At 39.5% G+C, this 288,272-nt stretch overlaps 3 protein-coding genes across 4 annotated transcripts; 1 reads left to right on the forward strand and 2 right to left on the reverse strand.

The window, feature by feature from the left end:
* Positions 1–23,628: 23,628 nt before the first annotated feature.
* Positions 23,629–136,860, forward strand: CRYBG3 (crystallin beta-gamma domain containing 3; the record flags this gene model as incomplete). Its single annotated transcript, XM_082840128.1, has 22 exons — positions 23,629–23,777; positions 40,254–40,320; positions 55,061–55,494; positions 62,148–68,271; positions 70,238–70,282; positions 70,521–70,636; positions 72,190–72,337; positions 77,391–77,527; positions 78,794–78,908; positions 80,062–80,097; positions 82,264–82,397; positions 85,862–85,988; positions 93,758–93,900; positions 94,006–94,132; positions 95,037–95,069; positions 100,475–100,587; positions 105,223–105,349; positions 120,384–120,523; positions 123,558–123,681; positions 133,971–134,129; positions 135,547–135,706; positions 136,499–136,860. The coding sequence occupies 22 exons, from the start codon at positions 23,629–23,631 to the stop codon at positions 136,585–136,587; spliced, it is 8,847 nt and encodes a 2,948-aa protein (XP_082696254.1). The 3' UTR covers positions 136,588–136,860.
* RIOX2 (ribosomal oxygenase 2) lies at positions 136,859–159,906 on the reverse strand. Of its 2 annotated transcripts, XM_082840133.1 has the most exons (9): positions 159,389–159,906; positions 154,530–154,649; positions 152,926–153,054; positions 147,166–147,269; positions 143,670–143,772; positions 142,732–142,903; positions 140,738–140,826; positions 139,138–139,224; positions 136,859–138,683 (listed from the first exon to the last, which is right to left on the reverse strand). In XM_082840133.1, the coding sequence occupies exons 1-9, from the start codon at positions 159,818–159,820 to the stop codon at positions 138,525–138,527; spliced, it is 1,395 nt and encodes a 464-aa protein (XP_082696259.1). In that variant the 5' UTR covers positions 159,821–159,906; the 3' UTR covers positions 136,859–138,524. The 2 variants fall into 2 exon arrangements, with proteins under 2 accessions (XP_082696259.1, XP_082696260.1); XM_082840134.1 differs by lacking the exon at positions 154,530–154,649.
* A 21,555-nt stretch (positions 159,907–181,461) lies between these two features.
* On the reverse strand, positions 181,462–221,165 carry GABRR3 (gamma-aminobutyric acid type A receptor subunit rho3; the record flags this gene model as incomplete). The annotated part of the gene is given in 11 exon segments (XM_082839238.1): positions 181,462–181,597; positions 181,599–181,762; positions 186,515–186,698; positions 193,344–193,488; positions 197,409–197,549; positions 198,573–198,655; positions 202,081–202,304; positions 206,329–206,376; positions 206,378–206,397; positions 212,924–213,036; positions 221,092–221,165. Coding segments are annotated over 11 exon segments (1,332 nt in total).
* Positions 221,166–288,272: the final 67,107 nt, after the last annotated feature.

Raw genomic sequence — 288,272 nt, forward strand, 5'->3', positions numbered from 1 at the left:
TGGATATATTCCCAGGAGTGGGATTGCTAGATCATATGGTAGCTCTCTTTAAAGTTTTTTAAGGAACCTCCATACAGTTCTCCATAGTGGCTGTATCAATTTACATTCCCACCAACAGTGTAGGAGGGTTCCCTTTTCTCCACACCCTCTTCAGCATTTATTATTTGTAGACTTTTTGATGATGGTACTTCTGACTGGTGTGAGGTGATATCTCATGGTAGTTTTGATTTGCATTTATCTAATAATTAGTGATGTTGAGCATCTTTTCATGTGCCTCTTGGCCATCTGTTTGTCTTCTTTGGAGAGATGGCTATTTAGGTTTTCTGCCAATTTTTTGATTGGGTTGTTGGTTTTTTTGGTATTGAGCCACATGAGCTGTTTGTAAATTTTGGAGATTAATCCTTTGTTGGTCACATCATTTGCAAATATTTTCTCCCATTCTCTAGGTTGTCTTTTCGTTTTGTTTATGGTTTCTTTTGCTGTGCAAAAGCTTTTGAGTTTAATTAGGTCCCATTTGGGTTTTTTGTTTGTTCTCATTTCCATTACTCTAGGAGACGGCTTGAAGAAGATATTGCCGCGATTTATGTCAAAGAGTATTATGCCTATGTTGTCCTCTAAGAGTTTTATAGTATCTGATCCTTCATTTAGGTCTTTATCCCATTTTGAGTTTATTTTTTTATATGGTGTTAAAGAATGTTCTAATTTCTTTTTTTTTACGTATAGCTGTCCAGTTTTCTTCCCTGGGTCCTGGTGCACACAAGACCTTGTGTGTGCCCTCCAAGAGTGGAGTTTCTGTTTCCCCCAGTCCTGTGGAAGAATTCCTGTGATCAAACCCCTCTGGCCTTCAAAGCCAAATTCTCTGGGGCTCTTCCTCCCGTTTCCAGGCCCCCAGCTAGGGAGCCTGATGTAGGGCTCAGAACTTTCACTTCTGTGGGAGAACTTCTGTGGTATAATTATTTTCTAGTTTGTGGGTCACCCACCTGGCGGGTATGGGATTTGATTTTATCACGATTGCACCCCTTGTACTGTCTCATTGTGGTTTCTTCTTTGTCTTTGGTTGTAGGGTATCTTTTTTGGTGGTTCCAGCATTTTTCTGTCAATGGTTGTTCAGCAATTAGTTGATTTTGATGTTTCCATAAGAAGATGTGAGCTCATGTCCTACTCTGCCATCTTGTCACCAGGATCCTCATTTCTTAAATAGACTTTATTTTTAGAGCAAATTTAAGTTCACAGCAAAACTGAGCAGAAGATACAGAGATTTCCTACATACTACTGCCCCCACATAACGCATATACCCTCCCACACTGTCCACATCCTGAAGCCCTAGGATTTTGAAGCACATAAAAGTCACCCTCAAGTGAGCATAGTGATAAACAGTTGATCAAAAGCTACCTTGGAAGTTCTGCCTCTGGGTAAGTTAGAGTAAGTACACTCCATCCTATCCCCACCAAATGCAACCATAAAACCTGCATAGACCAGGTATTTGAATGCATCGTCCAGCTACTTGAGGACTCAGAGTGGCAGTCAGATTGAAGAAGACCAGAATTTAACATACCACAAGACCAACAGTGAGTTTACCCATATTTTCCCCTTTGGTAGCCCCTCTACTTGGGCTTAAGGCTGCTTAAAACCCAGAATTGGGATTCTGTGCAGACAGAACTCCAGAGAAAACCTAATTTTGGCTCAAAGAGTGGGAAGGGAGTCTCCTAATGACCAGCAAAAATTAAGAAAATACTCCATTCTCTTTTTCTATGTTTTCTTGCACACCAGCTCTCAAACAACCTGAGGGTGTCAGCAGCAACAACAGTGGCAGTGGCAAACCCACAGACACCTAAAATTCTGAGGAAAGGGAACCTTCGTGTACAATCAGAGGAGCTGTGGTCCCAAGAGGATGTGGTAAATCCCATTGCTTTTGTTCTCTCTGTCTTCCCACTGCTTGGCCCCAGACGGGCATATTCATAGAAAGTGTGTGGTAGAGCAGGGCACATAAAGCCTCAGCTTTCTAGCTGGGAGGTTAAAAAAAAAAAAAATAGTAGGGGGAGCCCCTACTTCCTCTGGAAGGAGCCCCTTCCAGAGCCCCTACTCTGGAACTAAAGTACAGAGGAGATTGGGAGACGGAAGAGATCAGCAAAGTAACCCCATAAAGTTGCTTATGAAATCTCAGTCTTGCCCTCAGTGTGGGTCTGAGTCCAAACAGCATACACAGACTTGGAGAATTAAACTATGACCCAAATCCAAGATTAGCCACTGGGTGGCTCACACATGGCCTAGATATGAATAAAACTCTGGAGGTTTTTGAAAACAGAAATAACATTGAAATATGGCTCCCACAAGGCTGGTTGGAACTTTTGACCTGAATCTAACCAGAATGAAGGCCTGCTAAAGAAAAATTATCAATAATCTCCATAGAATTTAAAAAAGAGGGACTTCCCTGGTGGTGCAGTGGTTAAGAATCCGCCTGCCAATGCAGGGGACACGGGTTCGATCCCTCGTCTGGGAAGATCCCACGTGCGGCAGAACAACTAAGCCCATGTGCCAGAACTACTGAGCCTGTGCTCTAGAGCCCACAAGCCACAACTACTGAAGCCCACGAGCCACAACTACTGAGGCCTCTGCGCCTAGACCCCATGCTCCACAACAAGAGAAGCCACCGCAATGAGAAGCCCACGCACCACAAAGAAGAGTAGCCCCCGCTCGCCACAACTAGAGAAAGCCCGCGTGCAGCAACAGACCCAATGTAGCCAAAAATAAATAAATTTATTAAAAAACTAAAACTAAAAATAAGTAAATAATTAAGACTTAGACTCTCATTACATAATACTCAAAATGCCCAGGACAATCCGAAATTACTAAGTATACAAAACCCAGGGAAAATTCACATGGGAAAAGAAAAAGCTGATGCCAGTACCAGCATGACACAGGTATTTGAGCTATCTAACAAAAACCTTAAAACAGCTACTGTAAAAATGCTCAAAGTAAGTTTGAACACAAATTTGGTGAAGGGCAGAGTGTACACATTTCAGAAGCTCAGCTTGAAAGCAGCCAGAGAAAATGACGTATTACTTATAGGGAAACAGCAATTTAAATGACTACTGATTTCTCATCAGAAATCATTGAGGCCATAAGGAAGTGGCACACCATTTTCAAATTGCTTAAAAAAAGAGAAGGAAGGGAAGGAGGGAGGGAGAAAGAAAGGAAGGGAGGGAAGGACTCTCAACCCAGAATATCTAGCAAAAATATCTTTTAAGGATGAAGGTGAAATAAAAACACTCAGAATAAGAAAAGCAAGAGCACTTATTGCCCCCAAAACTGCTCTAAAAGAAAAGCTAAAGGAAGTTCTTCAAACAGATGGGAAATCTTACCAGAAGGAAACTTAAAGAACATCTTATGTTCTTTAAAACGTTTGACAGTTGAAAACATTGTGTTATGTTTCAATGTATATAGTTGTAACATATACTACAACCACAAAATAAAGGAAAATAAAGGGTCAAATGTGGTGCTTTTCTACTCTTGAAGCACAAAAATATTTTTCTAAGTAGACTGTGAAAAATATGTTTATTGTAATACCTAAAGAAGCCACAAAAAACTATACAAAAAAATTAAAATCATAAGTAAGTTAAAGTGAAATACTGAAATATATTCACATGATCCAAAAGAAGGCACAAAAGGGGAAGCAGAGAAACAAAATATGGAGGGAACAAACAAAACATAATTGTAGACCTAAATCTAAAAATATTAAAAGTAAGTGGCCTAAGCATACCAATTAAAAGAAAGAAATTGAATGGATAAAAGCGTTACAAAACTATATTTATTTGCTTACTAAGTTACTGTCTATAACCTCTCCCTCAACTAAAATGCAAGCTACAAGAGAGCACAATTTTTGTTTTATTCACTGCTGTGTGTGTAGTGCCTATAAAAGTATCTAGCATGTGGCAGTTACTCAATAAATGAATGCACAGAGAGATGAATGAATGAACTGCAAGTAATTCAATTCAAATATAATGATATAGGGAAGTAAAAAGGTAAGAAAAGGTTTACTACGCAAACACTAATCAAAAGAAAGCTGGAGTGCCTATATTAATATCAGACAAAGTGGATTTCAGAGCAAAGAAATTTATCAAGAATTAAGATGGGCGTTACATAATGATAAAAGGGTCAAGTTACCAGGAAAACAATATTTTTTTGTTTTGTTTGTATTTTATTTTATTTATTTTTTTATAAAGCAGGTTCTTATTAGTCATCCATTTTATACACATCAGTGTACACATGACAATCCCTATCTCCCAATTCATCACACCACCACCACCAGCCCCCGCCGCTTTCCCCCCTTGATGTCCATACGTTTGTTCTCTACATCGGTGTCTCAGTTTCTGCCCTGCAAACCAGTTCATCTATACCATTTTTCTAAGTTCCACATATATGCGTTAATATGCGATATTTGTTTTTCTCTTTCTGACTTACTTCACTCTGTATCACAGTCTCTAGATTCATCCATATCTCTACAAATGACCCAATTTCTTTCCTTTTTATGGCTGAGTAATACCCCCATTGTATATATGTACCACATCTTCTTTATCCATTTGTCTGTCGATGGGCATTTAGGTTGCTTCCGTGTCCTGGCTATTGTAAATAGTGCTGCAGTGAACATTGGGGTGCATGTGTCTTTTTGAATTACGGTCTTCTCTGGGTATATGCCCAATAGTGGGATTGCTGGGTCATATGGTAATTCTATTTTTAGTTTTTTAAGCAACCTCCATACTGTTCTCCGTAGTGGCTGTATCAATTTACATTCCCACCAAAAGTGCAAGAGGGTTCCCTTTTCTCCACAGCCTCTCCAGCATTTGTTGTTTGTAGATTTTCTGATGATACCCATTCTAACTGGTGTGAGATGATACCTCATTGTAGTTTTGATTTGCATTCCTCTAATAATTAGTGATGTTGAGCAGCTTTTCATGTGCTTCTTGGCCATCTGTATGTCCTCTTTGGAGAAATGTCTATTTAGGTCTTCTGCCCTTTTTTTGATTGGGTTGTTTGTTTTTTTAATATTGAGCTGTTTATATATTTTGGAGATTAATCCTTTGTCTGTTGATTCATTTGCAAATATTTTCTCCCATTCTGAGGGTTGTCTTTTCGTCTTGTTTGTAGTTTCCTTTGCTTTGCAAAATTTTAAGTTTCATTAGGTCCCATTTGTTTATTTTTGTTTTTATTTCCATTACTCTAGGAGGTGGCTCAAAAAAGATCTTGCTGTGATTTGTGTCAAAGAGTGTTCTTCCTATGTTTTCCTCTAAGAGTTTTATACTGTCCGGTCTTACATTTAGGTCTCTAATCCATTTTGAGTTTATATTTGTCTATGGTGGTAGGGAGTGTTCCAATTTCATACTTTTACATGTAGCTGTCCAGTTTTTCCAGCACCACTTATTGAAGAGACTGTCTTTTCTCCATTGTATATCCTTGTCTCCTTTGTCATAGGTTAGTTGACCATAGGTGCATGGGTTTATCTTTGGGCTTTCTATCCTGTTCCATTGATCTATATTTCTGTTTTTGTGCCAGTACCATATTGTCTTGATTACTGTAGCTTTGTAGTATAGTCTGAAGTCAGGGAGTCTGATTCCTCCAGGTCGGTTTTTTTCCCTCAAGACTGCTTTGGCTATTCAGGGTCTTTTCTGTCTCCATACAAATTTTAAGATTTTTTTGTTCTAGTTCCATAAAAACTGCCATTGGTAATTTGATAGGGACTACATTGAATCTGTAGTTTGCTTTGGGTACTATAGTCATTTTCACAATATTGATTCTTCCAATCCAAGAACATGGTATATCTCTCCATCTGTTGGTATCATCTTTAATTTCTTTCATCAGTGTCTTATAGTTTTCTGCATACAGGTCTTTTGTCTCCCTAGTAGGTTTATTCCTAGGTATTTTATTCTTTTTGTTGCAATGGTAAATGGGAGTGTTTCCTTAATTTCTCTTTCAGATTTTTCATCATTAGTGTATAGGAATGCAAGAGATTTCTGTGCATTAATTTTGTATCCTGCTACTTTACCAAATTCATTAATTAGCTCTAGTAGTTTTCTGGTGGCATCTTTAGGATTCTCTATGTATAGTATCATGTCATCTGCAAACAGTGACAGTTTTACTTCTTCTTTTCCTATTTGGATTCCTTTTATTTCTTTTTCTTCTCTGATTGCCGTGGCTAGGACTTCCAAAACTATGTTGAATAATAGTGGCAAGAGTGGACATCCTTGTCTTGTTCCTGATCTTAGAGGAAATGCTTTGTTTTTCACCATTGAGAATGATGTTTGCTGTGGGTTTGTCGTATATGACCTTTATTATGTTGAGATAGGTTCCCTCTATGCCCACTTTCTCGAGAGTTTTTATCATAAATGGGTGTTGAATTTTGTCGAAAGCTTTTACTGTATCTATTGAGATGATCATGTGGTTTTTATTCTTCAATTTGTTCATATGGTTTATCATATTGATTGATTTGCATAGATTGAAGAATCCTTGCATCCCTGAGATAAAGCCCACTTGATCATGGTGTATGATCCTTTTAATGTGTTGTTGGATTCTGTTTGCTAGTATTTTGTTGGGGATTTTGTTGTTGTTGTTGTTTGCGGTATGCGGGCCTCTTACTGCTGTGGCCCCTCCCGCTGCGGAGCACAGGCTCTGGACATGCAGGCCCAGCAGCCATGCTCACGGGCCCAGCCGCTCCGCGGCACGTGGGATCCTCCTGGACCGGGGCACAAACCCGCGTCCCCTGCATCGGCAGGCAGACTCTCAACCACTGCGCCACCAGGGAAGCCCTGTTGGGGATTTTTGCATCTATATTCATCAGTGATATTGGTCTGTAATTTTCTTTTTTTGTAGTATCTTTGTCTGATTTTGGTATCAGGGTGATGGTGGCCTCATAGAATAAGTTTTGGAGTGTTCCTTCCTCTGCAATTTTTTGGAAGCATTAGAGAAGGATGAATGGTAGCTCTTCTCTAGATGTTTGACAGAATTCACCCGTGAAGCCATCTGGTCCTGGACTTTCATTTGTTGGAAGATTTTTAATCACAGTTTCAATTTCATTACTTGTGATTGGTCTGTTCATATTTTCTATTTCTTCCTGGTTCAGTCTTGGAAGGTTATATATCTTTCTAAGAATTTGTCCATTTCTTCCAGGTTGCCCAGTTTATTGGCAAAGAGTTGCTTGTAATAATCTCTTAGGATGCTTTGTATTTCTGCAGTGTCTGTTGGAACTTCTCCTTTTTCATTTCTAATTTTATTGATTTGAGTCCTCCTCCTCTTTTTCTTGATGAGTCTGGCTAATGGTTTATCAATGTTATTTATCTTCTCAAAGAACCAGCTTTTAGTTTTATTGATCTTTGCTATTGTTTTCTTTGTTTGTATTTCATTTATTTCTGCTCTGATCTTTATGATTTCTTTCCTTCTGCTAACTTTGGGTTTTGTTTTTTCTTCTTTCTTTAGTTCCTTTAGGTGTAAGGTTAGATTGTGTATTTGAGATTTTTCTTGTTTGTTGAGGTAGACTTGTATAGCTATGAACTTCCCTCTTAGAATTGCTTTTGCTGCATTCCGTAGGTTTTGGATTGTGGTGTTTTCATTATCATTTTTCTCTAGGTATTGTTTGACTTCCTCTTTGATTTCTTCAGTGATCTCTTGGTTATTTAGTAATGTATTGTGTAGCCTCCATGTGTTTGTGTTTTTTACAGTTTTTTTCCCTGTAATTGATTTCTAATCTCATAGCGTTGTGGTCTGAAAAGATGCTTTATATGATTTCAATTTTCTTCAATTTACTGAGGCTTGATTTGTGACCCAAGATGTGATCTATCCTGGAGAATGTTCCGTGCGCACTTGAGAAGAAAGTGTAATCTGTTGGTTTTGGTTGGAATGTCTTATAAATATCAATTAAATCTTATCTGGTCTATTGTGTCATTTGAAGCTTGTGTTTCCATATTAATTTTCTGTTTGGATGATCTGTCCATTGGTGAGGTGTTAAAGTCCCCCACTATTATTGTGTTACTGTTGATTTCCTCTTTTATGGCTGTTAGCACTTGCCTTTTATATTGAGGTGCTCCTGTGTTGGGTGCATATATATTTATAATTGTCATATCTTCTTCTTGGTTTGATCCCTTTATCATTATGTAATGTCCTTCCTTGTCTCTTGTAACATTCTTTGTTTAAAAGTCTATTTTATGTGATATGGGTATTGCTACTCCAGCTTTCTTTTGATTTCCATTTGCATGGAATATCTTCTTCCATCCCCTCACTTTCAGTCTGAATGTGTCCCTAGGTCTGAAGTGGGTCTCTTGTAGACAGCATGTATATGGGTCTTGTTTTTGTATCCATTCAGCAAGGCTGTGTCTTTTGGTTGGAGCAGTTAATCCATTCACGTTTGAGGTAATTATCGACATGTATGTTCCTATTACCATTTTCTTAATTGTTTTGGGTTTGTTTTTGTAAGTCATTTTCTTCTCTTGTGTTTCCCTCTTAGAGAAGTTCCTTTAGCATTTGTTTTATAGCTGGTTTGGTGGTGCTGAATTCTCTTAGCTTTTGCTTGTCTGTAAAGCTTTTGATTTCTCCATTGAATCTGAATGAGATCCTTGCTGGGTAGAGTAATCTTGGTTGTAGGTTCTTCCCTTCCATCACTTTAAGCATATCATGCCACTCCCTTCTGGCTTGTAGAGTTTCTGCTGAGAAATCAGCTCTTAACCTTATGGGAGTTCCCTTGTATGTTATATGTCGTTTTTCCCTTGCTGCTTTCAATAATTTTTCTTTGTCTTTAAGTTTTGCCAGTTTTATTACTATGTTTCTCGGCATGTTTCTTCTTGGGTTTATCCTGTATGGGAATCTCTGCACTTCCTGGACTTGGGTGGCTATTTCCTTTCCCATGTTAGGGAAGTTTTCAACTATAATCTTTTCAAATATTTTCTCGGGTCCTTTCTCTTTCTCTTCTCCTTCTGGGACCCCTATAATGCAAATGTTGTTGCATTTATTGTTGTCCCACAGGTCTCTTAGGCTGTCTTCATTTCTTTTCATTCTTTTTTCTTTATTCTGTTCCACAGCAGTGAATTCCACCATTCTGTCTTAGAGGTCACTTATCCGTTCTTCTGCCTCAGTTATTCTGCTATTGATTCCTTCTAGTGTATTTTTCATTTCAGTTATTGTGTTGTTCATTTCTGTTTGTTCTTTAATTCTTCTACATTTTTTTAAATATTTCTTACATCTTCTTGATCTTTGCCTCCATTCTTTTTCCGAGGTCCTGGATCATCTTCGCTATCATTATTCTGAATTCTTTTTCTGGAAGGTTGCCTATCTCCACTTCATTTAGTTGTTTTTCTGGGGTTTTATCTTGTTCCTTCATTTGGGACATAGCCCTCTGCCTTTTCATCTTGTCTATCTTTCTGTGAATGTGGTTTTTGTTCCACAGGCTGCAGAACTGTAGTTCTTCTTGCTTCTGCTGTCCGCCCTCTCGTGGATGAGGCTATCTAAGGCTTGTGCAAGTTTCCTGATGGGAGGGACTGGTGGTGGGTAGAGCTGGCTGTTGCTTTGGTGGGCAGAGCTCAGTAAAACTTTAATCCACTTGTCTGCTGATGAGTGGGGCTTGGTTCCCTCCCTGTTGCTTGTTTGGCCTGAGGCGACCCACCACTGGAGCCTACCTGGGCTCTTTGGTGAAGCTAATGGCAGACTCTGGGAGGATTCATGCCAAGGAGTACTTCCCAGAACTTCTGCTGCCAGTGCCCTTGTCCTCATGGTGAGACACAGCCACCCCCCGCCTCTGCAGGAGAGCCTCCAACACTAGCAGGTAGGTCTGGTTCAGTCTCCTATGGGGTCACTGCTCCTTCCCCTGGGTCCCAATGTGAACACTACTTTGTGTGTGCCCTCCAAGAGTGGAGTCTCTGTTTCCCCCAGTCCTGTTGAAGTCCTGCAATCAAATCCCGCTAGCCTTCAAAGTCTTGATTCTCTAGGAATTCCTCCTCCCTTTGCCGGACCCCCAGATTGGGAAGCCTGACGTGGGGCTCAGAACCTTCACTCCAGTGGCTGGACTTCTGTGATATAAGTGCTCTCCAGTTTGTGAGTCACTCACACAGCAGTTATGGGATTTGATTTTATTGTTTTCGTCCCTCCTACCATCTCACTGTGGCTTCTCCTTTGTCTTTGGGTGTGGGGTGTCTTTGTTGGTGAGTTCCAGTGTCTTCCTGTCGATGATTCTTCAGCAGTTAGTTGTGATTCTGGTGTTCTTGCAAGAGGGAGTGAGAGCACATCCTTCTACACCGCCATCTTGAAACAATCCTCTATTTGTACTCATTCTTCAATCCAACTCAAGTTCTCAAATCAATAATGAGTCCTACAAAATTTGAGACATCCCTTTTTCATTTTCCTATGACTCATACTTCTTTCTTCCTGGCAGTTTGTTGGGGTGGGGGTACGAGGAGGAACTCTCCAAAATCCGGAACTCCACACCAAGAAGACAACAATTTTAAATGTGCATTCACCTAAAAAACATCTTCAAAATACTTGAAGAAAAATTGACAGAGCTGAAAGAAATAGATCCACGGTAATAGTTGGTACTTCAACACATCTCTGTTAATAAGTGATAGAACCTGTAAACAGATGATCAGCAAGGTTATAAATGTCATCAAACTGCTATATTGAAATGACATTTATAGAACCACACTCAATCCAACAGCATCAGAATAGTACTTTTTTTGAGTGTATAGGGAATGAATCATCAAGATAGACCATATCCTAGGTCATAAAACAAACGTTAATAGACTTAAGACAATTGAAACCGTTACAAAGTATGTTCTCTGACCATGAAGGAATTAAATTATAAATCAATGACACATTTAAAGATCTCTAAACACTTAGGAATTAAACAACACATTTCTCAACAATCCATAGTTCAAAGAGGATAATTCAAGGGAAATCAGAAAATATTTGTAACCAAACAAAATGAAAATGCACCATATCAAAATTTCTGGGATGCAACTAACAGCACTCCAAGGGAAATGTATAGCATTAAATATATAGCATTAAATTAGAAAGAAATTATTTCAAGACAATAATCTATGCTTCTATGTTAAGAAAATTGAAAAAGACAAGAAAATTAAACCTAAAGCAAACAGATCAAAAGACATAATAAAGATTAGAGAAGAAACCAATGATATTGAAAAACAATAGAGAAAAATCAATGAAACCAAAAGCTAGTTCTTTGGAAGAAATAAACTACCATAGCTTTGAAAGGGGTTCTAGGCCTTGGATGGACCTTGCTTTGATTCACATATTCTCTTGTTTTCTGATCCTGATTTAGTTATTAGGTAAATCTCACTACTAGAAATAGAAAACACTTTATATGATAAAATCAGATTTTTGATGCAACCATGGGAGATTGAGGGATATTTTTCAAGACCTTGACCAGCCATGTAAATCAAACTGTTTAGAAGATTGACTTAAGAACTGGAGACAGATAGTAAACAGCAGCATTGAACTATTTCTTATTCTGTGTTTTTGACAACTTGTTGTGTGTAGATATCTGTGTAAATACACTATGTATGTATGTTTGAATCAGGACAGATTTAGGACTCTGAGAAGCTAGATAATTTTTCACAAAATTAATTTAAAAGAAGATTCTTTATATTTCTACTTAGAAATTATAACTTATTAATACAAGTGATACCCTAAAGTTTCATAAAGCATTCATTCTCTGAAAAATACCAATACGTTTTAAGCTGTTAATGAGGTCTCCAAAATGTTTAAAATTTCATGCTTTTTGTTTCACATATGCACATTTTGGAAATCCTGGATGGTTATATTACAACAGTACTGATAATAAGTTTCATTTTCTGCTGTTAAATAAAGACCAAATGACATCATTTTGTACCCTATCCTAATATTTTACAGTAGGGTATGTAAAGAAAAGTGGGAGAATTGAGTAATCACAGTATTCACAATTATATAAACATGGCAAAATCAAAAGAACTTATCCATTATAATCAATATTCCATTCGCTTTGCAAATAAGTATAGTAAGAAGATCCTATCTTTATATGTACCAACTTGCATGAGTTCATTTAGCCAATCAAAATAAGATATCAGGAATTAAAAATGGGTTCATTGATGGGACTTCCCTGGAGGTCTAGTGGTTAAGACTCTGTGCTCCCAATACAGGGGGCCCAGGTTCAATCCCTGGTCAGGGAACTAGATCCTGCATCCCACATGCCACAACTAAGAGCCCACATGCTGCAACTAAAAGATCCCACGTGCTGCAACTAGTACCCAACACAGCCAAATAAATAAATAAATTTTTAAATGGGTTCATTGATAGCAAAGTAAAATAATGACAATAATACTGAATGCAAATTATGATTCATTATGCCAATAATCAAATTGATAACAATTAAAATATGAAGAAGAGATATAATTTCTTCTCTCATGTCCCTCTTACAATCCATCAGCAAATCCTGTTTCAAAAACAAAATCCAGAATCTGACCTCACACCCCCTTCACTAGAATTTCTCTAGTCCATACCACCATAGCCTCCTGTCTGGACCTCTAAATTCACTTCCTAGTCACTCCACTTCCCTTCTACCTCAACAACAATGTTCTCCCTTCGCAGCAACCAGTGTCATTTTTCTTTTTAAAAAATAAAACATATCACTCTCCTATTCTGAACCTTCCAGTAGCTCCCCATCACATGTAAAATAAAATCCAAAACTTTACCAGGGCTTACAAGGGTCCCTACCTCATGTGTTCCAGCTACATCTTTAGTCTCCTTCCCAATAATTTGCTGCACTTTAGCTTATTAGTCCTCAAATGAGCCAAGCCCATTCTCTTCTCAAGACCTTTGCATTTGCTCTTCCCTCTACCCAGAATACCTTTCCCTGGATCTTTGCATGTCTTACTCCATTTCATTCAAATCACTTCCTCAGAGGTTTCATCTCTAACTATCATATTCAAACCAGCAAATTCACCCTCCTCTATTCTCTTCTCCTGCTATATTTTCCTTAAAACACTTTATCATGACCTGATATTATTATATATATTTATGTATTCATTGTTGGTCTTTTACACTAGAACATAAATTTCACAAGTGCAGGGAATTTATTCACACCTTACATTCCAAGTGCCTAGGACACTGCATGGTATATATTGTGCCCACATTTGTTAAATGAATGAATATGTAAGCCAATATTATATGTAATTTTTGCCTGGTCCACAGATTTTGGGGGCATATTAAATAAATTTAGAATGTTAGTGAAGGGTTTTTTTTTTATTTTATTGAAGTAGTCTTTATTTTTGTAAAACAGAAAAGAATAAAGAATAAAACAAGCAAAAACACCAATTATCCCTGTACCCAGAGAGTGTTTGTTAACATAGAGAAAAATTATACATACATAAGATTTTTCAAAAATTAACAGTACAGAAATGTAAATATTAAACAATGTCTCTCTTACCCACCTCCATGGTTTCCCCCCACCATCTCTCTCCCAAGAGATGTACCTATCACATATTTCTTATGTCCTTACAAAGAAAAGAAATTAAATTTTATGGCATATATAGATCCTTTGAAAATGTATACACCATATTGTTACTCTTTATCTTCCTTTAAAAATAAAATTAATAGTTAACTATACTTACTGGCATTTTCCGTTTCATCTCTATTCTTTTTAATGGCTGCATAGTTCTTTGTTAATATGTACCATTATTTGTCTAATTTGTCCCCTTAAACATCTCCATTTTTTCTACCACTTTTTGTATCATAAGCACTGTGGCAAAGAATTTTTTTTCTTTGCTTAGTATTTGTAGATTTTTTTAAGTTTATTTTTTATACAGCAGGTTCTTATTAGTTATCTATTTTATACATATTACTGTATATGTCAATCCCAATCTCCCAATTCATCCCACCACCAACACCCCCACTTTCCCCCCTTGGTGTCCATACATTTGTTCTCTACATCTGTGTCCCTATTTCTGCCTTGCAAACCGGTTCATCTGTACCATTTTTCTAGATTCCACATATATGCGTTAATATACAATATTTGTTTTTCTCTTTCTGACTTACTTCACTCTGTATCACAGTCTCTAGTTCCATCCACATCTCTGCAAATGACCCAATTTCGTTCCTTTTTATGGCTGAGTAATACCCCATTGTATATATGTACCACATCTTCTTCATCCATTTGTCTGTCGATGGGCGTTTAGGTTGCTTCCATGACCTGGCTATTGTAAATACTGCTGCAATGAACATTAGGGTGCATGTGTCTTTTTGAAATTATGGTTTTCTCTGGATATATGCCCAGTAGTGGGATTGCTGGGTCATATGGTAATTCTATTTTTAGTTTTTTAAGCAACCTCCATACTGTTCTCCATAGTGGCTATATCAATTTACATGGAATGTTAGTGAAGGTTAATATTTGATTATGTTAGTCTAAATAAAATATTAAATTATTCAGTGATTAGCTATTTTTATTTTTATTTTTTATTTATTTATTTTTTTGCAGTACGCGGGCCTCTCACTGTTGTGGCCTCTCCCGTTGCAGAGCACAGGCTCCGGACGCGCAGACTCAGCGGCCATGGCCCACGGGCCCAGCCACTCCGCGGCATGTGGGATCCTCGCAGACCGGGGCATGAACCTGTGTCCCCTGCATTGGCAGGCAGACTCTCAACCACTGCGCCACCAGGGAAGCCCAGGACATCATTTTGAAAACATACTTTCAAATGATTCAGGGAATAAAAAAGTTCTTTGTACTATTCTTGTAGTTTTTCAATAAGTATGAAATAATTTCAAAATAAAAATTATCTTTACATAAAAATAATTTTATACAAACAGTAATATAGAGTAAGTGGCATTTTACATAAGAAGAACCAGAATAGAATATAGTAGATTTGAGTAATTAATTTTCAAAAAAGAAAGTCTAAAATTGTATAACGTAAAAATCAACAGCCTGAATATGTTGACAACTGCAAAGAGTATGGGAAATGTGAATATATTTATTATATGAGTTACAGATCTCTTGAAATTTGTAGATATACTATTAGACAATACAGCACTGCTGCCAATTTTTAGAGGAAAAAAAACCGCTTTAACCACTAATCATAAACATGGACCAGGTGACTTCCTGGATTTCACAACAGAAATAATAACAACCTGACAAGTTAGAGTGAATTCAGTGAGAAAGGCAATTTACAAGAATGCCAAACAAATGTCAAACTGTTTTGGTTCTTGTATACACTTGATTTTGGTCCTAAATTAGATATTTGGTTAGTAGTAAGACTTCTCCATCCTGATTTACTGGTCTAACCTGTCTCAGTCAGTAATTGGCAGATATAACTGAGATTATGTAAATCGAGTTAGGATCAGTGCAGCAGTTTCTCTGCTTGCATATTTCTCATACTTTATTATTGTCGTCTACTTTTTAATTATGCTATTATTTTAAAGAATGAAGCAAGTAGTTCATTTAAAGGTAGTTTCATATTAACATACCAAAGCCCTTGAAATCCTTATGTTACACATATTATTTGATGATTCACAATGTAGTAGCACCCACTGACTGTAATGTCTCCTCACCAAATCAGATAGCAGATATTAATTATATGTCTATTGTTGGCCCAGTGTTGTATGCACTCCTGTTGGGCTTTGATACTGCTTTCTGACAAGTGCGACATTTCTAATATAAATGTTTCAACAGGTGTTTTAACTGGTTGTGGTTGCAGGACTTTCTGATCCATGTTTCTGGAGCCTGATTTGTGAAATCTATCCCTGACCTCAAGTACAGCCTGCCCAAGTGATACAGTTAGACACTTTCTTCTCCCCTTTTCCCATGTACGTATTTCTCACTTTTCAAATTTATCACACTGTCCTGTGGTTTGTAACTGTCACTTAGTTCTGTTCTCCTTTTTTGAGACAATGTCTTGAGGTGGATCACATTCGTATTCCAATCGCCAAACGCAGGGCCTGGAACAGGTAGAATGTTTATTGAACAGGTAGAAGGCCATAAAATAACTTTGTAGATGGGATATTGTTTTTTGGTTTTTGGTTTTTCTTAATATATATTCCTCCCACCAACTTTCCTAATCGAGTTTGAGGCAGCTAACACTAGAAGAATGACTACTAGGTCAGTGATCTTGATTTAGACTCTATCTAGATCTTTATTTCAGAATTTTCCATTTTCTTATTTTTTGTTTTGTTTTGTTTTTCTGAAATGTAGACTGATTAATAAACTTTTCAGTAAATACTTAATTTTTTAAAATTTCTCTGTCTACCTTCCTTACCTACTAAGGAAGAGTTTTCCAGTAGCTACTTTTTAAATTTTATTAAAAGATGCTTTTTATTTCTAACCTAGATTGTGTTTTATTTAAGCTGCAGAGACTACATATACCTACAGAATGTCTTTAAGTGGTAGGAAAAACTAGAATGAAAGTGGCAGAATTTAAGATGAATAAGTTAATTTCCATTCCCCTCAGACTGCATATGGTTTATAAAGTTGTGGTGTGGTCAGCTCTTTCATTTGATGATGTACATGACTGATCATTTGAAGTGGAGTTCCTGTTGAACCAGATAGAAATGGAATCATCATTTCTGGAGTTACTTAAATTAAGACCAACTGTGAAATTGATAAAAAACAATTTGTTCATTTGATTGTCTTCCAGACTTGATAATTCAAAGTCATATGTCAATATATTCACCTGTAGGAGAAATAAACCAAATGACTTATGATGGAAACTGACTACCCAAAAGTACTTATTTGGAGAGTTGAAAGAAAGAAAAGTAAAGTAGAAGATAGGATGTAGAAATGAATGAAACTTAAGAATGGTTGTTAATATGAAATCAATTATAAGAATTACCTTTTTACTTTGATACTGGAGTCAAAATATTCCTATTGTAACTTCTTTTGTTTCACCTTTTTTTCATAGGTAACTCCTTTTACTATTTACCAGTGAAAAGTTGATTGGAAGAGGTGAGGAAGGAATTCAGTTGCTAACACAGACTGATGGAAATATTTGATGTAGGCTGCTTTTGTTCATTATTTGCAAAACCAATTAAGTTACAGTTTGATAAATTTTTAGAAATTTTTCATAATGAAAGTGGAGGCATTGAGAATGTACTTACTTCATTTCTAAAAAATCAAAATTGTATCCTCTACAGTAACACTTGATTTTATAAGCTCCATATGGATTTTTAACTACATTTAGCAATATTTTTAAGTGAAATTTCATGAAAATTTGTTAATGATATTATTATTTCATAACAGACTATGTAAGATTTCCATAGGTAAGTATCAGTACTTCATCACTCCAGATTATAAACAAAGTGAATAGACATCTAGTCCATTCTATACAAAGAAAATTCATGTAAAGGAAATAATGCTAATCTCAATTTTAGATTAGGTAAAGTCCCCATTTGAAAACTGTGGCTTATCTTACGTGACAGCATGTATCATTTCCAGCTGCTTTCTCTCTCTAATCAAAACATTTGCTCACAATAACAGCTGCCTCTATGCCTTGCTTTTAAACCATTTGCAGCAAATCAAACTGGGAACGTGTCCATAGTAAGAAAACTCAGGATTCTGGGATATGTCTGTTCTCCAACTTCAAAATAAAAACAACAAGAAAGCTAATTCACAAACCAATTATCTTTTTCCTCTGAAGCTTTGTTTCATGAGCCCTAATAAACAAAATTTACAATAAACACTAAAATAGTACAGTCCAGAAATTTATAAACAATTGTTCTTTTCAAAATAAATCCATTTAAAATGGTATATCAGATATGTACAATACAGTGCATAACTTCTGTACTCATCAATTATTTTGGGAAAACAATATAGGAACTGAGTTTTGCAAATAATAGTAAATTATTATTCTGAGCCATTATCTGTGTCATCTGTATGAAGCTGCATTACTAAAAGTTAATAGTCTACATATGACTTTATATTATAGATAGCTTTTGACTCAAACAAAAGATATATCAAACTGAATTGGTATGAATAACTATTTTGGAATAGATTTTATAATCTATGTTTGCCAAAGAAATCCTTCTTCTATTTATATACCCTTTAGAATACAATGGTTTGGTATTAGCAAATTTTGCACTGTTTTAGACGAAAATATTTGATTGTTAATGTTATAATTTTTTAAAGCATTCATTTCTCTTAATAAGTATCATCATCAATTTCAAGGGAAGGAAAGAGTAAATATAATTTAGGTCAGACTAACACATCTTAATTTAAGCATTAAAAGATGTGTGTTTGAAAGTTGTCAATCTCCACATGTTCTGGAAATAAAAACCAGACAAACAATACAACAGAACTTCATGCATCCCATAGAAATCTGAATAACCAATTACTTAAAATTTTACCATCTGCTCTCATTGAAGCAGCAAGACTGAGGCATTTTCCCGTGTTACAAACCATGATAATCAGAATGTAACAGAATGAGAAACGCTAACATCATTTTCCCCCCTTCCTTATTTGCTGTTGTGTTTCTTAATGAAAACCTGGGCTATACAAAGGAAAGGGGAGGACGTTCCCCCGCCCCATCTCCTAACTGAGGGCTTATACCAAGTAATAGCTTTCTACTGCCCTGGGCAGCGTGACATTGCCTCATTTGGCCAGCTATTATTCTAGGAGGCAGCTAGTGAAGTGCCCCGATCCATCTGCTTGCTTTTCATGGACTGGTGCTTTCCTTGATGTTGACAGCTGTCTTAGTATTCCTGGGCCACCTGCCACATAGTAAATACTGTGCTCCAACATATATACAGAAGCTTATCCCTCTGGTGGACTTTTTAGAACAAAAAGCTTAACATTTCTAAACTACACTTGCATCTTTGTTGAAATGCTTCAGAGTCAGCACTTTGTCTTTTCTCATACTTTTGAGGAATACAGTGCTTATGCATTGGGAATGGTAGTTCAGTTACAGTGTGATGAACTTCAGCTTTTCTCAAACATCAAATAAGTATTGAATTGCAGACCTTTTGTGGAAGTCATGGTGGTCACAGGAGGCAGAGGGGAAAAAAGTTATCTCCTCTAGTGAGCCTTCCTGGAACCTTTTAGACTAAGTTGGGGTCCATCCTATTTATACCCATAGAAAGATTTTCCCTGTCCTACCTGCTTTGCTCCTCCGTTTACCCCATCAGACTTGCTCCTTGAGGGAAAGCACTGGTTTTTATTCATCACTGTATCTCTAAGAATGAGTGTGTATCTGACACATGGTTGGCACTCAAGGACAGACCAAGGTTTTAAGGTATGTGAAGATTTTTGCAATTTCTCTTTAAAGAGAAAGATTTAAAATTAAAAATAAAAATTAGATATAAAAGTAAATGAAGCTGCAACTACTGAAGCCCACGTGCCTAGAGCCCGTGCTCCGCAACAAGAGACGCCACCGCAATGAGAAGTCCGTGCACCGCAACAAAGAGTAGCCCATGCTCGCCGCAACTAGAGAAAGCCCGTGAGCAGCAACGAAGACCCAATGCAGCCAAAAATAAATAAGTAAAAATTTTTTAAAGTGAATGAAAAAATAAATCATACAAATTACCAATTTTAAAAGGTTGACTAATACTACAAATATCACGAAGTCTAGAAAAACAGTATTTTTTCCATTAACTGCCTGGTATAACTCTATAATATTTTTTTCTTATACCTTTGTTGGTATACTCTTTGATAGCATTTCATATGACAATGATTTTCTAATGTCATTTTCTGTACATATAATGGAAAGAGAATTCAGTCTTTCCTCAAATTTGATTGAGTGTATTTATTATTGATAGAAGGGCCAGGTAAACATACAACACTATACACTCACATACACACTCATTGTTTGTGGTATTGCTACAGGTTTTTGCCCTACAAACAAAAATTCTATTTTACATGATTTTCATTAAAAAAGTTTGCTGAATTTACAATTATAAAAATTATATACACTCCATTATTGAACATATTACTGTTATGAGAGAAATTACATCAATTAGAAGTGATTCTTTCTGTTTTGGTTTTGTCTTCTGATGCCTGAAATAATTTTCTACAACTCACCTTTTGCTGTTGTACATTTTGAATCTTGTTTCACCTCCACTACCCACACATATTTTCAGTGTTAGGGGAATTAGGATGTGTTTATGTAGTGATAATGTATCCTGGGTGTAATGCTTGGTGAGCTGCACAATGGACAAATTGGAATTTAAGCAGTAACAACTATTCTTTGGAGAAGCTGACAACCAAAAAAATATAACCTACTAAATCCAAACTAAATGTATCCCCAGCGCAAATTTCCCAGCAGATCCCAAAGTGCCCCCAATAACTCCAATACCAACTGACTCTAGGCATAAGGTGATGGAGGGAAAATCCAAGTGGAAAGAGATTGTGGTCTTAATTGCAGTTTAAATGTTTGCTTTTGTAAATTTCATAAACACACACGACCAAGTGATCACATTCCTGAGTTCACACTGGAAGAGACCGTACCAGTGGGACGCCCTGAAGCTTCAGCTTCATCAGCTTCACAGTAAATGTGCTTCTACTGCAGATACTCATTAAATGTCTTCAGAAAAACTCAATGAACAAATGAAGGCAACTGTGCTAACTTAGCATCTCTAAGATCCTTACAACTCTAAAATTCAACTTTTTTACAGACTTCCTAACGTAATCTTAGAACTTAGTATTCAGAAATTTGTTATTATGAGTTTAGAATAGAAGAATGGAGGACATCTAGGAACTGATAAGTACTTGAAAAGTAAATAAATTAAAATTCAGGAATCATTAATTTATGGTTTTAAGCTAATTTTTCATAGACGAAGTTTGCCTTAATGGAGGCAGGACACCATGTATACTTACAATTCATTTAAATGCTTTGTTCTACCACAGGCTGGAGATTAGAATATCGTTAGACATTGTTTCCTTCGTGAAGTAGTTGCTTTTGAGGAAATATATATATATATATAAATATTTATAAAATATAAATATTTATATATATATCATGGGTCTGTATTGGACCAACTGTTCATTTTAGGGGCCTCTAATAACATTTATATTATCTTATACCTTTGCAAGCTGTTTATTAATAGAAGGGATTCTAGCTGGATGAACATTAGCATTATTTCTACTACATATACTATCACCACCAATACTATAAAAAGTTTCTATATGAATGAAGGACTTTACCCATCATGATTCTATGCCTTCTCATTTACCAAGGATAGTGGTTATTGAAAGAATATGACTATCACAGCATTCTCCTTGACAACTATTTTTTAGAGAAATTCCTTTCTTTAAAAAAAAGCATTATTAGATAAAACCATAACTCGGTAATAAACCTTACTGTGCCCAGTAAGTTTTTATCCCCAGAAAGACTTCCTGAAAATCTACCCACTGGGTAGGTATTAGGGTGTAGGGCTTGCTTTGGTCAGTACAGTACAGTACAAGTGGTGGACACATCTGGTAGTTATTTAACATTCCTTTGGGGAGATTAATTCTCTAGCCCTTCTAGCTGGAGGGAATGGTTTGCTTCATACTGTCTTTGCTTTCATATTCTCTGGGCTTTCTGGTAAGCTGGCCTTTAATGGAGATTCTTCCCTAAAATAATAAGGCTCGAATTGGGAATTTTACTTGTCTTATTCTAGTGTATTAATCTAGCTTTTCCCTTTTTTCTCAGACTCACAGAGAGGGAAGAAAGATTTGCAAAAGAGAAGGTGCTGACTAGCACTTTTGATCCCAGGCGATTCCAATCTTGAGGGATCGTCTGGGATGAACCCAGCAGAAGGAAACTAGACTGATTTGACTTTGGTAGGTTAAATTGAGCCAGAACAAATTAGAGTGATTGGCTTTGGGCTCTGCTGCAGTTAGTAGGGGCTGGAGTGCTTCTGCGAGGCAGCTGTGGTGTGGCAGGGAGGCTCAACAGCCATCAGCTGGTGTTGAAATGACCTGGGGTGTATAGCCATCCAATCGACTCATCAGCAACCTTCTCCTCCTCCAGGACTCCAAAGAAAGAGGGGGGATGACCCCAGGGTACCTTCCTGCCCCTCCCCCAAGTCAAAACTGCCTTGGACATTTCATTTTTATCTTATTTACTTGTATAACATTTTCAGTGAACAGGTATAGGATGTTCACTTTTCTGATTTCTACACCCTCACAGGGGCAGCTTAGCTTTAAAACAAAACACCTGCGGTGTATGGGCCCCTTGATATTTTCTCTACTAGCCACTAGGGTATAAAAAACTAAAAAAAAAAAAAAATCGTGCTACTATATTAGTGAAATAAGTCAGACATAGAAAGACAACTACTACACTGTATGGATTCACTTATATTGATGAATCTAAAAAAGTCAAATCCATAGAAGCAGAGAGTGGAAAGGAGGTTGCCGGGGGCTGGAGATGGGGAAACAGGGCGGTATTATTCCAAGGGTACAAAGTTGATGTTATGTAAGACGAGTAAGTCCTAGAGTTCTACTTACAGCACAGTGCCTATAGTTCACAATACTGCATTGTATGCTTAAAACTTTGCTAAGAGGGCAGATCTTACGTCATAAGTGTTTATAATGATAATAAATAAGAGGGTGGGAGGGAACTTCTGGAGGTGATGGTTGGTTTTATGGCATAGATTGCCATGATGGTTGCATGGTGTATATTTATCTTCAAACTCATCAAGTTGCATACATTAATTATTACAGCTTTTTGTATGTAACTTCTTTTAAAAACTAAGAAAATCCAAACTACTGTATTTAGACATATTTAAAAGCAAATCTTAACGACCTTTTTTGGTCTCCAGATTTCAGTGACGTCTGTGTAATAACTACAAAATATTTGTTCCAGCATTTACAAGTTTGAATTACACTTGTTTTTGATCAGTGACGTTTTTCAAGAGGGTTCGCCGGGGAGTAGTATGTAACACGGAGTGTGAGAAATACCAAAACACATCTGGGTTAGGGTAAGTTACTCCACACAGTAGTAAGCCAGCCGAACAAGAAACGAGTTGTTGACAGATCTAGACCAGGCACCTACGGAGCCCTCCCCTTCTAAGACTCGGCCACGGGGTAACCTCATCTTCTGCAGCCCCGGGTAGCTGTTTTAGGAACAGCTGTTAGTTAGCTGAAAGGCAGCCCAGGCCATTCTGGTACCGCAGTTTACCAGGTGTGTTCACAAACTTTAGTTCATGAACTTCTTTCAAAAGTCTGAAAACTGTTCCGTCCATTGGCTGGAAGATAGAAAAACAAATCAGTATTAGGAAGGAAAATTTGAGCGAAAAGACAAACGGGCTGGAGCTCGTTTGGGCGGGAATCCCGGAGCCGGGCGTAGCGGGGTTCCGCGTCCCCACGGGTCTCAGGCCAGCGCCGGCAGCGAGGGCCCGGCCGGCGGTGGCGGACGGCCGCGGGGCCCGGGCTTGGGGCGGTGCCGCGGCCTCTGGCTCCTCCCGGGGGCGGGCGGGCTGGGGGCAGGAGGAGGAGCCGCCGCACAGCGCAAGAAGTAGCCGCGCTGGGAGCGCATCGTGCCCGCGCTTCTCCTGCCGGAGATGGACTGAGCCGCACCGCCCGCCCGCCCGCGCCGAGTCAGTCCTGCCCTCGCCGGGTCCCGCGGCGCCGGTCTCAGGGCGCAGGACACCGTCTCACGCGTTCCCCGGGGACGGCCGCGGACCGGCTGCCGCGCCGGGGAGATGTCCGGCGGCCGGAGGAGGGGCGGCGCCTCCTGGCACAGCTTCTCCCGGTTCTTCGCTCCCCGAAGCCCTTCCCGGGACAAGGAAGAGGAAGAGGAGGAGAGGCCAGGGACAAGCCAGCCGCCCGCGCCGGGCCGGGGCGCAGCCAGGTGGGAGCTGCGGGGGGGACGTCGGGGGGCCCTGCGCCGACTCGCGGGACGGGGGGCTCCTGGCCCCGGTGTCCGCAGCCAGCCGCTCTCGGCCAGGCTGCGCTCGCCACTTTCTGTTCCTCCATTGCTCAACTTTCGTCCTTCTCGCCCAGTTCTCGTGCCGCATCGCTTGGTTTGTTAAATCCGGGTGAAGTTCGTGACCCGAGGCCGCGCCAGCCCGCGGGGCGCTCTGCCTCCCCACCTCCCCTCCCCGGATGTGATTCGGTTCCCGTCCCACAGTCGCGTCTGCTCTCCAAGTTCTGCGGCAAAAGCGAGTCCCCCGGCGTCCTGCCGACAGTAATGGGAAACAGTTGTGAGCCCAGCCATCCGCCAGGGCAAAGAGGGCGCGATCCGAAAACCACTTCTGTGGGAAAGGTAACGCTTTGGAGCGCCACCCCCTTGGCTGGGATTTTACCATTTTATTCATAGTTTCTCAAAATGATTTTTTTTAAAAAAAAGAATGGTGATGCTGAGTTCCCAAGACTCCATCAAAATATGAAACCCTCGCTAGGCTTATTTACCATTGCCTGACATTTAGATGATGCCGTCCTTCTTTCCCATGTCTCTTCGGAAACATCTGCCTCAAGTTCCCAGACAGATTCCAGAAACCAGGACTCGAGCTGTCTTGGTTTCAGTAATGAAAACTTGCCCCTTCTCTGCAGTCCTTTTTCCTTCTCCACCTGCTGCTATAAAATCGAAATTTTTTTAAAAACATTCATGTCTAATAAAACTACCTATTCCTGAGTCCTTGCATCTGAGTCCCGAGGGAGGGAGAGGGGTTAAGTGATATACAACTCGCTGTTTTAAACTTTTGATGGCAAGAGAGGCTTACTGCTCCGTCTTCCCCCAAATTGCACTAGAAGATCACTCATGTGATTGGAAGGACGCTCTCCAGAAAGCTGTGTTTACTTCAGATGTTAAAGCCTTCGTGGAGGGCTTCAAAGAAAAATGGATAGGAAACAGAACTGTAACTGTGACTGAGCTGATTCCATCAATATTCATTCAGGTCTTGTGATTTGATTCCAGTCGTTTATGTGTTCCTCAGTTTCCCTATTTGTGAAACATTTCCATTTTGACCATCTGTTAATAAAATGCCACATCTTTCCAAGAAAGCTCCTATATAATATTTGGAAAACTTCTCCTGGGAAGCTTTAGCTATTATTGCCCTGTTAAGAGAAAATTTAAAATTCAGAGTTACACAGTAGTTAAAAATAGTTTTGAAGTCTGACAGGGCTCAACCAGAATGTCTGAATGCTGGTGTGGGCAGACAGCCTGTGGTGCCTGCCATCACTGTAACAGCACTAACAGCCTTGGATAATACGGAGGCAGTGTTTAAAAGAAATCCCAAGTAGACTCAGCAGAAGTTGGAAACTTGTGTCAGTGTTAGCAGGGAATAGGCAGGCCAATTTCAGGTTTATATCAGAATTGTCCTGAAACCCTGCCTGCTGCCCTGCCCTCTTTGGGCTTTTTAGGCACTTCTCAAATCTCTTTTCCCTCTGGAGCTAACCACTACAGCAACTTGTCTCTTGTCTTCTTACCACTCCTCCATTCTCATCTCCAGAGAGGCACACACTGTGGCTATTTGACAATGAGAAATTTAATTGTGCTTATATGAACACTAATTGTGTCCTTATCTTTTTTAGAACTTGCCAGATGTTACGGGGAAAGCAGATAATCCTTTGTGTGGGTGTTTTACCTTTTAAATGAGTTTAAATCTTTCTTTTCAAGGATATAAACAGACACAAAGCGTTTATTGAAAGTTTAATGAAACTAACGGAAACAATGTCCTAGTAATACAGCACCTGGTGTTAACAAGATTGGAAACAGAATTGAGATTTGTCACTGTGATCTTATTTCAAAATGAAGGGGGTTTTGGCTGTTTATTTTTAGAGGCAGTAAAAGCTTTTGGTTTTATTGGGAGCCTAGTTTACCTTTTGTACTGGTGATTTTAGATGCAGGGGAGTCCGTTCGGACACGAGGGGCTTGGTGTGGTAGGGATGTAAAGATGACTGAGAAAAAGGTCCTTTCTCTCAAGGAACTGGGAGAAGGGAAGAAGACCACTTGAAAACAGTCATCCTACCATCTATGGTGTGTCTGGCCCATTACAATTGACAGAGTACTTTTAATAATATTACACTTTGAGGTTGGACAGACCTGTATGATCAGTATTTTCATTTTACTATAAGAAACAGTTAAAGAAACGTCCCCAAAGTCACACAGCTGCTTTTCAATTAATGAACAAGTATTAAGTCCTATGCAGTGCCTGCAACTCTGAGCCCCCTTAACATACATTAAGGATTAATCCCTGCATTCTGACTTTTCCATGTACTCAAAACAAAATGCATTCTCTCAAACTTGGGTTGTATAGTCTCTGTTTCTGCACTTCCAGTGTTGGCTTACGTGAATTTTGTGATGTAACTGTGTACAAACACAAATGGGACATAAATTCCTTAAGAACAGAATTCCTCAACAATTTCTTAAGAACAGAATTAAAAATTAAACACAAACGTAACCACAAGACCAATAAAAGTAAAATTTACAGCATTATCCTAACAGCTGTTTTTTGGCTACTCACAAAATGCATATGGTACCAACTGAGACAAACACAAGTTTTTTGGGGGTTGCTAGGACTCTAGCACTGTGTACCATGCCATGATTCAGGTGGTCCAATATTTCCCTATTTGAACCATAGGAAAACTTTTGCTTTTATGGTGTGCTGTTAAGTTATTTGGGCATCATTTGCTGTGAACACATCATTTATATATTGTGTTCACTGCTGTTCTCATTAACCTTCAGCAGTTAAAGAAGGCCTGTTTGCATGAACACTGTTGTATATGGGAATTCAGGTGTTGGCAATGGAATTACATTTCAGTACTTATGTCTTAGGTGGTTGACCAGATCCAGGAAGTGTTTATATTAATTTGTCTTAGGTGTTATAGAGATGAAAACTGCAACTGAATTCAGTTCACTGCTATAATGTTTAGCCCAGTTTATGAGCATGCAGTGAATGGACTCATTAGAAGTGATGGGGGAGAGCAGGGAGGGCTTCATGGTGGAGGTGGTTTAACCTGGGCCTTCAAGGCACTGGTGTTTTCCACAGGTAGAGAATTTAGCCACGAAGAGAGAAATAGGGAGTGGGTCTTCTAGGCTGAGCAAAAGCCTTCAGAGGTTATGATCTCTTGGGGGCTGTATACATTAGTGGGGCAGAGTGAAAGAGGCATTAAGAAAGCTAGATTAGCGCTGGGCCGTAAAGAGTGTTTGGCTCTCAATTTAAAGCTTAGAGAATTTTTGTGAAGGTCTTTCAAACAGATACTGCTAAACTGAAATTTGGAGGATACCTGCCTTCTAATTTTCCCCACTTTGAGCAGATGATTGCTCAGTTTTGTTTCTTTGCTATATCACACATGATGGACGTGTTTAAAATGGGCTCCGTACAGTGTTCGTAAACTCGGGAGGGGGCTAGTAAGGCGAGAACAGCATTTATTCAAGGGCCCACTGTGCACTTCCTCCTGGGCTGGGTACTTTTACTTGCATTGTCTCATTTAAACGTCACCCTCAGCCTGGAAGGTTGGTATGCTTATCACTATTCTGACAGTTGAGCACACTGAAGATGATAGGGTTCTTAGGCGTGGACACTGTTGGCATCTTGGGTGGAACAATTCTTTGTTGAACTGGGCTCTCCTGTGCTTTGCAGGACATTTGGCATCTGTAGCCCCACCCGCTAATTGCCAGCTGCATCCTCCGGTCATTGGGAGAACTCGAAGCACCTCCACCTGGGTGGGTGGCAGGGAGAGTGATAGCACTCCCAGTGGAAAACGATTTACTCCAAATCGTGACAGGAGTAAGTTTCAGGGGTGAGATTTGAAATTGACTCAGAGCTTCTGACTCAGAAGCTCTGATTCTTTTTCCACACCATTCTGCCCGCCACCCTGCTGAACTGTGCTCCTTCAAAATACATCTGAATATGTAAGTCAGTTGGACCTTTCCTTCCTTTATTCCAGAATGGGTAACGCTGTGGCCCATTTCACATATACTCTTTTTGGTTGTTCCTTTGAGCGTCCCAATATAGTGCTATTGATAGAAGGTAAGACAGGATCACGAGACCCAAGGCAGGGCTGTGTCTCATCTTGGTGTCCCCTTTACCTAGCTCAGGTGAGGGAGTGAATCTCTGTTGATGGAGCATTAAAGCACTTACTACTGGCTTTAAGCGAGGGTTAGTACGCTCCTACCCTTAAAGTGGGCATTTTGAAACATGGGGGGACCATAAAGCTCTCTAGACAGAGTGTTTGGCTATTGATTTAAAGTTCAGAGGATATTTGCTTTGCACCATGGCTGAGTGTGATTGATAAATGGGTAGAGCCAGGATGCTAATGGGATGCAGTGCAGGAGATAGTCTCATAAAAAATGTCAATAATGCCCCTGATACCAGCATGAGAACTGTTGGCCTTCAAGTTAAATGTTGACCACAGCATCAGTTATGTAAGGAAAAAGAGCTTTGTTCTCCGAATTTTTATGATGATTGCATTTTCATTGATTTGAAAGCGCTACAGAGAATAATTGATAACTAGTTTAGTGGAATAAGAGATACCTATGTGGTGTTGAAGGACCACATCTGTAGTTCATGCCTGCAACAATAAAGATGACTGGGGGCTTCCCTGGTGGCGCAGTGGTTGAGAGTCCACCTGCTGATGCAGGGGACACGGGTTCATGCCCTGGTCCGGGAAGATTCCACATGCTGCGGAGCGGCTGGGCCCGTGAGCCATGGCCGCTGAGCCTGTGCGTCCAGAGCCTGTGCTCCGCAACGGGAGAGGCCACAACAGTGAGAGGCCCATGTACCGCAAAAAAATAATAATAATAATAATAATAAAGATGAGTGGAAAATTCCAGAAGTCCTCAGCCCTTTGTATTTTGTGAGAATCTTGAGCTTCCACGTTAATGGAAAGCACAGAACCTACCTTTGGCAGTGGATTAGAAATATAGACTGTTTTATGGTATTGAAACCATACTATTTTTCAAGTGAGATTTCTGACTTTTGGGCTTAACAGGGTGTCTGCCAGATGTCTACCTTGGGGATTCTGTTTCTTGCTGAGGAAATTCCTTGAAAGCTAACTCAATTGTACACTCTAAACGGGTTCGAGTTGCAAGTGTACCTCAAATTGGCCTGCAGTAAATTTAATCAGCACTTCTAGCTTTGAAAGTTCTGATTCAACAAACATTTTTGTTTTGTTTTTTTTATCTCAGTGGAAAATACGTAAAAAGGATAATAGCACATTCTGTAAAGTAAGAGGAAAATAATACTCCCTCAATAAAATATTTTATCTCCTAACCAGAGTTTTGATGAAATACACTGATGTGCAGATATACCAGAAACGCCAGTACAACTGTGGTAGCAAGAAAACAGGTTGACAGAAATTGAAACTGGGGAAAGTAATCCAGGCTCTCTACTGAAAAGAGAGTATCAGCATGAAGTAAAAGTTAGTCCTATTTTTTTAGTCTGTTCATTCCATAAATTTGAGTGACTGCTACTTGTTGAGTATGTTGCTAAGGAGTGGGATACAAAGATGAATGAAAGACCAAAACTGCCCTCAGAGAGTTCCTAAATTAATGGAGGAGATAAACATGTATGTCATTATTTTCCAGATGAGCTCATTATGCGTCAAACATGTATTTGGTGTGTGTGACATGTGGTTCAGAACGCATGTACTGTATCACGAGGGTCAAACATTGTATGAAGACTTTCTCATGCAAAGTGACCTCTCGCTGCTCTGAACTTCTCTCTGAGCGTGGTTTGATGAGCAGCCTTCGCCAAGGCAGACTAGTGGGGAGATGTGGCAGTAACTATACCAGCAGGGATGGAAGTGCTTTCCCTCAGTCCCGCCTGCTCCTCCTTGACTCAGCAAGTCTTAGATGGAGGCAGAAAAGCGCATCCTTTCAAAAGTCAGCATGCCGGGCTTCCCTGGTGGCGCAGTGGTTGAGAGTCCGCCTGCCGATGCAGGGGACACGGGTTCGTGCCCCGGTCCGGGAAGATCCCACATGCCGCGGAGCGGCTGGGCCCCTGAGCCATGGGTGCTGAGCCTGTGCGTCCAGAGCCTGTGCTCCGCAACGGGAGAGGCCACAACAGTGAGAGGCCCGCGTACCGCAAAAAACAACAACCAAAAAAAGTCAGCATGCCAAGTAAGCGGAAATCCCTATACAAAATGGCTTGGTGTTGATAGAGAAATAAGTTGAAGTTTTGTGACCAGAAATAACCAATTCTTAATGTTTATTTGTCAGTTGTGAAGGCCAAGTACTGGTACAACTCCAGCAGGATTACCTCTCAGTGTTTAACCCCTGGGGGTATGTAATTGGAAATATCCCAAAGCAGCGAAACAACTGTTTGCTTAGTCAAGTGTTTCTTTTTGCCTGACAGATTAATGATGACAAAACTAAACTACCCTTAACCGGGAGATTGGGATTGAAACATATATACAGTAATATGTATAAAATAGATAACTAATAACCTGCTGTATAAAAAATAAATAAAATAAAATTCAAAAAAACCAAAAACCTAAACCACCCTTAATTGAGGCCCTAATAAGATCCAAGCCCTGTGGTTGGGGCTTTAAACATATACATTCACTTAATCCTCAAAGCAACCTTATGAGAGAGGAATCTTTACTCCATTTTACAGATAACATAATTTAAGGCTTGGAGACGTCCAGTAACTAATCAAAAGTGTCAACATCTTGTGGTAGAGTAAGGAGTCGAATTTTCCTTCCTGAATTCAAAGCCTACAGCATTATGTGACTACATCCCCTGCTTAACTTGGGAAGACCCAAACAGAAGGCAGGCCTTAGAAAATGGTATTGAATGGCAATAAAAGACAATGGCATGCAGCTGGATGTCTGTCCAGATGGCCTGGATCAGTGCTCTGTACAATAAAGAATTTATGGTCCTGGAAGTTGAGAGAGGAAAATATATACACTTATACAACTTATAAATTTATATTTGAACACGTAAAAAGAGTCAACCTCCTTCGGAAAAGATACAAATTAAGACTAGCAAGATACCATACTCCACCTGTTTGATAATCAAAACTTGAGTTTGTTGGGAGAAACTCTCATACACTACTAGCGGGAGTGTAAATTGATACGCCACTTTGGAGGGCAATTTGACAAGTTCTATCAGTATTACACATTCACATACTCTGATTTAACAGTTCTCTTCTAGGAATTCCATTGGCTGTATACAGTTTGTAAACAGGCCAAAAGTTGCCTCTACAAGTTTAATCGTTGCAGTGTTGTTTTAATTAGCAAGAGATGAAAACTAAAGTGTAATCCCATCAATAGTGGACTAATTGGTAAATCATAGTATATCCATGTAGTGGAATATTATACAGCTGTCAAAAAGAATGATAAAGCTTTTTATATACTGATAAGAAAATGTCTCTTAGATACATTAAGTAAAAAATTAAAAAAGCAAGATACAAACCACTGTGTATAGTATGCTCCTGTTTGCATATGAAAATGGGGGAGTATGAAAAAAGTCTGTTACTAGTATTGTGTTAACTACTTAGGGAGGATGAGAGACTGGGTGAATTAATGAGGAACAGGAGGGAGACTTTTCATTTTAGACCTTCTTATACTTAAAAAAATTATGTGAATTATCTATTTCAGAAAAAAAAAGACTGGTTATGACCTAGTGAATATCTCTGTATAAAAGAGGAAAAAAGAGAGAGAATTTATAATCCTGAGTTGGCAAAAATTCTCCAAAGAAAGAATGAACTCCATTAACTTGTTCAAGTGAGAAAAGTTATGATTAAGGCTATAAGTAAATGGAATATTTATAATGCAGAATAATTAGATATTTTGATACTTTCTGCAGGTATGAGGAAGGCTTATGTATTATTAGTCTGCAATGTGAAACTGGGTGGAGTTAACAGAGCATCAAAAATATCAACTGTGCTTCCCTGGTGGCACAGTGGTTGGGAGTCCGCCTGCCGATGCAGGGGACACGGGTTCGTGCCCCGGTCCGGGAGGATCCCACATGCCACGGAGCGGCTGGGCCTGTGAGCCATGGCCGCTGGGCCTGCGCGTCCGGAGCCTGTGCTCCGCAGCGGGAGAGGCCCCAGCAGTGAGAGGCCCGTGTACCGCAGGAAAAAAAAAAAATCAACTCATTTTTGTGAGATCACCTAAATCATCTGCTTTAAGTAGCAGTGTGACTCTGGGTAGTTCATTAGCTCTCTGTCTTTGATTATAAAGCGAGGGAGGTGGCCCTCATTGCTAAGGTCTCTTCCAGCTTTATCGTGCCAGCCAAAACTCCATAGGGTAATAGGTGTGTACAAAATAAAGAAGTATGCCTTATAGATTAGGAAGACTTTTGTTTTACTGGAAAGGTTACATATGAATATGCATTGGGTATTTCCTCTCTGTGGTTCTAACATTTTCATCAGTTGATTTGAAAACCTCACCAATGTTTTAACAAGAATTCATTTGGTACCACTTGTGCCAGGCCCTGTACTAGCCTCTGGGAATCCAGTGCAACATGGTCTTTGGTTCAAAACACTCCTGCAGTTTTGTGGGGAAGGCAGACATAGCACAAATCTTTCTTTCCCTCTTAAAATAAGTACCAAGGTGTCTCACAGGGCTGTGGAGGATTTAACAGGTGTAGGCCCATTCTTGAGACTCTCTTCTTAGAGGAAACGGTTTTAGTCTCGTTTAAGCTGTTTCTTCTGGCCTTTCTGTACATGTGTCTATTTACTATTCTTTCTTGATTTGTAAACTTTAGACAGTTTATATTGATTTCTGATGGTGGTAGATGAGGACTTAGCTATTTTACACCTCTTCCCACTTCCCTTTATTCATTCAGTCAAAATAAGTGTTATAATTTTGGGACTAAATCAGAAATCAACCTTTCCATGTATATAAAATACAGTTTTGTTTAGAGTAGTACAACATGCTTTTGAAGGAGCACACCTTTTATATTTTCTTTATGACAAGTAGCGCAAATGGTAGTGCCAGAAATGACATGAAAATGGTATTTGAATGCTCTCACAAATACTAATTTTGTGTGATTTCTACATGATATGTTAGAAATTTCTCCTTTACTCTTTGTGCTAAAATTTATACAAAACATGGATGCTGCCTTAGTGGCAGATCATAATTTTTTATAACTGCCATGCTTATGACAAGGAATGAAATACTTTGAATTTTAAAGTTTGATAACTGGGAACAGGTTGGGTGAGATGTAAACTCTCAGCTTTTTATTGTCTTTGTTGTGAAAGCACGAAGGATCATACCCTGGCTGGAGGGGTGGCATTGTGCTGTATTAGTCAAAGCTGAAAATATGTATGATAATTTTTTTTTTTTTTTTTTTTTTTTGTGGTACGCGGGCCTCTCACTGTTTTGGCCTCTCCCGTTGCGGAGCACAGGCTCCAGACGCGCAGGCTCAGCGGCCACGGCTCACGGTCCCAGCCGCTCCGCGCCATGTGGGATCTTCCCGGACCGGGGCACGAACCCGTGTCCCCTGCAGCGGCAGGTGGACTCTCAACCACTGCGCCACCAGGGAAGCCCAAATATTTTTTATTGTTCCATTGTTCTAGGTAGGCAGATAAGGATATTATTTGGCAATGTTGTATTTATTATGATACAGAGAAATTGCCATTATGAAATATTTGTACTGTTAGTATTATTTGTCTACTTTAAATTTGCTAGCATTTTTCACTAACTTGTTTTTGTGTTTTAAAATCAACTACAATACTTGTCTTTTCTTCCTTTTGATAGTAATATATGCTTTTCTAAAACAGCTGTGAAATTATAAGAAAATCAAAAAGAAAAAAAGCACAGCTCATACATAACCCTATCCACCCGGAGACGAGTACTGTTCTTCTAGATCGTTTCCTATGTGCATGTCTACATGTATACATATTTTTAGAAAAAGTAAAAGTTCTCTTCAGGATTTTGAAACCTGATTTTTTCTTCACTTAACAATGGTCATTTCCTACAATAGTACATATACTTTTACAAATTATAAAGATAATTTTAACCCTTTAAAAAATCTTAGATGGGTCATTGCTTTTCAGAATCTAGTTTGAATATCTAAATGTGTCTCTGCTTACAGAGGGTTTGTATTCCGACGGGAAAGTTATATAGATTTATATATAATGTTAGCTTTGAAGTAAAATAAAGCCAGGTGAGGGAAGAGGACGTGATGGAAGTAGTGGGTCTGTAATAAGGTACAGAGAGGATGGTCATGAAACGCCTCTCTATTGGGTACCATTTGACCCAAGACCTGCATGACATTTGGAAGTAAGGACATGAGCAAATCAGAGGAAAGGTCTTTCCAGGAAGAGCGAAGAGCCAGTTTCAAGGTCCTGGGGCAGGACCATGTTGGCACAGATGCCAGAATAGGCAGAGACCACAGAATGGAAGGGAACCAGGGGCCAGTTGAGGTAGGTCTTGGTAAGGAGTTGAGATGATGAGATTACTTTTTTTAAAAAAAGGAATCACAGAGGCATGGGTTTATATGTATTTGTATGTTTGTATATTCTCACACAGTTTATCAGCTTATTGGTATCCAGAAGACTTGACAGAGGAGGAAGAGTTTGAGTTGGAGGTAAGGTCAGCCTTGGTCGGCTCTGGGAAGGCCCAGTCTCACCTGTCCTTGCATCTCCAGTGCCCCTCCCTCAGGGCAGTTTGTTGAATGGTACACGAATGGGTGTCCCATTTTAGACAGCAGCTAGAATACTGCTTTGAGTTCATGTCACAGCAAAAGTTCAGGGTATTGATTCTTTTTTTTTTTTAATTATTTATTTATTTGGTTGCACCCGGTCTTAGTTGCGGAGGGGTATTGATTCTTGTGATTTGGGTCACAAATGTTCAGAATCTGAAGGGTATGAGGAAGAAGACTTTGGGAAAATAGAGCAGTTGCTGATGTCATGTGTAGATGGACAGCTCAGGTCACATCAAACAGACTGAGCTTCTCTATAGCCTGTGATTAAACTGTAAGTATGGGTCTTGTTTTGGGAGCATGTGATGGGAACAGGAAGTAAGTAAGCTTCAAGGTGGATACGTAAATTATAGGAGAGGGTTGACATTATGGGGAAAGGACTGTCAGAAGCTCTAAGACTGCAAAGCCATGAAGCTTCATAATCATGTCTATTACCTCTCCTCCTTGCTCCCAGTTTCTCTCCAAAGAGTTCTGAAATTTAGACGCCAGATGTTTGGGCTAAAATACATGCTGTTTGTCTTAAAAGTGCAGCATTTTGTTACCTTTTAATTTGAAACCCAGAAATAGCCATAACCACCTGTTTTATATTCTGTTAATAGTCATTAAAAAAAATACAAGTACTACTCTACTGCTGGCAGTCACTGTTTATGAATGGGGTCGTTTGGAAATTGTCGGTGTGGAACTGTCTTTATTCCCATAGAAGCAGGGTTGGAGATGCTGGGTGGGATTCCAGGCCAGTGCACAAAAGTCAGTCTAATCCATAATGTACCTGCAGTATAGCAGTGAACAAAGAGAACTCTAGAGCTTGTCGTGTGAAGATGTGTTTCTAAGATCCCCAAGGTAGTGTAGATGTCCCAAGGAATGAGCAGACCCTTTGGAAGGTGTGAGGGTGCTATATTTAAGGACCCAAGTGAGGGATGAGAGGGAATAGTCCAAGGGAATAGAGGACAGACCCCGGCTTGGCCTCAGTCACTTTGAAATAAGGGACAGTAGAAGTTTCTGCCTCCTTTGTGATGCCCTGATATCAGTTTTGACTGAGTTGGTTTCTTGGTCACAGTCTTTTTCTTCCTTTACCACAGAAGCCTCAAGGTTAGTCTCCCTGTTCCTGTTTCCCCTCACTCTGCTTACTGAAGGATCATATGGGATTTTAGATATGGCAGAGTGCTGAGCTGACACTTCCAATGTACATATTTGAAAACATCAGATCCAGAAAGACGCATTTTGACTGAAGTGCCTTTTGTCCCTAAGGTGCCATCCCTGAAACAGACCTATGTCCGTTTTGTTTTATTTTACGTCTGGCATAAAGTAAGTGGTTGCTTAATGACTGTAAGTTGGATTCCTGGTTTTCAGACATGGTCTAAATATGTTTGCTTCAAAAATGAGGAGCTTCTGTGTCGCTTTGACCTTGATATTTATCTGGACCATTTTGAAAGAGTAATTTCCAGAGTTCTGTTAGCTAAGTAAGATGAGGCTATTAAAATTCAAGGGAGTCTTATTTGTGCCTACGTGTGATTATGATTACTGCCCCTCACCCCCTGCCGTGACCAGAATGTGTGCTTTCTAAAAATACTGCTGTTGAAATAATTCCCGGGTCCCAAAGGGGGTTAAATTGTGAAAGAACAATAGGAAAGGCTTGTCGTCTTTCTTAACGTTTGAGATCATCTGAATTGGAAATGTTTCTCTTTCTCTGGTATTTTTGAGAGGCTGAGAGTACCACTCCAAGTCTTTCGAGACTTTTCTGTTAATGTTTCTTCTTCTTCGTCCTCCTCCTAAGTTGACATCTAAGTATGCAGTATTTTGAGTGTCTTTATAGATTCTCTTCTAATTTTTTTGTGTTTTGTTTGTAAATCAATTGGAAATACCCTTGTTGCTATTGAGTAATTTTCTTCTCACAGCCCTACTCCCCTCTTTATACCTTTAGAGAAAGATGATGCAGGATGAGAGTGGATGGTACATGCTCTCAAGAGACTTATACTAGTATTTCATTAAGGAAAAAAGACTAATGTGTATTATTCCATTGTTCCCAAATGGAATAGTGTTTTCTGATTAAGCACACATAACTGGAGACTGTTTAATATCAGTTATTTTAAAAATTCATTTAACAAACAATATTTGAGTGCCTTCACACTGTCAGGCACGATGCTAGGCTCTGGGATACAGCCATGAATGATATCGTTCCTGAGTTAAATGAGTTCAAGTTCTAGTTCGACAAATGGACAACCAGCCAGTCATTACCAGCAGAAATGTATGAGGGGTATCAATGAGCGCAGTGGAAGCACAAAAAATACAGGTTAATGGACTTCCCTCGTGGTGCAGTGGTTAAGAATCTGCCTGCCAGTGCAGGGGACACGGGTTCGAGCCCTGATCCTAGAAGATCCCACATGCCGCAGAGCATCTAAGCCCATGCGCCACAACTACTGAACCTGCGCTCTAGATCCCACGAGCCACAACTACTGAGCCTGCATGCCACAACTACTGAAGCCCGTGTGCCTAGAGCCTGTTCTCTGCAAGAGGAGAAGCTACCGCAGTGAGAAGCCCGTGCACCACAACGAAGAGTAGCCTCCACTCTCCACAACTGGAGGAAGCCCGCGCCCAGCAACGAAGACCCAACACAGCTAAAAATAAATAAATGAATAAATTTATTTAAAAAAATATAGGTTAAGCTAGAACTAAATTGTAAAGGATTAAGAGTTGGACAGGGTGGGGAAGGATGTTGCAGGCAGGAGAAGAAAGTGGTTTGCTGGCATGTGAATTTGGTGCATTCTGAGAATGGGAATTAGTTCTATGTGACAGGTGTGTCTGTGACCAGGAAGTGAATAACTTTCTATATCTATATTAAGGACTCTTCATTTTATTCATCAGCTGATGGAGATTTACTGAAGGAGTTTTTGAACAGAAGAGTGTCATGGTCAGATTGCAAATCACTTTGACCAGGAAGAATGGATTGAAGCAGAGTGATCCTGAAGATGTCTGAAGATGTCAGAGACAAATGAAGAAGGGACTCTAGTAATCTAGGAAGGAAGTGGGGAAAGCTTATCTGAAGCAGTGATTTTTATACTTACCCCAAATTTTAAAATATTTGTTTTAAAATTCAACACATTTTAAAATTTTGATTTAGCAGTAAGATTAGTGAAACAAACATAGAATATAAGTTTCAGAAAGTTTTACGAGTGTCAAGTATTACTTCTTTTGGTGATTTCAGCTTTAAATTCTTCAGTTGTTTGCGCAATGCAAAATACTTATGTGCTGACTTAACAACTGTTTTTCTGGTATTTTGTGTGTGTTTATAGTGTGGAAATGATTATAGCTGCTTGAAAATACTGAGTTCTGCCTTAAATCCCATGGACGCTGAGCTGCATTTTCTGCAGAGTTTTTGTATTGGAAAAGACACTTTTACCATTTTCATTTACAATTTCACTAAGGCAGTAAGTTTATAGAATACCCTGTAAACACTCTAAATAAGTATACTTTCAGAAATCTTGAAGTAAGAACTAGGATACTAAAATGCCTATTGTATGTTTAGATAGTTTTTAGGTCATTCAAAATAGATTGTAGCTAGAGAATACACTTATAAAATCACCATAATCAGTAGTATTCATGATTATACTCCAAATTTTTATATCATGCTCTTTTTATGTGTATTTTGCCAGTCTCTTCCTTGATTTGAGCTTAAATAGACAAGTATTGACATTTAATTTAAAAAACCTGAATTGTAAATAACCGTGTGGCAAAAGATAAGCCTAGTAAAATAGGAAAAAAGAGATAAGGACCCACTCACATTTAAAATATTAACCATCTGAAACATTCTTATTTTATACACATGTACATGTATATAGGTTACAATTCTGTGTTGTACATTATTTTTTCTACTTTTGTTCCTGTTTTTTCCTGTGGAATTTCCATGTGTTAAACACATAGCTCACAGATTTATCTTATTTACATGCTTGCTTTTTTCCTATTTGGCATTTAAAAGGCTTAAGACAATGGCTGTTTCTTGTTGGTCCTTGTATTCCTGCATAGAGTCTGAGACTAAATGTGATTTTAATCCATTATATTTTCCAGGTGTTCATGATCTTTTTTATTTGCTCCTTCTGTTTTTTGGGTTTTTTTATCATTATCACTTGTTGCCTGGATAGTCTGCTCAAGTGCACTGGATTGTATGGATAGAAAATCTAAGTAGCACAAATGTGGCCTCTTTGCATCCTGATGTGAGCTATCGACCCCCTCCTCCTTTCCATTCCCCCCCCACCCCCGCCAGTCACCACGATTCCATATGTTTTCCCCCACCCAGTCATTCTCCTGTCTGAAGGCTTCCCGGTGCTTCTCACATTCTGTAACTGGTCCTCTGGTCTCATTCTCATCTTTAGCAGTATTACCTCTGCCTGTTACAAGATCCTGTGTTCCAGTCTTTTTTTTTTTTTTTTTTATAATTATTTTTGGCTGCCTTGGGTCTTCGTTGCTGCGCGGGCTTTCTCTAGTTGCGGCGAGCGGAGGCTACTCTTCGTTGTGGTGCGTGGGCTTCTCGTTGCGGTGGCTTCTCTTGTTGTGGAGCACGGGCTCTAGGCGCGCGGGCTTCAATAGTTGTGGCACGCGGGCTTCAATAGTTGTGGCACGCGGGCTTAGTTGCTCCGCGGCACGTGGGACTTCCCGGACCAGGGCTCGAACCCGTGTCCCCTGCATTGGCAAGCGGATTCTTAACCACTGCGCCACCAGGGAAGTCCCCTGTGCTCCAGTCTTATATTAAAAACAAACACACACAACACGGTTTCCCCAAAATGCCGCATTCTCTATCACCTCCTGCCTTTGTACCTCCTCTGTGGGCACTTGACTGAGCAGGCGGAATCACTGCCTCTTGTTTCCTCTGTGCTCTATGGCATTTCTTTCATTCAGCAGTTGTAACTTGTATCAAGTTGTATTACTTGTTTGTTTGTGTATCAGTCTCCCCTACTAGACGTTTTACAAAGACCCTGACCTACTCCTTCTTAAATCCACAAGGCCTAGCACGTGGTAGAGTGTCATGATAACCTTTAGAGTGGAGCTACTCAATTTGTCTAGGATTATCAAAGTATGAAAAGAAAATAATATGTAAACATAGAGACATAAATATTTAGATCTAAAATGTATGTGTGCCTAATAGGCAAAATAGCTTATTGTGACATCTGTGAAGGTATTCCAGACAGGACAATTAGAAGTGACTATCTGGAAAATCAGAATTTTAAGGGGCCATCTGGGACACATTTGGGGTTAGATAAACCTGCATCTATTTTGAGTATCCCGAGAATTTGCTAGATGACCCCATACCTTTATAAAAATTTGCTGAGTAGAAATATATTCCAAATAACACTCAACATAGGCATTAAAAAAAAGATTAGACTGTGGAGAACCTTAACAGAGATAAAATCAAAGAATGGTAACACTTTCCAAGATTATGATAGTTGTACACAGGTCCTCCTTCGTTCAGGTGCATCGTTAGTGTGATGCTGGTCGTCAGCATAAGAAAATATAGCGCAGAATGGACTCAAAAATGTCTGGAGTCTAGATGAGCATTTTCAAATGTGTGTTTCAAGTGTAGAGACTCCTATCAACATCTTTTTAGTACAACACTTTGTATATGAATCTTGAGTATTGCAGATATAAAGGACCTTCCCGTTTTTTCATTAAACCCAGAAACTGTATGATTTTAGTAATTCTCTTTTAATTTCAAAAGAAACTGTGGTTTTTATTTTTCAGTGTTGAAAATGAGCCCATGAGCACAAGTCAGAAAAAGGAAAAGGTACTTTCATCAGAAGCAGTAAAGGTATAGTTTTAAATTAATATTTTTTTATATCAAGCAAATATGTTTCTTAGTTTCTGCTGTTTCTTATTCTTTTAGATTCTGTCATCTCATTTTACGTTTCAAAAAGAGCATAAAGTCTTATCACTTTATGTGGAACTCCAGCCCAGCTCTACTGGACATTTGCATCTTGGGGTGTGGGTAGGGGGAGAGGACTGAGGAGAGACTTGAGGCAGTGGTGCTCTCACCCCAGCCTAGCCACTAACCAACTGTGAGGCCTTCAGCTGAGGCATTTAACTTCTTTGTGCCTTGGTTTTCTAATCTGTAGATTGTATCATCTGACCTCCACAGTCTCTTTTCTCTAGGAACTTCTTTGATTTATGTTGTGTTTTCTCAAATGTTTCTGACAACTAAGAGTGCTTTTGAGGGCGTAGAAGTTAAAGACATGTTCGTACATGTCATTAGTATGTGATGATATGTTTGTCAGCTCATATATGAACTGGCTTTCCCTGCATCTACAGGACAAGCATGAAAAGAGTATAAGGTACACTTCTACGCAAATAGTTACTGAAAAGTGTGGTTAAAAATCCTGGAAAACCACTAAACCTTATAACATTTCTTTTTAGTCATAAGTGATTTTATAGAAATTGGATGTTTATGTTGTTTGGGGATATGAGGCCAGGTATGTGATCAAGTTTTGGTAGCTGTCTCCCATTCATGGAGTTTGGTCCCAGTTACTTTCTTTTTAAACGATTTGTGACAATCAAGGAGAAACCTTGTGCTTTCCAGGGACTTCTGGGTACATTAGCTTGGTCAGTGGAAGGACCAGAAAGTCATCTTAATTCTTCCTTACTGATATGGGGACTCTTAAACATTATATGAGATCCAAAGACCTTAAATATGGTAAAGATAAAGCTGTGTTCCTTCTTTATTCCCTCCTTCTCTATCATAGTTAGCAATATAAATATTTTTTGAAAGAAAAAAAAATCAGAATCTGATTTTTGTTTGTTTGTTTGTTTTGTTTTGTTTTGTTTTTTTGCCATATGCGGGCCTCTCACTGCTGTGGCCTCTCCCGTTGCGGAGCACAGGCTCCGGACGCGCAGGCTCAGCGGCCATGGCTCACGGGCCCAGCCGCTCCGCGGCATGTGGGATCTTCCCGGACCGGGGCACGAACCCGTGTCCCCTGCATCGGCAGGTGGACTCTCAACCACTGTGCCACCAGGGAAGCCCTGATTTTTTTTTTTTAACTTTATAGAAAGAAAAAAATCAGGATCGCCTTGCTTCCCTTCCCTTTCTTCTTCCTTTGTGAATTTGGCTACTAAATCCTGCTCCCAGGTTTGATATCACCTCCTACCTATTCTGTTTCAGCTAGTCGTTAGCCAGCTTGCTGGTTCACCACTGCATGGGCTCTGTAGCTTTCTCCCTCTTGCTCAGTTTTCACATGTCCTGAGATGCCTTACTTCAAGATTTTTGCTTGAATTCTATAGGTGCAACCTTGCTCTTGAGTTGCTTCACAGGAAGTATGTATGTTACTTCTGAGATCTCAGACTTCACAGTTGCTTTGGCTGCCAGCTCCTGTCATTCTCTCTCTTAATCTCTCATTGCCTCTGCACCCACCCTTGAGCTTCAGAGAACCTTCATGTTTTCCCTGCTCTCTTCTCTTCTCTTGGTCTCTACTTGTTTGTCTACCTAGCCTGGAACTGATATGTAACACTTCAGCTATTAATCTCACTGAAAGAAACAGTCTTCAAATTGGCCCTCAGACTTTAATTTCCAGTAGTCCTGCTTTTTCACCTGCAGAGTTCTGCTCTACAAAGTTACATCTTTGTGGCTTCAGTGTCTATGTGGTGGCAGATATAGTGGCTGGGCCTCCATGATTATGATCTTTTCTGTCCATTCTTAGTATCTTGGTTTGAGTGCCCAGGATAATTTCAGTTTGGGATTTGGGCCCCCAAGTAAACAGGACTCATGTTGTGAAACTGTTTCTCTTATGGTTTAAACGAGACCTATAGGATTACTTATACATGGGCAGTTTTGTTAGCCCATGATAGAAAGGGCACCGTGGCACTCTCACTGGGGTAGTGTAAGCATTTTGGACCATGTAACTGCATTTTTTTTTTTTTTTAATTTCTGGAAATTATTGGTAGGATTTCCTCAACCTCGCTACACAGACCCAGTTCTGGGACTTGCTGCTGCCAGGCATCAAAAATACTTACATTTTGCAGATTATATTCCATTATAAGTTATGACCAGCTATTGGGTATAATTCTCTGTGCTATACAGTAAATCCCTGTTGCTTCAATTAAAAAAAGGAAAGAAAAAAGTACATATTTTGATAATATCAATAGTCAGATGCATACCTAGGGGGAAAGAAAGGTTAGCAACAATATCTATGATCTTATTATTTTAAGTAGTCTCATTTAAAGTTTTTTATTTAGCAATTAGTATAAAACACGCATTTGCTTTCTTTGTAACGAATGGTTTTCTGAAACACAGCACTCCACTGTAATGTGACATTTCTTGCCGTGCTTCCATCTTCTTAACCTGGATTTTATGATAATGCCTTCCATGATAAGGAAAAATGTGTACCATTTTTCCTCTCTAGTGTAAAGTGTAACAGATTTATGTATAATGAATGTTTTTAGTGCGTTGCTTTTTGTATTTGACCTTGAGATACCAAATCAAGATATTGAAGATTGTTTTGTTATAAATTTAAGCTACAAAAAATTAAGTATATTTTTCAAACAGCTAGAGACTGTAGAAGCTTTATATTATCTTTGGACATAATTAGATTCTTAGTTCTTAAAATATCACTTATACGCTATACAAATTTTGCTGTTTTGATAACATTGGAATCTGTTTCTCACATGTGCATCTACTGTTCCACTGAAATATATATTTCTTCTATATTAATCAGTTTTTGTATCTAACTGGCAAAATTCCAGGTATTTAGTCCATATTCTATGTTTATTTCTCTATAGGGAATGTAGATTCTTGTCTTGCAGACTTAGACTCTTCCTGTGCTCATGTCTACTGTTATTTAAAAGAGAGGGAAGGCATGTTATAATGCCCTGCTCCCTTCTGCCTGTTTCAGAGGACTATTCATCCCTTCCTGCCTTCCAAGGCTAAACTCCCTAAATCCCCCTGCTAGTGGTACTGGTCTCTAATTTCCCACCTTCTTTTGGACTTCGCCTTGCACTGCATCCATCTCTCCATCTTCACTGGCTTCCTCTATTTCTCTCTAAATATATAAAATTTTAAAAAATATACCTTTTTCCTTTCATGGGTCTGGATTCCTTTCAGACTATCATTTCATTTTACCTGCTACCTTTAACTCAAAGATTTCTTACGAAAGTTTGTCATAATCACTGTTTAATTCTTAATGCTTTCTAATCTGACTCCGGTCTCCCTCCTGGTTCCCTTAGACATGGGAAAACCAGTACTGTGCCTGCCATACATTGTGATAGTTGTTAAATGAGTGAGAGTCATTCCATGAAACCCTGACCTCTTGCTAACCATCAGTGGCCTTTTCTTAGTTCTTATTTAACCAGTTGAGACGCTTGATTTTCCAAGTCTTGTCTCCTTTCCAGAAAGTCTCTTTTTTATATTTGCACTTATGATATTGTACGTTCTTGTTTCAATTCCTGCCTCTGGCCATTCCCTTCTGTTTCCTTCACTGATTCTCTTCTGGCTAAATTACTTTTCATGTAGATGTTTCTCAAAGTCCTCGACCCTCCTCAACATCAGTCTTTCAAAGCAGTATCTTCCAATCTTATTACTTCATCTTTTGGCTCTCAGATCTCTACCCGACATCCCTCTTGAGCTCTAGACTTGTCAGAGTTCCAGACATTTCTACATGGAAGGCCTTTGATACTGCAAATTCAGTCTGCCCGAAAGTCTCAATATTTTCAGAGATGTTCTCTCTATATAAATTTGTTTGGGAGATAGAGGTGTTGGGAGGTAGGGAGGATTGTTTAACGGCTTGGGATGGAGGAAGAGCCCTGGGGGTCAAGTACTCCATTTGCAGATTTTCAATCAAACTCTGCTCTTAATCCCATGTCTCATATTGCCCTAAGTAGTACCTAGTCTCTTCAAATCCTGAGCTTTTCCAGGTGGTCTGCTGACAATCTGTCTGTAGATTGTTTCCCCCTTATGATCAAAGTTCCCTGTTGCAGACACTTGGGTAGAAGCTTCTTCTGGTCAATTACCATGCCTTCATCTGCTTTTGCCTTCTAAACTTTTTCTGAAATCTCTTATCTGCTAATATCTACTCTCTTCCTCTCCTTGTATTTATAACTTAAAAAAAACCCCTTTACTGTCATTTTAGAGTGTTTTGTACAAGAGAAGAAATCAGTGTGTGTGGTTTATCCCCAGTGTTAATCAGAATTTTTATCTCTCTTTCTATAAATTTATTTATTGATTCATTTATTTAATTTTTGGCTGCACTGGGTCTTTGCTGCTGCACGCGGGCTTTCTCTAGCTGCTGAGAGCGGGGGCTACTCTTTGTTGCGGTGCGCGGGCTTCTCCTTGTGGTGGCTTCTCTTGTTGCAGAGCACAGGCTCTAGGCGCACGGCCTTCGGTAGTTGTGGCATATGGGCTTCAGTAATTGTGGCTCGCAGGCTCAGTAGTTGTGGCTCGCGGGCTCTAGAGCACAGGCTCAGTAGTTGTGGCGCACGGGCTTAGTTGCTCCACGGCATGTGGGATCTTCCCAGACCAGGGCTCGAGGCTGGGTCCCCTGCATTGGCAGGCGGATTCTTAACCACTGCGCCACCAGGGAAGCCCAGAATATTTATCTCTTAATAGTTGAGGAAAGTGAATCTCAGATTGTCACTTGACAAACTCATATTATTATTGAGAGGACGCAGGAGAATTCAGATGCAGTTCTATACCATAGTGCTTCCCATTTGTGAACTTAATTTGTAAGGTATACTTATAAACTTAATTTACCAAAAAGAAATCCTATTAAAAATTAAAAGAGCTGTGGCGGTAAGTCTGTTTTCAGAATGAGTCATGAGCTAAATAAAATAAATGAAATCTGAACCATAGGTTATAGATTTTCCAAACCAGCCCTAAATAACTTGACGATTATTAGGCCTGTTCTCAGTAGCTTGGCATCTGCTTTATGTAAAGTTTAACTCTTGCCCCATTTTAGAATTGTTGCTCATAACTGATCATACAACATTGGTGAAGGTTCTGGTATCTTTTAAGAGATGTCTGGTTGCTATATGCCTATGATGTTTCTAGGGACAACCGAGGAGTATCAATCTAGTGCATATTACTGTTAGTTGTTAATAATTCATAACCCTTATTTTTAATATTATCATAAATAGTTTACTAAAAAGAACCACGCTTGTTTTTATTGTTGCCACTGTTCACTGATATGTAAAAATGGAAGAATTGTAGCTCAAGAGTATCTCACTGAATAAAAATAGTCACAAATTGTTCTTTATATCAATGCCTATATTGAGGGTACAGTACTGTTTAGTAAGATGAATATATTAAATTATGCATTTGTTTATATTTTGATTCGTGTAACTCTTATTTCCTTATTGGTCTTTTTCAACTCTTTTTTGGCCAGAGGTGAAATGGTAGTCAAATTTAAATATATTAAATGTTTGCATGGTTAGGAGAAATTTAATTACTGAACTAATTTTTAAAAATAAATTATAGCCTTAATGCATGCTTGCTGTCCTTTTTTTCTCAGTGATACAAATAGCAATATGACATCAATTTAAAATCAAGATTAAAAAAATTTTCTTTTTCCAACACGGGAACTCTCTTTTCAAAAATTTCAACTATAGTTGGACTTGGAACCCCATATGTAAACAGATCCAAGCAACGCTCCCCTGTTGATGATGGGAATGAGTAGCCTGGAGCCTCAGAGTCAGCCGCTGTTCCCTTCCTCTGCCAGCTATGGCACCTCCTTGGAACAGTTTTAAAATTACATGTGCAGTGATGGAAAGAACACAGTCTTTGGAATCAGACCTATCTGGGCTTAACTCCCAGGTCTCCATGTGGTAGCTTTCTAACCTTGGAAAATGTACTCAACCTCTCTGAACTTTGGTTTGCTGCTCTGTAGTGGGAGGCGTCGAACCTTATTTTTTTTTTTTTTTTTTGCGGTACGCGGGCCTCTCAGTGTTGTGGCCTCTCCCGTTGCGGAGCACAGGCTCCGGACGCGCAGGCTCAGCGGCCATGGCTCACGGGCCCAGCTGCTCCGCGGCATGTGGGACCCTCCCGGACCGGGGCACGAACCCGTGTCCCCTGCATCGGCAGGCGGACTCTCAACCACTTGGGCCACCAGAGAAGCCCCAATCCTTATTTTATAGAAGTGTTTTAGAATTAACTGAGATAACATGTGCTGCACTGCACGATACCCAACACAATTTAGGTACTGAGGAAAAGAGCTGTCTTCTTACCATGTGCAGTCTGACGACAACTTAGAATCTAACTCTTCGCTTAAGAATGGTGCTGACTTTTTCTGGGTGAATTGTATGGAAATCAGCTATTAGAAACATTGATTCTCTAACATTTGAAAAGAAGGCATGCATGAACGTATGTATGTACATTGAACTTTAGCTAAACTCAAAAACTCTCACCCTTGGTTGCTTCTATAAAGACTGGGTGGTGTCAGCGTGCCTGAAGTGGAGATTGCACTGCATGTTACTGCACCATTCACATGACCAAAGGGGCTGCCAGGGCTTAAGCCTGTTGATATGGCTGGTGCTGCTCTGGGGCCTTGATATCAGAGTTCTTGGATGTTGAACGTATTGCATGGTATCTGGTTTGATTTGCAGCGGCTCCAACCTCTCATAGACCTGGAATAGTCCTACTCTGTGGTGTGGTGGCGTACCTTAGGAAAATGGAAACTGGGGGTGAAGGGTCATGTACATACTCTAGATTTTTTGTGAGTAAATTTGCCTCCACAGGTGCCAGATACTGATTTGAGAGCTCCAAAAGGCTCTCACAGAATTAAAAACATTTATTATTCTTCCCAGTGTTTTCGTTGGAGAAGTGTTCATACCATACCAAGAAGGAATGGCTTTCCCCCTACGCTATGTCATCTTGTTCTTTTCTCTTCTCACCTTACACACCTGCCCTGGTTGATTTGATTTTACCTACATCTTAGCCAATGACAAAAATCACATCTGTCCCTCCAGCCCAATGTGTTCTCCTGAGCTTCAGGGTGACGGAGCCAATTCTTTGATGGACCTTTCCTGTGAAGATCCCTGAGTATGAGATTTGACTTACTCAAAGTTGAATTCAGTGTATTTTATCCTAATTTCCTTCTGTTTCTGTATTCCCTGTCCTGCTGAAAGGTGCCGCCAGGTACCCAATCTTGGTATCAGGGAATGATTCTGCCAAGTCATGTGTTGTGGCCAGATATCTTAGGAGAAAACTAACTAGAATTGTCTAGTAAGCAGCTGGGTTTAGTTTATGAATGCCAGATTTTGGTAACTGTAAGTAATCTGGGTAATAGTCCTACTCATGAAGCAAGCATGAAGTTGTTTGCCCTAACCTTGTGGTGACAAGGAAAAATAGGATGTTAAGAGTTGTTTATTGGAAGAACACACACACGCACGCACGCACGCATATACATAGGCAGTTTCCATTCTGAAAAGCTTTTGAGTTGTAGTAGGAATTTCCCAGGCAAAGAGGGCAAGGGATAAATGGTCTCAGCAGTGGTAATAGCTTTGTGCAAAGACATACCTGTAGTAAGAGAAAGAGGAAGCAAGAGGGCAGGGGGGAGAAAATAGGCTCCCATGAATGCCTGAGACCGCATATGGTGACATTAGGCATTGCGAGTGACAAGAGATCGAATCAAAGAGGGGCTAGACCCACCAAGACCCTAAATGCCATGCTAGGGAGTTTGGATTTTATCCTGACAAGGGTGCACAGCCAATGGAGGCCTTTAAGGACGATTAGATTTGAAATCTTTTAGATTGCCGTGGCTTTTGTCTGGAGAGCAGACTGGGGAACTTCAGGAATGGAAGCAAGGAAACAAGTCATTCATTGCTGGCAGTGTTCTAGGAGAGAGGTCATGGTGTCCTGATGTTTCATCTGACTTTTTAACAAGTGGGAATGTTAAAGTTTACAGAAAATGGAAGAATGGAGACACAGCATGGTTAAGTTCAGTTTTGGATGTATTGAGTTTGAGGTGCCAGTGAAGCATCCAGGTGGGTGTGGATGTTGGGTTGATCGCTGGATATACAGTCTGAGTTGAGAATACAAATATGGCAATCATCCGATTAATCTGTGAGAAATGAGACCTCATAAGAAAATCATGAAGGTAAAGCAGCCCCGGGCTGGAAGTTGGAGAAACATGACATGGAGGGAATGGCTAGAAGGATGTGAACTTGAAGGGGATGGAGAGAGAGGAAGAAGGGAAACCTCAGGGTGATGTCATGGAAGCCAAGGAAGACTGTTTTTCAGGATCAGATTCAGTCTCACCTCCTGTAGACGCATCATATGAGACCAGGGCAGAAAGAAAGTACATTGAATTAGCAAGTAGGACAGTGTCTCAGAGAGATCGTGGTCAGAGCCCAACTGGGGCAGAAGCCAAATTGCAGGGGCTCAAGGAGTCACTGGGAGGAAAGGGAAAGAAGATGGTGAGGGTTGGTGACTCCTTTTAAGGAGGTTGGTAGTGAAGGCAGAGGAGAAGGCTGTCCCTGGACTTAGACTTTTGAATGGTGGGCTCGCAGAAGGGCAGACGAGGAAGTGGGGTTCCTTAGGAGACATCAAGCGTTATGAAGTGGTGCCCTGGTGGATCCTTAGAGGAGGAGTCCTTCATCCCTTTATGCTGAGGGTGAGTGAAGGAAGTGGGACAGATGTGCTGTGAGGCAGGTAGAGGAGGGGTGGAGGCAGGACCATAGGAGAGCATCTCCATGAAGTAGAAGGTAGGTGCCTCTGCTGGGCGACAGATGGGATGGTGGAGGGGGTGTGGCAAAGGTTTGAAATAGCTGCTGTGGAAAATGGGGACTGTCTCAGACTGATTTCCAGCAGAGGCTGTAAATTGTGAATTATTGGCAGCCTACATCTGCATAGTTGTGCATATCCCTGTGGATTTTTAGAGCAAGATGCATTCACTTATGAGGAAAAGATAAAACTGGAATCTTCCCGGGTGGGGATGACCAGAGAACAAGCAAAAGAGGCTCTGAGGGTGTTAGCCATATCTGATGGCTGGATAGAAAAGATACGAAAATTTGCGGGAGCTGAAAGGGACAGAGTGAGAGAGGCCAGAAGCTGTGATGAGGCAGGAGGACATTGTGTGGTGGGTGCACCTGGGACAGTGGGTTAAGACAGCTGGAAAGATGATAGGGTGTGAACACTTGGGAATGCCTGAGATTGAGATTCACAGGCTGGGTGATTATGGGTAAAGACAAGGGTCAGGGGTTGCCGAACAGTGAGGTCCAGCAGAAGTGGAGGTCATCGGAGTTGAGGACGCTAACACAGGTCAGGGTGTTGTAAGGATTATCCCTGCTGTGTACAGTGAAGGCAGAGCCTGAGGTGGGCGGATGACCAAGCCAGGTGCTTGAGACGCTAAAGGAAGGGCCATCTGGCTCTTCACTATTTCTCATCAACAGACTCTTCGTTTGGTGACACTCTCTACCCCTTGGCCTTCTTGACCTTGTTCCCTGTGCCAGTCACCATGTTGGGACAGCACCGGCCACCTGTTAGAGGCTGATGAAGGAGGTGACAAACTAATGCCAATTAGACCTGAAAATAAGTTCTCACATCCCTAGAATGTAGGCTCTGTGAAAGCAGGGCTCTTGGTATATTTTTTTTCACTGTTGGATCAACGCACATAGAGTAGTATCTCGCTGTTCATCATTTATATAAGAATGAATACCTTAACATTTGCATTGACCCCGACTGTTCCTGGGAACACCTGGTCTCAGCCTATTGCTGCATTCCCCCAAACGCTCTTCCAAGTCTTCTCTATTTGGGGAGCTCAGATCCCAGCTCCACCTCTGTGTCCCTTCTTCAGCGGAGCATCTCTCCTCTCGCTTTACTGAGGTCAGAGCCACTCGTTGGACCTTGCTCATAGTCTTCTCCCCCTTACAGAATTGCTCAGGCTTTAGCCACTTCCTTATCACTGTAGCTGGAAGAGGAAGTGCCCCTACTCAGCTCCAAAGCTCGTGCTTCCCCTTTATTAGAAGTATTAGAGACTGTACTGGTCTCTTCATCTCATCACCTTCTGCTTTTCTTCCTCATATCCATCATCCTTCTGTTGTACAGCAGTTACTCCCTTCCCCCCAGGTGTAGAGCTGAGCCACAAAACAGGAACAAAAAGTCATTTCTGCTGTCTTGGACCTTAAACTGTCACCTTTTTACCTTTTCTCTAGTTAAAAAAAAAATCAAAAGTGTTGCCTTCTATTGAATTATTTACCGAGTGTTTCTATTTCTTTGCTCTGTGTTCACTGTTTAACACCTTGCGTTTGGGGCTATACTCACAAATTCCTGAGCTGTTATGACTATTTCTCCTGCATTCCTAGGGCTTTTCTATGGTCTTCATTCCTTCGTTTATTAGTGCAAGGAGGATTTAAGCACCCCTTATTGTCAGGCACATTTCAAGGTGCTAGAGGCAACAGCAATGACTAAAACAGACAAAAAACCCTGCACGTGTGGCTTTTACTTTCTAGAGGAAGAAACATTAAATAATATGTGTGTGTGTGAGATGTGTGTATTTGATACTAACAAGTACAAAGGAGAAAAGGCAGAGAAGGAATATAGGCCGTTTCAGAGTGGAGGAGTTTACTATTTTAGATAGAGTGACTGGAGAAACTTCAAATGGAGATGACAGTTAATAAAGGTTTGAAGGTGGTGAGCGGGTGTGAGTCATATAGCTCTGTGGGGGAAGAACATTCTAGGCAGAGAGAAGGGTGAATGCACAATTCCCGAGGGATGAGTGGCCCTCATGTTTTTTGGGTTTTTGAGGGGGGGGGGGGTTGCTGTACGCGGGCCTCTCACTGTCGTGGCCTCTCCCGTTGCGGAGCACAGGCTCCGGACGTGCAGGCTCAGCGGCCATGGCTCACGGGCCCAGCCGCTCCGCGGCATGTGGGATCTTCCCGGACCGAGGCACGAACCCGTGTCCCCTGCATCGGCAGGTGGACTCTCAACCACTGCGCCACCAGGGAAGCCCGGGCCTCATGTTTCTGGAGAACAGTGAGGAGGAAAGTCCTCATCTTTATTGACCTTACAGTGGCGTTTGGCATTTGCTCCCCTTTGCTTTCGGAAATATCCTTCGTTGTTTGCCTTTGGAGACCAGCATTCTGGTGGGATGACTGTTCCGGCTTTGGCCTTCCCCATCTCTTTCACTGATTTTTTTTCTTCTTTGTGCCTGCCTTTTAATCTTTTTTCCCCAAGGCTCTTTTGTTGGTCCCCCTTTCCCCTGAACACACTGTGTATCGCCAAATTGTGTTCTTAACTGTGCTCTGACTGCTTCTCCAGGGGACCACAGATTCTGCACGTTTGACATCTAGTTTGTTGCCTCACCTCCCCCAAACCCCACAAAGGCTCTAATCTCACCTTTCCTTCTATTTCCCATATCCATTTTTGTCTTAACTACTTAGATAGTTTCCCAATTTAGAAAACTTAATCATCTGTGACTTTGTTATCTCTCACCCTCCACTTCTAATTGGTCATCTTATCGACTTCATTCTCTATCCTCTGTGCCCCAGTCTTCTTCACCCACAGCCCTGCCATAATAAACGTACTTCACACTTCTGTGTGCTCGACCCAGGTGCTACCTTATGTGTTGAATGCTCTTCTCACCCTTCAGGAGCAAGCTCAAACATCACCTCTGTGTAGGGGATTCTCCCCATCCCCAGCCAAATTAATTTTGTCTTCCATTGTGTACATATCTCTCCCTTGCCCCACCCAGTGATATAATGATGAATATCTTGCTTTACTGTAAGTTCCTTGAAGCCACAGCTGAGTGTTATTAATCATTGTTCTTAATGCTTTCCTGTGTTTCCCTGTATTGGGCACATAGCAAAGAGAATAGATAGACGGATGAATTTGGACCTAAGGACACTGCGTTACAACATATTGAGTATGAAGGGAAAAAAATTAAATTCCCAAGATACATATGCCTTCATTAGTAGCCTTTATGTGTTATATTCGGAATACCAACATCTTTGAGGGCAACTGGAACCGATGTTTTGTTAACGTTTGCTTGAATCCTGAGTGCTTTCATTCTAGTACTCGTTGGAACAGTGGCAGACAGTACTATTGGCAGGTGACATTGGCCCTAGCTTGTGGCAGGCTGAACTTCATTGTTGTCTAGGCTGAGGTCAAAGAGCAGCTATTTTATATCAAATTTTAAGATGTAGTTATATAAATACTGGGTTTGTTGTGTTAACTTTGAATAGCAGTGCTCTTTCGTGCTAACTTTTGTCTCTAAATTTAAATAGTTTTTTGGTGGTGTTGTTGAAGGTATTTTAGTTACTGATACAGATTTCTCACAAGATTAGTAGGCAAAAATTAAGCAACTAAGACATTAAAATGCTCTTAAGATACAGGGATTCTGGAATAGCAAAGAAGTGATAATTGAGGGGAAAGAGAAACAAGTGATTTTTAAAAATTTTATATATATCATTCTAAAAGCGTTAAATGAGAAGGCTTTCACTAGTTTAGCAAAATGTATTTTCCTTGTTGAGACAGCAGTCCATTATATTTTGAAAGGAATCGTCAAGTAAAAATAATTGAGGCAGTGAGAGAAATAGTATTTTTGACAAATTATTTGTCTTGAGATTTTATGGATGTCAAAAAATGTAATTTCCATGTTCTCTAAGTTTTCCTTTTTCAAAAACCATTGCCCCAATTTTATAGAACTCCTTTGTGACTCTCTAAAGCATTTCAGGAATATTTGTGTTATTTTAGTGAGCAGCCTGTAGTTCCCGTTCCTCGGGTAGCCTCCCAGGAGGAGTGATGATACTCGTTGCAGGAAACAAATCACTGTTCTCTTCGTGCTGCAGTCTTGGTTCATTTTGAAGCAGGAGGAAATACTGTGGGTGGCCATTACAACAAATTAAATGGAGTAGTTAAAGGCAAAAAATATATGTCTTTCATACACACGATCGCTTTCAAAATGTCAACTAGCATATTTGCTGCTGCTGTACCGAGAGGCCATCTATGCTGTCAACGCGAGGAGAGGGCGCAGTTAATTTATAGGGCGGACCCCATAAAGAGCAGGAGGCTGGGTGGATGAAGTGGAGGCGCGTGGGATTGAGATGCCGTTGAAACCAGTAAAGGGCGAGACTTTGAGTGCCTCTGGAAGGCTGGTGCTACTCTAAACGTAGAGACTCACAAGTTATATTAAGGATGTAACACACAGAAAAATGCTATGCTGTGTGTTTACTCAGAAATATCCCTGACTTCTAAGGTGGGAACAAACAAAAAATATTGTTCGCTTGCAATTAATTTCCTGGGTTAATGGGTTCTAAACATTTTCTCAACCCTCCATATGCCAAATGTTATTAGTGGTTAGTGGAACACTCCTTTAAACTGTTTTGAATTTGGATTAAAACAGGGAAGGGAGGTGAACAAATGACATTATACTTATGATGTTCTTGGCTTCTTGAAGATCAGCTTCTTACAAAACGTTTTCCTGTGAACCTGCAGTGGCCTAAGGTGGTCTCACCTTGGTGTCCTGATATTTTTCTGACTCACACTTGAGCTTTCCTTTTATAAGGACTAGTGAGTGTGACATCTGACACATACTATCAGACCGCATTCCTTTCACAAGTAGGTGAGTGAGCGTGTTGGGAAGGCAGGCTGAGCTGGTCCCTTGGCCTGAAGCTAACGCAGCTTTAGGGAGGAGTGTGCCCTGGAATGCCAGCACGCGCTCGGATGGAGCAGCTCCGTCTCTTCACACAGAGTACGCGTGAATGGGAGCTTGCTTCACTAGTAGGTTAATTATGAGCAGGTAAGATGCACCCCTGAAAGTGTTTAACGTCTGCGAGAATTCCCGGTGCTGCCCACCGTGTGCATTAGTGCATGTATCAGGGCTTTGTGTTTTACCTTGAAGAGTTGGTAGCGGGCTTTTCCTCTAAATTGATACACCATGTTGCTGTCTTTCCTCATCTTCCTGAGGAACAGTTTTCCACCATGTGGCAGCTTCAGAGGTTAACACAGTGCTGAAATGATGAAGTCTATTTAGGTGTTGTCTGATGTACCGAGTGTGTGAAAATACTGTCCATTAGCTCTGTAATAATAAAAGCTACATTTAAACACCTCTGAGGTCTGCCATGATCTGTCCTTTTACTTATCTCTCCATACTTAACTTTTTGCTCTTCTCACTTTACACTCTTACCTCCAGTCCTTTTAAACTCCTTAGAAGCTGACACCTCTCTAAATGCAGAGAGACAGGGAGAAGAAGCAGGGAGCGGAGAACAGAGAGTGAGGGAGATGCACAAGCATCACGTAGGCACTTTTTAGGTCTCCTTCAGAGGACACTTCCTTTAGGAAGCATCCCCTGAGTTACCTCCTCTGCTCTCTCCACAACCAAATCTGGACTGGTTACTCCTGGGTCCCCATGTGGGCTGTCCTTCCCCCTTTGTGACATTTACTATATAGCTTTGTTAAAGTTGCACTGATGGTGCCCTTCAGTAGCTTGTAAACTACTAGGGAACAGAAGCCATCTGTCTTATTCACAGATGTATCCCTGGCATCAGGCACAGAGTGTGTCATGTAATAGGTTATCAGTTAGCCTATGTCATTTTTTAAATGATGTTGCTTAATATTCTCTCTTTCGTTTTCAAAGATTCCCCAAAGTGAGGACAAAAGGAACCATGCTGAGAAGCTAATCACTCTTCCAACACAGGAAGATTCCAAAAAGCCAAATGACCTTTCCGGTTCCACTTCAGATGCCAGAATGGGAGAAAGCGATAAACAGCCGAAAGAAAGCTTTTTTCAGTTTCTTGGTAACTTATTCAACATCTCAGGAAAATCATCTCTTGGTGAAGCCAAGCAGTCTTCTTTCAAAGATGAACATGACAAAACTGAGAAAGACTTACGAAACCCCAGTGACCATCCTGATGAAGGGGTCCAAAGGGAGAGGGCTGTTGTCAGTGGCTCCCTGGGAACCCTGGCACTTTCAGCAGAAGCACAAGAATCCAACTCAGCTGAACTCTCAGATGCCTTTTCTTTGGATACAACACAAGACAGTGAACAGGAAACCAGTGATTTGCTAAGAAAGTAAGTTTAAAATCTACTTATCTAAAAAAACTGAGCTTTTGGACCTAGCTTTTAAGCCTTAGTTCTACTACTGTTAATTAAGGGGATTAGAAAAAGTATTCTGTAATGTCCCTGCTACTAGGTGAAAAATTATATGGTTCTGTGTACCATACACATATCTAGGGCCCTTTGAGCTATTTTAGGGGGTGGTACTAATACCTTTTAGGTGCTAACTTTGTCATAGTAAACGATTTATTTCTGATTTAAGACTTCCTTAAATGGGAGTGTTTTCTGTTGTCTGAATTCTTCTGTAGTAGGACAGGCAATGTGTTCAGTATCTGCATTTTGGGAACAAAAATAATCCTATGGTTTGTGTTCACATTCCATCAGTATCTTTTCTTTGTGGAATCCAATTAAAGGGGTTAAGAAAAGAAATTAAATTGACTTTATTTATGGAATTAGCCTTTTGAACCTTTCCCACAGCTCCAAGAAACAAATCTTGAAGAAATTTAAGGAGCACTTCACCAACCCTTTTTTCTTCTTTGATTTACAATTGGGCACTAACTTGTTTTTCTTTGACTCAAATGAGCTAGAAGGAACATTTTCTATCCAGAAAATGTTTGTAACAATGTTGAGTCCATTAGACATTTTGTGTAACATAAAAGTATTCATTCGTAACTGATAAGGATCTGTTTTATTTTATTTTTAAAAATTTATTTATTAATTTATTTATTTTTGGCTGCATTGGGTCTTTGTTGCTGTGTGGGCTTTCGCTAGTTGTGGCGCACAGGGGCTACTCTTTGTTGCGGTGCTCAGGCTCTAGGCGCGTGGGCTTCAGCAGTTGTGGCACAGGACTCAGTAGTTGTGGCGCATGGGCTTAGTTTCTCTGCGGCCTGTGGGATCTTCCTGGACCAGGGCTCGAACCCGTGTCCCCTGCATTGGCAGGCAGATTCTTAACCACTGTGCCACCAGGGAAGTCCATGGATCTGTTTTACTGATTTTAATTTAAACTGTACTTGAGAATTATTTTTGTTCTTTGAAGAGTTCATTAATACTATAGTCAGATAGAGATGACAACTTAGGACTATGTGATTCTTTATAGTTTCAAAGAGTCCTCATGCATGTGATTTCAGTGAATTCCTCATAGTAAGCTTTTGAAGTAGGGGTAGGCACAGACCCATCTTACAGTTGTGAGAACTGAGACCCCAGATGGATTTGGGTTTGCCCATCAAGAGTGATGAGGTGGGGCTTGCCCTACCAGTTGTTAAAGTGTACTGATAAAGCTACGTAAATTGAAATGATGTAATACTGGTGTAATATTTGCTAGACATTTATATGGAACAGAATAGACAGTCTAGAAATAGACCCTTGTGTATTTTGTGATTTGAGCCCTTGAATGTGATGGCATTATGTATTCTTGTAAAAAGGAAGACTTGGGGAAATGGGATAATAATTTGGAGAAAAAAATAAAAGCTAGATACTCATCTCATTTTTACATTAAAATTAAAGTGGAATAAAAATGTTTAAGAAACATACAAAACTAAAAGCAGCTAAATGTGAATTTCTGGTGAGAAACAATTTTCTAAGCATGATAGCAATGGAAAGTATCAGGAAAGAGAAGATCAGTAGATAGGACTGCTTCCAGTTTTCCAACTCTCTATGATAAAAACTGTGAACAATGATACATTAAATTGGCAAATCAGAAAATTATATACAAAATTTGTATGTAAATAGTATATACAATTATATGCAAATATAATCATATAAATATACAAGTCAAAATTTAGACAAGTTATTACCTATAATTTGAAGGGTTAGAAAAAAATCCTTATCAAAAAGCATTGTAAATGATTTCATTTTCACTTAATTAAAAATAATAAACAGCTGTGTAATTGTTTTTATGTACCGTTGAGTATGCAAATTTCATTTTAATACCAATAAAGCCTTTAAGTAAACCTGTTGTGCTAACACTTTTTAGATTACTTTCCATACATTAACTCATGCTTCTCGTGTAATTTATGTAGGAAGCTACTTCACTGTTGGGTTGAAATTCTTTAAAAAGTTCTGCAATTCTTACATTTTCAGCAAATTCATATCCATCATGAGAAACTCTTCTGTCAAAACTTTATTGTGATTTTTAAGTAAATGTCTGGTTTTGCAGCTTTTCTTTACATAAAATAGTTAAAAGCCTTCCCTATTGTGAGAGAAGATATTCTTTTAAAAAAATTATTTTTATTTTTATTTTATTTATTTTGTTTTGGCTGCATTGGGTCTTTGTTGCTGTGCGCGGGCTTTCTCTAGTTGCAACTAGCGGGGGCTGCTCTTCGTTGCGGTGCGCGGGCTTCTCATTGTGGTGGCTTCTCTTGTTGCAGAGCATGGGCTCTAGGTGTGTGGGCTCAGTAGTTGTGGCATGTGGGCTCTAGAGCACAGGCTCAGTAGTTGTGGCACACGGGCTTAGTTGCTCCGCGGTATATGGGATCTTCCCAGACCAGGGCTCGAACCCGTGTTCCCTGCATTGGCAGGCGGATTCTTAACCACTGCACCACCAGGGAGGTCCCAGAGAGAAGATATTCTTTTTTAAAAAAAAAATTTATTTATTTATTTTTATTTTGACTGTGTTGGGTCTTCATTGCTGTGCATGGACTTTCTCTAGTTGCAGCGAGCGGGGGCTTATCATTGCGGTGGGTTTTTTTTGTTGCAGAGCATGGGCTCTAGGTGCGCGGGCTTCAGTAGTTGTGGCTTACGGGCTCTAGAGCGCAGGCTCAGTGGTTGTGGTGCACGGGCTTAGTTGCTCCGTGGCATGTGGGATCCTCCTGGGCCAGGGATCAAACCCATGTCCCCTGCATTGGCAGGCGGATTCTTAACCACTGTGCCACCAGGGAAGCCTGAAGATATTCTTCACTGTGTAATTTGAAAGGAAATAAATCTTAACACTAAAAATGTAGCTTAATCATACTTACTAAAAGTGAATTAGATATACTGAATACTTTTGCTCTAATGCTATTATTTTCAGGCTGCCTTTATAGAATTTTCTTTGAAGAATGGCACATGTCTTTGGTTGACCTTTGTAGTATCAGATGCATTAAGTTTACCCAGGATAGAGTACAGCCATATGTAGTACTTGGAGGCTTAATAAACTTTCACATGATAGGTAGTTAGGTTTGGGCTGAAATGCATAAAACCCTTTCCAGATTTGCAATATGTATGTCTATTCCCTTAAATAGTTGAAATTTCTAGATATTTTACTTTTTTCTTAGTGTTGTTTGGATCACATACCTCTACTTATATTGGATAAGCTACAGATCCCATGCACAATTACATAATACATGAAATGAATATGTTCTTTATTCAGTTTGTGAAAATAAACCTTTTTAATTTTCCATCTTTAGTTTATCTGTAAAGTTATGTATTTTTGACATTTCCATTTTCTTTCTATTTTCTGTATTAGGGAAAATCTTAATTAAAGGACAGTTTTATGGTCTTAATACTATTCAGTTATGAAGACTCAACTACAACCTGTGAGAGAATGTTGTAGAAAATAGACTATCTTGCCATGACTAACCCTTTACAAAGTGTGAGTGTAGCTCATCAGTACCTGAAAGGACTAATTATAATACATGAAGCTAAGCTTGAAACTTTGATTTTCAGTGCTTTAAACGTGATAGTATAGTTGTTTAGTATAAAGGGTACATATTTTAGTCACAAGCATATAACATTTCCACCTAGGGTGCTGAGGGAGATTATTTCATTAGAAATTTATATTGGTTCATATAAATCAGTTTAATCATTCTAGTTGACAGTAACCAGAAAGCTCCCAAGATGGGAATGGAAAACAATTATCCGTGCCCCACCCCCCAAAAAAGGACTCCAAAACTACCAAAAGGCATTCTTACAGTGAACTGAAATTTTTTCTGGAGTGGATTTTTCTCTGTGCTTTATTTTAATAGAAGTTCTTTTAGAGCAAAAGTTGCATTATTGGATTGATGTAGAATAAAACGCCTTGACGTCTCGTTAGGATGGAGTTGGTAGTAAGAGAACCTGAGTTTACTATACTTGAAGAATAACTTCTGATCCTTATCTCTCGAGTCTTATTTCTTCGGACATCATGTACATTTTGGTGATCTTTTAGGGAAAAAAAAATTTGCAGCCTTGAAAGTAGGTTTTAAGTATAAAATTTAAAAGCTTTGAAAGAAAAATCAAACAATAAAACTTCTTGTCATCTGTTCATACTTCTGGATCTTCGTGTATTGTTCTGAAAGGCTCTTGTATTTTCTGAATAATTTATGCATTTTGATATAGGATTTTACCAATAACATTAATTTACCTATATGTATTTTTTCTTCTTGTATGTTTTCTTAGATAGGTTCCCTTATCCAACTTTTAACTTTGTTTCATAACTGTCTTTGATCTAGCCTGAAATTTGTGTAGTAGCTAAAATCACTTCTCCAAGGCAAAGCTTTTCTCTATACATCTCCTGTAGCTCTTTTAAAATAGACAGTAAAATGAATGTAACTAATACAAACTTTTACAATAGTGGTGTGGTAGGATTTTATAGGCCAGCAATTACATAGATTGAAATAAGTTATTTCAGCTAAAATTCAAGAACTACGTTAAGGGGCACAGTTAATTGAGATTTTACATGTCAGAGGTTTACTTTGTGTTTTATCATGTGGACAAACCTAGCATTCTTCATGGTGTTGCTTTAAAGTTGGGGAGAGGGCTTCCCTGGTGGAGCAGTGGTTAAGAATCAGCCTGCCAATGCAGGGGACACGGGTTCGAGCCCTGGTCTGGGAAGATCCCACATGCTGTGGAGCAACTAAGCCCGAGTGCTACAACTACTGAGCCTGTGCTCTAGAGCCCGCAAGCCACAACTACTGAAGCCCACGTGCCTAGAGCCCATGCTCCACAACAAGAGAAGCCACTGCAGTGAGAAGCCCACACACAGCAACAAAGAGTAGCCCCTGCTCTCCGCAACTAGAGAAAGCCCGTGCACAACAATGAAGACCCAACGCCAAAAAAAAATAAATTTATTAAAAAATCAAAAAGTAAAGTTGGGGAGAAAATACCTCATTTTTAGATACTGGAATACTGATAACTGGATTTCTTAGTCATACATATGGGTTCTATAATGTTTTGTTAATTATATGTTTAACCTGAAAAAGTTAGAGCATACATCAAGTTTTTCTACCATACATTTTTGTAGCTGGGACCCTAAAATGTAACTAGAGAGCAGAATTGAAAACACTTTAGTATCATTTATAAGGATTAAGACAGAAACAAATTACTTAGCGTTTAGTATCATTGCTTTACTTAGCCATTCATTAATTCACACAAAGTTATTAAACATACATCATTTGCCAAATCTTATGTAGGGCACTTAAAAATATGAAAATGGGGCTTCCCTGGTGGCGCAGTGGTTGAGAGTCCGCCTGCCGATGCAGGGAACACGGGTTCGTGCCGCGGTCCAGGAAGATCCCACATGCCGCAGAGCGGCTGGGCCCGTGAGCCATGGCCGCTGAGCCTGTGCGTCCGGAGCCCGTGCTCCGCAACGGGAGAGGCCACAACAGTGAGGGGCCTGCGCACCACAAAAAAAAAAAAAAAAAAAAAAGAAAAAGAAAATGATGAAGATGTAGTGCCTGCCTTCAAATAGGCACTAGGTTAGTGGGGAAATAAATCAGTGCATATATCTTTATAATCTAATATGGCAAGTGATGTGCTCAGAGCCCTTTGTCCCCACAGATCAGAGGCTAACTGCCCGTTCTAGCAGTAACGGGGTCTTGGGGTATGTTTGCATTGGGGTTAACTTGGGAACTGAGTCTTATAGGACAGAAGCTTCTGTCTGGGGCTGGAATTGAAGGGGAGAGAAAGGTGTGTGTTAAGGGCTGTAAGGCAGCATAGCATAGCATAGCATAGCATCAGAGCTCCCAGGGGTAGATTCTCCAAAAGAAGTTAGATGCTGAGGACATCAGGAACTTTATGCTAGGGTTGAGAAAAAGTAGGGAACTTGTGCTAGAAACCTTTTTTGATTTCTGCATTCACCCAGCCAGTTTAATACTTACTCTGCTAATTGAAGAACTTAACAGGAGAGAGGATTTTTAAGGGAATTCTGTCATTTATTGACTTAAGTATATATTGAGTGCTTACTGCAGGCTAGACATCTTGCCAGGTGTTTTCTTTACAACTTCTCTAACTCTGTGCTAAAAGTTGCTGTTCCAAATTCACATCTAAATAAAGGAAGAGAAGCTCGCTATGATGCTCTGATATGGTGGAGAAATCAGTGATTAGCCATGAGGTACCAGTATGAGGCACAAAGGCAATGTGGTTCCTTCTAGTCAAAAACTCTTTGGAGATCAGAGTTAGAAGTCAAGCCTCAGGCTTGTCAGCCCACGTTCTCTCCATTAACCACCGTGAGAGAGACAGACGTAATCAGGTGAGAGGGACAGTTCTGAGGAGCTCAGACATTCATGCTGGTTGACACTTATGTGCTGCTGGTCACGTCTGTATTATGCTTAATAAAGATAGGTTGAACTAAAATATTCTAGGATTTCCTTCCCAAGTTTGGACATATGAAGAATAGGAGTGTTTGAAAGATATACTTCACTATGATTTCTGGAATTACTGTTAAGCGTTACTAATTATATTTCCTGATACTCTCATGCTATTTCTTTTTGCAGACAAATGGATGGTAAACCAGAGAGGCCTGTAGTAACATATGCCACGTACCGAGGCCCCAGACAAATTAGGAAGTATTTGAAGCAGCAGACGGCGCTGGAAACCTTGAATCCCTTAGACAGAGAAAATGAAAGTTCCGACTCTAGTACGAGCACACATATTGGCCTTGGAAGTGAGATAGAGGCTGGGATGGTGTCATTGTCATCAGCTAGCACAGACGTTTCTGTGAAAGGACAAGTGCTTAAAGGCCGGATAGAAGACTCTGATTATAATAAAATAAATATCAACCCAGAAAGCCATTCAACAAACAACCGAGAACTGTCTAGCACTGCTTCTTCTAGGGATGTTTTAAATAAAAATGATCCTGGGGGACCTGAGAGAAGTCGGTCATCCCGTTCTGAGACTAACTCTAGCTCCACTGATGGAGAATTTGACTCACAGCACCATTTCAGTTGTATACCAGTTTCTCAGACTGACAGAAATTTGGTATGTTCAGCATTGTTTACAAAAAGTAACAGTAGCAAAATTCCTTGCAGTCCAGACTTGCAGAGGACAGCAACACCAGAAACTACGGTAATAGAAAACAGCTCGATGATGAGTGATGGGACACTGGTGCAAAGAGAGGAGTGTGTTGAGCCTGAGAACCCTGCTGTTTCCGACTTCTCTGGTAGTAAATCTGATGGGAGTGACACTACCAAACATGGAAATACAGATTTGCCAAGTCCAAATAAATCAATTCGGCGTCAAGCTCTGCAGTGGCCACAGAGTAAGTGTTCTGACAAGCACACCGAAGGTAACTCGTCAAAGCACGCTGCCAATCACACCAGCAACATTGCTCTCCAGAGACATGCTGTAACAGACACAGAACTTGTAAGTGAAGAAAACAGATTGTCTGCCCTGGACACACAGGAAAATTTGGCTCCTACAGAAATCAGGCAAGAAACAGAAAGCACCTCAGTTGGTGAACCCACAACTTCAAGTCATGGAAAAGCTCCAGAAGGTAGAATCGAGTCATTACCCAAAGGTACTGACAAGTTGTTGGTAACAGAAGCCAAGAAGCTTGTTAGGCCACATAGCAAAATGCCTCCCATTGTTAGAATGAATGAAAAGGATGCTGCCTCTGTAAAACACACCAGTGAATTAGCCGTTGTAGCATGCTTAGAAAATAAAATACCACCCGAACTGAATAGAAATCACATTTCAGGATCTATTCTTGACTCTGAGAGTCGTCAGCAAGCCAAAGCATCACCTGATGCCAGGACATCTCTTAACCTTGACCATAAAAAATCAGATTTCAATACTTCATCTCCTACCTTTGTTTCCCGAGCTGGCCTGCTGAGCAGGTTGGATATTCCTGTCTTAAAGAATGAAGGTTCCTCTGTGCTCACTGAAACTGGGGATGTCAGCATCATTGGTATTTCCCATCAGCCTCGTAAGTGTCAAGAAGAAAATGTGACAAATCATGCTGAGGCCACAGACAGGAAGAGTCTCCCTGCTTGCCTTCATCCTGAGCGTGCATCTGCAATTCCTGAGTCCAAGGAAGTTCTTCCTGATAGTGGAAAATGCCAGTTTCCACTAGGTCTTGAAGCCAGTGACACCCACTTAACTGCAGTGGACTTGAGCTTTGAGTCCGAAAGCCTCTCTAAGGACCACAGTTCCACTTCATCTCAAGACCGTGATAAAGCAGAGTTCATGCTGTCAAACGCCAAAGCAAGTCAGGGCACTATAGGCAAGTCTGATTCTCTTTTCTCCTTGGAAACCAAAACTGATAACCTTGCAGAAATGTTGTCAACGTCTCAAGTTGACGGTCAGAACAGTGTTCCTGTTGGGTCACATTCTGGAAGAGGAAAAACTCTAGGTCTCTCCAAGGTATCTGTTCCCCAAACAGAGCCCAGAGACACTTCTCAGGATACAGTCTCTTCTCCACTTGAAATTACAGATGAGCCAGCAAGTCCTCTTTTATCAGAATTGACTTCCCTAGAAGTTGAACAGGACAGAAGTTTTCAGTTAGTGGGTCATAAAGAGATTAAAGAGAAATATTCAGATGCCAGCCTTAAAGAGAATCGCCAAACTGAGGTTTCTCCTTCTGCCTCCAAATATCAAGGTACACAGGAAGCAGAGGTGGAAGCCCCAGGTAATTCTGCTCTTCTCCAAAGTAATATACTTGGGACTTTACCTGCTGTTCATGATGGAGAAGTCACTAGGCAAATGGCACAGAACTGTGAAGCCAACGCTTCTGTGATTCATCAACCTGCAGTTATCTGTGGGACCAAAAAGATTTCTGGTTTTTCAGAAATGGCAGAACTCAGTTTCACTAATACTTCCCCCAAATTCCAAGAAACTGACAGCGCAGCAGTAAATGCACCTTTTCTGGGCTCTGGTGTGAGTTTGGAAAAAAATACGTTTGCATCTGAGGATTCAAATTTTCGTACTCATCCTTCTGTGCTGAGATCAGAAAAGAGAGCCTCATCTCACAGACAGAAAGAGGGTGCTCATCTCCTAAGTGGTGGTATTGATGGCATGGCTTCTTCCTCCAGTAACTCTGAAGAAGTTAGCATGGTTACAAGTTCACAGAATCCCCCAAATGATTTTAGTTCTGTAAAAGTTACCATAGATGTCCCACATGAAGGTGCCTCCTTGACTAACCTGCTGTACCCTGATAGCTCTTATTTGGAGTTTGAAACATCTCTCCCAACAGGGGCAGAAGTCACCCCACTTCAGGACCATTTTGGGGATCATACTGGGATGGTATCAGTTGATTTCCCAACTGCTGCCCAATTTGACAGTCCTATGAAAGCAGAGACTGGAGCAGTTGCTGGGGCCCCAGCGTCAGTTAACAGCTCAAGCCAGCAGTGTTCTGAAGCATCTGCTGAGCACATAGAAGCAAGGAGGAGAGCACGTGAGCCACTTCTGGACCTCGAAAGTGGTTTATGTAAAAAGGCTGATACATTGATTGGTGAGATCTTTAATTCTGTCAGGGAAGAGCTAAAGTCCAGACACACAGTTGGTACCTGCCAGGAGTATATAGCCGTAGGCGGCATAATGAATCCAGGTACCCTAAAAGAAGACATCCTTGAGAAAAGCCCATCAGAAGTGACACTGACAGGGATCCAGCTGACAGAGCATTTGGAAGAGCAGGCCGTGGAAAATATGTCTGAAGTCCAAGGGGAAGAAAAGGCTTGTGCTTCACCTATGGTTGGTGAGAAGAGTCTCCTTTTTGATTCTGATAGAATGAATGTATCTTGGTTGTTAGAAGATCAAGCTAGGGAATTAGTCAATGAGATTATTTATTCAGCCCAAGAAACCTTAGCAAACGATGCTCGGGATACCCGGGATTCTGAACTTCAGGCTAATACTTCAAAACTTCTGAACAGTGATAGTGTTAAGCCGCTTGATATGGTAAGGGAGTTCTTGGTGTCAGAACAGGCAGGAAGTCAAAGCACATGTGAAATTAGTGAAAAAGTATTAGGTAGATTCTTTGCTGTAAGTAACTTAGTTAGTGACACAGAGTCAATTAAAGGAAGAGAAATTGTTCTCTACCAAAAATCCCCTTTTTCAGGAAATAGAGGTGGACAGTCTGATAGTATAAACTTGCAGGAGTCAGATACTGTTTTACTAGCTGAAGACACGCCCCATACAGGGTTAGATGATAAGTCAGAAGCACATTCGTTTCTCAACAAGGACTGTAAAGAGAAAATGGAAATAAATGGTGTTGATAATCACAAAACTGAGACAGAGGAAAGAAGAACTCTTGTATTAAATTTCACGTGGCCTCCATTTGTGAATGATGACATCCATGTACCTGGGACATCTAAAAGCGGTTTGTCTGATACTCTTTTATGTATGTCTGAAAAAAGCTTGCCAGGACATAGTAATACAAGCGTACCCCTTGCAGTGTCAGAAGTAGGGAAAGTACACAAGAAGGACACTGAAGTAAATGTAGGAAGAATTGAGCTTATACCTTCCATGGTAGAAATGGGAAAACCAAATAAGAAGGATGCTGAATTGAATATTATGAAATATGAGGCAGTTCCCCCTATGTCAGAAGTGGGAAGAGCACATAAAGAGGATGCTGAGTTGCATACCTCGAAAACTGAGCCAGCAACTGAAATTCTTAAAATGAGAGAAGCATACCAAATGGATGCAGAGAGGTATATTGAAAAAACGGAGGGATTACCCGCCATTTTAGGAATGGAAAAAGCTTATGAAATGAGGGATACTGAAGGGGATATTGGGAAAACTGACATAACACCTGATATGTCAGAACTGAGAAATGTCTACCAAAAAGATGCAGAGGGAATCACTGGAAAGACTGAAGTGATACCTGCTACGTTAGAAATGGAAAATGTTTACCAAAAGGATGCTGAAGGGGATGTTGGTAAGACCGGGATGACTTTGGTTATGTCAGAAATGGACAATTTCTACCACAAAGATGTTGAGGGCACTGCCGAAAAGGTTGAAATGATACCTGCTACACTAGAAATGGAAGATATTTACCAAAAAGATGCTGAAGGAAAGATGGACAAAACTGAGGTGATGCCCATTACATTAGAAATGGTAAATATCTACCAAAAAGATGGTGAGAAGATCACTGGAAAGACTGAAAGACCTATGATGGACGTGGAAAACACTTACCAAAAGGATGCCAAAGGGGTTATTAGGAAAACTGAAATAGTACCTCCTTTTGTGTTAGAAGTGAAAGAAGCACACAAGAAGGCAGTACCTGCTTCCTTAGAAATGGAAAAAGCATGTAAGAGAGATGCAAAAGAGACAATTGGAACGATTGTGTCCATGCCCTTTAAGATAGACATGGAAAGAACATCCCCAGAAAATTCTGATGGGACTGTCAGGAAACATAAAGTGTTGTCCACAGCGGTAAACCTTGAGAAAACATACGGAACAGATCTGGAATTGCCTGTTACACAAGAAGAGGCCACACCTCCCATATCTGAAGCTGAAAAAGCACCCCAAGAGGTTGCTGAAGGGAGTGGTGGAGAAATGGAGAAGGAGCCTACTGAAATGAAGGCATGCTTGACAGCGTTTGACACTAGACTCACCTCTTTCAGGGGTTATGAATCACCTATGCTAAGTAAGGATTATGAAGGCTACCCAGCCTTAGCAATGCCAGATTTTCAACCCGAGGCTACCATAGGAAAGCTAGACAGAAGGACATCTGTTACTGCAGTACATAAGAAAATAAGAGATCTAGATTATGGAGATGAAAAGGAAGAGCCTAACCTAGCCTTCGTTGCTCAGGATGAACAAGAAAGTTCTTCCTTTACTATATTATATGAAGAGCCTCTTCAAGATGAGGACAAGTATGCTACTGCAGAAGTAAGAAGAACACAGTCCCTCCTGATTCCTGACACATCCACCAACAGCATGCCTGTTTCCGCGTGTGAAAGGTCTGAGAGTAGAACTGACCTCTTCCATCATTTTGAAAAGGAAACTAAATTAGGTGAGACATTCGATGATGATAGTTCAGAAATGATCTTATCAGTAGAGGCCAAAAGGTACAAGATTTATCCCTTAGCTTTGTCTCCCATTTATGAGGATGACAGCTCTCAGGAGGACATTCTATCCAGCGAAATCTCACCTGGCCATCGTGGCTCCACGAAATCGAGAGAGAGTGCAAACCAGTCCTCTTCTGTTTTATCGCTTCTCCAGTCAGTATCGGAGCGTTTAAAGATGAATTTGGATGAAGATGACAGATGGAGGGGAGGGGAAGAGGAGAAAGAGGAGGAAGAGCCATTGCACAAAGGAAGTCTGAGAGCTAGAAGGCGGGAAAATGTTATCTTCAAGCTGCCAGATTCTTCTGTCGCATTTTGCCCTGATGATGACCAGGAAAGTACTGGCGTTTCTAAGAGTTCTTATGTGATGTCAAATGAGCCTACTACCTCTAATCTGCAAATTGGTCTGTGGCCAGAAAAGACCTCATTTCTACAAAAATCTGACCTTACTTCCAAACTACATTCTTCTTTAAAGAGTGCTTATCATCAGTATTTGCAGACTTCCAAAATCCATTCTTCAGAAAAAGGAGCCAGATTTGGTGGAATTTTTCAGGAACCGGTGTCAAAATATTGCTGTGCTCGAGACACCTCAGGCCGATTAAGCTCGTTCACAGAGGTGAGTTATTTTGATTATTAACTAGTGAAGTAGTGCTTTGGATCATGAAATGATCTAAAAGTTTATTAAGAAAATCAGTGTTGGGCTTCCCTGGTGGCGCAGTGGTTGAGAGTCCGCCTGCCGATGCAGGGGACACGGGTTCGTGCCCCCATCCGGGAGGATCCCACAGAGCGGCTGGGCCCGTGAGCCATGGCCGCTGGGCCTGTGCGTCCGGAGCCTGTGCTCCGCAATGGGAGAGGCCACAACAGTGAGAGGCCCGCATACCGCAAAAAAAAAAAAAAAAAAGTCAGTGTTTTGAGGTTGTGAAAGATTTTTTTTTTTTAAATACCAGAGGTTACTTTGTACTTTGAAGTGTATCATAACTCATGAATTTTAGCTGGACTGGTATATTTGAGAAAACAAAATTGCTTCATCAGAATTTAAAAGGCATAAGAGAGAAGCAAGTTATATCCCAGTTCTTTGCTAATTTTTAGTTTTCAAACTAAATTAAGTGACAGCCTTCTGAGTTTCTCAAGGTACTGTATGTAGAAAAATTGTCACTTGCTGTTGAGCTTATGTGTCTCAAGAAAATATTTCACAATACTTAAAAATACTTTAACTACTTAAAATATTTTAAGTCTTTGCTTGACAACAGTCTCTCACTGTAGTTGGTCTTCTTCTTGTTCATACATAGCAGGGCAATGAACAGACTAATTCAGAGAAAAGGAGATGAAAACATTATAGCTGGAAAATGTCTTGAAATTCAATTACACTTTTCTTCAACTTAGAAATATTTAAATGTTTACTATAGACTATTCATTGAATATGGGACATTCCTTTTATTTTTTTAATGTATTTATTTATTTACTTTTGGCTGCTTTGGGTCTTCATTGCTGCGTGCAGGCTTTCTCTAGTTGCAGCAAGTGGGGGCTACTCTTCGTTTCAGTGCACGGGCTTCTCATTGCGGCGGCTTCTCTTGTTGCGGAGCACAGGCTCTAGGCACGTGGGCTTCAGTAGTTGTGGCACGTGGGCTTCAGTAGTTGTGGCTCGTGGGCCCTAGAGCGCAGGCTCAGTAGTTGTGGTGCACAGGCTTAGTTGCTCCGCGGCATGTGGGATCTTCCCAGACCAGGGATCGAACCCATGTCCCCTGCATTGGCAGGCAGATTCTTAACCACCGCACCACCAGGGAAGTCTCAGGACATTCCTTTCTGACATTCCAAGATCATGGAACTTTCTCTAGGATTCCCAAGGACTGTATCTGTACTTTGAATACCCTTAGTAGCAAGTACTAATAATTGAATACCAACCAATAGCTTGCAAGGCAAGGTCCTTTTAAAAGAAAGCTTGGTATTTGAAGAAATGTTTCTTTAATGGTTCCTGGTTTCCTACTAAGTCAAGTGCAACCTCTTCACTCTGTGACGAGGTCCCCAAGTCTTGTTTGCTCAGCGTTCTCTCTTTGTGCGCTGGTTCCACGCCCTGTAAGAGTCTGCACTTTTTCTCAAGATGGTCTCTTCCTGTAATTTTTTTCTTTACTACCTCCACACCAACCTGCCACATTTTTTCACTTAACTGAAGTCCTGTTTTTCAAGGTCTGCTCCATACCACTACTTCACACAAACCTCTTGGGCACCTTCTTCTGCCATCACCTCACCTCCATGCTGGTGCCATTTCTCTTGACTTCCATAACTTGGCATTTTGATTGTATTTTACCTGAGGGTTTAATTTAATCCCCCCACCTAGAAGAGACATGGGAATGTGATCACCTGTTTCCCCTTTCTAAGCTATAAACTTCTTGAGGGCAGAGACAAAGCTTTATTTTCCTTTGTATTTACCTTTATATCCCTTATAGTACCTAGAGGTGCACCTTGTAATGATGCCCACTAAATAAATATGCGATAAATTGGATCTGTGACCGCTAAGAAAGTGAACTGTATATCTTTCTGTTTATGTTTCTTAAGGCTTACTTCTTCCACTTTTATTATTTCAGAATGTTGACAAGCAAACTCTGAAGTGTAACCCAAGACCTGGGAAGGTAAGCACAAGTTTCTTAGGTAGACTACAATAAAAGAAGTAAGGTTACTTTTACATTTGGGAGTTTAAAGTAAGTACTTTTAACTGACTTAGACCATGATTGTTTTACTCAAGGATTTAGCATCTAAAGTAATATTTTTATATATTTAGGATGTTTTATTTTCTACATTCTAGGACATTTTGGAATTTTAAATGCATTCTTAAAATTAGTTATTGTGCCTACTTACTGTGTGTTGCAGCTGGTTATCTATGATCTCCATGGAAGTAAATATAAACAAGAGATCTACTGTAATATTCCCGATGCTACATCTTGGTCCTTTCCGAATGGGGTACTGATAAAAGTTGTAAGGGGCTGGTAAGAGATCTCTTAAAATTTATAGCATTTTCCCCCTAAATTAAGTGTTTTCTTTCTGTTTATGCTTTATGTTTTTTGTATCGAGGTCACATTCCTTTTCCTCTAGAATAACTGTTTGAAATGTTATTTGTATTTTATAACTTAATTGTTCTCTTTATTTACTGTGACAGAAAATATAGGTTGCTTTTAGTACTTACAGCCTGCAGTAAGTAGTAAGTCCTAATATATACAGTATATATAATCAGTACCATTTTGTAACTGCATTATTAGCAGGATAGATTTGGCAAGTTTAGTTGAAGGCTTCAATTGAACGAAGCATAGCTTTGAAAATGAGTTCAAATTTTGTGGGACACTAAGGAATGTGAAAGCCACATGCTTAAAGTCATTTGTATCGGGCTTCCATGGTGGCACAGTGGTTAAGAATCCGCCTGCCAGTGCAGGGGACATGGGCTCGAGCCCTGGTCCAGGAAGATCCCACATGCCGTGGAGCAACTAAGCCCGTGCACCACAACTACTGAGCCTGTGCTCCAGAGACTGTGAGCCATAACTACTGAGCATGCGTGCCACAACAACTGAAGCCTGTGTGCCTAGAGCCCGTGCTCCACAACAAGAGAAGCCACCACAATGAGAAGCCCGCGCATTGCAATGAAGAGTAGCCCTCACTCTCCGCAATTAGAGAAAGCCCACACACAGCAACAAAGACCCAGTGCAGCCAAAAATAAATAAAATAAATTTTTAAAAAGTCATTTGTATCACTGATTTGCTCAAGAAGTGAAAGATTCTTTGTATGGTGTAAAAATGATGGAAAACCTCATTTGTTATTATGGACCATGTCCCCTGGACATGTGGGGGCCAGAGTTTCTTTGTCCAGTGTTTGCGTTACCCACTGGTCAATCACGTTAAAGCAGTGTCTTGTAGTGTATCTTCATGTTATAAAATGAGACACATGTGTTCTATTGTCCAATGACAGGAAAATTAGGGTAGAAGTGGAATTTGGAATTGTTAAGCTATTGTTTTTTGTTGTTTTTTTTTTTTTTGCGGTACGCGGGCCTCTCACTGTTGTGGCCTCTCCCATTGCGGAGCACAGGCTCCGGACGCGCAGGCTCAGCAGCCATGGCTCACGGGCCCAGCCGCTCCGCAGCATGTGGGATCTTCCCAGACCGGGGCATGAACCCGTGTCCCCAGCATTGGCAGGCGGACTCTTAACCACTGTGCCACCAGGGAAGCCCCAGCTATTGTTTTTAATGTAAATGTGTGTATGGCATCTGTAAAGTGTATGTATACATAAATATAGGCACAGGCATAGACTGTGGTGCTGTGTTCAGGAAGTATTACTTCCAAGTTCTGTGCACTTTTATTCCTCACTCTTTGCTTATCCTTACATTAGCATATTTATCATTGTTTCAAAATAGGATTATATGCTAGTAGTGGAAAATAGCCCAGATATTAAAATTTAAGTAGAGAAGATGGTCTGTGATTATAAATATCATTTGTTTTATGCCTCGTTTCTTAGAAAATTAATTATAACTGATCATGCTTTCATATGTGTTCAGCTGGATTTTATATGAGAAACCACATTTCCAAGGTCAGAAATGTATACTAGAAGAAGGGGAAAAGGTGTTAAATCATGACTGGATCCTCCAGAACAGAAAGCATCCACAAAGAAACTTTGTATTGGGGTCTATCAAACGTGTCTTAAAGGTAATGGAACAGTTGATTTTATCCCTATTTTTTATTTTATTTTGTTTGTCATGTAGTAAAGCTGTACTTTGGCCCAGCAATGCTAGGAAATGGTTGCTAATATTTGTGCTAATTTTATTAATCTTCATATCATATTGATAATTTTTTGACCAGATATGTATAAAGTGTTAAGTGAATGAAAATTTAAAATATTACATGTAATCTGGCACATAAAATGTTACGTTATGTATATGTATTTTTAATAGTAGTAGGAGTATACCATCCAGACATCTTTAGGATAAGATATTTACAAATATATCTTTTTCTAGTGTAGATTTCTATTCCTCATTGTAGCTGTGTGTGTGTGTGTGTGTGTGTGTGTGTGTGTGTGTGTGTGTGTGTGTGTGGTGTTTATGAGAAAGGGGGAGAGAGACGAGTGTTAGAAGAAATTAGAGAAGGAAGGATGGGGAGAGGAAGCGAAAAAGTGTTGCTTTTTTATTTTCTGTTTAGAAAATATTATTTAATACTAAGATGAGGAAGGTCTTGCCACATAATGAAACATTTTGTGGGAAGTGCCTTGGTGGTTTAGAGGAGGGGTGAGTTAGTGATAATGACAGAATTCTCCCATGTATTCTTAAGAGTTCCTTCAGCAGTAATGTAGTCCATGATTTAGCGCAGTGACTCCTGTGACAGTCGTGGACATATATATTTTTCATATTATGGAGATTCATTTATATGCTAAAAATGTCTAAATTGGAGTGGACCCTATCATGATGACTTGAATCAACATTATTTAACCTTGATAGTTGCAGATAGCATATAGAAAAATAAGAGGACATACAGGAAAACTCATATTATCATAAAGGAGTGTCTGCATGAATTAATACCTTCTGCAAAACTGTTAAACAAACCTTTGTCTAACAAATGTTTGTGTCTTCTTTTGGACCCAATACTGTGATAGGCACTGGGAATAGAAATACAAGTGATGTACGGTCTTGTACTTCAGATTGCTCAGAGTCTAGGTCAGAGACAGCTGAATCACATGACCATATGATGTGAGAAGTACTATGCAGGGCCCTACAGGTGCTCAAAGAAGAGGTACCTCACCCGGAGGAGGTGGTACCTGATTGGCATCTTGACTGAGTGAACAGGAGTTAGGCAGCACGGGAGATGTGAGGGAGTCCCTAACAGAGCCACATGTGTCAGATACTGAGGTGAATGTTGGTGGCTTGCTGGTACTTCAGGGAGATTGATGGCTACAACATAGAGGGCAGTGTTCGTTTTCATTGAAGAATTTAATCGCAAGCAGTTCAGCTCAGCAAGCAGCATTTGAGTGCTCACATAATTAGCTAACTCACGAGAAATTCCTTGAAACAGATAATTAGCTTGTAGGTGGAATCTCTAAGATTTAAATAATGTGTGGTTTTGTGCCTGCCTTGTGAATGTCAGGCACTGTGCCAGGCATAGTGGGGGAAAAAAAAAAGAGATGAATAAAGTATTGTAAGCAGCAACCTCCACCCAGAATCAAGCAACAATAAAATGAAACAAAACTTCAATCTGTTGAGCCTGGGTATATAAATGGGTATTTGCACTTCCGCCATTTGCTTCGAATATATTATAAGAAAGAATAAGTCATACTTGCATTTTTTTCTTCTTCCACTGTTTGTTTGTGGAGTCATTTTTTAAATTGCAGTGTTAGTGCCCGCTTGTCTTGGACATGCTCGCAACTATTAGTGAGGAAGGAAAATAAAACTATTGAGCATTGAATGGAACAGGCATTAGCATTGTTCTAAATATTTTACAAAGCAAGAATCAGGCATCAAACTGCTTCCTTTCTCCCACCTTGTCAAAATTCTGCCTATCGATAGCTTCATTTTCCTGGCAGCCATTCCAAATTCACCTAGGCCTACGCCAGCTTTAGCTTGTTTCAGCATCTTTTAGTGGCTCTAATCTGAGTAGTCAAACTTTTAATGTTCTTTAAAGAAGGTACTTTCATGATGTCTTTGTTTTGCTGTGAATAGATAGAGCAAGTAACAGAAGATACCGTCAGTCATCAGCAGTTGTAGATTCTGCTCAAGGGTCATCTTTGCCCCCAGTGGAAATGACTGGAGGTGGGGTAGCAGTGCAGTGAGTCTTGAGTCAAGTGCTTTCTTTTCTCAAACAGAAAAAAGGAATATTGCGCATTACTCTGTTTATTACGCATTTAATATTTATTTTCAAAGAATGGCGTTTCCTTCTTTCAGACGTTACTTAGGTTGTGCCCTCATTAATGAGCTGAGAAGAGAGAGATCTGTTGTTCGATCAGGGACTGGAGGTATTTCATGTAAGGTGGAGGCAAGTTTTTCTTACTGTTTTTGTAATTCATTCCCACCTTGTTTCTCTCCTATAGCTTTGTCTCCATTCCTACTAGTTGCTTTAATAGTCTAAGCTTGTAGATTTCACCAAGATATTATAAAGTATATCATGACTAGAAAAGTCCGGGAGGAAGCCATATAAATTCTACCAGGAGTAAACTGCTTCTTGTTGCTAGGTTACCATAAGGCGCCCTTCAGTTGCTAGTGTTTACTGCCTTTGTCAAGAATTATACAAATCTTGCAAAAGACATTACTTCTGTGAATAGCCACCATGGAGAAAATAGAACTCATCAGTGAAATCTTTTTCAGTCAACTAGAGAAAAAAATTTGTCTTCTAGTAAAGATAGTTGAGAGCATAAGCATTCTTATTTTTATTTTCAATTTTTTAGCCATCATTATGCTTTTTCCATTATCTGTTTCCTTCTGTGTTGTGGTAGACTCATGCCTCTTAGCTTTTTCCCTTTTAAAATACACCACCCAAACATTGTTTGTATAACACAATGCAGAGGAAACTTATTTGTGTGAGACACTTAGTTATGTATTCTGTTACTGTACCTCAGATCCCTGGGGGAACATTAGTATGGCAGCATTTTAAATAATGTTACTAGAGCTCTATTTTTAATAGCAAACAAAAGAGTCTTGAAGATTGACAGGTGACTTCTGGAGATTTCTGGCTGTTTTTTAAATGAAACTTTAGAAGGAAATATACCTTTTATACTTTAAAGGATATTTTAGGTTATACCTTTTTACCATACTGCATTTTAGAACTAACTTTCTGAAAACAAGATGTATCAACTTGCTTATTAATAAGAACGATTAATAAGAGAACTCAGTTTGAAGAAAGATTAAAAAATCAGAAAATTGCAGTTTTAAAATTGCAAAGCAGATTATAATAAAAATATAATTGTTTAATAACTGTCACCTCTAATTGTTATTGCATTTACCTATTTTATTAAATTTACCTATTTATTAAATCATTTGAATTTCACAATGTCTTGGATAAGAATTATGCTACTGAAACTTGAGTTGTGTAATTAAACATTCATGATTACTGAGATAGATTGTGTGTTCAGACAGAAGCACATCTGTAGTTTTAGAGAAGAGAAAAATAATTGTGGTTTTGATTCTTTAAGAAATGATAAGGTATTTTTTTTAATTAATTTATTTTTGGGGGGTCTCTCCCATTATTCTTTTTTTAAATTTTTTAATTATTTTTTAACAACTTTATTGGAGTATAATTGCTTTCCAATGGTGTGTTTCTGCTGTATAGCAAAGTGAATCAGCTATACATACACATACATCCCCATATCTCCTCCCTCTTGCATCTCCCTCCCTCCCACCCTCCCTATTCCACTTAGAGGTGGTCACAAAGCACCTAGCTGATCTCCTTGTGCTCTGCAGCTCCTTCCCACTAGCTATCTATTTTACATTTGGTAGTATATATAAGTCCATGCCACTCTCTCACTTCGTCCCAGCTCTTTTTTGAGTTAGGACTTGACTACCGAAAACAAACTTATGGTTTGCAAAGGGGAAACGTGGCTGGGAGGGATAAATTAGGAGCTTGGGATTATCATACATACTACTGTATATAAAATAGATAACCAACAGGGACCTACTGTGTAGCACAAGGAACTCCACTCAGTGTTCTGTAATAACCTATATGGGAAAAGAATCTGAAGAAGAATGAATATATATATATATAAAACAATCACTATGCTATACACCTTAAACTAACACAAGATTGTAAATCAACTATATTCTGATAAAATTTAAGAAAAGATTTTCGTAAGTAATAATACAGACAATTTTGTCTTTAGTTACAATAGGGAAACATTTACCAAGGTTAGAGAGGCCAGAAGCAGAGGTAGCATGGATACCAGTATGACTGAAGAGTTTTGGGGAGTTAGTATAGCTCACTGGGTTGTTGCCATATTATAGAAAGGAAAACAGAAATATAAATTTGAAATGCTTGGGTCTTGAGCCAAGGATTATGATGAGGGAAGTGGTGTTCTCACAGGCCCAGCTCTATAAAGAGTAAGCTTACTCGACTGGTGGCCTAGGCCCATAATCAAAGTCTTGGCCTTGATGAAGAACCTTGACAGTGGAAATTTTAAAGGAAAGTTTGACAGGACATGGTAACCGTGGACGTGTGACGGAGTATAGGTTCAAATTTCATAATGCCTTTCTTCTTCAAACCAACTTGTACTAAAGAAAATAAATACCACAAGTAGGAAAACATTTCCTTTGCCCTCACCTCTAATTCCTATTTCTTTTGTCAATGTAAATTGGATAACATGCTGAGGGAGCAGTGCCTCTCTGTTATTTATTTTTTATGTTCCCCATGAGATCAGCTTTTATTTAACTCCCTTCCTCCCTATGGCTTTGTTATGCTTCTAAGAAGGAAGGCTTACAGACTCTTGGCACTCAGATAGTTTGGTAAATCTGAACCTTGGTTAATGGAGCAAGACTTCTAAAAACAAAGCAGAGAGACTTGGAGTAATACTTTTTCAATCAATAATATTTATAATTTTCATGTTATCAACGTAACTCCTTAGAAAAATTTATTTTAACAGACTGGTAAGGAGAAACAGTACTTCCTTTAGGCTGTTTTTGGATAGAAATTCAACTGAACAATGAGAATAATTGTAACTGCATGTCCAGGGTGTTGAGAATACGGGAGTGTGTGTCTCTAGATATTTCAAAGCCAATTTTTTTTTCAGGATTGCAGCATTCCAGAGATAGAACTTTGCCCACAGTCTGACCCAGCATGTTGTCCTATCTACCTACAGCAAGCAGTCCCCAATTTGGAAGAGCTGAATATCCCCAAATCTGTGTCTCTTACTGTGAAGTCAGGAGTGTACGTATCCGTTTCTCTTTATTACAGTGATTGCTGGTTACCAAAGTTAACTTTTTGTTTAATGTTTCAATTGGTGACATACACATTTCTGAAGTTTTAGTTAATTTTACTGTTTATACTTCTGTATACCCAAGGAAGACTTTTGCAGGGATTAAAACAGATTCTGTCTTTTTTCGGATCCAATTAAGTCTTTGGTATGTGACTCACAGGAGCAGATACAGATTCTCAGACGTAGTTCTTGATAGATGCATCCATTGTCTTTTCATCCACCAGACTGTGGGACTGAGAAATAGATACATGTCCCTGGCCTAAAGTTCTGGAGCCTGAGCTATTTGTAGAGTGTCTCAGTGCTGATAGTTATTGAGGGCCTCGTAGGACCAGGGACATGGCACCTTTTTATTACTCCTCTATTCCTGGAAGACAGGTAGAGCTGCTCTCATGTCATGAATGAGGAAATTAAGTGGCTTGTCCCAGGCTACCAGTTGGTAAGCATTAGATTTGATACTAGGCCTTTCTGATTCCAAAGGTATCTTCAGGACTGTGGATCTAAATTCAATCTTAATTCAGTCCCAGATTGGCTTAAATCATAAGGTTTGTGATGTCTGGTTCAACATGGATCCTTCTCTCTTTCAGCATTTTCATCTGCTCTGGAGATGGTTAGTGTCGAATTGGGGGGGTCACTGTTGGACATCTTTCTTCATCTCCCTCAAGTGTAGATTAGAACTGTTGGGCAGACCCAGTAATTGACATGATCCTGAGAAATGTCTGTAATTATCAAGTTTAGCTGGTTGCTAAATGGGTTTTTTAGGAATCTTATTTCAAATGCTGTTCCTGAGGCAGCCCAAGAACTGATATTGATTCTAAAACTGTGGGTCAAAGGTATAAAACGCTTAGTGGAATCCCTACCTCTTATTGTCCTAGTTTAAAAAAGAATGGAATATAGTGGAATGGTTTTTATTTTTCAGTTACATCCTAATTGTAATTTTTTCACACCTTTTAAATATTGGAAAATTCTAAAGAAAGCAATGCCAGTGCTTGGAAAACATATAATAAACTTAGGATAGTATCTGAATGTAAGTACTTAACAACTTGTTAACTCATTGTTATATGCTGTCTGGCAATGTCACTTTGAGTGTGTTTTACTAGTGTAATTCTGTGACAGAGGTTTCTTTTACTTTTTGTAGCTTTTTTTTAACTTTCAACTCTTACAGAACCAGATTAAGGTATTCCTATTCTACTTTAACCAACCATTCATTTCTTACTTAGTTGGCTTGCCTACCCGGATATTAATTTCAAGGGGCAAGCCACAGTTTTGGAGGAAGACCATGGACTCTCTGAGATTTCTGCAGCAGAAATGAAATCATTGCATCCACTTCAAATGGTGAGCATATTTAAAAAGAAGCATTTTCCCAAGTATCCATGAATTCAAAATTAAGATAGCTCTGATGATTGGTCATGCATCTCAGTCTTGAGAAATGTATATGTATACTACTGAATGGGCAAACTATTCATACATTGTGTTTCTGTTTCTTTCAGTGTGTGTGAAAATATTTTAATGTTTTCTAGAAGACAGATGTCTGAATTTACTTTGTGCTAAATTTATCACAATACAAGCAGTTTCTTTATAGTAGTATTCTGTGAAAATTTTGCAAACTTTAAAAAGTTCTGAATTTGTTTTTTTGATGCTTATTAGAAAATTGCTTGTTGGAAATTATACTCTTCCATTGCAGTAATGAATGATAAGTTCAGCATTAATAATAAATGGGCAGTTCTGTCAATGGTTGCCTTCTTAAAAGTAATAAATGCCTGCATTAATGATTTATTTTGTTGCAAACATTTTTACTTGAGGGGCAAACTTCAGTTAAATGATACTATGTGATAAACCATTATGGTTGTGCTGTGCCTTTAAAAAAACAACAGGAAAAACAGAAATTTTAAGGAATATCACAGTGTGGAGTACCATTGGAAACAAGGAAATTATAAACTAGAGCTTTTGTGAGGAGTGGGTTACCTTTTATGCTCTACACCCATGTGGTCACAAAGATAGTAAGTGTGATACGAAGTGTTGATAGAACTTGGAAGAGGAAGTGCTCTCTCTAATGTAGAAAGCCCAAGCAATTGTAGAGAAGCAATTTAGTATTATGTGGTTTAGAAATGTGCTCTGCCAGATGAAAGTTTTAAATCTACTAACAGCTCCACTGTTTTGAGACACTCTGCTGTGGGGTTAAATCTTTAATTGGTCACATGTACTTAAGCACTAAAGTTTGTTTTCCTTCCTTGTAGTGGTTATACTCTAGAAAGTATCTTTTAAGATTTCTTACCCCATCTACACTGATGTAGAGTAGTCTGACTTGATTTTGACCACTGTAGAGTTCTCCACTTAAATTTCTAAATTTTAAAATACACAACTTAAATTTGACTAGTATGTAATCTTCACTAATCAGATTTTTATATAACCTACATACATCACTTAGTTACTTTTGAGTACTTTAAATATGTATATGTCTAATATTAAAATTTCTTGTCATCTTAAGGGTGGACTGAAAGTGGAAATGCCTATGAACTTAAAGGTGAGTCTTAAACACACTTTAGTAGCAGGCTAAAAAGTTTGATTATTAATCTTTAAGTATTTTGGACTATTAAAATAAAAAAATGATTACCTGAACGTATGCTAATAATAGCTAGCTAATGCATATTGGGGTGGAGGGAAGTGACTGCACACAGTGGTTGCTGAGAGCCCAGCCTTGAATGAGGAGAGGGCTCAGTATGCAAAGGTGGAGGTCTGTTCTGACAACCTAGTCAGACCCAATAAGTACCTCCTAACAGGGTGGAAAGATGATAGGTTTGATATTTGTTTTGTGGAGTGGTTGAGGTGACAGCTAGACATTCAAGTGGAAATACCTGGCAGGCATTTGAGCGTGATGCTGAGGATGGAGATCAAGGATGATGGAAGGAGGTGTAGGCAGCTCCTATGAGGTGATGTCAGTTTGAAAGTATGAGTATCTGAAGGGAACGGTAGAGGCAATGAAACCTGGGGTAGTAGTAATGCCAGGATTAAGTACGTTTTGGGAAAGGAAAAGAAATGGAATTATAAAATTATGGTAAAGAGAGATAGGAAGAAAACCTCTGTTTAATTAAGTTACAGCATTTCCAGAGACAGGCAGGGAGACAGGGATTCATCCTCCTCTCCTCCAAAACAAGGCACAACTCCTCCAGCTTTCCCATTTCTGGGCTTCCTAATTTGTGGAATTGACTACCGTTCTCTCAATCACATAGATGGAGTTTTTTAAAACTTAGTATCTGACTATCTCTAATACACCTTGGCTGTATGTTGGAATCATACATATGTGAGTTTTAAAAAAAATACTTATGCCTGGGTTCCACTGGAAGAGATACTTTTTTTGGTCTGGGGTGTGGTTAAAATTTTTCAAAGCTTCTTAGGTGATTCTAACATACAACCAAGGTTTCGAACCAGTGACCTAATAGTTTCAGAATTAGTTGTGACACAGTTAGTTGTGACACTCCCTGAGTGATGTCTCAATCTCCTTGTCTGCTGAATGAGAATTTCAGGTGCGACAGGCTGGGAGTCTGACAAGTTGTAGAGGTGTGTGAAAGGAATGGCTATCCTAGATAGTCACAATTTTCATGTTGTTAGGTGTTGGCTTATGACTTACTCATCAAAAAATTATTGCTTCTTACTTAGTTTGAATGTGTTCAGCATATGTAGCATGTATTAAACCCAAATAATACTTCATCACTTCCAATAAACACTCTGAAAATTTAATACGTAGAAAACAGCAGGAACAGTACTACGTATTTTTTTCAGTCTGTATAATGTTCTCAGTTTGGTTTTTGTTTTTTTAATAAAGAAGCTATAACTTGCTGGTTCAGTGTGTCTAAGCATGGGTCTTAGTTGCCAATTGTACACAAATTATGCCATTAGCCATAAATAGGACCAAGTGATAAGAGTGTGAATAGATGACCGCTGTTATCACTCTTATCACTTTCCTGTACTAAGGGCAGCTTGTGTTTGGGAAGTAAAGAGCATCAGAATGGTAGAAGAGAAGAACCAATCCAAGTTTGAAGTGAATGAAATACTAGAAATCTGTTTCCTACTACATTCCCTCCTCCCCCATTTGAACCAAATATCCAATAAAAATACCAAAATTCTTTCAATCATTTCAAACTTTTAGGAAGTTTTGTATTTAAATTCAGGAATTTGCATATCTAATTCTTCTCAGTGATTAGTAGTGACCATACAAGCAGTGCTACAAGAAACAGCATGTTTTCTCAAACCAGTAGATAATTTGTCATTATGCCCTGGAACCCCTAGAGAGTTTTTATTTCTTATAGAGGAAATTAAATAACTGTAAGGCAGGTCTGTATCAAATTTTGAACAGAGAGAAAAACGTAGAAAGATAATTCAAGAACCAGTTATAAGACAGTTTACTCCATGAGATGGTCCTAGGATTTGGGTAACTAGAACAATGTAATCACACTTGAGTATAGTGATACGAGAGAAACGTATTATCAAGATGTTTTAGCTTTATGATGATAAAGACTCACATATTCCTTGTGAATGTCAGACAGCGTGCTATATTTTGAGTATGTATTAATGGAGAAAATGGACAGTGGCCCTTAATTCAGGTTGTGGCCTTTAGTGTCACTTAAGTAAATCAGTATGTATCTATTCTAAAATATGAGCCTGCTAAGTAATTTTCTTTCATATTTTTCAGGTTATTATTTATGAAAAACCTCACTTCCATGGACAGGCCAAAGAGTTTAGTGAACATGTAGACTCTGTCCCTAATTTTTTAAAAAATGATGTAGACTTTCATGGAATTGGATCAATGCGTGTCATCGGTGGAGTGTGAGTGTTATATTTTCAATATGTGACTCAGTTGTCGATTTTTGAAGATCGGCACAAAACATGTGCTAAGCAGAGCAAAAACAACCTACCTTAGTCTATACAGCCCTTCTGAAATGTGGGAAATAAAAAATATTAGTTACTGACAGCTTCCTGTGAACTCTTGTTAGTATTAGAGATTTTGAGATAGATTAAATGAAGAAAACAGCTTCTAAAACTTAAACACTTAGTATTTCTAAACACAATATAGAAGATAAGAATTGCAAGATAAAATTATTTTTTGACAGATCGTGCACATGAATGAGAGCCCCAGTTTTTACCCCCTATTCTACCTTAGTTGACTTTCTGTGCTGAGGATCTTGGCAGTGAGTCCTCCCTCATTAAAGAAGTAGCCTGGATTGTGTGTTTACAAAGTCGAGGATTCTTGACACTGGTTATCCTCTGGCCCTGCATTGTTTTAAGAAAGCTCCCTAAGAACTTCTAAGTACAAACCCAAGTGTAACCATCATGCTGCTATCCCAGTCTCAATCGGCAGTTACTGGGGCAAGAACCCCAGAAAATCTATGACTGCACCTGTGATGTGCCTTTGTATCCTGGCAGGTAAAACCATAGAGAAGAAGCCTTCCTCATAGCTTATTTGCCATTGTCAACTCAGTGCTAGAATTCCGTCAGACCCATTGTGTTAGTCTCTCTGTTGATAGGTTGGACTGTTTGGAATGATGGTTTATTTTAATTTAAACATCCATATCTCGTATTATTTGCAGTAATAACATCATATAACTTGTTCATGCTATTCTAGCAAAAGATGCTGCTCAAATATTTTATTCATAGAAGTTAAATAACTTGTTTAAGATCAGTCAAGGGTCTACATTTAGAGACTTAACCTTTGCAATTTCTGACAATGAATCAAGCAATGGCCACACTAGCCAAAATGGAAATATAAGAGAGTATGCGATGCATTAGATATGTAGGTCATGTCCATAATTAGTCTTGTTACTTACCAGGGTTCTTGGCCTCTTTAATCAATAGGAGGCTGACAAGAGATTCAGGCAAGGCTTCGCTGGGGCCCCTGCTGTAGCAGGGGGGGAGAGAGAACAAACAACAAATTCCCTTTCTTACTCACTCCCTGAGCGGGTGGTGAGCTTGTTCCTTATATGGGGTGAGGGTAAGGGTGTGTCCAGGGGTTGAGCCCGAGGGGTAGCTTAGGTAGTTTGCCCACCCCTTAGGTGGTGGTGTGTGCAGGGGGCATGGGCAGCCCCCTGCCTTTGCTCCCCAGCCCCCTGCCTTTGCTCCAGGCACTTCAAAAGTGGCAGTTGTGTTTTTTGGTCTCTTTGTATCTTTTGTTCAGAATTTGCCCCAACTGCACATGTACTCAGTTATTTTTAGTCCCATATAGTTTCTTTGTATTTTGTTGCTCCAGGAGAGGTTTGTTCAGGTGCAAGCATTGCAGCACTGCAGCAAAGGGTCCCAGGTTCCAGCCTGTCTGAGTCTGACATATTAGTAATCAGCTAATTCCTTATCTTTGAATTTAAAAATTTTATTAGAGGCTTGAAAAACACAGCTCTTTTAGATAAACAAATTTTTATTGTGTTGTATTTAGTTACAGTGTTCGCTGATCTGTGGACACACATGCTTCTTGTTAATCCTGATATAAAATATTTTTTGCCTTTTCTTTCCTTTAGGATCTGAATGGTTTTATCATTAACTATATAGTGATTTGCATTGTTATTTTCTGAGTGTATTTGCAGTTATTTTATAAAAATCTCAAAATATTATGGCTGGTAAAACAGTATACACACTTTCATTTTTTATATGACACCTGCAGGAGAAAAATGTGATGTCCTAATTTAAAGGTGAACAGCTGACTTCGTTAGTTTTTCATAATTTCTACTATTTTTTTGTTTTGTTTTACTGCTTCTCTATTTCATTATTTTCACTTTTAACTTTTGAACTTTATCTGTAAGTAATAGGAACTCTTCCTCACCTCTGTCTTGTCTCGAGGAGTCTAGGGAAAGTGAGGTTGATGTGTCTTAATTTTTCTCAGATAACATCTATTTTTAAATATCCCAGATATATAAATTGAATACTAATCAAAACTTTATCTATTGAGAAAAGCTGGGCAGAAGATTTTTGAACTGTCATTATGTAATAATTGCTGATCTGTCCTTTAATATTAGATCTTCTATATCATATTATTTTTCCCATTCAGGTGTATTAAAAGCATGTTTCGAATAGCTACATTTAGGTAAACTTAGAATTTGAAAGTTCTCGTGTGAAATTTATTTTCACATAATAGTTTAAGAATAAAATAATGTTAGTTTCTTTATATATTACAAATTAATGAAGATGTATAAAATGTTTTTTCCAACTCATCTGGACCCTTACCCTGCCATATACACTAAGGAAATTGGAGACAGGTTCATGATTACTGAGTGGCTACTGTTATTTTTGTACCCTATGAAAACGGTTCTTTGGGATATTTTTTGTATCTTCCCAAAATAATTGTAGTCAGCCCTACCCGGCTTCATTTTGTCAAGCTCCAGAATTCAGAGGTCCCCAACCCAGGAGCCCAAAATAGTCACCCTTGAAATCTGCCCCATTGGAGGGGGTCCCACTCTAGTTACACAGTGCCAGCTGAAGGCAGATTTAATCAGGTCAACGTGTGTTTTGAACCATCTATGCCCACGTTGCGTTAGCTACTGTGGATTGCTCCAAATAAAGGTAAGTTTCCTGGAGGACTAATGACTAACGGTGTTTATCAGTGTTCTGTACCGATAATTTTAGACGTCAAGAAACCTGTGTCCCTGGAAAGACTGCCACAGTGCTTCCAGTTTCCATTATCACCACTGATAAACTAGTGGGAGCAACATTTCCTACCCATACATATTTACAGGAGTCTTTGTATATATTTAGGCCACGAGGGCTAATACCAGCCCAGTCGCATTTCCCAGTTCTTGCTTGCTAAACCCACCTGTAATGTGTTTCAGATCTGAAGCTGGTGACGGGTTCCTTTGATTTAAACCCTAAATAAATATTTAATATAGTAATCATTCTGGGGTTCCAGCAGAGCTTAATCAGAAATATAAGACTGATTATCTTTGAATCTCAGTGTGGACTTGCACTATTTCTCATTGGCTATTTGTGCTTTCCATTCGTTTTTGCTCGGCAAACTATTCTCCGACCACATTGAGATGTAGTATCGGGTCATGCCGCAAACATTTAATGAGAGTTCCTCTGTTGCAGTTCTACAACAGTTAACCTTTTGTTGGGAAAAGCCTCCAAACTATAAAAACTATTGATCCATGAGGCATACACCATTTGTTTGTCTCTGTAAATGGTAGCAAAATAAACGTGTTGCTTTTTAAAATACGGTGATGTGCAACTCGGTGCTTTATGATGATTTTCTCTCTTGCTTTCTTGCCTGCAGTTTTATCAATGACTCAGTTGGATGTCCTCTGTATTTCTAGGTGGGTTGCCTATGAAAAAGAACATTTTAAAGGCCAGCAGTTCTTGCTTGAAGAAGGAGATTTTGAAGACAGTAGTGCCTGTGGGGCGTTAAGTGGTTCCATCTTGTCTTTCCGGTACTTACAAGCTGTGAGTTGGCCTCCTTGTTCTTAATTTTCTTTTTTCTTTTTTAGCTCTGCATGTAAACTGGATATGACCTCTGGTAGAACATAAGATTATAAAATGTTTCTAATACCTGAGAGCATTAAACTGAACGGCTTATGTGACTTGCATGCCTTTCTTAACTGCCATAATTAATATAGAATATTTATGTTTTGTTTTCATCCATTGATTCCATAATCATTTTTGACCACCTGCTTTGTTAGATGTATTGTGTCAGGTGCTGGAGATATGGTGGCCAGAGACTCAGTCCCTGCCTTCGCAGAGCAGGCAGTGGTAGGGTAGATGGCACCTATATAAATGTTTGATATTGTTTGACTATGACTGGATTAAGCACAAAGTCCTCAGGATACCCAGAGAAAGGTCAAGTACTACCCCTTGGAAGTAGAGAGGAAAAGAGGGCAGCTGAGTTGAAATTTCAAGTTTGAGAGTTAGCCAAGTGAAGAAATTTGGGGACAGGGTGAAGAGGCAAGACAGGTGTTTCAGCAAGAGGTTAACATATAAAAAGGCAAGGATGTAAGCCAGTGGTTCTCAGCTGGGGGTGATCTTACCTAGGGGGCATTTGGCAGTGTCTGGAGACATTTTGGGCTGTTATGACTTTGGGGGGGGGGGTTGTGGTATGACATGCTACTGACATCTAGCGGGTAGAGGCCAGGGAGGCTGCTAAACCCCTGCGATTCACTGAACAGCCCCCCACCACAAAGAACCATCAGCCTAAAATGCTAATAGTGCTGAGGTTGAGAAACCCTCATGTCAGTGAACCTGGTGTGTTTTGGAAGTGTAGCAAAGTCGGGATATTAGGCAGAACTTTGGGAAGATGAATACAGAGCCAGATAACGAAGGGCCTTATATGCCATGTTGAGGAGCCCACACTTTTTTTCTTGACGTTCTTGGCATGAGGTGAAGAAGGTAAGTAAGCCTGGAGGCAGGAGGTCTAGAATGTTCCAGGACTCCAGGCGGAAGCTGATGTTAGAGAGTTCTGCAGGATATCAGGGCTTCTCAAATGTTGCTCATTTTTCTGACCAGCTCTGGAGACTTTTTTGGTGTGTTCAGAGGGGCATGTTTTCTCATAATTCAGGAGTTATACCACCGCAGTGTATTTCCAAGATAATCTTTACCCATATAAACTCTAAGCTATTTGGCAGGGCCTCCAAAGCCTCCTTTAGAAGGAATTGATAATGAAGTGAAGGGTGATTATTGGGTCCACGTGGGCTTTGCATGAGCACAGGGGTTATGTGCTCTGTTCCTTAAGTTTCTGTCTGCCGGGGGCCACCAACACCACTGGTGCAAACCCTCACCTGTTCAGGCATGAGGAGCCCGAATGGGAGAGAAGAAGCACAGGGAACAGGAGAGCTTTTTTTTTTCCCCATGAGTGATCATTGTTAGTAAGAAAGTGAGTTGGAAACCGGTTCTACCAAAAAGAAATGTAGCACAGTCCACTGAAGATTGGGCACTGAGTTTGCATGAGCAATGGATAGATAGCTTTTGAGGTATTTAGTTCACAATTCTAATGTACAAGGGCCACGGGTTTTCTCTACATAGCTGCTCCTTACTTGAGCACTAAAAGGCAAGCTAGACAAAACACAATACAGCCTTTTTTTTCTTTTAGGTCATTGTGACCACACGCATCGAGGAAGCTCAGGGTTGTGATTCAAAGCATCTTCCACCTAGTATTGAGTAATTTTTAAAATTTTCCCTCCTGATTTAAAAAAAAGAGTTGGGTGGAAGTGTTGCTCCTAGAAATGTTCAGCAGTGAATATGATGGTATCTTCCAAAGATGACTATGACTAAAACAAGCAAAACACAAATCAAAACCCCAAGATTTCACTAGTTGAACTCTCCCAATAGTAGAAAATGTAAAAATTAAAAATACTGTATAACTATGTAGCTAAAATTTTAGGAGATATTTGATATAGACAGTCTATGATAAAATATATTGGAAAAATTAGCAGAGATTGGCATGTCAATTACCTCTGCACACAAAAAGTTTTGGGTATTTACAAAAATGATGACACAGTTTTTGTACAAATAAGTAAGACTTTCCTTCAAAGAAAATCTTTTTAAATTAGATTTTTAAAAAATTAGGACTATGGGGCTTCCCTGGTGGCGCAGTGGTTAAGAATCCGCCTGCCAATGCAGGGGACAGGGGTTCAAGCCCTGGTCGGGGAAGATCCCACAGACCGCGGAGCAACTAAGCCCGTGCGCCACAACTATTGAAGCCCGCGCCCCTAGAGCCCGTGCTCCTCAACAAGAGAAGCCACTACAGTGAGAAGCCCATGCACCGCGACGAAGAGTAGCCCCCGCTCGCGGCAACTAGAGAAAGCCCACGCACAGCAACGAAGACCCGACACAGCCAAAAAAAAAAAAAAAAAAAAAATTAGGACTAGTTTACCTTGTAAAGATGTTAGCATAATCCTCATTATAATAATCCTAACATTTTCAGGTACTTATTAATGGCTTTACATGCATACTTGCACTTAATCTTCACAAAAATGAAGAGATAGAGACTCACGATTCCCACATTATAGATACAGAAGCTGAGGATCTAAGATGTTCAGTACTGTGCCTGAGTGTGGAGCTGTGATTTGAGGGGCAGTCTGTCTCACTCTAGAGCCCATGTCGTATTACCCATTTTCCTTTATTACAGAATGATTAGAGTAAAAAATTTAAGCACTTCAAGAGTGGAAAGCTGGAATTTCATTCAGCCAAAGGATTATTAGCATTTCATTTGTAGCTATAAATATATAGTTACTCTGCAGACTAATACACATGTATAATAAATATTTACATAATTTTCAGATTATTTATAATTTAAATGTATGTTCACGAAAATGTTTTCAGATGAAATATTTTATACTCTCCAGGTATAGCATATAATTGGGGAGGAGTTCTTTTTTAAAAACCACTTTATTGAGGTATGAGTGACATGTAAAAATCTGTACATATTTTTTGTATACAACTGAGGAGTTTGGGAATTAGTATACACCCATGAAACCATCACCACCATCAAGGCCATAGACATAGCCATCTCCTCTCAGAGTTTCCTCGTGCCCTGTTTATAATTATTATTAATGTTTTTGTGCTGTAAGACACAACATAAGATCTACCCTCTGAAAATTTTAAACATATGATACAGTATTGTTAGAAATAGGATTTAAAGCTCTTGGGGTTGTCACCTGTGTCAACCTATGTGATTAGCAGGCAGAGTTGATGTGAGACATCTTTTCCCCATGTAGACTCTCAGAGGTCTCTCACCTGGGAAGAGTGAAGCACTGCATTTAAGATCTAAGTTGAAATAATAGAAAATAGAGGACAGAAAAGTTGCATAACATAATGCAGTCTTCTAACATCCTGGCTGTAGTGCGTGGAACACTCTGGATCTGCGAAGGTCAGATCCTGGATATGTTCCTTAGGGATAATGTGATCTGTGTCATGGATTGCTTTGGAGAGGACAACCAGAAATGTGTTTCTAATTCCAAATGAGTCAGGCAGATATGTTGACTTGGAGTTGATTACTTTCTAAAGCGAAAAGGACCAGAAGGAATATAGCAGTATTTAGACTCCAGGGATTAAAGAAGGAATTTTTATTCCTTGGCTTCCTCTATAAAACTTTCTTGGGATGCTTGTTTTTCCTCAGTTTCATACTAGCCTAACTTCTGGATTTGCTTTTGATATGATTTTCAGACTTGGGGCCTCTTTTCAGATCTCTGAAACCAGGTGGTGTACAGCAGACACTGTTATGTCTCCTAAATTAATGGATACACCAGATCCCAGCTGGTGTCTCATATTACGCTGCCCACCCCGGGGGGTTGTAGCGTAAGAGTTCCAGGGCCCAATGAGCTGAGGGATTTTATGGAATTTAAGAATAATCGAATTACTGATCCTTAAGACTTATTTTTGGTCCTGAAGCAATGGCTCATTAGCTTGCTCTAACAGTGGGGAGTACTGTACCTGAAACCATATTAGACTACCCAGATTTTTCATTGGATTTAAGTTCTTTAAAAATACAAAATGAAAAAAAAAACAAACAAAATGGAGTACAGATTTGAGGTTGTTACATCATTATTCATCCTTCTGGAGCAACAGAGCTCCACTTAAATCTGTGTGACTTTCAAAGTTATTTGATAAATTTAAGTATTATGTAATTGTGCTTATAGTCAGAATGATAATAACCTAGAATAACCTAGTAACCTCACAGGACTTGTGTCCTGTGGCAGTCACCTCCTGAGCAAGGCAGTTAGAAGTTTTGTTTTGTTTTTGTGTTTTCTGGCATATTTTATCCCATACTTTATACATGTGACCCTTGAGATTTAGCCCCAGATGAGTGGATTTGGCTTGGAGTTAAGAGCTCTGACCAGCAGGGACACCATATTGATGGCAACTAGTCAACTGGATCAGATACTGTATATTTGGTAGGTTTGAGTGAAAAATGCAGAGGGGGTCAAAGACCGAAGCCTGGCTCAGAAACATACTTAGAAAAAGATGGAAGGCAGAAGCTACAAGGCATGAATACACAAAAGCAGGAGATTAAAAAAAAGAACGATGTCACTTAGGAGTCTCCTGTGGCCTTTGGCCACGTCTCTGGGAATGGTAGCCAGAGTAGGAAGGACACAAACTCAAGCCACATGAGTAAATTTATTTGTGAACCCATGTGCTGCCAGCACTTGTACTCGGCACTGCGTCCTGTGGCAGTGGGTCCCTCCTCCTCTGCTCAGCTCCCGACTGCATCATTGCCAAATGGCCTGCACCTTCAGCCTGCTTCCCAGCTCACCCTCCTCACTGCCGCCACTCTCCCACGACCCACACAGTAGGCTTTGTGCAAATCAGTGCTCAAGTAGAGTCCATGACACCGTAACACAAGTGATTTCTCAATGAAAAGGCACAGTCCCAGCACATGTGCACATATCTGTGCTTGTCTTTGTCCCGTTTCACTCCAGCGTGACGCAGTGACCCATGGTTTATGTCAGCTTATCCCCACTCAATTCCTACAACCCTAACAGGGAGTAGAGAACAGTTGTAGGGGCAGAGGAGATAAAAGCAGAGATGGAGCGTTCCAGAATCACCAGAGTATGGGAGAAGGGGTCCACGTGTGAGAGCTGCTGAAGACCTGCCCATTGTCGTGGGGCCTGACTTGGTCGGCGGCTGTTGATACCAGTTCCTGACCAGGACCCAGATGGGCGCCTTCAGTTGTCATTACCGCATTGTATTCTCACAGCCGCCTGGAGCTATTTACACACTTTCAGGTTGCAAGAAACGGAGGCATGTTCGTGTTCCTTGGATGATGGAAGTTTATGTTTCAATATAACCAGGTTTGTTGATGTGGCGCCCAGGCTGTAAAATGTCACTGGGGAGGCTTGTCCTGGACACCTTAAGGCAAATCTCTTCTAGGATGTTGAAGCCTTGATTTAATATATGTATATTCTAGATTTGTATCTGGAAAATGGCAGATCTATATCTGTAACAAGATAGATATAGACATCTATGTGTATATGTGCACGTGTATGTATATATATGTGTGTATATACACATATATATGTAAAATAAGGGTTTAAGGGAGCTCAAAAGAGATAACAAGTGCAAGTGTTTTGAAAAGTGTTCTATTAATAAAATGAGGGATGGTGGGAGTCATGAAGAGTAAATCCACCCTGCTCCCGTTTTCTTAAGAACCATGAGAAAGTAATGAAGGTGACAGGTGTTCTCAGGTTGCACATGTTTACTCTCAAGGAGGAATTGAGAACACGAATATGGGTTAGAAATTATTTTATAATAAAAATTTCTGGTAAAAAGCCTTTATCTTTGAAAATTTCAAATGAAATTTGACCCAGCTGTGTTAGCAGTTTTTAAATCCTTCAAACTTGACAAGTTGTAAGTGCAAGAGAATTTTTTTTTAAATGTATTTTCTTTCTCTCCTCATAGGTGCTTTGTTTTTATTGGACACTGTTTTGCTTGTTCATGTAAAATGAATGGTTATACTAGAAATCTTAGATAATATTTATAATAATAATCGTAATGAGAAATTTGATAGTGTTTGAGATGTATAGAAGCTGATAACTTTTTTCCATAGGTCTAAGACTTGAGTTACAAACAATGAAATATAGTAGGCAGAAAGGAAGAGTCTTTGTTTTTTGTTTTTTTAAAAAATATATTTATTTATTTACTTGGCTGTGTCAGGTCTTTAGGTACAGCATGCGGGATCTTTAGCTGTGGCACGTGCGAATCTTTTAGTTGGGGCATGCAGGATCTAGTTCCCTGACCAGGGATTGAACCGTGGCCCCCTGCATTGGGAGTGCAGTTTTAGCCACTGGACCACCAAGGAAGTCCCTCTTGTTTTGTTTTTTTAATGCATTCTGTATTTTCCATTTAAAAATATACCTATTATAAAGTTTTGAAAAAAATATAGGGTAAAATTGTTCAACTTCTGGACCCAAAGATAACCAGTCTTGGTATTTTCTTTTTTTTCTTCTAGTCTTTTTTTGATGAAAGTTGGGGTTTTTTTGAGAACTTGTAATCTTACCAAGTTTTTAAGTTTTAGTTTTTGTCCTACTGTTTCATCCTTACATTTATATCTGACAGTAATTAAGAGTTTAGAGTAGACAAATAGACAGATTTGGACTCAAATTCAATCTCTGCCACTCAGTAGCTGTGTTATATCAGGCAAGTTACTCAGTTTTGTTAGCTGTAAAATGGGAGTGATAGTAATATAATCACATTGGAAATAAGGCATGTAAAGCTCCTGGCCGCTAGTAAGTGTATGATATAATTTTTAACTGTTAGCTTGTTAAAAACTTTGCTTAATTGTATTTATTCCATCAAGCAGTGGATGCATAAAGGTTTATGTTTGTAAATCTTTTGGGCATTTACACTTTTTACAGCTTTTCGCTATGATAAATAATTCATCTTTGCATATAAATTGGCTATCATTTAGTTTTAGGAAACTTAAGAAAAAAGGAATTTCAGACTCAAAGAATGTAAACAATTTCAGTCTTTTAAATATATATCTAAATTATTTTCTAAAGTAGCTGTAAAATTTATATTTCCACCAGGAACGTTCCCTGGTAAAACTGGGTTTTTAGATCTTTCTTAACTTAAAAAGTGAAATTGTATCTGTTTTAATTTGAATTTCTTCATTTTTATGAGTGAAATTATACATTTGTTTGTTTTTAACATTAATCTTTTTTGTGAATTATGTGTGCCTTTTGCTGATTGTCAAGTTGGGTCTTAGAATCTTTCTGTTATTTTTGTTTTAAATATGCCGTCTGACTATACAGAGATGTCCTCTGATTTTAATTTTTAAAGAACAATTTCTTTGTCAAGCGGATTTTATTTTTTCTGTTACATTTAAGCTCATAAAATCCTCTCCCACAATGCCCACAGTACATTGTGTGTTTACTTCTTGGTTCATATGGCTTTTGCTTTTTAGGCACAAGTGAGACTTTAGTTTCCTTTACACTTAGTGTCATATGTGATAGTCTGTAAGTCCTGGCAATTTACTAACTGTTGACTAATTTCCAATTTCATAAAAATGTGTTTTCCTGATTAAAGTAAATTCAGACTTATTTTTTTTCTTTAAAGTATATAGGAGTAGTGACTATTAAAATTGTTTTCAGTGCCATTTAAAATTCTTCCTGGATTTATTTGTGTGAAAATTATCCCACAAGTATGTGAAAATTTGCTAAAATACAGCAATCCGTAAAACAAAATACCATTGTTCTCCTAAACTTTCCTCTTCCTTCTTTTAGAATTTCATAGAATCTTCTATCACACTGTTTGAATCTGATCTAGAAAGTGGGAAGTTTATTGACATTACAAATCAGGAAATTTCTGACTTAGAAGAAATGGGTTTTGGCAGTGAAACAAGATCCATTCACGTTAAAAGTGGCGTGTAAGTTGTCTCCTATTCTGAGAACCTAGAGCTTCTTTGGTGTTTAAAATTATTGGTTGCTCGATTCTGTGTCACCTCAGTTCTTTTTACTTTTTATCCTGCTAGATGGGTTGCCTACCAGCAGAAGTTCTTCTGTGGAGAACAGTACATTTTAGAGAAAGGGAAATACAAATGCTTTTTTGACTGGGGAGGATCAAATAATATAATCATGTCAATACGACCTATCCAACTGGTGAGTTAAATGTGAACATAACCAATGCCAGTGACATGTAATGGCATACAATTGAACACATGGAACAGGCTTTTATAAAGTGGAGCTGTTGGATTATTTTGTATGTATCTATAGAGAAAATGAAACAGCATATGGATTTCTGCAGATTCCATAGAGAGCTAGTAGATTGGCATTAGCACCTCGATGATTAGGTACTCTGTAATTTGATCAGTTCATTCAGTAGCATTTATTTAGTGCCTTTGCTGTGTCAGACAGGACTGATCACTGGAGATGGAAGATGAATAAGACTGCCTTGTCTCAGTCTCTTAGAGAAGACAGGCATATGCACAATTGCTTATGGTATGACTAGTGAGGAAATGAAGTGTGTAGGCAGTGCTGAGGGACCAGGGGAAGGGAGAATGGAGAGCCTGGGGAGCTGGGGACCATGCCTCTCCTCAAGAAGAGGATGCATTGAGTCATGTCTTAGAGGATAAAAGCAATTTTGCCAGGAAGGGAAGTGGGGCAGAAAAGGCAGTTCACCAAGAGGGAATCATCTCCTCATGTGCAAAATTACGAAGTTATGAAAGAGTGTGGCCAGTGTGGTTAATAACAAACACTGCAGAACAATAGGGTGCCCAGGAGATAGTGACGGGAAAGAGAATGTTGGCAAGTTCAGACTCTATCTTTCTAATGGACTATTGGGGCACATTTTTCTTCTAGCTATAATATTACTCAAAATGAATTAGTAATAAACATTAAAATTATTATAAGCTAATTTAGTAGGTTATATGAGGGTCCTAACCAGTTCAAGGAATCTAGTAAATTGGTCAGACCATATATTTTTTCAAAGGAGATTTTCAGCACTTTCAAAGACAACTGTGATTATACAATTATAATTTTTAAAATGTTTTAATATATGTTTCAGGAACCACTTGGGATAAATGAGCCTCCACATTTGGTATGTTTAAAAATATTTTTAACCTATAATTGTTAAATTGTGTACTAAAAATGTATGCCCTTTCTCTCAAGTCTATCCCTTTCCCTCAGATAACTTTTATGGGTCTGTATGGCAGGGCAGTTTCTGTTGTCCTAGGAACCTGTGAGCACAAGAGTGCCCATCTTTGTTACTGATCATATTGGCCTGGATTTGTCACGGTTCCTTTCTTCTTCTCCTACTAGAGCTTCAGCACTGACCACTTTGGGTTCGTCTTGAACCTCTGCCACTCCTTCCTTCCTGTTGCCCATCCATTCTTCAGTGTCACATTCGTATTCAGCACAGTACGTTATGCTGACTGGAGGAGCAGACTTACCAGGGAGAAATGGCATGCTTATTATGTAAATGTAATTCTAATACCTAAATCACATATTCCTTAAAAGCACAGATAAAACTGCAACCCCGCTCCTTTATTTCTATTGTGTTAATGGTTTGAAGGATTGGGTAATACTCTGGAGCCTAATGTTTGTTTATTATCCATTGAGGGCTAGAAATTGTGCTTATTTAATGCTTCTGATAACTCTGTGAGGTCAGGATTTATTCCCATTTATTAATGAGAAAGCAAAGATTTAGAATTTAAGTAAGCGTCATTTCACACAGCTACAAGTAGCAAAAGAGGCATTTTTTTCTGTATCTAATTCCAAGATTTTACGTCAAAGAAAGACATATCATGATATGAGCGGTACAACCATAAAAGAAAGTGGATGAGTTACAGTGCTTCCTCTGTCTCATTTTAAATAACCAATTTAGAAAAATTTCTTCAGAAAACCAAATACAATGATTAATTTTTAATATTTGACATTTGCTAGTTTTACATAAGGCTGAATCTTTTTCTCTGAGTGTGTATGTTTTTCGTGTTCATGTCAGTGTTTATATATTTCAAATCAGCTTAGTTTAACTGTGATTCTGTTCACAATGCTTCCAGGTTTTATTATTTTCCGATTAGCTCAGGCCTATTGGGAACATTTCCTCTCTGAATATAACTCAGTTGCTGTTCTGGAGACACTTCCTGCCAGATCTTTATTTTGAATCTTAGAAAACTCCGACTGTGGACTTTCAAAGCACTTTTCACATGCATCAACACAACCTGAGTAGATAAAGAGGTAAACCAGGATAATTCCAAACTGCACATTTCTCTGAGTTTTAAGTGCAGATAAAAAAATCACATTCTCTTAAGCTCTGTTTCTCCCCCTCCTACATCCCTGTTCTTTCTTATGAACTTCCTTGTTTGGGGCAGATTGCTCAGAGGATTTACAGCCCAACTTGAAGAGAAAGTAAGCAGCAGCAAACACCCAGTGAAATTGGCCCTGTTTAATTTTCTCAGTATAGCTCAGCCATTGCCTTGTGAAATAAAGGTCTCTGACTAGTGTATGACAGCTGGATATTTGGTAACATGCAGACAAAGCCTCCTTAGTTTACCCAGTATCGAAGCCCTTATTATTTCCATTGGACCAAATATTCAGAAAGTTGTGCTTGTTTTCATTTACCCAAATGAAAACAAACAGATCTTGGCTGATAGTCTGGTTCCATTCAGTAAGTAGAAGGTATTTTCTCCTTCGCAAGTAGTTGTGATAGGTTGACGATGCAGAAGCCGTGTTCATTTGGGGTAATTTCCCTATCTAAGGTACAAGGAGGAAGTTACATCTCAAGTTCAAGTGAGAGAGGGAATTCTTGTCTGCTGGTGATTTGAAAGGAAACCTCAAGCCACTTAAGGGAAAAGCCAGAAGATATATGTGTGTAGAAATTAATATATAGCATGAGAGTTATGCTAATAAAAATATTATTGCTGATGTGTAAGCATATTATGATGATATATGTCTTTTTTGGGACACAGAACATCACCTTTTATTGAGAAGATTATTTTTTCCCGTGGCTGAAGATTGATCACCAAGTCTGATTGCCAACTCACAATATTTGATACAGTGACAGGACCATTATAGAGTTCTTCATAGCAGCTGGCATTTTATTTTTGTTTTTATTTTTTCCCAAACAAAACAAACAGAATGTGGATTATGTCCAGAATGTCCTCATCTCTCTCTTTTAGCAAGTCCTGAGTATCAGAAATCTCACTAGATTAAATCTCATAAAAATGAGTTTCGTTTCTAGAGAGGCTGTAGTCAGGCATCCATTCTCTAGAAATTCTAACCAGTTCCCCACTTTGACCCAACCAAGGACCTTTCTTTCCTGGAATCTTTTAAAAGTCCATTTGCAAATATAATTAGAAGTTTGGATTTCTTTAAGTACTGAGCCCTCTGTTCCATTTTATACATGATTCTAGCTGAGAAAAAGCAACTGAATATTTTCTTCTATTGGATAATTTGGCCAAATTGAATTTTAGAGCGATCACAGGATCTTTAACAGTGGTGGTTACTGTTATCATGTATGGAGGAGAAGTAAACAATAGTTTTAGTCAAATATCAGTAAGATTCAAGAGCAGTAGAGGAAAACATTTTTTTGGTACTACGACCAGATCATTTTTATAGAATCCAGAGACCAGAAATATTCAGGAAGTAGTACTTATCTAAGTAAAGAAAGCCTTCTATGAGTAAACAGGGAAGTAAGATTATTATTGAATATGTAATGAATGTGAAAACTACATAGCACCGCATTATGAGACAATGTGATGTAATGGAAGAGTGGAAACAAAACTGTTCTTTGTTTAACAATCAGTACATTTATTTGAAGGAAGTCCAAAGGGCTGCAGAAAGTCTTGTTTAGACAGGATAGAATGTTTCTCAGAGAAATTATTTTAGCATTGGAATAAATAAAATTACGTTCAAAAATTATTCTGATATTGTGGAATAAATTGAGAAAGCACAACTGTTGTTCAGTAATTAAGTTCTTGAGGTTTTAGTTTGTCATATTGAAGAACTATTACATCTCTTTCTATATATCGTAAATGAAAAGTACATAGTAAACAAAGGATCTCTACAAAATTTTCATCATAAAGAGGTGATAATATCTGCTTCAAAGGGTAGTTCTAAAGAAGATAAAAGATAGATATGTGAAAAGGCACCTTGGAAACCAGTGATACACTGTTGTTGTTTTTTTCTTCTTCCATACAGTTCCATTTGGTGCTGGTAGGGATTAAGCCATGCTCACATGGCACGGAGGAATGGGCATAGTTCGAAATAAACTCATTTCTTGTTCAACTGACTATTCATCTGTGTTCTAAGCCAAGTTGTTAATTTATTCTCCATTAACCTGGAAAGGAAACCAAAGTAGTGAGTCATCCAGCTAGCTTTTCACAGGACTTATTCTCACCAAGGTACTGCCACTTAATTTCACCAAGGGTAGAAACCACAGATTCATTATTATAATTAGAAAGTGCAGAGTTGGTTTCGGGTGGTCCATCCTCAGAACATTATTATGAGAATTATTCTGTCCTGAGGCATTTGTAAGGTACTGAGAATGAGGGGTTACTTTTCTGGGGTTGGACAAATCCTGAGTGAACTGTGTATCAATACCATATCTCATTTGGGGGGTAAAAATAAACTCAGGTCAGTATTAAGTCCTTTTTTTAAAATTTGGGTTAAGGGTATTTTCAATCATCAAATCAAAACAGTACTTCATGGCAGAGTGAGTGTGTGTATGTGTGTGAATTTTAATGCTTCTGAGTGTGACAACTGAGACTAAAAAGTAGAGGTGGCTGTTACTACATCAACTGCAATATGATTAGCTTGCATCGTCAGTTGTCCAGGATTTGACATTTCACGACTTCATGATGAAATACTGAAGTGTAAATCTTAGGCTCAGCAATATGAATATAATTAATTCAACAAACTGGGAATACACGTAGTGAATCAGACAACCGTGATCTCTGTTCTCATGTGCTGTTTCTGATCCTTATTGTGAATAAAGATAATATTTGCCTGTAGGAGAAATTACTCCACATTTTTGGGAGTTAAATGTGATTTACTTTTTAGCCTCATGTTTTATAAACCTTTAAGTTAAAAAACATAGTATGAAAAACCACTAACTAAAATATATGCTCTTATCAAGGAATCCAGGGCAGTTTGCCTGGACATGTAGAATTGTTCTTATACAGGGAATCAGTCGTTCGAGAGGTTTGTATTGTTTTGGACTTGCGTTTTCTTTCTATCCCCTGTATCCACCAAAGGACCATGATGTAGGAACTTGATGGATCACGCTTCCTTAAGGCAGGGAGTCCCTTGGTGTTTGAATGCTCCAAATAGAGCCTCGTTTCACATTAGGAAATCGTATTGTGCAAGCCCCGGTTGGTCGGGGGGAATGGGTTCTCTCGGCTTTCTGGTTTTGGCTTCGCTTTGATATCAGACCTAGCAAGGTCAGAGCAGAATGAGCTAGCTAAGAAACAATTCCTCAGAACTCAGAGGACCCTTGGGACAATGAAACTGAACTTCAGCTGCTCAAAGAAGCCTTGTTCTCCAGGACAGCCGTGGCGGGAGAGAGGGCGGTGCTGTAGATGATCATGATGCGCTCTCAGCTACGACGCAGGCCTCTTGGGGCCGGGTGGATCTGTGGGCCATGTTATGTCAAGGCTCCACTGTATTATGAAATATTTATAGGCCTTATTCATTTTTTCTTACTTATTGGAGATCCAAGGCCACTAGTGTTGCAGATTATTATATCTCTGGTCTAAAGGGAATTATAGTTGAGACTTGATGAATTTTCCTTGACAAAACGGACTAAAGCAGAAATGTACTTATATAAAGCTGTAAGCTGTGCATTTAAGGTGCTCTTCAGTAAACTGGAACCTGTAAGCTGAAATATATGGCACAGACATCTTTCTTCACCATAAATCTTCCACTCATCCCATCATTATTGTCTTCTCTGCCATCTGCTCCTGTGGTCTCACAGTCACCCTCATGCTCTCTTACGAGCATGCGCTTGTGCTTTCTCCGTCTCCCTTTTATTAACTGTGGATCAAGAAGGCTTGGGGAGAGAAAAGGCATAGCCACCACACCTCATACCACTCCAAACCGCCTTCGTGTTTAGCACTAAATTGCTTCTTATTTTACACATGTAGTCTCACCATAGGGGATAATAATTGCTTGATACAATGGGCAAGGACCACATTTTAGTAGAGGAGGGACTCTGATTTACTCTTATAGGTAGAATTATTTTCCAGGCCTCTGTGCCCAGCATCTGATGCAAGAGATGGATGGAAATGATAAATAAATCTTGACACTTCTGGCAAATACGTAAGGGGAAAAAATTGAGTTTAAGGAGAATGTCATCCTTAACATGGATTCCTTGTTAATAAATAAAACACGAGTCGAGTATTTTGCTGAATTCTTGTAAGTACATGAAAGGAAAGGTTTTCATTTGCTTTGTGATGATGTCAAGCAACTGTTTTCTGTTTCACTGTTGTGTTGTTGCTCTTACAGCTCAAAGCATTCAGTAAACCAGGGTTCCAAGGTGAATGTATAGATTTTACCAAAGAAATTTCGGATTTGACTTCACCATTCACGCCATGTTCTTTTAAAGTTCTTCGGGGTTGGTAAGTATGCTTACGGAATGATTTCTGCTGTTGTTTACATAACTAAATTGCTTTTAAATTTGCAGAGATTTAACTTTATTTTTTGCGTATACAGTGAAATAAACATATTTAATCATTAGTCAACTGCTAATTTGCCTATATGATCTTTGCCTAGCTTGTATTACAAGCTACTGTGAAATAGAATGCTGATTAGCCAACATTGGGAGCATTTTTGGTGGGGGTTTTTTTTCTCATCGTTATCTTAGATTATTTCCTAAATGTTTTGAATGTTTATATTGTGTGTTTACTGTGTAGTATAATAGAATGCTATAAAAATTAGCATTTTTGTCCAGATAAGACATATTACTCCTAAATTAAAAAAAAAATTAAAAAACTTTTTGTTTGTTTAAAGTATTCATTGTCCCCATTTCACAGATGAGGATCCCTGATTCAGAGTTAGTTTCCCAAGGTCACACACCAAATGTCAGACCCAGGATTGTTGGGCCGTTTTTTTTCGTTTTTTTTTTTTTTTTTCTGTATTCTTCCAACTGTGGCAACGTACTGGACCTTTCTCACATGTATATGAGACTGTATGTGATTCTCAACTTATATTCTAACATATATTCCTTTTTTTTAACATCTTTATTGGAGTATAATTGCTTTACAATGGTGTGCTAGTTTCCGCTTTATAACAAAGTGAATAAGTTATACATATACACATGTTCCCGTATCTCCTCCCTCTTGCGTCTCCCTCCCTCCCACCCTCCCTATTCTACCCCTCTAGGACATATATTCTATGTATCATTTTTTATTGTGGTACAATGTGTATAACATGAAATTTATCATTTTAGCCACTTTTAAGTGTATGTATCTTTACAGTGGCATCTCTGTATGTCAAGTATCTACCTAATAACTCATCAAAGTCTCTCTTCTCCCTTCAAAATATATTGGATTCATCCGTTCTCCTCCGTTTCTCTTGAACTGGTAGAGGGGTCCTATCTTCCACTTGAGGAATTTCAGTCCCCTAATGAGCCACACTCCAGTGTCATCTTTTTGTTTTTTAATTAATTAATTAATTTTTTGGCTGCATTGGGTCTTCGTTGCTGTGTGCGGGCTTTCTCTAGTTGTGGCAAGTGGGGGCTACTCTTTGTTGTGGTATGCGGGCTTCTCATTGGAGTGGCTTCTCCTGTTGCGGAGCACAGGCTCTAGGCACGCAGGCTTCAGTAGTTGTGGCACACGGACTTCAGTAGTTGTGTTCATGGGCTCTAGAGCACAGGCTCAGTAGTTGTGGCGCACAGGCTTAGTTGCTCCACGGCACATGGGATCTTCCTGGACCAGGGCTTGAACCCTTGTCCCCTGAATTGGCAGGCAGATTCTTAACCACTGCACCACCAGGGAAGTCCCCCAGTGTCATCTTATTTCCAGTGTTTACCACAAACCAATCATAGCCCAGTTATTTGTCCCAAAGCCCAGCTTAATATTTTACTACTCTTCTTTAAATCCCACTCATTCTCTAATACCAGTCAGATCAAGTTCAAACTCTTCCTTTTCCAGGATTTACCATCAATGAGTCTCATTTTCCATATCCATACTCCATTTTATCCTTGTACTATCCTCCTTTCCTCCTGTCTTTGGGCATTTCCTCAGCTATGTGTTTTCCTCCTTACCATCTGTACCAGGGGTCAGCAGACATTTTCTGCAAAGGGCCAGGTAGTAGATATTTTCAGTTTTGTGGGCCATACGGGCTTTGTCCCAGCTACTCAGCACTGCCACTGTAGCACCAAAGCAGCCATAGGCAATACATAAACGAATGAGCATCGCTGTGTTCCAGTGAAACTCTGTTCATGAATGTTGAGATTTGAATTGTATATAATATTTGCATATCACAAAATCTTCTTTTAATTTTTTAAAACCATTTAAAAATGCAAAAATCAGTCTTAGCTTGTGAGCTGTTGGAAAACTGGCTATGAGGTGGATTTGGCCTACATGCTGTAGTTTGCTAACCTCCGCTCTGTATCAAACGTGGTAGGTTTCAGGTAAATCTAGCAGATGTTATTTGGTTGGCCCACACACTGTTTAAAAAGTTTTTTGGGGGCTTCCCTGGTGGCGCAGTGGTTGAGAGTCTGCCTGCCGATGCAGGGGATGCGGGTTCGTGCCCCGGTCCGGGAAGATCCCACGTGCCGTGGAGCGGCGGGGCCCATGAGCCATGGCCGCTGAGCCTGCGCGTCCGGAGCCTGTGCTCCGCAACGGGAGAGGCCACAACAGTGAGAGGCCCGCGTCCCGCAAAAAAAAAGAAGTTTTTTGTATCAATATTTAAGTTTAGAATATTTTTCAGAAGAACCTGTTTTTCACCTTCCCTTTAAAAATCAGAAGATTTGGAAACTCTGGGGAAACATTCACCTTTGGTGATAATTAGCTGGTGTTGAGTAGAGGCATATGTGCTCCCCAGTGTACCATAGGATATATTGCCAATTTTTTTTTTTTTTTTTTTTTTTTTTTTGCGGTACTCGGGCCTCTCACTGTTGTGGCCTCTCCCGTTGCGGAGCACAGGCTCCGGACGCGCAGGCCCAGCGGCCACGGCTCACGGGCGCAGCTGCTCTGCGGCATGCGGGATCCTCCCGGACCGGGGCACGAACCCGTGTCCCCTGCATCGACAGGCGGACTCTCAACCACTGCGCCACCAGAGAAGCCCTGCCCATTTTTTTTCATCTGGTACACTAGTCATTTATATAACGTGCCTGACCTCCTGCAGGTACGTAAGTTCGTGAACCCTGCTTAATACTAACCTGCATATATGTTTTTAAGGTTCAGTCCATCCTCATTCCCTCTGTTAACCTTCTTGATTAACCCTAAATAAAACAGTCTTTTCCCTTTCTGATTTCCTATAACTCTTACTACTTTGAACCTCTCTGTATCTGTTACTGTTCTTATACTTACTTCCAAGAAGGATATGAAAGTTTTACAATGTGAAAACACATAAAGTAGGACACGGTTAGTTAAATAGATTATCTGCAACTTAGTGAGAAATATGTATATCAAGGGCCTGAAATAGTCTTGTTCCTAGTATTTGAGTTTTCTTCTCTAAGAAAAAAGAAAGTATTTTGCAAGATATAGTTTAAATTTTCTGATAAAAGGAAGCACTGAAGTTTTTTTTGGAGGGGAATGTTTTTGTCCTAGACACTGAAGTCTAGGACAAATTAGTCATATGTGTTGCTTCATGTAGGAAATGTATATGTTATTTACTTATAAATAAATATATATATATAATTTATACATATTTTTCAGTATAATGTGTGTGTGTATGTGTGTGTATATATATAATTTATATACACAGTTGTCCCTTGATGTCTGTGAGGGATTGTTTCCAGGAGTCCCCACATATACCAAAATCCGTAGATGCTCAAGTCCCTTATATAAAGTGGCTGACGACAGTCGGGCCTCTGTATCTGCAGGTAGGAAACCTGTAGATACAGAGGGCCAACTACATACAAAATGTACATTTTATTTACATATTTTATTTAGATTTATGTGTAATTTATTAAACTGTAGTTTTAATAAAAGAATACAGGAACCATGGTGATTGTTTAAGTACCGGGGATGCTTCAGAGATGAGAATTTGAGCCCAGTTCACCACTATGTAATCTCAAGCAAATTGGACCATCTCTCTGAACCTCAGTTTCCTCCTGTGTAAATGTGGGTTAATAACAGTACTTACCTCAAAGGATTCTTATAAGGACTAAATAAATAATGCACGTAAGGGCTTAGCTGCATGCCCAGCACATTGAAAAACCTTTCGGAAATATTGGCTATAAAATGCTTGTTACGTAGGAGACGTGGCAGTAAATTTTGTCACAGAGCATTTCTGTGGTTATCTAAAGTTAACCTCATATAGCTAGAGCATGGTTCTGGTGATCTTAAAATATAGAGCTAGAACTTAAACACACCAAAGCTAAAGTAGTAACAGTCAATTAATTTCTCCCTTGTGCCCCTTCTTTCCAAAATGGCATGTCTTAGCCAAGCTTTTGATGAGTGCTATATTGAAGATAATTTGCTATGGAAGATTCTAAAGGGTTCATTTCTTTTTAAAAATCTCCGCTTGCTATCAGCTATGCAGGTGACAGGTTTTAAATACTGTTGTGTGATTTTGGGAGTCTAACTTCTAACTCAACCTAGACTGAAAGCAAACTCATCATTAAATAAGGATACAAATTTTTGTTTTCCTCAAAAAGAATTTCTAATCTGTTAAAGTACTTAATAATTACTATAATTTGATCCCAGGTTTTTATACTTGAAAGCACTGAATGAAGTTAATGTCTTTAGCTTACAGCAGATGTTTTATTTCAAATTTATTTAATAGTTGGGGGAATCTTGGGCAAATCACCTAACTTTTCTACCTCACTTGTTTCTACCTCATAAAGTAATGAGTACGTGGTGAAATAATGCATGCAGAGTACCTAGTCTGGCACATGGTAAGCAGTCAATAGGTGATAGTAGTAGCTTTTTTTTTTTTTTTTTCCAAACCGACTCTGGGTATTCGCTGCTGACCAGCACCAGGAGTTTTATGTCTTACTCCTACCCTGGCTCCCACTGCATGATGACGAGTCAGACTGCCAACTGATGCACTTTGACTGAATGTTTCACTGCTTGTTTTTTCAGCTGGCTCCTGTATTACCAAGAGGACATTTCTAATCATCAGTGTGTGTTAGAAGAAGGGCTGTATGCTGACCTTACTTCCTGTGGCTGCCCAACATCTAGAGTCAAATCCCTCAAGCCCATTGACTATGTAAGTACTTCGCTGATGCATATTTATAAGACTTTTTCTTGTCCAGTTTAATTACCGTGAATGATAACATGAAGTTGGAAGAAATAATACAGGGAAAATATAAAAATTTAAGTAACTTGCTTGAAGATTGTAAAATTGAGGTTCACTCATGAAATCCAACTAATGAAAGATTGATTTTTTTTTTTTTTTTTTGCCGCACCGCGCAGCTTGTGGGATCTTAGTTCCCTGACCAGGGATTGAACCCTGGCCCTCGGCAGTGAGAGCACTGAGTCCTAACCACTGGACCACCAGGGAATTCCCAAGATTGATATTTTTCTTCTTTCTTTGTTTTTTTTTTTCATCAGAATGCAAAATTTAGGAAGTAGAGTAATATAGCCCTGAGCTTAAATGAATACTTTAACGACTTTGGGTGACATTGACAAAGTTACTTAGTTTCCTCATCTATAAAAGATAGTAGTACTTTGTAAGGCCACTGGGATATTAAATGCGATGGTGCTTGTAAAATGCCTAGCACACGGTGAGCGCTCAATAAGTATTAGCTGTTAGTATTGTGACTGTAGTTGGTAGAGCTGCTTAATAAAAATAATAACCTGATCATTTTATTATTCTGCTAGATAGGTCACATGACAGCTTGTCTGCTACTTAGGTTTGCAGTGTTACTTTAAGTCACGGAACACCATTGGTATTGATTTCAAACCTTGTTTTGGGGGAACTAGGGCTTTCCTGCCTAGAGTGTGCAGAGTTATCTGGGTCACCTTGGAGGCTTACATTTATAGAGTAAGTAATTTTACTCCTTACTATCATATTTACTCAGAATTTTAAGTGTGAGAAAAACAGGATAGCTATTCTGAGACATTCATTCCGGGTCCCTAGTTAGTAGTGTCTTTGCAGAGGAAGTAGTAAGGATCTGGAATATTTTTAAGATGTCTAGTTATGATGATTCCCTAGGAGCATTTGGTCAAAGCTGAGATTTACACAATGATGACTAGAAGCCCAACATGGTGACAGGAGTGACTCAGTCAGATCTTTCAACCAGAGCTGACTTCAGGAGTGATGATCATACTCAGGATCTTTGATCCCAACCTCAGCAATGTAGTCTTTTTTTCCTTAAGATTTATTATTTATTTATTTATTTTTAATTTTTTAAATTTTTGGCTGCATCAGGTCTTAGTTGCGGCAGGCGGGCTCTTTGTTGCGGCACACGGGCTTCTCTCTGGTGGTGGCGCACAGGCTCCAGAGCTCATGGGCTCTGTAGTTTGCGGCACGTGGGCTCTCTAGTTGAGGCGCATGAGCTCAGTAGTTGTGGCTCATGGGCTTAGTTGCCCCGCAGCATGTGGGATCTTAGTTCCCTGACTAGGGATCGAACCCGTGTCCCCTGCATTGTAAGGAGCATTCTTTACCACTGGACCACCAGCAAAGTCCCAGCAATGTAGTCTTATTTCACGGCATTCCTGGAGAGAGTATTCTTGGTATCAGGGTAAAAATAGAGTCTTGGCTGAGGAACAAGAATAAAAATAGAGGCTCGGTCTCTCTTAGTGGCCTTTAGACACCAACTTGGAAAGACTAAGTGGCTACGATGCTTCCTGTCTATTGGAGGAAAACTGGATTTAAAAAAAAAAAAAAAAATGTGTTTTGGTCAGTCTCTCCAAGTATTGATAAGGCTGAAAAAGGCATGGGAAAGTCTGCATTTACTGGGAAGGGAACTTTTTAGCAATGTTTAGTGGTCAAACTAGCAGACAGATACTTAGGTGCTCCAAATGAATGGTATTACTCTTTTTGTTTGAGGAGTTACATTTCTTCCACATTCATGAAGTCAAAAATAAATAGTTAAAATTAGGAGTAAAAATACAGACAGAGAAAAGAAACATCTCTACATAAGTTGAACTATGCAGTTGCATGTCCCTGGTTTGGTCCTGTGGAATCCAGGCAGTGTAGATGAAGGTGCCTCTTGGAAAGGATTTGAGAGCTATAACCTTTTCACTTCAAGAACTGATTAAAGAGTGTATTCAGTTTATGTAAGGAGAGCAAATAAGTTTTCTTAATGCCTTTACCAGGTATGTTTTGAATCTCTGAAAGGTCTTTGTTGAAGCCATGTTTAGGCAGTAGGTTTGGTGGTGAAATGGAAGGAATATGAGGTGACATTGGGCATCCCAGTAAAGATCTGCAAGCTGACCAGGAGGCAGCCTCAACAGGTAACATTTCCTTGGTGAAGTCAACCATGCTTCACCCTGGTGGCCCTGAAACCCTGAGTTGATCAGACGTAGGAGATTGATAGGTGAACCAGAAGGCCAACCTGGCAATTTTGTAGGAGGTGGATTCTAGTAACTAGAATACTTGAGAATTCTGTCCTGGGTATTTTTCTCCCTCTCTGGAAGAACCCAGGAAATGGAATTAGTCATCAGACATTTTAATACTTGGATAAAATTAGGTAGATGTCTTGAGTAGTTTACCTAGGCTAATATTCCCCACAAAAGAGACTCCACCACCCCACCTCCCCAGTTGTTTGTATTCTCCAAATTCTGTGTCTCCTTTCCTTGGAAAATTCTAGACACACTGTATCTATCCTGCTTCTCGGATTACTTTCACAGCCCCTGTCCCCCTACTGTGTTCCCACTTAGGAACTGATACGCCTTTTTCTATAGATTGGTTAATACTACTGCCTATGCCACAATCCAGTGTGATTCTGGATTCATTGTGGGAAATGTTACGTCCAGCTGAGTTAACTTTACATATATATGAGCTAAATTTTTTTATTTTTGCTTTTATTAGTTAAAACTGCAGAATTATGAGGGTGTTGCTTGTAGTTGGCATTCCCAGACATGCTGGGACTTTTAGTGCTAAAGTGTCATAATGGTATAATATTGAGGAATCCTAACACTTCATCTTCATACAAGATCAGTATGTCTTGCAAATGACAGTTTGCTCCAGGCTGATTTCTATCTGTGCAGACATATGTTACATTCTAGAGGTCCATGGATGCATAATTTGCAGTCATTTTACAGCGAAAGGAGCTGCGAGCATGGTTTACAGTTCTGCTTTTCACTAGTGTGACCTTGTACGAATCACCTAATTTATTTTGACCTCAGTTAACTCATCTGTAAAGAAACTGTTAGAACAGGTATTTTTACAGGTATTTTTACAGGTATTTTACATCTTTACATCTTTACATCTTTACACTTCAACAGAATAAGTATCCTGGGCATATTTCTAATTGGACATGAAAAGCAATGTGTCCAGTCTTAGGCCTCACATGGTCTGAGGGAATAAGATGGTATGTTAGCTTTCAATAAAGTTTTGCCAAATAACAGTCCCCAGAACAGTTGGTGAGGGGCTAGAGGTGAGTTGGGAACATTAAGTAAAATGTTTTTTAAGCATTGGTCTAGTAGTGTGTGGGGTAACCTGCTTTTGTTGCATTTCCATGGGAGTAGCAGTCTTCTCATTACTTCTTTAGTGTCTCCATGGTGGCTTGGCATGGAAGTTGGCCTCCTTTGAAGTATAATCCAATCCTGGTAGCTATAAGCAGGCAAAGCAAAAGAAACATTGTAACAAGAGATTGTAGAAAAAGTTCAAATGAAATTTATGACTGTGATGACATAAATGATCTTAAAAGGTAGAATAAGAATTGGCAAGACAATAATTCATTCTGTGCAAGAGTAATGAATAAGGGAGGGGTACAGCTATAAATAGATGACTGTAAATCCAGCCACAGATGAAAGGAAGCAATGACTTTATAAAGTGTAGGGGAGTTTGGTTACTTTTAAATTTTCAGATGAACTCATATATAGTTAATAGCAGTAACTACTGTGTACATTTTGAACATGAAGGCCAACAAAAACCTACAGTAAACATCATACTTCCAAGTAAGATATCTGAAGCATTTCCTTTTAAATTCAGGCAGAAGACAATGGTCTCTACTATCACCACTTCTATTCAACATTATTTTGGAGTCCTAGGCACTTTAATAAGATTAAAACCACAAAAGGTATAAAGGAAGAAACAAAATTGTCAAGAATATCCACAGACAAGTTATTAGGATTAATATGAAATCTTTAAAAGTTGCCGATTACAAGATAAATAGCAATTAAAATATAGGATACTTAGAAATAAATCTAACATATGCAAGTAAGTTCTTTATGAGGAAAATTGTTAAAACTTTCTTGAAGGACATAAAAGATGGAGAGAGATTTTATAGATGAAAAGACTCAATATTGTAAATATTTTGGTCTTCCCCAAATTAATAAAATTTCAGGCAGAATGCTTACAGAATCTTTTGTCTTTTGCAGGGGTGGTGGTAAGACATGATGAGCTCCTTCTAAAATTAATTTGGCAAAGATAGGGATTCAAAATAGCCAAGATTATTTTTAAGAACAATAGGCAGGATCACTTGTCCTACCAAATACAGATATTGCATTATTCATCAGTAATAATTAAGGTAGTGAGTATTGGTGCAAGGAGAGACCAATAGAAGAGTGGGATAGGAGAGCATAGAAACTGACCTTCATGAATAATGGAATTTGGAAGGTGACAGAAATAGCATTTCAGTGGGACTATTATGAAAGACAGTTGGCCCTTTACATGGAAAAAGATACCATTTGAATCTTGCTTTATTCCAAACACCAAAAATAAACTCCAGATGGATAAATGGCAACCTAAATGTGAAAAACAAACCTGAATGAAATGTACAGTGCCGGGCATATAGTTAGTAATTACGTAATATCTTTGTAAGGTGACAGATGACAACTCGACTTCACGGTGATTGTTTTGAAATGTATAGAAATATTGAACTACTGTATTGTGTACCAGGAACTAACATGGTGTTGTAGGTCAATTATACTTCAAAAACAAACAGACAAACAAACTCATAGAAAAAGAGGTCAAAAAAAAAAGAGGTCAGATTTGTGGTTAACGGGGTGAGGGGTGGCGGAGGGGGAACTGGATGGCAGTTAGTCAAAAGATGCAGACTTCTAGTTATAAGATAAATAAATACTAAAGATGTAACTTGTAATATGATAAATAGAATTAACACTGCTATATGTTATATATGAAAGTTGTTAAGAAAGTAAATCCTAAGAGTTCTCATCACAAGGAAAACAATTTTTTCCCATTTCATTTTGTATCTATATGAGATGACGAGTGCTCACTAAACTTACTGTGGTCCTCATTTCACAATGTATGTAGGTCAAATCATTGTGCTGTACACCTTAAACCTGTACAGTGCTGTGTGTCAATTATGTGTCAATAAAACTGGAAGAAAAAAACAGAAGAAAATATGGAAAACTATGCTAATGATATTAGAGTAGGATGGATTTAAATGCAAAACATACAAGTCAGTAGTAAAAGGCAAGCGTATCAGTTTACTGCTGCTGCTGTAACAAGTTACCACAAATTTAGTGCTGAGGGGGCTTCCCTGGTGGCGCAGTGGTTGAGAGTCCGCCTGCTGATGCAGGGGACGCGGGTTCATGCCCCGGTCTGGGAAGATCCCACATGCCACGGAGCGGCTGGGCCCGTGGGCCATGGCCGCTGAGCCTGCGCATCCGGAGCCTGTGCTCCGCAACCAGAGAGGCCACAACAGTGAGAGGCCCGTGTACCACAAAAAAAAAAAAAAAAATTTAGTGCTGAAAACAACAGAAATGATCTTACATTTCTGGAGGTCAGAAGTCTAAAATAGGTCTTACTGGGGTAAAATTACGGGGTCGGCAAGACTGCATACCTTCTGGGAGACACTAGGGGCGAATCTGATTCTTTAACTTTTGCAGCTTCTCGAGGTGCCCAGCATTCCTTGGCTCATGGCCCTCTTCCATCTTCAAAGTTTATCACTTCAATTTCTGTTCTCTATCCTCTGTCTCTGACCCTCTTATAAGGACCTATGTGATTATATTAGGTCTATCTGGATAATCCAGACAAATATCCCCATCTCTAGATTCTTAACTCTTTTTTTTTTTTTTTTTTTTGTGCGATACGCGGGCCTGTCACCGCTGCGGCCTCTCCCGTTGTGGAGCACAGGCTCCGGACGCGCAGGCCCAGCGGCCATGGCTCACGGGCCCAGCCGCTCTGCAGCACGTGGGACCTTCCCGGACCGGGGCACGAACCCGTGTTACCTGCATCAGCAGGCGGACTCCCAACCACTGCGCCACCAGGGAAGCCCTAGATTCTTAACTCTTAATCACATTTGCAAAGTCCCTTCCACTATATCAGCTAACATATTCATAGGTTCCAGGATTAGGATGCAGACCTCTTTTTGGATGGTGGTGGGGGAACATTAATTATTGAGCCTACCACAGCAAGCCACAGACTAGAGAATATATTTTCAGCCCTTATAAGCTACAAAGGTTTAATGTATAGAATATAAAAAGAACTCTTTCAAATCAATTGGAAAAAAAAAGAAAAACCTATTTTAAAAATCAGCAGAGACTATGAATAGCCAGTTCATAAATGTGAGAAAATGGCTAAGAACATACAAAGGATGTTAAACCTCACTAGTGATCCAGTAAATGCAAATTATCAATAAAATAGTAATTCGGTAGCATTACCTTACTTTAGATACAAACATTGGAAGATCTGACAACACCAAAGTTTAGTTTAGTGGCAGAGAAGTGGGATTATTCGTACAAAGCTAGTGGAAGGAGTATCAGTTGCTATGAGGGAAAAATAAGGATGTTTGTTTCAGCATTGATGGGTGAAACAAACTATAGTACAGCACAATCATAAAAGGAAATATAATATATTAACTGAGGTTCATGTGTTACTAAGGATGTTACAGTAAGATATATTTCTGTGAAATTTAAAAACAAAGGATGTATAAAGATTCACAACTTCATCATAGTGGTTACTTCTAGGGAGGGGGGAAAATTAAAATTCATCTGTACATGTTATGATTTTACTTGTATATACAATTTGATATAAATATAGTAAAATTCAAATGTATTACTTCTGGGTGCTGGATACATGATCGTCTAGATATTATTCTTTTTTGAAATGTATTATAACTTTTTTTTTAAAGGAAGAAGACCAGTTAGAAAGGTAGGCCTGTGATGAAACTGATTTTCTAAGCCAAGTGAGAGAGGCTCTTATGAGGGGCATTATAGTTCACTGGAGAAGAGTTTGGTTTGAGAGTCTGACAGACCATTGCTTGTTAGCTGAGTGACCCTGGGCATGTTTCTGACCACTCTATGCCTCAACTTTCTCATCGAATAAAATGAGGATTATATGAGCTGGTGCACATGAAGCCTTTAGCACATGAAAACACTCAATAATATTATAATAGCTCATAGACAAAAATTCATATTTGTTGTGCAACATCAAGATTTGATAAGACTGAAAGTATTTATGTGATTTTGTTTTAAATGGACCAAACTTAGAAGATTCCAGATTAGAGTCTCATTAGAGATTTATGAGCCTTCTATTAAATTTCCATCACTGCAGATACGTTTTTGCCAGCACACTGTTTGGTATTTCTCTGGATTGGAATGGTACTTGAGGTGCACATTATGGTTACTTTCTTTGAATTCAGTCTAGTTGTTCTTAGTTTTTTAGCCATGGTTCACTTGGCAAAGATTAGGGTGAAATGATACTGTTGGGCTGTACAGATATAGCTGTTCTTAATGGCTGTTTGCTAGGTATTTTTAAAATAAAATAACATGTTATATTTAGAGTCTAACCAACTAACATTATCCTAAGGTAATAGCAACACCTTTTCCATACAAGCAGTGATTTGAAACTCAAAGAACTATACAATGCTAATGTATAGGTCTGTATGGTTTTTTTTTTCTTTTGTATGTAAATAAATGAGCATGTTTATTGCCCAAAGGGAAAGAGCCAGGAAAAAGTGGAAGGTGGAAATGTCAGAGACAGATGATATGGGACAAAAGAATTCCCCTGGACTTGGCAACTGGAAATACCTGGAAGAGTGAAGATCTGGTTAAGGCAGATAAGGATGTAAAGTGCTGAAAAGCAATAGAGATGATAGTAACTTTGTTACTCTGACAGATGAGGCTGCAAAGCCCTTTGGAGATCAGAACGTGAAGGGCTTTGTAAACCATGAAAGGAAGTTTTGGACACTTCCTGTTAGAGGTCAGAGCTCAAGAGCTTCCTTCCATCTCAGCGTTTGAACTTGTTTAAGTATCCCAGGCACTTGGCAAATTATCTGGCGTGCAAGAAAAATTCAGAAATGTTTGCTAAATTGAATAATTTCTTCTTTCTTCTAAGCAATGAGAAGTAAGGCAAAATTTTATCAGATGCTTTGTTTTTAGTATTAATAGTCAATAAACTTTCCAAGTAGTTTTCACCTCTGTTCTCACTTCCAGAATGGCCTCTTTTTCTCCAATAAATGTGGTCTTTGAACGGGATGTTCCCTTTCATTATGTTTTTGTCAGAGGTCTCTCTTCCACCCCCGCCAACTCCCCCCTTTTAGTCTAACACAGACTCTAACTAGAGATATTCTGTGTGATTACACAAACCATGCTTCTAGGACCCCAACATATTTCCATTTCAAAAATCTTTTGACTATGTGCTTTCAAGTTATAGTTTGTGTACTCCCTGGAGTGAAAGATTGAAGTTTTGGTCTCATGTTGACACTGAGCTAACCAATATAATTCAATATTTGCTTCATCTTTAAAATTAGGAAAAGACCATTTGACAGACTTCATTCCACCTCAAAGACTTGCTATATGGATAAAAAAAATAATGAAAAAAATGTATAAAGTACATATATTCTCTTTACCATCTTGCAAACTCATGCAATTGGTGATTAGGGAAACTAATTCACCCCCATTGTTAAATACTATTCAAGTTCATATTCAAGTCTGTATAGTTTTAAGAAATGTCAAAAATTAGTAGTTAGATTTAAACATTTTATCCAATATATATTGAAGATGTGTTGATATAAATGTGATCCTTCTAGCAGAGTACCTGTACCCAGGTCTCAGAGCTTCAAATTTAGATGGTGGACACTTGCTAAGGTGGACACTTGCTAAGGTGGACACTTGCTAACAACTTGCTAAGTTGATGGGATAGGTAAGAATGGGGTCATAGATATTACCCAGATGAGCAACATGAAGTCAACTGCTTCAGATAATGTCACACATGCCAATCAAAAATATTCTACATGATAAAATTACTTAGAACATTTTAGAACTATAGTGGAGGGGTTAAGAACACAGCCTCTGAGGCCATTCTGTCTAGTTTCAAATGCCAGCTCTTTTATTTACTGTGTGTGACCTGTGCCTTCATTCTTCATCTGTAAAGTGGGGATAATAATGGTACCCATGTCAAAGGAAAGTTGCATGGATTAAAGGAGTGAATACAGTTCTACAATTCCTAACATGAATGTATTTTGGGATTTGGAATTTTTCATATTTTAAACAGTAATATGGTTCATAGATAGCATATAAGACAATAACCCCAGAAAGGTTCTGGGCAACACCCCATAGTTAAACACATTTCTGTTGCTGTAGCAAAATATAATCATGGCTACACAAGTTGGATAAATATTATAAATAGTTTTCTACTTATTCAGATCAGATTTTGTTGCCAAATGAATTAGGTTAAAAAAATCGGGATATATGTATATATACACACATGTATATATACATATCCATCCATTCACAATCCCTTCTATATAGTTTGTGTGTGTGTATGTATATATGATGCCCAGCACATATTAAGTGTCATGTATGTTAGTTCTTACTATTACTGTCATTTAAAATATTATTTTAGTTGATGGAGTGATAAGTTTTCTTTTCATTTATACAGTTTAACTATTCTTTTCCTTTCTTAACCACAGCCTCCTTTTAGAGGCTGTATCCTCTTTGCATGGCTTAGACTTCACCCAGCAGGAATGTCCTGTTGCTGCTGACACCTAAGAAGAGCCTGTGGCCCCAAATGGTTGGCTGTCTTCTAAGTTAGCATGGACTGAGGCCAAGAGATTTGTAGAGCTCAAATTGTAATTAAGTTCTGGTGGTTTCTGTTGTCCTTGGAAAGTTCAGATTACTCTGTCATCTTCAGTTTTAAAGACTGTTAATAGTGTATATATACTCTTCCTACTTTCATATTTGGAAAATGTATCAGAAAAATAAGATTTTAACATAGTTCTTCAGTGCTCTTTATTTCTGAATGATTGCCTTCCTAACCTTTAGGTACATTTATAAATCGAGTACATTTATGAATTTAAGTACAGTTGACCATTGAACAACACAGAGGTTTAGGGGTGCTAACCCCCCCGTCTCCACCCCCTATAGGCAGTGGAAAATCTACGTACTGCTATTTCTGCCTCAAGACAAAGGAATTGATAAATGTCTCACCCAAGGGCAGGAAGGTGAAACAATTTGGATAGAATCAGGACTCGAACCCAGTTCCTTTGATTCCATATATTGTGATCTCTAATGAACACAAACTTTCCCCAACACTTAGTTAATTTAAAGAACTGTAAAATGAAAATACAGATACTAAATTTATTGGGAAAAAATCCACGTTCGGGTGGATCTGCACAGTTCAAACCCATGTTCAAGGATCAACTGTGTATTTATAAATTAAGACCATTTAAGTAAAAATAATTTAAATAGAGAAAAGTCAAGTTAAATATATATCTCAAACCTCTAAAGACGGAATGACTTTAAGCTTAGAAACAATAGTTGTTCGCAAATGAAAAGTTTGATAGATGGGACCACATGATGGTATCTCGTTGTTGTTAATGGAAAGGAGGGAGGTTTGTCCATCCCTGTTAGTCATATTTCCTACTTGGTTAATGCTGTTGGTTTGTGTTCTTTGCCCATTTAGGTACTGGGTCTCTTAGAGGATCCTTACTGATTTATGTAAACTTGTAAAAATATCTTCAGTCATTTTCTGCAATTTTTTTCTCAATCTTCCTGCATGATCATTTTTAAACCAATTTTTGAGATCCCCTCCATCAGATTTTGCATTGTTATCGTAAGATAAATTTCTAGGTCCAGAATTGCTAGATTGTCTTTGAAATGGGGAGTGAATTTGATGCGATGTGAGTGATAATGGTAGTCTTTTAAAAAAATGCCTTTGAAAAAAATAAAATAAAATAAAAAACACCTTTGTGGACATTCCACAAAAGGAAGGTAAAAAATGTACACAGGACCTATTTTCTTAGAATATCACTTAGCATTTAAGTTATATCCTCACATAAGATTTTAACTTTTCCCTGTGGAATATAAAAGAGTTACCTCATGTCAGCGTTAAATGCCTGTAATGTAAGTGCCACTCTTACCACAGCAAACTCTTTGCTGGGGAGAGTGTTGCTGGTGGTTGATCACGAGCCCAGTCCAGGCTCCTTGCCTGTCTGCCCTTCCTTACTAATTAGCAACTCAACAAGTAGAGGTAAGCTGAAATGCTTCTTCATTAGCTTAAGGGTGAGAATGTTGGGAAAAGTCCAGCAATAAAGTCAGGGGCTTATCTGTGGATTTTGACTGTCCACTAATTTTTGGTCACCAGTTTTAGTGGGTAATTTAGAGGCTGCTATTGGCTGCATTTTTAAACGACTGCTGTTCTCGACCCTCCTATAAGGACATTTCTTCTATAAATTGTTGGCATGCTTCCAGTTTTTATTTTGCAGATAGCAGAAGAGAAGCCTGATCTGGTCTGCAGTCACTCAGGAACCTCAGTGACTTGAGATGAATTTCCATTCCTGACCCAGTTTATGTTGTTTACTGAAGGAAAATCAGTGCTCCCGGGCAGTCTTTTTATGCTTAGCTTACTGTCTCACTGCACACAGTGACGCTTACCTTCTTTTCCAGCATCCTCTGACCCCTCAATCTGCACTATCTGATACCATAGCACTAGCCACATGTAGTTTTTTTAATTAAAATTAAATAAGACAAATTCACTTTGGTCACACGAGCCACATTTCAAATGCTCAATGGCCATGTATGGCTAGCAGCTACCATACTGAAGATACGGATATACAACATTGCTGTCGCTGCAGAAAGTTCCGTTGGACAGTGCTTCACACCTTCCGTGATCCACAGGCAACCTTTGCCACGTAACATCAAGAGAAAATTACAACACGTTTTACCTATTTTAGAAACCTGGAAATTTCTCGGTATCCTTTCTCTATCTTTCCTTGTATTTCAGAGGGAGCATATTTCATCCTTTTCAAAGCGATCCTTTTCCTCATGGACTGATTCCAGTCAGGGGTTCTGCGCTGATGGGACAGTGGATTGGACCTCCACCTTCTTCCCTAGAACCACCCCTCTTGTCTTGTGTCATTCAGATTCTTCCCGTTATGCTGCCACCTTCCACCGTGCCAGCCACGTGGACCAGCCGCCGATTTCCCTCCTCTTTACCAAACTTCTCTAAAAAATAACCTGTATGCCGTCTACAATCTCTTCCCGCTTATTCCTCAGCCCTTTCAGCCTAGATTCTGCCCCTCATCTCCTGCATGTGGTTCAGTGAGCTCTCTCATTGGTTACCAGCTGCCCCCTGGTCGCCAAACCCAATCAGCCTCATCGCAGTCACCCTCTTCCTTGACATCGCAAAAGTATTTGATACTGTGGCCAACTCTTCCTTATAATTTTCTTTCTCCTTTACTTCTGTGATATGTCCTCTTTTGTCTCCTCTCTCCTAGTTCAGTCACCTCCACAGGCCTGCCTTTGATCACCACCCGCTTCGTTTGTCAGCACAGTTCTGTCCTCCTGTCATTTCCATTTTCTTACCCATAACTGGCTGCAGTTATTACCCAGATTCTGAGAGTTCCCAGATTATCATCCCTACATTCGATCTTCTCCCTGAACTCCAGATCAGAAGGTCCAGTGTTCATTGGACATTTCTGTTAGGATTATTCTGTCTCTATCTCAACCTTCAAACCTCCAGTTCTCAATATAAGTTCTCAGCTGCAGGGCATATTTCCTCTCCAGATTTTCTTATAATTAGTGTTGACTCTTGAACAACATGGGGGTTAGGGGTGCCGACCCTCCGCACAGTTGAAAATCAGCGTGTGCCTTTACTGGTGGCCCTCCATTTCCGTGGTTCCACATCCAAGGATTCAACCAACCTCAGACTGTGTAGGACGTATTTATTGAAAAAAATCCCTGTACAGTTGGATCTGTGCAGTTCAAACCCTTGTTGTTCACGGGTCGACTCTGTACCACCGTGCCCCCAGCCCCACTCTCGCACATGTTTTTTCTCACTTTCTCATTCCATCTGTTTGTCTCACTTGGTCTCTCTCATCACTGCGATAGTTTTTCTGGCCATCCCTTATTCGCCAATCCTAACCTTCCAACGCCCCCCCCCACCACCACCACCACCACCTCCTGTTTTAGGTCTGACTCTTCTTCTTTGGCCTGGAGGATTCTTCCCCTGTACTGATACTTGCATTCTTTCTTTTCTTCACTCATGTTGTTGCCAGATAAGTTTTCTGAAGTCCATTTAAAGAAAAATATGTGCAAACACATTTACGTGCAAACATAGGCATAATAATTACCAATTTAAATTTTTGAATAAACATTTCCATGGTTCAAAAATCCAAAAGGAACCAAAAGGCATGCAGTGGAAAACTTCGCTCCCACTTGGGCCTTTTATCTTCTCAGATCCTAGTTTCCTGACAGACACATTCGCCATGGAGTAGTTTTATATTGATTTTTTTAAGGAAAATTTTAATGTGTATAAAGCACATATTATATGTGTGTGTACATAAATTTTCCCTTCTCTACACAAATGGCAGCGTAAGAAATATGCTCTTCTGCACTACTCTTTGTCTTTGCCACGAAAGAACATATCTTAGAGATCTTTCGTAACAATCTCATTCTTTTGTACAGCTGTATAGAATTCCTCCACAATTTACTTAACCCGTGCCCACTTGATGGACATTTAAGTCATTCTCCATCCTTTGCTATTCCAAACACTGCTGCCAGGAATAACACTTTGATAAGTCATTTTGCTCTTATGCAAGTGTATCTGCAGGTCACTTGTGAGAGCTGGTCGTTGGACTGTTTATTTACTGTTCTCTGAACGTCCACAGTCCCTGTCCCCAGTGCTCTGCTTCTCATGTACCAACTTACACATAGTTCAGCCCCTTCCTACTCCTCTGCCCAAAAGCCTTCAAGGACTCCCTGTTGGCAATACATCTGTCTCTGCCCTGTCAGTGTAAAGGAGAAGCAGGCAACTCAATACACAGTAGCAAACAGTGGGAGCGCTCGGCACTGTTTCTTGTTGGACTCTGTGTTCTAGCTACATAGGTCTACCTGCTGTTTCCCTAACGTGGCCCGTGCCTTTCTGTCTCCCTTCTTTGCAGAGTGCCTTCCCTTTATTCTCCGTAGGCCTCTCCAGATCCATGGCATCTTTGGAGGCTGAGCTCCTACACCACCGTGTCTGTGAAGCTTCCTTGATTCCTGCACCCTTCTGCTAAAGAGAGTCTGGGCTTCCCCCGGGTACTTTCATAGGGCATATCCTTCTCTGCCCTGGATTACATTCCGATATCCGTGCAATTCTTCTAGTTTAGCTTCTAGTTAGTAATGCCCCAGACATAAGGATGGTGACTTGTTTTGATTTCTCATCCCCCAGAAGTTGCCTAACATGGTGTCTTGTATATACCAAAGAATGAGAAAGAGCAAAGTTGATTCTATTCTTGTCTGACGTGAGGGTTGGGGGAACACTTAAGAGCCTAGAGCCAAGAAGTCTTGTATTCTCAGTGACTGCTCCTGTGACCTCCTGGGAAATGCGAGTTCTGTTCCATTCTATGTTTATTCTATGGCCAGCTAAAAGCATTGGCAGGACCAAAAATGCGGTCTGTATTACAGCACAACCAGACCTTAATATGTGATTGGAACCAGGTCTCCATTTTTATTATGACAGCGAGACTCCTTTTTTAAAGCTTCAATTATTTACAAAAAAATTGAATAAAAATTATTTATGGAATCTAGTCTCACCACTGCAGCTTTGACTGTAAGGCCATTAGAGGGTAGAGCAGTAAACTGCATATGAAACCGTGGATCCAGGGTACCCTGCGTTCTAACTGGGATGTCACTGAGGTGTGGCCACTGTGTATGGTGATGTTTTCTCTTTTCTGTGCTGTTAGGTTTTCGAAGAACCCTCCATTAGCCTTTTTGCTCTGGAACATTGTGAGGGGAGAGAGTTACATCTAGAAGAGGCTGTGAACTCTGTTCTGAACAAGGACCTGCACTTCTACACCCAGTCTGTGTGGGTAAAAAGTGGACTGTAAGTATGGGACAAGGGCTTGGCCTGCTTCAGTCACTCTTGTAGGACAGAGTTGCACGGTTGCTTTTTATTCCCCCACAGCTGCTGTTACTTGGTCTGATGGTACTCTTACTCCTTCTTTTCTCTCTCCATGTAATAATAGTAGTTTCTCTCAAATAAGAGAAGATGGTGGACTGTGTCCAGTATGAAGTAGCAGGCAGTGGTCTGGGAGAAGAGCCTGCTGGGAGAGAAGGGCTGCCACGTGTTCAGAACATGTGTCCTAGAGAAGGTGGACCAGATGACCGTAACAATTTGAGCCCATTTTCCTTTCAGAAGAAACCTAATTAAACCAGCCACTTTGACTGGTTGAGACCATTGCCTGCTTATGACAAGTGACTAAAATTAATAGGGTTTTTTTGTATTTTGATTTGACATCTTGTTTATTCTAGAGCTGTTTGCTCCAAGGCAGTTATTTTCAGGCTGGATGTCCTGGCTGACCCAGCCCACCTACCAGCGTTGCTGTTCATTCAGGATGTCAGTCAGGGTGGATCCAGGTCTTGCAGGGCCTGCACTTTTACAATCTAGGGAGATGACTCTAAGAAAAGAAATAAAAAATGATGGGTATGAACTTCGTTAGGTATGAACTTGCAAATTTATTCAGAACAGAAATGGTAAGTGGCCTGCAAGGGAGGGGCCCTGAAGTTGAAACTCTAATGCTTCCTAGAAAATCTACATCTCAGGCCGTTTCTGAGAGTGGCTGTCAGCCTGCCCCTCCTCCTGTACCTTTGGTGTTTAGGTACCAAAAGTCATCTGAAAGAACACACATTGCTCTCGATTAATATAAAGATGACTATTTTTATGTCTTACGACTTTGAAATTGTGTGATAATCAACTCTCCTTGTTAAACTATCTTGGGGATAATGAAAGACAAAGCTGAGACTATAAGTTGATTTGAAAACTGAGTTAACTATTATAATAAGTGGTTTCTGTATCATTCACGTGTACAGCAGTTTAAACTTTCTTCTGCAAAGCATTTCACATGGTTTGACGTTTATTAAGCGTAAATTGCTTTACTCTAAGCATAATAATCCCTATATTATATTCCAGTATATCCTTTACCACTTAACTAACTCTGAACTGAATTCTACATCCCTGTGAAAGTTAGGACTTTCACAGCAGTTTTTTTTAATAATAAATTTATTTATTTTATTTATTTATTTTTGGCTGCGTTGGGTCTTCATTGTTGCGTGTGGGCTTTTTCTAGTTGTGGCGAGCGGGGGCCACTCTTCCTTGCGGTGCACGTGCTTCTCATTGCAGTAGCTTCTCTTGTTGCGGAGCATGGGCTCTCGGCGTGCAGGCTCAGTAGTTGTGGGATCTTCCTGGACCCAGGGATCGAACCCGTGTCCCCTGCATTGGCAGCTGGATTCTTAACCACCGCACCACCAGGGAAGTCCCTTACAGCTTTTTTATACATTTCTTTTCTTTACATTTCTAAGTGGAACTGATAGTTACTGACTCACTTCTGGAAATTTCTCACGAGCTTATTTCACTCTTTTGTAGAAAACTGCTGCCATTTTACTGTAACATTCTTATTGCTTCTCTTTAGTTTATTATGTACCTCCTCTCACTGTTCTTGATTCTCTGAAAGAGAATTGGTACATGGAGTAAGGACTAGTGAAGGCTGTCTGAAGGTTTTCCTAGGCCACAGATGGCTCCCAGAATGCCCCTTAATGCACAGCCAGCTGCCCTCAGTGACAAGTTTTGTTTTGTTCTGTTTAATCCCTGTATTATGCCACATCTCTGATCTGTGGTGGTAATGGGGGCCAAGTTAATGCTTTTCAACTGTGAAATTCATTAGATTAATATATAATGAGGTATAGTTTATTGAAACCTTGCCTAGGTTTTATAACTGAGACATCCCTGCCCGTCTAAAAAGAATCTGCAAAGCTGGAGAGGTAGCTCAGCCCCTCCATGGTCATGCTGTCCTGACTCTGCACCAATCTGATGGTTTATTTAGATTGTGTTGGCAAGAAGGGGTAGAGGGAAGGTCATATGCCTTGTTCATCCATTCATAATTTAGCCAAGCCTGATCTTGGCTGTGGAGAGCAGGAGGCTTCGTCTGAACCAAGCAAGGCAGCCACCTCGTCTTCATGCCTACTTTCTGAAAGCACCATATGCCATGACCTGGAGTCCTGCTGAGAATTTCAGATCCTCTTGGCAGTCCCAGCTTATTCTCCTTAGCTTGATAACCCCCTCAAGCAGGGCTCAGCAAACCTTTTCAGTAGGGGCCAGGTGGTCTTTTCAGTTTGTTGGCTATCCTGACTCTGTCACAAGCATTCAACCTGCCATTGTGGTGCTGAAGCAGCCGAGGCCAATCCGGAAAGGAATGGGCGTGACTGTGTGCCACTGAATGAGTCTCCAGGCTCCAGACACTCACCTTGAGGCCCTGCACACTTTGACACACTGTAACTTGGCCCGATTTGAAGGCCCCTGGGGTACTGAGAAGTATTTGCAAAGGAGCTAGACCTTGAAGTAAGGGTTCAGACCAGATTTCTGTGGATAATTTTAAGTAGCCCTTGCTGGGAGTTGTTGTGGAAGGAGGTGTGTCTGCAGAGGTCACCGGAGCTGTCCAGAGAGGCTGTGAAGGATGTGGGACAGTGAGCCTAAGAGTGGAGAGGAAACAGGTGGTTTTTAACTGGGTGAGTAGGGAGGAATTACGGTCTATCTCTGAATGTTAAAATGTGAGGAAAAAAACTTGGTATCATCAAAGGAACAAAGAATTCTAAAGCTGGAGGGAACCTTGTTTTGGACGTAAGAAAACCAGATTCCTGATGAATCTAAATCTTCTAAGCCACAGTCCAGTGGGCTTTCTCCTAGTCCTCCCTGCTTTTTCCGTTAAAATATACAGTTGCACAATGTTTTTTCTTAAAAACAGTCTACAAACCTGGAGGTTTTAAAGAAGGAACCCTATATGGTATAGTAAGAGGTATTTTTGTTAAGAGATTGCTTTCTGTTTTAAGCATCCCATTTTTTTTTCTTTCCTCTTCTCGTATAGGTGGATAGCTTATGAAGGATCCAATTTCTTAGGAAGACAAATCCTACTCAAGCCTAATGAGATCCCGAATTGGACAGCATTCAGTGGATGGAAAACAATTGGTTCCCTCCGTCCTATGAAGCAGGTAAGGAGAAGAGAACCATACGATCCAAAATAGCTCCATTTCTTAGTAGAAATGTCAAAACCCACAGCATCTGAACTATGGACCGTTTAATTTAGTTTGCCATTTATGTTATAGGAGGATCTGATTAGGATGGGGATTTTATAGATTTTAACTAATTCATAAAATTGTACCTAAGGTCAGCACTGGGTTTTAGCTTTGAGTCCAGAGTCCTATTGACCTTGTTGCCTTTTCATGGGAAAATAAGTATCATAAGCTCTGTGACAAGCAGTGGAAAGAAGAATGAACTCTGAGAGTGCACTAGTTTTACTTCCTAAGTACTTGGCCTTTTCCCCCCACTTATGTAATACTCAGGATGGATCCTGGCAATTTAATTAACATAGTATTTATTGCACACCTACTGCTTGTCAGTCTTCTATTCAAAAGCTTCCCACTGTACTTCGGATATAGTCTAATCTCTTCAACGTGTCCTATGTGATCTGGCTCCCCCTGGCTTCTCCAGCCTCATCTCTCATCATCTCCCACTCACACGCATGGCTGTCACATGCACCAGCACACAGAGTGTTTTCCCACGCTTAACACAGGCTCTGCCCTCTGTCTAGAAGTTTCTCCCCCCATTCTTTGCCAGGCTAGTTCTTACTTCTCCTTCTAAGTTCATCTGTAGTTTCAGGTCCTCCAGGAAGCCTGTTTCACTCTCTCTAAAACCAAACTACATCCTTAAAGACCTGGTTCTTTTTCTACAAGACACTGCCTGCAGTTTGTCATGACATAGTTGTTGTTGGACTGGCTGCTTTCTCACTCTGCTAGAAGCCCTGTGAAGGCAGGGGCTGTGCATACTCTACCCTGTCACAATGTCTGGCACATTGTAGGAACTCAGGGACTATCTGTTTAATGAAGGCATGAATGTATAAATGGATAAGTGAATGTTTGACATTATGCAGAAAAATTATGGAAGATGTATAAGGGCAGACATGATTTTGGCCTTCTTGGAGCTTACATTTTTGTTGGGTAAAAAACATGTCCAACTCAAAGCAGTAATATAAACTGCAAAATGGGGAGGGGCCAAGATGGCAGACTAGAAAGACCCTGAGCTTACCTCCTCTCACAAGCACACCAAAATCACAACGATCTGCAGAACAGCCATCAATGAAAAAGACTGGAACCTACCAGAAAAGACATTCTATAACTGAAGACATATAGAAGGAACCACAACGAGTAGGAGGGACAGACTTGCAATATAATCAAATCACATACCCCTGAGTGGGTGGCCCAAAACCTGGAGAATAATTATATTGCAGAAGTTCTCCCAAAGGAGTGTGGGTTCTGAGCCCTACATTGGGCTCACCAGCCTGGGGGTCCTGCACCAGGAAGACGATCCCCCAGAGCATTTGGCTTTGAAGGCCAGTGGGGCTTAATTTCGGGAGCCCCACAGGACAGGGGAAAATAGAGATGTCACTCTTAAACGGTACAAGCAAAATCTCATACACAATGCCCAGGGCAAAAGCAGTAATTTGATAAGAACCTGGGCCAGACCTACCTGCTGGTCTTGGAGAGCCTCTCAAAGAGGTAGGTGGCAAACGGATCACTGAGCTGGAAGACAGAGTAGTGGAAATCACTGACGCTAAACAAAAGAAGAAAAGAGAAAAAAAAGAGGACAGCCCTCTGGTACAACATCAAGCACACTAATATTTACATTGTAGGCGTCCCAGAAGGAGAAGAGCAGGAGAAAGGGCCTGAGAAAATATCTGAGACGTAATAGCTGAAAACTTCCCTAACCTGGAGAAAGAGTCACTCTAGTCCAGGAAGCACAGAGAGTCCAATACAGGATTAACCCAAAGAGGAACATACCAAGACACATTGTAATTAAAATGACAAAAATTAAGGACATAGAGAGAATATTAAAAGCAGTGAGGGAAAAGCAACATATAACATACAAGGGAACTCCCATAAGGCTATCAGCTGATTTTTCAGCAGAAACTGCAGGCCAGAAGGGAGTGGCATGATATATTTAAAGTGATGAAAGGGAAAAACCTACAAGCAAGAATATTCCACCCATCAAGGTTCTTGTTCACATTTGATGGAGAAATCAAAATCTCTACAGACAAGCAAAAGCTAAAAAGAGTTCAGCACAACCAAACCAGCTTTACAACAAATGTTAGAGGAACTTCTCTAGGCAAAAAAGAAAAGGCCACAACAAGAAACAAGAAAATTATGAAATGAAGAAGCTCACCGGTAAAGGCAAACAAGCAGTAAAGGTAGGAAATCATCCACACACAAAGCTAGCAGGGAGGTTACAAAGCAAAGTAAAACCATCTCTATCCACAATAAGCAGTCAAGGGATACACAGAACAATTAGGTGTAAAACATGACATCAAAAACAGTAATCATAAGGGGAGGAGAGTACAAATAGAGGCTAGTTAAAATGCATTTGAGATTAAGAGATCAGCAACTTAAAACAGTCATTTATATATATAGACTGCTGTATAAATACCTAATGGTAACCATAAACCAAAAATCTACAACAGATATACACACAAAAAGGAATGCAAACATAACACTAAAGATAGTCATCAAATCACATTAGAAGAGAACAAAAGAAGAAAAAAGGGGAGAAAAGGGCCTATAAAAACAAATCCAAAACAGTTAACAAAATGGCAGTAAGAACATACATATCGAGAATTACCTTAAATGTAAACAGACTAAATGCTCCAACCTAAAGACACAGAGTGGCTGAATGGATACAAAAACGAGACCTGTATATATGCTGTCTACAAGAGACTCACTTTAGATCTAGAGACACATACAGACCAAAAGTGAGGGTTTGGAAAACGGTATTCCATGCAAGTGGAAATCAAAAGAAAGCCAGAGTAGCAATACTTAACATTAGACAAAATAAGACTTTAAAATACTGTTACAAGAGACAAAGAAGGACACTATATAATGATCAAGGGATCAATCCAAGAAGATGACATAACAGTTGTAAATATATATGCACCCAACACAGGAGCACCTCAGTATATGAGGTAAATATTAACAAACATAAAACAAGAAATTGACAGTAACACAATAATAGTAGGGGACTTTAATACCCCATTCACATCAATGGACAGATCAGACAGAAAATCAATAAGGAAACACTGACCTTAAATGACACATTAGACCAAATAGATTTAATTTATGTAGAGAGAGCATTCCATCCAAAAGCAGCAGAATACACGTTCTTTTCAAAGTATACCTGGAACATTCTCCAGGATATATCACACGCTAGGCCACAAAACAAGCCTCGGTAAATTTAAGAAAATTGAAATCAAGTATCTTTTCCGACCACCATGCTATGAGACTAGAAATCAGCTGCAAGAAAAAAACTGCAAAAAACACAAGCCTGTGAAGGCTAAACAACTAAACAACCAATGGATCACTGAAGAAGTCAAAGAGGAAATCAAAAAATACCTACGGACAAATGAAAATGAAAACACAACAATCCAAATCCTATGGGACACAGCAAAAGCAGTTCTAAGAGGGAAGTTTAGTGATACAGGCTCACCTCAGGAAACAAGAAAAATCTCAAACAACCTAAACCTCATGCCTAAAGCAACTAAAGAAAGAAGAAACAAAACCCAAAGTTAGTAGAAGGAAAGAAATCATAAAGATCAGAGCAGAAGTAAATGAAATAGAGACTAAAAGCACAATAGAAAAGATCAAAGAAACTAAAAGCTGGTTCTCTGATAAACCTTTAGCCAGACTCATCAGGAAGAAAAAAAGGGGAGAGGGCCCAAATCAATAAAATCAGAAGTGAGAAAGAAGTTACAGCCGACACCACAGAAGTACAGAGGCTCATAGGGGACGACTACAAGCAACCGTCTGCCAATAAAATGGACAACCTGGAAGAAATGGACAAATTCTTAGAAAGGTATAATCTCCCAAGACTGAAGCAGGAAGAAATAGAAAATATGAACAGACCAATTACCAGTAATGAAATTGAATCAGTAATTCGAAAACTCCCAACAAACAAAAGTCCAGGACTAGACGGCTTCACAGGTGAATTCTACCAAATATTTAGAGAAGAGTTAACCCCTATCCTTCTGAAACTATTCCAAAAAATTGCAGAGGAAGGAACAGTTCCAAACTCATTCTCTGAAGCCAGCATCACCCCGATACCAAAACCAGACAAAGATATCACACAAAAGAAGAAAATTACAGGCCAGTATCACTAATGAACATACATGCAAAAAGCCTCAACAAAATACTATCAAACCAAATCCAACAATACATTAAAAGGGATCATACACCATGATCAAGTGGGATTTATCCCAGGGATGGAAGGATTTTTCAGTATCTTCAAATCAATCAATGTGATATACCACACCAACAAATTAAAGAATAAAAAAAACATATGTTCATCTCAACAGATATAGAAAAAGCTTTTGACAAAATTCAACATCCATTTACAATAGAAACTCTCCAGAAGGTGGGCACAGAGGGAACATAACTCAACATAATAAAGGCCATATATGACAAACCCACAGCTAACATTATACTCAAGGATGAAAAGCTAAAGAAATCTCCTCTAAGATCAGGAAAAAGATAAGGATGTCCACTCTTGCCGCTTTTATTCAACACAGTATTGAGAGTCCTAGCCACAGCAATCAGACAAAAGAAAGAAAATGAATCCAAATTGGAAAGAAGTAAAATTGTCACTGTTTGTAGATGACGTGATACTATACAAAGATCCTAAAGATGCCACCAGAATACTAGAGCTCATCAATGAATTCAGTAAAGTTGCAGGATCCAAAATTAATATGCTGGAATTTGTTGCATTTCTATACACTAACAATGAACTTTCAGAAAAAGAAAGTAAAGAAACAATCCCACTTACCATTGCATCAAAAAGAAAAAAACACCTAGGAATAAACTTACCTAAGGAGGCAAAAGACCTGTATTTGGAAAACCTTAAGACACTGATGAAAGAAATTGAAGACGACACAAACAGATGGAGAGATTTACCATGTTGTTGGATTGGATGAATCAGTATTGTTAAAATGACCATACTTCCTAAGGCAATCAACATATTCAATGCAATCCCTATCAAAATACCAATGGCATTTTTCAAGGAACTAGAACAAATAATTTTAAAATGTATAATGGAAACAAAAGACCCCCAATAGCCAAAGCAATTTTGAGAAAGAACTGAGCTGGAGGCATCACACTCCCTGACGTCGGACTATACTATTGTACAAAGCTACAGTAATCAAAGCATTATGGTACTGGCACACAGACAGACAGACACATCAGTGGAATAGGATAGAGACCCCGGAAATAAACCCATGCACCTACAGTCATTCTATGACAAAGGAGGCAAGAATATGTAATGGAGAAAAGACAGTCTCTTCAGTAAGTGGTCCTGGGAAAACTGGAGAGCTACCCATAAAAAAATCAAATTAGAACATTCTCTAACACCATATACAAAAATAAACGCAAAATGGATTAAAGACCTAAATATAATACTGGATAGTATAAAACCCCTAGAGGAAAACATAGGCAGAACACTCTGACATAAATCACAGCAATATTTTTTTGGATCCATCTCCTAAAATAAAGGAAATAAAAGCAAAAATAAATGGACCTAATTAAACGTAAAAGCTTTTGCAAAACAAAAGAAATCATCAGCAAAACGAAAAGGCAATCTACTGAATGGAAGAAAATGTTTGCAAATGATATGACTGATAAGAGATTAATATACAACACATAAAAACAGCTTGAATAGCACAACACAAAAAACATACAACCAGATTTAAAAATGGGCAGAAGAACTGAACAGACATTTTTACAAAGAGGAAGTGCAGATGGCCAACAGGCACCTGAAAAGATGTTCAACATCACTAACCATCAGAGAAATGCAAATTAAAACCACAATGGGATATCACATCACACTTGTCAGAATGGCTATTATCAAAAAGAAGACAAAAAAAAATGTTGACGAGGATGTGGAGAAAAGGGAACCCTTGTGCACTGTTGGTGGGAATGTAAATTGGTGCAGCCACTGTGGAAAACAGTATGGAGGTTTTTCCAAAAACTAAAAATAGAACTACAATATGACCCAGCAATTCCACTCCTGGGTATATGTCCCAAAGAACCAAAAACACTAATTCAAAAAGGTACGTGCACCCCAATGTTCATAGCAGCATTATTTACAATTGCCAAGATATGTCCATCAACAGATGAATGGATAAAGAAGACGTGATGTGTGTGTGTGTGTGTGTGTACACACACACACACACGATGAAATACTACTCAGCCATACAAAAAAAAGAAATTTTTCCATTTGCAGCAACATGGTTAGACTTGGAGGGCATTATGCTTGGTGAAATGTCAGAGAAAGACAAATACTGTATGATATCACATGTGGAATCTAAAAAATACAACAAACTAGTGAATATAACAAAAAAGAAGCAGATGCACAGATACAGAGAACAAACTAGTGGTTACCAGTGGGGAGACTGGGGAGGGGGAGTAGGAAGCAGAGACTATTGGCTGTAAGATAGGCCCAAGGATGTATGGTACAACACGGGGAGTACAGCCAATATTTTGTAATAACTGTAAATGAAAAGTAACCTTGAAAAGTTGTACTAAAACTTTTTTAAAAAATTAAAAGCTAGGGGCTTCCCTGGTGGCGCGGTGGTTGGGAGTCCGCCTGCCGATGCAGGGGACACGGGTTCGTGCCCTGGTCCGGGAAGATCCCACATGCCGCGGAGCGGCTGGGCCCGTGAGCCATGGCCGCTGAGCCTGCGCGTCTGGAGCCTGTGCTCCGCAATGGGAGAGGCCGCGGCAGTGAGAGGCCTGCGTACTGCAAAAAAAAATTAAAAGCTAAGAAAAGTGCAAAACAGTGTGTAATCATCTAAAAGCCACAGGCAATCCCTGATTCAGAGGAAGCATGAACATGTGTAGGAGTGGTGGGAGGTTTCACGGAGGGTAGGAACCCATGCTAGGCTTTAGGGGTACTGTGGCCAACGGATATGCCGTTGGTACTTCTCTGAACCCTTTAGAAACACTTTCACACTTGATTCCAACAATAGTCCTTTAGGGTAGGAGTTATTACAGTTGACTCTTGAACATGGGTTTGAAATACGTGGGTCCACTTATACTCCAATTTTTCCAATAAATACTACAGCATTACAGGACTACAGTGATCCAAGGTTGGTTGAATCCACAGATGTGGAACTGAGGATACAGAGGGCCGACTATGTTATGCTCAGATTTTCAACTGCGCAGAGGGTTGGTGCCCTTCACCCCGGCATTGTCTAAAGGTCAACTGTATTCCTGTTTTCTAGAAGGAAAAATAAGGCTGAGAGAGAGAAAGCAAATTGGCAAAAGTCATCCAAGTGTCAGAACCAGGATTTGAACCCATACCTATTATGCTCTAACATCTGTGTTCTTAAAACAACCACACCCTACTTTCCTCCAAAATAAGAGAAGCATTTACAGTGTGGTACCATATACTTCAGGCACTGAGCGAGTGTAGGTAGCATAGTGGGTATAAATGCCGAGGCTCTGATTTTCAGATCTGACATATAAGTGGTAAATAAATGGTAGCCAATAAAGTTACCCTAATTATTGGTCTTGCTGCCCCCTTCTCTCTCTCGCTCTGTCAAACACACACACACACCCCATGCTCATCCCTACCACTCTGGTTCTGTTGGTTCAAATCCTAGCTCTGCCTCTCAGAAGCAGTATGACTTGGGGTGAGTCACTTCATTTCTTGGCACCTCAGATTCCTCACTGGTGAAACAGTGATCACATTGCTTACCTCTCAGTATCACTGTGAGGGTTAAATAAGAGTCTGACACAACACGTGGCTCATATTGCTGTGGTAACACATTTATTTTGAAAGGTTCTTTATTCACGATGTCCTTTGAGAGAACCAGAGATGCCCAACTGAGGGATACTAAACATCAGTGCACTTTCTTGGCAGAGTGTGTGGTACAGGATTTCCTGACCCTCACATCTTGCTTATTCCTCAGTCCTGTCACATGGGATGATGGGTAACCGCCCTGAAAAGCCGTGGGGAAAAAGCACGGCTGAAGTGGGGTTTCAGTTTAGCTTTTACCGACTATATGATAACGCTTAATCCCATGTTGTTAGAAACTTTAGAAGCCAAGTTGGATGCTGAGAACATTTCCCTCACTTTTGAAAGGGGGTTCCTTGCTGGGGAAGGATGTCCCTGCCTATTGTTCAGGGCCCTGAGATAAAGAATAGCTAGAACAGTGTCCTCTGATTTTACGTAGTTTTTTGACAATTAACATTATATATCATTCTCCTTGCATTGTGCTTTGGGAAATTATTCCTGGTTAAACGTTTAATTTCAAAATAATATTTTAATAGATTATTTTCCTTTGTTTATTTAGGCCACAGCTTTGAAACGCAGCAAAGGAATTCTAGGTTTCTAAAACAGTATCATGGGTCCTATTTCCTTTTTGGTAAAGCTCTTGGCACTGCTTTAGTTTATATTCTTGTTTAGAAATTCAGGAATCATTAAAATGTGATCCTCTTTTGAGCTTGGGAATTAGGAAGTCACTAAGGTAATTATCTGCATATCGGTGTTTAAATGTATAATTACAGAGGAGTCAGACTACAAGTGTGTAAAAAGGGTAATTAGTACCTTGCTTGAGTTAATGGATTAAAACTGTGATGTTTGGTCCTAACATAATTGGAACTCTGTCATCTGTGAAGGTCACACCTGTTTTCTTATATATATAAGGTAAGGAAACTGTAGCAAAGAATGTACTGAAGCGTCCAGAATTAATTGCGGTGGGAGATTTATAGAATTATATGATTTATAGACTTTTGAATTATAGGAGTTTACCTACTGTTGCACTATGAATGTGGAAGTAGTGGTTTGAAACACTTAAAACATTTTGCCTAGTAGAGGTCTTTTTCACCTGCTTTAAATTACCAGATTAAAAAAAAAAAAGTCTTTCTATTTGCTCATTTAAGTGTTCCGAATGTTTATTTCCTTAGGAAGGCAAACTTTAACTGGTCTCATGTTGACCCATCTTAAGTTTCAAAATAGAATATTCATTGGTGGGTTTACCATGATACCTTGTTGAATTTACCTAGCACTTACATTTCTCAGAGTGAAAGTGCTCTTTTGTTAAATCACAGATCATGTGTTACTGTTATTTGACGGGGTTGTAATTGGGATGCCAACACCTGACCCAAGGTGGGGATGTTGGGTGTCCTGTGTTATATTACATTAAGGCTGGAGGCCTAAGTCCTGGGGCTGAAAGAATAGTTTCTGTGGAGCTTCAGTCATGTGCTGTGTCCTCCTGTCATCTTATTTCACTGCCACTTTTGGAATCGGTCTCATTCCCCGTGTCTGAGAGTAACTAGTGCATTTCTCACACAGGCCTTAGAGCATCAGGGTGAAGAGGGAGTGTTTTGGTGCAGACAAACCTGGCTCTTCCTTGTCTGCGTCACCCTTATTTACAAAAATGCGGGTCATAATTGTACTTTCTTGAGGGGTTGTTCTGGTCATTAATTCTGACTGTGGCCCAGAAACCATTTAGGACTAAGTCTCAATAAATAATAACTGTTACCCATAGAGGCAAGTCCCAGATTTAATATTTTATTTGCAAACTTCTTGTATATATGCCCGGCCCAGGAGATGAAGTCCTCTGTTACCCAGTTTTTGAATACCTACCTAGTGATCACCTACATGCATGGTCTCTTTCCTTGACATATTAAGGTCGACAAAGTATAAACAAAGAAATTACCAGTGCTACTAGGGCCCTCAGCTACCTGGGTTTTTCAAGACCTCCCATAGCATTCATTGGGCACTGAATCATAGCTCAAGCCAGTATGTCTGATGATCGTACTGTCGCTGCTAAGTTGTTGTGACATCCATGTAGGTAGTACCCTGCCCTTATTCCTACTCCTCTGCCTTCCTCAGGCCAGCTGGGACATAGTAGTTAGTGAATGAACCTCATTAAGTGCCGAATGCTGCACCGCCCCTTGCCATAATGGAGTGCGAGTGAATGAAACTATTACCTTTCACCCTTCCAAAAGAGTGTATTTCAGAAAAAATATAATAGAGACTGTACAGTTTAAGCTGTGTGCCCTGTGGTGTAAGGATCTGTTAATAGAAAATATTAATTTACACACATCTGCTAAAGTGAAACAGATATAAATAAGCTAAATTCTGTTACCTCTCACATCCCCCTCAAGCTGTCCTTTGGAAAGATTGATTTCCAGATTCAAAAGGTTTTTTCAAAATGTCTCTGTTCCTCCCGTCACAGCCTGCAGTGTACATAAGAATAAAGAACCGAGCCCAGGACGAGTATCTGACAGTCACCGGAAATGTAGCTGACACGAGGGCAACATCTGTGTGCCTTTCGCCCTACAGTGGGAAGAATACTCAGATCTGGCACTACTGTCGAGGACTCTTTAAATCCAAGGTAACCAACCCCGCTGATGGTACACCCCGCTTTTCGGTCTTTGGTCTTTTTCATTTGGAAACCAGAATCTTGCCAAATCAAATGGCATGATAAAATAATGCAATTCCCTATCGACAGTTTTTTGCATAATTATAAGAACATTGACATATATATTACTGAAGCATCTAGGTGAAATGGGCTTAGAAACTAGATTTTCTACATCAAAAAATTCTCTATTTTAAGTAAAAAGTAAGATTAACACATACTATGGATATTCCTAAATGGTTTTTTTAAACCAGTGATAAGTCACTGTACCCAAATGGACAATGTGCTTTTATGAGACGTTCCTTACACTCTGCGGCCCAGATTAATTGAGCTGTCTTTGTGATTCCAAACATGTTGAAGCCTCCTCATCTTCAAAATATACAATGAAGGTAGAGCTGCTGTTTTTTGGAGGAAGCTTAGAAAATAAAACTTAGGTTTCTTTGTTTTCCTGCAACCCTTCCATTATGTTTGATGCTGTGGGGAATAAGACACCAGTTTTATTATATCACCAGTGGATTATCGACCATTTTCTCATGCTTCAACAAAAATGAGAAGCACTTAGAAGTAATTATTGTCGGGGTATCTTGCATATCACCCAAGGTTTTTTTTGTTTTTTGTTTGTTTTTTTTTTGCGGTGTGTGGGCCTCTCACTGTTGTGGCCTCTCCCATTGCGGAGCACAGGCTCCAGATGTGCAGGCTCAGCGGCCATGGCTCACGGGCCTAGCCACTCCGCAGCATGTGGGATCCTTCTGGACTGGGGCAAGAACCCGTGTCCCCTGCATCGGCAGGCGGACTCTCAACCACTGCGCCACCAGGGAAGCCCACCCAATGTTTTTGTAAGAAAAACAGGCTCGACCTTACACATTTAAGCTAACAGGGATTCAGCATTTAATTGTAATTCAGCAAACCTTTGACCATCTGTTGTCAGATCCAGACCTTCCTTTTAAAAACAAGTACCTTGGGCTTCCCTGGTGGCGCAGTGGTTGAGAGTCCGCCTGCCGATGCAGGGGACACGGGTTCGTGCCCCGGTCTGGGAAGATCCCACATGCCGCGGAGCGACTAGGCCTGTGAGCCATGGCCGCTGAGCCTGTGCGTCCGGAGCCTGTGCTCTGCAACGGGAGAGGCCACAATAGTGGGAGGCCCGCGTACCGCAAAAAAAAAAAAAAAAAAAAAAAAAAAACAAGTACCTCTAGTTCAGTATGTTTATTTCCATACCATCTCCTTCCTTCAGCCATAAAGAAGACTTAAAAAGTTGACTGAATTTATAATTATGCTAGTTTTCTTTTTAGATTAGACAGTCATGTCTCTGATCTGTTCACATGAAAGAAAAGGGGCCCAATCCAATTGATTTTAGTAAACACAGTACTGCCAATTTATTTCTTGACCCTTTTAGGCCAGTGACACATGTCTCGATGTGATTGGTGGTCGAGACATACCTGGAGCTAAAGTTGCCCTATGGACTGAACATGGGCAGTTCAGGCAGAAGTGGAGACTGAACAAAAATGGGACCATCAGCTCCTACCTCAGTGACCAACTTGTCCTTGATGTTAAAGGTAGGCCTGTGATGAAACCCAGTGTTCTGTGTCCTTGGATATTCCTTTTAAATTCCAAGCCTCCTCCTCCTTATGGGTAAAAGAAGTCCTTATGCATAAGGGAAATATTAAATCATTTTAAATTATGCTTGAAAAAGTCGAGATATGCCATTTTAACAAAACAATTAGCTATATACGGATCAAGAAAAAGCCTAAGGACCAAGCCTACAAAGGTTTTTGTTTATCAGTACAGCTGTAAACTTTTCATTTTCTACATGATCTTTGAGAACATTTCTAAATTTGAAGCATCATCAACCATAAGATGTCATCCATTTCCTAAAGAAATATTTCTCACTTTCTGTTGTGCATTGCTGTGGTCCTTAAAATGTATGGTCCTTTAAATTTATCATTTAAACTTGTTTTTGAGTCCAGCCAAGGTCAGGGCCAATATTATTCAGTGCTGTCGCTTTAATTTGAGTTAGTCATAGCCACTCTTGGTGTAGAAACTAAAACCCAGTACCTGCCGCTGAGCTAGAGCACTCTCAGAGCACTGTGTTAAGAATCCCATTGTCAGGGCACACCGCTTATGCAAACATCTATTATACCACTTAGCTTTTCAATCAGTCATAATGTCTGATTTGAGGTGAAGAATAGCTACGCCCGTTTAACCTCAGTTTCCCATTTCAGACCGCTTTACAAATGACATATTAATCTACCCCAACAGTGAGTGGGCTGAGCAAAAGCCTGTGAAAACTGAAATTGCTAAGCACCTGTGTGAACAAATAACCTTTCCTTTTGGGATTTCTGTTTTAGGAGGAAATTATTATGACAAAACTCATGTAATTGTAAATGAGCCCCTGGAGGGAGAAGAAACACAGAAATGGGACATTGAAATATTGTGAGAGAATCTGCAGCATCCCTGAGAGACAGCAAAGGGAGAAGGACCCTCATGCCCCGTGAAAAGGAAGCTACCTGTCCTCATGCTTCTGGGATCAATGAGCAGAATGAACTTCTTCCCCAACCTTGAAGACTATTGTTGTTAACCATGGAAAAGCTCAAAATATTCTTGCCAGTCATCCAGTGTTCCTATGAAGAATGCGTTAACGATTTCTGGGAAAGGTTCTACTCCTGCTCGAGCTCCAGCTTCGGTGAGCAAGCTTCTTGAAGTCTCTCTCCTTTCCACCAAACACGAATCCTATCCCTGATAGCCATTATAGGACACTGGTGATGCTGTCATCCTGTGTTAATTAACCTCGTAGTAGATGTGTGTGTGAATGCAAGGCACAGAGAAGCAGAGTCCTATAGGTCAAGTCATACTTTTAAAAAGATGAATAATATTTTTAGCAATATCTGAAAACATATTTAATAAACCTTACTATTAAGCTGCTGTATTAGATAAACATTAAAGGTTCCCTATTGAAGCTTTTATAACTGAAGCACCGTAAGTATTCACACTTGTAACTGACCCCGGGGAGGGGACCTCAGCTTTGTAAGGAAAAGGCTCAAGTACAGGAGTGTTTTCTGTGGCTGTTCTTTGCTCGGTCCTTCAAACTAAAAAAGCACAAGTAGCCTGCGGCTGTCCTTGCACTCTAAGTATTAACAGAGACACCCTTCTGGGTGACAAGACTGTAAGTAACCGGGGCTTACCTATCCTGGTTCTGAGACCTCACCTGATCTACCCTCAAGAAGTGTTTATAAAGACTCTGTCACCTACGTGTAAGAATAGTCAAATTTTTCTTTGCCTGAAGTAAGGGGAAATTTCAGATGTTCAAATTAAGACCAAGTGGTGTCTGATCCTTGACTATACCACTTTACTTTACAAAATGTGACAGAAAACTCAGTTTTTCACTCCCATTTTAAATAGCTTTCATTCAAGCAAAATCAGGTAGGATAATGTCTTTGACTTAGTTTCAAGTAATCATTACCACCATCACTATACAATTCTCAAGCATTTTTCCCTCCTGAGTTGGTTTTAAACTTACATTGAGACAACTGTTCCCTTCATCCCCAACTTTTGCCAGAAAGCAGAAAAAGGTCTGCTCTATTTTTATATACAGAAAGATTAAATTCTCCAATGATATTTTTAAAAATATCAACCTGTATGCACTTTAGAATGTTAACAGTGAACTGTTTAAACTCAAAGACCCACTATTTTGAGTATTTTTTATAGACTTGGTCTTTCCATGTAAATATTATTGTGTTTTTTTTTTCCCTTCCCTTCAATCTCAGGCTCTTTTGTCAGCTTTCAAGCAACATCTGTAAAACTATTTTATGCCCACAGATGTGAGTGCCTGTTAGTGTGGCAGTATTATTTAATGAAATTGATGTTATAGGGTAACTTTATTTTAATGGGAGGCCTTGTGTGTACACAAAGGTAGGTATGTATATTTTCACTGTAAAAAACCAAGTTAAAAAAATTCTTCATGTTAATTGTTTAAAATTTTTCTAGAGCCAGTGAGGCTCTTTAAAGAAGTTGTTTCTTCCAAAGAACAAAGACAAAGCCAGGTAACGACATGTAAATTTAAATGATACATTTATTGAGCTGTGCCTTTTCTACCACACTGGATTAAATAAACTTGTCAAGAAGTACGGTTTTTGTCACCTTCTGGGACATTTAGTAATTTGCTGTTCTTTCTTCTGTGTACCTCTGTTAGTACACATGGCCAACTGGTCACCTGTAACAGGTAGGTCTCATGTTATGTTATTAGATACACAGGTAAGGAAAGTTACATTCATTATGTCCTTGGTTCAAAGCAACAGGGGCTCCCTAGCATGTAAATCTTTGCAGAATCAAGTGTCTACTATTTTATATATACATATTTAAAAAGAAGCAAAGGCACTAGACTACTTGGATTAAACATTCTGTCCAGAGGGATAATACCAGGCTTTGCTTTTCCTCATCTGTAGTAAGTTTCAGGTCCTTGACAGAAATAGCTGAACTATTCCAAATTTGCTTCAGTGCATCGATATGTGATAACGGAAAGCGAAGTCCATGAGACTGAAAAAAGATAAACTATTTTAGTCACTTAGGTGGCATTTTCCATAATTTCTCAATACATCATTATTGATATCCTTCACAAGTATGAAACTTGTTTCAGATAAGCTACTTACAAAAACTATGATAACTTATGAAAGTTGCTAATTCCCATATGAAAACTCAGACTTCATGAAAGGTATTCTATTTTATAGAGTAAGAAATATTAATCCTTTGAGAAATGCTTCACATTTGTTACACCTTTCCCACAAGGCCACAGGTCCTAGTATCTTTTAAAGTGGGTACATATATCACAGAAATGTCTGACTTAATCATCCCTGTGCAAGGGCTGTCAATTTGTGAAATGTGAAGTCCACACTGCAGTCATAAAAAAGGTCATTACCCATAAATCAAAGGTAACAGATTCTTCCCAGCCACCAAATCGCAGGAAAGACATGCATTTTAGGTTGGAACAAACCTCTGTTTCCTCATTTCCCATCATGTGTGTGTCTCTCCTATTCTTTAAGGAATGATAGATGTAAACCATCTTTTCTCGAGTTTCATCCTTAAAAAAAAAACACAGCAAGTCATCAACACCAAAATATTGAGCACTTCAATACTAGGAGGGTTTTCCAATAACAAAGGTCAACACCAAGAAAAATCTTAATGCCTCAGTGCTTAAGTGAAATTTATTGAACACTAAAGAATCCTTCTGGCAAAAAAACTATGATACAGATAAATATAGACATATACACACGCAATGTAGAATGAACGTATTGCATTATAGTGCTCACAGATTACTATTTGTATGCAGCAAATAACCACTCGTCATTTTTTAAAAAGATAACAGCATCTTCAGAAACGACCTAATGAAAAAGCAACCATTTATATATCAACTTACCAATGAAACATTCAAGTTTTTCATTTCATCATACCTGCACTATCTTTTTGCATCAGAAAAATTTGACATTCCTAGGTATACATAAATGGACAATTTATGAACACCACAGAGTAAATATTAATTCCTAAGAAATACCAGCTATGTGATCTATAAAAACTTCTATTCCACGTAAAGCAGGCTCCCGAGTGGTCTCGACTTCCCTTCCCTCTCCACCCGCCTTAACACAGTGCAGTTTATTATCTCTTCCAGAACCTTTAGAAATTCCTTGTCACCTCTCACTCAGATGAGGACCCAAAGCCTTAGCCTGAAATAGAATGCCTCAAACTGATTGATTGGTTATCAGAATAACTAGGATTTTCTTTTTTTAAATGGGGATGTGGGAGTATATACTTTTTAGGTTTTATATATATGTTATAAACCAGTCTTCTCCAGGGCTGGCCCTGATGGCTGGAAAAATATGGTTCTGGAGACATCTCGGTGCCCCCCGACTCTCATCCCCTCCAGACATTCACTGGACACCTCCCAAGAAAGCTGATTAGGAGGAACAGGGTGAAGCCACAGGGCATGGGAGAGTTCCCAAGGGCTTTAGGGTGGTGTGGGGTGCTTTCAAAATAAATGCAGAGGCTCCACACCAGACGAAGCCCGGGAACTTACAAGTTCTAAAACTTTTCCAGTTGACTGTAATCAGCCAGTTTGGGGAACCACTGGGCTAGGTGGCAAGGGTATGGAATGTAGATTTTCCTCTCCATCATCTACAGAATAGAGATTTTTTGAGAAGAACCATCAACAAAACCATATGTAAAGGCAGGTCTGCGCCGTATACAGGATGGGAGAGAGACTGAGACAGGGAGACGCATGAACGGGGTCTGCGGCCGTCTAAGCAAAGGCAACCTGGCCTGAATTAGGAGACAGAGAACAGACATTTAATTACTAATTAGAGAAAAGAAGGAGGGTTCTGTGGGGCCGAAGACAAGCCCTCAAATGCCCAACAGGCAGGAAACCTTGGAACCATAACAGTGAGATCTGGGCATGATCTGCTCTAAAGAGATGGCGTTAAGCTGTGAGGAGGTGGATGCCCAAAGGAGGAGGGCAGGGCCATTTGTCAGTCTGATAACCTGGGGCCTGTAATGGAAATGCCCTGAGAAGAACGGAACCCCCTTCCCCTCTGGATACTCACGGATGGGTCCTGATCGGGTCCTACAGTGAGGACAACGTGGTCTCTAAATTGCAGCCTCACAGTGCTGTCCAACCCCGGTAACTGTCCACCTGGAAAACCCAGAGACAGGGAAAGCCATCTTTCAGAGAGGAAATCAGCAGGCGCAAACTTGCTTGCAGGAGCAACTATTTAGGAAGTACACTTAGTAACAATTTGCAGGTGAATCCAAATGTGGGGCGCCCTCTCCAGCTCAAGTATTCGCTCTCCCCGACATGTACGGTGATCTGAAAAGTGTAGCTTACATCTTGATGGAGCTCATCCTTATACTGAAGACACACATACAGACTTCTGTTGTTATTTATCTAACTGTAAGTTCATTTAAATAGTTGTCACCAGTACCCGGGGAGCACATACTATCACAGTACAGACAGGGCCACCATGCCTTCTGCACAGAATGCTCTCACGTCTCCAGTTTCTCTCCCCTGCTTGCTCCACATGTGGACTCTGAAAGGACTGCCAGAGCTCAAAGTGCACCACCCCTCCAATTACTAGTTCCATGACCATGGCAAATTATTCAGCCTGTGTAGGTCAAGTGCAGTGTCATAAAAAAGCCACCTAATAAAGTCCACAGAAAAAACTACTCTTTCCTAGATTGGATTTAACTTAGTGAAAAAGCAGCCACTACAATCAGACCAGCCTTACAGGGTCTTCTGGCTGGAGAAAGAGTTGAGGGATCATAACTTTATTGACTATAAGGACTAAGGCAAGGAAAACTCTGGATTACATATCCTGGGCCATAAGCTGACACTCAGAACACTGTTCTGCTAAAGATTAAAATATGTGCTGGGAAAACATGTGCTATTTTGAGTAGATGCGATCAAAAACAAATTTTAAACCCCCCCCCCCCGAGACTATAATAAAAATGTACATGGAATCAGTGTTAGAAGGGACCTTGTAGAGTGTGTATCTCAGTGGTTCCCCACTGGTGATAAGGCTTTTATGAAAATTAGTGAAAATGAAACTCTCCCTGTACCTGACTAAGAGAGAAGGAGCCTGAGAGCCAGCCTGGCACTCACGGCTGTGCCTCCATGTTCTCCAGCTGAACACAGGCCATTACACAGAACCCCGATACTAAGCAAGGCCACGCTGTGACTGAGGGAGATCGAGACAAAACCAAGACCACTTCATCATCAGGTCAGAACTCAGGCCAAAGCAAGGACACTGTCCACACCACAGAAGTGACCAAACGTGCCCTATCCTGGCTGACCTGCGTGACTGCTGCTGCTGCTCTACCAACTGTCACCTTGGCTTCATTTCACTCCTCCTGCTACTGGCTAAGATTTACAGGAGACCCAATCCGAGAATCCCTCCTTTTTCCTGACAGCATTCAATCCCAAGCAAAGCCCTGCTTCCTTGAACCCTCCTGAAAATCACCTAACTCAAACCCAAATCCTATAAATCCTTTCCAACATCCTTTTACCGAGGTGCCTACAGCCCCCAGTGGCGTGCTCTCTTCCCTGTTACAAGTCAATAAACCCAGCTTTGTCTGACTACAGGAGTGTGGTGTGGTCTCTGCTCCAGAACACCAGTATCACCATCCACCCAGAAGTCTATCAGTGTCATCTGTACCTGACACCTGTCACAAAATAGTCACCTGGGACTTGGGAGCAGGTCTGATAATCTTGGGCATTCTGGTAGTTCCCCTGCTGATGGCAACATTTTACCCATCCCTGGGTTAACTCCAACAAGATTATTTCAATGTTCAAGTTCTTAAAACTTCCTGAAGACGATGAATTCCAGAGGGGCCCTAACCACACATACTCCTCACCCCAAATCACAGGGCTCTCATTCCCCATCAGGCTGCATGTCCTGTCCAACCTCACACTAAGGATAGGCCCACATTAATCCTCAAATGCTACATACATTCCATCAGCTCAAAGAGGTGCCCACCCAGAAAAGCTCAAAATAGCCCACATTAGCCCCTGACCACCTAGAAGAAAAGAGCAAAGCTCTACCTGGTGTTGAAAGCTCTGCTCCATCTCCCACATAGTACGGTGGGAGTCTGTTCATAGCAAAATCCTTCTTCATGTCTGCTGAAAGCAGTTCTCTGGTGCCCTCCAGCCGGTCTGCAAGCATCCTCAGAAAGCCACTTAATTTTCTTGTTGCAACGGCTGTGGTTTCCACCTGCTAGAAACACAGAAGTGAGTCCGGGCCCAGACTCCAGTGACCTTACTGCCCAGGTCCCAGTCTCTGGAGTAGCCCACTGACCACCATCACCCAGGGCAGACGCAGATCCATGTCACTCCCTTAAGAACAGTATCCCTTTATTTCCTCATAACCACTGTTCATCTTAAGCTGCCTACCATTTGCAAAAAAAGATCAATTTTCAGGATTTTGCCTGAAAAGAGGGATCCCTGGGAATACGGCACAGTCTCGGCTTTGCCTTTTGAAAAGCAAATCACTGTCTAAGGTGTCTGCTTCAGACCGCAAAAGCACCCTTTGCTCAACTCAGCACTAATGCACTCAGCTTCTCAAAACTAGCCAACAGGGCAGCTGTTTCAAAGGTAAAACCAGGACGGACAGGAAAGCCAGGGAGCACACCAAGGCCAGGCTCTCCAGTGGATCTGTCCTAACTAGGGATCTCACGTGTGCTCAGGCTACAGTTCCCAAGCCAGGTTAGTTATTCATTCAACCACTGATTCAGCCAGAGCTCCCGGTGCCTGCCACTCCCGCCATGAAGTACCGGAAGCGGGCCGTCTGCACGACACTGTTGGTCCTTCCTTTGGGCGGCATGCAATGTGCAGCACTCCATTTGTTCTGCAAACCACCGTGCCCGGGAGAAGACAAGCTTGGCTCACACGGGGAGGACTCTGGGGTCCCGAGGAGGGAGCCACAGCTTCAGCTGGCCTGGGCCGTGGTTACCCCTCCTTTCCCACCTGCCTTTACTCCTTACCAGGAGCAGCTGCCGGGGTATGCCGGCCCGTAGCTCTACGTCTGCCTTTGCAGTATCAAACACGAGCCCTGAAATGGTGTCCAAAAGGAAATCTCCCCATGAACTGGAACGTGTACCAAGAAAAAAAAAAAAAAGAGTGAACACATAAGAAATGTGCATAGAACACTGATTACTAAAAGCCTAAAGCTACAAACTGTCACACCAATTCCCCTGCCCTGACGTCTTGAGTTCCCCTAATTTCACATTACTCGGCATAAAGACTTACGGCCTTCATCAGTCAGTCTTCCCTTACTTCCCATCCCAGACACTCAGGTGCAAAATTAAAGGTGGGAAGCTAGGCTTCCTTCATGATTTGTCTTAAATGTAAAGATACCAGAGAATTAATTACAGACTGTCATAAAGTAGGAAGTTTAAGGGACCAATTTTTTTTTTTTTTAATGTTTTCAACTATGTAACACAGAGCCTTGAGGAGAGCTTTGCAGGAAACTTTAACCCTCAATCATTATAGGACCTAAAAAGATTTTTATGTGTAAAAAATCCAAAGCAACACATTTAGGGTAACAGCAAGATCCCCGGACTGTGTAATCATCTGAACAGTTAAACACTACATTTTCCTTTGTTCCTTGTAAAAATTCCTCAGCAAAATATCCAACATCAACAATTTCAAAACAGTTGATTTTGCAACTTGTTAAACCCTGGCAGTGGTTTTACTGGGGTAGGAGATAGAAGCCAGAGGCCAAAAATACCATCTCGGGACGAGCATCAGTGTTCAATTGCCTCTGCTTTCTCTGGGGCATTTAGAATCGCTCGCTCCTCAATGTGTGCCAGTGTGAGAAGCACACGCTGTGGGGCTGCTCTCTTTAAACACTTCTCAGCTGTTTAAAATTTTCCTCTGTGTCACCAGCAGATTTCAAATTGCTGGCTGCATGCAAGATGGAAATTCACAGTATGACTTTTGCTTCTCACGCAGTAACAAAATTAACACTTTTATGCTTCCCTCCTGGAAAAGTGGCAAAAGAGGACAAAAGCTACATGAGAGACACCTCCCCCAAGACGTCCACTCCTCCGTGGTAGCCTCACCACTTGTGACATAATGCTACACCCAACCTCACACCTTTGATTGAACTTCGACCATAGAGACCTTTCAGCAGCATGAAATAATATCGTCCTTTGAAGGGTCCCAGGTACAAGTCATGCAGCAGTAGCTCACAGAGGAGTTTAAGTGCCGTTAAATTGAGCTCTGTGTTCTTCTAGGAAAACGGATCTTGGGCCTTTCCAAAGTTTGGAAATAACACCTCTGGAGGGGTTCACTTTGGTAAAGCAGCCAAATCGACAGGGCACTGTCTCATACAGCTGGCCCTAAATGTTCCAACAATGCTACCCTTGAGAGGGGTTAGGAAAAGGCCCAAGTCCTCACTCTGCCACAGGCCTTAAGGAGCACCAGGACCAAAGCATAAGGACACCTCCGGGGAGCGATGGTCCTCGAGTTGCATCTGTCCTGTTCTAGCACCGGCCCCACTGACAAAGGCCCAGGTCGGCATCCAGCTTAGATGCACGGGTCACGGTGCCTACCCACAGCCCCCAGCAGGCATCCTCTGTGACTCAGATCTCTCTTCCCCAGCCCTGCTGCCTGCAGAGGGGGTGGGTGGGACCAGGGAAGGCTACCAGTTCATCCTGGGGACTGGGAAACAGCGAGTCAGGCACTCAGTGGAAGCAAAAGCTAATAGGTTCAACGAGATCGAGGGAGGTCAGAGAAGTAACTGAGGATGCCTTGTGATGAGCCAATGTTGTGAGTAAATAGAAACCGAGGAAGGAAAACAAGGGAGCGAAAACCGATTACTAGGAAACCAAGAGAAATGAAAAAGAGGGAGAATTAGAGAAAGAGGGAGCAGCTGAGTAACCTCAACGGCGGGACACCAGAAGATGGACATTCATGGGGCCAAACTATCAATATGTGGCTGCCAAGGCCCAGAGCTGCTTTAGTCCAGAACGAACTTCTGGTTCAGCCTCCCTGCAGCCTGCCCTTCCCCAGTTCCTACGACCCAGCCCCTCAGTCACCTCTGTTCTTCTTGAGCTGCCCTCAGAGACGGTTTCTCGCTATGCAAGGCACCTAACCAGTCACAGTGACAAGGGCATTTTACATAAAGGAAGCCCCAAACAAGCTTTAGCTTCTACTTGTGGGCAAAGAGAGCCTAACTTCAGGCCAGACTCCAGCTAGCTCCTCCTGTCTCTTAAACACAGGGGGTTCACTTCTCACTGAAAAGCCAGATGAGGAGGCAGAAGAATGCTTACTCACTTGTTCTGCAAGATACGGCTTTGAAGTTAGGAGGCGACTGGCTGTCCCTCAGGCCGGGAATATCCTCTTCTACTCTGACCTCCTGACCCACTTCTACTTACTCCTCCTGTAAATCTCCCTCAGCTTGGGTGTCAAGTCATTTCCAAAGCCTTCCCTGAGGCCCCGGCTTAGCTAAGTGCGTTCCTCTGTGCTCCCAGAGTCTCCTCTGCAAACCTATGATGGGATGTGTCACACTGTTTGGTAACTACATGCCTATCTCCCCTCCTTCCACCACTTCCAGAGAGTAAGTTCTCTCAAAGCGCCTTCAGTCCAATGCCTACAATCTCAGCAACCAGCACAAGGTGTAGTGCTGCATGATGAATAAATTAATGACTGGCGTTTTTAATGGGACCTGGACTACTGAGGTCGCTGCTACCAGGAAATGACTCACTGGGCACTGCTGCCCTGGCCCTGTCATGTGACGAGGCACTTGCTGAACTGGAACACGGTTTTAATTGGAATTGTTTTTAGCACGTGTGCTTTCAGGACTCACTGTTCCAGACTTCCTTTCTGACTTTAATTTCATGAACTGTAAAAAAATGGAAGCCTTAAAATAGACGCAGAGGTTTCAATGGATCGAGTTTCTGTTTGGGGTGATGAAAATGTCTTGGAAACAGGTAGTGGGGATGGTTGCACAACAGTGTGAATATAATTAATGTCGGTGAATTGGACACTTAATGGTTAAAATGGCACATTCTATGTTATAAATATTTTACCACAAGCAAAAAAAAATTTGAAGGGGGCGGGGAGAGAGAGAGACAGAGACAGAGACACAGAGACAGAGAGAGACAGAGAGGGGAAGGGAGGGAGGGAGGGAGAGAGGCAGGGGATAGGGGTGTGGGAGAGAGACTACAAGCCCAGCCTGGCGACACGAACACACTGCCACACCCACAGCTATGCTTCTATCTTCCCAAACCATGGGAGCCTTTATTTGGGCAACTCCCAGCGTTCTGTGGAGTCAGGGTCATGACAGGCCAGGAGGAAGCCCAGATGAGTGAGTCAATGGCACAGGTAGGACACTGAAGGAATAGGAAGTCAGCCGGAAACCCCGGGGCCGGGTAAGAAGGAGAGAAGCAGCTAACTCCCTCACGTCTCCTGAACACGCCGCTGTGGCCACAGCTCGGAGCTGTCAGGGACGCGAGGCTGCAGGTGAGTGCTCACCTGCTCTGGTAGGTGCTGATGGTCACGTGCGTGGAGTGGGCCAGCCCTGAGGGAGTGTCCGCCTGATGAACGGTCCCTCTGGGAAAGTACAGCAAGTCTCCTGGCTAAAGGAAAAAAAAGGGGGGGAAGGAGTTAGTAGGGAGGATATCTTCTCGTTCTTCTAGAAAGGCTGTGAGTTTCAGTTCTGCATTCTAGAAACCTCTATGTGGTGCTTCGAGCAGTGGTCTGCATGCCATTCTCTGTGGTATCCACCCGTCTAGCTCTGCTGTGTCTGTGAACCTGTCACCATGAACCCCAATCCTGGAGAGGCTTCCAGAGCCTGAAGTCACTTTCTTTATTCATAAGCTGAGACCAGATACACCTGAAGCCACCCTGGGATCAAGGTGACAGCCCGTGCCTGGGAAGCCTGCTCCCGCCCTCCACACCCGTCAAAGGGGGCGGTGAGGATAGGAGCTTTAGAGCCATACAGAGGCTACACTCCCTGGCTGTTGGCCCCAGCAAATTACTTAACCTCCCGAGGCCTCAGTTCCTTTATGTGTAAAATGGAAGCCATCGCCCCAAATCTCACAGAATTATTTTGAGGATTAAAGGAAAAGAGTTCTTGGAGCTGCCTTCCCTGGCGGTCCAGTGGTTAAGACTCTGCACTTCCAATGCAGGGGCCATGGGTTTGATCCCTGGTCGGGGAATTAAGATCCCACATGACGCACGCGAGGCACGGCCAGAAACAGAAAGCTCTTGGAGCAATGCTGGGCAAGTGGCTGTGGCTGTATTATGATTCTTATTGTACCTGCCAGTCCCTGAGAGTCTGTGAGCTCTTCCGAGCAGGGTCTATATCCATCTTGTATCCCCAGGGCCTAAACCACCTAAGCATCCAGCACACACCAGAGGCTCAAAAGATGTCTGGAAGAATGCATGAAAAGCCCTGTGACCCTTCATTTGAACCTAAACACGATATGTAACTAAAGATCAGTCCCTTCTCGGGCAGGTGAGCCTCCTCCACCCTGTCCTATTTCTTTCCCAAGCCACGGAACAGAAATATTTTCCCCAAATCACTACTGCCCCGGAGCTTCCTCCTCCCTAATCCCAACCAGAAGAACAACATTCTGTATACAGCAGTTGCCTGAGCAGAGGAGAGGGAATCTTGGGAGTCGCTTATCTGCTCTCTGCAGCCCTGCGAAGCCTTCTGTCTCACTGGTTAAGAGCATGGGCCCTGGAGAAAGAGCTCAAGAAATATCAGATTAAAAAAACTTCTCTTTTTAATGTTAAGTACATACATAAGTAATTATATATGTACTCATAAGAGCTATCTTGCCCTGGATAACACCAATCTGACAGGGAAACTAGTACTTCCAGTAAACAAATGCATTACTCATAATTACAGGTATCATTTGTGAGTCTGTGGGCCAGCCCTGTGACTGAGGCCCTCACGTACATATTTCATCCATCCATTCATTTATCCATCCCACAAACACCTGATTAACCCTTCCCTGCCCACCACCTACGCCAGGGGCCTGTGCTAGGCACCGGGGGAGAGAGCACTGAACGAAACAAAGACCTGCCCTGATGGAGCACATTCCAGAAGAGAAAAACATTTGAGAAGGGAGAAGGTACACTAGACAATGAAGACATTCCAGTGGGGCAAGAAGGATAAAATAAAGCGGCAAATAAGTAATGTCAAGTGATGGCGAATGCAAAGAAGACCAAAAAAGCAGAAGGAGGAGGAGGGGAATGATGTTGATGGAAGTGGGGGGTGGCGGGGGGTGTCTGGGATTAGAGGGGCTATTTGACCCAGGATGGTCCATTAAACCTGACTCTGCTAAGGTGACATTTCAGTAGAGACTTCAGGAAACGAGCAAGCCAGCCATACAACGACCTGGGGAGAAAGGATTCCAGGAGGAGGGAAGAGCAAGTGCAAAGGTCCTGAGGTTGGAACGTGCCTGGCAGGTTGAGGGGCATCGGTTAGGCCAGTGTGACAGGAAGGTAGTGAGTGAAGGTGGGAGTGATGGGAGGTGCAGTGAGCAGGCAGCAGAGGGGCCAGGTTACAGGGCCTTCTAGACCATTTTAAGGACTTCGGCTTTTTTATAATGATAAGACAATTAGCTATTTGACATACCACTGTCCTGTTTCTGTTTATTCTGAAAGAACGAGAAAAGCTAATTTTTTTAACCAAGAAAAAAAATATTTCTGGCTTCAATCCAAAGGCTACATAAACCAGGAGCATAAAGTCTTGAGAAAAGGAGGACTGGGTATAAATGAGTTCCATTTTCATTGTCTTTAATTATTCCATTGATATTAATGCCTTTGAAAATATACACAATGGTAATGAATATGGTGGTACACTAGGATGTTGAAAAATATTTTAAAGAAATTTTATTATAATTTTCCATTAATTAGATCATTAAAACTTACTATGCTATCAATTTTCCATTTAAGTAATAAAGCATTGATTATTTTTTAAAAAAAGGACTTTGGCTTTTATTCTGGGTTTAACGGAAAGACAGTAGAGGTCTGGGCAAAGGGTTCAGGGATCACAAAAGGATCATCATGGTTGTTATGTCAGAAACGTCTGCAAAGGGGACACTAGGTAGGAGGCTTCTGTATAAATCTATGTCCAAGGATTTTGCCCCAAACAAGTAGAAGAAGGGTGACACATTTGCAGGGAGAAGGAGGTTGGGGACAGGGTAGGACATGGGATTTTGGTTTGGGGAATATTAAATTTGTGGTATCTTTTACATTTCCAGGGAAGACATTAAGTGGGCAGCTGGATTATGAGTCTAGAGTTTAGAGATGTGGGCTAGAGATCTAAAACAGCATTTAAAATACATCAGTGTAGAGGGTATTTGAAACCTTGGGAGGGGATGCTGACTGATCAAAGAAGTCCAGGAAATGAGCCCTGTACCCCAAATTAGAGAAGTAGGAAGACTGAGGACAAAACAGCGAAGGAGAATGAATAGGACAGTCAGGAAGGTGGAGAGAGAACCAAGAGAAGGTTGCATCCCGGAAGCCAGTGGACAGGGTGGAAGTGACCCACTGTGTCAAATGCTGACGACAGGCAGACTAAGAGGGGACTAGGAGTTGACCGCTGTACTTGACAACGTGGAGGTACCCTTGAGAATATTTCTAGAGGAACAATGGGGAAGAAACCCTGCTAGAAAGGGTGCCCAACAGTGGGAGAGTCGAGGAAATGAAGACAGGCCATTATGGCAAGGTCTCCAAAAATGTCTACATCCTAATACCTGGCATCTGTGAATACTTAGGTTACACGGACAAGGGGAATTAAGGCTGCTGACAGGGGGATTATTCTGGATTATCCAGGCAGGCCCAATGTAATCACAAGGATACTTAAAAGTGGAAGAGGGTAGGGCTTCCCTGGTGGCGCTTGAGAGTCCGCCTGCCGATGCAGGGGGACACGGGTTCGTGTCCCGGTCCGGGAAGATCCCACATGCCGCGGAGCGGCTGGGCCCGTGAGCCATGGCCGCTGAGCCTGCGCGTCCGGAGCCTGTGCCCCGCAACGGGAGAGGCCACGACAGTGAGAGGCCCGCGTACCACAAAAAAAAAAAAAAAAAAAGTGGAAGAGGGTATTGGAAGAGAGAACCAGAGAGAGGGCAGCATGAGAAAGACCAAGCTCCATGTTGCTGGCTTTGATGTCGGAGGGAGGGGCCGTGAGCCAAGAGATGTGAGCAGCCTCCAGAAGCTGTAAAGGGCAAGGACACAAATTTTCCCCAGAGCCTCCGGAACGAACACAGTCCTACTGACACCTTGATCTCAGCCACGTGAAAGCCCTTTTGGACCTCTGAACTGCAGAACTACAAGATAATAAATTTGTGTTGTTTCAAGCCATAGAGTTTGTGCTAATTGGATAGGCAGCAATACACTGACATATAGCCATCACTTCCACGGAATTTCACTGTAAAGGCAGCATCAAAGTAATATTTTTAAATCTTTACAACCTACAAGATAAACATTATGATCTCCATTTTAACAAAGAAGAAACTGAGACAGAGATCAATAACTTGCCCAAGGACATGCAGCTCGTTAAGTGACAGCAGCTGAATTCAAACCCAGGTTTGTCAGATCCCCAAGCCACAGAGATGTCTATCCATTATAGGGGTGGTCTTCACCCCAAGACCTCAGGTTTGGCAGACGTACAAGTCAGGCTGCCACTTGGGTAGGAAGGAATAGGGGTGAGGAGGGCTCCAGACCGCTCATCGTAGCCCTCAAGCCCACCCCCACCCAGAGCAACTCAGATCTTCGATTTCATACACTGGGCATTTATGCAAGATTTCATTTGAAGAATTCCACTGATTAAAAACTCAATAGACATACAACTTGAAAATCCCCACAGGACACAACGCTGTCTTTCTCCTTCCAGGAGACTCAGGGCTTCTCGTAGTGAGCTGGGACCAGGATGAGCATGAGCGGCGTGCAATGCTCCGTCTCCTGCCAGTCCCCATGCCCTCTATGACCACCATGAAGCCCGACCTACTCGGGCAGGGCAAGTAGCCAGATGTCAGTCTGGGTAACTCAGCCCTGGCCTCAGAGACCATGGACAGCTTAGTCTTTGGCTTAAAAATAATCAGCCAAGAGCAGGGTTGGCAAACTCTCTCTGTAAAGGGCCGGACAGTAAATATCTGTGGTTTGTGACCACATGGTCCCTGTGGCAACTAGCTGACTCTGCCCTAGACAGTACATAAGGAATGAGTGTGGCTGTGTTTCCATAAACTTTATATAGAAAAACGGGCAGCAGGCCAGACTTCTGGCCTATGGGCCATAGTTTGCTGATTGCTGACCAACAGCATAAAAAAAAAAAATGAAGAACGGTACCCTTATTGTTGTATTTATTCAAGTCTCCTATAACACAGGCACCCATCCTAAAAAGGGAGATTGTTTCTCCCAGTTATGGCAGGCAGGCAAAGATCTTAAAATCAAGAGCTATGAGGCCCTGAGTAGGAATTAGATACTAAGTATAACGTCAAGACACAAGAAATACAAAAACAATAACCATATGCAAGTTTGGTTAGAATCTTCGGTATGGTTTAAATTACCTATTTTCTTATTACCACTGAAGGAAATTAAATTTTAAGTTTTGTAGGAAAAGGTATAAAATTTAATTATGCAGCTATTCTTATCCAAGATTTTTTCCTCAACAACCCCACCTGCTGGGGATTGGCTATGATCCCATCCAGCTAACTGCTCAAAGACACACTTTCTCAGCAGCAAGATGCCAGCGAACCAGCACATGCTCAAGCCACCTGGCTTCCTGGGGAAGGCCTCCTCAAGGGCTTTCGTGCTCACTATTCTTCTGGGTACTATATGCAGGGGGAAGGGAGCGCAGAGAGTCTACTGCACAATCAGGAGGAAAAGGGGTCAGACTGGAATTTTACCAACAAAAAAAACTACTGGGTCCCTGGCCGTGCTCTGCTCAAGCAGCCTACGACCCAGCGGTGACCACTGGCCATGCCTTCCACTTTTGCTCTAGAGAAGTCAGTGGTTACTGAATTCATAATTCATTCCTGTTGCACTTGGATTATAGTTGGAGACAGGTGATTTGGAAAATGAACTTAACATTTCCTCAGCTCACTTCCGCAGCTAAAAACTACCAAATGTCCTTTAAGAAGCACCCCCCCCCCCACCCTGTGCTGGCTAGCTGGAATGAGAGCCACTTGCCTCCAGCCTCTTGGGTACGTTTGCCGGGGACCATTACACAAACCTCAAATCAAACCTGTGTCAGGAAAGGCACCCACGAAAGCAGGCCCGTACCTTCAACGTGAACTCGTGTGCTGGCCTCCCGATCCTGTCCTCAGCCTCCAAGCTGTACTCCCGCGCCAGGGGCACCGTTGGGTGGTACAGGCGCCAGTGTTTCTCTCCCTCCAGCTGCAGGATGAAAACCTACAGGAAGCACAGGACCCCGGAGTGTCAGAGAGCCTCCAGACAACTCATGAGGCAAAGTGCTTCTAGAGTGTTAGCCCTCTCAGGGCTTAGATGAATCACAAATTTCAGATAAAAAAATAAAAATAAAAGATCACAGATACATTTCACTATACACTTAAAGTTGCCACTACTGGTATTCACTTTTAAAAACAGGTAATCGTGAAGTCTGACACTGGAGGGCTAGTCATTCTTTTCACTTTCATGAAAGCCTCGCTGAGTTCTTTATATCCCAATATCTATCCCACTATCTCATTCTTTTAAATCTTCCATCAGGCAGCTGAAAGCCCATAATCTCTGATGGAAAAGCCAAGCTTCAGATATTACTGAGTGTCTAAAATCCTGAATACAATCCTTGGCACATAGGAAAATGTCAAGTTTTTTTATTCTTCATTCAACCAAAGATATTTTACAGTTCTGTTAGAAATATATATTTTTAAATTTATTTATTTTATTTATTTATTTTTGGCTGCGTTGGGTCTTCACTGCTGCACGCGAGCTTTCTCTAGTTGCAGCAAGCTGGGGCCACTCTTCGTTGTGGTGCGCAGGCTTATTGCGGTGGCTTCTCTTGTTGCGGAGCACAGGCAATAGGTGTGTGGGATTCAGCAGTTGCAGCAGGTGGGCTCAGTAGTTGCAGCACGTGGGCTCAGTAGTTGTGGCTCGCGGGCTTAGCTGCTCCGCGGCATGTGGGATCTTCCGAGACCAGGGCTCAAAACCTTGTCCCCTACATTGGCAGGTGGATTCTTCACCACTGTGCCACCGGGGAAGCCCTATTAGAAATATTTTTTTTTAATTTTTTTGGAAACTGTATTGATATGAAATTGCTCTCAAAGGAGGGGGAGAAAAAGAGGTTTTTTACTAATAGCTCTGTGTTCACACATTGTCTTGGTACAAAAATAAAACTATGAAATACCTAAGCCAAAGGGTTAACTCTTTTTGGCAGCCACATGAGAATGAAATCAACACTTGTCAAGGCGCCAGTGCTTAAGTGAAACCATGACCTTCATTCAAGCTGCCCCAAGATCTTCACAAATGGAAAAAATATATACTTTTGGTAGCTACAGAAAAAGGACAAAAGAAAGCAGATGTAAGAATTACTTAAGACCTCACCTTATTAAAGACCATACATTATAAAATTAAAGAAAAAGCCAATCACACTTTTCTGTAGAAAATTCAAAAAACACCTATTTCGGAGGAATGTGTGGCTCTTTATATTAGTAAATAAACAATCTCCCCTTTCTGAAGGAGCAGGAAACCAGTTTGATGGGATTAATTTTGGCCCAACATCCCGGTGACTGAGGTCAAGCTCTGCAGAGCCCGCACAGGAAGAGTTGGCAGAGACACGGCCCGAGAGCTGAACTGAACCCTGACAACCCACTAACCCGGGCTGGCAGCAACTCGTCCTCCCGGAGCCGAGCAGTTTCCTCCCCCCTCACCTCTACGTCATCATAATGGGGCGGCAGGCCCTGAGAACCCGCAGGGGTTATGTATACATTCGAGCCAACCAACGAGCCAAAGTAGCACTCCAGCTTCTCCTGGATCCTCCAAAGCTCATCCTTTAAAAAAAAAAAAAAAAAGATGGAGGGGAAAGAGGTGAAAAATACATTAGAAACAAGGAATATGTTCTTATGCGCTCAGCAAGTCTTTATCGCACAGCTATTATGTTCCAGACACCTGGAATTCAACGGTGCCCAAGCCAGCGCCTCTGTCCTCAGGACCCTTCCGTCCTCGTGCAGAACAGCACAGAGAAGAGGCAGCAGCAGACGAGACTGGAGAGGCAGGCAACAGGGAGTCATAGGATCTTAAGCAGGACAAGGACAGGATCCAATGCACACTTATAAAAGCTCACTCAGGCTGCGGTGTGGGGAACTGATTGTAGAAAAGCAAGAGAGAGCTGTGGGGAAGCTACGAAGGCAGCAGCGTAGGCTGGGAGTGACCAGGGTGGTGGGCGAGGGAGAGAGAAGTAGAAAAGTTGAGATGCGCTCAGAAAGCAGCACTGACGGGACATGCTGATGGCTGGGGTATGGGAGTGGGGAGAATAAATCAGAGAAACATTCTTGGGTTTTTGACTGGGGCAGTTAGTCAGCTCCCAGTTCCACTGAAATGGGAAAGATCTGCTAAAGAACAAGCTTTCAGGGGGGAGAAAAGAAAAGCCGTACATTAGCAGTGTTAAGTGTGAGCTGCTAAGACCCCCGTGTGCTGGCTGGCTAAGTCTGAAGTTCTGGCAAGACGAAGAGCTAGGGGTTACATCTGGGAACTGCCTGCACAAAAGGGTACTCAGAGCAATGGAAGCAGAAATGACTACCTAGGAAGTGGGTACAGACAGCGAAGGGGTAAACAGGGTCGAGGAATGCTCCCTTTCTCCAGTCGCTAATCAGCTCTTCAGGGCCTAAGTCGAACTGAGGGACCTAGAGAGGAGCCACACATCCCTGCAAGGAAGAAACCTGACTGTCCCGAGGCAGGTGAGAGAGGAGAGGCAGCAGTTAGGCCACGTAGGTATCGGCACTTCCTATGTGCCAGGCACTGTTTCCAAGTGCTTTTACCTACTTCAGTTGTACAACCCTCCCCGCCACCCCGTCTCATAGGGTGGGTCCTACCAATGAGGAAATGCCAATGAGGAAACGGGCACGAGAACACACAGCCAATGAATGATGGAGCCAGGATTCAAATCCATGCAGCCTGGCTCCGGAGCCCACACCTTTAACCATGACTCTATATTGCCCCTCTAAGGAACTACCTTAAAGAAGTCACCTACAAAGGACACTGCAGAGCCCCTTCAAGCACATGCATGTACAGTGCCTGCCACACACACGAGACATTGAAACATCGAAAGTATCTGCTGAGTAAACCAGTGACCACAGCTTGGGAGTCAATCCTACCACTGGACTGAAAAACACCAAAAAAACCCAAAAAAAACTACAGTATTAAAAATGCCAAGTGGGAAAGAATTGGGTCAGCATGAAAAAAGCTTTGGGAGACATCTTCAGTACAGACCACTGAGCTTCTCTACTTACACATCTCAGGCAACACAGGAAGAATGATTTTATGGCATCTGAATAGCTCTCGAGAGTTAAGAGATCTCCCAAGCTGCCTAATTTATACCTGGGAGGGGCCAGCAGGACCTGGCCCTGTAATTACATTTATACAGTAACTAGAATCAGTTTCTCTCTTGCTCTTTCTCTCTGTCTCTGATGGCCTGAGAGGTGTCTCAGGACCATATGGGTGACTTTACGGCCCCCAACTCAAGCTTCTGGGTCTGTAATTGAGGAGTACATGTCTCTTTTCTTCTTAAAAGTTACTGAAGGGCTTCCCTCGTGGCGCAGTGGTTAAGAATCTGCCTGCCAATGCAGGGGACACGGGTTCGAGCCCTGGTCCGGGAAGACCCACATGCAGCAGAGCAACAAAGCCCGTGCGCCACAACTACTGAGCCTGCACTCTAGAGCCCGCGAGCCACAACTACTGAAGCCCGTGCGCCTACAGCCCGTGCTCCACAATAAGAGAAGCCACCGTGATGAGAAGCCTGCGCATCACAATGAAGAGTAGCCCCTGCTCGCCGCAACTAGAGAAAGCCCGCGCGCAGCAACAAAGACCCAACACAGCCAAAAATAAAATAAAATAAATAAATAAATTAAAAAGTTACTGAAAACCCCATCATTTGTACAATTTTTCTCTCTCCTGGAAATAGAACCTTTAGCTTCTCAATCTGCCCAGCGTGGCCCACTAGAAAGGGATCTGGAGTCAAATCACCACCGACCAAGTTGTAGGTACAAGTCAGCTTCTTTATTTGCAAAGGAAGACTCCCACCCTAAGACTGTGGGAAACAGCATATTTATCTCAAAGCCTATTTACATTGCAAAGCAGTGTACAACTGTTACAGCTTCACCAGTGCTGACTTTGGCACAAACAAGGCTCCTGAAATCTGTCTCCTTTGACTCGTGACTCCCAACTATGTCTGGAGATGCCAAGGAGGACCCCAGAACAATGGGAAAGGGAAAGGGAAAGAGGAGGCTCCTCCTCTCTCCACTGACCTATCTGCAGGCTCAGCTGAACACAACAGCTAAGACCAGAAGCCCACACTCACACCTAAAGGTGAAAGCAAACATGCCCAAAGCCCTACTACATTTCAATTAATATCTTTAGATATATGGTTAGGAAAATGCTTTAATTTTGGAATCAGAAGTCCTTACTTAGTAGCTGTGGAAAAGTCACATCTGTGAACTCGTTTTTTCCATGTAAAATGGAGACCACAGTGATTGCCCCAATTATTTCAAATGTCTGTTGGAGGGTTCAAAAGTGAACACATGTAAATATCTGGTAAACTCATCTGGACTCCTGATACACGGATTACCCAGAGCAGATGGGGAACAACCCACCACTCTCTGGTTACCTCCTTACTTATTTCCAGACAAACTAGAATAATAAACTGCACACACAGTGTGACCTGATAAAGAAAGGGCTGACTGTTCACTCTGATAGTCTCTCAATCTGGCCAATGAGGAACTGCCTCTATACTTTCTCTACCCTGATACCGACATATCCATTAGTAAACACACACACAACACTAAATCTGGTCACAATATAATACTTGGAACCCGGCTTCTAGTGTAAGAGGGTGAGCTCCTGAGGCCTAACAGATTTCTCAAGTCCTGGTGGTGGAAAAAACCAAGCAGAACAGGATGCATCCTAGTCTAGCCCGGGGGCTGCGTTGAGATGGGAAAGCTCATCCTTCCTGCTTTAATAAACATGGCTAGAGAGCTGAGTCAACAGGGCAAAGGAAACACAGTCTCGGCCACTTGAAACTGGGGAAGAGGAACATACGGCACTTAAGCAGACGAGCAGAGAAGAGCCCAAGATGATTCTACAGCACAAAAATGACAGCCACAGAGGACACCACACATATGCCAAACAATAACTTTCTGCTGGTCTGTGAACAAATTACATAATCAACATCAGTGATCTTTTCTAGTCATACATCTTAGGTGTCTAAAAACCACTCTTTTAAAAAAAAGTGCTGCTTCTAGCTAAGTAAAGAGTCAAGGACAAGCTCAGAGGGAAGTACCTCGGTGTCCATATTTTCTGAATACACATCATGACTTGGTCTGCAAGTGATTTATAAATTCCTTTTGGGTGCTAGGGACAAAAGGCTGGCATTCGAAGGACATTTCAACTGCTCATGATTGCCTCACTCCTTTGGAATGAGTGCTTGTACTGAAAAGTCTAAGAGTACTTGTACTTTATCCAGAGTACAAATAGGTTCAGGATCCTGCAGACAAGAAAGGGAAAGGCGTTCAACAGATGAGAGAGGCCTAATGGATCTAACAGGGCAACTTGAGTTCTGTCGTGAGAAGCATTCCTGGTAATTGATGACAAAGTCCTAGGAGCCACCACACAGCCAGAAGCCACCCGGTCAGTGTGGAACTTCACGTGCTGCTCTCCTCCTCCTAAGCTGACATTTTGATTCAGCCATGGGTCACAGAAGGGCATTTCTGAATGGGGATAAACTTTATCTAAAACTCAGAATGGGCCCTCAATTGTTCTGGGCCACCTGTCACATGAAGATCTCATGCCTCTAAGAGCAGATTAGCTCATCCTAAGTCTACATTTTATAAACACAGAAACTGAGCACAGAGGAGGCAAATTGTTTCTCAAATGTCAACCACTGACGCAGAATAAATAAAAGGTTAGCCAGTCTTCCCGACTTGCAAATCCAACCTACCCTCCACCTGCGAATGCCCCCCCAGCAGCAGTTCCAGGACCCTGCCCCTCAGTGCCAGGCGGGCTACTGTTAATAAGGGTGAAGTCTCTTTCTTAAACGTGCCTCTGGTGCCTATGTGGTCTGGTCACTGCTCAGAAGCCTCTACTTAGGTAGATGTAGGCAGTAGAGGGAGGCAACTTTAAGGAAAAAATGATCACCTTGACACTGTCATGCCTTAAGTTACAGTGAAGTGACAAGCCAAACAGAAATGTCTACCATGTGTCAAAACATAAACCAGCCCACGGAAATGCTCCTGGAGGTGTAACGTCACTTTAACAAACTGTATAAACCTGAAGTATAATTTAGTTTTTGTACCTCACCACGTCCAGCCTGAGTTGTTGCAGATTCTAACAGTTTAGCCAAAAGGGAACATAAAGTCACTGAAGTTGTAATGCATTTGAAGACCAACCAGGTGCTACCTCTTCTCAAACTGGCAGCAGCCTAATCATCATCAAAACAGATTTACCCCCGAGCTGATCTGTGGCCAAATGGTAGCACTTTAATACACACCAGGATTCTGCACTGGGGAGAACCTGTTACCTTAAATCTCTGAGGTTGGTGAAACTGAATTGTTGCCCTTTTCTGATCAAAATCTTTTCTCAGCTGAAGAAAGTGCACTTTGCCATCTTTATTTAAAACCTTCTTCTTCCCATTGACACACCGGCAGACATTTACGTCTCTTCCATAGTACATACCCCGGCTGCACAGACTCTTCAGATCTGAGAGCCTGAACAGGGACCGGTAATATGTGGCCAGCACAGGGTCATCTCTCTGGATAAGAAGGGGCTTCTGCTCCCAGAATTCCTTGAAAAAAGTCTCTGTCTTGACGGGCGAGATTAAACTTTCAAAGAGGCCACTGGGACTGTCAAGGTTCAAAGGGGAAGGCCCACCAGCTGCCTCCAGCTTCACCTGCTTACAGGGAACAGGCCCCTCTTCCTTCCCATCCCCTGCAGGCTTCACTTTCTTTGGCATCGTTGTCTTCAAGACAAGGCAGTGAGGAAACGCAAACCTGCCAAAAAGAAGAAAACACTCGTGATTAGGCGTCCCAGTTTCAGTGCCAGAGGATCTCATACACACAACTTGCATGACTATTAGGCCTTTGTGCGAACTCTTCTTAAGCCAAGGCCATTTCTACCAGAAGAAGATACAGCCTGAAGCCAACACCATTTCTTCCAAGATATGATTCAGCCTCAAACACTATGCAGATCATATATTCGCAGAAAGGAAGGCGTGTTTTTCTTGTACACAAGCACTAAGTCGTGGAATTCATCACTTATCGGAAGGTATAATTATCCCAAATTAAATGATTCAACTATCTCAGCAGTTCCTAGTCACAGTTTTCAGCCTGTGGCCATTGACACAGCAAAGTTGAAATCTTAAAGTTGGCTTTAATCAGCACCAGATCCCAAATCTAATTAGATGCACTCTGAGTTATAAATACTTGACTCAAGAACCACCAAGAGCTGCCCACGGCCAGGTGCTCCTCACCAAAGCACTACCCCCAGCTGCTGTCCTGGAGGCCACCTGGGCCAGAGGTGCCACCTGACGGCTGGGGCAAGAAGATGCCTGCTCCCAGGTCCTTAACCACCTGAACTGCCTCACTTCCAAACCTCAGCTTATTCCTAAAAATTGTCACTTTATCAGAAAAATTAAAATAAAGCAGAAAACTAATTGGGGGCTGAAAGTGAAAGGTAAAGATAGTTATATCTCAAGGCTTTTAAAAGCTCTACCTTTTTAACTAAAATAAGACATAATAAAATGGCAACGTCATTAACTTCTAACAAAGCTCTCCTCCCTCCAGCCTTCACATGCACACACATCCCCTGGGCGCCTAGGGCTCGGGTGGGACTTGAGATTCTGCCTCAAACCACAACTGTCGTCACGTTTACAATGCAGGTGTCCTGCATCTGGAGTTCAAGAATGTATGAATTTAAATTATATGAATTTCCTGAAACTGCAAAATGCTATTTTAAAATCAATTCTTTTTCTGGGAAAGGGGGTAGGTCCATTGCTTTTACCAGATTTTTGAAAGAGTCCCCATCCCCCAAAAAGGTTAAGAACCACTGTGCTTATAAAAACCAATTTTTCCCAGAGACCAGTAACTTATTTATAAATGTCATGCTTTTCTATTTTGTTGGGCTATCAGAATTGCAAGCACACTGTTTTCTGCTCTTTTGTCTTTATAACTAAGCTGTATTTCAGCTACACTATAGACTGAGTAGAATTAATGGTCTGGCCTGGGAAGTAGGCACCTGAACAATGTGTTACACATTGCAACAACTAACTTACAAATTTATAATTGATAAATTCAGAATAAACCTAGAAAATAAATTTAGAATTAATCCCTCTGTCTAGTGTACCCAGACCATTAGTCACTTAGTGGCCATCTTGGTGATCAGATTGACTGTCCTAGTATCAGAAAGCTTGTCTTCCGGTGACCCTTATTTTACTTGATAATGATGGCCCCAAAGTCCAAGAGTAATGATGCTGGCAATTCGGAGATTCTCTCACTGTGCCTTATTTATAAATTAAACTTGGTTATAGCTATCTGTGAATAGGGAAAAAGCACAGTATATACAGACTTCCGTACCATCCACGATTTCAGGCATCCACTGGGTGTCTTGGGACGTTGTCAGCCGTGGATAAGGGGGCGCTGTTTAAAACTCTCTAGTGGCCTCATTTTAGCTTCTAAATATTGTACCCACAAATAGCTCAGTTCCTTCAAAAGGTCCAATGCTTTGGGCAGGAAACACAGGACCATAGTATAAAACTAATACAAATTGATACTAAAAGCTTGCATTGAAGGGGTAAGGGCTTAAGCTTTTTTCTTAAACTTTGGGGAAAAAAACTTTAACGTCTTAGGATATATCATCAATGAGACACATTTTCTGAAAATGTTTCTTATTCTTTTTAAGTTAAACAGAACAGCGTGCTTTCTCAACTGAAGAATCAAGGCTTCAGTGAGACAAAGTACTGCTAGTACTTGGAGCCCAGAAGTGATGAAGAAATACAAGAGATACGAAAACAGATTCAGTAGACAGCATTGCTTGTGCAGAAAAGAGCCACCTGCTATCCTTTGAAAGGTCAGCATGTGGTGGATGTCAGGTCTGGGAACTTAGATTTCAGATGTGTTCCCACCACCATTAACTGAAAAGAGGGACTCACTGTGTCTAAGCTGTTTGGACAAACAATGCAGGTTATACTGAACACCCGCATTCCTTCTGGGTGTCTGGAATTTTGATACATGCCAGCCAGAAGGTCCTACATGATGAGCCCCCAATAAAAACCCTGGGCACTGAGTGTCTAATGAGCTTCCCTGGTTGGCAGCATTTCACACATGTTGTCACAACTAGCTGCTGCAGCAATGAAGCACTTGGTCTCCATCTGCTGTAATAAATCAGCTGTGAGTCCTAGCAAATCACTAACCCTGGGGATGGTGTTGGGGACCCGGGATACAATGCTCACATTTAATTGTTAAAAACTGTTAGGTTGCCTCAGAAGGTTTGCATAATTAAAGGTGTTTATTAATGGAAAAGTAATTTCATATTCAGCTACACATTCCTTATCCCTTACAATTGGTCAGTTTAAAATTTATTTAAGGGATGGGAGCAGCAGGAAGATGCAAACAAAAGGCTTGTTTTCCTTAAGCACAGTATATGAATACAGTATACGCATATTCACCAGGAAGTGTGGTGAAACAATGTGTGCAAAATACTTAAGCCAAAAATAAAATCACTTGAAACATATTTCCCATCTACAATCAGTAACAAAATAAATCCCAACAGTGCATAACGAATGCTTTTGTTAGACTATGAATTTCACTACTTTTACTGCCAAAAGTTACATCATTTATTGTTTCTATGTGTTCATTTTGAAATGATTTGAGGCTCAGTTAATTGGAACCTAGCTTAGCGGTTATTAGGCAAACATACTATTTCTCTGATTCTCACATTGCCCATACTGTAAGACAACCATTCTTTTTAACAGCTTTTGGGAGGTTGAGAGAACAGATGACATACTCCACCACATTAAACTTACAAAATAGTAAGCTGCACCACAATTTCAGAAACATTAAAAATGAAAAAAGCAAAAAGTGTGTTTTGTAATGTTAAGAAATATAGGAACTAAACAAGAGAATGCTTTGTCTGGAAAAGTACAGCCAACACTAGCCTGCCTCTGAATCTCACAGACCACCCAAACAGAAGTTAAGAGTAAATATTTTCATAAGCTACAGGGGGAAAAAAAGCAAGCGTTTAAAAAGCAATTGTTTCCAACTTAAGTTGACCACAGCATTCAAACGTAAAAAGATTAAGTTAAAAGATTCAAGGTTCATATTTTACTAACTGCCCACAGATGAAAACCAGCAACTAATCTAAACAACTTTGAAGGATTAAACTCCACAAGAAAATCAATAGTGATACCCATTCTACAGGCAACAAATACAAACAAAGCCTTTATATTTTTAAGTGTCCTAACTTCCTTTTCTATGGTAATATTCACTGACCAGAAGTCTTAACACAGAGCAACCATCTGCACATTTTCAGAGCCTAGCACAGACCAGGGCACATAGGAGGTCCTCAATAAACATTTGCTGAATTTTTTTCCCCTTTTCATCTTTTGTATACAATTTTAGAGGAAAAAAATCTCAAAAGCCTTACACAAAACAGAGTTAGCGGAAAACAGATGGTTTGTTCAGTGGGGATTATTCTTCTGATGGCAGCTGTAGCTTGAGTATTCAACAGTACGGTCAGAGCTGAAAGGCACCTTAGCCATCAGAGGTCATTACCAACCAGGAGAGGGAGGTGTGTCTTTATAAGCTCCAGAGCTGTGTTTTACAAAGTGTAGTCAAATCACCAGGAAAGCTTGTTAGCATGCAAATTTATGGGCCCCATATCAAACCTACTGGACCAACACTTCTGGTAGCTGAGCCCAGAAATCTGCAGTAACAGTTTAAAATAAGTTAAAAAAGAAAATTAACAGTTCTCAGCAGGAGAATTTTAGATCCACTAACATAGAGGAGGATCATAGGCAAACTCGGCTCAGTTAGACGCACACAAACTGACAGAAACGATATATTGCCTGTAACAAGGTTGCCTAGGCTGACTTAAAATATTTCCTTTGGGCCCTCACTGATGTTTACCAGTTCAGAGAGGGAAAAGTGGTTCTCCTGTTGACCTAAAGCTGTGATTGGCACTTATCTTTTTAATTCTATTTTAGAAATAATGTATTGAACCTCATTAAAGTATTTTAGTAACCCTGAGGTCACAAAGGATGAGGGCAGAGAGGCAAAACTATCCAAGCGACGGTGTTAGAAGCTGGATAAATCAGGCTTTTCCACTTAAAGATGAGCCCAGTGAAATCAAAGGCCCGGCGCCGAATTTACAGCTGATTATTGGAGTAATCAGAGCCTGCCACTCCCAGGCCAATACTTCCTGAAAACACAGTGAACCACCTGGTCTCATTAACCTGATGGACGACCCAACAGTCGAGCAGCCGTTCTAGAAATATTCGGTGACAAATGAAAGAAAGGGAGGGTAGGCTGTCATTTTAAAGTTACGGTGGAGAGAGAAAGACGCAGCTCTCCCGCCCGCACTTCAGGTTTTGCTGCTGTAAAGCCGGTCTCCTAGGCCCGCCCGGCCGCCCGGGAGGACAGCCCACGTGGCGCTCCCATACAGCCCGCCGAGCGGGGCCAAGGCCTGCATCACCCTCCCTGCACACCTCCAAACTTTCCGTGTGCTCGTCCCGTCTCAAGACCACCGGCCGAGCACGTGGTTACTCTTGGTGCCCAGGCCATCCGCAATCCTGGGCGGCACCACACCCAGCATGTCCACTATTCCAGTGCCCGGGATCGTCGAGCGCGTCGGCGCGCGTCCCCCGTCCCGAAACCAACAGAGCCCGCTGGCCGTGGCCCGGCCTTACCGAAGCTCTCGGCCCGAGCCCTGCGGTCCCCCCACCAACCCGACCTTGCTCCATCCACACTCGCGCCTGGACGCCCGGAAGTTGAGCACCACCCCACATAGCAGTGGCGGGGACGGAGGGCCGAGACCGCTCCACTCACCGGGCTCTGCGTGGGGCGCGCGGCCGCGAGCCAAGCGGGCGGCGGCGTGGGTTGGGGGCGGGGCAGCGCAGAGCGGCGCGACGTGAGCACGCTCCGGCGGCCCCTCCTGCTGAGCGCCCTTCTCCACGCCCGCCGCCGGCCCGCAGCGGGTGGGAGGGGGCTTGCTTCTAGCTCCCGGATGCAGGGGTATGTTGGGAGTTCAAGCCCGCACATTTTCTTCTCTGGTGCAAAAGGAAATAAATGAGGGTTTTTCTTGAATTGGGGCGGGATGAGGTTCAGGATTTGGGGACGTGCTCTAGTACCGCACTGTTCCTTTAATGAATGGAGAAACTGAAGCCCGGAGGGAGTAAGTGAGCTGCCCGGGTTTAAGGAGCTAGCGGTCCAGGTTCTCCATCGCTATCCTTTGGGGCTCTCTGCTACACCGTGCTGCTTTGTACTAAGTCAACTATAATTACTATCGTGTTGCTCCCGGAGAGAGAATTAATCCTGATTTTAAAGGATGCTGGAAATTCTTGCTACTGTGCCTGTAGAAGAAAAGAGTAAAAGTAATTATTTGAGTAATTTCGGCCTAACACTCTCTCCTTTTGACTCATTATCAGGACTTTTGGGTGGGGAGGCTGGCTGAAAGGAGTTGTCAGGGGATCAATTGCTCACCTCTGCTCTGGCATGTGCGTTTCATAGCTCTGTACACAGGCAGAGGGGTCACAAAGAAAGTCCTTATTTCATTCTGTTAATATGATTGAAACCAGAAGCTCTTTCTGATGATCAAGGGACACATGAGCAAATGGGAACAAAGTTTACCCTTACCCAACACTTGTCCAAACTAACAATAATCGCAGCCAGTAACGAATATTTCTAAAAATGAATGCATAAACTGTGATGAAATAATTTGTATAGGAGTAAATCTAATGGGATTTTCACTTGAAATTTCACTTAATGCCCCAAAACAGGAGACAATCATAATACTTTTGTTGAGCACCTACCGTTTTCCAGGCACTTTTTAAAATTTGTACTCAAACTTACTAATCCATACAAAAATCTATGAGAAGGATGCTACAGTTATCCTCATTTTGCATGTGAGGAAAATGAGGCACCAAGAGACTAAGTTATTAGTCAAAGGTCACAGAGTACACGGGTCAGAATGGCCATCATCAAAAAAACTACAAACAATAAATGCTGGAGAGGGTGTGGAGAAAAGGGAACCCTCTCGCACTGTTGGTGGGAATGTAAATTGATACAGCCACTATGGAGAACAGTATGGAGGTTCCTTAAAAAACTAAAATTAGAACTACCATATGACCCAGCAGTCCCACTAGGGGGCATATACCCTGAGAAAACCATAATCAAAAAGAGTCATGTACCATAATATTCATTGCAGCTCTATTTACAGTAGCCAGGACATGGAAGCAACGTAAGTGTCCATCGACAGATGAATAGATAAAGAAGATGTGGCACGTATATACAATGGAATATTACTCAGCCATAAAAGGAAACGAACTTGAGTTATTTTTAGTGAAGTGGATGGACCTAGAGTCTGTCAGAGTGAAGTTAAGTCAGAAAGAGAAAAACAAATACTGTACGCTAACACATATATATGGAATCTAAAAAAAAAAGGTTCTGATGAACCTAGGGACAGGACAGGAATAAAGACACAGACGTAGAGAATGGGCTTGAGGACATGGGGAGGGGGAAGGGTAAGCCGGGACAAAGTGAGAGAGTGGCATGAACTTATATACACTACCAAACGTAAAATAGATAGCTAGTGGGAAGCAGCTGCATAGCACAGGGAGATCAGCTCTGTGCTTTGCAACCACCTAGATGGGTGGGATAGGAAGGGTGGGAGGGAGACGCAAGAGGGAGGAGATATGGGGATATAGGTATGCATATAGCTGATTCACTTTGTTATACAGCAGAAACTAACAACACTGTAAAGCAATTATACTCCAATAAAGATGTTTAAAAAAAAAGTTCTCAGAGTAATAAGAGGTAGAACCAAGATTTTAATCTAGTCAGTCTGGCTTTAGAGCAGGCTTTCTTAATCTGGGCATTACTGACATTTGGGGCCAATAATTCTTTCTCGTATAGGGCTGACCTATGCATTGTAGCAGCACCCCCAGCCTCTACCCTTTAGATGCCAGTAGTGCCAGCACCCAATTTGTGACAGCCTAAAATGTCTCTAGACCCTCCATAATTTCTCTGTGGGGAACTACTGTGTTAGTAGTAACCCCTACCCAGCTTTTAACCTCACACTATGCTACAGTTACATTCCACACTTCTCAAGAGGTGCTCAACGTTGCCCTATAGGACTCACTAAAATAGGTTCCATGACCATCACCCACATTCAGAGTATGTAAAGAGAAGACTGGAAATTGAAGGGCAATCTGTGGCAGTAGGGAATATATGGGAATAGAAGATCATCAGACTAGTGGAGATTGCTGTAGCATTTCTCCTCCTCCCCCAAGCCAAGTGACAGGGACTGCAGAGCCCATCAGAGAGAATGGGGGCATCTGCAGAGGAGTACCTGACCTGCTGCTTGCTGAGCTGTGAACCTGCTGGTCTGTGCTGGGGCTGCTATCAAAGAAGAGCCCGGTGTAGTTACAAAGTTCTTGGATCCCTGAGACATGGCTGTGGGAGCTGGGGGATGGTTTGTGGACAGAGACAAGTGGCTGCTTCTTGCTGGGAGGATCCTGAAGGAGGTGGCACTCTGAGGCCAAAAGGCAGCATGAGGCAACTGCTCTAACACCCTTTGTCTTGTCAAGGACCCTTGAGTATCCTCTGGGTGGAGGGAGTGCTGTGGAAAGTATCAATACTTGGGCTTGGTCCATCGGGAGGTACCCTGCCAAAGAGAGTGACATAGCAGCTGATGAAGGTCAAGCATTAGGAGGCAGTGGGGTCCACTGGCATGGACAGGAAAGGAGGTATGGGGCCACAGGAGGTCAGTCAGAGATCTCAAGTTTAATTTTAATGCAGCCCAGTGTGTAGACCTCCAAAAGAACCTTCACCTGCATCCCTTGTAAACTTCAACATTTGAACACCCGTTATCAAGGCCAGCTACATAATTGGTGGGGCTCAGTGTGAAATGAAAACGTGGAGCTCCTTGTTCCAAAGGTAGGGGAAAAGTGTCATTAAAGGTTCTTAAGGGGGCTTCCCTGGTGGCGCAGTGGTTGAGAGTCCGCCTGCCGATGCAGGGGACACGGGTTCGTGCCCCGGTCCGGGAAGATCCCACATGCCGCGGAGCGTCTGGGCCCATGAGCCATGGCCGCTGAGCCTGCGCGTCCGGAGCCTGTGCTCCGCAACAGGAGAGGCCACAGCAGTGAGAGGCCCGCGTACCGCAAAAAAAAAAAAAGTTCTAAGGTATAAAATGGTTCCTTTCCTTTGCAGCCTCTCTCTTCACTATGATGGTGGTGTTTTCAACTTGCTATTTAGTGTCATGCTCCAGGGAGCACAGGAATACTTGAAAGGTGAGTGCAGACATTCAGGAGCACTGGAGGGCCCTTCCGTGCCACTTGGACCCGTGTATGCACAGGAGCACCCGTCCCACAGGCTGTCGAGGTCTCCTATCTGCTGAACACTGGTCCAGCACTGCTGTGCCCTGGCCAGGGGTGGAGAAACCAATCCCTGATGCACTGGTCATGGCCCCAATCCACAGCAAACCAGCAAACCTCAGGAGATTGCAACCTTCCGCCCAGGGAACACTCCTTACCTGGGTTGGGGTAGTGAGAGCCTTGCTCTAGTCCAGTCACCTTCCAAACATACCAAGGTGCTACCTGCCCAGGGCGGTTACAGGGTGTGGGATGTGCGCCCCGACCTAACCCCGCTGCATCTGTGAGGCTTCAGATAGGGGCAGAGGGCAGCCGTGGGCTTCGGGCGGGGCAGGGAGAGGGGGCCAGGAAAGCGAGGTCCAGAACCCATCTCACAGGGAGGGAGGCAGAGCTGCACAAAAGACTTCACTTAAAAATCAAATTCAGATTACATTATTAACAACTATAAGATAGCAACTGCAGAGCATTAAACTCCAAGGGTGAGGCCCTGTGTGAGAGCACTGACTGCACACCCAGGAAGCAGACCCTACCTGCCAACCAGAGGACATCAACAAACTCAGCTAAAATACATGTCATTTCAGTAAAAGATTTGCCAACTCTTTCCCTAATCCTCCCCATCCATTCCTTGCCCCTAAACCTGGTGGAATGGAGGAGGGTGAGAGAGAGGTGTGTATTAAAGAGCAGATTCTATGTTCTTCCTTGGACCATTTCTTCAGTTCAGGGTGCAGGCCTGAGCTGGGAGATGGGAAAACAGACTTGAATCAGTCTAGGCATTATACCTGAAAATTATTATCATTGTTATCAAACTGAGTATTTTTTATGTATGTATGTGCTTGTTGATTGATTGATAATTCAAAGTATCCAAAAAGCAATGGAATTCACCTGAGAAGTCAGCAAGAGGCAGAGAAGGAATAGCTAATAAAGCATGTTTGACAATAATTGATGAAAAATACAGCCATTTTCTTCCTGTACCTCCAACAAGTTCCAATTGTTTCACATAAAACTATGGTTCAGGGATATGATAAACGGGTAACAAAGTAGAACTCACCGGAAATTCTCCACCAGTAAATTCACTGCATAAAAGGGGTAAGTGATAAAGTCATGAGAGAGTAATTTGAAATGGGTTATTTGTGTCAAGATGGCATATTGATTACTTAGTGACCAACATGCAATTTAATTGCTTTGATTGCCCAAAGACACACCATCTGTTGTACAAATGAGCAATAGTCATCTGATTGCATTAATCTAGACCAGGATATTAACCAAAATAATCAAAGTAATTAATTCTACATTCAAATCCAAATCTTTCTCCAAGATATATGGGACTTTAAGGAGTTTGTTTTGTGGATCAATCACATTTTTAGCTTCCACCTTGGTCTTTCCTTTGCCTTATTTTTCTCTCCTACTTTAAATTCATATTATCTTTATAAGTCATATTAAATTATCTGAGCTCATTTTCACAAAGCTTTCTTTCTTTTCGTCTACCTGAATTGCATATTTATTTAAAAGCTGTTTATCAGGTCCTGAGTGAGCCTCCTTTCACCTTGATTCGCCATTTAATTTAAATATGACCTCATCCAAGATACAACCTAATTAACAAAAGATATTTTAAGCTATTTTGGGGTGGTGTGATAGCTCTAAAAATGTATTTGATGAGTGGGTTTATGTTTATAACACTCCTTTAAAGTGCAAAATGCTTGAAACACCTGCATTAATGTTCTCTGAAGAAGTAAGAGAAGAAACGAATATGGGTGCAACACATCCATCCTTCGGATGCCTTGTTCAAAGAGTCTGCTTGGAAATATTAGAACTTATATGTCACTTTTAAAAGACAGTCTTGTATATCAAACCTCAGAAAGTCTTATTACTTCACACTAGCTTTAAAAATAGTTGGTAATGACACTGTAACTTCATCTATTGATACTTTTGATTGCCTAAGGCAAGAAGTGATCAACTAGCAGCACAATTTTGTAGAAAGCCTTTGAAGCACTCTTGTATGAATAAGTTTCTATAATGAATTGTATTGATCCTAGGTTTAAAAGTAATAGTTCATCCTTCATATGACCTAACTGATAATAAAACATAGTTCAGTTTTTCCTACAACAAATTAAGTATCTATATATTGAAAAGAAAACTGGTAATTTTTCCCAATGACCGTGAAATCTGTCATCACTTGGCCCCGTCACTGACCAAAAAGCATTATGATTCAGCAGTGGATTAAAATGGAAGAACAACTGACAATGTTGAACTTTTTCTGAAGCCCCAGCGTTCATGGAAAGCACAGCAAAGGTTGAAAAATCCCCCCACCATTTTGTTTTCTGAGAAATGGTAACTTTGCTCTCATATATTCTGAGATAAGACCCACTGCTACCCTTCCCCAGTGGATCTGACTCCCATGTTTAATATACCTCTTTGGGTTTCTCAGTCCCCTTCCTTTACTTTGAGATGTTCCTAATTATGAACACCCTTCCTGTTGCAATAGCCTGAAAAAAATCATCTCCTTAATTATCCCATGCATTTTGTCTTGCATAACTTCTTTTTTAAATTTAATTTTATTTATTTTTGTTTGTGTTGGGTCTTCGTTGCTGCGCGTGGGCTTTCTCTAGTTGCAGCGAGCGGGAGCTACTCTTCCTTGCGGTGCGCGGACTTCTCATTGCGGTGGCTTCTAGTGTTGCGGAGCACCAGGCTCTAGGCTCGTGGGCTCTAGAGCGCAGACTCAGTAGTTGTGGCGCACAGGCTTCGTGTCTGCGGGGTATGTGGGATCTTCCCGGACCGGGGGTCGAACCCATGTCCCCTGCAATGGTAGGCAGATTCTTAACCACTGTGCCCCCAGGGAAGACCCATAACTTCTTTACAAGAGGAAAAAAAAAGTGTTCAAGCTCTTCATTAAATCCTGGGAAGTGAAATTGCAGTTGGAAAGTGATATGACTTTGAAATTAGGCAGGACTTTAAGTTTGATCGAGTGTTTTAAAACAACGTTTACAAGGGAAGAGTGGATGCCTCTATTCACAAATGAGGTAGTTGGAGTGTAACACTGACTGCTTTGCCTAAGGCCCCGCCAGGAAATAACAGTAGCACCAGGTATAGAATTGTAGCTGATATAGCAATTTCCTTACCACCGCTTTCTTTTGCTTCTTTAAGGATGTTACTTAATTTCATTGGAATTTTGACCTTCAGTATGGTAATAGAATTAGATATAATTATTTTCCTCATTAATCTTCATGTTAAAAAATTATATGTATATATATGTGTGTGTATGTGTGTGATTTGAACAGGCTTATGAGTCGTACAAAACAAAATGAGACCTTACACATTAAAACTAACCCACCTGCAAGGATTAAGACAATGTAACCATAAATTATGATTTTGTAGCAACTCATATACAACTATTTACAATCTCAGTTATTCTTCTACTTACAAAGATGGTTTGTTGTGGGAATAGCAGTCATGCAAGGAAGCAGGATTTCAACAAACAGGACTGCTTTAATATAAGCATTTTATACAATGCTGAAACATCTTTTATATAAAAGGAATGCCAGTGGATATATATTCATATATATACATGTATGAAGGCTCTGCTTTGGGGGGAAAATGAACTAAAAAAAGTTCCTTTAGTTACAGTAATCTATACTCCAGAGCTTCTGGACAAATAGGCGAGTCTGACATGGCAGATTCTAGTAGCAAATAGGGATTCTTATAGAGAATAAATGCTGAAATTTGGATAGGGCTAGAAATTTCATTTGTTTCTAAAATAATTTCACTTCTAAATATTCTTTATGTTGCTAACTGCAACCCATTATAATGGCACACAATGGGAAATAAAGCAGATGTCCCACAGGAGGAGATGGGCTAAGTAAACCACGGTGCACTCATTCAGTGGGCTGCTCTGCAGGTATAAAAATTAGTTTGCAGGAAAAAATGGCACAGTTGTCTATGGAAAAAAATTAAACAAATTGAAAAATATATTGTTTATGATCTAAGGTAGAAAATCTGGCTACAAATGGCACAGTTTAGACACATTTTCAAGTAGAATGTATGTTCAATAAGTCAGGGGGTGTTCATCTTCAGTTACTGTATCCTCAGCAGTGTTTAGTACGACATAAGGGTTTACATTAATAAATGAAGATATATACAAAATGATTTCGTTAGAAAAATATATGTTATGCATAGAAAAACTCTAAGAATATTCATTAAAATATGAACTATTTGAGTGGATTTTTTTTTTTGGCCAACTGGTATTTTTAATTTTTATAATGAAATTGTATTTCTTTTGTAATCAGAACAAAAACAATAAACTTAAGTTAAAATACATCTTTTCATAGGTTTTTCAGAGCGGTGCTTATAAAACAGTCCTGATAAAATAGCCCATTTCTATATTTAGGCAGTTTATAGAGTTGGCTGGCTCTTTCTTAATCTTGGAAAGCAACTTATTTTCTGAAATCTTCACATTTTATCCAAGCTTATCCCTCAGTGAACAATCACACACAGTCTGTTCCAGATCGTAATCAGTAAATGAAGTGAAAATCACAATGAGATAACTATTGTATGTTGTCTGTCACTCACAGATTTCCCAGGTAGCTGTGATTTCATTCTTCATGAAATAAGAACCAAACCAGGAACGTTGTTGCTCCCCAGCAGAAACAAAGCTCACTGGAACAGTTCTGTCCTCACCATCTTCAACAAGCCACTGATTTGAGAAGAAAATGAGCTAAAATCCTAGGAGCTTATTGTGAACGCTCTAATTAATGCTCTTGAGCAGTAAATGTATTTTAGACATTTATTACTGAAGAATGCAATGACTGTGTTTCTAGACATTAACAAAAGTTACGTTTGCTTGGCCAACAATTGTGCATTAATGCCCCTCAAGAGGAATGCCGAGCGTATGTGTCCTGTGATAGAGACCCATTTTTCTGGGCTAGATTGCCAAATGTATAAATGATGCATTTAAAATTGTGCAATGAATACGCCCAAGGGAAGTGTTAGCTGTCCTGAACGTTATAGATCAAATGGAAGAAAGAAAGCAATGTCTGAAAAACTGGAGACTCAGAAGAAGGGAATTGTGCAGATTTATTCTGTTCATTTGCAGATTTGTCTTTTCTTTTTTTTTTTGCATCGATTATATACAGAGTATATCATATATCAGAAGTAGAAATGTTAATCCAACTGTAGTATTTTGCTTAAATAATAGCTACAAATTCCCAAAGAACCACCTAGGATATTAATCTGTTCTAGATTTTGAAAATATAATCCTAGAAAATTTTACCCCCTTTAAGTCAAGCTTAAAAACTATTAAATGAATACTTATAAATTGTATTTATGGTTTATCCAATTAAACAGAGAAAGTTTCAAAATAAATTATATTAGCTCAATTTTGGACAGTTTCCTAGAAAAATATAATCCTTGGAAAGTTTTGAAATAACTGAAAAAGTTGTATTAAGAAAATAGAATGAAGTATCCCAGAATTAGCCTGCCCATGAGGGAAGTCATAATAGAGAAAGAATTTGCCTTTAAATCTTTTGCACCCGAGAGGAAAATAAGTTTCTAGAACAGTATGTTATTCACAATAGAGAACCAAAACCAATGTTATTGGTAAACAAGCAGGACGTTATTTGTCTCTTCACCTGGCATGAAATAATTCAAATCATTTTAGTTCACTTTATGGTAAAATAAATGGCAAGACACTGAAAGTAATACACCATTTAATTTATTTCCCTTAATTCAATCCCAGAAATCAAAATAGGATGGGAAATATTTCGTACTTCCTATCAAGAACTTATCTCTAAATGGAATCTTTTTCACAAATACTCAACACAAAAGCATGCAAACTGTCAATCTACAAAATGAATGCTGATCATTGGAGGGTTTTCTACTTACCAAACATTTATTTAATACCCACTTGACCTGATTTACTTGGTTCAACCAAAGTTACTACAGATTGCTACGGGATACATAAATTTCATTCAATTTTGTCACTCAGTACCAAGTCTGTAAGCATCTTCAGTTGTTTTTAAATTGAGAGCCCTCATACCTTCATGGATGTTTTTTCCCTTCTTTTGATATCCTCTTTTCAGAACCCAGGTAGCATAGTGTATATACCTCTATTTTAACATCCATTACATTTATTATTTAATGTAGCTGCCATTTCACTGTTCCTACTATGCTGTGCACTCACTGATGGCAGGAATGTCATTTTGTACTCATTTTTTAGTACATAACACCAAATAAAATACCTAGTACATGTAGGAGGTCAATAAACATTTGGTGAACCAAGGTAACTAATTAAATACCTCCAAAAAGCTATGAAAGCTATAACTACGAGATGCTACTATTGAAGATTAATGTATTAATCTAACATTACGATGGGAAGACTGAGTGATGTTTAGATTTTTTGTCCCCCCTTGGTGTCAATAACATATGAAACTTAATAGTAAAATAGGATGAAAGACTTGATTGGAGATGGAAGAAGGAGGCTCTTCATGGGAATCTCAGCTGTGTGAGTGACCATGGTGCCACCTTGATGCTGATAATTCTACCTCAGAGGGATTCAGCACTGTTAAGTAATCTAGCACTAAGGAACAGACTCTCCTGGAATTATTGTGATAGTCCAGCTTTATTCCTCAGTTAAATGCAGAAAATTTACATTTAGAAAGCAAGGAGAATCTAAATGAAGCATTTTCAAAGCCCTTCCCTATGGAAACTGTATTTCCATACTCTGCATGCCTATGACTATTATTTTTCTTTAAATCTTTATTTGAGTATAATTGCTTTACAATACTGTGCTAATTTCTGCTGTATAACAAAGTGAATCAGCTATACGTATACATATATCCCCATATCCCCTCCCTCTTGCGTCTCCCTCCCACCCTCCCTATCCCACCCCTCTAGGTGGTCACAAAGCACCAAGCTGAACACCCTGTGCTATGCGGCTGCTTCCCACTAGCTATCTATTTTACATTTGGTAGTGTATATATGTCCATGCCACTCTCTCACTTTGTCCCAGCTTACCCTTCCCCCTCCCCGTGTCCTCAAGTCCATTCTCTACGTCTTTATTCCTGTCCTGCTCCTAGGTTTTTCAGAACCATTTTTGTTCTTTTTTTAGATTCCATAATATGTGTTAGCATATGGTATTTGCTTTTCTCTTTCTGACTTACTTCACTCTGTATGGCAGACTCTAGGTCCATACACCTCACTACAAATAACCAAATTTCGTTTCTATTTATGGCTGAGTAATATTCTGTTGTATAAAAGTGCCACATATTCCTTATCCATTCATCTGTTGAAGGACACCTAGGTTGCTTCCATGTCCTGGCTATTGTAAATAGAGCTGCAATGAACATTGTGGTACATGACTCTTTTAGAATTATGGTTTTCTCAGGGTATATGCCCAGTAGTGGGATTGCTGGGTCATATGGTAGTTCTATTTTCAGTTTTTTAAGGAACCTCCATACTGTTCTCCATAGTGGCTGTATCAATTTACATTCCCACCAACAGTGCAAGAGGGTTCCCTTTTCCCAACACCCTCTCCAGCATTTATTGTTTGTAGATTTTTTGATGATGGCCATTCTGACTGGTGTGAGGTAATACCATATTGTGGTTTTGATTTGCACTTCTCTAATGATTAGTGATGTTGAGCATCCTTTCATGTGTTTGTTGGCAATCTGTATATCTTCTTTGGAAAAATGTCTATTTAGGTCTTCTGCCCATTTTGGGATTGGATTGTTTGATTTTTGATATTGAGCTGCATGAGTTGCTTGTATATTTTGGACATAAATCCTTTGCCAGTTGCTTCGTTTGTAAATACTTTTTCCCATTCTGAGGGTTATCTTTTCGTCTTGTTTATGGTTTCCTTTGCTGTGCAAAAGCTTTTAAGTTTCATTAGGTCCCATTTATTTGTTTGTGTTTCCATTTCTCTAGGAGGTGGGTCAAAGAGGATATTGCTGTGATTTATGTCATAAAGTGTTCTTCCTATGTTTTCCTCTAAGAGTTTGATAGTTTCTGGCCTTACATTTAGCTGTTTAATCCATTTTGAGTTTATTTTTGTGTATGGTGTTACAGAGTGTTCTAATTTCATTCTTTTACATGTAGCTGTCCAGTTTTCCCAGCACCACTTATTGAAGAGGCTGTCTTTTCTCCATTGTACATTCTCGCCTCCTTTATCAAAGATAAGGTGACCATATGTGTGTGGGTTTTCCTCTGGGCTTTCTATCCTGTTCAATTGATCTATATTTCTGCTTTTGTGCCAGTACCATACTGTCTTGATTACTGTAGCTTTGTAGTATAGTCTGTGGTCCGGGAGCTGATTCCTCCAGCTCTGTTTTTCTTTCTCAAGATTGCTTTGGCTATTCTGGGTCTTTTGTGTTTCCATAAAAATTGTGAAATTTTTTGTTCTAGTTCTGTGAAAAATGCCAGTGGTAGTTTGATAGGGATTGCATTGAATCTGTAGATTGCTTTGGGTAGTAGAGTCATTTTCCCAATGTTGATTCTTCCAATCCAAGAACATGGTGTATCTCTCCATCTGTTTGTATCATCTTTAATTTCTTTCATCAGTGTCTTATAGTTTTCTGCATACAGGTCTTTTTTCTCCTTAAGTAGATTTATTCCTAGGTATTTTATTCTTTTTTTTGCAATGGTAAATGGGAGTGTTTCCTTAATTTCTCTTTCAGATTTTTCATCATTAGTGTATAGGAATGCAAGAGATTTCTGTGCATTAATTTTGTATCCTGCTACTTTACCAAATTCATTGATTAGCTCTAGTAGTTTTCTGGAAACATCTTTAGGATTCTCTATGTATAGTATCATGTCATCTGCAAACAGTGACAGCTTTACTTCTTCTTTTCCAATTTGGCTTCCTTTTATTTCTTTTTCTTCTCTGATTGTGGTGGCTTCAACTTCCAAAACTATGTTGAATAATAGTGGTGAGAGTGGACACCCTTGTCTTGTTCCTGATTTTAGAAGAAATGGTTTCAGTTTTTCACCATGAAGAACGATGTTGGCTGTGTGTTTGTCATATATGGCCTTTATTATGTTGAGGTAAGTTCCCTCTATGACTACTTTCTGGAGGGTTTTTATCATAAATGGTGTTGAATTTTGTCAGAAGCATTTTCTGCATCTATTGAGAGGATCAAATGGTTTTTATCCTTCAGTTTGTTAATATGTTGTATCACATTGATTGATTTGTGTATATTGAAGAATCCTTGCTTCCTGGGATAAACCCCACTTGATCATGGTATATGATCCTTTTAATGTGCTGTTGGATGATGTTTGCTAGTATTTTGTAGAGGGCTTTTGCATCTATGTTCATCAGTGATATTGGTTTGTAGTTTTTATTTTTTTGTGACATCTTTGTCTGGTTTTGGTATCAGGGTGATGGTGGCCTCGTAGAATGAGTTTGGGAGTGTTCCTCCCTCTGCTATATTTTGGAAGAGTTTGAGAAGGATAGGTGTTAGCTCTTCTCTAAACGTTTGATAGAATTTACCTGTGAAGCCATCTGGTCCTGGGCTTTTGTTTGTTGGAAGATTTTTATTCTTTTTTTTTTTTGGCAGTACACGGGCCTCCCACTGCTGCGGCCTCTCCCGTTGCGGAGCAGGCTCCAGATGCGCAGGCTCTGCATCCACGGCTCATGGGCCCAGCCACTCCACAGCATGTGGGATCCTCCCGGACCGGGGCACGGACCCACGTCCCATGAATCGGCAGGCAGACCCTCAACCACTGCGCCACCAGGGAAGCCCTGTTGGAAGACTTTTAATCACAGTTTCAATTTCAGTGCTTGTGATTAATTGTTCATATTTTCTATTTCTTCGTGGTTCAGTCTCGGAAGTTTGTGCTTTTCTAAGAATTTGTCCAATTTTTCCAGGTTGTCCATTTTATTGGCATAGAGTTGCTTGCAGTAGTCCCTCATGTTTCTTTGTATTTCTGCAGGATCAGTTGTTACTTCTCCTTTTAAATTTCTAATTCTTTGATTTGAGTCTTCTGCTTTTTTTCTAGATGAGTCTGGCTAGTGGTTTATCAATTTTGTTTATCTTCTCAAAGAAACAGCTTTTAGTTTTATTGATCTTTGCTATCATTTCCTTTGTTTCTTTTTCGTTTATTTCTGATCTGATCTTTATGAGTTCTTTCTTTTTGCTAACATTGGGGGTTTTTTTGTTCTTCTTTCTCTAATTGCTTTAGATGTAAGGTTAGATTGTTTAGTAGAGATTTTTATTGTTTCTTTAGATAGGATTGTATTCCTATAAACTTCCCTCTTAGAAACGCTTTTGCTGCATCCCATAGGTTTTGGGTCGTTGTGTCTTCATTGTCATTTGTTTCTAGGTATCTTTTGATTTCCTCTTTGATATCTTCAGTGACCTCTTGGTTATTTAGTAGCGTATCATTTAGCCTCCATGTGTTTATATTTTTCACAGATTTTTTTCCTGTAATTGGTATCTAGTCTCAGCGTTGTAGTTGGGAAAGATACTGGATATGATTTCAATTTTCTTAAATTTACCATGGCTTAATTTGTGACCCAGGATATGATCTATCCTGGAGAATGTTCAATGAGCACTTGAGAAGAAACTGTATTCTGTTGTTTTTGGATGGAATATCCTATAAATATCAATTAAGTCCATCTTTTTAATGTATCATTTAAAGCTTGTGTTTCCTTATTTATTTTCATTTTGGATGATCTGTCCATTGGTGAAAGTGGGGTGTTAAAGTCCCTTAGTATTATTGTGTTACTGTCGATTTCTCCTTTTTTGGCTGTTAGCATTTGCCTTATGTATTGAGGTGCTCCTATGCTGGATGCATAAATATTTACAATTGTTATATCTTCTTCTTGGATTGATCCCTTGATCATTATGTAGTATCCTTCTTTGTCTCTTATAACAGTCTTTATTTTAAAGTCTATTTTGTCTGATATGAGAATTGCTACTCCAGCTTTCTTTTGATTTGCATTTACATGGAATATCTTTTTCCGTCCCCTTACTTTCAGTCTCTATGTGTCCCTAGGTCTGAAGTGGGTCTCTTGTAGACAGCATATATATGGGTTTTGTTTTTGTATTCATTCAGCCAGTCTGTGTCTTTTGGTTAGAGCATTTAATTCATTTACATTTAAGGTAATTATCGATATATACGTTCCTATTACCATTTTCTTAATTGTTTTGTGTTTGTTTTTGTAGGTCTTTTCCTTCTCTTGTGTTTCCTGCCTAGAGAAGTTCCTTTAGCGTTTGTTGTTAAGCTGGTTTGGTGGTGCTGAGTTCTCTTAACTTTTGCTTGTCTGTAAAGGTTTTAATTTTCCTTCAAATCAGAATGAGATCCTTGCTGGGTAGAGTAAGCTTGTTTGTAGGTTTTTCCCTTTCATCACTTTAAATATTTCCTGCCACTCCCTTCTGGCTTGTAGAGTTTCTGCTGAAAGATCAGTTGTTAACTTTATGGGGATTCCCTTGTATATTATTTGTTGCTTTTCCCTTGCTGCTTTTAATATTTTTTCTTTGTGTTTAATTTTTGATAATTTGATTAATATGTGTCTTGGTGTGTTTCTCCTTGGATTTATCCTATATGGGACTCTCTGCATTTCCTGGACTTGATCCACTATTTCCTTTCCCACGTTAGGGAAGTTTTCAACTAAAAAATCTTCAAATATTTTCTCAGACCCTTTCTTTTTCTCTTCTTCTTCTGGGACCCCTATGTTTCGAATGTTGGTGTGATTAATGTTGTCCCAGAGGTCCCTGAGACTGTCCTCAATTCTTTTCATTCTTTTTTCTTTATTCTGCTCTGCAGTAGTTATTTCCACTATTTTATCTTCCAGGTCACTTATCTGTTCTTCTGCCTCAGTTATTCTGTTTTTTGATTCCTTCTAGAGAATTTTAAATTGCATTTATTATGTTGTTCATTATTGTTTGTTTGCTCTTTATTTCTTCTATGTCTTTTTTAATACTTTCTTATATTTTCTCCATTCTATTTCCAAGATTTGGGATCATCTTTACTATCATTACTCTGACTTCTTTTTCAGATAGACTGCCTGTTTCCTCTTCATTTGTTTGGTCTGGTGGGTTTTTACCTTTCTTCTTTATCTGCTGCATATTTCTCTGTCTTCCCATTTTGCTTACTTTCTGTGTTTGGGGTCTCCTTTTCACAGGGTGCAGGTTCGTAGTTTCCATTGTTTTTGGTGTCTGCTCCCAGTGGGTAAAGTTGGTTCAGGGGCTTGTGTAGGCTTCCTGGTGGAGGGGACTGGTGCCTGTGTTCTGGTGGGTGGGGCTGGATCTTGTCTTTCTGATGGGCAGGGCTGCATCCAGTGCTGTGTTTTGGGGTGTCTGTGAACTTAGTATGATTTTAGGCAGCCTCTCTGCTAATGGGTGGTGTTGTGTTCCTGTCTTGCTAGTTATTTGGCATGGGGCATCCAACACTGGAGCTTGCTGGCCATTGGGTGGAGCTGGGTCTTAGCGTTGAGATGGAGATCTCTGGGAGAGCTCCTGTCGGTTGATATTACATGGGGCCGGGAGGTCTCTGGTGGTCCAATGTCCTGAACTCGGCTCTCCCACCTCAGAGGCTCAGGCCTGATACCAGGCCAGAGCACCAGGACCCTGTCAGCCACACGGCTTCTGAAATGTAGTCACGTTCTCCATTTAATTTGCAACTCCTTGTAGAAAAATGATTAGCCAACAATAAAGACTGCAGCCGGGCAGTGCTCTCTGTCTCTCTCTGTCTCTCTGACTTGCTTTCTCTCTCTCTGTATATGGTCCAGATGTCTCAGTAACCCCTTACTATCGCAAGGCTGTGTCCTTAAGGCAGCTTCTGGTGTGGGGGAGGCAAGCAGAATGTCGACTCTCATTGATGGAGCCAAATTCTCCTAAGACCTTAAACTCTTTCCTAGATGTGAATCAGTTAACTTTCAAATCTTCTTTGGGCCAAGAGAAGTGACTGGCTGACTCCAGTGTAGTCTAGTACCATCCAATTTATAGTTAAGAGTTGGTGGTTTTTATTGTTGTTTTTAACATAATCTGACTCCAAAACAAATTTTATCAACTGGGCTTTCCTCTTCACACGTAAATACTCCAGTAAAACAAATTAAATGTAATGTACACAATGGGAAATAAAATCCTTGAATAGGTGTCAATGACATGGTTGTTCTCCAGAATGATTCTACCAACCTGCCCTCCTAGTGATTTTCTTCTTTATCGGAGGTGAATCTGTGCTGAGGTTGCCTGTGCATCTTTCTTGCATGGAGTCCTCTTCTGAGTGTAGAGAAAAGGATGTCTGGTCCATGTCAGTTGTACTGTCATGGTAACAACCATTGAAGGCCATGGCTTGAGCTACATCAATACTGTACATTCCAGAAATCTGACAAAAAGACTTTTGTTAGTTAGTCATGAATATGGTTTTAGGAGTTGGAATTACAGTAAAAATCTATAAACAATCAGATTTTAAAAATAGTTTCAATAAATACTAAGAATGTTTGCTTATTTTAAAGAATAGAATTCTGGTTTTGCTTCTGGTGTCTGATGAAAAGTCATTTTCATAATAAATGGAAAACATCATCTTAGACGTCCATTTTTAATAGGGATTTAGAGAGAGAGAGATTTGAGCATCATACAAATAAATGTATCACAACTATAATTGTCAATGTTTTCTAATTTAGTCCAGGCCTGACACGCTGTTACACTCAATGTTTTTTTCCACAAAAGGGAACATTGTTTCAAGTTTTCCTCTTTGTTTCTGAGTAGTATGAATTGCTTGCCCTAAGTTTGTGTGTTGAAATTGAATATGATTTATCAGAAGAGCAATATAAGCAATTGGACTTGTTTTTCAATGTATTTTTCCTCTTTAGAGAAAACATAGCAGTATGCCTAATCAGTGTGGGGTTTTTGTCCCAAAACAGAACAATATCATCTCGTGATCCATTTTTGCTTGAATTTGGGGTGGAGATAGGGAATGATTTTAGCTGCTCCTTTAAAATGCAAATTGACCAAGCCTTCCCACTTTTGCTGAAAAGTACCTTTAAATGATACTAACATAGCTCAATTAAACAACTTGAAATTGGTGTATTTTTTTGAAGGAGTGAGTTATCAATGCTTTCTGGCTCCATTGCTTGACTGAATCTAAACCACTGTTTTTCTTTAAGGTTTTACTCTGCGGGAGATAGTGGTTCTCCCTGATACAGAGCTGTGTCTAGGAAGCAGCTGTTACTAATTGCTTTCTGAGAAAACAAAATTTCTTTTTGATCTCTAGGGAAGCTAAAAAATGAACAAATATGGACAGGCTACTACTGGATGAAAGTATTCATAATTCAAATTGGAGGCTGCAGAGTAAATTCTGCCAAAATGTGTATTTGGTTCAATACTGACTCAAAAACCTAATATTTTACTGAATTCAAGAGACATAAGGACTATTTTGTGCAGTCAGTAAACTAATCAGGGACCCATACTCGAATTATGTTGTCCCTTTTTGTTTTAGTTGTAGAAACTTCTCATAGTAAAATGAAAATGGGTAAAATAAACATGAAACGACATTGAGACTGAATTACTAACCAATAGCCAATAATAACACTTATATCCAACTCTGGATCTGAGGATAGAATAACTATATACTGTCTCCTTGGTTTTCTTTCTCCATTATGATAATTTAGATCTATAAAATTGGTTAAACCTTGCAGTGCACAATTTACCAGTAGGCTGCTAATGTCCACAAGTTTGTAAGTTGGTTGTTCCAGTAGAAACAGTTTTAGAACTGGTCTTTAATTTTTCACTCCAGCTTACAAATAAGCACAAAGCTAAGGCATATTATATCTAAAGTACAGATCTGATGGTTTTAGACTGAGCTCTAAGTCCTAGAATTAGGAAAACATTTGGATGAAGAATAAGAAAGAAAATAGCTTCCTTTCTCCTTTCTGGGCAATGGTCAATGCTAGGGACAAATTTTCCATGGACCTTACTGTTCTCCCATCTCTTGGTATCTGGGGGTGGTTGGGACGGGTGTGTGATGGTGGTGATCGTGGTGTTGGAAGGAAATGAGCTTTGCTTAACTTCATGATTTCATAGGGAGGAACTCCATAGCCTAACATTCCTGGTCTTTCTCATCATCCCTCAATCACTCTACCCTAGGGGTTTGGAAGAAGGCACTGGCATGTGTGTTTTTAGTCCTTTTGGAGTCACTTTAGGATCTGCATTGGTGTCCAGGTTTGTTTTCTGAAATGAGGTAAAGGAGACTGTCCTCACAGGGAAATCCTGAATTGTCTAGCTTCGCCAGTGACCAAGAGAGTAAGTACACTGAATACAGCAATGAAATATTAGTGGGACCCCCTGCTCACAGATCTAAGGCAATTTCTCTAAACTGTTTTACCAATAACAAAGGTAACATTATCACATCCATCTGTCTGGCTCCTACATCTCTCTCTCTCTCTCTCAGACTGGTTTCCCAACTCACATACAGAGGGGAGAGGTATCATTGATTAGCCCCCAATCCTACAGACGTATCTTTTTTCCCTGCATCTCACCAGAGCATCCCACCCCTTTAAAGATCTCTCATCTCAAACAGACTGTTCCCACTATCCCTTTCAAAACCGCTACTCCTTCAGAGAATATGCTCTGGGCACTAATCACAAGAAGAACATAACATTTGTGTAGCACTATATGGTATGCAAAAATGTTAAATGCATTTATTATATCATTTGATCTTCACAACAGCTCTGTGAGGTAATAGGGAAGAAATTCCACCATTTTGCAAATGCAGAATGAGGTTTAGGAGACAGCCTGGCACACGGAGCTAGGATATTAGGTTTGGCATCACTTCTGACTCCAAATCTGTGCTCCTTCATTTGTACCACAAACATATGAAGGGCAAGTAGGACATTTCTTTGAGATAATTGCACCTTTGAAGGAGAATGCATAGAATGGTGGTTTCCAGAGGTTGGGAGGAGGGAGAAGTGGGGAGTTGTTTAATGGGTACAGAGTTTCGATTTTGCAAGGTGAACACTTTCTGGAGATTGGTTGTATGGCAATGTGTATACTCTTAATACTATGAAACTGTACACTTAAAAACAATTAAGGGCTTCCCTGGTGGCACAGTGGTTGAGAGTCCGCCTGCCGATGCAGGGGACACGGGTTCGTGCCCTGGTCCGGGAAGATCCCACATGCCGCGGAGCGGCTGGGCCCGTGAGCCATGGCCGCTGAGCCTGCGCGTCCGGAGCCTGTGCTCCGCAACGGGAGAGGCCACAACGGTGAGAGGCCCACGTACCGAAAAAAAAAAAAAAGAAAAAGAAAACAAAAACAATTAAGATGGCAACGTCTATGTTATGTATATTTTACTACAACTGAAAATAAAAAATAATTTTTAAAGTGAACAATGCTTATTAATTCAAAAGAATATCTTCTGGGGTACGCAGAAGACTGTGAACAACCCGATCAAGTGAAAAAAACATGCAGGTAGTGTGAGCACATGTGCTTTGTGGTGGGGTGGGTGGAGGTGGGGAGTCAGAGGACTAGCTAGAGGTGGCCGAAATTACTACAGTGCCTCTGTCGTGGGTTCACCACTCCCCACATGAAAACAAAACAAAACAAAATAACACAAGAACAAAATTCTTCTCCTTATCACACATTTATCTCTTTCACTTCACAGCTTATCTAATCATGGCTCTTCACAGTGTGGCTATGGACTGGCAAGAGCCAGGGCTTAGAAATGCAGACCCTCAGCTCCCACCCCAGACCTACTGAACGAAAATCTTAACAAATCCCAGGTGATGCGTACATGCCGATTACTGCACACTTGTCTAAAAGCTCCTGATTTTCTCACGCCTGCATAGCGGTCACTGTGGGTATGTATGTGACAGAGACTCATACTTCCATGCTGTCAACAAAAGAAACTAAAGCATCTGCAATGAAGCAAAATCAGTTTCTATTACAGCTTTGACTCAAAGGATATGAAATAAAAGACTGAAGTGGCGTTACAGGAGATCTGAACTGCGATTGCAGCTCTGCTGGCTCTGGATCTTTTGGCAAATCACCAGAGATCATCATCTCCGCAAGGCCTACGTCATGGAGTTGATATGAGGGCTCGGTTCCAGAAGAGGATATACAGATGCTCTGAAAAGTATGAAATACTCTCACTAGAAGTATAAATAAATATTAAATAATGTTTTGGGTGTGTATAAATAGTCATGATAAGAATTTCGTAAACCGGTGTGAATATATCACATTAAAATTGCACATATATATATACACATATACACACACACATATATATAGCAAACAAATTAATTTGATCAGTTAGGTTTCTGAAGTAAAATATCATGTGTCAGTTCTCGTAATAACGGGAAGTTGGTGCCCCAGCCCTTTGTGGAACGAAGCAGGGAGACAGCAATCTATCCAGATTGAGAATGTCACAAGGAACAGGTGATAACATTTAGGCCGAGAAGGTACCTTACTCCCAGTACACTGTGAAGAGAAGAACCTTCCCTCGTGCTCTACCACTCTCCCGAGTGACTAGAAAAGAAAAATAAATCCTAGCTCTTGGTGGAGATCGATCATTGATTGGTTGAGAGCACAGCCTTTGGAGTCAGGGTGCTCCAGAAACAAATCCTGATTCCTCTTAAGCTGTGTGACCTTGGTCAAGTTACTCCCCCATCTGCTCCTATTTCACCTCCGTAAAATGAAGGTGATAAAGTACCAACCTCTTGGAGTTACTCTGAGAATTAAAAGACATAATATGTTGGATGGTTAGCACAATGCCAATATATAAGAAACACTCATTAAATGTTAGCTATTATTATTATCATCATCATCATCTACTTGAAAGGATGTGATTTGTACATCAACCCCTTCTTTTCAAGGGTTAGAGTCAGTGGAGGGGAGCACACTGAGAGAAACTCCTCACACAGAAAATCTCTTGGCAAAGGTGAATGAGGATGCTGAGGAAACCAGCCAGCACAGAGCAGAAAGAATAAAGTTCAATATCAAATTGTCATCACCCCATAGACTTGCATCTTGCCAAGGCACATGGACTTCACACAAGGGTCGCAATGCTGTCAGGAGAGGGCATAGATGAGGGTAGTCTTTTTCACATTCCGGAAAGGATACAACAGTCAAAAGAAGGCAATACCTTCCCTGTCTTCACTGTGGTGAGGTAGTTCACGGCTGCGTACTCAAGGACTGACAGGAAGACAAAGAGGGAGCTAACCCACAGGTACACGTCCACGGCCTTGACGTAGGACACCTGGGGCCGGGAGGCGCACACCCCAGAGAGGATCGTGGACATGGTCAGCACCATGGTGATTCCTGCCATTTGAGAACAGTGATGAGTTCAGTGACATAACCATTCAGCTCCAGGTGCTGGTGCTGGATGACACCGGGGGATACATTTCCAGATTGATACCTGGTGATCAAAGGCGTGTGTGTGTGGACAGAATCCCAGCATGTTAACCTAGTACACGGCTTGAGCCTAAGCAAGAAACTCTGCTTGGATTTCTCTTTCCATCTCATTTTCTCACCCTCACCTCCATTGTCTGTGACGTCTCCTTCCCTCCAGCTAAAGTCTCCATGGAGTCAGACTTGTCTTTAAGGATCCAATGCTTCCCACCCTCAGTTGGGCCTCTTCTAACCATCCCAGGAAGGTAATAATGTATTCAAGTTTTAAAAATTCTTCTGAGAAAGAAATTCTAAAACCATTTCCACTACCCTTCCCCATCATCTCACAACTTCTACTGTTCAGAAAGCGTCTTCATGTCAATCTTTAATCTTTCATTTGTCAGGGAGTGATCTTTAGCAGCATTAAAGATTGCTTTCTCTGTATTTTTCTTTCATATAGAACACTTACAAGCCATCGTTATTGGTATCACTTTGCCCCTGGTTACTGAAACTACAATTCAGTTGAGATTGAGAACGGAAGTGTGTTAGTGGAGGCTGGGTTCAGTGTAAATATTTACTAAGCAACTGCTAAATGCCACTTACTTTCTGCGCCTCCCCTCCCTTTCCCTTGTTGTCCAGTACTCCTACCACTTTCCTTCTCTTCCCTTCCTCTCCCTGACCACTGCCTTCCCCTTCCCTTTCCTTTTCTTCTCTTCCTTTCCCTTCTTTAATCCCTGCCATGGGCGTCAGAGGTAACGAGATCAATGTTCTGGGGGACAATGGAGAAAGAAGTGACTCTGAGACTTCCTTAATAAAATGCCAGCCTTGGGGAGGGCTATTCTGTGTCTACACTAATTTCTCAGAGGCATACTGCAAGAGTACTGCCTGGAGAGAAAGTAAAGTATTGTAAATATTTGAAATGTACACTGGCTGGCATGGTTTTATTTATTAACTTCCCACCAGGGAAGTGCAGATGGAATCCTTAATGATTTTTATAAGTTGTGAGGACATTTTAATGTTAACAGACAGAGTCCCGAACAGCAGGAGGAGCACTGCGATTTACTCCTAAATGTACAGACACAGCATGTGGACAGCTTTCACCCGCACATTTCTACCTTTTCAACAAATTCTATAATTCTGCGAGGTTCTCATCTGAGGGAGGCCCATATCAAAGACAATGACAGTGCTACAGAGCTACTCAATTTCAAATTAAGTTTTTCCTTTGGATGACCCAAACCAATGCAATTTAGCAATTTGATAGTCACCATAGGAGGGCCTGGAATCTCACCTTCACACTGCTTTGAACTCCAGAATAAGAAACCTAAAAGCTTCTCTAGCACTTACCATGAAATGCAGGCCACTGACCCACTGAGTCTCAGGTTTCCCCAACAATGGTAATATCAATAATCTGCGTCTCTGTGGAGGCTGCTTGCATTCCTTGCTACATAAACATGGAGATGTGAACTTTTTATTGATGGATCAGGTGTACGTATAGCTGAAGCTGAGATTAATAAATAAAACTTGCTTGCCTTTATTGAATATTTACCCGCCGCAAACCTAGGTAAATATTAACCACATGTTGCAGAGGAGAGTGGCTAATGAGCCTGAGTTTGGTCAGGAGCAGGACTGAAACCTCTCTCTCTGAGTGTAGAACTATGCTCTTTTCATGCAAACCTGTGGCCTCTCATTCTGAACCTGTAGAGGAAACTTCCTTTTGTTTTGTTTTGTTTTGTTTTTGCGGTACGCGGGCCGCTCGCTGTTGCGGCCTCTCCCGTTGAGGAGCACAGGTTCCAGACGCGCAGGCTCAGCGGCCATGGCTCACGGGCCCAGCCGCTCCGCGGCATGCGGGGTCCTCCCGGACCGGGGCACGAACCCGCGTCCCCTGCATCGGCAGGCGGACCCTCAACCACTGCGCCACCAGGGAAGCCCTCCTTTTGTTTTTAAGATTATAAACCAATTTCTATATATGGAGTATCTCTGAGACAAGATGCTGTAACATTGAGTGTAGAATTATGTCAGGAAGCATGAAGGTACTTTGTGCTTTACAAGAGGCCAAAAGTCTTACTCCTGTCAGGATTTCCCTGGTAAAACCGTGAAAACTGTGAAAATCCTAAATGAACATTCCTATTTAGGAATGTTTACCTCATTTGTTCAAAAATGTTGAAATGTTTTCTCTTACTGGTTTTCTAAGATATGGAAGATAGAACTTGAATTTTTTTCAGTGAACAGTAACATGAAGCTTAATGGACAAAATAAGGGTTTAGAAAAACACACAGATACATGCTCTTGTCATGTATTTTAAATTGATGACTGTTGGGTCAATAAAAGGGAATTGCATTATCTATATTTGCCAGACAGCAATAAACTAGCAGTCATTTTCTTTAGAAAGGTGCTTAGTCCAACTAATTTTTGGTAGCTTTATTTATTTTTAAACCAGCATTCTAGACTTTCCTCTTTAAAAGGAGCAAACAGAGAGAGGGAGAGACAGGGAGACTGGGGAGAAGGGAATGTTGAGTACAGGGAGTAAGGGGTGAGAAAACTGATATATAAATTCCTAAAGCAATAGGACTTGGAGTGAGGAGTATTACAGCTACATTAACCACACTTGTCTTGAGCCACCCCTTAGAAATACATTAACCTTGACAAACTGTATTCATTCCAAGCCCATTAAAGTTAACATCCCAATAAAGGAGTTTTGAATTATAGGAAGTGACCATGTAGTCAAAGAAAGGTCCTGTGTTGGGATCAGAGGACTATTTTCCCACCTACTGAAATTGCTATGCATAGTTAGGAAAGTGTTAAGAGGCAATAGTTAGTCTGGCTTCTGGGACTCAACTTCCCTGAGCCTCGCAGTTTCACTCACCATATTAATTCTTAAGGACACATATGAGATCCAAAGTGCCCTGCAGTTAGGGGAGAATTATTCATCTATCTTTGTGTTTCATTGGCTATCTTTTGCCATATATGATGGAGAGGTTCATTGACCCATGTGAAAGCAGTAGGGCCTGCAGACGTCACTTAGAACTACTGAGTCAGTTCACCCCTTCATTGGCTGTGTGGTGGGGAGCTCTTTTGAAGGAATAGGTGTCTACGTTCATCTTTAAATGAGCAAAAACATTTTCCCTGTAGGCCTAGGCAGAAGAAAAATATTAAGTGATGTGAGGGAGAGAAACACAGGCTGGATATCCAAATACCACTCTATGGCCAGAAAGTAACAACCATTATTCCACAAAGTCGGTGCCAGAGCCCATGGCACAGAAGTTCTGGTTACTTCTATAATGGTAAAATGAATAGCTCCTAAGTATTTACTTTTCCAGGTATACGGGATATCCTCTGTTAGACATTTTGCTTTATGAATGACTACATGCCTGAAAGTTTTAGTTGCCTTTCTCTGCCATGTTTATTTCCTGATAAATGACCCCATTACTTCATACATTGTACATGAATGGCATACCCCAGCAGAGGGGTCAAAACAGGAACGATGGAGACAAGGAAAGAAGGAGGGAGGTAGAAAGGAGAGGAGAACCCTCCATGAGGGTTAAAACATCCTTGAACAGCTTGTAATAGCCTCACACCAGATCGAATAGAAACATAGAATGGTATTTTAACCCATTACACATTCCAAGTTATGACAGCTATTGTCTCTTATGAGAAGTGCCTAATCACAATTGATACTTTTGTGCTGTTCAGCTTCCATTGTTCTTTATCTGAAACGTGACAAATGTGGAAGGGTCTTAACCAGCAAATGATTCATCCTCAATCAGCAAATGAACCCAAATGTGGAAGGGTCTTAATGAATCATCATTGTTTTCAGTTAGTAGCTAAAATACAGTTATTAAAAACATGGTGGACTAAATACTGGTAGTTTAACAACTATGTATTGAGCACAAAATATGTGCAGGACACTGTGCCAGTCACGTAGGGACAGAAAAGAGGATAATAATGATCCTTTTCCTTAAGAAACTCATATTCTAATAGAGGAGACAAGATGAGCTACCAACCCATCCCATAGCCGAACATGAAATAGAGGAAGTAGGGGTCTCAGGAGAGATACAAAGTGCTATGTGGTCCAAAGATGGGAGAGACCATATCTGCCTGGAACCATCAGTAAAGGCTTCTGGCTGTATAGAAATGGCTGAATTTGACAGAGAAAGACAGGTAGGGAGGGCATTCTAGGCAGAGTGAGAGCCAGAACAAATGTATAGAGGTGAGATACGCAGATAGGCATGAGGGCCTGTTTGAGAACACTGAACATTCAAATTGGTTGAAGCTTATCAGGGCTAGTATGTTGAGGCAGGAGTATGATTGAAAATTTAGCAAATAAAAATACAGAACACTCAGTTATATTTCAATTTCAGATGAACAATGAGCAGTGTTTTAGTATCAGTATGTCCCATACAATATTTGGGATATACTTAAACGAAAACATTATTTGGTGCTTATCTAAAACACAGATTTAACCAAGTGTCCTGTATTTTATCTGGTAACCCTCAAGGGACACCTTGGATTCCAAGTGGAGTGTATTTACTCCAACGGCATTTGAGATGGGAGTATTGTGATCACATTTGCGTTTTAGAGATATCACTCTGGTCATAGGGTTGAACTGGGGCAAGAAGAGAAGGAGGTGAAATAAGCTATTACAAGGCCTCTGCAAGCCCAAACTACATCTTTGTACAAATTAGTAAGAGGTGCCCCTTCCTCTGGAGGACGTCACCCCAAACCATGTCCCATGGAACTTTGGCTGGATTTCTGCTCCCTACTCCTCACTGGGTGCACTGAAAAATTAGGAGTTTGGAATTAACAGATACACGCTACTATATATAAAATAGATAAACAGCAAGGACTTACTATATAGAACAGGTTACTATACATAATATCTTGCAATAACCTGTAATGGGAAGGGATCTGAATCACTTTGCTGTACACCTGAAACTAACACAACATTGTAAATCAACTATACGTCAATAAAAAAAAAGTTTTTTTTAAACAGAGGGCAAAAACAAAAAACAAAAAAACAAAAAAACAACAGAGGGCAAAGTATCTTTGAAAGAACTTGAAGGTGGTAGGAAGGAAAAGCCTGAGAGGATAGCAGTGTTCTAGGAATACTACAGTTCTATTAAAAAGGAGAGGGACACTTCTTATTTGTATATTATTTTACATAAATCTGCATAGCAATTTCCTAACCCTGAGGAATCAGATGTAGACGCAAGAAGCACAGAATTTCAGGGGCGACTTAAATGGATTTCAGTGTTCTCCATTCACCCCACCCTGCCCTGGAACCAGCGTTTACTGCTGTCATTTTCAAAGTATAAGAGTTGAGCAGTCAGCTTCAGGGATCCTATTGAAAATCATATCCATAAACCTTTAGAGACTGAATGCCCTTCTCATTCTGTCTCGAGGGCTGGAAATAGGCCTTTAGTCTCCTCTTTTGGGTCTACACTGCCCTACTGCGGTCAGGGCCAGGCTGCTCTGATGTGAAGGAAAAGCCACAATAATTTAATTACTCATTCAGATAGTATGTTTCCTCTTGAAGACATTCAAGCCTCAAATGCTTGTAGATTGAAGCTTTTAATAGGGGAAAGAGGTGAACAAATTATTAATATTAATGACGATTTATGTCTTTCAAATGATCTTTTGAAGTATGCATATAATTTGTGAACATTAACTTAGAAATCACCCTTTCTGGAATGAATTGCGTGATAATTACAATGATTATGAACCACTTATGACAATCTTCTCTCTAGTTAGAGCATTACAGGTGAAAGAACAAAATCAACCAAAATGATAGAGTTCTGCCCCAAACCAGCTAAGAAGGCAGGTGGGATTGACTCTTGGGTTCCCACTAAGTAACATGTTATCTAAGTGCTTAGCTTGGCAACTCCACTTTGTAAGGACTCAATAACTGCTATGTGGGTCTGAAATCATTCCCATAAATCTGTATGTGTGACAGTGGCAATATAATATATGTAGATAGAGGAGATAATATACCTGTTAATGAGGCTGGACATGTTTCTCCACCTGAAATCTCTTGCCCACTAATGTGTCACCATACCTAAAATTCCACTGCAGCTGATTCTGATTTTAGCGTTTAGATTACGCCCTAATTTCTAACTAGTGCTCATGTTTCCAAATTCAAACATCCCCTTCTCCAAGACGTAATTTATTAAGGTACCAGTAGTATAGTGTGAATTGGTTTGAATTGAAATCTTCTGTGATGTACGGGTTTGTCAGGGAAAGTGAAATGAACTTGGGCAAAGGATAGGGAGGTTTTCCTGAAAGGGAGAAGAGAGACATTTATAAAGTGAGGCTGTTTATCCTTCATAATTTCACCCTCTCTCCTTACTATCATCCAGCTTTGGTCAGTTGGTGCAGCCTTCATACCTAATGTCTGGATTCCCGAGGAAAGAGTCCAACTACAATTTGCCCTTGAGGCTGTCAAGCCAAATACTGTAACCTGAGCCCACATCAGTAACTATCCCTACTAAACCATCAGTCTCTTTCCCTCTCCACTTATCACCCTTTTTATTTACATTCCTCGACATTTCTCCCATATTAACATTTCACAAAGGTGTGGAAAGACTTACCCTCCTGCAGGAACAGCTCTCTGGTCAATCCAAAATGAAACCCAGGAAAGCATTACCATCAACACAGCCGGGAGACAGGTTTGCAGCACAAAGAAGAAAATATGCCTCCTTAGCCCAAAGTTGATGAAAAGCCTGTTGTACCAACCTGTGAGAAAAAGCCAAAGTTTTCATCAGAACAGGCTTCTTCGCGGAAACCCCACACTTAGTGAAACAACCTGCTTCTTTAGACTCCAAGCTCTTAGGGAACATGGAACTTAACACACTCACCCTTGTTTACCCAGCATTGGCATAGGACCTGGGCCTGGCACTCCATCCAATGTTTGTTGAACTAACTGAACTGCAGTCTGTTTAATTATCTGACTCAAAGATCCTCTTTTAAATTTCATACCTGCTGTTCAGGGATGAATGGTAATTACATTTTATGGGATGGCCTTTAAAGACCTTTCTCCAAAATATACTGTGTTTGCAGTGTTTCTGCAGGTGAGAAAGTCTTCAGTACGTGGCTAATGACTGATGCAATAGCCAATACACTATTTATTAGCTATAACAAATGAAATGAAATATTTTATGTGAAGGAAAAGATTCACAGTAGCTACTAGGTCACTGGATTCCAAGTTAGGATCCAGACAGCTAGGGATTCAAAGAAGAGCTAGGGGGAGGGAGTATCCGTAAACTATTTTTTATTATTTCAAAGTTTCACGGGTACCATTAACTTATCTATGATAAGTCTGCCAAAAAGTAGCCAAATGATGTTCTTTTCCTTGTTGTTGGAATTATATAAACTCATGTTGGTAATATTGATTAATTTGTGCTGATCAAAAGTACAAATTGTAGTCACATCCACACACATTTTGTTCAGGTTTCCCTTTTCACATTGGCTGCAAGGAAGTTTAAAGCCATATTTTTGGACCATCTATAGGACTTCTCTGAGTGCCATTCTCTAATAACCACATATATTCTATAACATAACTTACCCTTGTTTTACATTTTTCTTTCTCACACATTTCTGATTCATATCACGCTTTATTTCACAATAGCTGTGATGTCAGTCTTATTAAACCTTTTCTAAAATAAGGCAGTGAATAATGAAATGATAAAAATGAAAGTATACCTTTTATAAATAAGTGGTAAGATTAATTTTTCTATGATAAATGCAGTTTACTTTGAGATAAAATTATTCAAATCAGAGAGACTATAGGTCAAAATAATAAATAAAACTAAATCATAGATGTTGCAAAGTTGGAGAACTCTTCTACTTCCTCAGTAGTAATTTCTTAGGTAACTCAAGATGGCAAACCTATTTAGACAGATTAGGTAAATATTTAGGCACTTAGTCTAAGATATACTCCTAGTCAATCCACACCGAATTGGCAGACTGCATGCCTAATATTCTACTCTTTTTTTTTTTTTTTTTTTTTGCGGTACGCGGGCCTCTCACTGTTGTGGTCTCTCCCGTTGCGGAGCACAGACTCCGGACGCGCAGGCTCAGCGGCCATGGCTCATGGGTCCAGCCGCTCCGCGGCATGTGGGATCTTCGCGGACCGGGGCACGAACCCGTGTCCCCTGCATCGGCAGACGGACTCTCAACCACTGCGCCACCAGGGAAGCCCAATATTCTACTCTTAATTAACTGCTGGTTACCCTGCTCTTTCCTACTTGTTCTGAGTTTCTCTCGCCATCAGTTGATACGTTTCAGGAACACCAAACAATTTCATTACCAAGGCTAATAAAAGATACACTACATAGTGCATTCTAAAGTCAAAATATACATTTTTTTAAGCTACTCATTGTCTTGTATTACCCATGTCACAGTCCACTTCATTATGGTTTGCAATTGAGATTTTGATTATGGTTGTAGAGTGAAATAATAGCATCTCTGACGTTGTAACTTCATATAATTATTGTGAGATTAAAAGAGATAAGGAAAAGCTGTGAAAGTACTTCATAAAGAAGGACATTAATGCATATGGTTTTAAGTCTTGAAATATATTTAGGTAACAAGGTCCTTTCTTTACTCATAATTTTCTGAATTTTTTTTTTTTTTGCAACCCAGCAGGAGAAATGTTGCTCTGTCTTGCTGTTCTTCTGGGAAGGGGAGACTAGGGATGGTTTTGTTGTTGAAGCTGTAGCCAAGAAGAGCTCCCTTTACCAACCAGGAAAGGTAGTGCTGCTTTGAAAAGTTGTGGAGCCCTCACTTTGGGTAGTGCAATAAATAGAGTGTGAGTCCATTTTTCATATTTGACTTTTGATAACTTTCTAGCCCCACTTCCCCTTCTGTTCCACACCTGGGCAAGCTAGGAGGAAAGCCAGATGTTACCTCTTTGGCACTGGTGGGAAGATCAAACCATGCAAACCCTGCACCATTTAAGGGAATCCTCACCCTAGCCCCACTTTCTAACCACCATAGAACCCCAAGTCAGGCACCATTTTCTGTTCTCTCAGACATTTTCAGACCTTCTCAGGAGCCTGCCCTGCTCTCTCTAGAAAACCTCATTATGTGAGTAATAAATCTCTTTATACCCTTTTGGCATGTGTGTGGCATCACAGTGACGTACTTGATGGATTGATTGAGCTGCTATTTATTGAGCACCTATCATGCGCCAGGCACATTCGAGGTGAACAAGAGAATGGGGAAGAGATGGTGAACAAGGCAGACAGATCCCTGCACTCTTTCTAGTCAGGCACTCAGACAATAAGGCAGTCAAATAGAGATGTATTTCAGGACATGGTTAGTGATGTGAAGACAAGTACACATGGGGAATGGTGAGGAGGGAAGTCTATTCTAGATAGGATGGCTAGGAAAGCATTCTTTTTTTTTTTTTTTTTTTTTTTTTGCAGTACGCGGGGCTCTCACTGTTGTGGCCTCTCCCGTTGCGGAGCACAGGCTCCGGACGCGCAGGCCCAGCGGCCATGGCTCACGGGCCCAGCCACTCCGCGGCATGTGGGATCTTCCCGGACCAGGGCACGAACCCGTGTCCCCTGCATCGGCAGGCAGACTCTCAACCACTGCGCCACCAGGGAAGCCCTAGGAAAGCATTCTTTGAGGAGATGATATTTGAACAAAGCTCTGAGCAAAATGAGGAAGCTGGTCATCAAAAGATCAGGGGAAAACATTCCAGGCAGAGAGAGAAAAGGCCAAAGCAGAAACCCTGCAGATGGAATAAAATGGGTGTGTTTGAAGACACGCAAGAAGTAGGGAGAGGGGGCGGGGTAGTTGTTGAGGTCAGAGCCTTAGGCAGAGAAAGATCATGTAGGGCCTTGCAGGCCATGGTGAGAAGCTTAAATTCTGCTGTAAGTTTGGTGGAAAAACACCAGAGGGCTTTGAACAGAGAAGAATTGTGCTGTTTATGTTTTCAAAAGAACACTCTGTCTGCTGTATTAAGAGTAGACTGCAGGGGCCGAGAGGAAGCAAGGCATCTAGTTAGAGGTGGTTATATGACAAAGACATAAATCTGCACAGACGGTCCCTGACTTAACACGATTTGACTTACAATTTTTTGACTTTATGATGGTATGAAAGCCATACACATTCAGTAGAAACTGTACTTCCAATTTTGAATTTTGATCTTTTTCCCGGGCTGGCCATATGCTCTCTGTGTGATGCTGGGCAGTCGCAGCGAACCAGCCCCCAGTCAGCCCCAGATCACGAGGGCAAACAACCGATACACTTACAACGATTCTGCACCCAGACAACCATTCTGTTTTTCACTTTCAATACAGTATTCAATTAAATTACAGAAGATATTCAACACTTTATTATAAAATAGGATTTGAGTTAGATGAATAAGTGTTCTGAGCACATTAAAGGTAAGCTAGGCTACTTATGATATTTGGGAGGTTAGGTATATTAAATGCACTTCAACTTATAATGGATTTATTGGGAGGTAACCCCATCGTAAGTTGAGGAACACCTGTATTGGAAAGGTAGAGGTGGCTGCCTATAAAAGAAGGATGATGTTATTGGCCAAATGGGATGCTTGTTTGGACTTGGGTCTTTCCGCTCATACTTTGCCGACAGTAGATGCTCAATAAATGCTGATGAATTGTCCACATAAAATACGGTACCTGTGCTGCTATAGAAAGCAAATCCACTGGATGCACTGACTTCCTCGATGAAGCACTGAGAAAGCGAAATGTGCTCGTCAGTATTCGGGGACTTGTTTCCATGTTTCCAGTACAGCATTAGATCCTCCTCATTGTAGGCATCTAAGACAAGAAAATAACATTCTTTTTATTGGAGTAAGCTCTTGTAAGTTCCACGAGGTCTAGGACCATGTTTTATACAGTTCTGTATCCCTGGGGTCTGGTCCAATGTCACGGCTCTGAAATATACGTTTGCCAATAGACTGATAATATCCACATCTTCAAAAAGAAAAAAAAAACCTCCAAAACTTAGACCCTGATTACTGGCATAGTGTGGCAGCTTTTTCTGTGCCCACATGATGCATTAAAACTCTCCTAATAGCTGTTTCCATGTCTGTGTGTACTGTGATGTCACAGCACCGCCTTTCCCTCACAGGTCTGATGCCAAGTCTTTAGGCCCCTTTAGTTTTGTAGCTCTATTGGATGAAATTCCAGAGTGAGCTGGGCTTGTACAGAATTTTCTTCTATAATCAAATACTATTATAGAGAGTTTCTAATGGATTTAGGGAGGAGCATCTATGTAGGAGACATCCATTGAGATTCCCAGCATTTTACCCACATTATGGAAAACTGCAGTCAGCTTTTAAGATATCACGTCAAAAATAGCTGGTGGGTCAAAGTAATTGACAGGGAGCTGGCTCAGATGCCCTCTGACAGGGCTTTGATTAGGAGGTTTAAGTCTAGAGCTGGGTTTTTCCAGGGAAACAAAGCATACTTAATGGAAGACTGGGATTTATACGGGAACATAAATGGCGGAGCTTTCTAAATCTGCCAGTCTCTGTTAATAGCATTAGCAAGAATACAACTTTTTAGGGAGCTATTACTTTAAAATCATTATGGAAACTGCAGAATATGTAGTTATCAAAGCATTTTTTTCCTTGAATCGTCTATCTTCTCATTTGAGAGACAATTTGCCATCATGATTCTTACTAAAAAACCAACCAACCAACCAACCAACCAACAAGCTGTTTTGGACAAATATATTTATCAAGATGTTTACATGCTTGTTAAGAGTATGCTTATTTATATGCAAGTATGTGATGGTGTGTTCAGACCACACATACTCCATAGGGAAGTAAGACTTACAGCTTTCCAGTTCAAGGGAACAATTTTGAGTGTCAAGTGGAAACCTGCTGAAATCCATAAAGCACATTGCTGTAACAGTTATCCTATAGCAAGAATGAGAAAAAGAAAACTGCAGATCATTTAACCACATGGTCAAATAAGCAATGCAGCATTGAAGCTCTCTGACACTTTTGAGTGCCTTTCAAGACTAATGCAAAACAGGTGTTACCATCTTCTTTCCAAGTAACCCATAAGGAAGCAAACCCAGGAAGGTAGGTGATTTGCGTAAGACACAGTTAACGAGTGAATTCCTGCCCTAATAATTGCTTCTGATCTCACCATTTCCTGCTCAGCTTCCTCTATATTTTCTGGGTGTTTTCAGAAAAACACACTTCAAAGTGAGAAGACTTTTAAATAGATTTAAATACTTTCTGCTTTCTGGAAGATGCAAACTTAAATAGTTTCCAGTAATAAAGAGCTGGAATGGTGGTAATAAAAACCTATGAGTAAAGGTTTCTTTCACAAAGCAAGTTTACCTGAGGAAATTATCTTTCCAGGAGTGAGGGGAAAGCCTGGAACATTTTCAGTTATAGATCTACGTGCTATTAAGCATGTAATTCAGGTGCTATTAAGTGAAAGGCTTGCATACTGATGAGGACTGCTTTTTCAAATTTTATGTCCTTTTAGCTTTTCCTGGCTTCAGGCAGAGGCTGTTGAACTTTGGTACCTGCAATAGCAGATTGGAGGTTCCTTAAAAGGCCCCTGAGCAAGTCTGCAAAAAACAAAGGCAACAGCTGGTCCTACCGATGGTGTATCCAAGTTAATCAGAGGAGTAGAACCATTTTATCTGCCGGGGGTTGAATTCTACTGTCAATAGTCATGCAGCAAAATGCCAAGCCAGGGAGATGTCTGGATAACTTGGTGTCACAAAACATATTCATTTTGGCATCTTCCTTGTACTTTAAAGCTGGAAAGGACTTCTGAAATCTTTGAGTCTACTTCCTTCAGAGTACATATGAATAAATTAAAAACCAAGGAGATTAGGCAGGCACTATTAAAGAAAAAAACTATGCATGATTCTTGTTAAAGAATGGTAAGGCAGACTCTATTTAGGAGGGCTACTATAATTTTTTTTTTAATGGGTAACAAAGATTGGGCTCAACTCCAAATATGAGTGGGAATTTATAGTGAAGGAAGAGGGAGTGGGGTGGAGGTGCGGAGGTCAGTGGATGAACAATTACCAAGAGGAAACATCAGGGCTTGGGGGATTCTGGCTAAATGGACCTAACAGGATTCTTGCTGAAGGGGGGCCAGGGTGATCAGATATCAGCTGGGGGTTAGGGGGTGGATGAGGAACCTCATCAGATATGGAGGGTGATCAGATATTGAGAATAGGGGAGCAGGGCCTAGGTGAGAAGACAGTTCAGAGGAGACTGAGCAGAATTTGGTCAAAGAGAGAATCTTTGTCAGTAGACGGTGTCAGAACCAAGCCTGAAACCAGGTGACTGGCTGGGCTTCAGCTGGCTCTGCTGTCAGCTGAAACAGCTGTGCAGACAACAGTTTTGAGTCCTTCTGTGTTGGGGGATCTCCAAGACCAAGCTCAGGTTCAATGTTTCACTAGAAGGATTCACAGAACTCATCAAAGCTGTTATACTAACAGTTAATGGTTCATTGCAATGAAAGGATACCAGTTAAAATCAGCAATGAAATAAGATGCATAGGGTAGGTTCCAGGAGAGACCAGGAGCAAGTTTCCAGCTGTCCTGTTCTAGTGGAGGTATATGGACAGTGCTTACTTCTCCTAGCAATGATGTGTGACAACATGCACGGACAATTGCCAACCAGGGAAGCTACATAAGCTTTGGAGTCCAAAGTATATATTAACTGAAGGTTGGTCACATAGTTATGGCTGACCTTAGTCTTTAGCTCCTCCAGAGATCAAGTTGATACCGTGTGGCTCAAGGCCTCCGGGTAAACAAAGACATACTTATCAGGCAGGATATTCCAAGGGCTTGTAGGTTATTTCCCAGGAACCAGGCAAGAGCTAAATCTTTCTTTGGAATGTGCAGGGTAAGGATAATCCCCCGAGTTAATTCTCCAGTAGATATCGCCTCGTCAAAATAATTAATTTAAATCAGTTGATTCCTTGGCCAGATGCTGCCAATCGGCTTCTGATTCCTAGGAACGCTTGATTCCAGTACTTATTAGAGTCCTATGTTACTTCTGATTTAAAAGTCCTATGGAAAGTAGTATTTTCCTTTGATTTCATTTTTTTTTTAAAAAAAGCATATGAAACGTCTGGTAATAGCACCTTTGTACTAAAGAGAGCAAGGTGTTTTTAATGAACAAAAAGAATCTGTATTGGTTTCCTATTTCCATTGTAACAAATTACCATAAACTTGGTGGCTTAAAACGACAGAAATGTATTCTCTCACAGTTCTGGAGGCCAGAAGTCTGAAGTTAGTATCACTGGACTGAAATCAAGGTGTTAGAAAGGCCCTGCTCCCTCCAGAGGCTCTAGAGGGGAAATTCATTCCTTGCTTCTCACAGCTCCTGGTAGCTGCCAGCATTCTGGGGCTGGTGGTTGCATCACTCCAATCTCTGTCTTCATGGTCACACTGCTTTCTACTCTTCCATGTATGTCAAATCCTTCTTCTGCCTTTCTCTTACAAGGATACGGATGATTGCATTTAGGACCCATCCAGATAATCCAGAATAATTCCCCTATCTCAAGACCCTTTATTTAATCACATCTGCATAGATCCTTTTTTTTTTCCATATAAAATAACCTTCACAGGTTCCGGGGATTAGGGCATGGATAACTTTTGGGAAGCTAATTTTTTTGTTTTTTTTCAGTTTACTACTGAATCCTTCTGGGATTTCTAAGACATAAAAAAAATGAATTGCTTGGATTTACCAAACATTTTTAGGATTACCTACGGTAAGCCACTCAGTAAGCACAGGACTCAGGCTTGCTTAAAAACATATGGTATATTAAAGATGGAGGGATATTATAGCATAGTGGCAGAACAAATGTTTTAAATTAAAAATATTTTTCATTTTCAAAATTTTTTAAATGAAGAAACTAGGGGTAACTTGGATGATGACTATATATTCCTGTGAAAAATGAAGGAGATAGTTAACAAAATTATTTAGTTGATCCAAGATTCCAAGACTGCTTGTTGGGGTGCAGGGTGGGGTGGAGTTGGTGAGGAGGAAAAGTAGTTTTGTATACTTATAAAATTGTGGGCCAGATTCTTAAGGATTTCCATAATTCAGCTCCACTCTGTCCAACCTTATTTCCTATCATTCTCCAATACATGCCCAGAGTGGGTACAGTTAGACTAGGAAACCATTCTTTAAAACCTGGAAGTTAGAACCAGGAAAAAATCACATCTTCTGCTTGTGTCCCAAGCTCCAGCATTACTAAATACAGCAATATTGGGAGTTTAGCCTGAAGTGAGACCCATCAGCTTTGGTGTAGGTGGTGTGGTATAAGGAAGCCAAAGGCAGTAGACAGCCCTCCTTACCTGACACTGAAGAGGACATTTCCATCAGGGTGTACACACGGCATGATGTTCTCCACAGTTGTATCATGGATGAAGGATCTCTTCGAATGGACAAAAAAGATATCAGCCACCCAAATCTTTTTGATTAATCTGTGATCAAAAGTCATGCTTTTGTTGGTTTTGCTGGGAAAGGCAAGTCTTTCATCTTTCCAGTAATGCCTGAGATAAAAAGTCATTGTAAAGTCCTAGGTAGAGAGAAAAAGAGACAAGTCAAGGTCAGTAGGAATATGGTTCAGGGTGATCAATCAATACTATTAGTCTCGATTGGTTTCCATGGGTGTTAGTGACCTGTCCGCGAATAGCTTATATTTTCAGGTAGATTTAGAATGAAGCTACTGAGCTTCAGTCACAGAGCCTCTCCCTCACCTGGACTCTGGTGAATGTTGAGAGTTTCTGAAAACCATCAAGTATTCAAGTTGGTGAAGGGAAACAGGTTATAACCGGGAAGCATTTCTACCTAAGCACTCTGGTAAATCACCTAAAGAGATCTCAGAAGAAAGGAACCTGGAACTCCATGGTCTGGTATTTTATTTTGATTTTTTTCTCATTATAAATAAATATTCACTTTTGTGATTGATTTTGTATCCATACATTTATATTGTTTTTGTTTTAAAGAAGCCCTCCCCAAGTTGAAAAAACTACAGTCCCACAAAAACCTGGACACAGCCTTTATTGGAGCTGTTAGTGGAAAGCATGTTTTCGGAGGTTCTGAAAAAGCGACAATGATCTCCCTCTTCTTGAGAGACAGAAAGAATGCTAGGAGATGGTGGTGCTGGAATTTTAGTGTGCAGAAGAATCACCTGTGACTTCGTTAAAATGGCACATTCCCCAGAAGCTAGTTCCCAGAGATTCTGATCCAGTATGGCTCAGGTATTTGAATTGTTAATGTGTATTCCAGTTGTAAGGAGGTAAGGATGAGGGGAAAAAACTATGTTAACATTATGTTAGCAGAAAAAAAAATGGTTAGTCAATAATTTGAGTTTTATTTGGCTCTCAGATACGACATTAAATATTTTGTTTGAACAGAAATTCTCCTATCTTCGTCCAAGTCACTGGGTGTGGGCAACGACAACGTGTTTTACATTTCCCAAATGCTTACTTCACACTATCATTTATTGCCCAACAACACTCCTATTTTTCTTGAAATAACACGTATAATAGAACTTTGACATTTATTACACAGGCAAAGAACAAATCTCAGTAAACCACAAATAAGTCATCAAGCAATGATGAGCTCATTTGTTTTTCTTAGGATCAGAATAGAGGTACATTGTATTATCGCTCTGCGTTAATCTGGGAGCATCAGCCCTGTGTAATTTTGGATTACAGTGAGGGTGAATAAATAGAACGTTTCATTCATTACTGAAACACTACTCCACAGGGAATCCTGTGGGTTACTGCATGGGTTGCTTCAATGAGCATATATTTGGTTTTAGATGCTCAGTCTGATCAGAAGGGCACTGGGCAAATACTGAGCCTATGAAGTCAAATGGCAGACATTGGTATATACATGTCAGTGGTACATCAGCGTCACCACTAGTTGGCACTATCATGAGAAGCGGGCTGAACAGCCTGTTTTGAGGAGAGCAGGACAAAACTAAAAGGGATCGAAAGTGAATTCAGGGTGGGACAAGGGAGCATGGGAAAATGATAAATGAGAAGCAAAAGAAGCCAACACTGGAGGTCACTGATGATTTTTTCAAATTAGGCATGGAGAATGCAGACCAGTTTTTGCTGATACTGAGTACTGAGGCTGAACTTATTCAGGAGAAAAGGATGAGGTCCAGTTTTGGGGGCTGTGGGGTAGACACAACGAGATTTTTAGATGCAGACTGGGTCATTCAGGTATCACTTAGAGATTATGCCAGGAGAGGCGAAATGAGAGCCTGCTTCTGGAGCACAACAGGCTCAAGAAAATGTCACTAAAAGCCACTTTTGGTAAGGGAAAAGCCAACGCTTTCTAATCAAGGCATTTTTGAATAGTGGGTACTAGTGGTGCTATTCCCTCTGGGAGTAGGGTGCTTAAAATGAAGGAAGTTTCATTTAAGGTTTGATATTGAACTGAAATAAATATTAAATTAGATAATGACAAGGACTAGAAGGACATTAACTGAAGACTGAAACCAGATGTTGGGCCATAGAAGATCTTGTTTAGACTTTTCTGGAATTTTTATGTGTCCTGTAATTTTCATTTAGTTAGCATTTGGATGGCAATGACTAGTTGAAGGAATCACTATAAATAAAAATATTAATTAAGTTTACATATGAAAAGATTATTTGCTCTTTCAATTTTAAGTGATTTATATTTTCTAGGTCCTGCTTCCTTAAGAGATCCCTACTTTATTCTTTCTCTTTCATTCTCTTCTTTTTTAAAAAAAATTATCTTTGTGGTAATTGCATACTAAAAATAATATGTAGAATCTAAATTTCAATACTTAATTCTATGAAAAACACTATATATAAGCCACAGTTCATATATCAAAAATACTTTTATTCCAAAAAATATCTCAAAGCAATTTTTGAAAATTTCACAAGAACACACATGTAAAAGATTCCAGAAAAGGGAATAAAATGCAAGGATTAACATACATGAAATGACCAGATTAGATAAACTAAATCTTTCCAGATGGAAAACGAGTTTGAAACTAATTCTTATCTTCTCTATTCATGGAGGGGTTATTCCCTGGTTTTATTTTTATCACCCTCTAGCCCCCTGCAAAAACCAAGCTTCCATATTCAAAGTAGAAAATGAAAGACAATAAGCGTTTGGCTAAGAGTTGCAACTTCAGATGTCTCCCTGGATCAGGACCTGGCAGGAAACACCAATGAACGAAGCAGGATGAACCTAAGAGGAAAGCCAGGCATGGGTTCCAGGGCACAGGCCCTATCTAATGGCATTCACAAACTGTCTAAAACTTGGGGGGAGGTAGGAACAAATCCAAAATTGAAACCACAACCAAAACCAAAACATGTTCAAAGCTGCATCCTACCAGTGAGTACCTGTTAGGGCCCTAGTCATTAATAGTTGCACCTAGTGTAATGTTGATAGGGAACAAAAGAAAGACAACTACAGGAGATGATGGAAAAGACAACACAACTGAAGAGAACAAAATTAGATAGAAAGAGTGATTCAAATATAAGAATATACATCACTTAGGTAAGAACAAGGAAATGGACATTGAAAATTTGAAACTATAATGCACTTTTTATTTGGCATAGAAAAATATACTAAAATGGGCTACACAAAGCTCTGAGACATTAACAAATTAACAGAATAGTAGTAGGTAAAAAGGAATTACATCAATAATGTATATGTTTGTGCAAGTAAATATTATTCTTAAAGTACCTGAAAAAAGCTTAAAATTACTTAAATGAAACACAATTCTGGTAATTATGTAGACTCGGTAGTTCTAAAGTGGGAGTAGAGAAAATAAAATGGAAAAATTATGGTAGGGGATATTAAAACATAAATATAGCTAAAATGGTAAAACTGGGTTAGGGGGAATGGGGAAGAGGAGACAAAAAAGCAAAGCATATAAAATGGCAAAGGAAACAGGAAAAGGCTAAAAGGAAAATGATAATAATCAATCAGTTTAAAGTTTTAAGTGATGGTGGTTTGCAAGTACTACTCCATAAAAATGACAAATATTTCAGTGCAAAAATAAAATAAGGGCAGTCTCTTCTGGATTTCTAGAAACTCTAAGGGAATGGACAAACTTTTCTTAATTTAAATTTTTAGTCCTATGAGTTTAAAAAATCCTTTGTTCTCTGCTATTGTTTTTCTACAGATAAGCAAAGTTAGTATGAACTGAAAAATCTGGAAGCATTCTATCAACCCAGATTCAGGTGTTTATCATTTTGTGGGTAAGGACTCATGGTTGTGACTTCATATTTCACATATATTATGATCACCCTTTCTTCTTGTGCAATTGTTTCTGGTTCATGTCACATAGCTAAATATATCATGTCCTTCAGTGCTCCACCACTGTAAAGCCATTAGAAGGAAAAGAGAAGAGGAGGAAAGGAATGAGAATTTTAATCAGAGGTAGAAAGAAGTGGATAGAAGAGAGTAAAGCAACTTCAACTTTATTAAGCAAAGTAGGAAAAATAAGTAACATACATAATTAAGATGATTTATTAAAACACCGGTGATTTTGACACTATTGAGACTCTATCCTTTCAGAAAAAGTATCTCATAGAGAAACTTACCATGTTAACCTCTGAAATGCTGTCAAGGCTTTCAACCTGGACATCTATAACCCACTGGCACTGGAGATCCTTCAGAAAGAAGAATGGGTAATATAACGAGGAATTAGGATTGTTTTGGAAACATTTAAAGTGGAGAGAGATCAATGTTGCAAATGAATTATTTTTCAAGTTTTAACAATAAGTCTCTCCATTGTCTATTGATATATTATTACACATTCAGGGAGTGGATGTAGTCATGGAATTCATGACTTTGGTAAATATGGGAGCCTTTCCTCCCTTGCCAAAAATTCAGCCTTTTTCACTTGGGCAGTGCATGGCAGGCTAGAGGAACACACTGCTAGTACAGTGCTACACAGGGATGCTGCACATTCAGAAATGTCGCTATCCAGATCATCAGTAACCACAAGCTGCATTTGGGATAAAGCAAACATCCTTTGAAATGTGTGGCTGAGAGTATTCTGAAAGTCAGAATTGGAGCAACTTCAGACAGACAAGTGCTGAGACTGGTGTGCCGTTGGGTCTCACAGAATCAGGCTCATGCACCCAGAGAACAGACTGAGACCAAGACATTTCCTTGTTACACCTTACAGAGGGTTTCATCTGTTCCTGTGTGAGGGGATGCTGATGTTAATAGCTTCATTATTTAGTATTGTGTATGAAATTTGATGTATATATATGTTCAAATAGTTTGTATATTTATACATATAGTCTTCGTATGTTTTCTTTCCATGGTAACCAATTCTCAAACTTTATAGTCCCGAGTTAAAAAATGCTTTCAACTGTTGTTGAAAAAACAGAAATCTTGCCTAGATGGATCCCAGGTGGCTGTTTCAGTCAAGATTCTGGGATTTAGAAGGGACTGGCCAGAAAAACTTCCTTCCTTATTGTCTGGATGTGCTACATGTGACATATATGTGCATATAATTTAATAAGGCACCTAATTATTGTGTTTTAAATGCACACTATAAAACAAGATATGCCTCGCCAGTCCCTGTGCACCCTCTATGACCCCCCTGCCCCATTAATTGGCTGACGTTACCTTCACTTTATCGACCCAGATTCCCTCTTCTATTCCATAAGTCTAAACCCTCAATATCATTCTTTACTTACGAGGGTATCAGCTGGCCAGGCACTGGGCCTGTCACTAGAATATATTTCTGTTTCAGGCTTTAGGAATACCTTACTTGCACCTTAACCACCAACTACTTCCTGTCATTGGACCAATTACTTCCTGTAATGTTAATAATGACAATTCTATTAAAATTTTGTTTAATGATAATTATGATTAAGCATTAACTTGGGAACAGCTCAGTATTATTCCTTTATCAGCTTTAACTCTGGTGCTTTTATTTTGTTTGGTTGTCTTTTTTCTTTAATTGGTAGAGCTATCAAAATAAAAAAATCATGGAAAGATCTCATCCCTGCCCCTATCTGGCCTTTCAGGATGAGTAAATATTCCCATTAACTCCAATACTCCAAGGGACTGAAGGGATTGGACAGGTCTTGGACAGGGAGCAGAATGTCCTGGAGAAAATTCTGGCATTAGAGTCCAGACCAGAGTTTGAGTTCAGCTCCATGACTCACGTGTGATCTTGGGTCAGTAACATCTCTAAGCTTAGTGTCCTCAGCTATAAGATCCCGTAGTAGTACTCACCTTGGAGACTTACTGAAAGACTAGAAATAATATACAGTAAACTTAATTGATACTGAGTAAATGGCACAGAATAAATGTTACTCTTACTGCAATTCAGCAAAAATGTGAAACTGTTCCTAGGACTGCAAACCACAATTCCCAATCTTACACTCAAACATTTAGACAATCAGTCCACTCTTCACTAAAAAATGATCCAGTGTTTCTTACAGAGAGCTTATTTTAGGACAAAACCTGAACACAACTTGGATTCAAGATCTCATGACTTGTAAGTAGGACCTATTTACTGATGACTATCTCTGCAATCCAGGAACAGTCTTATAAAGCCACCATACAAGGACATTCATGCCACCACTGGACAAGCACTGGGCCCTCGGGGTTGTTTGAAGGCTGGACTGACGGTGGGGTAATAGTATGGCTTGTCTCTTAGGAATGGGTTCCTGGAAACATCTTAGATTTCTTCTTTCTTCCCTCTCATTTTTTCTATTCTTGTGGGGATCTTCCATCTCAAAGGAAAGTGTTTGTCTTCAGATGCTGTCTAACCTCATTTTTGTCTCCTTTGCATTTGATGCCCAAGTGTACTTTCTCCTGGGTCTAGGCCTCTGTACTCTGGTTTGACATTCTGAGGACAGAGTGGAGGGTGAAGGCGTGTAAAGGCAAGATGCAGAATCATAGAATTTTGGAGCTGGATAAAAGCTCCTGTTTTGTAAAACAGGAGCTGAGTCCCAGAGAAAAAGTGGCAATAAAGCAAAACCAAACCAAACCAAAACAAAAAAACATGAAATTTGTAGCCACATAAACCCGAGTTAAAATTAAATGTCTGGGGCTTCCCTGGTGGCGCAGTGGTTGAGAGTCTGCCTGCCGATGCAGGGGACACGGGTTCGTGCCCCGGTCCGGGAGGATCCCACATGCCGCGGAGCGGCTGGGCCCGTGAGCCATGGCCACTGAGCCTGTGCATCCGGAGCCTGTGCTCCGCAACGGGAGGGGCCACAACAGTGAGAGGCCCGCATACCACACACACACACACAAAAAAAATTAAACGTCTATAAATCCTTAACTCCTCTAAGCCTCAGTTTGCTCATCTGTAAAATAGGGGAAATAAGTATATGGTATGTGCCTAATTGGGTTGCTGTGAAACAAAATGAAAAAATGCATGTTACGTCTTTAGCCTGACCTAACATTCAAATGTCTTAACCAACTTATTCAGTATCTATTTGATGTGTAATACATAGAACACGAAATATAACACTTTCATAAATACTCTTATTAATTCTCTATGTAAAGCATTTGTAATATAGTAAAAATTAAATGACTATTAACTATTACAGTTAGGTGTTGATTTCCCAGGATCACTAACTAGGTAGTGGCATAGATGTTTATACTGCTTTATATATATATATATATATATAAAGCTAGATCATCAACCTGGTTTTATGCATGCTGGAATAAGGAGAGCTAAATGAAAGTTATTCATCTTATTTGTGAGGTGCATTTAAAATACTTTATATATTATCTAATGTTATTATTATAGCCACTTCGTTAGTTAGCTGGGTAGAATCAATCTTAACTCCATTTGATATGAGGGAACTCATGCTCAGCAAGGTTGAAGAGCTTGCCTGCAACCTAGAGCTGTTTAATGCAGGAATATAGCCAGGTCCCTCTGGCTCCCAATCTGGTCCTCCTGTGTGAAAGCAAAGACTACACAAGCGGCTTTTAGAGCTTTAGCTTTTGTTTTGACTCAGTAGTCAGTATCTAGATGCTGAATTGTTTTCACTTTAAAGAAACAAAGAAATCATCAACTATAGAACTAAAACCAAAAAACCCCTTAGTTATGGGAGATGTAAAGGGTAGGGAAAGTGTAAATAAAGAAAATGAGCTGCAATTTATAACCCAAGTTAAACAAAAAGCTCCCTTAAATATGTATCCTCCTTTTTCCACATAATGAGTCAATTAATCTTCTAATGCTTTATAAAAGACACTGCAGTAGCAGCTGGTTTTAATGTTAAGGCTAATTAGGAAAACATTAAGGCAAGAGAAGTGCTGAAGTTACATTTAACTCAAGAGGAAAGAAGTATGTATGTGTGTTTGTGTTATGGACAAGTATAAAGAAAGAGAAGATAAATTTAAGCCTGTCTTTTATATCCTGCAGGCTGATTTTCCCAGAAAGGCAGGCTTGAGAGAACAGAGAAGGGGTCACCTGTATAAAAAGCGGTTCTGACCAAGACAAGAGAAGGTTAAGGATTATATTTCACAGGGCTACCAGACTGACATTTCTGACTGAATTTATGGATTTTTCTGCCTGAAGTGACTGAACACACAAGCCATTTGGATACCATTTAGCCCCAGTCCATGATTGTCAGAAAAATTTCTTAATCGTGGGATGATTTGCCACCTGCCACTAAACAGTACATTTAAATTGCATTTTTAATGACCCCACAAAGTAGCCTCAGGAAAAAAAATGTTTTAAAAATTCTTAACATGTATCCCTAACAGATCAAGAGAAGTGGAATTTTAAGATCAGTTTTATGTTTTTCTGAGGGATGAGGATGATATATAGTAGGGAGAATGGAGGCATAAATGCTTTAAGATAAAAGTAGAGGGTCGGCTCTTGGTAATCTATGACAGTGCTTGTCAAATTGTAAAGTGTATTCAAATCACCTGGAGATCTTGTTAAAATGCAGATTTTGATTCAGAAAGCCTGGGGTGGGGCCTGATCTTCTGCATTTCTAACTAACTCCCAGGTGGTTCTGCAGCTGGTCCTTGGACCACTTTGAGCTACAAAGTGTAGCGTGCTTGTTTCAAGGTCCAAATTCAAGGACGGTAATTTTTCTCTTAATCTTTCTGGCTTTCAATGGTCTAAAATAGGCCCATAAAACCCGTTCCTCTAGGATAGTAGTTCATTTAATTGAGGAACCTAACCTGACAGGAATTAGGGCAGCTTTTTGAATCGGTATTGAAGAGAGTACATCATTTTGAACTGCTCACCGCTGCTCGGGAGAGGCCCATTCCAAGCCATTCCTGTGCGTCTGGAGCCCCCTAATGGCTCAAAGGACCCATAGCCCGGCAAGTTTAACTTCGTAAGATTTTCCCCAACTAAACCATGAGAGGGAAAAGATTTTAGAAACTCTTTATAGAATCATAGAGAACAAGGTTCAGAACACCCGAGTAAGAGTCGTAGAGTATATTCTCCAAACTTTGGGCAAAACTTTGGGGGAAATAAACGGTCTGTCGGGAATGGTAGTTAGATTTCGGGCATCTTTTGGAGAATTGTCATCCTTAATGACACATCTGAGAAGTCGTGATGTAAGACAACAACAAAAAACACCAAAAACAAAAAAAAAAAAAGAAGATTAAAAAAATAGACCTATAAGTAAAAAAAAAAAAAAAACAGAAACGCACACATCTTTAAACCGGATTGATTTTGAGGCTTCTAAAAATCTTAAATTAGGTTCAATAAGTGTGAGAAATGCTCTGGAAAACAAACAAATTCTACTCACCATGATTTAATCTGATGCTGATAATCTAATTCAGTAGTTATCAAATGTGATCTCAGATCAGCATCACCAAGGAATTTATAAGACGTGACAGTTGGTGACCCCACTCAAATCTACTGAATCGAAACCTCTGTGGGTGAGGCCCCGTAACCTGGCTGTTAAGGAGCCCCCAGGTGACTCTGATGCTTGCTAAAGTTTGCATCACTAACCTAATGAAATCAAGACCATACCCTTAGAACTGCAACCCAATGGATTCCAGGAAATGAGAACAAAAACCAAACAACCCTCAACATAACAGCTACCTGATGTACTTTAAAATTTTCCCTGTTAACAAATGAAGTTTTCTAGGGTACCTACACGCCTGTTGTGCTTCCCTTTGTCATAACCACAATATGATGAGTATCAAGTTCTCCTCACCCCACACTGAGTACTTGAAGCATTGGTTATTTATCGAAAAGCGGTACCTGTTCTACTGCTGGGGGATCCTGCCTCCTCACCACCACGCTCACTTCTCTCACCTCTATATCTCTAGCATGAAAAGTTGTCAGTTCAGGAGTTGTGGGTGTGGGAGACCTTAGGTCAATGACAGGAGAGTCAGGATGGATTTAGCAGTAAGACGGAGAGTTCAGTTTACCTTGTGGATGTTACCACATCCTGTGCATCTCTGGGAAACTTGGTACCCTCAGTGATACAACTACATGCACAGTAAACAATCTGAGGGAGGAAAGGCTTTCTTACAAGTGTATCCTTCTAATGTGGTTTGCTTCTGTTCTCATCAGCCATTGCATCTTGGTTCCACCACTTACTGCTTTTTTCATGGCCTTGAGAAAATTTCTTGACTTCTCTAAGCCCCAGGTTCCACATTGGAATATTAGGGATCATGATAACGCCTACTTCGTAGGGTCGCTGTGAGCGTGGAACGGGACAGGGCATTAAAGGGCTTCGCACAGTGCATTAAAGGGCATTCCAACATTTTGATCACTTTTTGTTGCTAGGAGTAAATAAAGGAAAAATCCTCAGCAGAGGTGGTTCGAGGGAAGCCGTGGCGTTTGGCAGACTAGTTCTTCAACAAAAGCCAGGCATTGCAGCTCATAAGAATGTTCAACAAGACTTTATGAATATTATCATATAACCCAACTTAACACATTTTAATTAAAACAATATGTTGCTGTATGGGCAAGGTATATACATTCACTATTTTTGAACACACACTATTTATTAAACACACTATTTATGATAATGTATACAGAAAAAAATGAGCCTTTTTGGTTAATTTGAAATGCATAAATTATCAACTGTTCTTATTCAAGAGAAGATCATTGTAGAAGGTTTTTTGTTTTTTTTAAATTGGTGGTCTTGTGTTTTGGTCTTAATTCCTTCAAATTTTCAACTCAATTTTTTGACAGTGCAATGGACTGTGACACAAGAGTTTTGTAAAGATAGTACTCACCTCCAAATCCAGGTCTCACTGCAGAATTCTGGTCCTCTATATAGAGAAGTTGCTTATACCTCAGGGGCCACACTTTGGCACTGTCATCATTCCTCATTCTAGTTTCTTGTTTGCTTCACCTCCAAGGGAGAAAAATGCTTCTGAGATACATATGCTTCTGGATATTTTGATTTAGGTTAGCTTTCTGTGTTCAACATGATATGCTCTAAAATATACACATAAAAGCTCATTTTCTCAGTTCATATTACATATAGCCAAAGATCTGCCAGCATTTGCTGTTTAGTATACAAGGGTGGGGCAGGTAAGCAAATCTTGGAGCACCTTAGATGATAAACTGAGTTTGGATGTGATCCTGACAGGCAATGTTTCTCAGAATGTGGGTTATAGTAGGAAAACCTGGTTACTAGCACCTGGGTGGAGGTGATCAAGATTCAGATCCACGGACCCCAACCCAGATCAACTAAACCAGAACCAGAGGAAACAGGGCCTAGGCATCTGCATTCAATGTGCTACCTAAGTGATTCTTAGAGTCACTGAAGTTAAACTACCTCTTGCACTAAGACAGTAAAAAAAAAAAAAAAAACCATGAAAAATTGTAGACTGATGAAAATAGTGTTTTACAAAGACAGAATGTGCAAAAATTATGGGTGCTGGTTGAGATTAGAGGAAGTACCCCTATGGCAGATTCTGGAACCTGAGAGAAGGCGATGGGCATGGATGGAGAGGAATCCCAGGGAAAAATGGATGATCTGACAGCTGATTGGACCTAAGGTCAGGTCCAGCTGTGAAGCAGGTGCAGCCTATTTTCATCTGCAGTTTTCTAGGGCAAAGGCAAAGTGTGTGGCCTCTCCCGTGTGTGTGGAGTCCTGATCTGGGAGTGAAGCCCGTTCCTCCCTGGGTCTTTGAACTCTGGCAAGTTACTGGGCCTCCCTGACTCATTTCCTGTGCTGTGACACATACCTCCCAGACGTATTCTAAGTGTGGCGGCAGAATATCTGTGGAAGCACACACAGCTCCTCTGTATGTGACATGCTGCTGTCTCCTCATCCCCAGTGCCCGAGACCTAGTTCACTGCCTCTTCCAGAAGAATGTTCCTGTCACCATCACCGTCATCACTGTCAGCAGCAGCAATAACACAAGACACTGAGGGGTCTTCTAGGTGAATTCTAGTTACTCTGAATTCCTGACTGACTTTTGCATTGATACATGTCTTCTTCAGGAAACACACGTAAAATTTTAACATAAGACTCATGAACGCAATTTCCTAACTCAATAAAGTGACTTTGATTGTGGGAATTTCACATCCTGAAGCGGCTGGTTTAAGAAATATGTCCAGGCTTATGGGCACCTCAGATCACCTAGTATGGTCTTTAAATAGAGAAGTTTCTGGCTGAAACCCTCAGAGATTTATGTATGTATTTTTGCCATTAATAGAAATGGCGAAGTTGGAGGAACAAATCTGTTTTGAGTAGAAGACAAATGAGTTTGATTTTAAACATAAGTCATTTTATCCTATGAATAATTGAACACATAGAACTATTTCTTCCAAGGATCTCTTAACTAGAAAACTTCTTTCAGGGAGCTAGGATGAACCATTTATTGAAAAAGTAATAGCAGCTAACTTTTATTAAATGCCTACTGTGTTTAAGGCCCCCTACCAGATGTTTTGTAAATACTATCTTTGGGGTGCATCTGAATCACCAGGTTTGCTGGGGCCCATGCCCAGAGTTTCTGATTCCACAGTTTTAGGGTATGAGAATTTGCATTTCTAACAATTTCTCTGGAGAACTACTGGTCTGGAAAATAGCAGACATTTTATAAAAGCTAGCTAGTTGTTATTATTTTATGAAAAGTGGAAAGTAACCTTGGGTGGAATTCATGGAAATTCGTGAACTTCTTCAATAATATACACAACAAAATGGCAATCTCTAATACTCTTTTCAAAAGCATACCCCTCCATGAGATTGGTAGGGATAAATCTTAATTAAGAATCCCCAGAACAATGAACATGCAGCCTGCTATGAAAAGCACTCTTGGCCGTACCTGAAATCACACACACCTTTTTTTACCTGAGGGCTCTTCTGATGTACAGTGAGATGTCCCATCTTTATTTATTTTTGACTTTATTTATACATTTACTTCTCAAAATATTTATACATCTACTTCTCAAAGAGGTTTATGTAGCTTAGATACCCTCTAAAAGAATTTTGAAAACCTCACACATATTTAAGTAGACACCTACAATTTTTTCATCATAAAAGTTAAAATTACTTAAATATTGATAATAATTTAAAATAAAACATATTCCTCCTTTTAATGTACCCAATGAACCTAAAATACCCACTTTATGCATTTTAAAATACATGAATAAACTCCTCTTTAAAAACCAGAAGTTTTATCTCATTCCTTGTTTTCTTGGAATTTGTATTTTATTTTATTTCCATTTTATTTGAAAGTTCATTCGGGTTTTTCCGTAAGATGTTACGGAAAAACCCGAATGAACTTTTTGGCCAATCCAATATTTCCTTCATTGAATTTTATCACCCCATCATACTTCTTTGCAAGAATATATGTATACATATTGAAATCATCTTTTTTAGCCTCTGTGACTATTACAAATGGAGCAAAACATAATGCACATAAATGTTGATAAATACTTATTAAAATTATGAATTAAATTTTATAGGAAAAGTATTTCTTAATAAAGTGATGGTACATTTTCCCTATTTTGTGTATCTGTATATGGATATTACTTATTGCACTTGTTATTTCTTGTCTTTTTGATAAAGCCCTTCTAATAGGTATGAGGTGATATCTCATTGTAGTTTTGATTTACATTTCCTGATCCTACTTTTCACTTCTATAGATGAAAATATTGAAAAACTTTGCTGATATATATGTAAGTACATGGAATTGCAAGAAATTTTGTTTCAGGAATGTAACTTAATTATTTAAATTCCTTCTTATTTTCCAAAATTCACGTTGTGGTCTATCATCAATTATTTCTAATGATTTGTAACCTGACAAATTAATTAGGTTATTACTTCAATATGGATGAACACAAAAAAAGAAAAAAGAAAATCACGCAGTTTGGAAAAGGATGTGTTATTTAAACTAAAGTCATCCATTACCTCAACAACAATATCTGTAAAGGCTTCTTTGTACCTGGGAGGAGTTTATACACTGGTGTAATACACATAGTTAAGATTCAGGAAGAGGGAGAGGCATGCCTTTATTTTGCCAAATGGGACAGAGCAATCATTAAAGGGAGGCTACAGAGGAGATTGCAGGCAAGTTTTCAGGAGGATCCGTTTTAGGAAAGAGGTCAGAGGAAGTCAGAGATCCAGAAATAATTATTTTAAAACTATCCATGCCCACGTGCCCCTCTGCTAGCTTGCATGTACCCTAAGGGGAACATTATACTCTAGGAGTATAAGTGCCCTATTTGAAGACCTCTGGTTTATTAAAAAAAAACATATATAGAAAGGTTAATAAAATGAAGACTGAAATAGAACAAAGGCAAGAAAAGTAAATATGCTTAATAAGGGGATTAATTTATGACAGAGAATCAGATTTAGGTCAGAGCTTTCTGGCCTGATTCCATATATGTATAATTTTAAGCCCCTTTGTCTTCTGCCCTCTTCCCTTTCCTAGAAAAAATGATTTTGTTTTTAGTAGTTACTGAAAGAAATCTTTTGGATGACTTCTGTCTGAGGAGAGGGTCTTCTAGAAGGCTAGGTGCCAATGGGATAGAACAAAGAAATCTCAACTCATGGAAGAGTCTTGCATCATTACAGCATTCTTAATCTTTATAGCATTCTTAATCATTACAGCATTTTTATTCTTTCCCCACAAAGAAAGATTATGAACATTGTTTGAGAAACAACAGGTAAGGCTCGGTAATAGTTATCATTTTTCTTTTTGAGTTAGAACCTTTTTCTTTCTGGATGAAACAAAGGAACCATATTTTTATGTTCCCCCTTCTTGTCAGTATCAGAAACTTTACTATAATTTTGTCACTAAGAAAGTGTGGGTTCAGGGGGAAGGAAGGGCTGGATTTTGAGTGGTTTCAGGGGAATAAAGGGGTCTTTGAGGAGGATATACTAGGCAGAGAATTAAAAAGTACCAGAACTGCTTGAGGAAAAGCAAATACATCCAACTCATTCTGAAACATTAGTGTTTAGTCAGTGGAAAGACAAAAACTCATTTTAACTGAGTCATACTCAGCTGGTTGCTTTACCAAACTGCTTTCCCAAGGGCCTATATAGTTGATTAGTTTACTAGGATCAGGACTTGGAAACGACTAGGCCTGACTAAATAGACTATTTACCCAAGAGAGGCTATAATTAAGAAACATATTAAAAAATATTTAATCTAGAGAGTTAACAGTGAGATAACAATTAAAAGTATGAATGCCATTTTATACCTATTAAATGAGCAGAAAACAAAAAATTTTAGTACCCAGTGCTGCTAAGAATAGGATGAAATAGAAATGTTTATACTTTGTGTGTAGCAATATACTTGTAAAGCCCGTTTAGAAGTTGATTTTGAGAGCTACGAAGATAATTCACATCCTTTGATGCCAATCCAAGGAATGCAGTAAAGTAGTCGGAAGGAAAATCAGTTGATCCAATTTTTGATCACAAAGAAAACCTTGATAATTCTGGATCCAATGTTTATTTTTAGGTCCCTGATGCTTTTGAGACTTCTTAGAGAGGACATGGTGCATTATACGGAGTGAATCTTGTGGCTTCGACTGAACTGCCCTTGAACTCATGACTCTGGGAATACACACTTGACTTTAGTCAACAGCCCGTTTCTTATAAAGGAAAAATCTACACAGACGAGCATTTCTGTGGAAGAGCCAGCCAGAGAGAGTGCCCCACTTGAGACACGACAGTTTCCATGACTTAACTTGTGTCTCTATCAGATCATGAGCTCAGTGAGGTCTCAGTTTCCTCATCTGTGAAATGAAGAAATTGGACCAGATTAGGAGCTGGTTTGCAGACATTTTTTGGATAGCCCACATGGTGTATTAAAGTGGAAAATTTCACAGGAAAATCTGAATTTTTCTCTTGAAAAATCAGAAAATCTGGCAATACCAGGCTCAAGTTGTCTTATAAGAAGTCTTGACCTGACCAGCCTCTGCCCCCAGAGGAGCATATAGCCTGTAGTTGCCACAGTCTCTGCCACTCCCTTGGTTATTTGCAGTAGCAGTTGAATTGGCAATCTCTAGGACCCTCTTGGCTTCTACATTAGGTTCCTGGATGTGCTGGTAAGTGTTTAAGTGGCTCCCCTGGAAAAAAAAGCCCTATTTGTAGTGTTTGTTGATTTCCATGATGTAAATACTGCCACCATAGCTGATTTCAAGCTACAGATATGACAGAGATGTGTGTAGCCCATAGTGTAGTATAGTACAGTAAAGTATAGTTTTGTGTATTATAGTATACTACAGTTTATAGGATAGTATAGTACAGTACAGTGTAGTATTTCTACCAGACATAAATAGATATAAATAATGGAGAACAATAGACAATAGTGACATGTAGTAAAGTACTTAGGAAGTGGTGAGTTTTAAGTATTTATTACCTTCGTTTTAAAAATAATTTATTTAATTGTATATTTATATAATTTAATTTTTAATAATGCTTATATTTAACAGCCTTAAAATTTAACAATTGGCTCTTGCAAGCCATTTTGCACAGACATTGGCACTCTGCTGATTATTCTTAAAGCCAGAGACAGTGTGTTGTTCTTAACTCTCAACCCAGTACTTGTCATAAAAAAGGCACTCAGTATGATTGTTGAAAGAATGAATAAATACTCAGTGAGTCTAGATGCCTAATCCCCTTTGCATCCCTTGAGAGCCAAATCTCTCCCCTAGGCAAAACAGGAACATTTTCCCCTGCCATACTTAATTTATTCACCAACTCCTCCTCTCCCCCATTTTGTCTTTAAGAAATAAAGGAAATGTTTGGATGAAAGATTTTTAAAATACTTTGATAAAAAAGGGAATCTTTGGGCAAAAAGTAAGATTATATTCTGAATGAAAAAGGATAATAGGAAAGGATTTAAGGGCCTGATTGTAGGAAAACTGGCTCAAAATAATGTACATAAATGTGAGTTAATATATAAAGATATACTTCCTAATTTTCAAAGAAAGATCAGGCCTTTCTTCCATGTTCATTCTATTAGTTCTCTTGCATTATGACAGAGTGGATTGTTCATTCATTCATTCATTACTTATTTAATTACCGATAATCAGATTGTGTGTAGGGCAAAGAACCTCACAGCATTTATTCATATATTAAGGTCTAATGTATCCTGGGCTCTTTACTCTAGAAACTATCCTATACAGTAATTTCAGTATTTTTGTCAAAATGCCTTAAAATCTTCATGAGAGAGTGCTGAGCGACAGCTCAGAAACAGGCTGGCTGAATTATTCTGTTCACTGGGGAAAATGCCTGACTTTCATCCTAAGTGGCTGCTTCTGAACTAGGGTCTATGTTTTATGCAATCCCTAGTGTCCTAGAGGATTTTTCTTTGAAGAACAAAAGAAGCAGATATAAATTTTAATGAATCATGTTGTAGCTTATCGCTGAAAGGGGTACCTCACTTAGGTTATAGAGAAGTGAAAACAAACATGCTTGGCCCCATGGAGTAGGAAACACGGGGTTACCTCTTCTTTTAAATAGATTCTAAAAATGAGACACCTATCATAAGAGAGAAATTCCCACCTCACCACAAAGAACAGATGTTCTCCTCTTGTCCCTTAAATGACGCCTAAAAAATACACATGGTAGGTTTTTCTGCAGCAACTCTTCCACCGAGAGTGTGCTGGTGAGATTGATGAGTTCCTATGACCATCTCCCTTCTTATCTGCACATCCACCAAACAAACTGGACAAACTTCCTATTGTTTGAGTTGTAGATGATATTTTAAGCAGTCTCTATTTGTTTCAAAATTAGATAAAATATACTACTAAAATATACTAGATGTTATAAGCAATCTGAAAAAACATACAGTTTGGTTGTATAGCCCCACATTTCCCAAATATTGCTTGCCCAATTGCCTTGAAGAAGACTCAAAGTGTTCAAACTGGGCAAGATTTCATAGCATCTCAGATCTGCGTGTGGGAGCAGAAGCCTGGGAGGGAAGTGTGGGAGGTGGTCCTTGATTTTTAAGAGCAGAGCAGGAATTAGGTATCTAGTGACCTCTCCTCCCCTCCCCCCATACCTCTTTTGTTTTTCGTCATTAAACCTGAGGCTTCAGAAGGATTTATTAAATGTTTATGTTCTTTCCTGATGTTATAGTGAGTGCTTCATAAATATCCAAGATGTGAGGGCAATCTGGTTGAAACAAAAGTTACCTCACTGATCGCTAAGGTTGGCTGGGTGATATCACTCACCTTTATTCCCCAATTTCTCCTACTGGGTCTTTTTGGGAATCTTGTGCTTGGTGAAAAGGAAAGACTTTCCCTACAACAGGAGGTCATTTCTTGGTTATTAAAGGGTAGTAGGGTGACTAATCGTTCTAGTTTGTCTGCGACTGAGAGGGTTCCTGGGACTTCTAGTGCTAAAAACCATGGAACCCCAGGCAAATCAGGATGAACTGGTCATTCTAGTAGAGAGCTATGCCGCTTCACTAGCAGGTCCAAACATACTCTGATTATTGATAAGATAATAATGATGATGTATTGACATTCAGGATGATATTTCAAAGATGATTTTCAAAATGGAAAATGAATTTTAAAAAACAACAAATGGCTTTAATGTCTTTCAGTACTGTCTCATCGATATACAGAACTATACACTCTGCAAGTACTTGACATTAGAAATTGGTGCTTAGACTAATTTCTACTCAAAAAATTTTGAAGGAACATTAACCTCATGTTGTTATTGATAATAAATGCATTACTCATTGGAGAAATACAGTCCTTGAAAGAAGATTCATACATGAGCCCTTTAACTGTTTTCTCCAAAAATAAGCAAGCAAGTGCCAGCAGAAACCCCAGACTCTTCTCTTTCTATGCTAATTAGAGGTGATTTATTTTGATGGTTGAATGCTATCTCTAGAGACAATCACTGCCACAAATCCGTGCTACCATTAAAGATATAGTTCTGAGGCAGGTGGTGAGAGAAACTGGGATTACACTATGGATATCTTACCGGGCCGGCTTCACTGAAGAGAAGCAGTGCTGGTGGGGCTTCTTGATTTCACCAGCAGCACAAGCATTTGACATCAGTGTGATCCAGATGCAGGTGAAGAAGACCAACTGGGAAGCCGGGATCACCTCTGCCGAAAGAAAGGAATGTAGATGGATGCAACCAACGCTGTTACCAATATTGCTTCTTCACGTGTCTTTTAAAAAGTAATTAGAGGGGTTTCCCCGGTGGCGCAGTGGTTGAGGGTCTGCCTGCCGATGCAGGGGACACTGGTTCGAGCCCTGGTCTGGGAGGATCCCACATGCCGCGGGGCAACTAGTCCCGTGAGCCACAACTACTGAGCCTGCGCATCTGGAGCCTGTGCTCCGCAACAAGAGAGGCCGCGATAGTAAGAGACCCGTGCACCGCAATGAAGAGGGGCCCCCGCTTGCCACTAGAGAAAGCCCTCGCACAGAAACGAAGACCCAACACAGCAAAAATAAATTAATTAATTAATAAACTCCTACCCCCAACATCTTCTAAAAAAAAAAAATTGAGATAATGTAAATCAGACATCAGCAATCAAAATCTAGTCAGAAAAGGGTGGGAAGAGCAAATGTGAGATGAGGTGGCAGGAGTGAGTCACTAAAAAAAAAAAAAAGTAATTAGAGTGCCAGGTAAAAAGGTATCAAGGAAAAAAGAGAGACATTGTTTTCAATGCTGTGTCTTTTGTTTTAGTAGGTTAAATGGATTGACATCATTTACAGGCAAACATCTGTCTCGATCACCAGCAGTTTAAGAAAAACAAGCAGATTTTTTCATTTTGTTTCCATCCTTTAGTCCTTCTTTCCAGGGAAGGTTCTTAGTGGGATGCTTGATCCCCTACTCAATAAACTCCCAGCTGCAGTCCTCCGCAGACAAAGAAGTGAGATTAGGCATTAAGTCCCCTTAATCCAACACAATATCATTTGAATATATTTAATGACTCAGCAAAATAATATGCTTAATGAGAATAAAGATGATTAGTTTAATTTTAGTTATAGTTTTAAAGATCCTTTCCTTTATCTCATGGCTGTTTTTCTAATCCAGAAAGGAATCTTTCCCTCTCCAAATGCGTACAGATTGCCAGAATACAAACAAATTTAAATTATTATTTTATCAAATAAATAACCATATTTTAAGATGATGGTTTATTCCATTGATATAAAAAGTAGTTCAATTTAAGGTTTAATGTGGTGAGCAGCCAGATAAATAAAATAAGAAATTAGTCTTGGGCAGTGGGTAAGGAATTAAATTATGGCCACATCAGCTCCTAAAGGTACTTTGCACACATCGAGTAGAAATATTCCCTCCATGTATGCAAAGTACCAGTGAATGGGCAGGTTAGTGAAATTCAGTTTCTCCAACTGAAAAAGCACAGGGTGAGCAATCCAGCGACAGCTGACTGTTTACTAGGACTTAAGAAGAATGCTGTTTTCTTCCCAGGGATATACTGTGAAGGAATTCTTAAATTTCCTCGAATTGATTTGTCTCCTTGACACCTCATATCCTGTGTTATTGCTTGATGGTGTTAATTTATTTTGATTTGGGTTATCTCTTCTCTTGGCCCATGCACCTCCTCCTATGTTTCTTTGGCATGTCTTTCCTCTTTAAAATATGTGTTTAATATAAAATATTACAAATATTAAAATATTACAAATATACAGAATGATGTAATAAATACTTACCTCTCTCTTGGTCCCCTATTTAGTGTTTATCATTGTATACAGTTATACTATTATGTATATTATGTACAGATTTTTTGCATATTTCAGAAAGTTTAATAAAAATGGTGTTAAATTATACTTTTACCTCTGCAACATACTTTTCCTCTCCACATTATGCTTAGATTTATTGTGTTGATAGTTGCAGTCCTAGTTAATTTTTGAGTGCCATATAGTATCTCACCGTGTAGATAACTAACATTTTATTTATTCTTTTGCTGATGGGCATTATTTCTTATGTTTCAATGATAAACAATCTATTATAAGCAAACCTGCAGTGAATTTTTGTCAATATTTTCTTGCTCTCATACATAACAGTTTCTCTAGGGTAAGTACCTAGGAGTAAAACTTCTAGGCTGAACGATTTTCACATCTTCAAATTTATAGGAGACTACCTTAATGCTCCTAAACATGACTGTACCAATTGACAGCCCCATTAGAAGTGAATGAGAGCCCTCATTTCTTAAAATTTTTTTTTAACATTAATATTATCAGGCTTTTAAATGTTACCCAATCCAATCAATGTTGTAGTTTTAAGTTTAATGTCCCTAATGGCTAGAGAAATTTGAGCATTTTTTTTTTTTCATGTCTTTCTGGGCCAGTAAGCTTTCCTCTTCTGCAAAGAACCAGTTAATAGAAGAAATGTGAGGAAAGTTGCTGGTCTTAAGCTACTTCTGGAGGATGCCACCACGGTCAAAGTTTGTTTTCTACCCTAGTGATCTCATGAGATCCAGGGCCCTGACACTTGACCCGAGCACTCTCTGCTACCTGGGCCTGTTCTCTTCATTAAGTACCAGGATCTACACCAACATTTCCCAAAGTAGTTTTTGGCTACACTGGAGATGTTTTGTGAAAAAACGTTCTGTGCCAAGTGAGTCTGGGAAACACTATACAAAAAAAATTTTTGTGTGTGGCTGTTTACCAATAAAATTTGTTGACATTTGAATTTCATAGAGTTTTCATGTATCATGAAATCTTCTTCTCTTTTCTCCCCCAATTAAACACTGTAAAAACCATTTGGTGGGATGGATACAGCCCACGGGGCATAATTTGCCAACTGTGAGTCCCCAGTCTAGGTTGGGGATTCACAGTTCACATCACACGGTTCTGTGAAAATGCTCTCCTCCTTCAGCAATGGGGAGGATGTGAGGTCAATGGTCTAGCCTCAGTGCTTATCTTACTAGATCTGCTGGCAAGAGTGACACACCTGAGCTCTCTCTACTTGAAATATTTTCTTCACCTGCCCTCTGGGATACTGGACTTGCCTGTTTTCCTCTTACATCTTCCTCATTCCTGCTCGGTTCTATTATCTCATCTCCCTTCCTCTAACAGATTTCGCAGTACTCGAATGGCCCTATGCTTGGCACTACAGTACTTTAGTACTCTTCTTTCCTACCAACTCATTCATTCTGTGATCTCAGCCAGTCTCAAGGCTTTAAGAACTGTATATACACTCCCAAATTATATAATCAGTCCAGGCTTTTCTCGCAGAATTCCATCTCATATTCCTATGGTCTCAATATTTGTGTCCCCCAAATACAAATGCTGAAATCTTAACCCTCAAAGGTGATGGTTTTAGTAGGTGGAGGCTTTGGGAGGTGATTAGGATGAAGCCCTCAAAAATGGGATGAATGGTCTCATAAAAGAGGCTCCAGAAAGATCTCTCACCCCATCCACCATGTGAGGATAAAACAAGAAGTCTGCAACCTGGAACACAGCCCTCATCTGACCAAACTGTCACCCTGATCTTGGACATGAACTGTGAGAAATAAATTTCTGTTGTTTATAAACTGCCCAGTGTGTGGTATAGTGTGATAGCGGCCCAAACAGACTAAGACACATATCCAACTGCCTGCTTACTTGGATGTCTGATAAGTATCTCAAGCTCAACATGTCCAAAAGTAAGTTTGTTAATATCACTCCCCCCAGCCCACCAATAGCCTTCTCTATCTCAACTGATAACAACACTGTCCGTTCTTGACTCCTGTCTCTGACATTCCTTGTCCAGTCCACCTTAAAAATACAACCAGGATCCAAGTGCTTCTCACCAGCATCTCAGCTACTACCCTGGCCTTTTAGTCATCATCATCTGTTGCTTGAATTATTGCGGTGGTGGCCTGTCTCCTTGCTTGTTCCCTTGCCTTGTTTCAGTTAATGCTCAACACAGCCACCAGCGATCCTTTAAAAATATAAGTCAGGTCAAGTAACTCCTCTCTTCAAAACTCTGCAATGGCTTCTCCTTTTCTTCAATTTGAAAAGTCTTTACAAAGGCTAGGAAAGCCTTACCTAATCTACAGTTCCCTCCTCTTCCTTGCCTTCTCCGCTGTTCCCTCCCCCACCACTGGCTGTAGAAATACTGGCCTCTGTGGTTCCTGGAACACACCAAACACACTCCCACAGCAGGGTCTTTGCACAGATTGTCACACTTGCCTGACCCACCCATCATATAGATTCTGACCCACCCAAGGATCTATATGACTAACTCCTTTAACAAATTTAAATCTTTGCTCAAATATCGTTTATTCAATGAAGTATACCCTAACCCCCCTTTAAAAAATGCAGTATGCTCCCTTTCCTTCAAACACCTGTTACCAATCTACCATATACTCCACTTAGCATGTTTTATACAATTTACTTATTATAGTTATTATTCATTCTCTGTCTAATCATGCTAGAATGTAAGCTTTACAAGGAAGCATTCTTTGTCTATTTTGTTCCCTGGGGTATCCTAAACACTTGTAACCATTTTTGGCATATAATCAGGGTTTAATAAATATTTGTTACATTAAAAGCATCAGAAAAAATCCTGTTTAGTTCTGCTGAATTGTTTCCCAAGCTAGGTTGACCTCATATCTCCATAAAAAAAAAAAAAAAAATCCACCAGACTTACTAATATTCCCCCAAAAAAAGTGCTCCTCCAGAGCACCCAGTTTGGGAAATTCTGATTTATCAGTTAATCTGTGCTTTACAAATCCTCCGTATCAAAATTCTATGTCCTAGCATCTCATGACTACTTTTTTCTTTTTAACATCTTTATTGGAGTATAATTGCTTTACAATGGTGTGTTACTTTCTGCTTTACACCAAAGTGAACCAGCTATACATATACATATATCCCTATATCTCTTCCCTCTTGCATCTCCCTCCCACTCTCTCTAACCCACCCCTCTAGGTGGTCACAAAGCACCGAGCTGATCCCCCTGTGCTATGCGGCTGCTTCCCACTAGATACCGGTTTTACATTTGGTAGTGTATATATGTCCATGCCACTCTCTCACTTTGTCCCAGCTTACCCTTCCCTCTCCCCACGTCCTCAAGTCCATTCTCTAGTAGGTCTGCATCTTTATTCCTGTCCTGCGCCTAGGCTCTTCATGACTTTTTTCTTTTTTTGATTCCATATATGTCTGTTAACATAAGGTATTTTTTTTCTCTTTCTGACTTACTTCACTCTGTATGACAGACTCTAGGTCCATCCACCTCATTACAAATAACTCAATTTCGTTTCTTATTATGGCTGAGTAATATTCCATTTGTATATACGTGCCACATCTTCTTTATCCATTCATCTGTTGATGGACAATTAAGTTGTTTCCATGGCCTGGCTATTGTAAATAGAGCTGCAATGAACATTGTGGTACATGACTCTTTCTGAATTATGGTTTTCTCAGGGTATATGCCCAGTAGTGGGATTGCTGGGTCGGATGGTAGTTCTATTTTCAGTTCTTTAAGGAACCTCCATCCTGTTCTCCATAGTGGCTGTATCAATTTACATTCCCACTAACAGTGCAAGAGGGTTCCCTTTTCTCCACACCCTCTCCAGCATTTATTGCTTTTAGATTTTTTGATGATGGCCATTCTGATTGGTGTGAGATGATACCTCAATGTAGCTTAGATCTGCATTTCTTTAATGATTAATGATGTTGAGCATTCTTTCATGTGTTTGTTGGCAATGTGTATATCTTCTTTGGAGAAATGTCTGTTTAGGTCTTCTGCCCATTTTTGGATTGGGTTGTTTGTTTTTTTGATATTGAGCTGCATGAGCTGCTTGTAAATTTTGCAGATTAATCCTTTGTCAGTTGCTTCATTTGCAAATATTTTCTCCCATTCTGAGGGGTGTCTTTTCGTCTTGTTTATGTTTTCCTTTACTATGCAAAAGCTTTTAAATTTCATTAGGTCCCATTTGTTTATCTTTGTTTTTATTTCCATTACTCTGGGAGGTGGGTCAAAAGGATCTTGCTGTGATTTATGTCATAGAGTGTTCTGCCAATGTTTTCTCCTAAGAGTTTTATAGTGGCGGGCCTTACATTTAGGTCTTTAATCCATTTTGAGTTTATTTTGGTGTATGGTGTTAGGGAGTGTTCTAATTTCATTGTTTTACATGTAGCTGTCCAGTTTTCCTAGCACCACTTATTGAAGAGGCTGTCTTTTCTCCATTGTATATTCTTGCCTCCTTAATCAAAAATAAGATGACCATATGTGTGTGGGTTTATCTTTGGGCTTTCTATCTTGTTCCCTTGATCTATATTTCTGTTTTTGTGCCAGTACCATACTGTCTTGATTACTGTACCTTTGTAGTATGGTCTGAAGTCCAGGAGCTGATTCCTCCAGCTCTGTTTTTCTTTCCCAAGATTGCTTTGGCTATTCGGGGTTTTTTGAGTTTCCATACAAATTGTGAAATTTTTTGTTCTAGTTCTGTGAAAAATGCCAGTGGTAGTTTGATAGGGACTGCATTGAATTTGTAGATTGCTTTGGGTAGTAGAGTCATTTTCACAATGTTGATTCTTCCAATCCAAGAACATGGTATATCTATCCATCTGTTTCTATCATCTTTAATTTCTTTCATCAGGGTCTTATAGTTTTCTGGATACAGGTCTTTTGTCTCCTTAGGTAGGTTTATTCCTAGGTATTTTATTCTTTTTGTTGCAGTGGTAAATGGGAGTGTTTCCTGAATTTCTCTTTCAGATTTTTCATCATTAGTGTATAGGAATGCAAGAGATTTCTGTGCATTAATTTTGCATCCTGCTACTTTACCAAATTCATTGATTAGCTCTAGTAGTTTTCTGGTAGCATCTTTAGGATTCTCTATGTATAAGATCATGTCATCTACAAACAGTGACAGCTTTACTTCTTATTTTCCAATTTGGTTTCCTTTTATTTCCTTTTCTTCTCTGATTGCTGTGGCTAAAACTTCCAAAACTATGTTGAATAACAGTGGTGAGAGTAGACAAGCTTGTCTTGTTCCTGATCTTAGTGGAAATAGTCTCAGTTTTTCACCATTGAGGACGATGTTGGCTGTGGATTTGTCTTATATGGCTTTTATTATGTTGAGGTGAGTTCCCTCAATGCCTACTTTCTGAAGGGTTTTTATCATAAATGGGTGTTGAATTTGGTCGAAAGTTTTTCTGCATCTATTGAGATGATCATATGGTTTTTAATCTGCAATTTGTTAATATGGTTTATCATATTGATTGATTTGCATATATTGAAGAATCCTTGCATTCCTGGGATAAACCCCATTTGATCATGGTGAATGACCCTTTTAATAAGGTCCTGGATTCACTTTGCTAGTATTTTGTTGAGGATTTTTGCATCTATGTTCATCAGTGATATTGGCCTGTAGTTTTCTTTCTTTGTGACATCCTTGTCTGGTTTTGGTATCAGGGTGATGGTGGCCTCATAGAATGCATTTGGGAGTGTTCCTCCTTCTGCTATATTTTGCAAGAGTTTGAGAAGGATAGGTGTTAGCTCTTCTCTAAATGTTTGATAGAATTCGCTTGTGAAGCCGTCTCATCCTGGGCTTTTGTTTGTTGGAAGATTTTTAATCACAGTTTCAATTTCAGTGCTTGTGAGTGGTCTGTTCATATTTTCTATTTCTTCCTGGTTGAGTTTCAGAAGGTTGTGCTTATCTAAGAATTTGTCCATTTCTTCCAGGTTGTCCATTTTATTGGCATAGAGTTGCTTGTAGTAATCTCTCATGATCCTTTGTATTTCTGCAGTGTCAGTTGTTACTTCTCCTTTTTCATTTCTAATTCTATTGATTTGAATCTTCTCCTTTTTTTTCTTGATGATTCTCGCTAATGGTTTATCAATTTTGTTTATCTTTTCAAAGAACCAGCTTTTAGTTTTATTGATCTTTGCTATAGTTTCCTTCATTTCTTTTTCATTTATTTCTGATCTGATCTTTATGATTTCTTTCCTTCTGCCAACTTTGGGGTTTTTTTTTTGTTCTTCTTTCTCTAATTACTTTAGGTGTAAGGTTAGGTTGTTTATTTGAGATGTTACTTGTTTCTTAAGGTAGGATTGTATTGCTATAAACTTTCCTCTTAGAACCACTTTTGCTGCATCCCATAGGTTTTGGGTCATTGTGTTTTCATTGTCATTTGTTTCTAGGTATTTTTTGATTTCCTTTTTGATTTCTTCAGTGATCTCTTGGTTCTTAAGTAGTGTATTGTTTAGCCTCCATGTGTTTGTACTTTTTACTGATTTTTTCCAGTAATTGATATCTAGTCTCATAGTGTTGTGGTCGGAAAAGATACTTGATATGACTTCAATTTTCTTAAATTTAGCAAGGCTTGATTTGTGACCCAAGATAAGATCTATCCTGGAAAATGTTCTATGAGCACTTGAGAAGAAAGTATATCCTGTTGTTTTTGGATGGAATATCCTATAAATATCAATTAAGTCCATATTGTTTAATGTATCATTTAAAGTTTGTGTTTCCTTATCGATTTTCATTTTGGTTGATCTGTCCATTGGTGAAAGTGGAGTGTTAACGTCCCCTACTATGATTGTGTTACTGTTGATTTCCCATTTTATGGCTGTTAGTATTTGCCTTATGTATTGAGGTGCTCCTATTTTGGGCGCATAAATATTTACAATTATTGTATCTTCTTCTTGGATTTATCCCTTGATCATTATGTAGTGTCCTTCTTTGTTTCTTGTAATAGTGTTTGTTTTAAAGTCTGTTTTGTCTGATATGAGAATTGCTACTCCAGCTTTTTTTGGTTTCCATTTGCATGGAATATCTTTTTCCATCCCCTCACTTTCAGTCTGTATGTGTCCTTAGGTCTGAAGTGGTTATCTTGTAGACAGCATATATATGGTTCTTGTTTTTGTATCCATTCAGCCAGTCTCTGTTTTTTGTTTGGAGCATTTAATCCATTTACTTTTAAGGTAATTATCGACATGTATGTTCCTATTACCATTTTCTTAATTGTTTTTGGTTTGTTTTTGTAGGTCTTTTCCGTCTCTTGTGTTTCCTGCCTGGAGAAGTTCCTTTCGCATTTGTTGTAAAGCTGGTTTGGTGGTGCTAAATTCTCTTAGCTTTTGCTTGTCTGTAAAGGTTTTAATTTCTCCATAAAATCTGAATGAGATCCTTGCTGTGTAATCTTGGTTGTAGTATTTTCCCTTTCATCACTTTAAATATGTCCTGCCACTCCCTTCTGGCTTGCAGAGTTTCTGTTGAAAGATCAGCTGTTAACCTTATGGGGATTCCCTTGTATGTTATTTGTTGCTTTTCCTTTGTTGCTTTTAATATTTTTTCTTTGTATCTAATTTTCGATAGTTTGATTAATATGTGTCTTGGTGTGTTTCTCCTTGGATTTATCCTGTATGGGACTCTCTGCATTTCCTGGACTTGATTAACTATTTCCTTTTCCATATTAGGGAAGTTTTCTACTATTATCTCTTCAAATATTTTCTTAGTCCCTTTGTTTTTCTCTTCCTCTTCTGGGAGCCCTATAATTCAAATGTTGGTGTGTTTAATGTTATCCCAGAGGAATCTGAGGCTGTCCTCAATTCTTTTCATTCTTTTTTCTTTATTCTGCTCTGTAGTAGTTGTTTCCACTATTTTATCTTCCAGATTACTTCTCCATTCTTCTGCCTCTTATTCTGCTATTAATTCCTCTAGAGAATTTTTAATTTCATTTATTGTGTTGTTCATCATTGTTTGTTTGCTGTTTAGTTCTTCTAAGTCCTTGTAAAACGTTTCTTGTATTTTCTCCATTGTATTTCCAAGATTTTGGATCATCTTGACTATCATTACTCTGAGTTCTTTTTCAGGTAGACTGCCTATTTCCTCTTCATTAGTTAGGTCTCGTGGGTTTTTATCTTGCTCCTTCATCTGCTGTGTGTTTTTCTGTCTTCTCATTTTGCTTAACTTACTGTGTTTGGGGTCTCCTTTTCTCAGGTTGCAGGCTCATAGTTCACATTGTTTTTGGTGTCTGCCCCTAGTGGCTAAGGTTGGTTCAGTGTGTTGTGTAGGCCTCCTGGTGGAGGGGACTAGTGCCTGTGTCCTGGTGGATGAGGCTGTGGATAAGTGGATCCACCAGTACCTGTGTTCTGGTGGATAAGTCTTTCTGGTGGGCAGGTCCACATCTGGTGGTGTGTTTTGGGGTGTCTGTGGCCTTATTGTGATTTTAGGCAGCCTCTGCTAATGGGTGGGGTTGTGTTCCTGTCTTGCTAGTTGTTTGGCATAGGGTGTCCAGCACTGTAGCTTGCTGGTCGTTGAATGGAGCTGGGTCTTGGCGTTGAGATGGAGATCTCTGGGAGAGCTTTCACTGTTTGATATTACGTGGAGCTGGGAGTTCTCTGGTGGACCAATGTCGTGAACTTGGCTCTCCCACCTCAGAGGCACAGGCCTGATTCCTGGCTGGAGCACCAAGACCCTGACATCCACTCGGCTCAGAATAAAAGGGAGAAAAAAAGAAAGAAAGAAAGAAAAAAAGAAAATAAATTATTAAAATAAAAAATAATTATTGAAAATTAAAAAAAATTTAAATAACAAAAAAATAAATAAAGAAAGAAGGGAGCAAACACACCAAAAAAGAAATCCACCAATGATAACAAGTGCTAAAATCTATACTAAAACAAACAAACAAACAAAAAACGGACAGACAGAACCCTAGGGCAAATGGTAAAAGCAAAGCTATACAGACAAATCACACACAGAAGCATACACAGACACACTCACAAAAAGAGAAAAGAGGAAAAAATATGTATATATCGTTGCTCCCAAAGTCCACCACCTCATTTTAGAATGATTTGTTGTCTATTCAGGTATTCCACAGATGCGGGGTACATCAAGTTGATTGTGGAGATTTAATCCACTGCTCCTGAGGCTGCTGGGAGAGATTTCCCTTTCTCTTCTTTGTTTGCACAGCTCCCGGGGTTCAGCTTTGGATTTGGCCCCACCTGTGCGTGTAGGTCGCCTGAGGGCGTCTGTCCTTCACTCAGACAGGATGGGGTTAAAGGAGAAGCTGACTCGGGGGCTCTGGCTCACTCAGGCTGGGAGGAGGGAGGGGTATGGAGTGCGGGGCGAGCCTGCAGTGGCAGAGGCCGGCGTGACGTTGCACCAGCCTGAGGCGTGCCATGCGTTCTCCCGGGGAAATTGTCCCTGTATCACGGGACGCTGGCAGTGGCGGGCTGCACAGGCTCCCAGGAGGGGAGGTGTGGAGAGTGACCTGTGCTTGCTCACAGGCTTCTTGGTGGCGGCGGCAGCAGCCATGGAGTCTCATGCCCGTCTCTGGGGTCCGCGATGATAGCCACGGCTCGCGCCCATCTCTGGAGCTCGTTTAGGTGGCACTCTTAATCCCCTCTCCTCGCACACCGTGAAACAAAGAGGCTAGAAAAAGTCTCTTGCCTCTTAAGCAATTCCAGATCTTTTCCCCGAACTCCCTCCCAGCTAGACGTGGTGCACTAACCCCTTCAGGCTGTGTTCACGCTGCCAACCCCAGTCCTCTCCCTGCGCTCCGAACTCCTAAGCCCGAGCCTCAGCTCCCAGCCCCCGCCCACCCCGGCAGGTGAGCAGACAAGCCTCTCGGGCTGGTGAGTGCTGGTCAGCACCGATCCTCTGTGCGGGAATCTCCCCGCTTTGCCCTCCGCACCCCTGTTGCTGTGTTCTCCTCCATGGCTCCGAAGCTCCCCCCCTCCGCCCCCCCGCAGTCTCCACCCACGAAGGGGCTTCCTAGTGTGTGGAAACCTTTCCTCCTTCACAGCTCCCTCCCACTGGTGCAGGTCTCGTCCCTATTCTTTTGTCTCTTTTTTCTTTTGCCCTACCCAGGTACGTGGGGAGTTTCTTGCCTTTCGGGAGGTCTGAGGTCTTCTGCCAGAGTTCAGTAGATGTTCTGTAGGAGTTGTTCCACGTGTAGATGTGTTTCTGATGTATTTGTGGGGAGGAAGGTGATCTCCGCGTCTTACTCTTCCACCATCTTGAAGCTCCTCTCATGACTACTTTTGATGACTACTAAACTTTTAAGCTCATAATGAAATATTGATAGCTGAAGAAGGGTAGGCAAGACAGCAAGCGGGTATTTCTTGTAACAATACTTTGAGCTGAAGGAATGAAGCACTAAAGCTGAATTTCATCCACCTGTTAGGCAGACAGTGGAGCTATCCTGGGGGACATATGTTTTTCATGAATGTCTGGCAGGTCATATGCGTCCTCACCATCACTTAATCATATCAGCGTGCCCTGCAGAAATGACACACTGTAGAAACACTGTAGAAATGACACAAATCCATCTGACCTCTTCATTGAATCATCTTTGCTAGAACAACTATCCATATCAACATTAACATTAAGGGAGGAGTAAACGCAGTTTAAAATTTGTTAGTTATGAATTTTAAGTCTGCATAAAAATAAAAATAAGGCAATGGCCTAGGATACAAAGAGTTGGCTCACAGAAGGTCTTGGGGTTTCAATTCAATCACAGTAAGACATCTGTCTCTGTTGTTGCTGAATCTGCTCCTTATCCCTTTAGTGCTTTCTTTGCAAACCCAGTAAGCTTCTCAAGAAAAGAGCGGAAAACCACATCTGTCAAAATTAGAAAGTGGTAACTACCAGGAAACAAAATAATCACAGGGTCACTGGAGGCTTTGTAAAGGTTGAAGCTCTCCCTCACATAAATTGCCTCCTGTTCACTCTCCTTCCATTCTGATGACGTCAGCCAGTTTCTATTCCTTTGGCAGGGAGCCAAAGGGAACACTTGGCTAGCAGGGCTGTGTCCTCAATATTCATCTTGGGATATGCAGCTATTTTGCTTACAAAGAGAAAACACAAGGTAAGCGGAGGTCTTATTTATATTGGATCAAGAACATCTGACAACAACAATAACGAATTCCAAGCCTCCACAGATTTCCCCCTGTGTCTGCATGATGCCAAGTAGGCAAAATATCCTGAGTGGGAAATTGTAGAGTCACAAAATGTTGATATGCAAATATCTTTGGAGATCACTTAGATTACCTACATCCTTCTCTTTTTTTGTATATGGGGAAACTAAGACTGGAGAGAGTAAGCACACAATTCATTTGCTTTTTTTTTTTTTAACATCTTTATTGAAGTATAATTTCTTTACATTGTTGTGTTAGTTGCTGCTGTATAACAAAGTGAATCAGCTATACGTATACATATAACCCCTTATCCCCTCCCTCTTGCGTCTCCCTGCCACCCTCCCTAACCCACCCCTCCAGGTGGTCACAAAGCAGCGAGCTGATCTTCCTGTGCTATGTGGCTGCTTCCCACTAGGAATCCTTTGGTGCATTGGAAATGCAATATAACATGGCCATGTCAAGAGCAGCCACTAGGAGGCATTTGCTATCCCTCCAAAAAACCTTGCTCTCACTCATAAATGGTGTTTTCTCTTCCGTTTCCCAGAATTACCAGAGCCCCGATAGAGCATCTTTCCAACCCACTGCCCTCTTTCATTCCCCTCCCACTTCATTCCTGAGTTACAGAATCAACAGTGATGGGAGCGGGGACTCCACGTTAGTGGAAAGTGGGTGACAGGAATGCAATCTTCATCATAGTGTAATAATACAATATAACCACGAGATGGCAGCACAGACTACACAATATTGTTTAAGCATTCTCTTCCTTATGAAATGAAAACCACAAACTAAATGATTAGCACTTATGATACTGAAAAATTAAATGAAAAGATTAATAATATAATGCCAAGATTCAGGCAAAAAGAAACTCCCTTTTATTCAGGAAAACGCAATTATTTACCTTGCGTGAAGATTGACCACTGAGCATATTTTAAAGCGTCTTTTATAGATATAAGAATAGCATTTCGTTTTATCTCTGGGAACGCTAGGCTATAGAGGTGAACACTGGAAAAAGAAACTTTCCAGAGAAAGACAAATATCATATGATATCACTTATATGTGGAATCTAAAAAGGTGATACAAATGAACTTATTTACAAAACAGAAACAGACTCACAGACATAGAAAACAGACCAAAGGGAAAGAGGGGTGCGTAAATTAGAAGTTTGGGATTAGCAGGTACAAACTACTATATATAAAATAGATAAACAACAAGGTCTTACCATATAGTAAAGGGAACTATCTTCAATATTTTGTAATAAACTATAATGGAAAAGAATATGAAAAAAAAGCCTATATATAGGCTGAATCACTTTGCTGTACACCAGAAACTAACACAACATTGTAAATCAACTATACTTCAATAAAAATGAGACTTTCCATCAAAATAAAGTGCGTGTCATGAGTAATGTATTGAAAGGACATGGGATAAGGAGCTAGGAGACAGCTCTGGGTTGGGATGTGGCACTTAACTGTATGATATTTAGAAAGCTTCTTAACCTCTCTGGGCTTCCATTTCCTCTTCTGTATTCATTAGGCAGATGGATTTAGATGATTTCTGAAATCCCTGAGGAGGCAATCGAATATAGTGGTTAAGAATGTGATCTTTGGCAACAGACTTCCTAGGTGCAAATCCTAATTCTTGCACTTACTAGATGTGTGAACATTGGCAATGGCTGGATATTTTTCTCTGAGTCAGCTACTTCATATGTCAATTCAGGATGACATCACTAGGACCTATCTCTTAGGATTATAGTCAGAATTGATGGGATAATACCATGTGTTTAACACAATGTCTAGTACATTGAAAATACAAAATTAACATAATTGTTAACTGCCAATCTTATTCATCTTTATTAATGTAGTCTTTGCATTTCCAACATCATGACTTTGATCAAAACTACCAGCATTCTCCTACTCTTCCAGTCTTGAAATTTTGAAGTCATCTTTGACCCCCTACCTTTTCAAGGCTTGAATGTTTTTGTTTTATTTGTTTTTTTCCTTCAGAACTTCTTTTCTTTTTTTTCTTTTTAGTTCCCTTGTCTTCCCAATGCCACTAGACTGTTTTGCCTCTAACATAAATAAATACCTCAATCAGCCTTCTTGCTGCAGGCTTTCTATTTTACTCTCTTCCGTTTGCTTTTGCCAGATTTCTATTAGTGATACTTCTTTTTTCTAACTTCTTTTCTCTGGTTAAAATGTTTTCATATTGCCTATAGGAGAAAGCGTATTCTGTTACATTGGCCTATGTTACTACACCTTTGCAAATATTGTCATTACTGTAGCTTTATTGTAAATAAATCTTAAAATCCTCCAACTTCATTCTTCTTATTCAAAGCTGTTTTAGTTATTCTAGTTCTTTTGTTCTTCTGTATAAGTCTTACAGTCAGTTTTCTACATCTACAAAATTCTGCTAGGATTTTGATTGGTATTGCATTAAATATGTAGGTCAATTTGGTGAGAATAGACATCTTACGTTGAATCTTCCAATCACAGAGCATGGTATGTCTCTACTTAGGTCTTTTATGACTTCTTTCAATAGTGTTTTGTAGTTTTCAGCATCTAGATCTTGTACATATTTTATTCGATTTAGTGCCTAAGTATTTATATTTTTGGAGTTATTATAAATGGCACTGGAAAATTTTGGCTTCCAATTATACATTGCTAATATATAGAAATATAATTAATTTTTTCCTCAATTAAGAAATTGTGGGAAAATACATAACATAAAATTGATCATCTTAATCATTTTTCAGTGAACAGTTAGGTATGTATTAAGTACATTCAAATTATTGTGCGACCATCAATACCATTCATCTCCAGAACTCTCTCCTCTTTTGTTTTTAAGACAATTTTTAAAGAGCTGTTAACAGTTCACAGCATGTAAGTTTCCTCCATATCTTTTCATGGCTTGATAGCTCATTTCCTTTTAGCACTGAATAATATTCCATTGTCTGGATGTACCACAGTTTATTTATCCATTTACCTACTATAAAAGACATCTTGGTTGCTTCCCAGTTTTGGCAGTTATGAATAAAGCTGCTGTAAACATCTGTGTACAGGTTTTTTTGTGGGCGCATAAGTTTTCAACTACACCAGGTAAATACCAAGGAGTGTAATTGCTGGATCATATGGTAAGAATCTGTTTAGTTTTGTAAGAGACCACCAAACTGTCTTCAAACGTGGCTGTACCATTTCATATTCCCACCAGCAATGAATGAGAGTTTCTGTTGCTCCACATCCTTTTCAGCATTCGGTATTGTCACTGTTCCAGATTTTGGCCATTCTAGTAGATGTGTAGTGGTGTCTCATTTTAATTTGCATTTCCCTGAAGACATATGATGTGGAGCATCTTTTTATATGCTTATTTGCCATCTGTATAACTTCTTTGGTGAGGTGTCCGTTAAGGTCTTTGTCCCATTTTAAAATTGGGTTGTTTGTTTTCTTTTTTTATTTGTTTGTTTTCTTATTGTTGAGTTTTAAGAGTTCTTTGTATATTTTGGACAATAGTCTTTTACCAGATGTGTCTAGCAAATATTTTTTCCCATACTGTAGTTTGTATTATCATTCTCTTGACATTGTTTTTTTTTCAATATTCAAATTTTTATTATGTGCTTGATGAAAAATTAAAGAACACATTGCTTAGTGTTACCCATAATTTTTTTCACACACACTGTATTTTATTTTTACAAGAGATAAATAAACTGACACCAAGCATTGTAAATGGATGACCACAACAATAGCAACAATGATTGCAATTACCAAACATGAAACACACTCATACTATTGACATTGTCTTTTGCAGAGCAGAACTTTTTAATTTTAATGAAGTCTAGCTTGTTCTGATTTTTGTTTTTTTTTCATGGATTATGCCTTTGGTGTGGTATCTAAAATGGCATCACCATAGCCAAGTCATCTAGGTTTTCTCCTTTGTTATTTCCTATGAGATTTATAGTTTTGCATTTTATATTTAGGTGTGTGATCCTTTTTGAGTTAATTTTTGTGAAGGGTGGAAGGTCTGTATTCTGCTCGTTTTGGATGGCATGTCCTATAAATATCTGTTAAGTCCATCTGGTCTAATGTGTCATTTAAGGCTGCTGTTTCTTTACTCACTTTCTGTCTGCATGATCAATCCATTGATGTAAGGGGGGTATTGAAGTCCTCTACCATTATTGTGTTACTGTCAATTTCTCTGTTAATATTTGCTTTTTATATTTAAGTGCTCTTATATTAAGTGCATATGTTTATTTATGTTATATCTTCTGCTTGGATCAACCCCTTTATCATTATATAAAGCAGTTCTTTCTCTTTTATTACAGACTTTGTTTTAAAGTCTATTTTGACTGATATGGGTATAGCTACCCCAGCTTTTTTTGTTTGTTTTTTTCCATTTGCATGGGTTGCCTTTTTCCATTCCTTCACTTTCAGTCTATCTGTGTCTTTAGCTCTGAAGTGACTCTTCTGTAGGCAACATATAGATGGGTCTTGATTTTTTTTTAAATCCAATTGGCTACCCTGTGTTTTTTGATTAGAGAATTTACTCCATTGACATTTAAAGTAATTATTGATAAGTATGTACTTATATCCATTTTGTTATTCGTTTTCTGGTTGTTTTTATGGTTCTTCTCTATTCTTTTCTTCTTCTTCTAGTCCACTCCCTCGTGGCTTGATGATTTTCTTTAATGTTACGTTTAGGTTCCTTTCTTTTTATTTTTTGTGTATCTATTGTAGGTTTTTAATTTATGGTTACCTTGATGTTCATATATATATATTGATCTATAACTATATCTACTTGTTTAAAATGATAGTCATTTAAGTTCAAACACATGCAGGGATTCAGGGTCTTCCTACTCCACCATCTTGACTCTGTCTCTCAAGCCTGCTTTTTATTGTTATTTGTTAGCAGTTCTAAATGATACCAGTAATAGTATGCTCCTTCATGAAAAAAATATTTTGTTAGTCTGTTTGAAACAACTGCTGCCATTACTGTTACGTATTACACATATGTATATAAATTTAAATTAGCATGTGTTATTAAAGAAGCATTAATAAAGAGTACATTCTGTTTAGAAGTTTATTCAGAGAACTTCCATTTAACAGTTGCTCTAGATGCATGGGAATTCAGCTATTTGTACTCATTTTAAGAATAAGCTTATATAGAGATATACCATGTTCTTGGATTGGAAGAATCAACATTGTGAAAATGACTCTACTACCCAAAGCAGCCTACAGATTCAATGCAATCCCTATCAAACTACCACTGGCATTTTTCACAGAACTAGAACAAAAGATTTCACAATTTGTATGGAAACACAAAAGACCGTGAATAGCCAAAGCAATCTTGAGAAAGATAAACGTAGCTGGAGGAATCATGCTCCCTGACTTCAGACTATACTACAAAGCTACAGTAAACAAGACAGTATGGTACTGGCACAAAAACAGAAAGATAGATCAATGGAACAGCATAGAAAGCTCAGAGATAAACCCATGCACATATGGTCACCTTATCTTTGATAAAGGAGGCAGGAATGTACAGTGGAGAAAGGACAGCCTCTTCAATAAGTGGTGCTAGGAAAACTGAACAGGTACATGTAAAAGTATGAGATTAGAACACTCCCTAACACCATACACAAAAATAAGCTCAAAATGGATTAAAGGCCTAAATGTAAGGCCAGACACTATAAAACTCTTAGAAGACAACATAGGCAGAACATTCTATGACATAAATCAAAGCAAGATCCTTTTTGACCCACCTCCTAGAGAAATGGAAGTAAAAACAAAAATAAACAAATGAGATCTAATGAAACTTAAAAGCTTTTGCACAGCAAAGGAAACCATAAACAAGACCAAAAGACAACCCCCAGAATGGGAGAAAATATTTGCAAATGAAGCAACTGACAAAGGATTCATCTCCAAAATTTACAAGCAGCTCATGTAGCTCAATAACAAAAAAACAAACAACCCAATCCAAAAATGGGCAGAAGACCCAAACAGACATTTCTCCAAAGAAGATATACAGATTGGCAACAAACACATGAAAGAATGCTCAACATCATTAATCATTAGCGAAGTGCAAATCAAAACTACAATGTGATATCATCTCACACCAGTCAGAATGGCCATCATCAAAACATCTAGAAACAATAAATGCTGGAGAGGGTGTGGAGAAAAGGGAAAACTCTTGCACTGTTGGTGGGAATGTAAATTGATACAGCCACTATGGAGAACAGTATGGAGGTTCCTTAAAAAACTAAAAATAGAACTACCATACGACCCATTAATCCCACTACTGGGCATATACCCTGAAAAAACCATAATTCAAAAAGAGTCATGTACCACAATGTTCATTGCAGCTCTATTCATAATAGCCAGGACATGGAAGCAACCTAAGTGTCCATCAACAGATGAATGGATAAAGAAGATATGGCACATATATACAATGGAATATTACTCAGCCATAAAAAGAAAAGAGATTGAGTTATTTGTAGTGAGGTGGATGGACCTAGAGTCTGTCATACAGAGTGAAGTAAGTCAGAAAGAGAAAAACAAGTACTGTATGCTAACACATATATATGGAATCTAAGAAAAAAAAAAAGGTCATGAAGAACCTAGGGGTAAGACGGGAATAAAGACACAGACCTACTAGAGAATGGACTTGAGGATATGGGGAGGGGGAAGGTTAAGCTGGGACAAAGTGAGAGAGTGGCATGGACATATATACACTACCAAACATAAAATAGATAGCTAGTGGGAAGCAGCCGCATAGCACAGGGAGATCAGCTCGTTGGTTTGTGACCACCTAGAGGGGTGAGATAGGGAGGGTTGGAGGGAGGGAGACGCAAGAGGGAAGAGATATGGGAACATACGTATATGTATAACTGACTCACTTTGTTATAAAGCAGAAACTAACACACCACTGTAAAGCAATTATACTCCAATAAAGATGTTAAAAAAAAAAAGAATAAGCTTATAAAAGTTTGATATTACTCAGATTGAAGTTTTGTCTCCAATCCCATTGGTATTACATATTCTTATATTTAAATGTTAGATTAAAAATTAATAATGAGAACACATTGACTAAAAAGACAGGGAGAATTTAAGTTACTTTAATTATATCATTGTATGGGAATCACTTGAAAATTCTATCTGTGTTTAAAATTTACAAAAATGAAATAGCATGCTAATTGCAAGGTAGGATATTTTTGTTTGCAAAGTGTATGTTTTAGTTCTTCTATCAGCTATAGCAAAGATGTTGATGACTCTGGTTATAGGTCTATTGAATATAAGTGTAAAAAAAAGATAAAAATTTGGAAGAGCATTGGCAAATTTGTAGAAGTTGAGTCATAAGAACAGAAACTAATATTAATTATTTATTATGGTGACAGAAATGTAAATGTATATTCTTTTAAACATATAAAAATGTGGTTAAAACATTAATCTGTTGCTTTTTCATTTTTATGCTATAATATTTTATTTTTTACTGACATAATGTGAAATTAAAGAAAATTTTTATTGCTTGTATTCTTTTCTGACCATTGTTATTATTATTTTATTTTGTGATTATTACTGAGAGTACTTCTATCATATAGAGGAGGCATTGTTAAGAAATTTTCAACTCCATCTGTCAAATAAGCTTGTTATGCCACTGACCCTGACTACCTTACAAAACAGCAATTCTAATCTATTTCTAGGTGAAAACCTAGGAATAGAAAATGACTGCACATGTCCACTGAAAGACAAATTCATAGCTAGCTTATTTACGACCAAACCCTGGAAACAACTCAAAAGTCTATCAACAGGAGAATGGATAAACTGCGGTGTTTAAGAAAACAATGGACTTCTATACAACAGAAAGTTGATTAAACTAATGGTACACAATGACATGGATGAATATAAAATATTATGTTGAGTAAAATAAGCCAGATACAAGAGTACTTCCCATATTATTTCATTTATAAAAACAGGCAACAATGCTGTGATTAAAAAAATCTACATTAATAAAACATTAATGTAGTATAAAAATAATAGCTTGATTTTGCTCTTGATGAACACTATTTTCTCCTGACTGTGTTTAGTTCATACTCTTGTTTTCTTTCAGGTGTAGCTAAAGAAAAAGTGAAAGACTGAATCTGTTTTCCATTAGACTCTGCTTGGACAAATGGCTATAGGATTCCTCTTACAGAGCATCCTGTATCCATCTGCCTGCCTCCTGAGACATGTTCCTTAAAATTTCCTTATGATCATACTTTGTATACATTATTGTTTTAAATGATGAGCCAGTGAATGAGTTTATGACAGTTTAGCAAGGCTGCTACTATTCCTAATAACCATCAGTGACTGTGAGTTGAATATGTATGAAGTGACAGAGCATAGGGCTTGGCATATGGTAAAGTGCTTAAATAAATAAATTCTTGATAAAGGAAAAATATAGTCCTAGTTGTTTTAAATACACTGATGTAAGATTTATACACAGTATTACCATTTTCCTCATATGGATATTCTTTTATTGTTTTTGGAGGTCTGACACAACTGTCTCTATGGTAGCAAATATGAACTTGGTGTTTGCTCTCTAAAAAAAATGCATTAATGAAGAAATTGTACATGACACCAATTTTTTCAAATTTCCAAAAGATAATTAGTTTGAGGAGACTGGCTACACACATCCATTCAGTTTATAAAAAGCTAACTGCAATTATTTCCTAACAATATTTCTCTTGCCTTCCTAGAGTCCCGTATTTCAGCAGGTGTTTTATTTATGTTGGCAAGTTCTCCATTTTTGTCTATATTAGAGTATAGTATAATCAATCCATTAAATATCATTAAGCTATTACAAAATGTCTGCTAGGTACATAATTTATATAATTGGAGTAAATGGCCTCTATGCAACATTTATAACAGGTCACTAAAGCAGAAGAGGAGCCAATGTTACAGAGATTTTTTCACATGAGATTGTCATTCTCAAACCTCGGTGAGCATGAGGTCACAGGTATTGGCAGACAATAGCCAATATTTAATAATAAATTAAATGGAGTATAATCTATAAAAATATTGAATTACCAGTTTACCCCTGAAACGAATATATTAATGTAACAACTATACTTCAATAAAATAAATAAATATAATCCCTATAGGTTTTCCCCTTTCAGGTGATGTGTCTCATTTACTCCACAAAAATCACTATTTTCTGGTCTCTGTGCCAACCTGCAGGTGGTATGAGCTAGATGTAAAAGTTGTTTTATGTAAAAAGTTAAACTGTCATTGTCACAAATTAACAATATCTCAATTTTGCTCACCCCAAATACCATTCCCTAACAAAAGAGCTTAGCTGCTTTACTTATAAACAACTAGAATAACTAACACAAATAGTTAAACTTAATATTTAAGGAGACCTTTCTACCTGTGAAGTACAGCACTAAGGCTTGTTGTTTGTCCTCTCATTTGATTCTTGTAACAGTCTTATAAGTGCACATTACTTACTTTCTTTCAAAATGAGGAAATCAAGGCTTAGGTAATTTAAGTTATTGATCACAGTTTTAGAGGCAAAGCCAGTTTTGATCCCAAGTCTGTCTTTCCAAAGTCTATGCTCTTAATCAACTTCATTACTCTTTCTTTCCATGTCTAGAAGTAGACTATCACATTTTAGTAAATTCGTACCCATTGTGAACCTTGACGACATAAACATAGTTTCAATTGTTACAGCTAACTTTATGATATAGTGCAATATTAGGCATGGAACATCTCCCATCTTTATTCTTTTTGTAAAATTCTTTTGACATAAAAAAATCAATTTGATTCCTGATGAATTAGAATTTACTAATCAAACTACCTCCCAATTATTTTGTTTGAGATTGCATATAATTTATATATTAATTTGGTAAAATTAACAACTTTACTAGATTTCAAGTCTTCCTAAGACTTGAAATGATTAATTTTCATACATTAAACAAATTTTTATGCCTTTCAGTAGATTTACATTTCCGACAAATACATTAGATCGGACATATTTCTTACTAAGTTTAATCATAAATATAGATAAATACAATTATGTGAATGTGTGTGTGTGTGTGTGTATATATATATATATATATATATATATATATATATATATATATATATACACACACACACATATATATGTATACACAGTTGAACCCTGAACAATTTTGGGATTAGGAGTGATGACCCTCCGCTCAGTCGAAAACCCAGTACAACATATAGTTGGCCCTCTGAATACATGGTTCCTCAGTAACAATGGTTCTGCATCCATGGATCTGACCAACAGCAGGTTGTAGTACTGTAGAAGTTAATGCTGAAAAAAATCTGAGTATAAGTGGGCCTGTGCAGTCAACCTGTGTTGTTCAAGGGTCAACGGTATTATACATTTCTTTTTGGTAGTATAAAGTTTGGTAAATTAGTAACTTCAAAATTTGTATTGTAAAACAGTACAATTTTCCAAGAGGCCCATTGATTTGTTGAAAGAAAATCCTTAATATCATGAACATATTTGGACAAATTATCTTTAACTCTATAATTTTATAATTATAGATTTTTACAAAATTGATGTAGCCAGAGAGACAACCCCAATGTTCTTCAAACTAAGAACATAGGAGAGGAGAGGAGCTTCAAGATGGCGGAAGAGTAAGATACAGAGATCACCTTCCTCCCCACAAATAAATCAGAAATACATCTACATGTGGAACAACTCCTACAGAACACCTACTGAACACTGGCAGAAGACCTCAGTCCTCCCAAAAAGCAAGAAACTCCCCACGTACCTGGGTAGGGCAAAAGAAGAAATAAAAAACAGAGACAAAAGAATAGGGACAGGATCTGCATCAGTGGAGGGAGCCGTGAAGGAGTAAAGGTTTCCACACACTAGGAAGCTCCTTCAAGGGCAGAGATTGCAGGTGGCGGAGGGGGGAGCTTCGGAGCCACGGAGGAGAGCGCAGCAACAGGGGTGGGGAGGGCAAAGCGGAGAGGTTCCCGCACAGAGGATCGGTGCCGACCAGCACTCACCCGCCCGAGAGGCTTGTTTGCTCACCTGCCGGGACGGGCGGGGCTGGGAGCTGAGGCTCGGGCTTCGGGCAGATCCCAGGGAGAGGACTGGGGTTGGCTGTGTGAACACAGGCTGAAGGGGGCTAGTGAGCCACAGCTAGCCGGGAAGGAGTCCGGGAAAAAGTCTGGAGCTGCTGAAGAGGTAAGAGACTTTTTCTTGCCTCTCTGTTTCCTGGTGCGCGAGGAGAGGGGATAAAGAGCGCTACTTAAAGGAGCTCCAGAGATGGGCGCAAGCCGCGGCTATCAGCGCGGACCCCAGAGATGGGTATGAGATGCTAAGGCTGCTGCCGCCGCCACCAAGAAGCCTGTGAGCAAGCACAGGTCACTATCCACACCTCCCCTCCTGGGAGCCTGTGCAGCCCGCCACTGCCAGCGTCCCGTGATACAGGGACAACTTCCCTGGGAGAACGCACAGTGTGCCTCAGGCTGTTGCAACGTCCCGCCGGCCTCTGCCCCTGCAGGCTCACTCCACATCTGTACCCCTCCCTCCCCCCGGCCTGAGTGAGCCAGAGCCCCCGAATCAGCTGCTCCTTTAACCCCGTCCTGTCTGAGTGAAGAACAGACACGCTCAGGCGACCTACACGCAGAGGCGGGTCCAAATCCAAAGCTGAACCCAGGAGCTGTGCGAACAAAGAAGAGAAAGGGAAATCTCTCCCAGCAGCCTCAGGAGCAGTGGATTAAATCTCCACAATCAACTTGATGTACCCTGCATCTGTGGAATACCTGAATAGACAACGAATCATCCCAAATTTAGGAGGTGGACTTTGGGAGCAACGATATATATATTTTTTCCTTTTCCTCTTTTTGTGAGTGTGTATGTGTATGCTTCTGTGTGTGATTTGGTCTGTATAGCTTTATTTTTACCATTTGTCTGTCCCTCTTTTTTTGGTTGGTTTCTTTGTTTTAGTATAGTTTTCAGCGCTTGTTATCATTGGTGGATTTGATTTTTGGTTTGATTGCTCTCTTCCTTTTTTTATTACTTAAAAATATTTTTAATAATTAATTTTATTTTAATAACTTTATTTTATTTTATTTTCTTCCTTCTTTCTTTCTTTTTTTCCCCTCCCCTTTATTCTGAGCCGTGTGGAAGACAGGCTTTTGGTGCTCCAGCCAGGCATCAAGGCTGTGGCTCTGAGGTGGGAGAGCCAACTTCAGGACATTGGTCCACAAGAGACCTCCCAGCTCCACATAATATCAAATGGTGAAAATCTCCAAGAGATCTCCATCTCAACGCCAAGACCCAGCTGCACTCATCGACCAGCCAGCTACAGTGCTGGAAACCCTATGCCAAACAACTAGCAAGACAGGAACACAACCCCACCCATAAGCAGAGAGGCTGCCTAAAATCACAATAAGGCCACAGACACGACAAAACACCCCACCAGACATGGACCTGCCCACCAGAAAGACAAGATCCAGCCTCATCCACCAGAACCAGAACACAGGCACTAGTCTCCTCCACCAGGAAGCCTACACAACACACTGAACCAACCTTAGCCACTGGGGGCAGACACCAACAACAGGAACTACGAACCTGCAACCTGCGAAACGGAGATCCCAAACACAGTAAGTTAAGCAAAATGAGAGGACAGAGCAAGACACAGCAGATGAAGGAGCAAGGTAAAAACCCACCAGACCTAACAAATGAAGAGGAAATAGGCAGTCTACCTGAAAAAGAATTCAGAATAATGATAGTAAAGATGATACAAAATCTTGGCAATACAATGGAGAAAATACAAGAAACGTTTTACAAGGACTTAGAAGAACTAAACAGCAAACAAACAATGATGAACAACACAATAAATGAAATTAAAAATTCTCTAGAAGGGATTAACAGCAGATTAACTCAGGCAGAAGAACGGATAAGTGACCTGGAAGATAAAATAATGGAAACAACTACTGCAGAGAAGAATAAAAAAAAAAGAAAAGAAAAGAATTGAGGACAGTCTCATAGAACTCTGGGACAACATTAAACACACCAACATTCAAATTATAGGGGACCCAGCAGAGGAGAAAAAGAAAGTGACTGAGAGAATATTTGAAGAGATTATAGTGGAAAACATTCCTAATATAGGAAAAGGAATAGTTAATCAAGTCCAGGAAGCACAGAGAGTTATATACAGGATAAATCCAAGGAGAAAAATGCTAAAAAACATATTGATCAAACTATCAAAAATTAAAAACAAATAAAAAATATTAAAAGCAGCAAGGGAAAAATAACAAATAACATACAAGGGAATCCCCATAAGATTAACAGCTGATCTCTCAGCAGAAACTCTGCAAGCCAGAAGGGGGTGGCAGGACATATTAAAAGTGATGAAAGGGAAAAACCTACAAGTAGGATTACTCTACCAAGCAAGGATCTCATTCAGATTTGACAGAGAAATTAAAACCCTTACAGACAAGAAAAAGCTAAGAGAATTCAGCACCACCAAACCAGCTTTACAACAAATGCTAAAGGAACTTCTCTAGGCAGGAAACACAAATGGAAGAAAAGACCTACAATAAGATACCCCAAACAATTAAGAAAATGATAATAGGAGCATACACATTGATAATTACCTTAAAGGTTAATGGATTACATGCTCCAAACAAAAGACATAGACTGGCTGAATGGATACAAAAACAAGACCTGTATATATGCTGTCTACAGAGACCCTCTTCAGACCTAGGGACACATACAGACTGAAAGTGAGGGGATGGAAAAAGATATTCCATGTAAATGCAAATCAAAGAAAGCTGGAGTAGCAATTCTCATATCAGACAAAATAGACTTTAAAACAAAGACTATTACAAGAGACAAAAAAGGACACTACATAATGATCAAGGGATCAATCCAAGAAGAAGATACAAAAATTGTAAATATTTATGTGCCCAACATAGGAGCAGCTCAATTCATAAGGCAAATACTAACATCCATAAAAGGGGAAATCGACAGTAACACAATCAGAGTAGGGGAATTTAACACTCCACTTTCACCAATGGACAGATCATCCAAAATGAAAATTGATAAGGAAAAACAAGCTTTACATGATACATTAAACAAGATGGACTTAATTGATATTTATAGGACATTCCATCCAAAAACAACAGAATACACTTTCTTCTCAAGTGCTTATGGAACATTCTCCAGGATAGATCATATCTTGGGTCACAAATCAAGACTTGCTAAATTTAAGATAATTGAAATCGTATCAAATATCTTTTCTGACCACAATGCTATGAGAGTAGATATCAATTACAGGAAAAAATCTGTAAGAAATACAAACACATGGAGGCTAAACAACACACTACTTAATAACCGAGAGATGACTGAAGAAATCAAAGAGAAAATCAAAAAATACCTAGAAACAAATGACAATGAAAACACAATGACCCAAAACCTATGGGATGCAGCAAAAGCAGTTCTAAGAGGAAAGTTTATAGCAATACAATGCTACCTTAAGAAACAAGAAACATCTCAAATAAACAACCTAAGCTTACACGTAAAGCAATTAGAGAAAGAAGAATAAAAAACCCCAGAGGTAGCCGAAGGAAAGAAATCATAAAGATCAGACCAGAAAGAAATGAAGGAAACTACAGCAAAGATCAATAAAACTAAAAACTCGTTCTTTGAGAAGATAAACAAAATTGATAAACCATTAGCCAGACCCATCAAGAAAAAAAAGGACAGGCTTCCCTGGTGATGCAGTGGTTGAGAGTCTGCCCGCCAATGCAGGGGACACGGGTTCGTGCCCCGGTCCGGGAAGATCCCACATGCTGCGGAGCGGCTGGACCTGTGAGCCATGGCCACTGAGCCTGCGCGTCCAGAGCCTGTGCTCTGCAACGGGAGGGGCCACAACAGTGAGAGGCCCATGTACCACAAAAAGAAGAAAAAGGAGAAGATTCAAATCAATAGAATTAGAAATGAAAAAGGAGAAGTAACAACTGACACTGCAGAAGTACAAAGGATCATGAGAGATTACTACAAGCAACTATATGCCAATAAAATGGACAACCTGGAAGAAATGGACAAATTCTTAGAAATGCACAAACTGCCAAGACTGAAGCAGGAAGAAATAGAAAATATGAACAGACGAATCACAAGCACTGAAATTGAAACTGTGATGAAAAATCTTCCAACAAACAAAAGCCCAGGATGAGATGGCTTCACAAGCTAATTCTATCAAACATTTAGAGAAGAGCTAACACCTATCCTTCTCAAGCTCTTCCAAAATATAGCAGAGGGAGGAACACTCCCAAATGCATTCTATGAGGCCACCATCACCCTGATACCAAAACCAGACAAGGATGTCACAAAGAAAGAAAACTACAGGCCAATATCACTGATGAACATAGATGCAAAAATCCAAAACAAAATACTAGCAAACAGAATCCAACAGCACATTAAAAGGATCATACACCACGATCAAGTGGGGTTTATCCCAAAATTCAAGGATTCTCTAATATATGTAAATCAATCAATGTGATACACCATATTAACAAGTTGAAGGAGAAAAAGCATCTGATCATCTCAATAGATGCAGAGAAAGCTTTTGACACAATTCAACACCCACTTATGATAAAAACCCTCCAGAAGGTAGGCATAGAGGGAACTTACCTCAACATAATACAGGCCATATATGACAAACACACAGCCAACATCATCCTCAATGGTGAAAAACTGAAACCATATCCATTAAGATGAGGAACAAGACAAGACTGCGCACTTTCACCACTACTATTCAACATAGTTTTGGAAGTTTTAGCAACAACAATCAGAGAAGAAAAAGAAATAAAAGGAATCCAAATCAGAAAAGAGAAGTAAAGCTGTCACTGTTTGCAGATGACATGATACTATACATAGAGGATCCTAAAGATGCTACTAGAAAACTACTAGAGCTAATCAATGCATTGGTAAAGTAGCAGGATACAAAATTAATGCACAGAAATCTCTTGCATTCCTATAAACTAGTGAAGAAAAATCTGAAAGTGAAATTAAGAGAACACTCCCATTTACCACTGCAACAAAAAGAATAAAATATCTAGGAATAAAACTACCTAAGGAGACAAAAGACCTGTATGCAGAAAATTATAAGACACTGATGAAAGAAATTAAAGATGATACAAATAGATGGAGAGATATACCATGTTCTTTTATTGGAAGAATCAAAATTGTGAAAATGACTCTACTACCCAAAGCAATCTACAGATTCAATGCAATCCCTATCAAACTACCAGTGGATTTTGCACAGAACTAGAAGAAAAAATCTCACAATTTGTATGGAAACACAAAAGAATCCGAGTAGCCAAAGCAATCTTGAGAAAGATAAATGGAGCTGGAGGAATCAGGCTCCCTGACTTCAGACTATACTACAAAGGTACAGTAATCAAGACAGTATGATACTGGCACAAAAACAGAAATATAGATCAATGGAACAAGATAGAAAGCCCAGAGATAAATCCATGCACATATGGTCACTTTATCTTTTATAAAGGAAGCAAGAATATACAGAGGAGAAAATACAGCCTCTTAAATAAGTGGTGCTAGGAAAACTGGACAGCTATATGTAAAAGAATGAAATTAGAACACTCCCTAACATGATACACAAAAATAAACTCAAAATGGATTAAAGACCTAAATGTAAGGATAGATATTATAAAACTCTTAGAGGAAAACATAGGCAGAACACCTCATGACATAAATCACAGCAAGATCCTTTTTGACCCACGTCCTAGAGAAATGGAAATAAAAACAAAAATAAACAAATGGGACCTAATTAAACTTAAATGCTTTTGCACAGCAAAGGAAGCCATAAGCAAGACGAAAAGACAACGCTCAGAATGGGAGAAAATATTTGCAAATGAAGCAACTGACAAAGATTAATCTCCAAAATTTACATGTAGCTCATGCAGCTCAATATGAAAAAAAAACCCAACCCAATCCAAAAATGGGCAGAAGGCCTAAATAGATATTTCTCCAAAGAAGATATACAGATTGCCAACAAACACATGAAAGAATGCTCAACATCATTAAAGAAATGCAAATCAAAACTACAATGAGACATCATCTCACGGTCCAAATGGCCATCATCAAAAATCTACAAACAATAAATGCTGGAGAGGGTGTGGAGAAAAGCAAACCCTCTTGCACTGTTGGTGGGAATGTAAATTGATACAGCCACTATGGAGAACAGTATGGAGGTTCCTTAAAAAACTAAAAATAGAACTACCATATGATCCAGCAATCCCACTACTGGGCATATACCCTGAGAAAACCATAATTGAAAAAGCGTCATGTACCACAATGTTCATTGCAGCTCTATTTATAATAGCCTGGACATGGAAGCAACCTAAGTGTCCATCAACAGATGAATGGATAAAGAAGATGTGGTACATATATACAATGGAATATTACTCAGCCATAAAAAGAAACGAAATTAAGTTATTTGTAGTGAGGCGGATGGACCTAGAGTCTGTCATACAGAATGAAGTAAGTCAGAAAGAGGAAAACAAATACCGTATGCTAACACATATATATGGAATCTAATAAATAAAAAAATGGTCATAAAAAACCTAGAGGCAAAACAGGAATAAAGACAGAGACCTACTACAGAATGGACTTGAAGTTATGGGGAGGGGGAAGGGTAAGCTGGGACAAAGTGAGAGAGTGGTATGGACATATATACACTACCAAATGTAAAATAGATAGCTAGTGGGAAGCAGCCACATAGCACAGGGAGATCAGTTTGGTGGTTTATGACCACCTAGAGGGGTGGGACAGGGAGGGTGGGAGGGAGGGAGTCGCAAGAAGGAAGAGATATGGGGATATATGTATATGTATAATGTATAACTGATTCACTTTGTTATAAAGCAGAAACTAACACACCATTGTAAAGCAGTTATACTCCAATAAAGATGTTAAAAAAAAGAAAGAAGAACATAGGAGAATATGAATATTATTCAATTACAAATAATTTGTGAAAAATATGTGTAGCAGTAGCATAATCATATACATAAAACTTTCAATAAATTATATATAAAAATGTATGTAAAACAAATATATATGTAAATATACCAAGAAAGGTACATGCATTGGTTAAAGGTGAAAGAAAAAATACCCCAAAAGTTAACTGTATTTTCCAGTGATAAGTGAGATTACAGCAATTCATTTTCTTTTTGCTTTTCTACATTTTCAATTTTTTTCCATAATTAAGCTGTAATTTTTCTACTATTAAACTGAAATTGCTTTTAGAAGAAGAAAGAAGCTATGAAAATAATAGTTGCAAATGAGTATGTTCAAAATAATATGTTGATTAACCTATAATACCCAGTAGATTGATTTATTCTACAGGGAATCTTTTGGTAGCACTGAGGGAGATTCAATATTATCTCCACAAACAGATTTGAAGATGGGAGGATATAAATACCTTTCCTTCTAAACTGCATTTCTCAAAGAAGATTAATGAGATGAATAATTGTTTTTGACATTTTTCTTCTTGAACTTTAAGAGCTCTTCTTGAAAATTTATATTTTATGGCATCTCTGCATCTTCTTATTGGGATTGGGTGAGAATTCAATGCTTTATTTTATTGTCATTATCCTTTCCATGAAAAGTGATAGAACATATCATTTTAGTACCAAGAGTTTCTCTGGAGCTGTCAAAATATCTGAAAAAAATTGAAATGACTTAACTACCAAATGGAATAGGCAGCAATCCTGAACTGAACAGTTAAATAAACATTATGTTCAATCCTCTGAACCCTTATGGATACAGGCTATATATTTGTAGAATGAAGATTTGAATTGGTGATATTACATATAGAGTCTGTGTGCTTAACTGTTATACTCTACTAGTTAAATAAATAGCAAAGAGGAGTCATAGACTCATAGACTGTGGGCAGATATGCCTTAGAAAATCCAGTGCACTACAGATGAGAATCTTAGAACAAGGTCATAAAGTGGTTTAGGCATTGTCATTTAGTAATTTAGAGGTGGAATTGAGACTCAAAGCTTCAGAAATTTTGTTACATTTTCTCTGCCAGGATAATGAGTTATGGAACCAATGTATTTAATAGTTTGTGTCTGTAAAGGTGGAATTTATTCTAGCCTTTACTGTACTGTCACAGAATCCAGAAAATTTTCCAACAGTGAAGAATCATAGGGTTATGGAGCTTTTAAAGGTAGTCTATGCCTTTGTCTTCAACCTGGTTCTTGTTTAGATTGTTACTTCTCTGGAGATAGGCACAAAGAAGGAGTTCACCACATCTGCCCCTAGCCATACCTCATTATTGTATTCTAGGCAGAATGTAAAATGTAGATAATCTGCTAGTTTCAGTGATATGACAGCAGTGTGCTTACTCAATGACTACTGCCAATGTTACCAGCCTCTCTTTTTGTACTTTTTAAGTCTAATATTAATCTCAAACAAATTTTCTCTTTTCCTATTCCTTATGAAGTGTGCAGAAGTGCTTTCCTCAACATAGCCTCCCTTTTTAAAGGAAAAAAAAAAAACAAAAGAAAAAAACAAACAACCCCCCCCCCACAAAACCTCTATGTGCATTTCTGTAGAAAATACCCCAATTCTTCTATATATTTACTGTTCAAATATTATTCTTGTCAGAACTGAATTCACAAACCCTATCTTCCTCAATTTTTCTACATTGTTTCCTTCTTTTGAATTACAATGCAGGCACTTTGAGAAAATGTTTCAGGCTAGCATAGACTTGGCAGTGAAATCTTCATCTACGTTCTGCAGAGTTGGTGACTAGGATATAGAAATAAAAATGTGTGCTGGAATGACTCCCATGTGGTTGGACATGTCATAAAAGCCAGGGAACTGCGAATCCAAGTCTTATTCCCTTGCATGGTTATATACTTAGATTAGCTGTTTCTAAATGGCTAGATCCTTCTTTAGATAACCGAGGCAGGGATTTGGATGCACAGAACACATTTTATATTCAGATATGTACACAATTTGCCACTGATAAAATGCATTGTGATGATGTGGACTTAGGTTTATCCCTCTGGGTTTCCACAGGATCTAGCTTTCTCATTTGCTTCACAGGATTATAAAATTAACAGGTACATTTGTAATTTGGGGCTCTTTTCTGCCTTAGCTATCTTCATGTTAGCCATTGCCTACCAACGTGTTTCATCTTTTCTCTTCATTTGATTTGGGTGTAAACAAAATTTTAATTTTTACTACTTAAATTGAATCCAGATATTCAAAACATTAAACACTGGCTATTCTTTCCACTTTGGTGTTTTTGGAATGTTAAATTGCACGCTGACTTTGATAGTCTCACTTGTAATCTCAAAAAGGGCAGGGAAGGGGGGACGAGGGGAAGATGGCGGAAGAGTAAGACGCGGAGATCACCTTCCTCCCCACAGATGCACCAGAAATACATCGACACGTGGAACAACTCCTACAGAACACCTACTGAACGTTGGCAGAAGACCTCAGACCTCCCAAAAGGCAAGAAACTCCCCACGTACCTGGGTAGGGCAAAAGAAAAAAGAAAAAACAGAGACAAAAGGATAGGGACGGGACCTGCACCAGTGGGAGGGAGCTGTGAAGGAAGAAAGGTTTCCACACACTAGGAAGCCCCTTCGCGGGCGGAGACTGCGGGTGGCGGAGGGGTAAAGCTTCAGAGCCGCAGAGGAGAGGGCAGACACAGGGGTGCGGAGGGCAAAGCGAAGAGATTCCCGCACAGAGGATCAGGGCCGACCGGCACTCACCAGCCAGAGAGGATTGTCTGCTCACCCGTCGGGGCGGGCGGGAGCTGGGAGCTAAGGCTTGGGCTTCAGTCGGAGCGCAGGGAGAGGACCGGAGCGCAGGGAGAGGACCGGGAGGAAGTCCGGGGAAAAGTCTGGACCTGCAGAAGAGGCAAGAGACTTTTTCTTCCCTCTTTGTTTCCTGGGGTGCGAGGAGAGGGGAATTAAGAGCGCTGCTTAAAGGCGCGAGGAGCCGCTAAAAGCACGGACCCCAGAGACACGCATGAGACACTAAGACTGCTGCTGCCACCACCAAGAAGCCTGTGTGCGAGCACAGGTCACTATCCACACACCCCTTCTGGGGAGCCTGTGCAGCCCGCCACAGCCAGGGTCCCGTGATCCAAGGACAACTTCCCTGGGAGAACGCACAGCGCACCTCAGGCTGGTGCAACGTCACTCCGGCCACCACCGCCGCAGGCTCGCCCCGCATTCCGTACCCCTCCCTCCCCCCAGCCTGAGTGCGCCAGAGACCCCGAATCAGCTGCTCCTTTAACCCCGTCCTGTCTGAGTGAAGAACAGACGCCCTCTGGCGACCGGGCGATCTACACGCAGAGGTGGGGCCAAATCCAAAGCTGATCCCATGGGAGCTGTGAAAACAAAGAAGAGAAAGGGAAATCTCTCCCAGCAGCCTCAGAAGCAGCGGATTAAAACTCCACAATCAACTTGATGTACCCTGCATCTGTGGAATACATGAATAGACAATGAATCATCCCAAATTGAGGAGGTGGACTTTGAGAGCAAGATTTATGATTTTTTCCCCTTTTCCTCTTTTTGTGAGTGTGTATGTGGATGCTTCTGTGTGAGATTTTGTGTGTATAGCTTTGCTTCCACCATTTGTCCTAGGGTTCTAACTGTCCGTTTTTTTGTTTTAATTTATTTTTCTTAATAATTATTTTTATTTTAATAACTTTATTATATTTTACCTTACGTTATTTTATTTTACTTTATCTTCTTTCTTTCTTTTTTTCCTTCCTTCCCTCCTTCATTCCTTCCTTCCTCCCTCCCTCCCTGGTTTCTTTATTTCTTTCTTTCCTTCTTTGTTTCTTTCCTTCTTTCTTTCTTTTTCTTTCTTTCTTTCTTTCTTTCTACTTCTACTAATTCTTTCTTTCTACTTTTTCTCCCTTTTATTCTGATCCGTGTGGATGAAAGGCTCTTGGCGCTGCAGCCAGGAGTCAGTACTATGCCTCTGAGGAGGGAGAGCCAACTTCAGGACACTGCTCCACAAGAGACCTCCCAGCTCCACATAATATCAAATGGCGAACATCTCCCAGAGAGCTCTATCTCAACACCAGCACACAGCTTCACTCAACGACCAGCAAGCTACAGTGCCGGAAACCCTATGCAAAACAACTAGCAAAACAGGAACACAACCCCACCCATTAGCAGAGAGGCTGCCTAAAATCATAAGTCCACAGACACCCCAAAACACACTACCAGATGTGGACCTGCCCACCAGAAAGACAAGATCCAGCTTCATCCACCAGAACACAGGCACTAGTCCCCTCCACCAGGAAGCCTATACAACCCACTGAAGCAACCTTAGCCACTGGGGACAGACACCAAAAACAACAGGAACTACGAACCTGCAGCCTGCAAAAAGGAGCCCCCAAACACAGTAAGATAAGCAAAATGAGAAGACAGAAAAACACACAGCAGATGAAGGAGCAAGATAAAAACCCACCAGACCTAACAAATGAAGAGGAAATAGGCAGTCTTCCTAAAAAAGAATTCAGAATAATGATAGTAAAGATGATACAAAATCTTGGAAATAGAATAGACAAAATGCAAGAAACAGACCTAGAAGAACTAAAGATGAAACAAACAACGATGAACAACACAATAAATGAAATTAAAAATACTCTAGATGGGATCAATAGCAGAATAACTGAGGCAGAAGAACACATAAGTGACCTGGAAGATAAAATAGTGGAAATAACTACTGCAGAGCAGAATAAAGAAAAAAGAATGAAAAGAACTGAGGACAGTCTCAGAGACCTCTGGGGCAACATTAAATGCACCAACATTCGAATTATAGGGGTTCCAGAAGAAGAAGAGAAAAAGAAAGGGACTGAGAAAATATTTGAAGAGATTATAGTTGAAAACTTCCCTAATATGGGAAAGGAAATAGTTAATCAAGTCCAGGAAGCACACAGAGTCCCATACAGGATAAATCCAAGGAGAAATATGCCAAGACACATATTAATCAAACTGTCAAAAATTAAATACAAAGAAAGCATATTAAAAGCAGCAAGGGAAATAACACACAAGGGAATCCCCATAAGGTTAACAGCAGATCTTTCAGCAGAAACTCTGCAAGCCAGAGGGAGTGGCATGACATACTTAAAGTGATGAAGGAGAAAAATCTGCAACCAAGATTACTCTACACAGCAAGGATCTCATTCGGATTTGATGGAGAAATTAAAACCTTTACAGACAAGCAAAAGCTGAGAGAGTTCAGCACCACCAAACCAGCTTTGCAACAAATGCTAAAGGAATTTCTCTGGGCAAGAAACACAAGAGAAGGAAAAGACCTACAATAACGAACCGAAAACAATTTAGAAAATGGGAATAGGAACATACATATCAATAATTAACTTAAATGTAAATGGATTAAATGCTCCCACCAAAAGACACAGATTGGCTGAATGGATACAAAAACAACACCCATATATATGCTGTCTACAAGATAACCACTTCAGACCTAAGGACACATACAGACTGAAAGTGAAGGGATGGAAAAAGATATTCCATGCAAATGGAAATCAAAAGAAAGCTGGAGTAGCAATTCTCATATCAGACAAAATAAACTTTAAAATAAAGACTATTAGAAGAGACAAAGAAGGACACTACATAATGATCAAGGGATTGATCCAAGAAGAAGATATAACAATTGTAAATATTTATGCACTCAACATACGAGCACCTCAATACATAAGGCAAATACTAACAGCCATAAAAGGGGAAATTGACACACAAACATTCATAGTAGGGGACTTTAACACCCCACTTTAACCAATGGACAGATCATCCAAATGAAAATAAATAAGGAAACACAAGCTTTAAATGACATATTAAACAAGATGGACTTAATTGATATTTGCAGGACATTCCATCCAAAAACAACAGAATACACATTTTTCTCAAGTGCTCATGGAACATTCTCCAGGATAGATCATATCTTGGGTCACAAATCAAGCCTTGGTAATTTTAAGAAAACTGAAATCATATCAAGTATCTTTTCTGACCATAACGCTATGAGACTAGATATCAATTACAGGAAAAGATGTGTAAAAAATACAAACACATAGAGGCTAAACAATACACTACTTAATAATGAAGTGATCACTGAAGAAATCAAAGAGAAAATCAAAAAATACCTAGAAACAAATGACAATGGAGACATGACGACCCAAATCCTATGGGATGCAGCAAAAGCAGTTCTAAGAGGGAAGTGTAGAGCAATACAATCCTACCTTAAGAAACAGGAAACACCTTGAATAAACAACCTAACCTTGCACCTAAAGCAATTAGAGAAAGAAGAACAAAAAAAACCCAAAGGTAGCAGATGGAAAGAAATCATAAACATCAGATCTGAAATAAATGAAAAAGAAATGAAGGAAACAATAGCAAAGATCAATAAAACTAAAAGCTGGTTCTTTGAGAGGATAAACAAAATTGATAAACCATTAGCCAGACTCATCAAGAAAAAAAGGGAGAAGACTCAAATCAATAGAATTAGAAATTAAAAAGGAGAAGTAACAACTGACACTACAGAAATATAAAAGATCATGAGAGATTACTACAAGCAAGTCTATGCCAATAAAATGGACAACCTGGAAGAAATGGACAAATTCTTAGAAACGCAGAAGCTGCCGAGACTGAATCAGGAAGAAATAGAAAATATGAGCAGACGAATCACAAGCACTGAAATTGAAACTGTGATGAAAAATCTTCCAACAAACAAAAGCCCAGGATGAGATGGCTTCACAGGCGAATTCTATCAAACATTTAGAGAAGAGCTAACACCTATCCTTCTCAAACTCTTCCAAAATATAGCAGAGGGAGGAACACTCCCAAATTCATTCTACGAGGCCACCATCACCCTGATACCAAAACCAGACAAGGATATCACAAAGAAAGAAAACTACAGGCCAATATCACTGATGAACATAGATGCAAAAATCCAAAACAAAATACTAGCAAACAGAATCCAACAGCACATTAAACGGATCATACACCATGATCAAGAGGGGTTTATTCCAGGAATGCAAGGATTCTTCAATATACGCAAATCAATCAACGTGATACACCATATTAAAAAATTGAAGGAGAAAAACCATGTGATCATCTCAATAGATGCAGAGAAAGCTTTTGACAAAATTCAACACCCATTTATGATAAAAACCCTGCAGAAAGTAGGCATAGAGGGAACTTTCCTCAACATAATAAAGGCCATATATGACAAACCCACAGCCAAAATCATCCTATATGGTGAAAAACTGAAACCATTTCCACTAAGATCAGGAACAAGACAAGGTTGCCCACTCTCTTCACTCTTATTCAACATAGTTTTGGAAGTTTTAGCTACAGCAATCAGAGAAGAAAAGAAAATAAAAGGAATCCAAATTGGAAAAGAAGAAGTAAAGTTGTCACTGTATGCAGATGACATGATACTATACACAGAGAATCCTAAAGATGCTACCAGAAAACTACTAGAGCTAATCAATGAATTTGGTAAAGTAGCAGGATATAAAATTAAGGCACAGAAGTCTCTGGCATTCCTATACAATAATGATGAAAAACCTGAAAGTGAAATTAAGAAAACACTCGCATTTACCATTGCAACAAAAAGAATAAAATATCTAGGAATAAACCTACCTAAGAAGACAAAAGACCTGTATGCAGAAAATTATAAGACACTGATGAAAGAAATTAAAAATGATACAAATAGATGGAGAGATATACCATGTTCTTAGATTGGAAGAATCAACATTGTGAAAATGACTCTACTACCCAAAGCAACCTACAGATTCAATGCAATCCCTATCAAATTACCACTGGCATTTTTCACAGAACTAGAACAAAAAATTTCACAATTTGCATGGAAAGACAAAAGACCCCGAATAGCCAAAGCAATCCTGAGAATGAAAAACAGAGCTGGAGGAATCAGGCTTCCCTGACTTCAGACCATACTACAAAAGCTACAGTAATCAAGACATTATGGTACTGGCACAAAAACAGAAATATAGATCAATGGTACAGGACAGAGAGCCCAGAGATAAACCCACGCACATATGGTCACCTTATCTTTGATAAAGGAGGCAGGAATGTAAAGTGGAGAAAGGACAGCCTCTTCAATAAGTGGTGCTGGGAAAACAGGACAGCTACATGTAAAAGTACGAGATTAGAACACTCCCTAACGCCATATACAAAAATAAGCTCAAAATAGATTAAAGACCTAAATGTAAGGCCAGAAACTATCAAACTCTTAGAGGAAAACATAGGCAGAACACCTCATGACATAAATCACAGCAAGATCCTTTTTGACCCACCTCCTAGAGAAATGGAAATAAAAATAAACAAATGGGACCTAATGAAACTTAAAATCTTTTGCACAGCAAAGGAAACCATAAACAAGACCAAAAGACAACCCTCAGAATGGGAGAAAATATTTGCAAATGATGCAACTGACAAAGGATTTATCTCCAAAATTTACAAGCAGCACATGCAGCTCAATAACAAAAAAACAAACAACCCAATCCAAAAATGGGCAGACGACTAAACAGACATTTCTCCAAAGAAGATATACAGACTGCCAACAAACACATGAAAGAATGCTCAACATCATTAATCATTATAGAAATGAAAATCAAAACTACAATGAGATATCATCTCACACCGGTCAGAATGTCCATCATCAAAAAATCTAGAACAATAAATGCTGGATAGGGTGTGGAGAAAAGGGAACCCTCTTGCACTGCTGGTGGGAATGTGAATTGGTACAGCCACTATGGAGAACAGTATGGAGGTTCCTTAAAAAACTACAAATAGAACTAGCATATGACCCAGCAATCCCACTACTGGGCATATACCCTGAGAAAACCATAATTCAAAAAGAGTCATGTACCACAATGTTCATTGCAGCTCTATTAGCAATAGTCAGAACATGGAAGCAACCTAAGTGTCCATCATCGGATGAATGGATAAAGAAGATGTGGCACATATATACAATGGAATATTACTCAGCCATAAAAAGAAAAGAGATTGAGTTATTTGTAGTGAGGTGGATGGACCTAGAGTCTGTCATACATAGTGAAGTAAGTCAGAAAGAGAAAGACAAATACCGTATGCTAACACATATATACGGAATCTAAGGGGAAAAAAAATGTCATGAAGAACCTAGGGGAAAGACGGGAATAAAGACACAGACCTACTAGAGAATGGACTTGAGGATATGGGGAGGGGGAAGGGTAAGCTGTGACAAATTGAGAGGGTGGCATGGACATATATACAGTACCTAATGTAAAATAGATAGCTAGTGGGAAGCAGCCGCATAGCACAGGGAGATCAGCTCGGTGCTGTGTGACCACCTTGAGGGGTGGGATAGGGAGGGTGGGAGGGAGAGAGACTCACAAGGGAAGAGATATGGGAACTTATGTATATTTATAACCGATTCATTTTGTTATAAAGCAGAAACTAACACAACATTTTAAAGCAATTATACTCCAATAAAGATGTAAATATATATATATATATATATATATGCAATAAAAGGAAAAAAAAAGACATGACACCATAAATCTTCTGGAAGAGAGCATAGACAAGACACTCTCTGACATAAATCGTACCAGTGTTTTCTTAGATCAGTCTCCCAAGGAAATAGAAATAAAAGCAAAAATAAACAAATGGGACCTAATCAAACTTATAAGCTTCTGCATGGCAAAGGAAACAATAAACAAAATGAAAAGACATCCTATGGACTGGGAGAAAATATTTGCAAATAATGTGACCAAAAAGGGCTTACTTTCCAAAGTCTACAGACAGGTCATATAACTCAGTAACAAAAAAACCAAACAACCCAATTGTAAAATGGGCAGAAGACCTTAATAGACATTTGTCCAAGGAAGACATACAGATGGCCAATGGGCACATGAAAAGATGCTCATCATTGCTAATTATTAAAGAAATGCAAATCAAAAGTACAGTGAGGGGGCTTCCCTGGTGGCGCAGCAGTTGAGAGTCCGCCTGCTGATGCAGGGGACATGGGTTCGTGCCCTGGTCCGGGAAGATCCCACATGCCATGGAGCGGCTGGGCCCGTGAGCCATGGCCGCTGAGCCTGCACGTCCGGAGCCTGTGCTCTGCAACGGGAGAGGCCACAACAGTGAGAGGCCCGTGTACTGCAAAAAAAAAAAAAAAAAAGAGTACAGTGAGGTAACACCTACAACCAGTCAGAATGGCTCTCATTAAAAAGTCTACAAATAATAAATGTTGGAGAGGGTATGGAGAAAAGGGAACCCTCTTACATTGTTGGTAGGGATCTAAGTTGTGCAGGCACTATGGAAAACAGTGTGGAGGTTCCTCATAAAACTAAAAATAGAGTTACCATATGATCCATCAATCCCACTCATCAGCATATAACCAGACAAAGATATAACTTGAAAAGATACGTGTACCCCTATGTTCATAGCAGCATTATTTATAATAGCCAAGACATGGAAACAACCTAAACATCCATCGACAGGTGAATGGATAAAGAAGATGTGGTATATATATAATGGAATATTACTCAGCCATTAAAAAAGAATAATGTAATTCTATTTGCAGGAACATGGATGGACTTAGAGATTATTATACTAAGAAAAGTAAGTCAGAAAGAGAAAGACAAATAGCATATATATCACTTACACGTGAAATCTAAAATACAACACAAATGAACATATCTATGAAAGAGAAACAGACTCACAGACCTAGAGAACAGATTTGTGGTTGCCAAAGGGGGGAGGGTTGTGGTAGGGAAGGACTGGGAGTTTGATATTAGCAGATGCAAACTAGTATATATAGGATGGCTAAACAACAAGGTCCTACTGTATAGCACAGAGAACTACATTCAATATCCTGTAATAAACCATAATGGAAAAGAATATGAAAAAGATATATATGTGTATAACTGAATCATTTTTCTGTACAGCAGAAATTAACACAACATTGTAAATTAACTGTACTTTAATAAAATAAAAAAAAAATTAAATAAATAGCCAACAAGGATTTGGTGTATAACATAGGGAACTATATTCAATATTTTGTATTAAAGTATAATGGAAAAGAATAAAAAAGACTATATATCACTGAATCACTTTGAAGTACACATGAAACTAACACAATATTGTAAATCAACTATACTACAATAAGAAAAAGAAAAAAAGAAGTAGGTACAAGGTATACAGCTGGTGACTAGGAAATATTGGTCAACTACATAGTAATAATGGTGGAGAATCAAAGATAACTTTCTAGAAGAGATGGCACTGATGCAAGATTAAATGCATAAAAGAGTTAGCAGGAGTCACAAGGCACTCATTCTAAAATAAGGTAGCATAATACATAAAAATAATTCTCTAAGTTATTAGGTGATAAGGAGATAGGGTATTATGATAAGACTGAAGATGTTAGCAGGGATTAGACAATGGAAAACAATTTATGTTATGCTGATGGGTTAAACTTTATTATAGATAAATGGGTAACAATGAAAGATTATGAGCAAGATAAAAAATTTTTTTGAAGGTTCAGTTTTGGTGAGAGCATGAAAAATAGATTGAAAACAGAGAACGATTAGAGACAGAGAGACAAATAATGTTATAATTACAAACCATTGAAAATTCCTTTCTCTGAGTTTCTAGAAATATTACTCCACTGAATATGTCTGGACATATGTTGTCATTGAAACAATTTTGAGGCCAACCTGTTTTTCTTCCCTTTGTCTGGATGGCCAGAGAGGATTTTCTTTATTTTAAATTTTAATAGTTTTAATATAATAAGTCTGAAGTTGATTATTTCCCTTAATTTTCCAATGGACTTATTAATATATGGATTAATATATTTTTATTTCTGGATAGATTTCTCAAGTTGTAATTTCCATAATTCTATTAATTGATTTATTTTTCTTCTTCAGGGATTTATTATATATATATTGGATTTTATTTTCATATCAGCTATATCAATAATTTTTTTCTCTGATCATTTTCAAATCTCTTTTGTTTTCTTACTTGGCTGTTTTCATGACTTTTCTTAATGTTTCTTTTTTAATTTATGCATAAAAAGTGACCAAAATTTAGTGACCTACCTAGAGACAATAATCTAATTATTATCTCTCACAGTTCTGTGGTATGACCAGGCTCAAATGGGCAACTGTTTTCTCCATGTAATGTCAGCTGGTCTGCAGGCATCTGTAGACAAAATTGGTCTGGATTTTCCAATATGACTCATTGACAAATCTGGTCCATTTGTGAAGATGACTGAAACACTGGGCTCACCTGAGTCTTTGGATCCCTCTTCTTCTCTGTATGGTTTCAGGTCCTTTTGTGATCTCTTTGGATCCAAAATTGGAAGCAAATTCTTAAGCCTGAACTGGCATAGCATTACTTTTGCCACATTGTATTGTTTAAAGAGGGTGTTAAACAAAGGCAGGAAGGACAGATGGAACATTTGAAAATTTGCAAATGTAAATACTTCTTTAAGACAAATTAACTACTACAAAATTTCAGAGTTACCTGTCTAGTTGTCAATACTGTATGTAGTCTTATTTTTGTTAACGAATTCTTGAAATATTGAAGACTATAAATTACCATGTTCCCAATAAGGGGAATCAAAATAAACTGGGGATAAAGAAAATAAAAACTTTCTGTCTCTTAGTCTAGTGGGCTACAAAGGTGGAGTTTTAAGCCTGTTTTTAAATGGCTCAGAGAATACTGGAGCAAGTCTTCTGGGATAGTTAGCTCTTCTCTTAAGGGGCAGTTTTAGATCAATATCTAAGGTGGGTAATTAAGTAAGAAGAGACTGGCCCAGGGAAAGTTCTCTTGGCACTTGACTGAAGATATGCTGGCACAAGGGAGCTCTTCTTTCAATGTAAACTCATTTAGGACTTTTAGAAAGCAAGGATGAAGCCAACTATGATGACTGAAATACACCCTGTATCAAGCCCTGTGTTACACCAGACCTCAGAGGGATCATCTTTGCTCCTATGGAAAAACGTAAAAAAACAACTTAACAAGGTGTCAGGAGAATGGTAATTATTTGAGATAATGAGAAACTGCCCAAGGGAAATTAGCAGAAGTTTGGTTTGCTGACAGGAAATAGGTAACAGTTTCATTAAGTAACTTCAATTCTCATATGAGGAGCAATGGGCATTATTAGTAGACATTTCCATCAGTCTCTGAAAGATCTCCTCTAAATGAGTGCTGGGTTGATAATGAGAGACTTTAAGTCAAGATTCAAATTACATAGGGTATTAATTCAACCCTTATTAAATCTGATTCAAATCAGGACTTTGTCAGCTAGGGATTCTCGTTTGCTCCTTTCTTTCCAAGCTCCATCAATGCCAGGATCCCTGGCTCTTTACAATTCAATTATAATATGAATTGGTGGCAATACTTGACTGATTCCCAAAATATATTTGGAAACCAGTTCTCAATTTGCAATATGTACATACTGTTGAACTCTTATTATTTACTTCAGAAACTTTCTCTGTCCTTTGAATCAGCAGTGTTACTTCCCCTAAAGTTTCAAAAATGAACCTCTTCACAGAGCCACAAAAGACTCCGTATAACCAAAGGAATCTTGAGAAAAAAGAACAAAGCAAGAGTAACGTGCCATGACAGCAGACTATACTTCAAAGCTACAATAAGCAAAACAGCATGGTACTAGCACAAAAACAGACACATAGATCAATGGAAAAGAATAGAGAGCTCAGGGCTTCCCTGGTGGCACAGTGGTTGAGAGTCCACCTGCCAATGCAAGGGACACGGGTTTGTGCCCCGGTCCGGGAAGATCCCACATGCTGTGGAGTGGGTGGGCCCGTGAGCCATGGCTGCTGAGCCTGCACGTCCAGAGCCTATCCTCCACAATGGGAGAGGCCACAACAGTGAGAGGCCCGCGTACCACAAAAAAAAAAAAGAATAGAGAGCCCATAAATAAACCCATGCACTTATGATCAACTAATCTATGACAAAGAAGGCAAGAAGATGCAATAGAGGAAAGAAAGTCTCTTCATTAAATGGTGCTGGGAAAACTGGACAGCTACATATAAAAGAATGAAATTAGAACATTTTCTCAAAATTAATTAAAGGCCTAAATGTAAGACCAGAAACCATAAAACTTTTAGAAGAACACACAGGCAGAACATTCTTTGACATAAATTGTAGGAGTATGTTTTTGATCTGTCTCTTAATGCAAAGGAAACAAAACCAAAAATAAAAAAAACCTAATTAAACTTAAAAGCTTTTGCACAGCAAAGGAAACCATTGACAAAATGAAAAGACAACCTACTGAATGGGAAAAATATTTACAAATTATATAACTGATAAGGGGTTAACATCCAAAATATATAAACAGCTCATACATCTCAATTAAAAAAAAACGCAATGAAAAATAGGCAGAGGACCTGAATAAACATTTTTCCAAAGAAGGTACACAGATGGCCATCAAGCACATGAAAAGATGCTCAACATCGCTAATCATCAGAGAAATGCATATCAAAAGCACGGTCACTTCACAACTGTCAAAATGGCTATCACCAAATTTTACAAATAACAAATGTTGGAGAGGATGTGGAGAAAGAGAACCCTAGTACACTGTTGGTGGAAATGTAAATTGGTGCTGTTACTATGGAAAACATTATGGAGGTTCCTCAAAAACTGAAAATGGAACTAACATATGATACAGCAATTCCACTCCTGAGTATATAGGTGAAGAAATTAAAATGCTAATTCAAAAAGATAAATGCAACCCAATGTTCATAGTAGCACTATTTACAATAGCCAAGACATGGAAGCAACCTAAGTGTCCACCAACAGATGAATGGATAAAGAAGAGGTGATATGTATATATGTGTATACATATATAAAATGGAATACTACTCAGCCATAAAAAAGAATAAAATTTTGCCATTTGCCACAACATGAATGGACCTAGAGGGTATATGTTTAGCGAAATAAGTCAGACAGACAAATACTGTATGTTATCACTTATATGGGGAATCTAAAAAATGAAAGGAATGAATGAATGAATATAGCAAAACAGAAACAGACTCATAGATACAGAGAACAAACTAGTGGTTACCAGTGGGGAGAGGGAACAGGGGAGGGGCAAGATAGGGATAGGGGATTAAGAGGTACAAACTATTATATATAACATAAATAAACTATAAGGATATATTGTACAACACAGGGAATATAACCAATATTTTATAATAACTATTTTTTAATTTAATTTTTATTGGAGTATAGTTGATTTACAATGTCATGTTTGTTTCAGTTGTACAGCTAAGTGAGTCAGTTATACATATACATATATCCATTCTTTTTCAGATTCTTTTCCTACACAGGTTATTAGAGGATATTTGAGTAGAGTACCTGTGCTACACAGTAGGTCCTTGTTGATTACCTATTTTATATACAGTAGTGTGTACATGTTAATCCAAAACTGCTAATTTATCCCTCCCTGCCACGTTTCCCCTTTTGGTAACCATAAGTTTGTTTTCGAAGTCTGTGAGTTATAATAACTTTAAATAGAGTATAATCTATAAAAATGTTGAACCACTATGTTGTACACCTTAAACTCATATAATATTGTAAATCAACTATATTTCAATTAATAAAAAGAAAATTACACCATATGGTAACTGAATATAACCAGAAATGGTAATTAAGAAGGTTAATGTAGCAAATTCTATAAATGTGTATATTTTCTTCTTTTTTATCTCTAAGCTAATTTAAGAGCCATAAGATTATATTAAGCAATCGTTGTAACAATGGTTCTGTAAGGTATATAGATGTAACAATACAAGTCTTACTTATTTTACTAGTGTTAAGTTAGTATATGTCTGAAGTAGATTGTGATAAGAGAAGATGCATATTATAAACCCTAGAACAATCACTAAGAAAAAAACTCAAGGTATATTTTAAAACCATTAAAGGTATTAAAATAACAGACTTTAAAATGTTTACTAAAGGGCTTCCCTAGTGGCGCAGTGGTTGAGAGTTCGTGCCCCGGTCTGGGAGGATCCCACATGCCACGGAGTAGCTGGGCCCGTGAGCCATGGCCGCTGAGCCTGCGCGTCCAGAGCCTGTGCTCCGCAACGGGAGAGGCCACAACAGTGAGAGGCCCGTGTACCGCAAAACAAAACAAAACAAAAGTTTACTAAATACCAAAAATATAACAAAGGAGGAATAGAGAGAAAACATGACACAAGACATACAGGAAACAAAAACCAAATGGCAGAAGTAAATCCAACCATATCAGTAATAACACTAAATGTGAATGGATTAAACAATACAATAAAAAGGCAAAAATTGTCAGACACAATAAATGTAAGATACAACCACATGCTGTCTATAGAAGATACACTAGATTCAAAGATGCAACTGGCTTTCATTCTTCTAAATGGAAAATATTATACCACAGAAAGAGCAACAATAAGAAAACTGTAGTGGCTATACTAATATCAGACAAAATAGACTTCAAGACAAAAGGTAAATTAGAAAATATTTTAGATGAATGGAAACAAAAACAAAACACATCAAAATTATGAAATGTAGCTAGAGCTGTACTTGAAAGGAAATTTATAGCTGTAAAAGAGAAAAAAAGATCTGAAATAAACAGCCTAAATTTCCACCTTAAGAAATCAGAAGAATAAGAAATTCTAAAGCAATTATACTCCAATAAAGATGTTTAAAAAAATTAATTAATTAAAATGGGCAGAAGGAAAAAAAAATCAGAGAAAAAAATAACAAGCTAAATCCAAAGCAAGCATAAGGAGATAAATAATAGAGATAGAGCATTAAAGAAACAGAGACTAGAAAAGCAATAGAGAAGATCAGCAAAACCAAAAGTTGGCTCTTTGAAAAAAAATTGACATTCCTTAGCTAGACTGATCAAGAATAAAAGAGAAAAGACTTCAGTAGCTAAAATCAGGAATTGAGGAGGGGAAATTACTATTTGACCATACAGAAATAAAAAGAATTATAGGGGAATATTATGAACAACCCTATACCGATAAATTAGATCGAGGAATGGATAAATTTCTAGGAAGCAACAAACTACCAAACTAACTCCAGAAAAAATAGGAAATCTGGATAAACCTATAACAAGAGAATAATAAATCAGTAACTATAAGACTTTCCACAAAGAAAAGCCCTACCTCAGACAGCTTCATTTGTGGATCCTATCATACAATTAAAGAAAAATTAATACTAAATTTTCACAAACTGTTCCAAAAATAGAAGAGGAGGGAACATTTCCCAACTAACTCATTCTATAGGGCCAGTGCTATAGACTGAATGTTCACATCTCCCAATCTTCATATGTCAAAATCTAATCTCCAAGGTGATGGTATTTAGAGGTGGGGCCTTTGGGAGGTGATAAGGGCGGAATCTTCATGAATGGGATTAGTACCCTCCTAAAAGTAAAAACAGCTTGTTTTCTCTCTCTGCTCTCTACCATGTGAGAATACAACTAGAAATTGACATTCAGTAACCCAAAAGAGGACTCTCACCAGAACTCAATCATGCTGGCACATTGGACTTCTCAGAAATGTGAGAAATAAATTTCTGTTGTTTGTAATCCACCCAGTTTGGTATTCTGTTATGGCAGTCCAAACTGACTGTGACAACCAGTATTATTCTGATAAAAAATACAACGACATCACATGAAAAGAAAACTAAAAAATATACCTTATGATTTTTAAAGTAGGCAAGTCAAGGAAATAAAGGCCATCCAGACTGGAAAGAATGAAGTAAAACTATATTTGCAGATGATATGATCTTTTATATAGAAAATCATAAGGAATCTACTAAAGAACAAATAAAACCTATAAATAAATTCAGCACTGTTGCAGGATAAAAGATCAATACACATATCAATTGTATTTCTATGCACTAGCAATTAGCAAAAAAAATGATATTAATAAAACAACTCTATTTACAATAGCATCAAAAGAAATTAAAATATATGTTCAAACAAAAAAATTTTATACATGAATGTTTATAGTAGCATTATTTGTAAGCGTCAAAAAGTGGAAACAACCCACGTCCATCAACTGATGAATGGGTAAACAAATGTGGTATAGCCATACAATGGAATATTACTCAGCAATATAAAGGGATGAAGTGTTGTTTCATGATACAATGTAAATGAACCTTAAAAACATTATGCTAGGGCTTCCCTGGTGGTGCAGTGGTTGAGAGTCTGCCTGCCAATGCAGGGGACACGGGTTCGAGCCCTGGTCTGGGAAGATCCCACGTGCCACGGAGCAACTGGGCCCGTGAGCCACAAATACTGAGCTCTGTGCGTCTGGAGCTTGTGCTCCGCAGCAAGAGAGGCCGCGACAGTGAGAGGCCTGTGCACCGCAATGAAGAGTAGCCTCCGCTTGCCACAACTAGAGAAAGCCCTCGCACAGAAACGAAGACCCAACACAGCCAAAAATAAATAAATGAATAAATAAATTTATTAAAAAAACCCAAAACATTATGCTAGTGAAAGAAGTCATTAAAACCACATATTATATGATACCATTTGTATGAAACTTCCAGAATAGGCAAATCTATAGAGACAGAAGGTAGATTAGTAGTGCCCCATGATTGAGGAGGGAAAAAAGGGGCTTGACTGTTAATAGGCATCTTTTGGGATGATAGAAATGTCCTAAAATTAGATTGTGTTGATGGTTGCACAACTCTATAGAAATACTAACACTGTTGAATTGTACACTTAAGAAATCACATCTGTCTCATTCTTTGGATTATTATTTGATACTGAATATTTGGAGGTACATTGTTAAGTATAGCTCAGTATACAAATTCAGGTTTACCCAGTATGAAGAAAAACAAGACAAATCTAGACTGTGGGACATTCTAGCCTATTTTCTTCAGCAAGTCAATATTTTAAATATCATTGTTCCAGACGAGCATAGCAAACATAGAAGTCATGTGTTGAAGTGGTGGAGAAACAAAATGGGAGGATCTGATTAGAACAGAACCAACCAAGAAACTTGTTTAATTTTTATTTGAGGGATAAATTAAAGTATTACATTAACTCACTAAGATATTGAGGTCCATTTCTTAAAGCAGCAAGGATTGCTGCAACAAATATATCTACTCAATTCAATGCAAATGAAATTTAAAAAACAGCGTATGTAGTTAAATATTGGGTCTATTTTATGATATGGCCTAAAAGATAACTAGGCTTAAAATTTTTGGTCTTTGGCCTAAGTGCAGTAGAAAAAAATTTACAAGTTTTAAGTGGAGACGGGAATGGATGGATGTATTAGTTTACTATGGCTGCTATAACTAACACCACAGACTAGATGGCTTAAGCAACAGAAATTTATCTTTCACAGTTCAGAGGCTGGAAGTCCAAGATCAAAGTGTCAACAGAGATTGGTTTCTGCTGAGGTCTCTCTCCTTGGCTTGCCAATGGCTGCCATCTCATTGTCTTCACATGGTCTTTCCCCTGTGTACAGGCATAGCTGATGTTTCTTTGTGTCTTCAAATTTTCCCTTCTTATAAAGACACTGGTCTGATTGGACTAGGACTCACCCTAATGGCCTTATTTTAACTTAATCACTTCTTGACAAGCCCTGTCTCTAAATGGAGTCATATTCTGAGGTACTGGAGGCAAGGACTTCTATTTATGATTTTTTTGGAGACAGAGTTCAGGCCAGGACAGTGGTGGGAATGAATGTAGGTAGTGACATAACAAACTCTACATTTTATCAGATTGGTCTTGGGGCAATGTAGAGAATGAACTGGATGAGTGTATTAGTGGATACAGATGGATTACTTAGGAGGTTTTTTAATAATCCATGCAAAACTTGGTTGTACCTATAGAGAATGTGAGAAGTGGATGAATATGAGAGACTCTAGGAGATGAAATTTACAACTTGACAATGGCTGATGCATGGAATCAGAGGGGGAGTTCAGTGTCAAGGATTTTTCTGTTATATGGTTTGCATAACTGATGGTTTAGTGGTGTTACTTCTCAAGATAGAGAACACTAGAGGGTAAATATACCTGGGGGTGGGATTAAAGAAGATTCTAATTTCAAATTTGGACATGGTGACTTTTAGGTAACTTTGAGAGTTTCAAAGAAACCTGTAAAGTAGGGTTTTGGATGATACTATTCATTAAAAGAAAAAAGAGAAAGGAAAACAAATATTTCCTAAAGGCTGTTCATTGATGTTCTGTATAGATCTTCCACAGTAATCCCTGTGGATTACAAATACAGTTGTTAATTGTGACAACTAGTTGTGGTGGTGAACTGATGATTAACTCACAATGCCCAGCAGAATGAATTTAATTTCATCCTACAGGGAATCCTTTGGAAGTGTTGAGGGAATATTTGTCTTTCCTTTGTTTTTTAAAGAACAAGTTTGGAGATAGAAGTAATAAATATTATCACCATTCATTTTTGAGTTACTGATGAAAATCAGTGTGCCAGTAATCACTGCCTCATTTCTGTCTATTCTACCTTACTTCAGGAAAACTATCACTTTCCAATTTCCCTATGTTTTGCAGGAATTGGGTGAGAGTTCAGTGATTTCTACATTTTCCATTACTTAGAGTTTTGCAATTTGTCTTTAGATACCAAAATATCTATGCAAGGTATTTATGTAGGAAATTAAAATTCCAGAAAGGCACTGAGATTTTTTTCAACAGTCATCAAAATCTGGACAGATGGGAGAGGATGGCTTACTGTAAAAGGAGACATAATTACCACAAAATTTTGTAAATAATAAACCTTAATAGAAGAATGAAGTAAATGGAAAAACTTAAAGTAACCACAATAAAAATGATTCAATAGCTTTAAGTTTTATTTTATAATACAGAGAGTTTAGAATTGAGACACAGCCATGAGGGTTATATACACTTTATTTGTAATTTTGCAGAATGAAGATAATCCTGGACTTTAAATTTGGTGGCTGTCTATAACACATAGCTTTTAAAACTTCATGGAATCATGAGGATAAGGGCTGCAGTAAGTAATATAGCCCTTATAATATATAATATAAAATATATAATAAATATATAATATATAGCTAGCACTGTCTGCTTTACTCTCATCTGCAGATATTTCTTTCATATTACTCTTAAGGAAAAAACAATTCCCAAAGCTTGCTACTTCTTGGCTTAATTATGCTGAATTAATGAAGCGAAATTAAAAATGTCTATTACTTGGTAATTTGGGTTGAAAAGAAAGCAAGGTCACTTTATATAGGCCCAAATCTCCACTTTGGAAAGAAAATGACATTTCGTTAACATTCATGTAGTCCATTTTCAGTAAATATACTCCAGTGAATCTTTTTAGGTGTATATATTATAATAGGGATCCCTGTGGGTATGTGTTTAGTAATTTAAATGTATTAAATGTTTTTGTTTTTTTTTAGCTTAATGAAGAGGGAGAATAACAACTCATTGTTCTTGCCACTGGTTAAACAAAACTAGTTCTTTTAATGCATTTTCATTCAATGTCTCTATGTACTGTGTGTCAAGGGGTATGGCTATAAAATTATGAAATTTATTTTTTAAACGTTACTTTTATTTTAACTGTTATTATTATAGTAAATGTATTTTTGTTTCCCTTTCAAAGAGCAAAGGAAGTTACATTTTCACTGCAAAATATTTGGGAAATTCTATTCTGGATTTTCATTCAGATATAGTTTATAAGTAATAAAAGAAAATCAACCTTATTATTTCATAAAAATAGCTGACATTATAGTCATAATACCAGTAAAACCTAAAAACCCCTTAGGAATAAATAAGAAAAAGCATTGAAACTATATGAAAAAACTATAAAAATGCCTACTACACTTGGATACTACCTTAAACAATTTCCAAATGCCTTTTGACTATTTCAAAGAATAATGCCTGCTCTCAGTAGTCTATTACTGAATATTTAAATGGAAAATATCATTAAGAATTAAAGACTGTTAATAGATATTTTCATAGAAAAATTTACAGATTTTTGTTCCTATTTTTAATTAGAGTTTCCAGTGTCAAATACTTCTTGTTTAAAGTAACAATAACATTTTATTTTTTCTGTTTCTATTAATATACTAGTGACCAACCTTTTATATATCTTTCCAGGCATACATATGCATACAGACAGACACACAGGCATAAACACAGACATACACGCATATATATATAACAAAATTATATACTAAAGGGTGTATGATATGTTTTTAGCATAATTTTTTTGTGTGTGTAGGACCAAAATATCTCTTCTCTGCTTTCACTATTCCTGCCACTACATCTATTTCTGCACCAGAAAACCAGCGTTAGCAACTTGGTATATTATTCCACATTTATCCACATTCATATCATCATATTTATTTATATTTATAAACAAAAAATTTTGAAAATTATAAAGATGGGACCATAAAATTTAAACTTCTTTATATTTTGATTCCCTCAATCATACATTGAGAAAATTCTCCCACAGTTAACTGATACAATTCAAATACATTTCTTTTATGTCTGAATAATAATCCACAGTAAGACTGTACCATAATTTATTCAACCATTCTACAGTTGTGAGTGTTCTTTCTGTTTCCAGGCTATTCCCTCATGAATAATGCTTTATTAAATATCCTTGTACTTTATTCTTGTATATGAGTGATATTATTTATAGAATATATATCCAGGAGTAAGCCTGGTTGATCAAAGTTTATATACATTTCTAATTTGACAGGTAATGTCAGATTCAAAAGGCTGTTACAATTTATATTTTCACCAGTTACATTAGAAAGTGCTTTCTTTTTCACTTTCCTGTCATCAACAGATATTATTTCTCATTTTGCTGTTTTGCTTATCTGACAAGTGAAAATATGCATCAATTTTAAAAATGTTCCTAATTATTAAGGAGGATGAATATTGTTTAATATATTTATTGGTCACATTGACTTGCTCTTCTATAAACATGTCTGTTCATATTTTCTGCCCCCTTTTTTTTTTTTTTTTGCAGTACAGGGGCCTCTCACTGTTGTGGCCTCTCCCGTTGCGGAGCACAGACTCCGGACGCGCAGGCTCAGCGGCCATGGCTCACGTGCCCAGCAGCTCCGCGGCATGTGGGATCTTCCCGGACCGGGGCACGAACCCGTGTCCCCTGCATCGGCAGGCGGACTCTCAACCACTGCACCACCAGGGAAGCCCAAGGTTCCATATATATGTGTTAGCATATGGTATTTGTCTTTTTTTTCTGACTTACTTCACTCTGTATGACAGACTCTAGGTCCCTCCACCTCACTACAAATACCTCAATTTCATTTCTTTTTATGCTGAGTAATATTCCACTGTATATATGTGCCACATCTTCTTTATCAGTTCATCTGTCGATGGACAATTAAGTTGCTTCCATGTCCTGGCTATTGTAAATACAGCTGCAATGAATATTGTGGTACATGACTCTTTTTGAATTATGGTTTTCTCAGGGTATATTCCCAGTAGTGGGATTGCTGGGTCGTATGGTAGTTCTATTTTTAGGTTTTTAAGGAACCTCCATACTGTTCTCCATAGTGGCTGTATCAATTTACATTCCCATCAACAGTGCAAGAGGACTCCCTTTTCTCCACACCCTTACCAGCATTTATTGTTTGTAAATTTTTTGATGATGGCCATTCTGACCGGTGTGAAGTGATACCTCATTGTAGTTTTGATTTGCATTTCTCTAATGATTAGTGATGTTGAGCATCCTTTCATGTGTTTCTTGGCAATCTGTATATCTTCTTTGGAGAAATGTCTATTTAGGTCTTCTGCCCATTTTGGATTGTGTTGTTTGTTTTTTTAATATTGAGCTGCATGAGCTGCTTGCAAATTTTGGAGATTAATCCTTTTTCAGTTGCTTCATTTGCAAATATATTCTCCCATTCTGAGTGTTGTCTTTTAGTCTTCTTTATAGTTTCCTTTGCTGTGCAAAAGATTTTAAGTTTCATTACGTCCCATTTGTTTATTTTTGTTTTTATTTCCATTTCTCTAAGAGGTGGGTCAAAAAGGATCTTGCTGTGATTTATGTCAAAGAGTGTTCTTCTTATGTTTTCCTCTGAGAGGTTTATAGTGTCTGGCCTTACGTTTAGGTTTTTAATCCATTTTGAGTTTATTTTTGTGTATGGTGTTAGGGAGTATTCTAATTTCATTCTTTTATATGTAGCTGTCCAGTTTTCCCAGCACCACTTATTGAAGAATCTGTCTTTTTTCCACTGTATATTCTTCCCTCATTTATCAAAGATAAGGTGACCATATGTGCGTGGGTTTATCTCTGGGCTTTCTATCCTGTTCAATTGATCTATATTTCTGCTTTTCTGCCAGTACCATACTGTCTTGATTAGCTTTGTAGCTTTGTAGCTTTGTAGTACAGTCTGTGGTCCGGGAGCTGATTCCTCCAGCTCCTTTTTTCTTTCTCAAGATTGCTTTGGCTATTCTGGGTCTTTTGTGTTTCCATACAAATTGTGAAATTTTTTGTTCTAGTTCTGTGAAAAATGCCAGTGGTAGCTTGATAGGGATTGCATTGAATCTATAGATTGCTTTGGGTAGTAGAGTCATTTTCACAATGTTGATTCTTCCAATCCAAGAACATGGTATATCTCTCCATCTATTTGTATCATCTTTAATTTCTTTCATCAGTGTCTTATAATTTTCTGCATACAGGTCTTTTGTCTCCTTAGGTAGGTTTATTCCTAGATATTTTATTCTTTCAGAAAACTGAATTTTTAATGAAAAATAGAACAGGCTTTTTAAAACAAAGGATTTAGAATTTTCAATGTTTGACTCTGTAAATTCCTTCTAAATTGATACAGTAGTTTGTAATTTTGCTGTGGCAGACATTTGCATGTTTCTTTGTTTGAGTTTGGTGTGACTGAGTGAAAATAATTGTCTACAGCTTGCATATCAAAACTCTTGCTGCTTCTCAACTGTTCAGAGACTCAGATGAAGTGACTTCTTGGAGGAGATTGTCCGTAAAGAGGAAAATTTCTTTGTAATAAAGAAAATGTTTAAAAAGCACAGATTATAAGAGACTGGTGGATTTTACTGGAGAAAATGGAAGCTGGAATAAAATAAAAAGTGAACTACTGAACATGGCTCAAATATATGCAAGTACATAGTGCATTTTATCAGGAAAATTATAGGTAATAGTGGTATTCAAGACTTTGCAGATATTAAAAGATTTCAGAATATATTTCCTCAGATATTAGCAGTCTACTGTATTAATCTTTACAATTTGGGATTAATAAGGCAGAAATATAAATTTACATAATTTTCACGCTTCTTATAATCTCTTGTATGTTTACTATTTAAGTAAAAATAATTTATTTCTGCAATTACATGATGCAACACTTCTTAATTCAGGTAAGTGCCAGTATGGAATGGTTCTCATTTCTGAAGTGATTGTAAAAACTTACAATGTAATATTTATATAATCTTTCATTGACTGCTCTGTACGGAACGTGTAGTGACTTTCTCTGTTGGCCATCTCCTAAATTTAAAGGAATTCTAAGGTAGAAAATGTAAAATTAGTTTGAATTTATATCATCATTGGCTACCTATTGCTGTTGCAAAATCCTTAGGTGACGACCTGATACTGCTGATCAGTAAGGAAGAATTAAAAGGAAGAATTACATATACAGAAAACCTGATGTATAGACACAACAGGTATGCAAGGTAGGAGGATGCAAGGCTGAGAACTGAAGCCAGAAATGCAGCTCCACTGCCCTGTCTTAGACTATCTTCAGGGCACAGAGAGTACGTGAACTTAAAATGATTATATAAATGTAATCGGCCATCTAAACAGGCAGTAACAAGAGGAATGAACACATTGAAGCCAAATGAATTTTAAAATTCTACAAATCAAATTAGTTCTGGGAGAAAACTGTCCTTGTTGTATAAGTGGAAGAATTTAATAGGGGCATCTTTGGTGCTGATAGAGATCAAAGTATCTAATCCATCCATGCTTCTGCAAGGTGTCCTGTCCTCTCTTCAACCAGATAGGGAGAAAGGGTTTAGATTTGTGAAAAAGGACACTGTTATTTCAAAGCACAAGTGCTGTAAAGCCATATAATATTCAAACTCATCAGAAAAATCTCATATATAGAAGAATTTCTTTTTTGAGAGTATTTTTGGAGAGAAATGACCACTGGAGGGAGTCTATTGTGTATTTACACCCTCTAAACTGGTGATTCTAGAATTGGCAAGTTAGGCTCACTCATTCTAAAATATAGCTCATCAAGCCATTTCCTAGAAACAAAGGAAATCTTGGATTCCTAAGCTAAATAATCTGCAATGGATGGCACTGATACTATAACAACCACAAGAGGACTATGCTCCTGGCAAACAGTCCCAGATTTCAGGGTAAAGAGAGGATCTTTAAACTTCTAGATAGAGAGACTGGGTTACTAACAAAGTAAAGGTACGTACAGTAATATTTGATTTCCCATTTGTTGCACTGAAAGTACAGAGACAATGGAACAACATTTATAAACCACTGAGAGAAAAATGGGTTCCATGAATAGTGTTATAACAAAGTGTGTACAGAGGAATTTTGAATGGCCATGCAAACTCTGTGCACTGCTTAACTCAGGGGCACTATTCACAACACAATATTGTATTGCTGGCTGCCCTGTGTATTAGACACCATAAGCAATGACCCAATGGATGATGATGATGTGACTGGGAAGAGTATTTGCTTAGATTTTTAAAGACTACAAAACAAATTAAATAACATTCCATCACTATTTTAGGGGAGTTTTGGCAACTATCAGAGGAAACTTTATTCCAATTATAAGGCCCTAATGTTAAGTGTTACATAGTATAAATTGTATGCCATGACTCACTGTGAAACACTGTTTTCCACTTTTCTAATACTGTAAGAGCAATTTTCATCGTTTCTTTTGTTATATGTGGACAAACCTAAATTTAAGGTTTTTGAGAATGGGTTGCTTGAGAGGTAGTCTGACTCACTATAATAGCTAGTGTTGAATGACTCATTCAATGTGAGTCACAGATCACACTGTCCATTGATTCCGATATATTCCCTGTTACAGATACTGTTGGTGCCTGCCCATGTCTCTTCTAACCACACATCTTCATCTGAGGGCTTTCTCTGATGGCCAGAGGCATTTAAGGCAGATTGGAGGAACTGGGAAATGACTACTGTTCATAGACTCTCCCCCAGACCATTTATCAACCAATGATTGGCAGGAGTTGGTGAATAAATACCCCAGATCCTTCGCCCTTTGTCTGATATAAATTTGACATTCATGCTCTATACTGGCTCATGGTGTTTCCAAAAATGATTAAGCTTGATTGCCCACAGTTGTAACTTGTTTGGTAAATTACCCTTTATTGGCTGCATTCCCTTTCCTGTCTCACTTCATCACTTTCTCACTTATCAACTATTCACAAGTAAATTACTGCACTCAAACAATGTCTCAGTCTGTGGTAGAACACAAACTAAGATACCTACCCCTTTTCCCCTAAGGTAGAATTTAATGTTTTATATAGAAACCAGGCATACATGTACTATACTATTTCGTATGAAGTGATTATTACTTTACAGAAATCTCAATGGTTGGTGGTTCTCTCACTACTTTGGATATGCCCCATCTATCCAGATGTTATTCAGATCTAAGCAGAATCTTAAAGTTGTTCTTCCTTTTACCTCATACCTTTAAGAGTCTGACCCCCACCACATACATATAAAATACACTCTACCAAAGTTTATAGTCAATGTCCATTTTAACTTGGTATCTGAAATATACACTTCAGCTAATAAAAAGAATTTTAAGTTTTTATAATTCCGGATATTTCATTTGTCCTTTACGTACGATTTACTTCCATTTTTATTGTCCTACACATGAAGACCAGACTTCAGATAAAACTTGTGAGACAAACCAACAACAAAAAAAAAACATGAAAGAGACAACCCAATGTCAATAGGCAAAACAATCAAAAGAACAAGTGTCAGATATGACTCAGAAGTTGGGATTATCAGTCAGGAAATTTAAAATGATCATGAGTGATATGTTAAAGTTTCCATGCATGATCAGATTTAGAGAGAATTTAGAGCTAGACGGATAGAAAGTGTTTTTTAAAAGTCAAGTGAAAATGGTAGAAATAATTTTTTAAAAGCATGAGAACAAACATAAAGGATGCCTTTGGTGAGCTCATCAGTAAATTAGACACAGTAGAGGAAACAACAGTGATGTTGAATATAAGTCAATAGATATCAAAATTAAACACAAAGAAAGAAAAGAGTAAAAAAAAAAAACCCAGAATATTCAAGTACTGTGAAGGACTATCAAGTTATCTAACTTATGTGTAACTGGAAACTTAGAGGAAAAGAATGAGAGTTGGGCAGAAGGAATATTTGGAAAACATAATGGTCAAGAATTTTTCAAAGATAATGAAAGTCATCAAATGAAAGAATCAAGAAACATAGAACCTGAGGCAGAATAAACAAAACAAACAGAAACCAAATCATAAGAAAATAAAAACACAAAAACACCTGGACATGTTATATTGAAGTGGCTAAAAACCAAAGATAGAGAAAAGTTTGAAGGTAGTGAGAGGGGAGGGAAAAGTACACAGCCAGAAGATAACTGAGTAACTGAGTGACATATTTCAAACTGTGGGGGAAAGAGACCTGCCAACTCAGAACTTTACCTAACAAAAAATAACTTCCAAAAATTAATGTGGTCCAGGTCCCCAGATTGGGGGACTTTCTTCCTCACTGCATGATACATACTTGCTTTTGAATTTTGCCTTTTTACTTCCACAGATGTAGGGGTAGGTGTAGGTGATGGGTCAGGAGGGTTGGAGCTGGGCTGGGTTGACCTTCTCACCTGGCTGGGCTTCCAGCACCCTGCTTCTGTGCCTCCTCCAATATGGTCCAGGAATTGGGCAGGGGTTGGAGAGTAGCTGAAGTTTTTGGGGTACTCAGTGCTATGTGAGTTCTGCAGAGGGATGGCATAATGGGTCCTTTAGGTTGGAATGGGGCTGGATCCTCAAGGCTGCTGGAAACTTCTCAGCCTGAAGTCTAGTCTGGGGCCAGGATTGAGAGCAACTCTGAAGGGGTCTCCCCCAAGCCTTGTGCTGTCTTCCTGGTGGCATGAAGCAGGACAATGTGAAGCTGCAGCAAAACCTGGAAGGGTCTCAGGACATCAGAACTTTACAGGAGCTCCAAAGCAGAAGAGGATCACCCTGTGGGAAGGTATTTAGCCAAAGGAGCAGCTGCTGTTTCGAGACTCTGCAGCTCAGTGTCAGTAATGTGTGTAAGCTGCAGAAATAGGTGGAGGAAGCTGACAACAAGGAGAATCTTCAGGGGAAAGGCAAAGAGGAATCCCTCCTGCAGCAGGCTCAAAAGGGAGAGCAGATAAGCATTGAGAACTAAGTAGCTTGGCATCAACAAGCACATAGTCTGAGTGTGGCTCTGTACCTGGTACCAGAAGGGCAGTCAATCAAGCAGGAACTATTCCCAATGAGAGTATTTTGAGGCTGCTGAGTCTTCTTTCATGGGGTCACCAGTGTGCTTTTCTCTGGCACCAGGGCCCATTTCAGTAGTCTAGACTATGGGGGCTCTCACTTCACTATCCTGTACTCCTTGGTCCCTTTGACCTTTGAGGGTGAAGTGTCTCCTTTTGTCCAACTCACCACTCTGGGCTTTCTCATGCATTCAAACTGAGGTGCCTGCTTTTCTCTGAGGGGTGGGGGCAGGAGTGGGGGATGAGGAAAGCAGGAGAAACTGGGGAAACAGGACCCTGGGATTTGTGCCAGAGCTTTTGGAGTTAGGTTTTTCATTCAATAAATAGGAAACATTCAATTAATTGGGAATATGAAGAACGGGGGCAGGGAGTTTTGAGGGAAATAGAAGGAAGGAAGGTAAAATTCATTGATGTTCTTGATTTTAAACACAATGTCAGTCATCACTTTGTTTTTAAATAAAGAAGCCTGGGACACAGTGGAAAAAAAAAGTGTAAAATAAAAACTTTTAAGACAAGAACCAAAAAAAAAAAATCATTACCCAAAGTGCTAGAGGAAAAAAAATTATGAAAGGAAGTTCTTCAGGAAGAAGGAATATGATATCAAAGAGAAACTTGGTGCTACACAAACAAACATCTCTGAAAATAGTTAAAAATTAAGGTTCATATAAAAAGGATCTTTCTTTCTTCTTATGAATTAATCTAAGAGGTAACTGAATGCCAAAAGAGTAGCAATATATCATACCTTTACAGATAAAAGTAAAATATATGATAATATAGCAGAAAAGATTGGAGGGAGAAATTACAATTTGTTAGATTATTGCCCTATAAATGTAGTGGTATGACATTATTTGAAGGTAGATGTAATTAATTAAAATAATATATTGCATACCCTAAGAGAATCACCAAAAGATAGACAATATATAAATAATAAGCCAAATATAGATATAAAATGGAATCATAAAAAAGTTTCTATACTCCAAAAGCAGGCAGGAAAAGAGGAAAGAAGAACAAAGATCAATGGAATGGACTGAAAAATATCCAGCAAAATGATAGATTTTAATCCAATCACATCAATAATTCATTGAATATAAATGGTATAATATACCAAATAAAAGACAGATTGTCAGATTGGATTCAAAAGCAAGATCTAACCACATACTATAATTATATACTGTTGAGAAGAAACACACATCAAATACAAAGACACAGATAAATTAGAAATAAAAGTATGAAAAACAGACATACTATGCCAACACTAATCAGAAGAAAGCTGGAGTGGCTAGCAAACAAAATAGGGATATTACCAGAGATAAAGAGGGACATTGCAAAATGATAAAGGATTCAATTTATCAAAAAGACAAAATAATACTAAGTCTGTAAGCACTGAACAATGGAGCTTTAAAATACTTGAAGCAAAAACTGATAGAATGGGAAGGAGAAAGAGACAAAGAAGAAAGAGACAACTACAGATTAAGACTTCAATACTCCTCTTTCAATAATTGATAGAACAAGTAGAGAGAAAATCAATGAAAGTAGAGAAGACCTAAAGAACATTATCAACCAACTTGATAGTTATAGAATACTATATCAAACAACAGTAGAATACACATTATTTTTTTATGTGTGCACTGAACATTCACCAAAATAAACTCTATTCTGTGTAATATTTAAAATAATTGAATTAGGGGAGGGCCAAGATCATGGAGTAGAAAGAGCTCACCTCTTCTTACGGGCCCACCAAATTTACAACTATTTACAGAACAATCATCAACAAAAAAGACTGGAACCTACCTGAAAGATCTTCTACAGCTAAAGATATAAAGAAGGAATGACAACAAGATGGGTAGGAGTCATGATATGGTCAATTCTCATACCCTCGGACCCACAAATGGGAGAATAATTACAATTGCAGAGGTTTTCCCAAAGGAGTAAGGGGTCTGAGCCCTACATCGGGCTCCCTAGACCAGGGGTTCGTCCTAGAAAGGTGAGACCCCAGAAAGTTTGGCTTTGAAGGTCAGTGGGGCTTATTTTAGGAGTTCCAGAGGGCTGTGGGAAATAGAGACTCAACTTTTAAAGGACACCACAAAATCTCACATGCACTGGGACCCAGGGCAGAAGCAGTAATTTGAAAGGAGTCTGGGTCAGACCCACCTACTGATCTGGAGAATCTCCTGGAGAGGCAGAAGGCAACTTCAGCTCACCTTGGGGACATAGACACTGGCAGAAGCCATTTTGGAGAGCTTGTTCTACCAAGTGGACACTGGTGCTGGCATTCACCATTTAGGAATCCTCCTTCTAGCTTATGAGCCTCAGGACCCAGCCCCACCCATGCCCACCAGCCCATAGGCACTAGTACTGGGACATCTCAGGCCAAGCAATTAAAAGGGCAGGGACACAGCCCCACCCATTAGCAGACAGACTGCCTTAAGACCCTCTGAGCCCAAAGTCTGAATAGACAATTTTCCAAAGAAGACATACAGATGGCTAACAGGCACATGGAAAGATGTTCAACATCATTAATCATCAGAGAAGTACAAATCAAAACCACAATAAAATATCACCTCATACTTGCCAGTATGGCATCATCAAAAAGAACACATATAACAAATGTTGGCAAGGATGTGGAGAAAAGAGAACCCTCATACACTGTTGGTGGGAATGTAAATTGGTGCAACCACTGTGGAACACAGTATGGAAGTTCCTCAAAAAACTTAAAATAGAACTACCGTGCAATCCAGGAATTTCACTTTTGGGTATATATCTGAAGAAAGTGAAAACGTTAATTTGAAAAGGTGTATGCACCCCAAGGTTTATAGCAACATTATTTACAATTGCCAAGATATGGAAGCAACCCAAATGTCCATCAACAAAGAAGATATGGTTTATATATACAATGGAATACTACTTGGCCATAAGAAAGAATAAAACTTTGCCATTTGTACAAACATGCATGGACTTGGAGGGCATTATGCTAAGTGAAATAAATCAGGCAGAGAAAGACAAATACTGTATGATATCACTTACATTTGGATTCTAAAAAAATTAAACAAACTAGTGAATTTAACAAAACAGAAACAGGCTCCCAGATATAGAGAACAAACTGGTGGTTACTGATGGGGAGAGGGAAGGGGAGAGGGAAAATATAGGGGTAGACGATTAAGAGGTACAAACTACTATGAATAAAATAAATAAAGTACAATGATATATTGTACAGCACAGGGAATATTAGCCAATATTTTGTAATAACTATAAATGGAGTATAAGCTTTAAAAGTTGTGAATCACTAGGTTATACACCTGAAACATAATACTGTATATCAACTATACCTCAATTTTTAAAAAAGGAAAAAAAAAAGAAAACAAAAAAATATATAAGGTATTTTGTATAGATACCAAGTCTTTGAATATAATAGCAAAACATACTTTGATAATTTTTCCATTTAAACTTCAATAATGGGCTTTAAATAAAATTTTAAAGATTAAAGAATTAGAATGAAATAATTGAATTAATACAAACTATAAACCCATAACATAATTAAATTAGATATCAATAAGAGAAAGATATCTCTAAAATCTCCATGTATTTGGCAATTAAAAACCATCTTTCTAAATATCCATGGATCAAAGAAATAGTCACAGAGAAAATAAGAATATATTTTAAATTCGATGATAATGAAAATACAAATATTTAAATATGTGGAGTATAGCTAAGAGAACGTTTAAAGAGAAATCTATAGCATTAACCACGTACATTAGAAAAGAAGAAAGGACTGAATCAATGTTTTAAGCTTCCACATTAACATACTATAAAAGAAGAGCAAATTAAACCCAAAGCAAGCAGAAATAAATAATAAATATAAGAGCAGAAATCAATTATATTGAAACAAAAGTAATAGAGAAAATCAATAAAATGAAAAGCTGGTTATTTGAAAAGATCAATAAAATTGATAAGCTTCTAGCCAAACAGGCCAAGAAAAAAAGGGAAAAAACTTAAATTACTAAATGACAGAAAATGCAAACATCAGAAGAGAAAGAGGAACATTATTACAGAGGATATAATGTTTAAAGGACAGCAAAGAAATATCTTGAACAGTTTTATGTCTGAAAATTTGTCAATCTAGATGAAGTGAGCAAATTCCCTAGAAAAAATATAAGATATCAAAGCTTATTTAAGAATAGGTAATCTGAATACTCATATGCTTTTTTAAAATTTGGATTTTTAGTTAAAAGTTTTCAAACCAAAAATAGTCCAAGTCCATATATTTTATATAAAAGAGATAAGCAGAAATAGCTAAATTATCTTCTAGGAGTTTTGGGGAAAAGTACCTAAACATTCTTTTTGACGTTCTAGAGAAAGATATAAGTGCAAGGAAAAGAAAGCAAAGTAAAATGTATTGCTACCTGAGTCTTGGTCAAAATAAGACAGAATATTGTGGCCTAGACTAGAGGTCCAAGGAATTTTTCACTGTTAAGCCTAATCTGAACCTTGATTTCTAGCTCTGAAAGAGATGGAGCCAAAGGTGTACAAGTTAAGCCTTGGTGCACAAATCTGGCCTGCCAGACCAAAGCCTGGTGGCCAGTTTGGAAAAGAAAGAGTGAAGTGGAGCTGGCTGTGTTTGGAAAAAGTCCAGGGTGAGCTTATTTCTCTAGTCAGGAAGAAGAGATAATGGAGAAAAGGGAACCCTCCTACAGTGTTGGTGGGAATGTAAATTAGTACAGCCACTATGGAGAACAGTGTGGAGGTTCCTTAAAAAACTAAAAATAGAGCTACCATACGACCCAGCAATCCTGCTCCTGGGCATATATATGGAGAAAACCATAATTCGAAAAGATATATGCAACCCAATGTTCATTGTAGCACTGTTTACAATAGCCAAGACATGGAAGCAACCAAAATGTCCATCGACTGAGGAATGGATAAAGAAGATGTGGTACATATATACAATGGAATTTTACTCTGCCATGAAAAAGAATGAAATTCTGCCATTTGCAGCAACATGGATGGACTTGGAGATTATCATACTAAGTGAAGTAAGTCAGACTGAGAAAGACAAATATCATATAATATCACTTATATGTGGAATCTAAAAAAAAATGATACAAATGAACTTATTTACAAAACAGAAACAGACTTGCAGACTTAGAGAGCGAACTCATGGTTACAGTGGGGAAAGGTGGGAGGAGGGATAGATTGGGAGTTTGAGATTGACATGTACACACTACTATTTTTAAAATAGATAACCAACAAGAACCTACTGTATAGTACAGGGAACTCTGCTTAATATTCTGTAATAATCTAAATGGGAAAAGAATTCAAAAAAGAAGAGATACATGTACATGTACATAACTATTTTTTGTACATACATAATGGAATCACTTTGCTATACACCTGAAACTAACACAACATTGTTAATCAACTATGCTCCAATATAAAATAAAAATTTACAAAATAAAGTGAGATGTTACTAGGGATGTAATGTACAACATGATAAATATAATGAACACTGTTATATGTTATATATGAAAGTTGTTAAGAGAGTAAATCTAAGAGTTCCAATCATAAGGAACAAGTTTTTCTATTTAACTTTTATCTATATGAGATGGTGGGATGTTCACTAAACTTATTGTAGTAATCATTTCATGATGTATTAAGTCAAATCGTTATGCTGTACACCTTAAACTTATACAGTGCTCTATGTCAATTATATTTCAATAAAACTGGAAGAAAAAGAAAAGTGAAATAAAAAAGAAAAAAGAAGAGGTGACTGGCCTGTTTCAAGGGAGCATGCCTGGGGACTATTTAGCATTCTGTTAAAAGAAGAGACAAGCTATGGTAAATCAAAGCCACAGTCTGACTATTAGATGCCCCTTAAGCCCACCCATGTGGTCCCACCAGAATCTTGTTACTTCACACAACACATTAATATCTCCTTACTTTGGGAGAAGGAAAAAGGGAAGTGCAAAAGGGATCAGAGTAGGAACTTGAACTCCCTTCTCACTCTTATCACTCCAAATATAGTAATCAGGAATAGCAGGTTGCAAAACTGTATGTATTTGCATAATTTCTTTATCAGAAAACATGCATGTTTGTATAATATATGATAGAAAAATTTAAAAGATTCATACTAAAATATTAGTAGTATATATTTCTAGATGATTATAAAATATTTTTATTACTTAGCAGTATTTTCAAATATTTCTGTAATGGACAGTTTTATTTGTGAAATAAAATAATTTTAGAGTGAATGGAAGCTATTGACAAAGATTCTGTCATTGATCAAACTCTACTCAGGTTCCTTTGAGCTCTCTTTCAACCAGGCATGATTTTTGGACTTCCATATTCGTCCCTGAATTGTCCAGTTTTATCAAAATTCCTGCTAAGTCTGACCAGTACCCCTACCCTTGATATCTGATCATCCTTGATACATAATTAGGTTCCTTATCCTCGACCATACCCCAGATGATGTCTGATCACCCTAGACTGCCTTCAGCAATACTATGAGGTGGGTTTAGCCAGAATCCCCTTACTTCTGTTGTTTCTTCTTGGTAATTTTCCATCCACTGCCCCCCTCCCTGCTCCTTGGCTATAAATACCCACTTGCTTATGTTATATTCAGAGTTGAGCTCAACATCTCACCCCCACTGAAGTGGTCCCTACACCTAGTAAAATAGCCTACGCTTGAATAAAGTCTTCCTTACCATCTTCAACAAGTGTCACTGAATGATTTTTTCCTTAATAGCATCCAGATTGGATGAAAAGAAATAAATGTATTTTAAACAGATAATATAAT

This window comes from Leucopleurus acutus (assembly GCF_964270905.1).
Source record: "Leucopleurus acutus genome assembly, chromosome: 5".
Lineage (NCBI taxonomy): Eukaryota > Metazoa > Chordata > Mammalia > Artiodactyla > Delphinidae > Leucopleurus > Leucopleurus acutus.

Bases quoted from the DNA above. Each gene is read 5' to 3' on its own strand.
- RIOX2 (XM_082840133.1), bottom strand. From the start codon at position 159,820: ATGCCAAAGAAAGTGAAGCCTGCAGGGGATGGGAAGGAAGAGGGGCCT. The intron at 153,055-154,529 runs GTGAGGGGGGAG...TGCTTCCTGTAG, and splicing joins CCCATTATGATGACGTAGAG to GTTTTCATCCTGCAGCTGGA. The intron at 147,270-152,925 runs GTACGGGCCTGC...TTTTTCCTTTAG, and splicing joins CACACGAGTTCACGTTGAAG to CCAGGAGACTTGCTGTACTT.